Here is a 243,793-nt window from a genome sequence, read left to right as displayed (position 1 = left end):
GGCCTGGCTCCTGGGGGTGGAGGGGCAGTCGAGGGCCGAAGCCCAGGACGGAGCTCCGGCGGTGGCTGTCCAGGAGGGGGCTCTGCGTGTTGGGGACATGCTGGGACACAGCGGACCTTCTGCCCTACGCCGGGGGTTGTCTGCACACAGATGGCATCTAGGGCCTCACATGGGCACTACTGCCCAGCAAGGGCCTAGAGTGGGACTACAGCCAGGGGAACCCAGCGGTCAAGGGTTAAGAGGCCGTGTGGAGAGGGACACCTGCTTCCTGACCCTCCTTAAACCAGTGGGACCCACTGCCCTTCAGAAAACACCAGCTTACTGTGGACAAGCTGCTAGAACAGACTCCAGGTTCAAAGACCGACAAAGAGCTACTGTGAATTAAACCCGATATCTCACCATTCGTTAGTTTATTGTTTCTTTATATACACACACACACACACACACACACACACACTTATTTATTTATTTATTTTATTTTGGCCGCGTTGGGTCTTCATTGCTCTGCGTGGTCTTTTTCTAGTTGTGGCGAGCAGGGGCTACTCTTCGTTGCGGTGCGCAGGCTTCTCATTGCGGTGGCTTCTCTTGTTGTGGAGCACAGGTTCTAGGCGCGTGAGCTTCAGTAGTTGTGGCACACGGGCTCAGTAGTTGTGCCTCACGGGCTCTAGAACGCAGGCTCAGTAGTCGTGGTGCACGGGCTTAGTTGCTTCATGGCACGTGGGATCTGCCCGGACCAGGATCTGCCCGGACCAGTTCTGGAGCTGCTCTCTGCGCAAACAACACACATAAGCACACAGCTCTGTTTCAGCCACAGGTGCTGCACAGCAGACAAACGGTCTGCTCTTGCTTTTCCCCTTCACGATTTATCTGAGAGGTCATTCCTCACCGTCATGTATCGAACTGCTTCCTTTGTTATAGTAGCTGGTGTGCACATTTCAGATGTTTATGTACATTGGAAAATAATGTCCAAAAAGATTGCACTCACAGTATGTGAGACTTTCTAAAAATGAGAGCCCATGTTGTCATTCTCTACCCAGAAAATGAACTAAGAACAGGCATGAATTATTCATCCATCCACAGAAATGGTGAGTCAGGTAAGTGAGCAAAGCTGTGTAAGGGAAGAATGTACAATTCTGCCTAAAATGTGGGTAAACTGGGACATTCTGTTTCTGATATTCATAGGCAAACTGTTAAATACCAGAGAAGCACCCAGCACCCAGCTGGAGTTGAATGTGCTTCACAGAGCAAATCAGGCTCCCTGTAGGCAAACCCCAGGGCTATGGTCCAGGATGGGGCAGGCTGGGCCAGCCCCGCCAATGACTCACAGAGGGGAGAGCACCCTACATGGGCAGGCCCTGCATTTGCAGGCCTGGGTCTAACGACTTTGGACTTCAATTTTTACTTCTTACGGCGAGGTGGTTAGATGGTAAATCAATTATGGTGTATCCATATCCATACGCTGTTGATCTTTTAAAACTTTTACGTAACTAGAAATTGTCATTCATAAGAGTTTTAGAAATCTGAAAAAAAATTATTACAAATGGGGTGAGAAACAGGTACAAATAATTTATTTAAATTTTGTTTTTAACTAATGCATAATGAATTGATTTTTTCTTAGTGTACACATGTAATCCTAGACAACGCTAATGTTCTGAGCCAGTATCAACTGAAGTCTATCCAAAAGAACCATATTTATATTGCAAACCCAGATTTTATATGGGAATCTATCAAAGAAAGGAGACTGGTGGACGTAAAGAATTATGATCCCTGTAAGTCACTGGACATCACACCAACTCCTGATCAAAAGGCAGGCAGCTTTGGTATTTCATATCAAGTGCTTAATGTATTAGAGGTTCTATAGTAAATATTTTGGTTTGTCAACGATATTATAGACAAAGGATTGTCCAGAAATACTATGAAAATAAGTAGTCTTATTATTATTTCAGAAAATGGGCAGCAAACTAGTGAGGGACAAAAGACTACTTTAGCAATAGAAATAGATTTATCAATATTCACTGTGGTGTGGTCAGATTCAAAATGACTACAAAAACATTCATAATCTCAGAAAACCTGAAGTGTAATTTTTTTTTACTCTATGCAAAGTTTTATTGCAGTCATACAAAGGTTACATTAGGTCAAATACAAAAAATACTATGATGTAGTTTTACATTTATTAAACTACAGTTCAAAACTTAAATTTGCACGTTCTATATACACTAAACATATCTACTGAAGTCACACTGTTCTTCCACTGACATTTGATATATGTGAGTGAAAGACATTAACTTTACAGACTTTTTAACATGAACCCTTAATATAAAACTGTGTACTACCTGTATGTAAATGGTTTAATGGGGAACCTAGTTAATGGGCTTCCGTTGCCACTCAGTCATCCATTTTGTTGCATATTTTATTTTAAATGCTTAAGGGGTAGGGCAAACTGGTAAGTTTAAATCTGGATACACTATCTAAATCTCCCAATTACCCCCAGCGAATTATAGATGAAAGCTGATTTCATCTGGTTCCAAATACCTATTACTAATAGTTTTTGTTTCCAAGAGAATTAACAGAATAAGATTGTTCACATTTTTTCCACACTGGAACGTAGACCAGACAAGCTTCCCCTGCAACTTCAGATCTAAAGAAGTGTTAACACCTGTTTAAGCTTCAGTGGAGAAGCTGTCTTGTAGCCTCGGCCGAGTGAATGAAGGCACAAAGAAGAAGCTTTCATCCTTGTGTCTGATGTGATTCCAGCATCCTGCATCTCATGCCAATCACTGAATAACATCATGTAACAAATGGCTGGCCTGTGAAAAATCATTAAAAGCAGCAGTTTCATGGAAAGAATTTTCTCCCATGTTATCAGAGAAAAGCCAATCTCCGACATAAAAGAAGAAGAGTTTTCCACAATTTGATCAACCTCATCACAGGATGGAAGGCAAGGGCTGCTTGTAAACATCTTCCTTGTATTTCTTGTGAATGGGATGGTATTTAAGTCCTTCGACAGTTTACTTGCAACATAACCATAAACAACATCATCCATATAATACATGAAGGCTGGTTCATCACTTCTGGTTTTTCTATTCCAGAGAAAAATGTATCATTTTCAACAACTTTCCTTGCAATGATGTTAACAGCAAATGTAAATGCAGAAGACACACAGTATCTTGCAGGTCCTGAAGTTATCTTAACGCCAGATCCTTCAGGAAAGTGGACATCAAGCAAAGAGCTGGCAACATGATTAACCTCTTCCAGCTGAAGTTTGTTCCTGTGACGTCCCCACCAACGTCTAACATGTTCATTGTGGAGCCAAGTTCTCCAGCCATGTCACACACACTGGCATCTGATAGAGCGTGGGCATATACTTGAGATTCTTTGCAGACCCTTGAAACATGAAATTTAACCCCATTTTTTAAATAATATATTATCTCATTTGTTTTATTTATTTATTTATTTGGCTGTGCAGGGTCTTAGTTGCGGCTTGCAGGATCTTCAGTTGCAGCATGCAAACTCTTAGTTGTGGCATGTGGGATCTAGTTCCCTGACCAGGCATTGAACCCAGGCCCCCTGCATTGGCAGCGCAGAGTCTTAGCCACTGGACCACCAGGGAAGTCCCCTTAACCCCAGTGATTTAGACATCAAGTTCCTTAGCACATTCCAGAAACATGCCTACTGCTCTTCAGGGTAAGTGCCACACTTCATGTTACAGTGTTCACCTCCAGTATTACCTTCTGCTGCCATAGGTAGTAAGGCCCTAAGGGAAGGGGAGGATGATGGCCCGACTGCTCTACATCAGCAGCAGCAAACATGGAGCCTGCAGAGTGCAGAGGTGTGTGGATGTTGCCAGCACCCCCAGATCCAGGACAGATGAACCAAGTGAACCTAATGAAATACAGTCTTGGCATTTGGGTGACGGTGTGCAGTTTTCTTCAATTGGACTCCATCATCACATGGCATGATATTCACTCCAACTTTTGCTGCATACTTTATCTGAGATGCTTGCTTGCAAGTACTTGTATAAATTATGTTTTCTGGAGATACACCCAATTCTTGCACTGCAGCCATGTCAGTTTTACTGGAACAAAGCAAGTCCAGATCCAAGAGCTGCCAAGATCTCAAGTACAGCTGGAGTGGCACTTTACCACGTAGGATGGCTTTATCTGAGCCACTTTGTTCTGCCACTGACTGCATTTCTTCACAGTCTTTCCAAGATCTCCCACAAAAAAATGCATTTTCTCCCGTCAGGGTATGTTCATAAACATAGCCATCAATAACATTTGCAAGGTGTGTTCCTTCATCCGACAGGCCAGCTGAGCATTTCGCATTGCACATCTCAGCCATGTTGCAGAAAGCTGAGAGTCATAACCCAGGCAAAACAAGAGACAGGCCACTAAGCCTTCTGTCTGGGTCCTTAGAATATGCAACCCAACAGACAACCTAGGAGATGACCCCACTCTCAGCTGGGTTCCCAAAGTGGCTTGCCGTTGATGTCGGACTGCTCTCTGCACAGCACTTCTCCTTGGCCTCCAGGTGGTTGTGTGCTTGGTCAGAAAGCTCACCTTGAGATAACAGCCCAAAGCATCTTCTCTTTGTTTGGTGGAATTTTTAAAGAGGGATGTGGTTGCCTTGAGCAGAAACACCCAAGGTGGCTGGGGGGCGCCCAGGCCTGTGGAGAGAGACAGCGTGGGTCACGCATGCACCACACCAGCTGTGCTCTCCAGTAGAAACCTGTCTCCTTTATAAACCCAAATTTTAGTTTGGAATCTGGCCCAAACGAAAGCCTCTTGACATAGAGAAATGCACTCCTCATCAAAAGTAAAGCAGTTTTTGCAAATCAAAACCACAACAATGTATCACCTCACACCAGTCAGAATGGCCATCATCAAAAAGTCTACAAATAACAAATGCTGGAGAGGGTGTGGAGAAAAGGGAACCCTCCTACGCTGCTGGTGGGAATGTGAATTGGTACAGCCACTGTGGAGAACAGTATGGAGGTTCCTTAAAACACTAAAAATAGAGTTGACATATGATCCAGCAATGGATTTCACTGCTTGATCTTTATCAGAAGAAAATATAAACGTTAACTGGAAAACGTACCTACACCCCGGTGTTCATAGCAGCACTATTTACAATAGTCAAGACATGGAAGCAACCAAAGTGTCCATCAACAGACAAATGGATAAAGAAGATGTGGTGTATGTATACAATGGAATACTACTGGGCCATAAAAAATAATAAAATTCTGCCAATTGCAACAACGTGGATGGGCCTGGAGGGTATTATACTCAGTGAAATAACTCAGACAGAGAAAGGCAAATGCTGTATGTTTCCACTTATATGTGGAATGTAAAAAATAAAACAAACGAATGAAGATAACAAAACAGAAATAGACTCACAGATATAGAGAATCAACTAGTGGTTACCAATGTGGAAAGGGAAGGGGGGAGGGGCAGGATAAGGGTAGGGGATTAAGAGGAGCAAACTACTGTGTATAAAATAAATAAGGGGCTTCCCTGGTGGCACAGTGGTTGAGAGTCCCCCTGCCAATGCAGGGGACACGGTTTTGTGCCCCGGTCCGGGACGATCCCACATGCCGCGGAGCGGCTGGGCCCGTGAGCCATGGCCACTGAGCCTGCGCGTCCGGAGCCTGTGCTCCGCAACGGGAGAGGCCACAACAGTGAGAGGCCCGCGTACCGCAAAAAAAATAAATAATTAAAAAAATAAATAAATAAGCAACAAAGATATATCATACAGCACAGGGAATATAACCATTATTTTGTAATAACTTTAAATGGAGTATGATGTATAATAATGAATCACTATGTCATACACCTGAAGTGAATATAATATTGTAGATCAACTATACTTCAATTTAAAAAATCAGGCAGGGGACTTCCCTGGCGGTCCAGTGGTTAAGACTCCGCAGTCTCAATGCAGGGGGATGGGGTTCAATCCCTGGTCAGGGAACTAGATCCCACGTGCATGCCGCAACTAAGAGCCTGCATGCCACAACTAAAAGATTCCACATGCCATAACTAAAGACCCCGCAGACAGCAATGAAGATCCCGCGTGCCGTAACTAAGACCCATCGCAGCTAAATTAATTAATTAATTAAAAGGCAGGCAGTTCTATTTTTTTAAATTAAGGTATTGTTGATTTATAATGTGTTAGTTTCTGGTGTACAGCAAAGTGATTCTGTTATACATATATGGTTTTTTTCAGATTCTTTTCCATTATAGGTTATTACAAGATATTGAATATAGTTCCCTGTGCTGTACAGTAGGTCCTTGCAGGCAGTTCTGATAAATATTAATTTATAAGAACATGATGTATGTTAGATATCATATTGTATGATATCAAGTGAATTATTTATAACAGCTTTAGAAATCTAAATGTTGTGGTGTGATGCAGCCTCTCTAGACAAACGATTACCCAGAACTGCTGTTATATCAGTCTTTCTTGCTATCTCAGACATTGGCAGCTAAAACAAAATAGAAGGATAGTAAAGTCCTTTTATATTCAAAATATTTTTCAACATCCAGTAATACAGTCAGATTCAGAACTGCTACAAATACACTGATGACTTTTGAAATCTCTATAGAACTGGAAAGACATTCTTGCATCAGAAGTTATTCCTATATCATAATAGATAGTGTTACGATTCCTCTATAAGAAAAATATGAAGCAAAAGTTGTCTGGCCTCACATAGAAGCCTTGGTTCCCTCTAAACTAGAGCCTCCGCAGTTCCTTCGCTGGTGACACAATGGTGCTCAGAGCTCATTCTGACCCACAGTAACACTTTTCATGACTATGCTTACCATAATCTCCAGAAGAGAAAAATGCCATTTGAAACTGTGTACCTATCAGTCAGTTCTCCTCACATGCCTAATAAATAGAATTACAATGATTTGTTTTCACTATCTTTTAATCTACCTTCCTCTTTTCCCACTTGTCCTTGGATTACTAATAACCAGAGCTAATTTAAGGACACCTGAAAGACTAGCATGGCAGATACGACCATGTTCAAGAAGCTTAATAATTCCAACATTTATTGTTAACTAATTTTAATAAATCTCCGAGTAGTAAACGTGTTTTGTTTGTTTTAATTCTAGAAGTGAAAACTGATGATCCATCCCTGAACAATTCCACAGAGAAGGAAAATACTGTTGAACTCACTAAGTAATCTACTTCTGATCCTTAAGACTCGACATAGTTGGCAAAATGTTTTGTAAACCTCAAGCACAGTATTAAAAGGCTATTAGTAATTCAGTATTTTTTGTACTATTTTAATTTATCTTGCTTATCTCTCTTTTTTTAAACAGAGTCACAGATTTACTTATTTATTTTTGGCTGTGTTGGGTCTTCGCTGCTGCACGCGGGCTCTCCTCTAGTTGCGGTGAGCAGGGGCTACTCTTCATTGCGGTGCGCAGGCTTCTCATTGCGGTGGCTTCTCTTGTTGTGGAGCACGGGCTCTAGGCATGCGGGCTTCAGTATTTGTGGCACGTGGGCTCAGTAGTTGTGGCTCGCAGGCTGTAGAACGCAGGCTCAGTAGTTGTGGTGCACGGGCTTAGTTGCTCCCCGGTGTGTGGGATCTTCCTGGACCAGGGCTCAAACCCGTGTCCCCTGCATTGGCAGGCGGATTCTCAACCACTGTGCCACCAGGGAAGGTCCTCTAACTCTTTATTAAGTTTTTATTTATTTAAGACTTACTCCAACTGCTATAATGATAACTATTTTTATCTTGTCAGCGTTATATGAGATTAGATGTTAATTGTTAGATTGATTTTAAAAAAGAAAAACCACTGGAGGTGAGATTTGAGCAGTCTGCTCACTCTGTTACCTTCCTGAACAGCCTTCAGAGTAAAGACAGTTCATTACTCTCTACCTGATATTTTAAAAAAATGGAAGTAACACAACCTTCCCCAAATGCAGTATATGAGTCTAAAGTTCTACATGGCTTCTTAAAGCATACGTATCCCAAACTGCAATATCAATTAGACATCACATTTGATCTTACTTTGTTAATCTTCGGGTTAAAGGAGAGAACAAATATCAAAATTAAAAGTACAAATTATAAGTCTGACGCCTTTAATTAAATAATTAATTAGTTAGTTAATTCGTTTATTTATTTATTTATTTGCGGTACGCGGGCCTCTCACTGCTGTGGCCTCTCCCGTTGTGGAGCACAGGCTCCGGACACGCAGGCTCAGCGGCCATGGCTCACGGGCCCAGCCGCTCTGTGGCATGTGGGATCTTCCCGGACCGGGGCACGAACCCGTGTCCCCTGCATTGGCAGGCGGACTCTCAACCACTGAGCCACCAGGGAAGCCCCGTTTATTTATTTTAAAGCGGAGCTGACTGTAGTCCAGAGAGGTGTGGGTCTGTCTGGAGTGACCGGCTTCTAAGGGTCAGAGCCCAGAGTGAACACAGGCCTCCTGCCTCTGTGAGGGGCCTCTGCTTCTGCTTCACATCACCGCCGCCATCCACTGCAGCCTCGCTATAGAATCAGAGCTCTAGAATTATGTGAAGGAGAAATCCAGTTCATTCCACAAGACCTTTTAACCATCTTTAGAATATCTAAGGAGGCATTAGGGACTTATAATGTATTTTGTATAGAATTAGGAGATCTACAAGAAGAATTTTATGGAAATTCTGTTTAAAAGTTCATTTTAATGTTAAAATTTTATTATACAAATTTCAGGTTTTATACAGAGAATGTTGGAATTCTTCAACATTCCTCAAGATTTTGAAGTTGCAAAATATAACACCTTGGTAAAAGTAAGAGTCTGATTTCTATTTGGGGGAACAGAACTGTATGAAAGTTCTGTTCTAATTATTTTCCTGTTTGATAACTTTTTTGTTGTTTGAAAAGTTGTGCATATCCTGAATAAATATTCCTTAGTATATGAGTTGATTTTTAATAGTCAAGAAAATTTTTACATTTAAAATTTAATGTTTAATTTTTAGCTTATTGTAAAAGAAATGCATGCTTATAATAAAAATGTAAACAGTATAAAATCTTAATATGACATTAAAAAATAAAGGTACTCCTCCCTGTTATTAACAGTTTCTTGTATTTTAAGAGTAGACACCAAGTCTACTTTGACACCAAGTATTTATACTATGTTGAATTTCCATTATTTTTCATTAGAAAGAAAAACAAAAAACTTTTCCTGCGACGTCATACAAATGCAAAATAACACCAGCATTCAAAATGATGTTCCATTTGTATCTTTTAGATATTTTAATAAAATGTTACTTGAAAATAACATTTCTTCTGTGATTAAGAAAATATGAAAAGTGGTACAGTTTAAACATATACAGGTGTATCTATAGCAAAAATACTGGAAGGAAATATAACAAAATATTAATAGTGATTATATATCTGTAGTAGGACTTCAGATGATTTTTATTTTTTCTATTTACTTTCTATATTTTCTAAATTATATCTGCAAATGAACATGTATCAGTTTTATAATCAACATTTTAAAATGGCGTGTATGGCTTGTTATTTAATGAATGCAGCTTATGAAAGAACAACCTGTTTTCCAGGTAGGGACAGAGGGAGGTAAGGAGACGGCCATGGTGGAGCTGAGGTTCCCCCAGAGCCCCAAGGACCCCGGGGACCACAGCTTTCTGATATCCACACACTTCCTCCTGGCCGACGGCATCGAGGTACAGTCTTCATGTTGACTCCTATGTGTTTATCCACCTTGCTCATAGCTAATTTCTCAGCAAAGGAAAACACTCCCTGGGGTGCAGGTTCCTGTTCCTGTTCTGAGTCACTTATGGAAACTTTCCTAATGTCCACACCTCACAGAGATCCCTTCACACACTTCAACCCATTCTGAGGGTTGTCTTTTTGTCTTGTTTATGGTTTCCTTTGCTGTGCAAAAGCTTTTAAGTTTAAGTCCCATTTGTTTATTTTTGTTTTTTATCCATTACTCTAATAGGTGGGTCAAAAAAGATCTTGCTGTGGTTTATGTCAAAGAGTGTTTTTCCTATGTTTTCCTCTAAGAGTTTTATAGTGTCTGGTCTTACATTTAAGTCTTAAATCCATTTGGAGTTTATTTTTGTGTATGGTGTTAGGGAGTGTTCTAATTTCATTCTTTTACATGTAGCTGTCCAGTTTTCCCAGCACCACTTATTGAAGAGGCTGTTTTTTCTCCATTGTATATTCTTGCCTCCTTTATCAAAGATAAGGTGACCATATGTGCATGGGTTTATCTCTGGGCTTTCTATCCTGTTCCATTGATCTATATTTCTGTTTTTGTGCCAATACCCTAACTGTCTTGATTACTGTAGCTTTGTGGTATAGTTTGAAGTCAGGGAACCTGATTCCTCCAGCTCCATTTTTCTTTCTCAAGATTGCTTTGGCTATTTGGGGTCTTTTTTGTTTCCATACAAATTGTAAAATTTTTTGTTCTAATTCTGTGAAGAATGCCAATGGTAGTTTGATAGGGATTGCATTGAATCTATAGATTGCTTTGGGTAGTACAGTCATTTTCACAATATTGATTCTTCCAATCCAAGAACATGGTATATTTCTCCATCTGTTTATGTCATCTTTGATTTCTTTCATCAGTGTTTTATAGTTTTCCGAGTACAAGTCTTTTGTCTCCTCAGGCAGAATTATTCCTAGGTATTTTATTCTTTTTGTTGCAATGGTAAATGGGAGTGTTTCCTTAATTTCTCCTTCTGATTTTTCATTGTTGTTGTATAGGAATGCCAGAGATTTCTGTGCATTAATTTTGTATCCTGCAACCTGACCAAATTCATTGATTAGTTCTAGTAGTTTCTGGTGGCATCTTTAGGATTTTCTATGTATAGTATCATGTCATCCGCAAACAGTGACAGTTTTACTTCTTCTTTTCCAATTTATATTCCTTTTATTTCTCTTTCTTCTCTGATTGCTGTGTCTTGGACTTCCAAAACTATGTTGAATAAGAGTGGTGAGAGTGGACATCCTTGTCTTGTTCCTGATCTTAGTGGAAATGCTTTCAGTTTTTTACCATTGAGTTTGATGCTTGCTGTGGGTTTGTCATATATGGCCTTTACCATGGTATATTCTTGCCTCCTTTGTCATAGATTAATTGACCAAAGTGTGTGGGTTTATTTCTGGGCTCTGTGTCCTGTTCTATTGATCTATGTGTCTGTTTCTGTGCCAGTACCATACTGTCTTGATTACTGTAGCTTTCTAGTATAGTCTGAAGTCAGGGAGCATGATCCCTCCAGCTCCGTTCTTCTTTCTCAAGATTGTTTTAGCTTGATTTGGCTTTGAGCCTCCCCTAGGTATCTGAGGAATCTAGTAATAGTGACAGTAGAATCAGGAGGGGAGTCACCAGCTTTTTCCAGGGAGTCAAAGGGAAGGAGCAGCTGAATTTTCAAGCCTTGAAGGGAGCAGCAACCATCTAATGTAACTACAGCAAGCCCTTGGCGATCTCAAACCACCCCGTCCCCAAGTATTAAAGAATTCATACATCAAGAGTGGGCCTCTCCCTAGGGAGAGATTCTGCTGCTGTGAAAAAGTAGATTCTCTCCATTTCATTTCACGAATAACGACTTTTTCATATTAATTGTTTTCTAGTTATAAAATTCACGTTCTTTTCTAAAAGCTTAGAAAGTATGTGAAAACATGAAAAAATTAAAGATTGCCCAAAATCTCACCACCCAGCGATAACGCAGAGATAATATAACCACTGTTAGCATTTTGGTATAGAACGTTTTCCCAGTTGGATCACTGATGCTTCTCTGCACCCAGAGGGTGCTGGGAAGCCAACTGTCTGAAATAAAAGTTGTGGTTAGTAACATCTGCCGATTTGCTCAGCACGTTCCGGTAACCAGCCAGCCCCCAAAGCCCGGTCCCTCGGCAGCCCCCTGGTCTGTCCCCACACTCCCCATCTTAGTCACCCCAAGCCATCGTCGATTCTCTCTCCCTCGTCCGCACATCCCCGTTCTGTCAGCTCTGCCTCCAAAAGCCGTTTACCCTTGGCTTCTTGCCTTGAGCAGAGACCACGTCCCTGCAGCAGCAGCCTTCCTGATGTTCCTTCCATCCTGCCCATCCAGTTAACTTTCCCCAAACAACGAGTTAGATCTTAGCACACGCATTTGGCCACGTCCAATAAATGTCACCTCCAAAGCAAAGCCTTTCTTGGCCACCGTCTCTCTGAACCTGGCTGGCTTGCTGAGCAGCACAGAAGATCGGGTGTTTGTCACCTTGACTTCTGTCTCTCTCATCAGAATGTAAGCTCCATCAGGCAGAGCCCATGTTATCTTATTGCCAGTGCTGGTAGAGTACTAGGCACGGGACGTATTTGTTAAATAAATGCATGAGTGTTGAATGAATGAACTTATTCAATTAGTATGTTCTATATATTATATATTCGATAAAATATGGGATCATATTGCTTAATGTCTTATAATGTACTTTTTTCTTTAATTAATTAATTAATTAATTAATTTTTTGGCTGCGTTGGGTCTTTGTTGCTGCACGTGGGCTTTCTCCAGTTGCGGTGCGCGGGGGCTACTCTTCGTTGTGGTGCGCGGGCTTCTCACTGCAGTGGCTTTTCTTTGTTGCGGAACACAGGCTCTAGGCATGCAGACTGCAGTAGTTGTGGCATGTGGGCTCAGTAGTTGTGGCTCGCGGGCTCTAGAGCGCAGGCTCAGTAGTTGTGGCACACAGGCTTAGTTGTTCCGCGGCATGTGGGATCTTCCTGGACCAGGGCTCGAACCCATGTCCCCTGCATTGGCAGGCGGATTCTTAACCACTACGCCGCCAGGGAAGTCCTTATAACCTACTTCAAACACTTATTTTTTGCTATAAGTTTTGCTTTATACCCTTATTTATTTATTTTAAATTTTTAAAAAGTTATTTATTTATTTATTTATTTATTTTTGGCTGTGTTGGGTCTTTCTTTGCTGCTGCGTGTGGGCTTTCTCTAGTTGCGGTGAGCAGGGGCCACTCTTCATTGCGGTGCACGGGCTTCACATTGCAACAGCTTCTCTTGTTGTGGAGGGCAGGCTCCAGGCGTGCAGGCTTCAGTAGTTGTGGCACATGGGCTTAGTGGTTGTGGCTTGTGGGCTCTAGAGCTCAGGCTCAGTAGTTGTGGAGCACGGGCTTAGTTGCTCCGTGGCATGTGGGATGTTCCTGGGCCAGGGCTCAAACTCGTGTCCCCTGCTTTGGCAAGCAGATTCTTAACCACTGCGCCACCAGGGAAGCCCCCCTTATTTATTTTTAAGAGTGTGATTTTTTAAGGGCTGCATAGTATTTCCAAGAAATGTTGCATTGTGATTCATTGAATCAGTTCTCTAATAATAGACATTTGGGTTGTTTTGGGTTTTCTGCTAATAACAATTTTTTATTTTGTTTTCAATTACGTAATCTCAAGGTTTTCTTCTGATTCTTACAGTAAGAGTCCAGTGGGCGTCTTGCAGATCTTTCGAGTTGGCCGACTGAGTGAAACCACAGCGTTTTTGAGCCACCTTGGCAATGTGACGCCCTTGCTGCACAGGTCCCCTGTACAGAGCTTTGTAGGAATCCTGTCCTGGTAAGAGCACGCCATCTTTAGTTTCCGCATTTTTCAGCCTCACAAATGTGAAGTGTTTTGCTTTTTTTTTTCTATAGTACATGGATCTGTTGCATTAAAATCAGCCAGCTTATTGAATTCCAGAGAAAACTGAACACTTTAAATTATAATTAAGTATGTGGTTTAAGTCATAGATTAATTATTATACATATTTTAAAGTGTAGTGCATGGATATGAATTGCTTCTTGAAGACAGTATCATGCGAATAGGGGACTCTCTATTTCCTGACTCTTCTGTGTGTATCTAGTCTAGGGATAGTCCAGAAATTAGGGTGCCCAGATACCATGAAATATCTATTCAAAACATAGCTCTAATTTTCTGTTTGCTTTGAATAACACTTAATACTGTGGCTGAAACTGAAGTCACAAGGAGCAGGGGGAAAACATGATTAAATCTGTATCCTTAGTTAAATATCTAAGCAGAAACGTAAAAAGAGAGACTTCCCTGGTGGCACCGTGGTTAAGGATCCGCCTTCCAATGCAGAGGACGCGGGTTCGATCCTCATCGGGGAACTAAGATCCCACATGCCTCGGAGCAACTGAGCCCGCCGGTCACAGCTACTGAGCCTACGCTCCACAAGGAAAGATCCCATGTGTGGCAACTAAGACACAATGCAGCCAAAAAAAAAAAAAAAAAAAAAGAACGAAGAAAAAAAAGAAACGTAAGATCCATCTGGAGGGACTTCCCTGCTGGCGCAGTGGTTAAGCATGGTACACACACACACACACACACACACACACACACACACACACATGCACGTAATTTGGTTATGTTTTTTCAAAAGGCAAGATAATGGGAAAACTAATAAAACTAATAAAATATTATCTAGAGGGGGAAGGGGAGGAGACAAGGATGGAAGTTAGGTTTCTCCTAATGTACATTGTTTTATGGTTTTGACTTTGAAACTATGAAAATATCTTACATAATAAAGATCAGATATCAGGGAATGGAGATTGAATATGTTAAATTATGCCATGGGGACGTAGTCAGCAATGTCTGGAATACGAGGAAATAAATGGCAAGAGAAAAAAGAGAGGGGGCTTCCCTGGTGACGCAGTGGTTGAGAGTCCGCCTGCCGATGCAGGGGACACGGGTTCGTGCCCCGGTCTGGGAAGATCTCACATGCCGCAGAGCGGCTGGGCCCGTGAGCCATGGCCACTGAGCCTGCGCGTTCGGAGCCTGTGCTCCGCAACGGGAGGGGCCAAAAAAAAAAGAGAGAAAAAAGAGGGGAGAGGTGAAACCTATAACTTAAAGGATATTTGAAATGAGGCAATATGTAGCCTTTGTTTGGATCCTGATTTGAACAAAACCCATTGTATTAAAAAAACCCCAACAGTTACAGAAATTTAAACGTTACCTGGATATTTTGTGATATTAAAGAATTATTCATTACTATCTTTAAGTTTCATGCTTAGGAAAAAGTTCTTATCCCTTAGAGATAACATACTTACAGATGAAATTAAAATAAACTAGTAGGTCTATTTGTACCCTCTCACAAGAACTGATTAAATTCTCTACTCCCAGGGAACTCCCTGCCAGTCCAGTGGTTAGGACTCCGGGCTTTCACTGCCGAGGACTCAGGTTCAGTCCCTGGTCGGGGAACTAAGATCCCACAAGACAGGCAGCCAAAAATAACAAAAAAACAAACAATGTCACACAAGCAATATTGTGTAATTGCAGAGGCAGGATTTGAACCCATCTCTTAACCACCACACTACTCTGATGGCCCTTTCCCAGTTCACAGGGGAAGAAAATCAAAGATGGAGAGAATTCTCCAAATTTTCAGTTTCCCCCCATATTCTTTAGTATATATTACCATTTGTTTGCTAAGAGGTTCTAGCAGATAACAAAACAAATGAGGAAGTAGCTAATTAATATTAATGAAAAATCTCAGAATTTTTCTGAGTCTTCAGTAGACTTGAATATTTGACACCATTTTCTGAACACAAATTTGAAGTTTTTACGTTATGCACATTTTACTAGTAAGTTGTTCGTGGTTTGCGTGCTAAAATTAAATATATGCCAGTTTCTTGGGTGACTCTCGGGTACTTTACAGGTAAAGAATCCAGTTGAGAATTCCTGGGACAGTAGAAAGCAGTTTGTAAAGTAGCGTTGAGCCTGTACTCAAAGAGTGGAAAGGGGGCGACAGCAAACAAACATATGAAGGGGAGAAGAAGCTTGAGTTTATTCCCGTCTTACCCCTAGGTTCTTCATGACCTTTTTTTTTTTTTCTTAGATTCCATATATATGTGTTAGCATATGGTATTTGTTTTTCTCTTTCTGACTTACTTCACTCTGTAGGACAGACTCTAAAGACACAGACCTACTAGAGCATGGACTTGAGGACACGGGGAGGGGGAAGGGTAAGCCGTGACAAAGTGAGAGAGTGGCATGGACATATATACACTACCAAATGTAAAATGGATAGCTAGTGGGAAGCAGCCGCATGGCACAGGGAGATCAGCTCGGTGGTTTGTGATCACCTAGAGGGATGGGATAGGGAGGGTGGGAGGGAGGGAGACGCAAGAGGGAAGAGATATGGGAACATATGTATATGTATAACTGATTCACTTTGTTATAAAGCAGAAACTAACACACCATTGTAAAGCAATTACACTCCAATAAAGATATTAAAAAAAAAAGAAGCTTGAGTTGTCCTGGAGGCAACAAGAACGTCTGCGAAGCATGTGGAAGCCGGGCAGCGAGGAGGTTACTATATTTCAAATGTTTTGAATAAGTTCAAAGCACCATGTCAGGCCACTGGAAGAACTTTCATAAAATGTCAGAAAGGAAAAGAAAAAAGTCAGAGAGAACTGCTTTTACTAAGTATCATAATTTTTGACAGATTTTGTCTGATATAATGTGCTGGATTTGGTACCACATTACATTTCATATATAATTATATTCTGAAGTTGATGGAAAAATGTTTTTAATCTAGGAATATTCCCTGGGATTTTGAGAAAATAAAGAAAGCAAGTGAATGGCTGAGAAGAATTGAAGGGCAGTATCCATCTATCTGCCAACGGCTCGAGCTGGGGAAAGACTAGGACTCTGCCACCAAACAGCTGCTGGGGCCCCAACTCGGATACACCACTTCCCCTCTTCACAGACTTCTTAAGTACAGTCAAGGCTGAAGCACATGAACTTGTCTTTTAAACTTTTTTCATGCTTCCATGTATACAATAATCAGATACTAATAGATACCTATAATGAAATCTAATTATGATTTTATTCAGTGTAGCAGTCACTTTAAAATAAGTGGAAGCAGTCTATTGTTTTAATGAACGAACAAGCAATTATAAAATTAAAATTCCAGGGAATTCCCTGGCAGTCCAGTGGATAGGACTCCGAGCTTTTAGTACCAGGGACCTAGGTTCCACCCCTGGTTGGGGAGCTAAGATCCCACAAGCTGAGCAGCACAGCCAAAAAAAAAGTTTTTTTAATAAAAAAATTTAAAATTCCAGTATTACAGACTTTCTGTGTTTGAATACTTTAAGGTGATGAGAGATGCATTGGGGTGGTGCTGGAAGCTTATTTCCTTCTCCCCTCTCAGGAGGCTGGCAGGGAGCCGGTGCAGCCAGGCTGAGCAAGCTGGGAGGAAACAAGGCCTTTTTCTGGGCCGGGTGTTGAACCTGGGCCCACCTGGCACTTGGTGTGCACGCTCCCTGCTGTGGACCCTCATCTGCAGATCCCTGTGCAGCTTTTTTTTTGGCTGCACCACGCAGCTTGTGGCATCACAGGTCCCTGACCAGGGATCCAACCGGCCCAGCAGTGAAAGCACGGAGTCCTAACCACTGGACCGCCAGGGAAGTCCCTGGACACCTTTCTTATTGTTTAGAGAAACTAGGTGTCCCGAGCAATTCTTTGGTGGATCTTGCTTTTGGTGTTGCATCTAAAAATCTCATCACCAAACGAAGGCCATCTAGATTTTCTCCTCTGTTATGTTCTAGAAGTTTTATAGTTTTGCATTGTTTGTTTAGGCCTCTGATCCATCTTGAGTTTTTCTTGTGAAGGGAGTGAGGTCTCTGTCCAGCCTACTCCACACGATGCCTTCCAGCCCATTTCCGCTCTGTCTTTACGTACAACCCCGGTGTCTTTGACATACAGTCTTTTTTTTTTTAAATATTTATTTATTTATTTATTTTTGGCTGTGTTATGTCTTCGTTTCTGTGCGAGGGCTTTCTCCAGTTGCGGCAAGCGGGGGCCACTCTTCATCGCGGTGCGCCGGCCTCCCACTATTGCGGCCTCTCTTGTTGTGGAGCACAGGCTCCGGACGCGCAGGCTCAGCGGCCATGGCTCACGGGCCTAGTTGCTCCGCGGCATGGGGGATCTTCCCTGACCAGAGCTCGAACCCGTGTCCCCTGCATCAGCAGGCAGATTCTCAACCACTGCGCCAAGACTGACATACAGTCTTGGCTGTCCTCCCACCCGTCCTGCCCATCACCCCTCACGCACACAGGTGCAGGGTTTCCTTCCTGCTGCGGGGCCTGCCCGTCTGCCTCTCCAGTGGCTCCCAACACCCTGATGAGGGACCCTGTGAGCCTGCTGGTGCCCGAGGGAATGGGAGGCTTGTGAGGAGCTGCCTAAAGGCCTCCTCCCACCTTCCTCCCCGATGAGGCAAGAAGCTCAGGACCTGTCCCACTACTCACACTGCAGACATCCGGCTCCATTCGGGGCCGTGGGCCCAAGGCCAAGGGGAGCTGGCATCTTTGACTACTCTGCCTTTTGCTGTTTATATGTGTATAAACCATCTAAATCTGAAACGGGCTTGTTATATCTTTACTGGCCAAATCAGTCAGGTCTTGGCCCTGGCCTGCCCTGCTTGTTTGCTTGACGTAATTACAGAAGACAAACCGGGTACCTCCTTACATTGTTACTGGAGACGTATACTAGTAAAACAAAATTTTGCAATGTTTATCAAAATTTAAATCACAATGCGGTGGTCATTTCATAATGTATAGAAATATCGAATTACTATGTTATGCACCAGGAACTAATATAGTGTTGTAGGTCAATTATGCTTCCAAAAGAAACAAGCAAACTCATGGAAAAAGAGATCAGACCTGTGGTTACCAGAGATGGGGGTGGTGGAAGGGGAGAGTGCGCAAAGGTGGTCCAAAGGTGCAAACTTCCAGTCATACGACAAGTAAGTACTAGGGTCGTGATGTGCAGCATGACGAATGGAATGAGCGTTGCTGTGTGTTACATAAAAGGGTTGTTCGGAGACTAAATCCCAAGAGTTCTCTTCACAGGAAAAATATTTTTCTTTTATTTTGTGTCTATTTGAGATGATGGATGTTCACTAGACTTACCGTGGTCATCATTTCATCGTGTATGTTAGTCATACCATTATGCTGTACATCTAAAACTTACACAGTGCTGTATGTCAATTATATCTCAATAAAACTGGAAGAAAAAATTAAATCACTACGCTCTTTGACATATAAATTCCGCTAGTAGGAACTCTACTTCTAGAAATTCATCTTACAGAAATATGGACACACCAACACATGCATGTATTATATGTGCATACATACACAGTGCAGTGGCAGAGCATGTGCAATAGAGCTCATTTCAAAAGTTGTATAAGGGCTTCCCTGGTGGCACAGTGGTTGGGGGTTTGCCTGCCGATGCGGGGGACATGGGTTCGTGCCCCAGTCCGGGAGGATCCCACGTGTCGTGGAGCGGCTGGGCCCGTGAGCCATGGCCACTGAGCCTGCACATCCAGAGTCTGTGCTCCGCAATGGGAGAGGCCACAACAGTGAGAGGCCCGCAAAAAAATAAAAAAAGTTGTATAAATGGGTGTTTATATATGTATGAGATAAAAATCCGTCAGGTCATATTCCAAACTAGTTACCTTTGAGGAACAGGAACTTTATTTCTATCTTATACATTTTTGAATTAATTGAAAAAATTTTACAATGAACATATATACTTAATTTCAAAAATACATAAAAGCAGAGTAAATAGTGTAATTAACTCCCTCAAGACTTAAAATGCTTTGTCAAGTTTTTGGACGCTTAGAACAGCCTTCTTTTCCCTCTTCTTTTGCTGCTGAGGAGACGGGTTGGCTCTCCTACACGATGTCCCACATTCTGGACATGTCTGTTTCCATTTCTCTTTCCCCATATTTCTTGTAAACTGGAAATTAGATCTAAAGTCCTGAGTAGATTAAGGATCAGCATTTCTGTCAACATGAGCCATGAAGGCTGGTTGTTCTACTTTAATAATGCTAACATTGATCAGCAGGTTTCCACTGTGGAGTTGTTTGCCTGCAGCCAACACTCACCTGTGGACAGATACTTTGGCATCCAGTTTCTCTTCATTCAGCTAACGATTCTGTTGTCTGAATCATTTTATGAAATATTGTGGTTCTCTATTTTTTATTCTATACTTGTTATCTGGAATTCTTGTGAAACAATCAGCTGTCCCCCATCAACTAACGTTGCTTTATAATATTTTTTAAACTTATTTAAAAAAAATATGGAAGCATTAGAATTGCTGTGTCTTCCCTTAGAGATGAGAGTGCCTGGCGGGCAGGCTATGGTGTAGCGATCGCTGTGTTCCTAATGCCTAGGATGCCTTCTGTGAGCCAACTCAAACATCTGGCGCTGCTCTCAAAAGGCGCCTGCCAGATCATAGTCTTAAATGAACTCAGGGAGCCCATTTAAAAGAGTTAATTTTGTAAATTAAGTTGCCAGGTGAAAATTGTCACTCGAGGATGAGGTCATTAGCCACCACAGCTGCGGACCTTCAAGGCCCCCTGAGAGGAGCTCAGGGCGGAGATCAGGAGTGAGGCGCTCTGTGCTCTGGGAAAAGCTGGAGAAGGTTTTAGGAGCCCGGTTCTCGCCTCCCCTCACATCTAGAAAGGCACAAAATCATTAACGGGGCGTCCGCTCCTCGTGGCCAGCAGCAGCGCGTGCTTGACCGCTCGTCTGCTGGCTGGTCACCCAGGCCCTGAGCTGCTGAGGCGCTGTCCCCTGGACATAGCTCTAATTTTGCCCCAAATAAAACCCAACTCGCAACTCTCACCTTGTGCATTTATTTTCAGTCGACAAAGTTCACTGTTAAATAAAAAGCTCGCTGCTACAAAGACTTTATTTGCAATTCAAACTGAGAAATATTTCAGCTAGCAACTCTGGGCGACAATTCATTTTGAGGGGTGACTATTTTTGTCAATCATTCATAACGTGTACAAATTACTTTTATCACCTCCTCTGATTTTTCTCAGTGGGAATTAAAAAAACAAAACAAAACCCTACTAGAAATTGGAAAATAAATGTTTTCCTTATCTTTAAACAGCACTCCCTAAAATATAACAGCACTATGAGCTGTGTTTGATTGGATCCTTCACAGGCGTTAATCGAATCAAAATCACCCAGATAAGGGTCACCTGCTCTGGGCAGCGGGCGGCACGAAGAGAACCCGCCACGAACCTGACCCGCGCGCTGACCCTCTCGCCCCGCCCACTTCTCGCCCAAGTCCCGCAATCCCCGCCCACTAGCGCTACAGTGCAGCCTCCGCTCCGCGGCTCCCTTCCCCTCAGCCCACACCCCGCCCACGCTCCTCAAGCCCCGCCCACCGGCGCTACACCGCGGCCTCTCCTAGCGCCTCCATCGGCCTGCTCTTCCTTCCGCCCGGGGCACCCCCTCTCGGCCAGCCCACCCGCTTCCTGTGGGTGGTGCGGGGCTCCGGCGCGCCCGCCTGACGTGATTGTTGTGCGCGCGCGTCGCTCTGGGGGCCCGAGCCCGCCATTGGCGTTTTCTAGTCAGCGGCCTTCTGCTGGCGGGGGTTCGGGGCCGAGCGCGGGGCGCGCGTCGCAACCGTTCTCCCCGCGGCTGGCAGAGCTCCGTTATGGCTGCGGCGGAGGCGGAGGGGGCGACCGCGGCTGCAGTTCCTGGTTCGGGTGCCGACGGCAGTGTCAAGTCGCCCGGAGTCGAAGGAGAGGGAAGAGGAGCGGTGGGCAAAGAGAAGGACGCGGCCGCGAAAGGAGCGGAGGCCGTCGGGGACAGTGAGGATGACGGCGAGGATGTGTTCGAGGTGGAGAAAATCCTGGACATGAAGATCGATGGGGTACGTGCGGAGCCTGGGCCGGGGGGAGGCTCACGCGCGGCGGTCGGCGCGGCCGGGGTGGTGCTGCCCGCTCAGGAGGCGCTGGAGGCGGTGTAGACGGATGTCCACGGCGCGGGGACATTGAGAGGAGGCTTCCTTCTTAGGCCCCGTCCGCGCCATCCCCATCCCCATCCCCGGGGGACGGCGTCTCGGGTCTGAGAGCCTGAGCATCCTCGCCCGCTCTCCCTGTGCGGCGTGTGCCAGCAGCCTCGCAGGAACCTTCAGTTCCTCGCCGCGCCCAGCCCGGCGCTTCCCGCTCAGTGTCTCTGTGAAAGCCGTGTTTCACCCTGGTCCCCGCAGAGTGTGGTGCTTCCCCATTTATGCCCTTCAAGCTTATCGTTCTTTACATGTTTGTCTCCTGCTAGATTGTAGGCTCCTTTGGTAGACTATGCTTTTTATTAATTTGTTATCGCTGGCACTTTAACCCAGTGCCTAGCATGCCGTGATTGCTTTGTGTATATCAGATTGAGTGAATGAATTGTGGGCTGGAGGCTGGGGGAAGATGAGAGGGTGGGAGGATGGGCAATGGGAAAATAATCTGTTTTAGTAAATAGGTGTAAGATGACCAAAGGCCCTACACGGTGGTCGTTCTGTATATTGTGTTCTTTTTATTTATTTTAGTTTTTTGCGGTACGCGGGCCTCTCACTGCTGTGGCCTCTCCCGTTGCGGAGCACAGGCTCCGGACGCGCAGGCTCAACGGCCATGGCTCACGGGCCCAGCCGCTCCGCGGCATGTCGGATCTTCCAGGACCGGGGCACGAACCCGTGTCCCCTGCATCGGCAGGCGGACTCTCAACCACTGCTCCACCAGGGAAGTCCCCCTGTGTTCTTTTTATTGTCTGTTATTTCCCATTTGTCATACGCTACCTTATATTAATTTTTTTTGTCCATTCATTCAGCAGCCTTTTTTTGTTTTCAACTACTGCATGGGTAGGTGCTGTGTTAGGTCCTGAGGATATAGAGATGAGTTGTAGCATACACAGTTGCTGACATTAAAGATTCTCCTGGAGCTTCCCTGGTGGCGCAGTGGTTGAGAGTCCGCCTGCCGATGCAGGGGACACGGGTTCGTGCCCCGGTCTGGGAAGATCCCACATGCCGCGGAGCGGCTGGGCCCTTGAGCCATGGCCGTTGAGCCTGCGTGTCCGGAGCATTCTCCTGTACAGTGGGGGATAAATAACCGAAATCCAGCGTCATCAATCTTATTGTTAGTTGCAGTAAAGATACGGACATTTCTATGTATAATTTTCCCAGATACCTTGTAAGCACCTTGAGGTGATAGGTGTATCACCTGCGTTTAACATAGTGCTTGGCAGGTGAAAGATATTCAGAAAATATTTGGTTAGGAGGGTAATATCTTCAGAATTGTTGATTCACTTCTTTTACAATATTCAATTTTGCCAGTTCCAAAGAATTGTAGGCACTGTACCTAAAGCCCCACATTAAAAAAAATTTTTTTCTTTCATTTAAATGGAATCTCACTATATTTGTTTGGTGTGTGTCTGCATTTTTTGCTCAACAATATCTTTGTGAGATTTATTCCATGTTGTTGGAGCTATAGTTTCTTTCCTTTTCATTGCTGCATAGTTGTTGGCCCTCAAACAACTTGGGGCCTAGGGGTGCCTGACCCCTGTACAGCTGAAAAGCCACTTATAAACTCCCCCAAAACCTAACTAATAGCCTGCTAACAGAAGGGGAAGCCTTACCCATAGTAGAAACAGTCACTTAACACATATTTTGTATATTATGTGTATTGTATACTGTATCCTTAATTAAAAAGTAAACTAAAAAGAAAATATTTAAAAAATCAGAAGGAAGAGAAAATGTATTTACAGTAATTTACACCCTAAGTATACATCTTCTGTTTATGAGATGAATTGCTTGTCAGAACCTACATCAATATTGTCTTATATGATACAAAACACTGTAGATGTTATATGTATTACCAGCACTGGACATCAAAAATGAAAAGATAATGTGAAAAAGTTTATTGATTCATACTTTATGGTAGCCTAGTATAATCGATAAAATTGCTTCCCAGTAGCCTAGCCTAGACACTAATGAATGAATTGTTAGAAAATTTTTGTGGCGTATGGTATTACAGTCATATTCATAGTACAGTATCAGAAACATTATTACATTTTTAAAGAAGTCACTTACCTGTAATAATCTAATACTCACTTTCTCCAATTAGAAAAGAATATGGTAATATAATTCTTTGAAAGCAGAGTTATAAAATGTTAAGAAAACTAACACATTAATTTTACATTAAATATCACACACCTTATGTCTTTGTGATGATCGACCAGTATTTACATATACTTTATGCATTCATTGCATACCTTTTTCTTAATCATTTCAGTACTTATGGCTATGTGTTTCGTCTGTGACTTTTTTCAGATTGTCGGAAATCTCCAAAAAATTTTCATATATACATATATATATATATATTTTGGCTGTGTTGGGTCTTTGTTGCTGCACGCAGGCTTTCTCTAGTTGTGGTGAGCGGGGGCTACTCTTCATTGCGGTGTGTGGGCTTCTCATTGCAGTGACTTCTCTTGTTGTGGAGCACGGGCTCTAGGCGTGTGGGCTTCAGTAGTTGTGGCACATGGGCTCAGTAGTTGTGGCTCGTGGGCTCTAGAGTGCAGGCGCAGTAGTTGTGGTGCACGGGCTTAGTTGCTCCGCAGCATCAAAAGTGAAACATCAAATGGACATCAAAAGAGATGTGGGATCTTCCCGGACCAGGGCTCGAACCCGTGTCCCCTGCATTGGCAGGCCGACTCCTAACCACTGTGCCACCAGGGAAGTCCAAATTTTCTAATATATTTATTGAAAAATATCTGCATATAGGTAGACCCCGCAGTTCAAACCCATGTTTTTAAAGGATCAACTGTATTCAGTTGTATGAACATATTACAGTCTCTCTTTTCTACTGTTGATGGGCATTTGGGTTTCCAGTTTTTGGTTATTGTGAATAATGCTTCTGTGAACTTTATTGAACATGTCTCCTGGTGTATTGTGCACAAATGTTTCTCTTGGTTGTATACACCTAGGAGTGGAATTGTTCAGACAGGATGCATGTGTCTTCAGCTTTAAGTGGAAACTGTTTTTGAAATTGGTTGTACCAATTTACACTACTGCTAATGTTTTATGAGAATTCCTTTTGTTAAGCATCCTATCGGCGCTTGATATTGTCAGTCTTTATACTTTTAGCCAGTACTGGTGGGGTATCTGATGGTATTTCCTACTTGTAATTTATATTTCTTTGGATTCTGTGCTAGTAATCAGTGTTGAAATCATTGAGCATCTTTTCATATATTGGGTTGGCCAAAAATCGGACTTTTTGGCCAACCCAATACTTATTTTTTGGTCATTTGGTTATGTTTTATGAAGTGCCTGTTCAGATCTCTTTCTACTTTGTCTTTCTTTATTAATTTGTTGTATTCTAGATTCAAATCCTTTGTGGGTGATGTCATGTATATCTCTTTTCCTGCTATGTCTTTTTTGGTCAGTAGAAGTTCATATGATTAATGTAGAAAAACTTAATCTTTGTCTTGATGTTGAGTGCTTTTTTTTTTTTTTTTTTTTGCTGTACGCGGGCCTCTCACCGTTGTGGCCTCTCCCGTCGCGGAGCACAGGCTCCGGACGCGCAGGCCCAGCGGCCACGGCCCACGGGCCCAGCCACTCCGCAGCACGTGGGATCCTCCCGGACCGGGGCACGAACCCATGTCACCTGCATCGGCAGGCGGACTCCCAACCACTGCGCCACCAGGAAAGCCCAATGTTGAGTGCTTTTTATGTCTGGTTTGAGAAATCTTTCCCTACCCTAAATATTCTCTTTTTTTTTTTTCCTGAAAGCTCTGTTGTTTTGCCTTTCAGATTTTATATTTACATTTCACTTGGAATTGATTTTGTGTATAGTGTAATGTAGGGATCAGGTTTCATTGAGCAAATCTGTCTTTTTATTCTTTAATAATGCCTTATAAATTTTAGAATCAACTTGTCAATTTCCTTTCACACATTAAAAACTTTGAATTTTTATTGGGATTCGCATTGAATCTGTGGGTAAATTTAGGATCAATTTAATTTCTTTCAATAATGTTTTATAGCTTTCTGTGTTGAGGTCTTAGTAAGTTGATTTTTAGGTATAATTGATATTTTTGATGCAGTGGTAAATGGTCTTTTGAAAAGTTTCATTGTTTTATTTGTTGCTCATACAATTAATTTTTGTGTATTTACCCTTTGTTAAAGAAATTCCATTTATTTCTAGTTGCTAAATACTTTTATTGCGAAAGGATGTTGAATTTTATTAAATTTTTTCCTGCATCTGTTAAGATGATCGCATAATTTTTCTCCCTTATATCACTAATGTGATAAACTACATTGATTTCCTAATGTTAAATCAACTTTGTGTTCATAGAATAAACCAAAGTTTGTTGTGATGTTACCCATTTTTAGTGTTAGATTATATATTTACTATTTCATTTATTTCTGCTTTTTCTTTTTTTATAAATTTATTTTATTTATTTTTTATTTTTGGCTGCATTGGGTCTTCGTTGCAGTGCGCCAGCTTCTCATTGTGGTGACTTCTCTTGTTGCAGAGCATGAGCTTTAGGCGCGCGGGCTTCAGTAGTTGTGGCACATGGGCTCGGTAGTTGTGGCTCGTGGGTCTAGAGCACAGGCTCAGTAGTTGTGGCGCATGGGCTTAGTTGCTCCGTGGCATGTGGGATCTTCCCGGACCAGGGCTCGAACCCGTGTCCCCTTCATTGGCAGGCGGATTCTTAACCACTGTGCCACCAGGGAAGCCCAACAAAAATTTTTAGCTAATTATCTAGTATATACAACCTAAGAGGATAAGAGGATGGACCATCTGCTGCCATTTAGTTTGTCCCACTGATTAAGCGAAAAGAAAATGTGGCTACCAAGAAAATAGACATTTGGGGAATTTTGAAGATAAGTTTATAGATCCCAGGGCTATCATGAAATTTCTTAATATACAGCAAAGTCTTGGGCAATATTTGGGTTGACATTAGTCCTATAAAAAAAACATGTAATTCAGGTTTTCATTTGTTTTGTATACTGCTATACACATAGTGACCCTCAGTAAATATTTGTTGAATGAATGAATGAAGCAAAACTGCTGAAATGAAGGCTGTTAACAATTATCAGTCAGTTAAATCTGGAGCTAAAATTGAGATGTATTCCTTGTACTTGAGAATGATTGTTAATACTCCCTCATTCTCATTGACTAGATCAAACCTAATTGATAACAAGTATTAAATTTATATGTGTTCATTACTGCCTTTTTTTTTTTAATCATCAGAAAAGTTGCAAGAATTGTGTAGAATCTCCCATACGCCTTTACCCGGATCCCCCAGTTGTTGATATTGGCTTTATTTTTTTCTCTCTTTATTTATATACATTTTTTTCTGGCCCATTTGAAAGTAAATAGTGTTTTTTAAAAGCAACTTTGAGTAACACATTTAGCACTATTTTTATGCACACAAAACTAAGGTGGCCCACAGATAAGGATCTTTGGTCTCCGAGTCCTGTTGTTGGGTACATTCAGGCATCCCTCCACTCCCCTGTAGCGGTGTAACTTCTCCTGTGGTATTTGTGCCAAGAGCAGGAGTGCCGCCACGAGGACCTAAGCAAGCCGCTCTCTCACCTTGGTTTATCTCCAGTTTTAACTGCGCCTTCATAGAAGCTCTTACAAGGTTGTGTATTAATAGTTTTCTCTTTCCACACTGTTTTGCTAAAAAGCATACGCATGCATTTTCAGTTGTTATAATCACTGCCCTGCACCCAGTTATACAGCTGAACCGTTAAACTGACATGCTTTCTCTTTCTTTTTGGGGGGGGGGGCCACCATGCAGGATCTTAGTTCCCTGACCACGGATCAAACCCACGCCCTGTGCAGTGGAAGCTCGGAGTCTTAACCACTAGACTGCCAGGGAATTCCCAACATAGACTCTTAATTATTATTTTAAAATTATAAAGATTTTCAGGATTATTTCTGAAAGTTAAGAGGCTACTCTTTTCCCACTATTTCTTAGTTTCTAATCCTGTTAGATGCTAATGCTTGGTCTTTCTACAGATGGCAGAATGATAGAAAGGCAGTGTGGGCATGATGGAAGGGTGCAATGGGAGGGAACAGTGGTTGGCAGTCAGTTTCGAAAGTTTATTGCCTTGGTGGTTGTATGAATAAAATCAGACAAGTGTTAAGAGTATAGCTAGAATGGTGCTCTGCAGTTCGTGCAGAAAACTATTGCATGAGTATGTTCTTGCTTCTCAGTGAGATTGGGTATTGAGCAGAAAAGAAAAATCAGAAATCTGGAAAAGCAAGAATTTGGAATATATATGACAAAGATTTAATAGCCATCAAGTATTAAAAAGAAAGGGAATCCCCTGGCAGTCCAGTGGTTACGACTTGGTACTTTCGCTGCCATAGCCTGGGTTCAATCCTTGGTGGGGGAACTGATCCCGCAAGCCGCGTGGCAAGGTCAAAAAAAGAAGTATTAAAGAGAAAAATTCTCATAAATGAGCAAGAAAATGGGCAAAAGATACAACAGGTAACTTTAAAATATTGTTGATGTAGTTTATATATATGATTTTATATGTGTATCTTAAACTTTTTCATTTCAACCATTTTTCAGTGTGTGGTTCAGTGGCATTAAGTACATCCACACTGATGTGCAGTCATCATCACCATCCAGCTCTGGAACTCTTCCATCTTCCCAAGCTGAAACTCTGTACCCATTAAATAGTAATTCCCTCTTCTCCCTCCCCTCAGCCCCTGGCAGCCACTATTCTCCTTTCTGTCTTCATGAGTTTCCCTATTCTAGGTACTTCATATAAATGGAATCATAAATACTGGGTTGGCCAAAAAGTTCATTTGGGTTTTTACAGAACGAACTTTTTGGCCAGTTCAGCATTTTCCTTCTGTGTCTGGCTTATTTCACCTAGCATAATGTTTTTTAAGGTTCATCCATATTGTAGCATGTGTTAGAATTTCCTTCCCTTTTAAGGCTGAATAATCCATTATATGTGTACACCACATTTTGTTTATATATTCATCTGTTGATTGTTTGTTTGGGTTGTTTCCCACTTTATAGCTATTGTGAATAATGCTGCCCTGAAATGTGTGTTCAGATATCTGTTTGAGTCTCTGTTTTCAGTTCTTTTGGGTATATACCTTGGAGAAGAATTACTGTTTTATGAGGTAATTCTGTTTAACTTTTTGAGGAGTTGCCAAACTGTTTTCCACAGCAGTTGTACCATTTCAGATTCCCACCATCAATGTGAGAACGTTCTCATTTCTCCACATCCTCACCAACACTTGTTACTTTCTATGTTTTTGTTTGACCTAGTGGGTGTGAGGTAGTAACTTGTGGTTTTAAAATTTGCGTTTCCCAAAGGACTAATGATGTTGAGCATCTTTCCATGTGCTATTGGTCGTTGGTATATCTTCTTGGAGAAATGTCTATTCATGTCCTTCCTTTGTCCTTTTTTTTTTTTTTTTTTTTTTTTTTTTTTGCGCTACACGGGCCTCTCACTGTTGTGGCCTCTCCCGTTGCGGAGCACAGGCTCTGGACGCGCAGGCCCAGCGGCCACGGCTCATGGGCCTAGCCGCTCCGTGGCATGTGGGATCTTCCCGGACCGGGGCACAAACCCGTGTCCCCTGCATCGGCAGGCGGACCCCCAACCACTGCGCCACCAGGGAAGCCCCCCTTTGTCCATTTTTAACTGTGTTGTCTCGTTTTGGGGTTGGAGGAGTTTTTTTAAAAAAATATATTCTGGATGTTGATCCCTTATGAGATGTCATTTGGAAATATTCTCTCCAGTTACATGGGTTTCCTTTTCACTCTATTGATAATGTCCTTTGACGCACAAAAGTTTTTGTTTTTGATGAAGTTATTTTACCTATTTTTTTCTTTTGTTTGGGCTTTTGATGTTTTGATGTATATATACCTTGCTCACTTCATATATACATGCTCACTTCATGTCTCTGTGTCACATTTTGGTAATTCTCACAATATTTCACACTTTTTCATTATTTCTATATTTGTTATGGTGATCTGTGACCAGTGATTTTTGATGTTACTATGGCAAAAAGATTACCGCTCACTGGAGACTCAGATGATGGTTAGCATTTTTTAGCAATGAAGTGTTTTTTAATTAAGGTAGGTGCATTGTTTTCTTAGATAATGCTACTGCATACTCAGTAGACCAAGGTATAAATATAAACATAACATTTATATGCACTGCAAAACCGAAAAAATTGTGGGACCTGCTTTATTGTGATATTTATTGCAGTGGTCTGGAGCCAAACTCACAATATCTCTTAGGTATGCCTGTATCCAAGAATTCATTGTCAAATCCAAGGTCCTGAATATTTACCCCTGTGTTTTCTTCTAAGAATTTTATGGTTTTAGCTTTTAAATTTAGGTCTTTGATCTATTTTGAGTTAATTTTTGTGTATGGTGTGAGATAGGGATTTAACTTCATTCTTTCATATGTGAAAATCCAGTTGTCCCAGCACAATTTGTGTCCCTGTTCATTGGACTTGGCACCTTTATCAAATATCAGTTGGCCTTAGATGTGTGGGTTTATTTCTGGACTCCATGTATCTGTTCTTATGCCAGTACCATACTGTTTTGATTATTGTGGCTCTGTAGTAAAATTAGAAATCAAGAAGTGTGAGTCCTCCAAATTTGTTCTTTTTCAAGATTGTTTTGCCTATTCAGGACTTCTTCCAATTCCATATGAATTTGCGGTTTGTCTTTACTACCTTTGCAAACGAGGCTATTGGAATTTTGATAGGGACCTGAGGTCACTTTGGTAGTGTTGACATCTTAACAGTATTAAGTCTTCCTACCAAAGAACACAGATGTCTTTCCATTTACTTGTATCTTCTCTAATTTCTTTCAGCAGTGTTTTGTAGTTTTTAGTATGCAAGTCTTTTATGTCCTTAGCTAAGTTTATTCTTGAGTATTTTATACTTTAGATGCTATTGTAAATGGAATTGCTTTCTTAATTTCATTTTTGGTTTGGGCATTTCAGATGTATAGAAACAATTAATTTTTGTGTGTATTGTACCCTGCAACTTTGCTGAATTCATTTATTAGATCTGGTTACTTTCTTGTGTATTCTTTGGGATTTTTTTATAAATAGAATCATATCATCCATGAATATAGTTTCATTTCTTCCTTTCCAACCTGGATGCATTTTATAGCTTTTTCTTACCTAATTGCTCTGGCTAGAACTTCCAGTACAACGTTGAATAGCAGTGGTGAAAGTGGGCACATAGCAGGTAATTTTTCAAAGAAAAAATGTAAATGGCTTAATGATAATTTTGTAAGTGGATGTGGAATATGGCAGAACTTTTTTTGTAAATTGCCATATAGTAAACATTTTAGACTTTGTAGGCTGAGAGACAACTTGGGGGCTTAGAGTTGGTGTTCTTTGTCATGGTAGAAATGTGACCTCATTCTCCTAAAAAACTTCTCTCAAAGACGGTGATCTTCCTTCTTGGGAACTCACTAGAACGTGTTACCCGCATCTGCCTTTGGCATTTACACGTATTGCCTTCACAGTGTGGGCTGACTTTCTGCATGCAGCCCAGGTCCTGGGTTTGGATTTCAACTGTACTACTCTTTTTTATTTTTATTTATTTATTTTTTTTTGCGGTACGCGGGCCTCTCAGTGCTGCGGCTTCTCCCATTGCGGAGCACAGGCTCCGGACGCGCAGGCTCAGCGGCCATGGCTCACGGGCCCAGCTGTTCTGCGGCATGTGGGATCTTCCCGGACCGGGGCACGAACCCGCGTGCCCTGCATCGGCAGGTGGACTCTCAACCACTGCGCCACCAGGGAAGCCCATGTATTTTTTGTTGTATTTATATGATGGAATAATGTTCAGTCACTAAAAATTATGTTTCTAGAAGATATTAAAGCAAGAAATGTTTGATATATCAGTGAGAAAGCAAGATAAAACTGATAGTATCCCAGTGTTTTAAGTATATATACATTAAATATATACTTATAAATGCAAAAGGTGAAGGAAATAGATCAAATTGTTATCAGTATTTTGAGGTGACTTTTATTTGTTTTTTCCTGTTTTTCATTGATTTTCAAAGACTGCACATTGCTTATATAATCAGAAAAAGACCTCAGTCTTTGGTTTATTAAAAAAATGGATTGATGGTATTGTGGTTTTATTTGTTTGTTTATTTTAATTTTTTTAAAATTGGGGTATTGGGCTTCCCTGGTGGTGCAGTGGTTGAGAGTCCGCCTGCTGATGCAGGGGACACAGGTTCGTGCCCGGGTCTCGAGGGATCCCACATGCCGCGGAGTGGCTGGGCCCGTGAGACACGGCCGCTGAGCCTGTGCGTCCGGAGCCTGTGCTCCGCAACGGGAGAGGCCACAACAGAGAGAGGCCCGCGTACCGCAAAAAAAATTGAGGTATTATTGACATTATATATAACATTATAATAGCTTTAGGTGTACAACATAATGATTTGATATTTGTATACATTGTGAAATGATCACCACAGTAAGTCTAGTTAACATCTAAAAATGTTTTTCTTGTGATGAGAATTTTTAAGATCTGCATTCTTAGCAACTTTCAAATATGCAGTACAGTATTATTAACTATGGTCACATGCTGTACATTTATTACATCCCTGTGACATATTTATTTTGTAACTGGAAGTTTGTGCCTCTTGACCCCCTTCACCCATTTCCCACCCCCACCCCTGCCCCTGGCAACCACCGGTCTGCTTTCTGTATCTGTGAGCTTGGGTTTTTTTGTTTTTCTTTTCTTTTTAAAAATTTATTTATTTATTTATTTTTGGCTGCCTTGGGTCTTAGTTGCTGCATGGGGGCTTTCTCTAGTTGCAGCAAGCTGGGACTACTCTTCCTTGCAGTGCGCGGGCTTCTCACTGTGGTGGCTTCTCTTGTTGAGGAGCACGGGCTCTAGGCACGCGGGCTTAGTAGTCGTGGCTCGCGGGCTGTAGAGCGGAGGCTCAGTAGTTGTGGCTCACGGGCTTAGTTGCTCCGCGGCATGTGGGATCTTCCTGGACCAGGGCTCGAGCCCGCATCCCCTGCATTGGCAGGCGGATTTCTTAACCACTGCGCCACCAGGGAAGCCCTGTTTTTCTTTTTATATTACATGTGTAAGTGAGATCATGTAGTGTTTATCTTTCTCTGGCTTATTTCACTTATCGTAAGGCCCTTGAGGTCCATCCATGTTGTTGCATATGGCAAGACTTCATTCTTTTTTTTAATGGCTGAATAATACTCTCTGTGTGTGTGTGTACATACATATATTGTGATGTATATGATTATATATGTATGTGATATATGTGTGTGTGTCTATATATACATACTACATTTTCTGTATTCATTTATTGATGGTCACTTGGATTGTTTCCACTTTTTGGCTATTGTAACTAATGCTGCGGTGAACATGGGGGTACATATATCTTTTCCAGTTAGTATTTTCATTTTCTTTTGATAAATACCCAGAAGTGGGATTGCTGAATCATATGGTAGTTCTGTTTTTAATTTTTTGAGGGTCTTCCATACTGTTTTTCTTAGTGGCTACACCAACTTACAGTCTCACCCAAAAGTGCAAAAGAGAGGTCTTTTTCTCCACATCCTCGTCAGCACTTGATATTTCTTCTGTTTTTGATAATCGCCATTCTAACAGGTGTGAGGTGACAACTCATTGTGGTTTTGATTTGCATTCCTCTAATAATTAGTGATGTTGAGCATCTTTTTAGCTATCTGTTGGCCATCTGTATGTCTTCTTTGGAAAACTGTTCAGTTCTGCCCATTTTTTAATCAGATTGTTTTTTGCTTTTTACTTGTATCAGTTTTTTGTGTATTCTGGATATTGACTCTGAGATATATGATTTGCAAATATCTTCCCACTCAGTAGGTTGCCTTTTCATTTCATTAATGGTTTCCTTTGCTGTGTAGAAGCTTTTTAGTATGATGTAGTATGACTTGTTTACTTTTGCTTTTGTTGCTTTTGCTTTTGGTGTGATACTGTTTTTGTTTTTGCCACTTGCTTCAGGAGATGAACTTTTTTTTTACATTTGTTTTATTGTGGTTATTTAATTTAAAAATTAGTTATTAAGTGAAAAGTAATACGTGCAAAATAGATTGAAGATTGACTCTCCTTCCTTCCTTCTCCCCAGAAACTGTTACAATTACCAGCTTCTCATGTCTTGCAGAGAACATTTTAAGAGAGGCTTTTAGGCTGATTCACATTTGGAGGGGACAGATTAAAATATGACTGATATTTTATTATTCCACTACAGTAAGCACTTGCCCTCAGAGGGAGAAGCTACAGCTGTACTTAGATCGGATGGACTTTCATTATGTATTTTAAGGAATTCACAAATGATCTCAGGAGATGAACAGTCTTTACCATGATTTTAATCTCCATTTCAGGTTGGTTCATGTATTCTCAGCAACTGTATGGCTTTGGAACTATAGTCAAGTCTAATATCCTTTATTTGCCTGTCTTTATATAACAGGGCAAGATCGTTTATAAAGTTCGATGGAAAGGATACACATCAGATGATGATACCTGGGAGCCTGAGGTTCACCTTGAGGACTGTAAAGAAGTTCTTCTTGAATTTAGGAAGAAAGTTGCGGATAACAAAGCTAAACCAGTGAAGAAGGATGTCCAGGTATTATGTTTTATCTCATAGTGGGTGTTTTTAGTATAATAAGTTTATTATAAATTTTAATAATATACAGAATGTATAGTAAGGAATTTACAAATAATAATAAAATATACAACATTCCTATTGTAAGTTCTGTATAGCCAATTGATTCTCATAGAATGCTTTCATTGATTTTTGCCAGGCTCTTTTTTCTGTAGCCAAGCTGTGATTGCAGGTGACATACAGGTGTAGTTGGGGCATGTTGTTATTTTCCTTTAAGTTAAGAGTAAGATGATAGTGGGGAGAAAAGAGATGTGTTGAAACTTTACTTGTTCGTCCATGATGTGAGCATCATGTTTTTGTATACCTGAGGAATATTTTTTATGCTATTCATCATAGTATTATTAACTATGGTCACATTATTATTATTAACTATGGTCACATTAAATATGGTCATATTCATCATGTTTTTGTATACCTGAGGAAAATTTATGTTACTATTACTCTTGTATTTAATCGGCATTATTAACATATTTCTAAGTCTGACTTTCCTGCTAATTCAAACAATTCTTAGATCACTTTATAAAGCTATAAATTTTAATCCGTTTCAGGTTATTCACAGGTCTGATTATCTCCGGGTCTTCTATTTTTCTTTTCTTTTTCCACTTCAATTTTTAACCACTTTATGGTTTTTTAGTAGCTCTTGTTGGTGGTAAGGAAGGATAAAGAATTCAAAGGAACTCAGATGAGTTAAACTTCTATCATCAGCAGTTTGAAAAAAGACTTGATGGTGGTCTAAAGTGGGATAACATTAAAACTAATGCACAAACTTGGTTTAAGAGTTTCCTTCTATGGATTTGTCCATTGTTTTATCCTTGATTCTCATATTCCACACATTATTGAATTGGCTTTACTTATGAATCTTCTAAGAATTTCCCATTTTACTTTTCTTTGTAAGTTTCATTTATAGCTTCTATTTATAAATTGAACTGACTCTAATTCAACTTATTGCTTTTGCTTTTAGTTTTCTTTTTCATTAGAAATAACTATCGTTTTTTAGAATACTGACAGAGGTTCTTGAACTTAGAACTATATAGTGAAAATTGCTCACAATAAAGAGTCTTAGTTGTTGAAGTTATTTTTTAAGGGCTGAATATTGATCCCTTCTTTCCCTACAATTTGAGTTTCAACTACATACTTAGTATTTTTTAAATGACAAAAACAGTATTGGGACTTGACTGTGTGTAGCGGTTGTTAACAATAATAGCCGTGATAGAGGCAGCTTCTGCTCACCCAGCACGTGTCCTCTGTCTGTGCCAAATTCTGGGCCAGCACTTTCATGGATTAAGATGAGAAAACGGAGGCTTAGGTAAATTCAGTGCCAGCCCAGATTCACCCATTAGTAGTGACAGAGACAGGCAGCCACACTCTTAACCACTATGGTAGGTTTTCTTTTGGTTTGGGCTGTAGTTTGAAATCCATTTAGAAGAGTGGAATTACCAGTTTTTTAATTGTATGCTGTAGTGGCAGGGTCTTTAATAAATACAGTTTTTAAATTACTAAGCAAAACCTTCAGTACTTTTAAAATTTTTGTAAAGGAAATCCTTTACAAGATGAGTTCAGATTAGAGAATGTTTTCTTTAGTTTTTTGCTGCAGTTATACTTCACTTTTCTAGAATGGGTGCCTACTCCCTCCTTCCCTATTTCTTTCACTAAAAACACTATACAAATACAAATGCACCTGTCTTACTAAGTGATTGGTTCATATTACTCTCAAAATTTAGACATTTTTATTGAAATCTTCTTAAATTTATTTCTAACTTTCCTGCTTTTATTAGTGAGATAAGTTTGCTGAAACTTCTCCCAAGAAGTCTTGACTTATAGATTACTGGCTTTATTGGCCCTTTCACTTTACCAAGGCTCTGGTTAAACCCAACTTGCAACTCTCTTGATTTAAAATTATTGATGACAGTCTGAATGAGAATGATTCCTGATCGACTGGTCTGTTTGAGGCTTATTCTTTTTTTTTTTAATTTTTTAATTTATTTGGCTGCATCTGGTCTTAGTTGCGGCTCACCGGATCTTCGTTGCGGCATGCGGGATCTTTTGTTGTGGTGCATGGGCTTCTCTCTAGTTGTGGTGCTCAGTAGTTGCGGCGAGTGGGCTTAGTTGTCCTTTGGCCTGTGGGATCTTAGTTCACCGACCAGGGATCGAACCCACTTCCCCTGCATTGGAAGGTGGATTCTCAACCACTGGACCACCAGGGAAGTCCCTGAGGCTTATTCTTAATCCTTGTCCTAGTTTTAGGAAGACAGTTGTCCACTTGGAAGTGTCTTTTTCTAAGCTATCCTTACTATTTTATAAGTAACTTAAAATTCTAGGCACTAACAACATTTTGAATTTTTATAAGACTGAAACCTCTATTTCTTATGTCAGGTGAACTTTCTCCTGAATTCTGTCTTTTATAAAGTATTCCAGTATTTATACTGCTATGACTTTTTGACCTAATCATTGAGTAGTATCAGTGGACAGGCATATGGCAAAAATGCACTGGTCGCTAACCTTTTCCCACTTTAGCAAAATAGTTTTTTTTGTTTTTTGCGGTACGCGGGCCTCTCACCGTCGTGGCCCCTCCCGCCGCGGAGCACAGGCTCCGGACGCGCAGGCTCAGCGGCCATGTCTCAGGGGCCCAGCCGCTCCGCGGCATGTGGGATCCCTCCAGACCCGGGCACGAACCCGTGTCCCCTGCATCAGCAGGCGGACTCTCAACCACTGCGCCACCAGGGAAGCCCAGCAAAATAGTTTTGCTGTTCATAAGTTCTTGTGATTCTTTCACTGTAGGTATAGAAGTAGAGAGCCAGTAGGAGGAAATGCTTTGTTCATCTCGTCATCATTCTGTTCATGCAAGAAACAAACATTTGCTACCTATGTGAAAACTGTGATATTTCCCATTCACCAAAATCTTTGTCTTGTGGAGAGGTTTTACTACAGCAGTATTTAAGACTATTTGATTCGTCAGTTTATCTACTTAAATCTGGGAGCACTGCTTGCTTAGGACTTAGTAAGCATCACAGAAGTTAGGAATGGATTCTAAAATACCCCAAAAAGTGATTGTTGATACTCTTCACCAGAAAATATACATGATGCAGAAATGGTATTTGTTCATTAAAATACTTTTTGTCATTTAGCATTCAGATACCTTTTTACCTTTTTGCTGACCATCGGGTATTTGAAGCTAAAAAGAAAAACTGAGGTGCTATTTAACATTCATTTGTGTGAGACACTCCAGACCTTCATCTTTAGTGACTGAAAATCTACGGACAAGGCGGCCGCTGGTCTGCTTGAGCTTTGATGATGAATGTCACATGACACAGAAGAACCTCTGCTGGCCTGTCATGGCAACACTTTATTGTTTTTACATTTTTGGTTCTTTTTTTTTTTTTTCTTCCCCAAGTAAATATAGAGTGTCTTAAATGGGCCAGACCCTTAAATGGTCACAGTTTTATGAAGATAGATCATATGTATCTTTTGCTCTTGAGGGGCCTTACAAGTTGTCCATGTATGATCTTACTTTTAAGAGTAGTACCATATAAAAGGATTTTGCCTTCTGCCTTTCTTTTATTTTTTAATTTATTTATTTTATTTTATTTTTGGCTGTGTTGGGTCTTTGTTGCTGCTTGCAGACTTTCTGTAGTTGTGGTGAGCGGGGGCTACTCTTCGTTGTGGTGCGTGGGCTTCTCATTGTGGTGTCTTCTCTTATTGCAGAGTATGGGCTCTAGACGTGCAGGCTTCAGTAGTTGTGGTATGCGGGCTCTAGAGTGCGGGCTCAGTAGTTGTGGCGCACGGGCTTAGTTGCTCTGTGGCATGTGGGTTCTTCCCAGACCAGGGCTCAAACCTGTGTCCCCTGCACTGCCAGGTGGATTCTTAACCACTGCGCCACCAGGGAAGCCCCTGCCTTTCTTTTAAAATAATTTTTTATCAATACATATTCTAACCAGCAAACAACTGTGTTTTTTAATAATCATTTGTGTCCCTGCTACTCAGCTAGGAGATAGTTTTGCCTTTATTTTAAAGTTTGTCTGAGGATAGCTTTTTTTTTTTGCTTTTTGAAATACTGCCTATAAAATAATAAATATATGTACTCTTTTAATGTAAAATGAATTAGAATTTGTGCACCCAAATAAGCTTTATTTTTGAGTGTACATTTTGTGAAGTAAACATTTATTCCAATAGTTCCATGGCCCAAAATGGTTTTAAATTATTTATTTTGGAATTGTCTTCATAAGAATCTATATGTCATGCAAGAAAATTTCTAGTAACGCCTCCTCTTTGTACCCAAGGAAAGTGCGGTGATGGTTCTAAAAGTGCAGGGGTGAACTTCCAAAAGTTATTTGAGCAGCGGTTGCACTATTGAAAAGCTCATGGTTTCCAGAGGTGGTTAGGTAGAGGCAGTGATGCTGGGGTGTGCGTGCCTTGTTCAGTTGTTTTGCCGTCACACCTCCTGCACAGTATTGATCACCATTCCTGTAGGCTGGGCGTTGAGCAGGTGGGGCAGGGTGACTGACCCTGACCTGCCCGGGCCAGCCCCAGCTTAAAAGCCTGTCGACCTGGTGTGACTGTGATCAGAGTCCCGTTCATTTTCAAAGTTGTCCTAATTTGGATAATAAATAATATGTTTATTTTATGTGTGAAACTATTAAAATGAGTAAGAAAACAGATTACTAGTATACTGAAAGTGCTCAGACTTGTGATATGTGTGGTTTTAATTTTGTTCGACTATTTTTTAGTTATTTTAAAAGTTAACACTAATTCCTTTGTATCATCTAATACCTGTTGTTTGATGGCAAACAACTGTTCATCAGATGGTAGCTATTTTTTATGTCCTGACTTCACTCAATCTGGCCTGTTACTCCAGGGCTGGATTACCCTGGTGCAACTAACCTACTGATTCATTTGATACATGCTAAATAATAATTTCACACAGAGTATTTTGAAGCCTAAAGCCAAAGTGCTCTATTATTTATTTGCATCAACCCATTTATTTAAAACATACGGGTTGTAACTATCTTGGGAGTAGTCTAATGACCAGAGGAAAAGTCTTGTTTCAAAGTTTTGTGCTAAGGAGCCAGCGTTAGAGCTCTTCCCAGGTGACTGAGGAATTAGGATAGGTAGCAGCAGCTCTATTCACAGTAGCCAAGACATGAAGCAACCTAAGTGTCCATGGACAGGTGAATGGACACAGAAGATGTGGCACCTATATACGGTGGAGTATTAGTCAGTCATCAAAAAGAATGAAATAATGCCGTTTGCAGCAGCATGGATGGACCTAGAGATGATCATACTAAGCAAAGTAAGTCAGAGACAAATACCATAAAATATCACTTATATGTGGAATCTAAAATATGACACAAATGAACTTATTTACGAAACAGAAACAGACTCACAGACATAGAAAACAAACTGATGGTTACCAAAGGGGAAGGGGTGGGGATGAATTAGGAGTTTGGGGTTAGCAGATACAAACTATCATCTATAGAGTGCATAAACAACAAGGTCCTACTGTGGAGCCCAGGAAACTGTCTGCATACCCGTAATAAACCATCATGGAAAAGGACATAAGTGTGGAGGTGTAACTGAATCGCTTCGCTGTGCGCCAGAAGCTGACGCGGCCTTGTAAATCAGCTGCGCTGGGCAGCAGCCGACGGGCGACCCAGCAGCCACCACATGGGGCCAGCAGCCTGGCTGGTGGCCAGGACCAGGTGAGACAACAGGGAGGCACCGAGTAGCTGCGCCGAGAGGAGGCTGACCTCGCGCTGTGGGGTCCCAGCTGTGGATTTCGGGGGGGGTACCCCGGGGGTCTTTCTGTGTACAGGCTAGAGTCTTTGGAATTATAGACTTCTTTTAAGTTGTTTTACCTGATGAAAGGGATGAGTCCAGCCTCTTGTTTGCTAATTATTTCATGTTCATTCAAAAAATCCATTTCTCATATGTAAGTCATTAGGAGGAAGAAGAATAAGATGCGCCTCTGCCTTCAAGGCGCTCACGGTACATGAAGGGGAGGGCCAGGTGGACGGAACCTGAAACACGGAGTGAGACACGATCTCGGGCAGCTGTGAGGCCGCTGTGGAAAGTCAGAGGATAAGCATCAAAGGTGCATTACAGAAGATTCGTCATTTGGCCGAAGCCCTAAGAGATGAGAAATTCAAGGGTCCTAGGAGGGGAGGCAGGTACAAAGATGCAGAGTTTTGCAAAAGCACAGATTTTGGGGTAATGGTGAGAAGTGCCAGAGCTGTCACTTGGAAAGGAGCAGGAGTGACACTGGGGCAGAAATTGGGAAGACATTTGTATGCACCTGGATTTAAACTCAACCGTTTGGGCAGTAGAAGGGCCAGCAGAAGTTTGGAGGGAAGTTGTGTGATGAGATTTATGTTTTAGGAACTTGCTTTTTTGAAGAATTTTATTAGGAAAATTTGGACATATAAAAATGCAGAAGGCTGTATCGTGAGACTTGAGAATTCATCACCCAGTTCCAGTCACTATCAGGACTTCGCCATTCTTCCTGTCTGCGGCTCCCACTCTCCCCTTTTACTTGCTGGAGTATTTTAAGGCAAATACTTTAGTACTCCAGATGGCATATCACTCTACCCTGCAAAACTTTATTAAATTACAGACATTGTGAAAACATAACCGCTATACCATTATCGTACCAAAAAAGTTTACACTTGTTTCTTAATGTCTTCTATTATCTAATAATGTGTTCCCCCCAGCTGTCTCAAAGAAACAAAACAAAACGTGTCTTTGTTGATTTGATTGAATTGGGATGTGAAAATGGTCTGCATGTTGTATATCATCAGTAATCTCTAAATCTCTTCTAATCTATAACAGCTTCTCCCTCTAACCTTCCCCTATTTTTCCCCATCATGTTTATTTGATGAAGAGACCACATTGTTTTTCTGTAGAATTTCCCATATTCTGGGTTTGGATGAGCACATGATAGCTTATAACATGTTCCTCTGTCCCGTGTTCTTATGAACTGGTAGCTAGATGTAGAAGCAGGATTGCTCTCAAGTTTATTGGTTGATTTATTTATTTTGCAAGTATGGTCATGAGTGGTGCTATAACACATCAGAAGGCCCATCTTGTCTAGCTGACTCCTTTCCAGTGAGGTTAACAGGATCGTTGAGATTAGGTGTTTTCAGTCTTATCTACCATGAGAAAACTCCTCACATTTCGTGTGTAGGTTTTAGGAGCCTTTGAAGATTGTTGCCTAGAACTATTATTTCATTGCAGGTTGGAAAACAGTGATTTTCTAATTCTGACATTCCTTCTGCCTTTATTACTAACATCACTGGGAAGGTGATTCTGAGACGCTGTGGTCCTGACCTGACTCTGGAGTGGGGAGAGGCTGCTGGCGGGGAGAGGTGAGGGGCTGAACTGAGGTGGGGAGGTTGGAGAATTGATGCACATAGGATCGGTGACTGAGCTGATGAAGGAAGAAGTGGTGTCAGAGATGTCTCAGGTTACTGGCTTGGGAACCTAGGTAAGTGATGGTGTTATTCAGGGAACAGTTCCAGTTTTGAACACATGAGATTTTAGTTACTTACTTGTCATCCAAGTAAAGATGGCCAGTCTCGCATTGGCAACATGGGTCTGAGTTGAAGGAGGGAGATCTGGGCTGGAAATGTGGAGTGTGGGGAGTTGGTGGAGTGTGCAGGATAGTGTTTCTTATTACTGTGTTCCAACTAAGAATCTGATGGATTGTAAGTATTTTGAAAAAATAATTCAGTTTTAAAATTCTTGTTTAAAATTTTTTCGAAGTAATATTAGTCTTGCACCTAGCAAGCATCGTTTATTCTTCCTCTTTTTCCCCCCTTTTCCCCTTTACCAATGCAGAAAATTTTAAGTAAAATCAGGCTGTTCTGCTTGGAAACAAGGAGGTCAACACTAGTCTTTAGGAAAATGGTTTTCAAGAAGGTGGAAGTCAGTTGTAAACTCTTCAGGATTGAGGGAAATTTGAGAAGTCTCTCTTACAGAACTTGCTTAAACCAAAGGGGTAGCTTTCAGGTGAGCCTTGAGCGAGTTGCAGACTTTGCCTTTGTGTTCCTGACCATGTGTATCATAGCAACACAGACCCTCTGCTGCATCAGGACTGGTGATACCTCAGCAGCATGACAGCAGCAGTGCTGTTGTCCCATACACAGCTGGTGCCTGGTGACACCGTGTGGGTTTCCTGGAGGTCCTGGGGTGTCCTTCACCGCTCTCTGTCCTGCATGCGTTTAGTCTCCCGTCTTCGGTTTCCTCTCATCTAGAGCACTCCAGAGCCCTTTGCCCCCCTTTTAAGACACCAGGCCAGTTGTTTTATAGAAGGTTCTTCACATTGGAATTAGATGAATGGTAATTAATGTTAAATCACAAATAGTATTTTTTAAATTGGAATTAGATGATTTGTAGATTTAGTGTAAACATTCTGGCCAATGTATTCTGTAGGTAAGGTACGTGACATCAAGAGATGAGCCATGTGTCCGTTATCTCATTGCTGATGTTAAATTATAATTATGTGATAAAGTGAGGTGCATCAGTTTTTCTCCCCTTTTAAAGGTACCTTTTTCCCTTGTAAAATAGTAAGTAATATGATAATAAGTAACCTGATAGTAAGCAACCTGCTTATAAGTAATCTTTGAGATGGTGAGAATCACTTGTTCCCCAACAACCTCTCATCCATGATTTTCAAATACTTTGAAGAATCTTTTATTCTTTTTTTAAAATTTGTATTGGAGTATAGCTGCTTTACAATGTTAGTTTCTGCTGTGCAGCAAAGTGAATCAGCTATACGTATACATATATCCCCTCTTTTTTAGATTTCCTTCCCATTTAGGTCACCACAGAGCACTGAGTAGAGTTCCCGCTGCTATACAGTAGGTTCTTTTCAGTTATCTATTTTATACATAGTATCAACAGTGTGTATATGTCAATCCCAATCTCCCAATTCATCCCACCCCTCCACTTCCCCCCTTGGTAACCGTAAGTTCTCTACATTTGCAACTCTATTTCTGCTTTGCAGATAAGTTCATCTGTTCCATAAAATACTTTGAAGAATCTTGCCTTAATTAGTTATTACTGTGGTGGCTTCAAGTAATGACTTTTCTAATCCTGTTATTCCATATTTTTCATTTTGTATCCTATAAAGAGCAGCTCCTCCCACCCCCTTAAATTTTTTAAATACCAGTACACACTCATGGAATCTTTTTATTTAATTACTGTTATTGTTTACATTAATGCTAAAACGGTCCCACATTGGCTTGTGAGAGCCCCTTTAGGCCAGCTCCTGTGTCCTCTTGCTATGTCCCTGTCTGTCTTTGCTCTCTGGCGCAAGGTTCCCCAGTAGCATGTACTTTCCTGTTCTGGCCCTGATATCACCTATTTTCCAGGGAATCCTGATTCTTTTTAGAGGAGAATAGAATTTAGAAACCAAGATGTACTTATTGCTACTGGGACATCATTATTTCCAGGCCCTTTAGACAGAGATAAAGGGAAAAAATACACGTTTATTTGTTTTAAGTCAAGTTCACACCGACGTCTGTAATTTCGGTCCATCACCTCAGCGTCGTCCTATCATTCTCACCGTCCGCAGTTCTGTCTCCCTTTTCTTCCATGAGACCTCTGGTTCTCATCAACATTATATGTACTCATTTACTGAGTCCTACAATAATTAGAAATCAGTTTCAGGTTTGCTATGCCCATTCTACTGTAAAATTCCAAATTTATTTGCAGTTCTTTTTGTCCTTACAGTATATTCACTTCGATTGTTGATTGTTCAAAAGTTACATGGATTAATTCTTTTTTTCTTCTGTGTGGTCATCAGTTTGATAAAGAGGTTTATTTGTTTGTTGTTAATTAGGACCTGTTCTCCCTGCCCTCCCTTCCCTCCATACCCAGTTTGAAGTACTGCTCTCTAATGACAAATCTGAGTTTTCTTTCTCTTATAAATGACTTAGTCTTTTTACCTGATGCCTCAAATTTTTTTATTTTCACTGTTTTGTAGAAACCAAAATTCAACTGAGGCAATTTGAAGATCTAATTGACTTTATCCAATTCATGGATCAGGCAGCATCCCGTCTAACAAAGAGAAGGTTGCTCCCAGGAGCTGTATAAAAGGGAAGGTTGTTTTTGGCAGAGGAGGTGGGATAAGGAGGTTAAAAGAGTGGATGATTTCAGGCTGGGTCACCTTCCCTTAGGGGGAGACTGGGGGTCTTACTAGGGAAGTTACCTCACCAGTCCTGACCAGGAAATTCCAGACTGAAGCGTTTAAAATTCCAGTCACGGGAGAGGTTAGGCATTAGGTCTTGGTGGGCTTACAATGAGTGACTACATTTGGGGCCTCTTGGTTCTTTTTTTTTTTTTTTCCTCTTGGTTCTTTTTAAAGTAGGCGTGTCTTTCGGACATGCTGTTGTCCTTTTTAGGTTAGTTACTCTATTCCTTAGTCTGTTTTTTTTTTTTTTCTTCCTTAGTCTGTTTTTTCTTATAACAGTTTAGTAAAATATTCTATCCTAATCAATTTCTGTTGCTTATATTTATGTGAAATTTCTTTTTCTGAAATTTTAGAAGGCAGAGGAGGAGAACAAGATAATCTGTTTAGCTTCATGGCTGCTGGGCAACCTTCTTTACTGTTTTTCGGAGGGTTGGACAGTCTAGCCTTAGACTCCGTGAGGGCTTTTCCGGCTCTGTTTTCGCCCCGCCGCCACCACCACCACTTACGTCTGAATCTTCTATTTTCTTTCTGTTTCTCTGTCCTGCTTTATTTGGAATCTGGTCTCTGCTGCTTCTCACTGTGGACCTTGTCTCGGCCATCCTGGCAGGGAGCATCCCCAGGGCCTGGACCAGCCCTGCGCCATCTGGTGCCCAAAGCTCCTCCCCTTTCAGCTGCTCCCCACATGGTCACCTGCCAGACTTTTCAGTGATTCTCCCATTTTCATTGCTGCCTTTGCTCGCTGTTGTGGAGATATTCATGCTACAGAGGTCTTACGGCTATTAGTAGTTTGTCCCTACCAGCTTATATTTTGGGGTTCCTTGGGATACTTGGCCACCTAATTGGGTTATGGATGTCGTCTGTGGGGGGTTTGTTTTGCTCTCCAGTTGCTCTGTCTTTATGAAGCGCTGTAGGGGAGTCAGAAAGCTTTGCCGATGCCACCGCATTCTGCTGCCTTAGTAACCTTGGTGGTGGTCGTTTAACTTCTAAAAATACACCTATCCTTTCTCTCCCTCCTTTGCTTCCCCAAGTCATTTAGAAGAGAATTTGGGGAAATGGGAACTGAAAATGCTTTGCATAGTGTTTTTGTATCTATACAGAGACTTTATTCTTAAGGGGTTTTGTTTGTTTGTTTAGAATAGGAAAAGATATTTTCCAGAGGGGATATTTCAGATTACTGTATTACACGAACCAAGTCAATTGGGGAAGTAAGATTTCTTTGCAGTCTTGCTAGTTTCTTACGTAAACTGTGAAATGTAACAGCAAGTTTAAAGATATTCTGGGATCCAAAGTCTTAAAAAAATCTTTGCATTTGGGTTTGTAACTACTATTTTGGCATCCAGTAAAGTCTGTACAAATTCCTTCCTTGGTGTTTCTGGAAATTCTGAAGTTGGAATCATGTGCAACCCACCATACATATGACTGTTGGGACCTACAGCAGCGTTGACATTTTCTGTCCCTCTGTGTTTATCTGTTCCCTTAAACTGACCCTTTTTGTCACCACCAAGACCTATTTGTTAAATCAGAAATATAAGTAATATTGTACAACATTAACTCACGTAAGTAATTTTAAGGAGTTGAGAAACTGCTTGGAGAAAAAAATTCCTACCAGATTTCATTAGTACTGCTGTTCAAAACCTTTTAAATTACTATGTTAATGAGTACTTAAATCTTTTTTATACTTTATAGAGACTGCCCTTAAATAATGACATATTTGAGGCAAACTCTGATAGTGATCAACAAAGTGAGACCAAAGAAGACACTTCTTCAAAGAAGAAAAAGAAAAAACTAAGGCAAAAAGAAGAGAAAAGCCCAGATGATCTGAAAAAGAAAAAAGCAAAGACTGGGAAACTAAAAGATAAACCCAAACCAGACCTAGAGGGCTCCTCTGAAAGTATGGTTTTTGATTTAAGGACAAAGAAAAGAATTTTGGAAGCCAAAGAAGAATTAAAGGAATCCAAAAAGCCCAAAAAAGATGATATAAAAGAAACTAAGGAGTTAAAGAAAGTTAAAAAGGGTGAAATAAGAGATTTAAAGACTAAAAAAAGAGAAGATTCCAAAGAAAACAGAAAAACAAAAAAAGAGAAATGTGTTGAATCTCAGGTGGACTCCGAATTGAGTGTCCTTAGTGATTCTCCTTTTCAGGAAGAAGACAGTGAAGATTTGCATTCTGACAACAGAAACGAGAGGCAGCCAATTAAAGGCGCAAAAGATAAAGCAGAGCCGGAGGCAATTCAAGATACTGTTTCTGATAAACAGCAGGATGGCACTGTGAGCGCTGATGAGGATGATGTCAAAGCAAAGAGGAAGAAAAAGAAACTGAGAAGGACAGAGGAACTTAAAGAGAGCAAAAAGCTAGAAAACAAGAGCCTCTTAGAGAAGAAAAATACACAGAAAAAGCAGAGGAATCCCGACAAAGGCCCAAGTAGCGCTGAGTTAGATAAGCCAATGGCTGCCTCCGCCCCAGCACAGAAGAGCTCCAGACCGTGTGCGGAGGAGAGAGGCTCCAGGCCCGCAGACTCCTCGGGGGAGGTGAGTGCGGAGGTGAGTGCTGGGGGCAGGGTGGAGGGGTGGCTCGATCTGATTGAAGGGCTGTAGCTTGCATCTCACACAGCACACAGATGTTCAGATCAAGCTAGCACTCTTGAGTGGTCAGGAAGCTCCACAAGTAATGAAGAGGAGACGGTAAAGCCGCAGCAGACCAACCTCGTTTTCTTGCACTTCACAGATAGTGCCTTTTTTACAGATTGGAGGTCTGTGGGGACCCTGCGTCGATCAGGTTTATCGGCGCCGTTTTCCCAACAGCATCTGCTCACCTCGTGTCTCTGTGCCACATTTTGGTCATTCTTGCAGTGTTTTAAACTTTTGTTTTTTGGCCACCCCACGCGGCATATGGAACTTCCCCAACTAGGGATCGAACCCGGGCCCCCTGCAGTGGAAGTGCGGAGCCTTGACCACTGGACCACTGGGGAGGTTAATACTGTAGGTGTTACAGTGTTTGTGATCGGTGATCTTTGATGTTGCTATCGCAAAAAAGGCTGAAAGCTCAGCTAATGGCTAGCATTTTTTAGCAGTATTTTTTTTAATTAAGGTATGTACGGTTTTTTAGACATAATGCTGTTGCACACTTAATACTATAGTAAAAACATAACTTTTATATGACCTGGAAGACAAAAGAAATTGTGACTCACTTTAGTGCAATGTTCGCCTTATTTGCAGGGGTCTGGAATCGAACCCGCAGTATCTCTGAGGTGTGTCTGTGTACGAAGCTTTTCTACCATTAGGGGGATAATAGTGTATCAGAAGTAGGAAATTCTCCTCTCCCTTCTAGGTTTGTCTGGCTGGTTTAGAATTGAATTGGCATGAGACTGATGAACGGGGGGAAGATCAAACAAGTTTAATAACGCGTGCACATGGAAGAGACCCAGGAAAATGGAGTAACTCGCCAAAACGGACGAAGTCCTCACCTCATGTACCGTCCTCAGCCAAAGACCAAAGAGGATGTTGAAGATGGGGAAGCAGTTAGGGGCAGCGGCCAGGCAAAGCACAGTAGACAAGGGCAGGGTGGTCACACAGATGGAAGTCCTTGCTGCTCCACTGATGTCTCTGGAGGTTTGGGAGACACCCTTACAAACGGAGATCTCCCTTACAGATGCAAATGTTTCTCACAAGAGGGCAGCTCCTACTTGGTTTTCAGAGTTTTCCCCATGCCTGCTGTTTCTTGGAAAATAAGCAGCTTAAAAGAAGTAATACGCCCAAGAGGCATACTTGGGGAGGCGAATTCTGCTCCCCTTCAAGCCTGATTAGTGAGAGGCAGTTATAAATGCTGATCATCCAGCTTTTGAACCACCCCAGCAGTCTCCAGACTTGCTTTCTTTTGGACTGACCACAACTAGAAAACTGGGGGCTAATTTGTGAACAAAAGTCAGGGGTTTTTAGAGGTATTCAGCTACTATGTAGCATTGTGAAGTAAAGCTTATAGCTTCCTCAGCTTATTTTATTAGCTTTTCACATCCTACTCGTATGTTCCCCCTGTTGTCTCAAGACGATACCACTTGTGGGACTTCCCTGGCGGTCCAGTGATTAAGACTCCGCTCTTCCAGTGCAGGGGGCGTGGGTTCGATTCCTGGTTGAAGAACTAAGATCCCACATGCCGCGCCGCACGGCCAAAAAAAAGAGAGACGAACATACCACTTTTTCCTGAAATAATAGCACAGAGTGCGCTAACCTTCTGAGTCTTTAAATTCTTGCAAAGATATATTTAATAGAGCTTTATCTCACTATTATAAAAATAATTTTACATGTTTTAGTTTTAATAATTCCTCAAAGAGAGTGAGGAAACTTGGTGTTGGCTTTTGAATGTGATATTTTGTAAATTGTCAAGGTTGAGGGGTAGGCTTGACTGAGGAAGCATTTGATGTGAGCGCAGATGTAGTTATCAGGGGTCATGTGCACAGTGCATAAAAGGGGGACCTGATGCCAGGAACCTGTTTTCCAGTTTTCAGAATCGGTGTCAGCTCTGTCTGTTCTTGTTTTGGGTCTTACATGTGTCTTTTTCAGGAGAAAGAGACCAAAAAAAATGAACCCAAAGAAAAATACCCGAAAAAGCATGATTTGGACAAGGAAGAAAAAGGCCGAAAAGAGCCCAAGGCATTAAAGAGTGAGTGTGAATACTGACATTTGTCATTTACATGGGTCTTTCAGACAATGAGTCTAGTTCATTGTAAAGACCACTCTCTCTTCTAAGCTGCAAGGTCATAGAGCTAGAGAATACGTTTACTGGGGAATTTAGAACCTTATGCTTTTTGTTTACCAGTTATCTTAGTTACTTACATAATAATTTATATTATTAATATAATTAACTCCCCCTCCTTCTGTTCACCTTGTTCTTTTTCCTTTTGGATATGAGGTAGAATATATATATTTTTTTATTTTTATTTTATTGAAATATAGTCAACTTACAATGTTTTAGTTTCAGGTTGGGAATACATTATCTTTAGAAAGATAGGAGATTAGTTATGACAGAAAAGTAAATAAGTATCTCTTTTATAGTAGATGCTGAGGTAAACTACTGTTTAATATATTTATATATTTATTTAGCTCTGTGTCATTTGTATAAATATAATGAATGTACATTTGATCACATCAAGATATAGCTCAATTAAGGATCCATAGTGCATATTAGTACTGGAACAAGTACTTTATAAGACATTCACCATTACAGTGTTTGAATAAAACTGGATATTTTAGTTCACACACCGGAAAGTACCTGGAACACATTTTCTCGTGGAAGCAGTGATTTCTAAGAGATGGATGATTTCTTGTGGGTTTTCTCCCCAAAGCTGTGTGTAACTGAGGTAATATTAAAAGTGGGTTTGGGTTCTAGACCTCAGTTTAGACTTGGCAGTAAGCCTCCGGCTGAGGGACTCTGGGAAGGAGCAGTGGTGCTTTGATGGGTTGTGTGCAGGTGAGTATAGTGTAAAGACTGTACCTGTTCACAGCGATGTAACAGCTTTAAGCATCTTTTCTTTAGAGAGTGATTGGAGATTCAAAATATTGTAAGCTTAGAACTGGTTAATAACTTTTTCTTCCTCCGAGTATCTTATCTGTCAGTTTCAGGTACATTTTTACTGTGAGTGTTTAGTCTTAAATGACTATTCATTAAGTTCATAAGGGCACTCCAGGGAGTCTGATTTTTAGTATCCCTGAAACTAAAACCTATCTGCTTCCGATCCAGGCCTGGTAGGGTGATGTGGCTTCACGGGCCTCACTGTGTCTTCCATTTTCAATTTTCAGAGTGTTGACCGTAATCTTGCTGCTTATGTGTACCTGTGCTTATATCTGATGCTTGGCACCCAGCCTCCTGGACAGAAATAAAGCTGGGTTGTTGGGTATACTTTGGAAGTGTGCCGGAACTGGTGAACGTGAGAGTCCTTACGTTGCAGATGCTGTGGTGTGGTGGCCTTCAGCATCCTCTTCATACAGTAGCTTGGGAAAATGCCAGGATTCAGTTGCCATCAGATTTAAATACGAGAAAAAAGGACTTATCTGCAGAAAATAATGGAAAGAATGGTTAACCCTTTTATCTCTGAACATTGAATGAGATAAATTTCTAGCTGCTGTTCTGTATTTTTGTTATTGGACCAATGTTCTGTATAAATAATTAGGATGTCACCATTTAATACTCAGAGTTTAAATATGTCTGTAACAATCAACCTCAGTGCTGTCACTATACAATATTACCTTCTGCATATGTCATTCTCTGGTGTCAGATACCTTTTTTTTTTGGCTGCACTGGGTCTTAGTTGCAGCACGCAGGATCTTTAGTTGTGGCATGCAGACTCTTAGTTGCGGCATGCGAGATCTAGTTCCCTGACCAGGGATCGGACCCGGGCCCCTTGCGTTGGTAGCGTGAAATCTTAACCGCTGGACCACCAGGGAAGTCCCCAGGTACTAGTTTTTAGTGAGGTATCTTTAAGGCACATAGTAGAAAACAAAATTGGTAAATTACTTAAGTTCCTTTCACTGTGATTTGGAAACTAAATCTTTATCGAGAGAGAGCCTTTTTTGGACTAGCTTTTTTATTGAAAATAAAAGGTTCAAGTTTGTGTTGGTAAGGATTGCACTCATATTTAATAATGCTTGCTTTTCCGCTGGCCACACCATTTTGAGCATTAACCAGAGTACCTGTACTCTTAGCACACTGTAGTTTATCACAGGTGTTTAAACTATTTGAAACAAGCCTGTGCAGTTCTTGAGGAAGATAAATGAGAAGTGACTTAAGAGTGCTACTGAGAAGATGTCCCTATTTAACATGAAAGAATTGAGTAAAAAAACCTATCCGCTATGTACCCAAAGTTTATAATAGAGTTTTTCTCATATCTTTAGTTAAAAGCGAGTGGATTTCCACAGGCATCAGGTGCAGTGTTGCCAGGCCACAGTCAGCGTGCTGACACCCTTACACCCCTCCCACTCTCCACCAGGAGTCCTTTTTGTACAAGGTTACTACCTTCAGGATACAACTGGAGGCAGCTGTCTCAGCAGAAGGACAGTTGGTGGTGTGACTAGGATTATTTTGAGGCTTGCTGTCTGCAGCGGCCTTTGTCAAAACTGGGAGTGGTTCAGAGCCCCAGAAGAATAACCATTTACTTTGGACGTCCTTTCTGAATATGGAGCGGCCAATAGAAAGATGAATGGAAAGAACTTCATGGCTGTGATAGTCAACCTGACCAGACTTTCTAACCAAGGCAGATATTAGTAAGAATTAAGAAAATATCTCTTTTTTTAACACTAACCCAGATTTTCTTTTGGTTACAACAGAAATTTGTGACTCATTTATTATCAACTTATTTTTGTCACTAGCATTTAAGGAAATCAGAAATGCATTTGATTTATTTAAATTAACTCCAGAAGAAAAAAATGATTTTCCTGAGAATAATCGGAAAAGAGAAGAAGTACCACCAGATTGTAAAGTCACAGGAGACCACAGGAGCAAGGAAAACAAGCAGCTACTTAAAGAAACGAGAAGTACGAGAGATGAGACTGATACATGGGCATATATAGCTGCAGATGGTGGTCAAGAGGTTGTGGACAGCACGCCCCAAGCGGACGAGAATTCTGGTAGGTGTGTCCGTAGTCATTCTGCGGAGCGTTCTCTGTTCTGTGCACTGAGCTGTCTCCCTCACCTTCCTCTCCGCTCCCACGGTCATTCTGATCTCAGGATGGAGTAGAAAACCATTTGAATCTCCTGAATAAATAACATTTTGTATTGAAGACTTAGATTATTCTGTGATTTCTGAATTAATCAGAAATTGATGTAGTATGCTCAGCACATTTAGAAATTATACAGATTTCTGGTTTGCTGCCTTACCTACTCTTGCCAAGCAGTCTGATGGTATATCTTACTAGATTTCTTTCAGAAAACTATCAAATACAAACTTATTTGTATTCTTCCCTTTTAACTTTGCAGTAAATAACACTTATTAAATGAGGTTAGATTGTAAGTGCTATCCTGAGGATACCGGAATTAGCTGAGATGGGGAAGGCCGTGTATAGAGTACATAGGACAGTAGCTGTGGAGAAGAGTAATAAAGGGATAGGACAGAATAAACAAAAGAGGTTAATCTGATACATTTTTGTATAACTCGTGAAACAGCTGAAGAGAAGTTCTGAAATATTTGGGATATATGGCAAAGCAGGTAGCTTGGGGGCCCTATTACTACAGAGCAACTAGGCTCTGGGATACAGACAAGACAGGCCTGTGGCACGTTTTGGAGCTTGCAGGAGACCGTTTTGGAGCTTGCAGGAGACCGGGACAGTGCGGTGGGGGTGGGGGCAGTGGGTTGCCCAGAGGGCAAATACCAAATAGCACAGCTGCTGAGATACCAAGCAATAAACACTAGGTCCAGTAGGTGTTGGTCCAGCCACCTGGGGAGCTCCTGGGTGAACCCTGAAACTATCCCCGTTCACAGAGGGCAGGGAGAGACCCAGGAAAGAGGCAGCCACCCTAGATGGGGAGGTGGCAGGCTGCACTGGCAGAGAACTTCCAGGAGGCCCATCTTGGGGGCCGCAGGATGAGTAGACCTCGCGCCCACCCAGCAGAATCTTAACAGTTTACGAAGAGGCCTTAGTTCAGTCCAGGTGGTCTTAGCAGCTTTTACTCTTTCCAGGCTGTGTCCTTGACACTGTTTCTACTGTGGGAACAGTGGGCACAACATACAGCCCAAGGAGAGGGGAGGATGTGAGGGGCCCCCTCCTGGCCAGGGTGTGGGCGGTGAGCACCTCGGACCTTCTCTCACAGTGGAGTGTTGGTAAAGCCCAGAAGCTGGTTCATTGAAAGACTAATAGAATAGAGCAGCCTGGGGCACCGTTAGTTTAAGGGAAAAAAGAATGAAGACTTAAACAGTATTTCCAGGGAAAAAAGAGACGTGATTATAGATGGCATCCAGATTAAAAAGATAATTCTATGAGCATTTTCTTACCATAGATTTGAAAACTGATTGAAATGGGAAATTCCTGGAAAGATACAGTTTAATAAAACTGACCCAAAAAGAAATACAAAAATTGGATAGTCTGGGCTTCCCTGGTGGCGCAGTGGTTGAGGGTCCGCCTGCCGATGCAGGGGACGCGGGTTCGTGTCCCGGTCCGGGACGATCTCGCGTGCCGCGGAAAGGCTGGGCCCGAGGGCCATGGCCGCTGGGCCTGCGCGTCCGGAGCCTGTGCTCCGCAACGGGAGGGGCCACAACAGTGAGAGGCCCGCGTACCGCCAAAAAAAAAAATAATAATAAATTGGATAGTCTTATTACTATTAAAGAATGTGAAATAGTAATTTAAAATAGTCTTACAAATTTATGCAAGAGTTCATCAAACTTAGCAGTCTTCCCGAAAGCAGGTGGGTTCAGGAAGTGAGGTACAAGCATATATGCGACTTAGAGCCATGCATGTAACGTGGAGCAAAGAAACAAAGGCTGTGCTGTTTCTGTGATGGGACGCTTTTAAATCCTTTAACTTTTTTTTTTTTTGAAGTATAGTTGATTTACAGTGTTGAGTTAGTTTCAGGTGTACAGCAAAGTGGTTCAGGTATACATACATATATATTCTTTTTCAGATTCTTATCCATTATAGGTTGTTACAAGATACTGAATGTGGTTCCCTGTGCTATACAGTAGGTCCTTGTTGTTTATCTATTTTATTTTATTATTTTTTTAAATCTATTTTATATATAGTAGTTTGTATCTTTTTTTTTTTTTTTTTTTTTTGCGGTATGCGGGCCTCTCACTGTTGTGGCCTCTCCCATTGCGGAGCACAGGCTCCGGACGCGCGGGCTCAGCGGCCACGGCTCACGGGCCCAGCTGCTCCGCGGCATGTGGGATCGTCCCGGACCAGGGCACGAACCTGTGTCCCCTGCATCGGCAGGTGGACTCTCAACCACTGCGCCACCAGGGAAACCCAGTAGTTTGTATCTTTTAATCCCAAACTCCTAATTTATCCCTCCCCTCCTTTCCCCTTTGACAACCATCAGTTTGTTTTCTATGTCTGTGAGTCTGTTTCTCTTTTGTCAGTAAGTTCATTTTTATCATTTTTTTTTAGATTCCACATATAAGTGATACCATATATGTCTTTCTCTGATTTACTTCACTTAGTATTATAATCTCTAGGCCCATCCATGTTGCTGCAAATGGCATTATTTCATTCTTTTTTATGGCTGGGTAATATTCCATTGTACATATGTACCACATTTTCTTTTTTTTTTTAACCCCACACTTGTTTAATTTTGGCTGTGTTGGGTCTTCGTTTCAGTGCGAGGGCTTTCTCTAGTTGTGGCAAGCGGGGGCCACTCTTCACCACGGTGCACGGGCCTCTCACTATCACGGCCTCTCTTGTTGCGGAGCACAGGCTCCAGACGCGCAAGCTCAGTAGTTGTGGCTCACGGGGCCTAGTTGCTCTGTGGCATGTGGGATCTTCCCAGACCAGGGCTCGAAGCCATGTCCCCTGCATTAGCAGGCAGATTCTCAACCACTGTGCCACCAGGGCAGCCCCCACGTTTTCTTTATCCATTCATCTGTCGATGTTTAGGTTGCTTCCATGTTTTGGCTGTTGTAACTAGGGCTCCTAGGAACATAGGGGTACGTGTATTCTTTCAAATTAGAGTTTTCGTCTTTTCTGAATATATGCGCAGGAGTGGGATTGCTGGATTATATGGTAGCTCTATTTTTAGTGTTTTGTTTTTTCTATTTTTGGGCTGTTCCTGGTCTTAGTTACAGCACACGGGATCTTTGTTGCCACTTGTGGGATCTCGTTGCCGCTTGTGGGATCTTTTAGTTGCGGCATGGGGGATCTTTAGTTGCAGCACGTGGGATCTAGTTCCCTGACCAGGGATCAAACCCAGGCCTCCTGCATTGGGAGTTCGGAGTTTTACCCACTGGATCACCAGGGAAGTCCCTATTTTTAGTTTTCTGAGGAACCTCCATACTCTTCTCCATTGTGGCTGCACCAGCTTACATTCCCACCAGCCGTGTAGGAGGGTTCCCTTCTCTCTACACCCTCTCCAGCGTTTATTGTTTGTAGACTTTTTGAGGATGACCATTCTGACCATTGTGTGGTGACACCTCATTGTAGTTTTGATTTGCATTTCTCTGAAAATTAGCAGTGTTGAGCATCTTTTCATGTGCCTGCTGGCCATCTGTGTTTAAATCCTTTATCTCCTACCATCAAATATTTGATGTGCTTTTCACTTTTTAAACTAGTGCGGTCATGTTGAATTATCCCCAGATCCCCTCCACTGCACTGCCCGTAGAGAATAAACGTTTTCAGCCGTGGTGTTGACGAGCCCGTGGACCAGACACATGAGGGTGGGAATGAGCGCTGGCTTCGTGCGTGCGGGGGGGTGGCTCGGAGCCCAGGGCGCTGGGGGCGTCATGGTGGCGCTTCCAGGGGGAGAAACCCAGCCCAGTGCGACATGGCCTCAGGCAGTGGCTCTTCCTAACTCACGGGTCTGGTCTCTGCGTTCAGAATGCCTGTACCTACGTGGAGGCGGGGAGCAGTGTACAGCTGCCCCTCCTGTAAGGTGGCGCAGTGCAGTTGATGCTCTGCATCTGGCCCTTCCGGATGAGGAGGGCTGAGCGTCTGTCCAAGAAGAACGGCCGAAGGAAGAAACGTTAGAGCTTCCTCTTACTGAATCCTTGATTTCTCGCTGCCTTTCAGCTTCCAAAATTCATATGTTATTATTTTACAGTTAATAGTATACCTATTTGTCTTGATGCCTTTTTGTGTGTGACCTCTAAAAGTGGATAATTCATGTTACTTCCCAAAGAAAATCAGAAATTTAACTAGAGACTCAGTTACATAGTGACGTATGTTCAAAGTGTGTGTAACATTCTGATTAGAGCACCATATATTTAATAAAACAGCATTGTATTTTTTTTATAGTCCAGCAAAATGTATCTTAATAAGGCTCTTCTGTGTTCCAGATGGCAGACAACAGATTTTGAGTTTCGGCATGGATTTGCAGTTGGAATGGATGAAATTAGAGGATTTTCAAAAACATCTTGATGGGGAAGATGAGAATTTTACAACAGCAGAAGCAATTCCAAGCAGTGAGTAGTTCTGGAATTACGGGGATCCCCTTCATGAATCTAGGTATGTAAAACTTAATTTATCTTTCCTTTCATTTTAGATTTATTGAGGGATGCTGTGAAAAACGGGGATTATATTACTGTGAAGTTTGCACTTAATTCAAGTGAAGAATATAACCTGGACCAAGAGGTAAAGTGTCTTTGTAAAAATCTCATGAAAGGAAGATGGAAAGTAACTCTTTTATTTATTTATTTATTTATTTTGAAAGTAAATCTTTTAAAATAATTCAGTTTTATTCTTTCTTTTCCTAACTATAAAAGTGATACACGTTCACTTTATAGGATTCAAACATTCTAGAAATGTATAACATAGAAAATTACAGGGCGTCCCTGGTGGCGCAGTGGTTAAGAATCCATCTGCCAATGCAGGGGACACGGGTTCGAGCCCTGGTCCAGGAAGATCCCATGTGCCGCGGAGCAACTAAGCCCGTGCGCCACAACTACTGAGCCTGCGCTCTAGAGCCTGTGAGCCACAACTACTGAGCCCGCGCTCTAGAGCCTGTGAGCCACAACTACTGAGCCCGCGAGCCTAGAGCCCGTGCTCCGCAGCAAGAGAAGCCACTGCAATGGAAAGCCCACGTGAAGCAACAAAGACCCAACACAGCCAATTATTTATTATTTTTTTAAAAATGAAAGAAAATTACAGGTCCCGTAATTCCAACCCTGTATAATGACCATTAGTTTTAGCCGTGATTTGCCTGGTTTTGTCTGTGGTTTAACCTCTGCACTTTGAGGGGAAAGTGACTCCTCGTTTTCATGTCACCATTTGTGTTTCATTGGTAGTTCCCTATTTACAACAACTGCCCATCTTTCTATTGTTTGTGTGTGTGTGTGTGTGTGTCCGCGCTGTGAGGCTTGCAGGATCTAGTTCCCTGACCAGGGATCGAACGCGTGCCCCCTGTGGTGGAAGCACACAGTCTTAACCACTGAGCCACCAGGGAAATCACCCAGCTTTCTATTGTTGCTGGGTTTTTTCACACTGATTTGTAAAGATTTTAATGGAAGCATATTAACCCATTCTCTGTTTTTACATTTTTATTTTTTGAGTCTTATTGCTTGGAGGGATTTTTATTTTTAGGTAGTTACATCTGTTGATCTTTTCCTTTAAGTCTTTTGGGTGTCCTACCTTGCTTAGAAAAGATTCTTGTATTTTCTTCTTTCGTTTTCTTGCTTTAATAGTGGATTTGTTAGGTTGAATCCTTTACGACTGCAGTAAAAAGATTATTGGGATTTTCATTAAAACCACATGAAATATATAGATTATTTTAGCTCAGAATGGACATTTTGAGTCTTCCATCCAGGAATATGACAACTCTATATTCATTCCACTCTTCATTTATTCCCTTAAGCAAAGTTCTTTGGGCTTTTTTCTTCATATAGTTCTTGTATGTTTATTTTAGATGTATTCATACATATTTTATAATTTTTAAATCATTTTCCATATATATGCTGTGTACAAGAGATCCACTTCAGACCTGGGGACACATACGGACTGAAAGCGAAGGGATAGAAAAAGATATTCCATGCAAATGGAAATCATAAAGTTGGAGTAGCAATACTCATATCAGATAAACTAGACTTTAAAATAAAGATTGTTAACAATAGATAAGGAGGGACACTACATAATGATCAAAGGATCAATCCAAGAAGAAGATATAACAGTTATAAATGTTTATGCACCCAACATAGGAGCACCTCAATGCATAAGGCAAATGCTAACAGCCATGAAAGGAGAAATCGACAGTAACACAATAATAGTAGGGAACTTTAACACCCCACTTACACCAATGGACAAATCATCCAAACAGAAAATAAATAAGGAAACACAAGCTTTAAATGACACAATAGACCAGATAGATCTAATAGATATTTATAGAACATTCCACCCAAGAGTGGCAGAATACACTTCTCAAGGGCACACGGAACATTCTTGAGGCTAGATCACAGCTTGGGTCACAGATCAAGCCTCGGAAAATTTAAGAAAATTGAAATCATATCAAGCATCTTTTCTGACCACAACGTGATGAGATTGGAAATCAGTTACAGGAAAAAAACTGTAAAAAAACACAAATTCGTGGAGGCTAAACACTGCACTATTAAATAACCAAGAGGTCACAGAAGAAATGAAAGAAGAAATTAAAAATACATAGAAACAAATGACAATGAAAACACAACGACCCAAAACCTATGGGATGCAGCAAAAGCAGTTCTAAGAGGGAAGTTTATAGCAATTCACTCTCACCTCAAGAAACAAGAAAAATCTCAAATAAACAATCTAACCCTACACTTAAAACAACTAGAGAAAAAAGAATAAAGAAAACCCAGTCAGTAGAAGGAAAGAAATCATAAAGATCAGGGCAGAAATAAATAGAAACAAAGGAAACAGTAGCAAAGATCAATAAAACTAAAAGCTGGTTCTTTGAGAAGATAAACAAAATTGATAAACCCTTAGACTCATCAAGAAAAAAAGGGAGAGGACACAAATCAATAAAATTAGAAATGAAAAAGGAGAAATCACAGCTGACACCACAGAAATACAAAGGGTTATAAGAGACTACCACAAACAACTATATGCCAATAAAATGGACAACCACAAAGAAATGGACAAATTCTTGGAAAGGTACAATTTTCCAAGACTGAACCAAGAAGAATTAGAAAATATAAACCTATCACAAGTAAATGAAATTGAAACTAATTAAAAATCTTCCAACAAATAAAAGTCGAGGACCAGATGGCTTCACAGGCAAATTCTGTCAAACATTTAGAGAAGAGCTAGCACCCATCCTTCTCAAACTGCACGCGCGCTTTTCTCTAGTTGCAGCGAGTGGGGGCTACTCTTAATTGCGGTGCGCGGGCTTCTCATTGCAGTGGCTTGTCTCGTTGCAGAGCACGGGCTCTAGGCGTGTGGGCTTCAGTAGTTGTGGCACGTGGGCTCAGTAGTTGTGGCTCGCGGGCTCTAGAGCACAGGCTCAGTAGTTGTGGTGCACAGACTTAGTTGCTCTGTGGCATGTGGGATCTTACCAGACCAGGGCTCAAACCTGTGTTTCCTGCATTGGTAGGCGTATTCTTAACCACTGTGCCACCAGGGAAGTCCCCTTATTTCAATTTAAGTGAATCCTGTTGAGTCTGTCTAAAGTACTACGGCCAAGAATCATTTTTCTTATATTTGTGTTCCCTCCAATTACTCAGACACGCAAATTTTGCTAGACTTTAAGATTATAGCTAAATTAATTCATACTACTGGATTTTGGTTTTATCAAATGTTATTTAATAAATTGTTCGGTTTTCTCATATGGTGATTGTTTGAACTAGTGATCGGAAATATTTTAGCTAATAGTTACCTTTTTATCTTTTGTCAGCCTTTTGTAGTTTTATCTCTATTAAAAGAACTTTTCTTTAATTTCTCTATTTTGTTATGGACTCTCAGAAACTAACCATATCAGTGTCCTGTTTGCCACTTCTGAATTTCCTTCTGTATCCTTAGAGAACTCAAACTCTCACTTCCCAACGGTTATATTTACATAGGCCAACATTTGTCTCATCCAGAAAGCATTCATTTTAGTTTGTAACCAATAGAATGGACTTGTGTGACTTCTCACGGTCATTTCTAGCCTTCTGTCTTTGGGCCAACCAAATGAGTATAATGAATATGTGCGTTTCACCTGTTTTACCTAAAACACAGGAGACTTTTGAGGGAAGTAAGTACCTTTGCCATTTATGTGGCTCATGGTTCACTGTTCATTTTGTATCATGCAGAGTGTTGATATACCTTTAGAACTTAATAAGTGGAAGTTGTCAAATTTTTTGGTAACACATATGGAAAAATTCTAAAGATGATTAGTTTCTGATTGTTAGGGTATTTTAATGAAAAACCTAAGTACGTCGATACATAAATCAATGTATTTCAGTGATTTCGCATTGAAACATAGTAAATGAAAAAACTTAGTTCTAAAATTTTTCTGATTAAAAATTGACGTGTTTTTTCATAAACAAAACCAATACAGGATTCCAGCGGGATGACACTGGTGATGCTTGCGGCAGCTGGGGGGCAGGACGACCTGCTGAGGCTGCTCCTCAAGAAGGGGGCAAAAGTGAACGGTCGGCAGAAGAACGGGACCACTGCGCTCATCCATGCTGCCGAGAAGGTCGGCCACTCAGAAGGCTTTGGTTCGATGGTCTTGGGACCAAGACAGAGTCTGTCTCTGCAGGGAAATGTACCGGTCCTACAGTCACGTAACTTTAAATTTTCATAGTTCAGTTCATCTGTAACTTGTCATAAATGGATATGTTTTTATTGACAGTCATACTTTGTAATTGAATTTGCAAAATCATTTATCTAGTTGGAAGTGATTTATATTGAAAAAGAACTTCTGATTAAGGTATTAATATTAATTCTTAGGTCTTTTAAAAATCTTTTCCAATCTAAATTAAGTGTCCCTTTTGTTTAATAATTTAATTAAAATGTTCCCATATATTATTAAAAGATCGATATGCAGAGTTTCTTATGCTGAAACCAGTGGTTAAACTTGAGGTTGGAGTTTCCAGCAGACGGTGCGCGGCTGTTCGGGTACCTGTGCTGGGCCTGCTCCCCGCGGCCTCCAGCTTTCCCAGGACCCTGCACGGGGGAGCTGTTCATATCGTGTTCACCATCCTGCTTGGGATAGAATCTGAGTACTTTTCCTGGTGGATAAAAATCTTAAAACGTCTAGAAATATCTTAGTTGTAAAGAATTTGGGGAATTAAATTTACTTGTTTTTCTTTAACAGAACTTTTTAACGACAGTGGCTATTCTTTTGGAAGCAGGAGCTTTTGTAAACGTCCAGCAGAGCAATGGTGAGACGGCTCTAATGAAGGTAAATGCCTCCCGTGGAGCAGTCCTCCCCTCAGATGCAACATGGTCCTGCTGGGGTCTCCAGCTGCTGCTGTGCTGGGGCTGGTGTATGATGGGGACGAGACTGTCTGTGGACCTACAGGTCACAGCTGAGTGGGAGAAACAGACCCGCAAAGAGGCAGTTACTCGGTGTGATGAGCAACGTGGTGGGAATAGCACAGGGAGCTTTGAGCTTGTGTACAGTGGACACCAGGCTCAGTCGTGTGGATTTGAGCTCAGCCTTGGGATGGACCTGGCAGGTGGCTAAGCCACATCCTCAAGATGCAGGTCAGCAGGGATGAAACGTGTGAGTGGAAGGGAAGCAGGCTGTGCCGTGCGCAGACCTGGGTGTGGAGAAGAGGGATGTGCATGCGTTACTGTTTCACTGGTGACTTCATCTTCTGTGCTCAGAATTGTGGTTTGCAGACAGTGGGGTTTTTTTGTTTTAATTTATTTTTGGCTGCGTTGGGTCTTTGTTGCTGCGTGCGGGGGCTGCTCTTCGTTGCAGTGTGCAGGCTTCTCACTGCCGTGGCTTCTCTAGTTGCGGAGCACGGGCTCTAGGCACGCGGGTTCAGTAGTTGCAGCACACGGGCTCAGTTGTGGCTCACGTGCTCTAGAGCGCAGGCTCAGCAGTTGTGGGGCACAGGCTTAGTTGCTCAGCGGCATGTGGGATCTTCCCGGACCAGGGCTCGAACCCGTGTCCCCTGTATTGGCAGGCGGATTCTTAACCACTGCGCCACCAGGGAAGACCCCTGCAGACAGTTTTGAGTGGAAGGTTGTTGAAGCCCCCCCTCCCTGTTTAGCAGTCTTGCATTTGCTTCTAGGGGACCCCGCCCAGTCCAGCACTTTCCTGTGGCAGCTCCAGGTTTCTGGCCTGATATGCTGTCCACACAGCAGGCTATGACCCTGTACCGTGCGTGGAGGCTGAGGCTCACTTGCCTGCTCCCTACGTGCAGCTGTGTGAGCTGCTCACCAAGAAGGTGTGTGTCTGTGGTACCTCTTCCCTACCTTCTTTCCTGAGTCAGGAAGGCAGACTGGTCAGAGCCCCCGGTTGGCGGGGGCCCTGGCCCTGAGTCTGTGCTTGACCGTGCAGTTCTTAAGGCCTGCGTCACCTGCTCCTCGGCCTCCTTCCACACTTGGGGGTTAAACCTTGCTCACTGCTGGTGTTTCTGTTTCATTTTTGATTCATGGAAATGTTTATTTTGTCCAGGAGCCCTCCTTTTGAATTTCAACTCTCCTTGTGTGTTTCTACTGAAGTATGTTTAGAGCACAGGTCGCACGTGGAAGCATGAATTTAAAACTTCATCTTACTGAGAAATCACCAGGCACATTCTCAACAGCAGATGCTCGCACAGTCTGAAGCATGGGGGGGTGGTGTGAGACGGGGGTGTGGGGCAGGTTCTCTGCATCTGTGCCAGGCAGCTAGGGGCTAACCCTCACGGCAGCGGGGAGCCATCTGAAGGGCCAGCCTAGAGAAAGACAGAAGCAGAATAAAGGTTGGGTTTCGCTGCATTGTTTTTAATGTCCCCCGTTACAGTGCAGGGAATGGATTGGTTTGCAGACTTGTAGGGAGGTTCTTAAAATTAAGTGGGATGATAATAGTCTGCACAGAAGTAGTGACAGTGGAGACAGAAGTGGACAGACTGACCAGTCTTAAAGAGGTCAAATTCACAGGACTTAGTAATTGAAGGTGATGGTTGGTCCCTTATTTCCTAAGTTAGAGAACACGGGCAGCACAAATGGAAGATTTTTACAGGCACTGGACCTGGAAATGCTTAGGTGTTTTACACGTGGATCTTAAGCTCAGGAGAGAGGTAGGTGGGAAACTCAGATTTGGCTTTGAAAGAGGTCACCCGTTAAGGGTCGGAAAAGGCCGGAGATGGAGGAGGGCCAGGAGGGAGAGGCGTTTGACTGCGGTCTGAATGAGGCGGCCCTGTTTGTACTGCACACTGAGGAAAAGGACCACAGCACTTACGCTTCCCAGACAGTTTCCGACCCCAGTGGTTCTTTTCCCTCCCGTCACGGAGAACTTACTCCCCGCTCAGCGTGGAGAGGGTCACTGAGCAAGCACAGTCGAGTAATTATTGCTCCTTTATTCCTGACGCAGGCCTGTAAAAGGGGAAATTCAGACATCGTCCGCCTTGTCATTGAGTGCGGGGCTGATTGCAACATTCTGTCAAAGCACCAGAACAGTGCGCTGCATTTCGCAAAGCAGTGTAACAACGTGCTGGTGTATGACCTGCTGAAGAATCACTTAGAGACGTAAGTGTGGAGTGAATGTGCCCGGTGCCGATTCGGACACATAATTGGAGTGGCCTGTGTGTAACTGCTCGGAAAAAGATTGTCAAGTACAAGACCTGACGGGTCTGTGGTCTCAGAAGATGAAGAATTTTAAAAGTGGTGTATGAATTATTTTTCTGCAAGTTATTGAGGACTTAGAAACTGTCAAACTTATACTATCATCTTAAAATCTTAATTATGCTCTTAACTTGGCTCCCAAACATTTTCTTAAAACCATTTAAACTTTTTAGCAGATAATTTTTTAGAGCAGGTTTTAGGTTCCGAGCGAAGTTGAGTAGAAAGTAGAGATTTCCCATATACCTCCTGCCGCCACATGTGCATACCCTCTCCAGGTGGTGTGTCCATTACAGTTGATGGACCTACAGTGACATGTGCTCATGACCTAGAGCCCCTGGTTCCCCTGAGGTTCCCCTTGGGTGTTGTCCATCCTGTGGGTTTGGACAAACGTAACGACGTGTCTCCACATCGTCGTCTCACTGCCCTAAACATCCTCTGCGTTCCACCTGTTCCTCTCTCCCAAACCCTGGAAACCACTGATACTTTTCCTGTCTTCTCCAGAATGTCATTTGGTTGGAATCATACAGTATTCGCCCTTTTCAGATTGGCTTCTTTGATAGGCATTTACGTTTTCTCCGTATCTTTACATGGCCCGATGAGCTCGTTTCCTTTTAGTACTGAATAATAATTACATTGTCTGGAAACTACCACAGTTCACGCATTCAAGTTCATGCTTTTTCAAATGAATTCTACGTCATTTTATTGGAAGTTCATATTAGCTTTTTATTGCTTATTTTGGCAACACGAGCTTCAGGAACAGTAGCTAATGCAGGTAAGGTGTTTATTGTTCATGTAACAGAGTCCTGGGTCAGCAGCCACTCTTCCCCTCTCCTCACCCACCAAACATAGGACATGACTTGGATCTTCACACCTGAAAGATGGTTATTCCCCTTCCAGATGTAGGATCCATTTTCTAAGCAGGAAATAAGGTAAATTTCAGACAGGAGACAAAAAAGGCAAAGGCCGAAAAGGGAGTGTGTGCCTGGGGACTCTGCCCACGCAGACAGCCTTCGCCCACCCGGGTGGCAGTGACCGGCGGCCAGCAAGCAGGGTGACCAACCTGCCTGGTTTGCCCAAGGCTGAGGGCTTCCTGGGACGCTGGGCTTGGTTTTACATCTGTGACGAAAGGGTTCTTGGGACTGTACACTCCTTGAAGCAGAGCATCCTGGGATGGGGTGGGTTGGTTACATTCCCAGCAGGGTCGTTTGAAAAGACTTTTGGAATTAGCAGTAATCACCTTATTTGACTGCTTGCTAAACTAAGTGCTGTAACAAGACTTTTCTGTGTGTGGCCGTTCTTGGGTTTATTTTCCGACAGAATTCTTATTTCTGATTCATTGACTCATCCGAGGAGTGTGTATGGAGCTCTGTCCGTGTGCTGGGCACTGGGCAGGGGTGGCAGCGGGGCACAGACTTGCCCACTCGGAGCCTCCAGACAGACAGGCATGTGACGTGTCAGGTGTGAGAGCTAAGAAAAAAGCAGGGAAGCAGGCGAGAGGCTGCCTTTTTTTTCCCCCTTAAGGTTGATCTGGGAAAGCCTCATTGTATTCAACAGTCTGATAACGTTGTAGCTCATGGTGCTTCCCTACACAAACGTTAACAGCGTTTACTGTACTTGTTTATTAGACTTTCAAGAGTAGCAGAAGAAACAATAAAGGATTACTTTGAAGCACGTCTTGCTCTCCTAGAACCAGTTTTCCCAATAGCATGTCATCGTCTCTGTGAGGGCCCAGACTTTTCAATGGATTTCAATTACAGAATCCCACAGAACATACCAGAAGGTAAGCCTGTGTTTTCTCTCATTTTGAAATGTGACATTATAAACTGATTTTCAGGCAGAACTCTTTATTCTTTTAATAAAACCTTAACAAATTCCATTATGTGTAATAATTATGTACAATAGTTAACAGCACTGCTGCTCTGGCAGAAAAAAAGAAACGCAGCTGATACTCACCATCCCAGGTGACCCCAAGGGGTCCACATAGCAGCGTGTTAGCACTTGTTTTAGAAGTATGCAAGTTGAGTCTTAATAATTATACTAGTTTTTATTAAAATTGACTTTTATTAAAATTTAGCTTTCAAGATGGTATGCCCAAAATCAATATTTTCCCTGAATTTTATTATCACTAATAGTCTTGCCCTTTTAAAAAGACAAAGAAAAATGAAAACGTCTTGTCCCATAGTACAGTTTAGTAGCAAGAGATGAGAACTTCAGTTCTGCTTCCTAGTTTCTACTTAACAGCTACTTGGTAGGTAGAGACCATGGCCATGGCCCCTCCTCCAGGACACGGGTGCTCCGTATACAGAGTGGAGGAAAGGTAGGAAACGGGGTTCTGGCTTGTTTTATTTAAAAAAAAAACAACAACCCACCTGTTTAAAAAATACCTATTTGTTAATGGAAATTTAGTTGAAGAAAATACAGCTCTACCAGTCAAAGCCAGCCATTCACAACATCTCAGTAATAGCGAACTGTGGTCTTGACAGTCCAAGTGGACCGTCTGCACCGCCAGGCATGAGCTGGTGAGCTGAGTCCGTGAACTGGCCGGTCACCCACCTCCACACCAGTGCTTCGGTTCAGCTGGACAGTCCTGGGTTACGTATGGCTGTTTTTGCACTTGCACAATGTCTGCATCCACTAGCGGTTTTTTCCAAAGACGCCCTGTCGTCCTCAGATGTGAGATCCTGGTAGATTTTCCTGACCCTCGAGACTCAGAGTGTGGTCTCCTCTCAGAGCCCCACCCAGACCAGGACTCTCAGCCAACACCTTGGTGAGATCTTGGGTGACCTGAAAGCACTCAAGTTTGACAAACACTGACCTTGGTCTGTTGAGGGGTGTGTGGCTCTTAAGAAATGAAGAGAAACAGATTTATACTGATACCATGAAACAAGCACCAGGAACTTGATTAGGGTCCGTTGTGTCATATTCTCCGTATGGATCAAGTATTTCTCAGTCCGACTAGAGCTGACGAAGGACAACCATTCCTCTGCTGGATACCACTCACTGTGGTCGGCAGGAATAGAAACATGACCTTCGTCAAAGTGTTCTCTAATAGGATTTCACTGCAGACGGCCATCCCCACCGGCTGTCTGACGAGGTTCTACTGCCTTTTCTGCTCTACAGTCACGGGGACACAGCCGCGTTTTCACAGTGGAGCTGAGGGGAAAACAAGAAGAGCCTCTGTCCTCCGCGGACCTTTTCTTCTCCTCTCATCCTCGGTGCTCTATGCAGGGAAGCTGTGGCATAAAACGGAGAGCAAAACCCTATGTCAAACCTCACATAGCCTGAAAGGAGATAAAAGAGCCAGGGACCTGGTGTGCCCTTTTTTCCTGGAACCAGGACAAATTTTAAAGCCAGTCGTTCCTAGGGTTCTTTTTATGAAGTCTCCTCATTCACAAGTTTTTAACATCATATTAAAAAACAACTCATGTATCTGTTTTATATTATCAAAAGTAAAGTTTTTGTTCAGAGAATGAATCTTGCAGAATATTTTGCATATTCAAAAGCTTCAAATCTTACCCAAACTTTTTTTTTTCCCAAAAAATAATTTTTTTTCACATTATAAGAAAATTCAGAAAAGGCAAAATAGTATGTGGAAGACAGTGGAAAATTCCTCAAACCCACACTAAGAAACCACAGTCTGCAGGTTTCGCTTCCATTGACATTTATACATTCAGCTGGAACTTTTAAATACCACTTAAAAAAAATAACTTCAGTGTAGAAAAAGCATATTTAAAAAGCCTGCTGATGAGCTGTCAGTAGCTACTCAGACTAAAAGTGAAAAGGGTTCTGTGGTCTGAAAAGCACTAGATAAACACCAGCAGGTCTTGCACCAGGAAGACCGCTCAAATCTTACAAACGAGGGTGGGGTACCGGGCCGCTTCCTTACCCACATGGGCCTCCTCCCTCAGGCTCTGCAAAGTGGCCCTGTTGGGCGGGGAATTAAAATCTCTATTTGTATCTCCCCACTTCAGGCTCCGGCATCCTGCTGTTTATTTTCCACGCAAACTTTCTGGGTAAAGAGGTCATTGCTCGCCTCTGTGGACCGTGTAGTGTACAAGCTGTCGTTTTAAATGATAAATTTCAACTCCCTGTTTTCCTGGTAAGTTTCTGTAGTTCATTACTGAGGAGTACAGCCTTCTAACCAAAAGCACAGATGACATCAATTCTTCTGTTAATTGTAGTTGTTGGAAATGGCAATCATCCATAATCATAAATTGTTTTAATTGGTATCTGTGCTTTAAATTATGTTTACCAAGTCTTGGAACTAACATTTTGAAGATAAATTCTTAGGTACAAGAAACATCCTATCTAAATATTATGCTTTTTAATGCCATTATAATTACAAATGTTCACTTAAAGGAAATTTAGGGAATTCAAAAAGAAAAGCATGCCCGTGCATGGTTCAAAAAACCGAAATATAAACACTGAATAACACTGGTGGTATTTATGCCTAGTTTAATTTTAGGTAATCACAGTATAATCTTGATTTTTATTCATTGTGAACTTTTTGTCTTACAAATTTTATTTTTGGCTGCGTTGGGTCTTCGTTGCTGTGCGTGGGCTTTTCTCTAGTTGTGGCGAGCGGGAACTCCTTTTCGTTGCGGTGCGGTGGCTTCTCTTGTTGGCAGAGCACGGGCTCTAGGCACGTGGACTTCAGTAGTCGTGGCACAAGGGCGTAGCTGCTTCGCAGCATGTGGGATCTTCCCGGACCAGGGCTCGAAGCCATGTCCCCTGCATTGGCAGGCGGATTTAACCACTGTGCCACCAGGGGAGCCCCACTGTGAACATTTTAAAATATAAATATATAATAACTAATAGTGGCTATGTAAATTCTTTAGTATTAAAAATGCCCTTGAAGAATCGTTGTGTATGTTTCCTTTGCCACATATAAAATTCTCTCCTTAGGATGAATTTAACTGGTTATGAAGATTTTTTTGGTTATGAAGATTTTTAACGTGCATGCTGTATATGGCTGGATACATTCTAATGCTGAAGATTTTTTATCTATATATTTTTCCAGATAAATGTTATCTCTTTAATGCAAGGGAAAAGTAAAGAAATCACAGCATGTTGTCTTATAAAGAAATTCAAACAAACTTGTATTTTCTTCTACATCACTAGTCTTAAAGGTTTCTGGAGTCTGGCTGTGTCTAGATGGAGAAGTCTGTCTGCAGAAATGCTGATCTATCTTTTTGGTCTCTTCCCCAGGACAGTCATTTTGTTTACTCGTTCAGCCCCGCCGCAGGCCTCAATAAACTCTTTATAAGGTTGACGGAAGCGCCGTCTGCTAAGGTAAGAATCTCCTTGCATCTGCTCTCACTGCTCAGGTCGTTCCTTCAGGTCACATTATTAGAGAAGGTTTTCAGGATGTTCCTGGTGTGCCTGCCTGGGTCTGAAATGATTTCAACCCAACCCTCTTTGATATCCATGGTGTGCAGCAGTCTGGTGATGTTCTGTGCTTTTGATATTTAATTGCCAGATGTATGATCACTAGCTGGACCGGAACAGTCTGTGTAACAGTACAATTAACGTAGTAACCTAAAAACCCAATTGGACTTTTTAAAATTTATTTTATTTATTTATTTTTGGCTGCGTTGGGTCTTCGTTGCTGCGCGCAGGCTTTCTATAGTTATGGCGAGAGTTGGCGCGCAGGCTTCAGTAGTTGTGGCACGTGGGCTCAGTAGTTGTGGCACGTGGGCTCAGTAGTCGTGGCACGTGGGCTCAGCAGTTGTGGCGCACGGGCTTAGTTGCTCTGCGGCATGTGGGATCTTCCCGGCCCAGGGCTCTAACCCATGTCCCCTGCATTGGCAGGTGGATTCTTAACCACTGCACCACCAGGGAAATCCCTCAATTGGACTTTTTAATTAAAATAATGGTAGTCTAACAACCCACACTGATAACCAATTTGACAGTATTGCCAAAGAAGGGAAACAAGTCTTGCCCGTGTGTGCTTTTTTTCCCCTCTTCTAACAAAGGGGAACTCTTGAAATATATGCTTTTTTTTCTTTCAACAGGTTAAGTTGCTAATAGGTGCGTACAGAGTACAGCTGCAATGACCAAAGAATTGGGAGAGAGTTATTCTCAGACCTATTTCTAAACACTCTTCAAAGCAGTATGGAATTCTGGCACAGCTCACACTTCCAAATTAAAAGTTTCTTCTGTAAGCCTCTTGCATTTAAGGCCTGTCAGTCTGAGAGATGGGGCATGGTGCATCTAACATATAAAACACAGATGTAAGTATTTGTGCCAGTGTTCTGAAATCTAGATATTGTGTCCAGACTGTATGTTTTTCCACAGTGTGGAATGGTTCATATGAGGATTATTTAAGAAAATTAAAACTTTTTTTTAACTTGAAATTTTTTACTAGCCCTAGTGAATTTTTGTGTTTAAAAAAAAAAAATCCAGTGGGAATGTTAGCACTAAGTTAATGTGTGAGTTTGCATCCCTTGAAGTAGGACTAATCTAAGGTGGTAGGCGGGTTTGAGGGAGGAGGTCTGATCTTTCCAACGTGCCACTGACACAGATCCCGAGTAGGTGACAACTTTATATATCTGCAGGTTACCCTTTATTGTTTGAAAAGATAATAAATCAATCTGAGATATAGCAAAAAAAAAAAAACCCAGAAGCCAGACATTATGAGCATAAAAGGGGATATTACATGTGGACTTTATCTTTGTTCTTGGAATCCATCAAGTCATTTTGAACAGCCAGATCTTGTTACTTATTTTGAACACTGGGAAGGCCAGCCAGGCTTTGCCACACTCTGCCTCCTGAGAAGAGTGACTGCCCACAGGTCTAATGCTTATATTCTTTCAAGAAATATTTGGCAGACTAATGAATCAAGCTGTCTGGGTTATGGAAATGTATAAAATTGTTAATTTCCAGATTAGTTTTATAATTGCATGAGTTACAATTTTAATGAAAAAATTTCAGAATGTCACATACGTCATCCCTCATCATCCATGGGGAATTGGTTCCAGGACCCCCCTCAGATACCAAGATCTGAGGATGCTCAAGTCCTTGTGTCATATTTGCATTTAACCCCTTGAGTATCACCCCATATACTTTAACTCATGTCTTGGATTAACTTACAATACCTAATACAAGGTAAATGCTATGTAAATAGTTGTAAACACAGTGTAAATTCTATGTAAAGAGTTCCTGGTGTGCAGCAAATTCAAGTTTTGCTTTTTGGAACTTGCTGGAAAATTTTTCTTCTTCCCCGGTTATTTTCCATCTGTGGTTTGTTGAGTCTGTGGATACTAAGAGCTAACCCACACACACTGTAGAGGTATTTCAGAGCACAACTGCCTTTTCCTACTTTCCTCAATAAAATACCACAATGCTGGTCTTGCTAGTTTCTTTCTGAAGTCTCAGGACTTCAAAACAAGGTGAATACGAAATGTATAGTTTAGCTAAACAATGGCTGGGATTAGACTTTTCAACGATACTGAATGCTGTACTCCTGCTGCATCTAACCTCACAGCCACGAGCTCTACTTCAGCGGTGGTGCACCCTGTCCAATACATGTAAGAGAAATGGGTTTTTAAAAAACATTCCCATCACCTCAAAAGCATGCCTAGGTAACACCTTTACAGGAGCACTAGGAATAAAACCTTGTAGAGCTGTGCAGTTTATTACAGGTCTTTTCATCTGAACTTGCTTCTCTATAGCCCTGGGGTGGGGAAATTCTGACCAGGATGATGAGGTCTTGGACTTCTCCACTTGATAAGGCAGCCAATCGCATCAGATACTTCAGTTAATGCTGCTACTTTGATATTTAAATAAGTGTGAACAATGACTGCCCTGAAAAAGCAATTCTCCAGCAGCACCTTATCAAAGGTTTGCAGATAGGCTAGTACTACCTGTGGAAAGCAAAGCCATCTCCTTGTGGCTTGTGTAGTTATACCGGGCACACAGTACAGAATGCGAGCGTCATCACCCTCTAGGCCATGGGCGGGGCCATAACTTCAAGCGGGATGCATGGCTCTTTTGATCCAGACTCACTGAAAAATCATCACTCCTCAGCTATCACTACTTTCCGGTGTATACTGAGGTAAGGACATGATGCGTAGTCGGGTTATCCAATTAATTTAACTTACTAACCATACCACCCAGATCTGGTCACCACTAATTAGTATGCTGCAGTAGAAAGCAGCTTACACATCCTTTTGCCTACAATACCCAGTACCAAAGAGCAGTGCCTAGTACCTAATACCCGCCAATAAATGTTGGACTACAGTTGGATGAGGAGTTTGGATTTAGTCCAGGAATACAAGTTACTCAACTTCATACACTATCTTCTCAAGTCATTCCCATCTTAAATTCTTCAATTTGTAGAATGTATTCAGTGGAGTGTTAGGAGGTTGCAGTTTGAAGCTCAGGTGCTGCTTTTAGAATTCTACTCTGCAGGGTTACACTGAGAGCTTTCAGTTACCTTATGAGAATTTACTAGTTCATTAGTAGTAATTTACTGCTGCTGGCAAGGTTTTAGCATCCAGAACGTTGACAGCAAGACCTTTATAAAGCATTAACCATGAAACTCCAGTGTCTTTGCAGAAAAAGGGGGAAAAACATAAAAGTGCAAGGAGGATGATCAGCAAAGACCAGGTAACAGTAGGACACAGATACAAGGAGAGTACCACAAGGTGATTTATAAAATGAAATAAGAATTTAGAAAAACTGGGGACTTCCCTGGTGGTCCAGTGGTTGAGACTCTGCGCTTGCACTGCGGGCAGTGTGGGTTTGATCCCTGGTTGGGGAACTAAGATCCTACATGCTGCGCAGCCAAAAAAAAAATGTATATAAATTTATATGTACAAGAACATATATGTAAGAATTTAGAAAAAATTAATATTTCATGCAGTTAATATGTTTCATAGCATAATACAGTACAAACCCCTAAAGTTATTTTGACATCCTAAAGCTTTACTGAGTAGGATCAGAAGAAAACGGATGGAATCCACACCACTTCCCTCCATCCTCTGCTCACCTGCAGACGGTGTTCCTTTCCAACAAAATCTGGGATTTCCAGGCCTGACTGCTCCCTCCTGGTACAGAAGAGCCTTGCTACTGGGGTGGAAAATGGTAGTAACAATGAGGTTCACAATTCAGACAGGACCAAATTAAAACAAAATTGGGAAACAGTCATCTGAGCTCCCAGAGAGCCAGCCCCAGGTGGAGTCTAACCCGATCAGCTCCGCTGCTCCACCGCGCAGTCTGTGCCTTGACTCATGTCCCCGTTATTTAATTCCCTTGGGCCAAGCTATATGTGTTAGCGAAAACATGATTTTTCTCACTTGAACAAAGCCAAATTTCTTCTGAGTAGTTCCTTTCTTGAGGACTGACCCAAACTTCCAGGTTACATGAGGTGATAAAAGAAAACCCTCCAGTGGTTTCCATTTACTGGGGAGGGGGGGGAGGGTTGGTTGCTCTGTGACCATAACATTTGCCAGCATTAGCCAGCAAGTGTGCCAGGGGGACGGTATATAACTTAGGAAAACAACCTGGATCAAAGTGTCATAACTGCTCATGTATCCATAGACTGTTATATAAAGTAATAAATTAAAAAATAAGATTCTTCTGGCTTGTTTCTCCTGTGTCATTAAAATCATTTCTCCCAGACCTCTCTGGTGGCGCAGAGGTTAAGAATCCACCTGCCAATGCAGGGGACACGGATTCGAGCCCTGGTCCGGGAAGATCCCACATGCCGCGGAGCAACTAAGCCTGTGCGCCACAACTACTGAGCCTGCGCTCTAGAGCCCGCGAGCCACAACTACGGAGCCTGTGCACCACAACTACTGAAGCCCACGCGCCTAGAGCCTGTGCTCTGCAACGAGAAGCCCCCGCTCGCCGCAACTAGAGAAAGCCCGCATGCAGCAATGAAGACCCGACGCAGTCAAAAATAATTAAAAAAAAATTTTTTTCTCCCACAAAATGACCTGAAAAGAAAAAACTAATTGTTAGAAAACAGGAAGTAATATTGCATATTTTTGTAAAGGAAGAACAAAGAGGTTTCAGTTATAAAGAAAATAATTTACTGGGCTAGAATTACTGATCAGGAAACCTAAAAAATATTCAAGACCTGAATTTGTATATTCTGCCTATAAAACCTTCTACAGCTAGTATTTCATTGTGCCTCAACCCAGAGCAGCACCACATTGTTAAGAAATGAAAATTCCTGGGCTTTTAAACCACAGACTGGGGGCCCAGCAGTCTGTGTTCTGATACAAGAGATTCTCCTGCACCTTCAAAGTATGAGAACCAACGTTTTAAATAAGATTTCTAAAAGGGGAAACTGTCAAGTTACTTCCTTCTACTAGAATTAAATATATATTTGGCATTTTATTTAACTTTCATAAAGTTAATCTCTTCCTGGAATGAACAGTTTCTTTTCACTGACCAGAAAATGAGATCTGGAATGAAAAGCAGTTATTTAACTAAAAACAAAACAAAACAAAACAACAAAAAAAACCCCGGAATACTGTTAACCAAAAGATGGCCACATGAAACCACAGCTTCACTATCACAGCACAATTCACCTATGTACATTAGGGTTTTTTTTCCTTATTCGTATATTTTGAGATTATTTCTTCAAATTTTATTTAAGTAAGGAACCTACTTAACAAAACACTTGGAAAATTTAATACCAACAAAATGTCCAAAGAATATAAAGTGATTCTCTGTAAACCTATTTCAAAGGGCAATTATAATTTCATCCGTAAAAACCAGAATTACCTGGAGAGCTTTTGAAAATAAAGCATGATAAAGTAAAAGGGGGCTGGAGGGGGCGGAGTTCCTTGGCGGCCCAGTGGTGAGGACTCAGCGCCTTCACTGCCGTGGCCTGGGTTCAAGCCCTGGTCGGGGAACTGAGATCCAATAAGCTGTGCAGCACGGCCAAAATTTAATAAAATAAACTGTTGGATCCCACCCCCCCACACACACACAAACACCCACCCCTGAAGATTTTATTGTTCAGTAGAGCAAGTATGTACCTGGGAATCTGCATTTTCAACAAGTTTCCAGGTGACAGTGATGCGGATCCAGGGACCAGCTTTTTTTTTTTTTTTTTTGCGGTACGCGGGCCTCTCACTGTTGTGGCCTCTCCCGTTGCGGAGCACAGGCTCCAGACACTCAGGCTCAGCGGCCGTGGCTCACAGGGCCCAGCCGCTCCGCGGCATGTGGGATCTTCCCGGACCGGGGCACGAACCCGTGTCCCCTGCATCGGCAGGCAGCAGGTGGCAGGCGGACTCTCAACCACTGCGCCACCAGGGAAGCCCAGGGACCAGCTTTGAGAGCCACGACCCAACGTTAATTTTCTAGAGCTGGATAATAGCGTGAGAAACAGCTGTCACATTTTTGTGCCCATGAGTCGTCAGATACTTTGAAAAGATGACATGTCCCAAAGGTATGGTACCTATCAGTGCTTCTCACTCAGTGAGGACGCACATCCTCTGGAACCATGTTAAACTGGGCGGTCTGATTCGATGAGCCTGTGTGTACCGAGATTCTCACCTTGCGAGCAGCTCTCAGGAAAGGCTGATGCTCCTGGCTCCCAGGACCACAGCTGTAACAAGAATAGATTAGAATCACCATGTAAGGGGGTGGGGGGGTAGGGAAGAAATAAAATAATACTTTTTGCATCTATTAGGGTGACAACACACCATCATCACAGTTCTATCATACAGATCACATAGTGTAAATGACTCTAAAGAATTTTATGTCTTTAAGAAATAATGGAAAAAACAATAAAATGGAAAAACTGTTACCCTCTAAAAAGGTGGGAAGCAGCAAAGGAGAAATGGAGCTAGTGTCCCTAGCTTGAATCTGAATTTATGATATTAAACCATTTTAAGATCACACACTTTCCAAAGGACCACAAGACTAAAATTTTAGGCTTGGAATCACTGAAAAACGAGGGATTTTTTTTTCCCTTCATACATAAGACCTGTGTAACACATCATTTCTATTCCCAGTCCAGTTTTGCCAGAAGACAAATCAATATACACATTACTACCAGTGGGGAAAGACAAGGGCAATTTGGAGCTAAAAATACCCTCCAATCTTCCTCAAAGAAAAGGGCAGTGACGCTGGGAGCCGCATAAGAAGACAGGCAGAGAAGCAGAGGTTTCAACTGTGCCATGAGCTATGCAGTGTTATCCCACTGACTCTGACACGGGGACCGGGAAGAAGGACAGAGGGAGCTGCTACAACAGGTGCTGACCTGAAGGGAGACTCCAGCGTTTCCTGTCTCTCGACTTCGGTTCACCCCGGAAACCAAATTTCAGGTAGCTTCATCCATGTTTTCTTTTCTCCTAGGATTACAATAAAATCAGACTTAGCCTCTTAAAAACAAGTTTCAACGATCAATTAAAAAACACAAGCGATAACTCACTTCCTACAGTCCGTGACAGGAATCAAGTTCCCTTAAGATGCCGTTTAGTCTTTACCTCATCTGATTATGTCCATTCAGTAAGGATTTTCCTTTCATTTCCTCTAAGAACATCAACTGACTTAAAATTCAGCTAAATTTTGTTTCAGCATCAGAGGAAACGCTGTTAAATCCACGACGCTGAAAGTCTCCCTCTTATTTTCCATAGGTCCTCTCGTCTGGACTGCTGGTCCCTCAGCACACCACAGCCCAAGACCCTTATAATCCAAAATCCTACATAGGATCCTGATTCCTATCCTATGTACAAAATTTTACTCTGCTTGTACCAAGGTAGGGCACACAAACGTGTCTGCTGTGCTCCATCAGAAGACGACCTGCTTACCTACCCAGACAGCAGGCACTCCAGGTTTTCTGCTGAGGTCCAGGTTTATGTTTACTGTTACCTCATGCCTACGAAATGTGTTTTGTAACATGCCTGAAATATCAGCGCAGTAATACACAATTACAACTGAGAAATAAATACCCAGCTTTGGGCTCAATATTTTTAAAGTGAGGGTACATGACCCAAAGATACTGGAAATAATTATCCTAAATTGGCAGTTTTCAAACTCATTTGGGTCTCAAATTCACCTAAGAATTGGATGAAGTATGACCCACCCCCGCCAAAAAGTATGTGCAAAAATTATGTACACAAAATTCTGCATGTGAATTAATCAGACTCATAGATTCCACTAATATGCCACAATGATCCAATAGGATCCATGGTCCCACTTTAAAAACCTTAAATATTTTTTCAAGCAAAGCATGCCACAAATCAACAAAAATTATCTCGCCTATTATTTCCATCTGCAACTAGCATTCTTACACTGGTTTTATAACTGTATCACTTATATATACTTTGCCTTTGGTAAAGTTAAGGATGGACAAGAAGAATAAATGGAACCATAAATCAAACTGGACAACTGGATTACTTAATTCTTAAAGACACAATGACACCAGGTCTACTAAAAATTTTAATGGTCTTCTCAACTTTTCAAAAATGTGAACCTGAAAGTTTTACAAAGCACTAACGACGCTGAAACCTAGAAAGGTAATCTCCAGAACTGAGGAACTTCTAGTTGCCAAGAGTCTTTAAAAGGGTAGCTTATCTTAATCCTTTAATAGTAAAAAACAATCACTAGAGTTCTGTTTAAAGAGGTGGTACTATAACTAAGGGGCCAGGTTTATTGTGCACTGGGTTGTAACCAACTCTAATAAGACAGTTACGGATGTGCTGATACACACCCATTCAGTGATGCTCGTAATATGGAGTTAAGAATCTGGGAAGGCCTAGAAAGTTGATGCACTTTCCTATTTTCTGATCCTCAAGAACACCCAAATATGAAAATCAACCAACAACTGCATTTAAAGAAAAGGTTTTCTTTTTTTTTTTTTGGCTGTGCCACACAGCTTGCAGGACCTTAATTCCCCGATCAGGGATCGAACCCAGGCCCGACAGTAAAAGTGCCAAGTCCTAGCCAATGGACTGCCAGGGAATTCCTTAAGAAAAGGACTCCAACTGAAATCTTAAGCCATAACTGTAAAAAATCTATGTGGCAAAAGTAGTCTGTTTTAAATTAATTTTAGGATAAAACTGAGTAAGAACTGTGTGAGTTAATGTTTGATTTTACCCTCTCATGCCAACACATCTGAAATAGTTGGTAAAAATGAAAAAAGAAAAGGCTCCTCCAACCACACCCTAAGACTTTTTTCATATAGTCAGAAACGTGAACGGCCAATACCACAGGCACTTTTCTGATGACTTTTCTGAAAGAATAAAACATTAAAACTACAGAAGGCACATTCTTAATGGTCAACTACGTACCAATGTACCTAATATCTCATTTTCCACTGAGTACACAAGTCAATCATTAACAAACTACATAGTCTGTATCATGTAATATAAATTATATATAAGTAACAGAAGTACACTCTAAGAAATAACTATGAAAGATAAATACTACATAATTCAACAAGTATGGAGGCTGAGGAATACTCTACAAAAGCTCTTCCAATTACAACACATGAATTGTAAAAACCCAAGAAACAGGATTTTAATAATGACTCAAATTGAAAAATACCTTGCCAGAAATCAGCCTAAAAGGTAATGATCTCCTCTGGAGCAGACTCCCGTGATATCGAACCATAAAGGAACCACATTCTTTATTAGCTTGTTCTGCAGCAGGGCCTCCTTCTGAGAAACAAGTTCTGAAATTTGTAGGTATGGGGGAGGGGACGTCCACATGATCAAAGTCACCATCCGAGATCTTTCAACACACAACAGTGTTCACAACTGAATGTGACCCTCTGCCTTGACGGCAAAGACACAGACCACAATAGCGGCTGCTAAAATAATAAACCAAATGCTATTACTACAGGCAATTCACAACAGCCAAAATATGCAGTATACTTTGCACTGGAATAATTTTACTTTTCTGTTACCCAACAGATTCTCTTTAAGCAACAAAGAATATAGAGAAATAGTTTGTGACTAAGAGAACAATACATCAAAAAGATTAAGGCCAAAAATTCAAGTCATCATTTCCCAAGGAAACTTGAAAAAATACCCATGAAAGCTGTAAACCTGTAAAACCCATGCTAATACAACTACAAGTTCTTCCTGCTTTTTGATGTAATACAATGTAATACAACTTAAACTGATGAACAAATAAGAAAATATCGGGGCTTCCCTGGTGGCGCAGTGGTTAAGAATCCGCCTGCCAATGCAGGAGACACGGGTTCAAGCCCTGGTCCAGGAAGATCCCACATGCCACGGAGCAACTAAGCCCATGTGTGCCACAACTACTGAGCCTGAGCTCTGGAGCCCGCGAGCCACAGCTACTGAAGCCCGCGTGCCTAGAGCCCATGCTCCACAACAAGAGAAGCCACCGCAATGAGAAGCCTGCGCACCACAACGAAGAGTAGCCCCCGCTCGCCCCAACTTGAGAAAGCCGCGCACAGCAACAAAGACCCAAGCCATAAATAAATAAATAAATAAAAATTTAAAAAATATATATATACTTCCAATCGACTTAATTAATTAGAAGGCAGACACATTTTCTCAACATGTTTAATTTTCACATGACTCTTTTGGGTTGAAAATTTGCAATAAAAATAACAAACTAAGGCTTTGATTTTCTATCAGATCCATGGATTTTCCACCCAAGTTATCGCAAGTTGCCAGACATCACAAGTTCAATTATGTAATAAATAACTTCCGTCTTTCAGCTGGTATTATACAAAAATCCACAATATGAACATTCAATTTTGGATTCCCAATATCATCTGGCTTTTCAGAATTCTAATAAAGCTACCTAATCTTTTTTAAAAAATATCATAGGTTATACATAGATCGGTGAGTCTTACATCAGCCGGTAATGAAACCACACAACCTAGTTATAAACAGCAATTAAGAGCATGGTGACTAAGAGAAGGGCAAATGTACTTCACAAGAAAAGGTCTCTGAATGGCCAAAAGTATATGAAAAGGTATTCGACATCAGAAGGTACAGAGAAATGTAAATTAAACCACAGTGATATGCCTCCACACACAATAATGGCGAAGACTGACATGACTGACAACACTGACGCTGGCAAGGATCCATCACTGCTCGAGGGGTACGAGGCCGAGCTGACTATGGAAAACTGCTTGGCTGTTTCTAAGAAACATACACATACCTACACTCAGCAACTCCACTCCTAGATATTTTCCCCATGAAAAATGAAAAGTGTGATTTGTAGAAGAATGTTCATAGCAGATTTATTCTTAATAACCCCAAACTGGAAACTGCTCCAAGAATATATCAACAGGAGACTCAACAGAGTGTGGCATATTCACTCAGTGGTAATAAGACACATGCAACAACATATGTGAATCTCAAAAACACTATGTCCAGTGAAAAAGGCCAGAGGCAAAAGTGTATACATTGTAAGATTCCATTAGTATGAAGTTCAGAAACGAAAACTAACATATGATCAAAACAGACAAACTGTTGCCCCTGACACAGAATGGATGGACTGGAAAAGAGCACACAAGTTCCGAAGTTTATGAAAACTGAGGCTGTCAGTTTGTTTTGCCAAACAAAACTCAAATTTTGCATAACAGGCAAGTCCAAATTTTTAAAACGCAAAATTTTAAGTATTTTTAAATTAAAGAATCAGAAAAGAATTTATTTTAAAGTTCACGTAGCAACTCAAAATTAAGCAATAAGTACTTAGGGCTTCCCTGGTGGAGCAGTGGTTAAGAATCTGCCTGCCAATGCAGGGGACACAGGTTCGAGCCCTGGTCCAGGAAGATCCCACATGCCGCAGAGCAACTAAGCCCATGCGCCACAACTACTGAAGCCCGCGAGCCTAGAGCCCGTGCTCCGCAACAAGAGAAGCCACCGCAATGAGAAGCCCGCGCACCACAACAAAGAGTAGCCACCGCTCGCCGCAACTAGAGACAGCCTGCACAGCAATGAAGACCCAAGGCAGCCAAAAATAAATTAATTTTTTTTAAAAAAGAAATAAGTATGTAAGATAAGGTCATGTTCAAGTAAAGAGGTAAGAATCATCTATCACTGATAAATATTACGTAACACTGAAATCTGGAAAATACTGAAGAAACAAATCAAAGAATGAAACTTTTTCTGTTTTAGGCACAAGGCACATTTATTTTTTTAAAGTGTCTTCAGCTTTGGGATTTCACTGTTGGTCCAATGGTTAAGACTCTGTGCTTCCACTGCATGGGGGCACGGGTTCAATCCCTGGTCAGGGAAATAAGATCCCACATGCTGCACGGTGCAGGAAAAAAAAAAAAAATTCAGCTTTATTGAGGGCAACTAAAATTTTCAGGAGAATAATTTACTGATACTACATGCCATCTTTCTCCTCAAAGGTCATAAATAACATTTACTGTAGTTATCAACATAAAGTTCAGCAAAGACTCATATAAAATCTAATAAAGTACAAATTGATAATTTTATGAAACATAATTAGTGCCTCTAAGAAAAGTTAACATTAACTCAGTTTCAAAGGCCCAGACCTGTATCTATTTGCCATATCTGCAAGGCAACTGTGATGAGAGAAAAAAGGCCTTGGAAGTGAAAGATACCACTTAAAATTTTCAAACTGAATTTTGTCCCCAAATTCCTACGAAGGCATTTCAAGTTAAACAAACAAACAAACAGAAAGTAAAACTGTTCAAAAGGAAAAAACCCAGCAGCGTTAACATCTTGCGATCACCTAAGATTTCTCAAGTGCCCTGCCCAAAAGAGTCAAAGAAAACCTGCCTCTGTGGTCACATAATGAGGTTAAGTTTTAAAAACAAGTTCAACTATATCAACAAAAACTGCATTTTTAGTTCAAGATGACATGATCATTATGAACTTACATGTTCAGCGTCCACGGTTTTCTGTAAAAGTTCAATATTCCAAGTAAATTATTGCCACATCAAAGAATCCCACAGTAGTTATTTCACGAATTAACCATGTTCATATATAATGAAAAGGAACTAGAATGAACTACCAAATGATAATTTGATAATTATCAGATTTTTGATAATAAGTTTATTTTTCAACATATACTTAAAACCACTTAAAAACAGCATCTACTGTTACTTACTTTGAAGATACCATGTAAATCAACAAACTAGGAAAAACATTACTGGCAGAATCCATTATGCGTTCATATGCAGTAAATAACATCACAATGTTGTACTGGGGAGAAACTACTCAAACACCAAACAAGTTTAATGTGAACTGTGGTGAGCTGATCATCTATTCAGATGTACTTAAATACAGGGTAAAAAACAGGTGCTGCGCTATGTCAGTGGGGAGGCCAGGATGCTCTTTTGCCCTGGGCACCTTCTACCAAGCCCTCCTTGCTGGGAACTGCTTCTGAGTTAGTGTGTCCCTAAATGGTATTTACATGAAAATACACTGAGGTGGTTAAACATTTTAATGCTTTGTTCTGAACACAAGATGCCAACATTTCATCTAAAAAAAGGGACTGAAAAGTCTAAAAACGGAAGGGAGAGTTTAAAACAAAATCTTGTCATATATTTAAAAGGCACAGAATGTCCTGGTTACTGATTACCAGAGTTTGAGAAATTACTAAGACTGTGCAAACCAGGCATAAAAACCCCATAAAATACAGTCATAAATCTCACTTAACTTTTTGTGACTCTACATCATTTGAACATGCAACACACCCGCCTCAGCAAAGCTCAGAGGCTGCCCCCTGTCCCACTGCTCGGCCGGGGACCCCGAGCCCCCTCCTCAAAGACAGACAGGACCTCCCAAGTGGTGTGGGTGCCTCAGAGCCCCCTCGACTCCCTTTTTTAGACCATATATGCTACTTCCCGCTTTCAGTCACCATGAAGGCTTACGAGAACACTCAACTTTGACAAAAAACTGTGTGATATTAAAAAATCTCACTTTGACTTAACTCCAGTGTGAGTCTGGAAAAGCTGCCTGTTCACAGATTCAACAAAATGCAGCGAGCACGTGCAATGAGAGCCCCTACGCCTTAGGGAATTCACAGCAGCATCCCTCAATACGGTGGTTCAGAATCACTGAATTCTAACAGAAAAAAATGGAATTCAACTGAAACTGTTCACATTACTAATGCATGAGCACTCCTACTGCAGTAAAGCAAAAAAGAGTAGGCAGGCGTTTCAACAGACTCCCCAGAAATCAGTCTGGAATCAAAGGCACAAAATACAGAAGAGCCTGCGCGCAGCAACAAAGACCCAACACAGCCAAATATAGAAAGGAAGGAAGGAAGGAGGGAGGGAGGGAGGGAGGGAGGGAAGGAGGGAGGGAGGGAGGGAGGGAGGGAGAAAGCGAGCTGAAATAACTCTGGAGTTTTGACCACTATAAATTTGTGTGTGTGTGATCATCTAGCTATATCCAAATGACTGAAAAACAGGAAACTTAAATGGTATCTAGGTTGAAAATCAGACTCAAGTTTCTCCTTCCGTTTCCTGGCTACAGTTCAGTGGGGCCCATAGGTAACCTCCCTGTGTGTCTCAGGGGGCACCTGCCCCGAGTTGCCCTGAGCATTAAACAGACACTTTTATTTATGACCATCAATGTGGTGCCCATCTACTCTCCCTCCTCTTCCGTATCCCGGTCATTAATAGCCTTGGTGGACCAAGCCCAGCTACCGTCCACCCCTCTGGACTGGTCTGAATGGTCTGCCTGCCCCCTGGGGTCTCCTACAGTCAAGCCCCCGGGGTCGCATCACTGCCCAGCCCAAGCCTTTCCTACGGCTTCTCGTTTCATCAAGTGAGCCTTGTGGCCTTGGCACATGCTGCTCTAGTCTTGTGTTCTCAATGGGCCAGAACGGCCCCAAGAGGGAGCAAATGAGTTAGATGGCAAAAATCTTAACTCTTTTTTTTGTGTGTAAAGCACAATACAGTATATAAACAGCTATTTGTGGTGCTGAAGTTTCACTGAATGGGAGGGTTGGCGGTCTCAATCACACAAAAATGGGATAAAAAGAGGGCTGAGAACATCCTTGGGCTGGTTCACTCCATTCCTGCCACAATCCCTTCCTTGCTAAATGGTACGCCCTCACCTTGGATTGGGCTCTCCTTCAAGTCCAACTTTCCAAGTCTCCTCCTCCTGTCACTCACATCAGCTCAGAAGCCACCTCCTGCCCGGGGAGGCCTCCCCGACCGTCCGAGCTAAAATGGACAAATCTGTCTCCCCCGCCCAGTGATGTGCACTCCCGGCTGTGTCTACGGCCCTGGCCCAGCCACACCACGTGCTGGAGAACCCTGCTCACCTGCTCTAATACCCACGACACATGAGGAAACAAAACAACCTTTCCTCTCTGGTCACACCTTGGAGAGAGAACACTTCACAATGACAATGGATACTGGAAAAAGTGACCTGTGACTAAGGCGATTCCAATTTTTCAAACAGCAAACTGTACTCATTCAGTCCTTGGGTGTACAAAGTACACATAATTACTACTATCTTAAGAGACAGAAACTTTTTAATTAAAAGAATCATTTCATTTTTTTATGAAGTGTTCAAATTTATATAATAATTCACTGAATAACAAACCATAAATCTTTGGGAATGAACACAAGTGTTTTTTAATATTTTATTAATTCTAGGTAAAGCTAACTTAAAATACAGCTTAGAGACTCCCCTTTTTGGTGTGTAAATGAAGTATCTCCCCCTCCAGTATTTCCAAGTAATACAAGATTTAAAATTCAAAGTGAAATTTTAGTATGAACAGCAAAGGGGAGGGGAAGGATTTTTCTAAAAGAAAGACTTTTCGATTCTTCCTATTCTTGATATTTAAGAAAGGAACTTCAAGTCAGGCACACCAATGTTAACAATATTCATTCCCATCACTGAAGAACTGTAGAATTTTTTTTAAATGAAGATTTCTGAATTTGAGTCAAACGCCCTCCTCTATCACAAAGAATACACTGAGCCATTATTAAACTCACGCGGTACCTCTAGTAAGGGAAACTGTTAATATTCACCACGTCATCTAAAACTCTAACAGAGAACTCTCCCCAGGACATTAACACAGTTTATTTAATGAAATAGGCATCTACTTATGTAACCTAATATTTAAAACACAAGAATTCTTGCAATTCTCATTAGCCAACTTTAGACTTCTTCAAGGCTCTCCCCAGTTCACTTGTGTAATTTCTCTTCCTAAACTTTTACTACTACCTGCAGTGATGCCATCAGTTCTTATCCACATCCGACCTTTACTGACTTTATGCCCTTGGCTGGGGACCGGCGGGAATAACGTTAAGTTCTCACTGTCCACAGTAAGGACACGCAGCACAGCATCTAAAAAACATTAAAGGGGCTTCCCTGGTGGCGCAGTGGATAAGAATCCGCCTGCCAATGCAGCGGACACGGGTTCGAGCCCTGGTCCGGGAAGATCCCACATGCTGCGGAGCAACTGGGCCCGTGTGCCACAACTGCTGAGCCTGCACTCTAGAACCCACGAGCCACAACTACTGAGGCCACATGCCACAACTACTGAGCCCACGCGCCTAGAGCCCATGCTCAGCAACAAGAGAAGCCACTGCGATGAGAAGCCCGCGCACAACGAAGAGCAGCCCCCGCTCGCCGCAACTAGAGAAAGCCTGCGCACAGCAACAAAGACCCAACGCAGCCAAAAATAAATTTTAAAAATAAAAAACATTAAAAAATAATAAATAAAAAACATTAAAAACACACATACCCAATGACCAAGTGATTCAACTAGTAGAAACTTTACACAATAGACATATTCACACACATGCTCTATCTCATGTATCCAACAACATGCTATAAAGCATATAACAGGGAAAAATGAAGTATCAATGAAACACTGTCCCCAAAAGATCTAGTAAACATACCTAACAATGACCTACCAGTAAGTATAAGAAGAGAGAGGGATCTCTCTCATACTCACTGAATTAGGACAATATCCAAAACAGAATATTGTGAGGCAAATGGTAAAGTGTATACAGTGTGCTTACATATGTATTAAGAATGTATACAAATATGCCTGGGAATGCACAGAAACTTCCAGAAGGATACATAAGAAATTAGTAACCACAGCTGACCCTGGAGAGAGAAGCTGGGTGATGCGTAGACAGCACAAAGAAATTTTCACTGTGTACCATCTTTCATTTCCACGTTTGTGTACCAGATGCATATTATTCAAAAAATTCAAAAATATATTGAATTAGTTTATGCCATCAATAGTATTTGAAGGCTAGTTGATTTTTATTAGATGTTAATGCTTCCTAAAATACAATGGTGTGCAAAGGATTATTTCTAGATCTCCAAGAAGGGCTTGAATGAGGCTACAGTACAGGGCCTATTTAGGTTAACTTTTAAACTTGAGGAATAAGAAAATAGGGGTTAATCCACCCCTGGTTTCCACATTGCTTCATGCTGGCCATTAACCAAGTATGAATAAAATGAGTAATTTGTATTAAATGCCCATTTCTATAAAATGCTTTTGTCTGTAATTAACGAATGCATTGGCAGTATTCTATAAAGCCTTAAAGGCTTCCAATGTGAGACTCAGTCCACCAAGTTTCAAGGTTGACCTAAACAGCCATCTACAGATGTGTAAAGGGTGTACCAGCCCCCTAACCTCTATAATTTTTGCACTGGTGAACTATTTGTTTCATACTTTCATTCATCAACTGGTGCTTACTTTGTTGATGACAATCAGATTCTTGAGCCAAGACCATTTCCTAAGCAGAATGATTTTACATACGCAGCACCCTTTCCAGACGTCAAAGGACCTGAAGACCTCAATCCTGACCTTGCTGCTCTGTTCTTACAGGTTGGTAGCACCAAAATTACCTGCCTTGGGGTTCAAAACCAGTCATTCTTGCCTACTTTCTTCCATGTAACCATCCCAACATTCAATTAACCACCCATATTCTGACCAATTTTATAATTCACCGATACATCTTGATTCCTACTCTTCTTCTCCAATCCTTTTCCAGATCTCAACTGGTTGTCCTGCCTGCAGTCTGAGTACAAAGCCATCCTTCCACGATTAATCTAGTTAACATTTATGAAATACAGATCTCAGGACCCTCACTCTCTTGCCAAAAATCTACTAGTGGTTCTTTATCATGGAGTAAGAGCTGACTAGTTTTCCAGTCTCATTTTCGCTAACTTGTTGCTTCATACACCTTTATTAGCCCCCAGCCTTTGTTCATCATGGGCCCTCTCTGATACCGCCTGCTCCTAAAGCAAGACGTAACTTATCCTGGAGATGCCACTCGGACACCTCTACCTCCCCAAACCCTTGGACACGCTCATTCAGTAATTCTCCCCTTGTGTTCTGAAGGGTCCTCTAACCCTCCTACCCTAAGCAACAACGTTCCCTCTCATTCATCCTTTGCAAATCCTTCCCAATTATCTTATTTCCATTTCTCTTCTCCAAACTCCCTGTAACAATTTTGGACAACAGGTTCCGTGTGTAATACATCAAGTCTCCAAGTATACCCAGCTCTGCCACTGAACTGTGCACACAGCAGGTGATGTTTTAAAACGGGTAATGGGATACTAGGTAACCTACTCCAATAAGCCCATCACAACAAAAGACATTCTTTTCTGATAACAAGATTCCAAGACTTATTCTATACTCACACGTGCTTTCTTGAATTTTTCCTTTCTTCTATCTGCTTCCCAATTCATGCAGATGTAACACAAGCCTCACGTTGATTATTAAAAGGTGCTACCCTGCTGGTGTTCACCCCCCTTTCCTGCACTGTCCTTTAGTTACTGTGCTGGATTCTAACCGAGAGAGTCAAAGGTGCTCAAGAACAGGAGCACCTCGTGTCTACCCCACACTGGCTGCCTTGGTCTTAAAAGAAGCAAATACTTTCTGAATGTAGCTGATAGACCTTCTTCAGAATCAGTGATTCAGAATCACCAGCGACTTTCAGCGTATACTAACCTAGGCTCTTTCCAAATATAACAATAATATATTCCCTTACAATTCATTCGTGGGCCCTATACATTTTTAAAAAATCATTTTATTTTATTGAAAAATACAGTATTAAGTTATCATAGGACAGCAACAAAATGTGTACATTAAATTAGCATTTTAATACCTATGTTATTTTTAATGATGTGATAAAATTCCTTTTAAAAAAGCAACACTCATTGTAGCACTAGCACCCATGCTGCCTGAGTGTATGTGTGCTCACAGGCCGTCCAAAGGAAAAGAACTATTTAGGGACAAACAGGAAAAATATTGTAGTTATCTGTCACAACGAATCCTCCAGTGTTCATTCAATGGTAATCTCACCGAGAACACATACGATCCAGAAAAGCACTGGAGCTGAAGGGGCCCGGTGTCAGTGTCGCCACCACTGCTCTACCAGGGACAGCTCAGGTGGAAGCAGAAAAGGGAGGCCTCCAGAGGGGAGTCTGGGGTGAGGAGGGAGCCACATAAAGACGGTGATGAAGAATAATGGAAACTGAGGAAATGGTAAAGATAAAGGATGCTGGGGAAAAATTTATGGAAAACTTATATCGTTCAAACACCTAATTAATTGGTCTTAAAAACCAATTCTTTCTACACTATTAAGTATATAGAAAATTTAACCATGGCTCAAATAAATGTATTAAAATATATTTGTATTTCAAATACTACATATTAGCTTATAGAAAAAATTAATTGAAAGTCTGTCTAGGGCTTCCCTGGTGGCGCAGTGGTTGAGAGTCCACCTGCCGATGCAGGGGACGTGGGTTCGTGCCCGGGTCCGGGAAGATCCCACATGCCGCGGAGCGGCTGGGCCCGTGAGCCATGGCCGCTGAGCCTGCACGTCCGGAGCCTGCGCTCTGCAACGGGAGAGGCCACAGCAGTGAGAGGCCCGCGTACCACAAAAGAAGAAAAAAAAGAAGTCTGTCTAACTCGGCCTGGTTACACTTATCTGACCTCCAACAGAAGTCAGACAATATATATACAACTGTAACATGCTGATTATTAACCAAAATGGCACCATAATGTAAACCAGAAAAACTTTCCAGACCTTTCCAAATATTGCATTATACATTTATCTCCCAACTTTTCAGCAGCTATGAGGTCAAGGAGAGAAAAAAATCTCAAAACAGAAAACTGCTTCTTGCAGGTCCCCAGACGATGGAAACCCCACGCTTCCTAACTTGCACACATTAATTTGTATTCACTGTAAAATATCTAGTGAGGAGACTTACAAGAATATACTATGTTTAGCAAACGAAAGGCAAAAACCAAAATGCAGGAACTAAGTACTATCTATGATATAATTAAGAAAAGGGTTAACCTATGTTCTAGAAACATTTTAAAGGCAATCCAGAAAAGCAAACAATGCCTATTTCATAAGTAATTTTTAAAATCCTTCCAATCCACCCAACTGAACAGTAATAAATGTTAAGCAAAAGACCACAATAATGGAAGCAAACAAGTAAAAACAGGATAGGTGGAAGGGAGCCGGGAGCCTTAAGGACCCCTCAGAGTACGGAAAAATTACACACGCTTGAATAGAAATTAACAACACAAAAGACCGAAAAAGAGAAGTTTCTTCAAACTATGTATTACATGCTTTTCTGCCTTCGGTTCACACTCAATTAGAAAAAACCTGACTCTCCTGGAGAGAACACTTTATAAACTGCTTCCATTTCCCCCCAATGCCTGGGGGTCTGGTCCTCCAACACCAAGCTCCAGTGTGCAGCTCAGCCAATACACAAAACATGCCCTGAGAGCTCTTAAGTTGAAAGATGTTAAGAGCCCCTTGAGCACTGTTCCAGTTGTGAGACGCTTGTCCTTCATACCACCAACCCCACCTCCCCTCCCCTCTATCCAACCCAAATCACTCCCTTTACTTTTGCTCTCCTTTCTCCTCATACTTTCTTCTTAGACATATTTCTATGGAGACACATGTAAGGGTACGTACGTACTCTCCCAAATTCTATTAAACACTGGGCCTCCCTCACATTCTCTGCTGGCTCTTCTTGCTCTGAGTCTCCACTATGATGACAGCTGTCTAAGAACTTGCATTTCTCCCCCTGGTTTCTCTCACCACTCACTTGACTTCAAGCACACAGTATGCAGGGACCAATTCCACTTTCTTCATTATGCACAGGCTGAGACAAAAACTGCTCAATAACCGTCTACTGAATGAATAAGCAATCTGGGATTCTTGTCCACACACATTAGCTGGTACTGAAAACTCAAATCTATGCCATTACTCCCTATGTTCCTCCTGGATTTTTCCTCAGACCAGCTCAAGACATGCAAGTGCCAACTGTGCTAACATACTGGGAACACTGATGAAAGATGAATAAAATGCACGCAGGACACAAACGAGTGTCATACACTGAGAAAGCGACAGGAATGAGGAGGGGTGGCATCTAGCTCTGTGGGATTGGAAATGCTCTTCCTTAAGGGACCTTGGGAGACAGAGGAGACACCTCAGTGCTCACTGAGCAACAGACAGAAGGTCAGTGGGGTTGGAAACACACACTGAGAGCACATCCAGTAAAGCCCTGTGGCCTATGAGACCAGCTGGGATTTAATTCAGACGGGAAGTATTGCATTTGAAACAGCAGAGGGACTTTTCAGAAAGAAGCGCAAGATACTACATGCAGAATAAGTCCAAGAGCGACAGTAAAAGCAGGACCAGATAAGAGGGTCTTGTAGTCACCTTCTGTGATAGATGACAGGGCCTTGAGAGGTCACTGTTTACCAGGTACAGAAGCTTTATACAGTTTTTAAAACCCCGACAAACCACTGTAGTAACTCAAAACCAAAATATTACAAAACCCAGCAGACATACGTTCCCTCTCCTTAGAGCAGCTACACCCACCCCCAGTCCTGAACACTTACCTTCCATGTCTCAGCGAAGGGCATCACCACCAGCCCAGCACCCAAACCAGACGCTACAAGGCTACCCTGCATCTCCCTCTCCCACCAAATCACTACAGTCGCCCTCAGTATTTGCAGGGTACTGGTTCCAGGACCCCCTCAGATACCAAAATCCAAGGATGTCCAAGTCTCTTCTATAAAACGGCACAGGATCTGAATATAAACTGTGCGCACCCTCCTATGCATTACGTGTCTTCGGAGCACTTACGGTACCAAACACAATGGAAATGTTATATAAACAGCTGCCTGTGGCAAATTCAGGGCTGCTTTTCGGAACTTTCTGGAATTCCCCTCCTCCCCTCCAAATTTTCAATCGACTGCTAGTTGAACCCGTGGATACAGAACCCAGGGACACAAGGGCGACTGTGGTCTGTTAAACATGCTCTACATGTGACATGGCTCTGTCTGGAATCTGAACCACCCTCACAGATACCAAAGATCCTTCCCAGCAGCGTGTGCAGCTGGGGGCGGGGGCTAGGGAGTGCACCAGTGGTCTGTGTGGTCTACCGGCTCTCTATTTACGACCCAGCCACTCCTGCGCTCAGAACTGTCACGACTCCCACTCCCTCACCTTCTCGGTGAAGTCCAGACTCCACAGCTTGGAGCCACCTTCACTTCCCGGCTCTTACCTGCTCACTGACGCCCCAGCCTCGTCCTCACCACCCCACAGCCCTCCCTCCCGCTCCCGCCTAAAAACCTACAATGGGCAAGTACTTACTCACCTTCAAGACTCGCTCAAAAGTGATCATCTTAGTGAAATCTTCCCAGCGTGAGTGGATATTCGCTTCTGGGTTTTCAGAGTATTTCCCAGTTGCTTCATTACTACCACCTGGTCTAAAGGTTTGATTACAGCTCTACATATATCCATGAACTCCAAATCCCAAGAGGGCAGGTGCCATATTTTGTTCATTTTTGTATTCCAGTTAGTAAATAGTCTGTCCTACAGTTGGTGTCATTCATTCATTCACTAAACAAGCATTTAATAAGGACTTGCTAGGAAATGAGGATAAATCACTAAATGATGGATAAGGTCCCTACTTTCTCACAGCTGACATCCTGGATTAAATTAAGTAAATAAATGAAGACGAAAATTTCACACAAAGTTTTAGGAGAAATCCTGTATGGCAATAAAGCTTCTTCAGGACTTGCAATATTAAATATTTTATGAAGAGAGTATCATAGAAAATAAAAGAAAAGCTACAAAATGCAGGGAGTAAAATGCAGACAATGTGTACAACTACTTCTTGAGAACTGGGAGCTCTGCCCCGTCGGCCACTCCCATACAAAACACCAGCTAATCACCCCACAGGAAAGCAATCTCACCGACACCTCATGGTGAGCATATACTTAGCAAACCCTAAAGTTCAACCTCAAGTTATTCATTTTAAAAGATTAAAAATAAACAGATTCGGGGGCTTCCCTGGTGGCGCAGTGGTTGAGAGTCCACCTGCCGATGCAGGGGACACGGGTTCGTGCCCCGGTCCGGGAGGATCCCACATGCCGCGGAGCAGCTAGGCCCGTGAGCCATGGCCGCTGAGCCTGCGCTCCGCAACGGGAGAGGCCACGGCAGTGAGAGGCCCGCGTAACGCAAAAAAAAAAAAAAAAAACAAAACAGATTCGTAATTACAGACCATGTAACAAGATTAGGGGATTAAAATCATGTAAGGAAAAGAATAAAATCTGGCAGTTACTATCCTATCCTAGACCAGCATTTCCCAGAAGAAAAATAATGTAAACAAAAGAAAATTTAAATTTCTTAGAAGCTACATTGACGGGGGAAAAAAGCAACAGATGAAATTAGCTTAATAGTATACTTTATTTAACCAAATATACCCAAAATATTACCATTTTAACAAGTAGCCATATGAAAAATTGAGATATTTTACATTCTTTTCTTCATACTAAGTCTTCGCAATTCTGTGTATATTTTACACATCTAATTCAAATGGTAAATTTTCTTCAATACTTATGTGTATTTAGATTTCATTAAAGATGCAAAAGTAAATTCACATACCCAAGTTGTTCCGAACATGCTTAACACTGTATTGATAACGGAATTTAAGGTAATTATAATACAATTAAAACCCAGCCCCAGCCTCACCCATCCCGTGGCGAAGGCCCAACAGCGACCTGTGGCCGCCACATGAGTGGGGCTCCTGCAGTGGACTGACTGCACCACCCAGCCCACGACAACTCCGTCCCATCAACACGGACTACATCAAAGAGGATGCTGTCCCTTACCTCCTGAGATAGTCATTTTCTAGTCTCCTTATCTAAAACAGCTGTCATTTTCTCTACCCAGATGACCAGGTGATAAGTTACCTCAATTATCTGTCACTTTGTTTCTCCAGATCTAGAATGCAAGTGCCAGGGAGCTGCATATGCAGTGCCCAGACCACAAGATACCACTGCCAACATGGCAACTGTTAAAACCAGTACTGTTTTACATGTTGCTAAATTATTTAATGTGTATTATACTTATATGACCTGTAAAAAAAGAATGACTAGGAACTGGTTGTGACAGGCACTCTTCTTCCGTATTGTTCAAGTAACTGCAAGATAATTCAAATTATCAGATCTGTATTTTTAACCCAGAGAATTCATCCAGTCATTGGTCTAAAAGATCGTAATGTGAATACCTTAGCTTACCTTACCTCTAACACTAGAGGCACAAATACTAGGATATGGATTAAATTTACTATTCTTCAAACATAAGCACATTACACTGCAAGGCAGAAACTAAGAATGTGAATATGTATTTTCTATACTGTACTTCCCACCCCCCAAATCTGGAGCAAGAACTTCTGATCACCCTCTTACAGATATTTTACAAGATTTAATGGCTCCAGACAAAGGTCCATTAAGCATAATACACAGCTAAGAAGCAAAAAAAAAAAAAACAAGGTCTTTTAAATTTTCCTAATAAATCATCATGCATAAGTCTAAACAGCAGCAACAGATCATAACCCTTTTACGACTCCCTGGAAGAACAGTGGTGGGGTGCTGAATACGGGAGGGTGGAGGCAGCAAGAAGGACAGGGAAATCACAATCTGAGTCAGAAAAATTCACTAATGTATAGACTGGAAACAGAAATGCAAGACAGTTTCCTTCTTCAAAATTTATCATTTTTCTGCATTCATGTGCCCAAAGATAGTTAAGCACCGACTTCTGCAGAGATATAATTCACTGCAGTGTCCAAGTACTGCCACAGGACTTCAAATCATATTTTGGTTGAAGAAAACTAGTAATCAACAGTCAAACAAGAAAAACAAATGCATCTAGAAATCTATCCACATAAATTTGCTTTAGAGGGTGGATGAAACAAAGCTTTACTCTCATTATCCTGCATGAATTCCTGCTGGAAAATAGGTTAATGAGTCACCTTGGGGTAGAAGCTGAGCCTCCTAAGTCCTGGACTCCCAAGGAGCAAGGAATCTGAATCCTTAATAAAAATGAGGGCAGGGTCTGTGGATGAGGACTTCCTTGATCACAGATAACATGCCTTCCCAGAGCCACACCCATTTCTGTCTCACAAAAACAGAAAAATGCTTGGTCAAAGTGGATTTCCTGGTGTTAGGGTTAGTCTGTGGGAAGCGGGACAGAGAGGCGCCCAGGAGACAGCTGGGTTACAATAAGAAACAAGTCTCCACACTTGTTTTCTATGCACTGATATTCTTAGCTAACACACACCACAATGTTTTAGAAACTATCTTCCAAGATATTTAGAAGGCTGCAAACCAGGCGATTATTTCTTTGCACTACCACAGTCACAATTTTTTTTGAAGAAACTACTGTCAATATATTAACTATGTGCTCTCATTATGGACCAATTTCGTTGTTTCAACGTACTATATGATTTTGAATAGACTTTCAAACATATATACGTTAGCATAAATCTTTGTAAAGTCTCACAAGGCAGGTTATAGCTCTTTACAGCTTAAAATTACTTAACAATTCCCATTTATTGAACTCCTCAGTGGGCATTACTTTCTAAAGTGAGTAACGAAAATCGAAGCTGCAAAGCAAAGGAAATTACATTTAATAAATATACTCATGGTCTTAGAAAATATATTTATCAAATCTTTATCCTCAATCTAGAAAAGCAAAAGATGAGCTCACACAAAGGCCATCATTTTAATCCATCAAAATAGTGTCATATTTACCAGGATGGTAAGCCATGATCAGGAGTTTTCTAGCACCTTCATCTGGCACACGCATGTTCCAATACACTAACACAAAAACAAATTATTACACCGTTTCATTCTCATACTGCTAAGAAGAGTTGAAAATCAGTTAAGTGAAAAACTTTACAAAATTTTCAAAATGTATTTATATTTCTCTGTATTCCCTCTTCACTTGAATTAACTAGATTTGTGAACACAACAATAAAATCCCAGTTCAAAAAGAGCATTATATAATAAACACACATTATGTCTAAGACTCAGCACTCAATAGCCATGACATAGCCTGGTCAAGAATAATGGACTTTTTGCAGTTCTTGCCAGTTGGCAGTAGCTCGGAGAGCTTGAGAGTGTTTTGGTTTGTCTCAACAATTGGCCAGGGGTCCTACAGAATACACAACGTACCACGACAATCATGTATGCCACCACTAACGAAAATCAACCAACCAAAAATGGTACTGTGCCTCTTTAGAGTAACACTTTAAAAGCAGAGGTTCTCAAAGTGAGGTCCCCAGACCCAACATATCGGTATCACCTGGGAACTTGTTAGAAATGCCCATTATTTAGCCCCACCTGAGACGGGCTGAATCAGAAACTCTTGAGGTGCAGCCCAGAAATCTGTGTTTTAATGAGCCCTCCAGGTGATTCTAATGCACACTTATGTGGGAGAAACATCAATTTAGAGGGACATCCACGGCTCCTGTATTTTAATTTAAAGCAGGGATTTTTTTTCCCCACTGTTGTATCTCGGCCGTGGAAAGGGTCCAGAATGCACTAGGCCCTCTCAGTACAAAATCAGTACAACAAATAAATGAGTACAGTGAAATTCTGAATGACATGGCTCCCCATAAATTCTTTATGACTGAGAAAGTACCATTTTGTAGACAATTACTCCAACTATTACGCTCAGTTTGCTAAACTGTTGGCTCCATAGTTATTCTGTTTAAGATATTCTAACCATATCCATGAAGATGTAAATGTTCTAACCAACTCAAAGAGTGAACATTATAAACAGCCACTGAGCAAGTTACTACTGCCCCCAACGCTAAAAAGATCAGAAATTATTAAAAGAGAATCACAATGTCAAGTTGTTTGCTTTTCTTAATATATAAAAACCCAATGCCACACTTGTATTACATTTGATATGAATTTACATTATATAATAATTTAAATATACCCTGAGGAGAAATTAACTAAAATTATTCTGGCAAAAAGTACAATAAAATAAGATGGTTTCTCTATTTTCATGTATTACATAATATGGATAATTTGCAGAAAATAATTTTTTTAAACAAACACACAAAAATAAAAATGTATGTAACTTGGGCCAAACATGGCAAAGATAAACATATGCAAAATCTCATTCACAGAAGTCTGGTTGGCTGACATTTTGCATAAAAGAAGTCAGAACTCCAGGAAGAAAGTGTCTTAGAGATCCAGTCACAAAAATATGACATGAAACTTTACGGATTTCTGCGGCTACTCATTTAAGTTTTTTATACTACCTCATATATATAAATATTCTACCTTAAACTGAGATGTATAACACATAATAAAAATGAATTTGATTTTGAAATGACAATTTCAGAGTTGGAAACAAATTCCAGGTATAAACATCAATTCCAAAACCTTCAATACCACCACCACACTTACATGGACCATCATTTAAGACATACAAGATCCACTTACATTATTACTGAAGGAATCAATGAAGAGCTCTTGTATTTAATGAGTAACTGAAAACTATTTATTTTTTATACTTTTTAAAAAATAAGGAATATTTAAAAAAACCTTGTATTCAAACTAAATACACATCTTAATTCTACCTAATCCTAATAATTCGAGTCTTAATTTTTAGACAGAAGTACCTTGCATGAAATTTGGGTGATTATATTCTATGAAACAGAATTGACATTTTACTTACAAGCAGAATACCATTTCTTTTGAAATTCATTACTTTAACTCAGAATGACAAATTTATACAGTAATTCTAACTGAAGATTTTTAAATAAACATAGTCAATAAAATAGAGTATCTGTTGCAGAGGGAGGAGTTGGTAACTATAACAAGTGATTTGAGCCAAATACAATATACTTGAAAAAGAATTTTTTTTAATGTGTATTATGAACTCTGGCTATATTACTCTAAGAAATGCAGTATCCTTCATCAAAAAAATAAAAGCTTCTCTTACTGAAATATCATTTAAAAACAAGTACACACTGCTAATTCCACCAGGTAAATAAAAATATAATCTAATAATAAGTTTCAACCAAAAGGAATAAATATATTTATAATCTAAACATGGTTTTATACAAAAAGATAAAAAGTCAAATAATATTCCCAAGGGAACATAGCACTCTGGACCTTTAAATATTCAGTCATGTAAGATTCAAACTTCAACCAGTAATAATGTTATTCAGTAATCAAGGAAACAAACTTTCAAAATATTTTTCCTACATTCAGAAGATAGTGCTATTGATTAAAAAAGAACTAATACAATATATAATGCATAAATCCTGATTTTAAAGATCAGCAAACTATTTTAAAAAGTTATGATCAGGGGGCTTCCCTGGTGGCGCAGTGGTTGAGAGTCCGCCTGCCGATGCAGGGGACACGGGTTTGTGCCCCGGTCCAGGAGGATCCCACATGCCGCGGAGCGGCTGGGCCCGTGAGCCATGGCCGCTGAGCCTGCGAGTCCGGAGCCTGTGCTCCGCAACGGGAGAGGCCACAGCAGTGAGAGGCCCGCGTACCGCAAAAAAAAAAAAGTTACGATCAGATACTATTAAAAATAGTGAAATTCTTCACCGTTTTCCCAGAGTGACATTCCATAAGTTACTTAACCACGTCCAACGGGGAAACTGCGCATACTTCATTTTACACAGCTGGGAAACCATACTTTACTCACATTACAACTGCTTCCCATTTTTAAAAATTTAGTAGTGAAGGGTGCTGGAAAGGAAATAACACTTTTGGAAAATATGAAACTACTGTCAATTCATTTAATCCTCATTTATTTACGATGAGATAACCCACGCTGGGCTACACCACTTAAGAGATGGCCTGACTGCTTACTTGAAGTAGCACCCCTGCCCCAACTCCACGAGCCCCTGTCTAGGAGTATCTAACCAACTAGGAAGTAAAGACAGGAAAACATTTACAACTGTGGAATCTACGAGTCAGGTATGTGGGTGTTCACTCCCTTATTCTTGAAAACAAGTCTGACTTTAAAATCACTGCTACCCTCTCAAATTTCAGGAATATATTTTAACATGTTATTAGATATTGTAACAGAACTCTTATCAGGAAAAAAAAAAAAAACCCACCACATTTAAATATCCCACTACTCCCCAGGAAATTTCCTGTTTTTCCAAGTAAAGTGTCCCTTTCATTTCTGACTAGTGCCATTTGACACCAATATCAAATTTTTTAAAGGTTAAACATACATTTGATCACATTCTTTCACAAAACATTTCCCTTCAATTACATATTTATCTTCTTTCTCTCATCCAGAATCTAAGTTGTAATTATAAACCCAACCCCAAATTATTAATAAGTGACTATTAACCATTCATCGTGACATTTAGCAATTACTATATAGAGTTTACATATAACACCAAGTTTCTGAAATATTCAACAAGTACGTTTCTGAATAAAATGTGATGGTATGATTTCAATTAGTATTTGGGAAACAAGATCCAATTCAGTTACTGTCATTGCTGATAATCTCTATTTCTATTAAACGGCAATTCCAAGTAAAACAGATATTTTTCTCCATTACTGATATTGTAGGATTAAAAACAAATATTTAATCTCTTCCAATGAACTCTCAGCACTGATTTTAAGCAGAAAAATCCAACTCAATGAAGAATAACAAATTAAGCTTTATGAAATACAAGTGAACCAATAGTTCTTTAAAAACTGCATCTGTCAAGAAGAAAATGAATACATTTATTCTCAAAATAAACAAAAATGGGGAAATTAACAAAATACATTGCTAAAATAAAACAATTGGAAAATAGGTATTCCTTTATTTGTGCATGTTAATAATAGCATATGAAACCTAAATCCTGCAGACTTTAAATTCAGTGTTTCAAATCATTACACAAAAAGAAACATAATATTGTGATGTTATAATACTAAATCTGTTTCATATTATCTTTTTATGGAAAGAATTATGGGAGCATATATGACAAATTCACAGTTATTTAGAAAAGCTAGTACTATTCTTTATTTTTATATTTACTGGTTTTAAGCAAATGACATTCAAATGTCTTCCTTGGTATACTCTTTCACAAGAAAAAACAATGACTGAGCGAGCCACAGAGTTGTTTAACTGGACAAAAACACTAAAAACTGAATAACTAGCAATTCACAGATGCTCCACTTGACTGTCACTCAGAAGCTGACTGTTCCCAGGGTAAACTTGGTAAGAACTGGAACAAGGACTTTCTCGATGCAGGGACAAAGCTGTGTAGAGCTCTGTTCTTGGAGCCAGAGTGAGCCGGACACTAGAAAGTTCAGGAGATTAGGGCATCTCTTTGTGCAATGCTTTCAAATGTTCTTGAATGAATCGTATAGAATTTCACAGCCTTGGCCAAAGATAGCTTGGAATTAACATCAAGGATAAAGTTTCTCCCAATTTTACTTCAGCTTTGAAGCAAAATACAATGCTAAACATTACCTAAGAATTATATGAATAAAAATAACAGATGATGGGAAAGGTATATATTTAGGTGCAAGAGACATCACTCAAAAATCGTAACTGATGTTAAAACTCCCCACACTGCAATTAATGTCACAAATCAGAACAAATCCCACTCCCTGCCAACTCACACTCACGGAAAACGTGATGAGAGTCTTTGATTATTATTTTACAATCTCCATTATCATGCTTTCAAAGATTTGCCAAAAACAAAAGAACACTGCAAATTTTAGAAGATAATTCCATCCATACTGTTGTGTCTAAAAAATAGAACATAAAATAGTACATAAGAAAAGTTTGATACAAAAGCATGCATCTCAATCATGCTTTACACTCAACTGCTTTTACGCAAGAATTTAAATCAGTAACCAAACTTCTTTCTTTCCAAAGTATGCCTTCCAGCAAAAACAGAAACCATGCAAAGATGAGGTAATATTTACATACTGTTCACTTTAAAAAAGCACATTATTCTTCAGAAAAATGCTAAAAGCATGATATACTAACACACTGAAATGTTATGTGAGAAATAACTATGCTATGACCAATGCCTGATGCCTCAGATTTGTGGTTTACATTAAATACATGATTCCTCAAATGTAATTCTAAATTAAACATGTCTAACATACAGAATTTTAAACATAACGAGGACTCTGCTTTGGAATAAAAATCCCAATGTGATAAGATGTTTCTCCATACTATTGAAAATCAATCTTCAAAACACATATTTGACAGTAGAGAGATCTGATTCCAATAACACTAGCCATACTCAAGTTAATTCTGTTTTTTAAAATCACCACTTGAACTGTATTCCTGGGAGACAAGCACACCTAGCCTGTCAGACAAGTTTTGCTGGAGAGACTCCTGAGCGACAGAAGAACATTCACAACCCTGCAGAGTCAGGCCACCTTGAACACTTCTAGAAACCAACATGCTCAAGAAATGCCCAATTTCTTCTAAATCACACAGCAAATCCTCACCTAACATCCAACCTAACAGTATTGTTTGATTTTAAAGAAAATTTAAAGGGTAAGATCTAGATATTGACACCAAATAAATAGCAGATAAGATTAAAAATAAGACATTATTTTATAACCAAAAGAGATTTGCCTTCAAACAGGTTTTTTTTTTCCAAGATTCAAAAGATTTATTTGGAAAAATCAGCACAGGACAAAGATATCCTTAATATTCCTCCTCAGAATATTTGAATATTCAGAATCTATATGAAATGTAGACAGCAACTCTGAGTTCACAGGACATCAACGGTGCATACAGATGTAATCCCCATACCCGCCCTCCCCAATGTGCTACTCTGTCTGCCCCTTAGTGACATCAGTTTTCACTAAGCTTCTACCTTCAGGGCAACTTGCACAAACTAAAAAACAGAAAATCATTTGCATTTTTAAATGGCTGGGATTAAAGCAACCAAAGTATTACTATTACAGCAAAGTTTAGTAAAACTATAAGAGAATACCACTAATAACATTTTAAAATTATCCAAGATGATTTCTTTATTGAGATTAACTACATAGAATTCACAGTACTATGGCATACTTATATTTAGCTAAAGTCACAAACACATTTGAACATTCACAATGATGAGTATCATCATTACCATTCTAATCTACAAAGCTTATGAATAAAGAAAAATACAAAAACCTCACGTTTTACAAAAAAAAAAAAATTTTAACGTCTACATACAATAACAATAAAACCACTTCTAGGTAACAGGTAAAAGTGTATTGTTTTCCTCTAAGTAGTCAGGAATGAAAGAATGTTTAATACCTACGACGCTTATTAGGGCCTTCAAAGTTGCCCCCTTGGCTTCCTCTACCAAAACCACCAGGACCACCACTACCAGGACCTACACCACTCATCGGTGCTTGGGGGGTCTCAGAGCCTGTTCTACTACCCATAGGTGAGCCCATCTGAGACGGTGGTCCTTGTGGAAATCTATCATTGTGCTATATAATACCACATAATACATGTGAAGTCCATTTGGAACACACCAAATGTAAGTGACAAGAAAAATTGGCAAAATCCCAAGTGGTGGTGTCATGAAGTTCAGCAGAAAGTCCAGCAGAATCAGGATCACACATAGAAGGAAGAAAGGAGCAATTTAATTAGTTACTATGTTTAAAAAATAAAAGAAGCATCTGAATGAAGAGTTACATTTTGCTAATGCTATGCCCCAATTTCATGAAAAAAGAACTGATTTTATGAAGTGAATGCCATCTTAAACCTAATTAGTTATTATTATACTGTTCTGATCTCTCTTTTTTTAATTATTTTTTTTTTTTGGCAGCACCGCACAGCTTGCGGGATCTTAGTTCCCCAACCAGGGATTGGACCCAGGCCCTCAGCAGTGAAAGGGCCGAGTTCTAACCACTGGACAGCCAGGGAATTCCCTCTCTCTTTTTCATTAAAGTTTATACTGCATGTAACAGCGCCGTGTAATAAAAATACTATTTTTTTAAAATCAGAGAGACAAAACTAGGGAGCAGCATCACATTGTTTGAAAAAGTAAACATAAAAATTTCAATAGCAGTGCTTTTAACATAGAAAGCATGAGTATAAACACAAAGTTATAATTTCAGTATGAAAACTTATGAGGTGTTTTTCTGGAAAGACTATCACTGGGAAAATAGATTTAGTTTTTAAAAGCTGACAATTAGCGTGTACTACTAATAGCAGAATTAAAACACTTGAATTATGTATTTTGTAAAACTTCACAGTAATAACCACATATATTAATCTCAAAGGTTGAACAGAACTCCCTACATGCAGCAGTAAAATATCACTGTGAAAAAGACTAACGGGGATATTTAAATAAACTTGACCATTTCTGCGGGAGGTATGGAAAAGCAGGCCAGTTACTTTTACTTTTAACTCTCTGCTGATGATTATATGCTACACAAAATTTAACCAAAGTATTTACAAATTTTTACTAGCTCTCAGACATTTTACTACAAAATAAGCCTCCAATGGAGGAAACAGGAACACTAATTAGTATGCAACATCTGACCTGATCACAGTCGATATTACGGCACTGCCTCATTATCTCCCTATGTTAACACTCATTTAAAAAACCTGTCAGCATGTCCAATTTGTCCAAATTCTTAAAGGACTGTATTTAAAGTAAATAAATTTTAAAATAATAGAACACCGCATCCATCAGTTCTAAGACGCACATTCACTGCTCACGTCTCTGAGATCAGGAGGGTTTAGAGCTGATGGCAGGTCTGCGTTTAACAGCAGCACCTTTTCTTTCTCAGGAGCAAAGGCGCCTTCAGTTCCAAAATTGAACTGCCTTTTCCAAATATACGATCAACTAATTTCCCTTTTCTAAATGTTACTTAGGACAACCATTAAAAAGAACCAAATGAGAAAATGTCTTAGGAATATAACGTCTCAAATAGTGACAGACTTTAAGGGAAATGAAAAACAGTAGCAGTCTTGCCACTGATTCTCAAATATGAATTACAACTGCAAAACGTTTTTATAATATTTAACCCACACAAAGATATCTTCACACTCTCAAACCAAGAAATGAAATTGTCTACTTTAAATTTAGTATCAAATTTAATTAAAATTAGTAAGTCTATAGTAAGAATACATGTAAGTTTAAAATATATTTTAAAACTTTAATGTAAATTTTTTACAGTTAAATTCTCTGAAATTACTCATAAATGATTTTTTATGAAAAATGACAGAAAACTGTGTTTTCACACATATTGAGGTTTTGTACCCCACCAAAGGTAAGGAGTTCACACAGGAATAAGAACACGATCACAAAATACTTGACCATTACACTGAATGCTGGTAAAAGGTGTATACAAATTAAATTAAAATCACTGTAAAATCACTAGAATTAACATATATACCTGCTATATACTTAAGTACAAAAGCATGCCATGGATCATAATCCTAACTCTTGGGAAACTAAAAAATTGCCTCTCATAATCACCATCTAACTTCACAAAATTACCTTTTCTTCTTTGGATACTGATCTTTACTGACAAAACAAATGATGCCAAATTATGTTAAGTGTGAAGTTACCTTTGGGGCAGAAGTATATATTATTGAATATAATCACAATAATGTTTATGATACATTACCACTGCTCCATTATCTGGCATCATTGGAGTTCCCATATTTGCAGCTCCTTCTGGCCCCATGGCAGGACCAGGACCCATTGGTGGGCCAGGTATAGTTCCTCTGTTGTTCATATTCATACCCATCATTGGAGGAGGACCTTGGTTACCAGCAGGTGCTGGGCTAAACGCATCTACGTAAAACAATCTATACTTAGAGCTGTCCTATCTTAGTTGATAAACATTTAAAATTTAACAATACTTAGGCAATCTATATAACAAGACTATTATCAAAATTATTTTACTTCCTTGAGAACGGGAAACTCAATTATCTACTCTGATAGAGCATTATATTTGCTAAACAAATGTACATAAAACAAATGAGAAAACTGTCAATTATTTTTAGCACATTTGAGACTATAAAAGCTTGAAAGTTTTCTTTAAAAAAAAAATCAGTATTATTTGCTGTAGTCTGCTTTTTAACCAAATACTCCCTTACGAGTGGTGACAACTTTCTACCAGTTTAAATTAATGGCAAAGGATTAGCACTTAGGAAACCACTTAATTTTCTTACAGTCATGACTAAAAATACTAGCATGTAAAAGTATATTAAATTATGAAGGGAGAAACCATGTCCTCATACATACATACACACACACACACACACACACACACACACACACAGTTCACTGTAAATAAATTCTTGGCTTTTATATAATTACTGAACATCTCCCAAAATTATAGGAGGTACTCTTTTTTAACTTTATATAGAACTATGCAATAGAAACAAACAAAAAAATTGAAATGATTCATCATGACAAAACTTATTTCTAAAAGCAACTGCAACCAAATACAGATAAAATATTAATACAGCTGTTTGAATTTTTTCAACATGCTGAAATTCTGGAAATGAGAACAATTGGATACTTCAAATTTTTTCATCAAAAGACATCCATCCACCTGCTTCATGTTAACTGCAATAATGTTTAAGCTGTAATACATTTATAAGGGCCTCAAATACAACATTTTTGGGTATCCTCTTTGAACTTAAAAATTTTTTAAACTACTCATACTTGTTTATCATTAAAAATTCATGACGAAGACTGATTCTGAGTTTTCTTCTAGTATTTCACTATCTAGTTAATTTCATGACATTCAGAACTCAATTTCACAACAACACATTATAATAGGAGTGGCAGTTTTCATTCAAACTCACAACTCTACACAGCACCCAATGCAGCTCAACCGGCACAGGACTGGGTCCAGGGAGCTGAGAGGAAGAAATCTGACTCCCTGCCGGCCCCTAGCAACAGACGCCTGCTCCTTCTGAGCCCAATCCCCAGGACCCCAGCCACTTCCTAGGGAAGGAAGTAGTTCCTTAATGCCCCAAAGTTCTTGTTAGTTAATCTACACTTCAACTACACAAGAATACTTCTACTCCCTTAAGATAGCTATAAAGAAAAATTTTTACTAGACTTCCACATCTCCCATAAGTGAAATGAGGAAGGGTAGAGACAGTATCCAGGAGGAATATTACCTCAACTTTCCCCAAAAAGAACAGATCAAGGATTAGTGGTTTTTCTTCTCTTTTAATAGAACATAATTATCACACCTAACTTATGAGATACGAATATAACTATATAAGTATGGGTATAATAAAATAAATGAAAAATATTTAAAACTATCATTAGTTGAGGTAGACTTAGTAACTATGTCTTCTACCAGATGGCTGTAATTAGACTAAATTTAAAGATCTAAGGAATGTTAGAATTATCTGGTCCCCTGAAAAGCAGTTATATAAACTATGTTCCACTTCGTACACACTGGTAACACACCAGAAAATCTGTCATGTTTAATCCATGCAACTTAACAGGATATGACAATTTACCAACTTAACAGTGACATTCAACTGCATGATAAGGACTTGTAGCTCCATGGATCCATAACTATCATGAGGATAAAATCTCACTTCGAATAAAATGTAAAGAGGAGAAAATTAAATGGCATGGATGTTAGGGGAGCTAATTAAGTGCTCAAATGTAAACATGGTTCTCTGGTGAATAAAATGCCATTAAAATTTTTAATTCTCTTAAATTCCTCACTAAATAAGGAATCTAAAAGTACATTCTCCCATTTCTTCTAATAAAGTTGCTAATCAAGTAAGAAAGTCAATGTTTTCATGGTCTCTGAAACATCACAAATGTTTCAAGTTTGGTTCTGATGTTAATGACACACTTAAAATCCTTAAATCCAACTGGATTATATTATACACCAGCCCACAACTTACTTTGAAAAAGACATAAATACTGAACTACCTGTACATTACTAGACCCTCAACTGTGTTTTCTAATTTAGAACTTCTCATGCACTCTTGGTGCACTAACTTTTTTCATGTATCCATTGTACTAACTTCACAATTAAGCTCTTTTGGTTAAGGGTTATGTCTCGTGCTTCCTTTGCATATCAGAGATGCTCAATAACTACTTTTTGGTAGATAAGAAAAGTGACGAAGTAAACAGCAATTGTGTTAAATGATTTAGATTATCTAACTGGCAATGGCAACGGAACTGGCATGGGGGAGGGGTGCTTGGTCATGGAAAATGCTCAATCCACATATTAGAGGCTTTAAGATGTTTTACTCCACATACTACATGTACATTCCAAGTACAATCTGGATTTCCTCAGTGGGAGTGCACGTGATGCACACTGGAATGTTAAGGTAATGTAATCTTTACAACAATATGTACATTTGACTTTATATAAAGATTCTAACCTCAGCTTCTGTGGGACAATGTGAAATTAATATATAAAATTTTATTATTTACCTAATTTTCAAACGTATGACAGTTCAAACTTAGTAAGACATATGAAAACATCCCATACTTATTTTTCCCTTAGCCTATTTACTTGATATTGCTGCCCTGACAACCTGGTTATACAAGCAATCAATATTAAAGATGCTAATATAGGCACTTTCTTAAAAACTTCACATCAACTCTAAACATACACATTAGTCTAAATATGCAAGACACATCTCATTTACTTGACAAGTCATAGATGTCTCCAAACAGTGCAGTTCTGTGCACAATACTGTGGGTTACGGCAAAATAGTTAAACATTCAGTAAAAGGAATAAAAATAGCCTCAAAGTTACACAAAAAATTATCTTAAAATAGAAATAAAATACTCTCAAAAAGTTTATAGACACTACAACTCAGAAACTATCAAAATTCCAAGATAAAAAAGCCAATTTCAAGGCAAGAAATCTGATTTTTAAAAATGCAACGACATAGCTTTATTACACCATGTGATGACTCAACAAGTTTCAGGTCATTTACCAAAACCTGTTTACAGGTTTCTTTTTGTTATATCTATTAAAACATAATACCTCTTTTAGCCTAAGAATAAACAAAATAAAAATGTTCTTCCTAGGCATGTATTTTTAATATACTGGTATTTTTTTTCTCATTAAATAAATGTAAGAAATTTCACCACTTACAAACGCTGGTTGCAAATTTTTGTTTGTTACTGATATGTAGATAACACAAATAGCATGTACACTTCCCTGAAAAATGACAAGTAAGTGACAGAAGGGTTTGCTTCAAATCCCTACCTCCCATGTTTATTGCTCCACGGGGACCCATATCACCCATTCTCATTTCCTGTTCTCTCTGTAAGTAAACATAGTTGTCACAGTCAACCTATCGATCTTAGGACTTTACATTTCCCATCTAAAATCAAAAAGAAAAGAATAAATTGCGACATCATGTTCCATTAAAATATTTTTAAATTTCCAACATCATTTACTTAATAAGAACACTGAAAAGAAACTTCAGTCTCCCAGGCTTAATTAATATCCTGCAAGTGCTTAGGGCACCCAATTTATATTGCTATATTATCAATGAGTCATACAAAAAACCTACTACAGGATATTTGTAATGTTATTCTCCCTAGAGATCATACACACATGCCTAGATTCTAAGAGAAGAAAAATCTAACAATAATGACCACCAGGACCAACTATTTTTCCCTCCCAGGTCTCTAAAGTCTTAAAACAGAAATGACCGTTACCACTTTCGTATTCAAATGTATTCAAACACACAACACAAGCAGCTGTGGGGTACTAAACCAAAAATAAGGTTATAGACAATTTTCATTTTTGAAATATTATAATTCACCTTTGCATTTTTATTCAAGTACTCAAGCATTATTTCACCCAGGACCTACAGATAGATATACCATGAAAGCCTCCACTACACACAAACAATTACTGAAAGCTCAACATAATTTTGCTTCCTTTATTTGAACAAGAATTTTTCTTGGAAACCGAAATAAAAGTGTTATTACACAGTTGGAAAGTTCTGAAACAAAATGCTCTTGAGGTTACCTGTGACATAAAAAGCCATACAAATGTACAAAACGTTTTAAGTTTCAGTACAGAAACTACTTCCTAGAAACCCATTTACCAACAATAGTTATATAGAATTAACTTCAATGAAATCTCTAGGTGAAATTACCCAACATATCATAATTGAAATTTACACTACTATTTAATGATCTTGTGCAATACCAGACAAGTGTGTTAAATGTAGCAATCATAAAAAACACTGAGGCAAAAGTAGCAATGTCTAAATCTAAAGAAAGCATCATTTTTCTACTTTTAAAAGCAGTCTTACTAATAAAATGGGTTGGTTTTAAAATATAGTGAAAAACACCTATAAAGCTAGAAATAAAGGAAATAAAAGCCTATGATAGATAAATGCCACTAAGCAGCAAATCAACTGCCCATCTAACCTAACAGAGATGCCTCAAAAGTTAACCTTTAATGAAGCTATAATATGAGAAAAATACCACTCACATAATAGCTTCATGAAGAAACATTTCTCATTGCCTAGAAAACGTAAATACCAAAGCTTTCCCAAAGCTAACTTTTAACTTTCCAAAAAATAAATTTCTTTCATCATAAAACATTTGACTATTAATGGATACTATTACTGACCAGCAAAAAAGCTATTTTATAAAACTGACTACTGATGAACTCATATAATTTTGCAATTATAGGGAAAATACTATTCTCTAATCACACTTAGCACTATTATCAGTAAATTAAACCAAGTTGTCACTTCCTCATCAGCAAAGCCTACTGACAAAGTGTGGACTGTTTGCGCATATCCAAAATCTTCCAGGTACTATTTATATGAGATACTCTTCAAGAAGAGCTGCTTGCACTCCAGCACCAGAGAGTAAGATACATGGATTTTATGGCCCCAACATTTTTAGGTGACAAAGGTGTAACATATTTTTTGACTTGTCTTAACTATGAAAGACTAGAAAGGCAATATCTAATCACTAACAGAGGGTAATTATTAGTCTCACTCTTTGAGACTTCAATTTTCAAATACCCCAACACCCTAGCTTCCTAGTCATATTTTAAGGTTATTCTTTCTATAAACCCGCTACTACATACTTCTAGTAAAATGCAAGAGGCAGAAATAATATTTAAGGGTAGTGTTATCAACAGAAATTAAGACAGTACTTCTCATTGTAACTTGATATATCAATAAGGAGAATCACTTGAATAAGCGCACTTTAACTATGTACCCACCCCAATAGCAATACATAAACAAGGCCCTCACTTCTCCTAAGAATTCTTCTAATATATTTTAAATTAGAACTGATACATGTGTGATATTTTTATAATACAAATTTTAATGATGCTTTATTACTTTACCAAAAACTATTGTGCTTTAACAGGCAACAACTTATATGTAAAAATCTCAAAAGACTGCAGTGCAATATAAAATGATAAAAGCTATGATGAACACTCCATTTTAATTAATTCAATAAATCCTCATAGCAACCCTATGAAGGTCTACTGTTATCCTATTTTAGAGATCATAAAACTGAGTCACAGACCTGCTCAATAACTTACTCAGGGTCATACATGTAGCAAGTGGTTGAGCTGACCTATAAACTTCTGCCAAAATAGAGTTCACAGAATTTTCTTCTTCACAGGGCACCTTCATTCTTCAAGAATTCCAAGACCAACAAAAGGCAAGATTTGTAATGTATTCTTACCATGTTTATAAGAGACTGTGCCTTTTGATTAAAAGAATTCTGCACTGTAAAGCAATTATACTCCAATAAAGATGTTAAAAAACAAAAACAAACAACCAAAAAACCCCACGTCTACTAGTTAAGACACATTTTGCTTCTCTTGTTCAAGTTCATTTCCCAGGAAGCTGAAACCTCTCTATTTCAATGCCTTTAAATTGAATAATAAAATGTTAATTTGTATTTTATGGAAAAAAAAAAAGAAAAAGAATTCTGCATATGTATTCTTGAAAGCTGGTCACTGAAATATGCCTAAATTTTCCAAAAAAGAAAGTAAAGTACAACTGATTCCAAAGCCGCATATCAAAGCAGCATCCCATCAACAAAAAGGTTGTTCTCAAGGTGTGGTTCCTGGATTGAAGAGAGTCCCCAAGACACATCCAAGACGTGCACAAACTCAAAACTACTTTATTAGAACACAGTTCTAACACTGGTCTAATTGGGCTTTTCACTGAGACACTCGCAGGGATGGTGCAAGAGCAATGATGGGCAAAAATCCTGGTGTTTCAGCACAAACCAAGGCACTGGCATTCAATTTTTACCAGTAATCATTGTACTCTAGACATTACAATACAACTACATTTAAATGATTTCAATTATGGCTGTCCTAGCCAGAGCATCCAGAAAAGACTGAAGATTAGATTGTAAGAAAATAAAACAGGACTTCCCTGCTGGCGCAGTGGTTAAGAATCCCCCTGCCCAAGCAAGGGACACGGGTTCGAGTCCTGGTCCGGGAAGATCCCACATGCCGCGGAACAACTAAGCCAGTGCACCACAACTACTGAGCCTGCGCTCAAGAGCCCACGAGCCGCAACTACTGAGTCCACGTGCTGCAACTACTGAAGCCCATGCGCCTAGAGCCCACAACAAGAGAAGCCACCGCAATGAGAAGCCTGTGCACCCCAACAAAGAGTAGCCCCTGCTCGCCGCAACTAGAGAAAGCCCGTGTGCAGCAACAAAGACCCAACACAGCCAAAAAATAAATTTTTTAAACAAATAAATAAATAATTTTTAAAAAGAAAACAGAAGCCATGTTTCAAAGAGCTGGATTTTACTTTTATTTTTTTTCTTTCTGGCTGAGCCACAGCATGCAGGATCTTAGTTTTCTGACCAGGGATCGAACCCAGGTGCCCCTGCAGTACAAGCGCACGGTCTTAACCACTAGACCACCAGGGAAGTCCTCAAAGAACTGCAGTACAGGTAGTTCATCAGTTTCTAAGAAATGGGTCTGAAACAGCTACCAGTTTGGTTCTGAAAAGATCTCTGACTCGTGTTCAGTTACTTCATCGAGTAGGTCAGGACCCTGTCATGAGACAGGTGGAAAGAATAACCCTGTCACAATATTTTCTCTGGCAGCAAAAGAGATGTGCCCGATCAGGGGAAAATGAAGCACACCAAATGGGTGAGGTCAGCCAAAAACACGGCACAGACTTTCAGTATTCTGACCAGGCCTCAGAGATGTGGCATATCAGTATGTGAAAAAGGGGTCTCGAATTTATGTGGACGGGAAGGTAGACTATGGTGAGTATATGGATAAAAATAATGTGAGATAACAAGCAACAACAATTACAGCTGATAACATATTTCCGAGTGACCAGACAAAAGAGAAGGCATAGAATGGACAATTCTTCTTTGGCCATTGTTTGGTACAGTCTCAATTCCAAATCATGATTGTCTTTATAGTTTATAAGGACAAGAATTAAAACACTCTTTTATATTAAAAAAATAATAATTTCAACTATGAATACCTGGATGAAGCAGTAAAAATGATTAATTTTATTAAATCTCTAACTTTAGGTACATGTCTTTTTATTATTCTAGGCAACAAAACAGATATATACATTAAGCATTTCTGCTGCATTCTGAAATATGGTGGTTATTTCAAAAAACACCGTTCTTATGATTGGGCTGAAAGCTGAATAAGACACATTTTCTTGGAGCGAGATTTTTACTTGAGACAGCATTTGACAGACAAGCCAAATAGTGACCTGTGTACCTGGCAGTGATTTCTGACGAGTGGCTGATACTAAGAAATGTGATTTGTTCCTAACTTTGTATAACAAAATACATTAACATTTTTATGATTTGTGTAACTCAACTGGTCAATATTTTTCAGCTCGGTACATGACATTACAAACTCATGCATAGGTAGAAGATCCACTCAAAGGTAGACCAATGGATTCTAATGCAAAAGAGTACTTTTAAGAAAATACTGCTTGTCAAGTTTCACTGCAGCATCAAACAACAATATTCACAATTAGCTGAAAAGGTTAAAATATATATACCTCTCTCCACCTACTTATCCATGTGAAACCAGATTCTCTTCGTATTTTTTAACCAAAAGAGCATTTTGCAATAGGTGGAATAATGCAAAAGCAAATATGGGAAGCCAGTCATTTTCTTATAAAGCCAAACACTGAAAAACAGTAAAATAACACTCTTCCCACTACACAAAGTTGAGCATTAAAGAAATTTCAAAAAAAATGTAAAAATAAGGCCACTCTTCCCACTATAACATATTTTCTTTCAAATTTCTCCTTTAATTTCTTACATGGTAAACATTGATATAACCTAAACATAAAGCTCTTTGGGGTCTTCAATAATTTTTAAGAGCTTTAAAAAAGGATTTGAAACCAAAAAGTTTGATAACCACTGTTTTTAAATTCCAGTCAATATTTACTTGTGAAAATGTAAAGTGGCAGAAATTTTGCACTAATGTAAATTAACTAAACCAGTATACCCCAATGTGTAGAACCTGACATTATTTTATGTATAATATTGATTTTTTTCCCTTAATACTTAATACTCAGGATATCAATCTGTGATTTTTGAAGATATTTTAGGGTTTTCTAGGTAATCTAATTTAAACAAATATTGACTCTATGTAATTATCAACTGGAACAACATGCTGCAGTCAATGACGAAATGTGCTCACCTCACACACTGATCAGTCTAAGTCCTAACAGCCACCATCATTCTTCTTTAATTCATAAAGTCCTCTCTCATGTATGTCTCTAAAGAAATTTCTAAGGATTTTCTAAGGATCACAATGTGCCACTTAGGTTCCATGTCTTAATAAAGAAAATGCTAAAAATCCTGATATAAAAATGCTGAAATAAAACTTTTAAATCTAAAAGAAATATAATTCTAGAGAAACATATAAGTTTTGGCAAGTAACAATATTCAACCTTTTTATCATTAAATATTCCTAGAAATTTTCCTAAAAATAAATTACTCTTAGCACTTGGAAATATAGCTTTTCCTTCACTAGAGAAGTTTACATACAAGAATAATAAGACTGTTAGATAGCTAGTCAAACATTCATTGGAGAAAACAAACTGACAGCATCTGGAAATTCTAGGTAACAAACATATTTACAAGAAAGGAACAAAAATCAATTATGTGAAATACTTTTTAAAAATAGGTATAAACAGGGCTTCCCTGGTGGCGCAGTGGTTGAGAGCCCGCCTGCCGATGGAGGGGACACGGGTTCGTGCCCCGGGTCCAGGAAGATCCCACATGCCGCAGAGCGGCTGGGCCCGTGAGACATGGAAGCTGAGCCTGCGCGTCCGGAGCCTGTGCTCCCCAACGGGAGAGGCCGCAACAGTGAGGCCCGCGTACGGCCAAAAAAAAAAAGGTATAAAGATAAATAAAATCACAAAAAAGTAGGCCACTTTGCCAAGAAATTATCCACTCATTTAAAAAGTGTTAAGTTATGGAAAGGTGTGCATCAAGAAATTAATCTTCTAATAAACTAAAAAGGGAAACAAGAAATGTTCCTATTAATAGAGCTCAAATAATAGCATGCAAACTTTCCAACATAACCAACAGAGAAAGTGTGGAAGACTTAACATTTTTAATTCAAGTAATAAAAAACACTTTCCAAGACATTATATCACTCACTGTTATATTGGGGGGGATATTTTAAGTAACATAAGACAATCTTTAAAATATACAATTTATAGTGGGTTTTCCCCTTCAATTTGCATTCTAAAATGTCTGCCCCCATGAGTACTGAGGAAACGTTCCTCAGGTTTATGATTGCTTAAGTGAAACTTTACATCACATTTCACTAGGGAACTGCTAATTAAGACAAAACAGTTACCACAACACATCTATTAAAATGTCCAAAATCCTAAATGGTGACAACAGGAAATGCTGGTGAGGATGTGAAGAAACAGGAATTCTCATACACTGCTGGTGGGAATGCAGAATGGTATGCCCACTTTGGAAGACAATTTAACAGTTTCTTACAAAACTAAACATACTCTTACCCTATGATCCAGCAATCACGCCCCTCGTTATTTACCCAAAGGCACTGAAAACTTATGTCCACACAAAAACCTACACAAGGATATTTGTAACAACTCTATTCATAACTGACAACCAAGATGTCCTTCATTTGGTGAATGGATAAACAAACTGTGGTACATCCAGATAATGGATTATTCAATGTTAAAAAGAAATGAGTTATCAAGCCATGAAAAAACACAGAGGAGGGACCTTACTTAAATGCATATTACTAAAAAGCCAATATGAAAAGACTTCATATCGTATGATTCCAACTATACGACATTGTGAAAAAGACAAAAATATGGTAACAGGAAAAGAATCAGTGGTTGCCAGGAATTATGGGGAGGGAGGAATAATAGGTGGAGCACAGAGAATTTTTAGGGCAGTGAAACTACTCTGTGTGAGACTGAATGGTGGGTACGTGTCATTTTCCATTTGTCAAAACCCAGAGAATGTGCAACACCGAATGTAAACTATGAACTTTTGGTGATGCGGATGTGTAAGACACAAGTGCGCCCTGTATGCTGTGGGAATCTGATGTTGGTAGGAGTCTGACGTGAGGGCATCTGTACGTATGTGGGGTGAATGGGGTGCGTGGGAAATGTCCCTTCTGCTCAATTTTGCTGTGAACCTAAAACTACTCTAAAAAATTTACTTTTTAAAAACTTTAAAAATGTTTTTGAATAAATTATATCTTAATTTATATCACAAGTTTTAGTCATGAAATAATATACATTTCTTACTTGTTAAATATTGAATCAGAAATAGAAGGAACCACAAATACAAGTAGGGGGCTTTATCCTTAGTTTACTGTACTGATTAAGCTAAACACATGCACCTCTTAAACTACATTCACTCAACAGTGTATTTTTATTTTTATTTATTTTTTTTTGCGGTACACGGGCCTCTCACTGTTGTGGCCTCTCCCGTTGCGGGGCGCAGGCTCCGGACGCGCAGGCTCAGCGGCCATGGCTCACGGGCCCAGCTGCTCCGCGGCATGTGGGATCTTCCCGGACCGGGGCACGAACCCGCGTCCCCTGCATCGGCAGGCGGACTCTCAACCACTGCGCCACCAGGGAAGCCCCCAACAGTGTATTTTTAAAGCCTGGTTCAGGTAACTTTGTAAACAGATTGTTCTGAGGTCACTGTCAAATTCAACTGACCATGTAGCAAAATTAATTGCCACTTTTTAAAACACAGGATGGCTTTCTAATTGAAGATGAATTAAATATAACTACACATAATCTAGCATGCATCAAGAGACAGAAGGGAATAAATATTTTAAACAAATCAATTTTTAAAACAAATTTATATTGAGCTTAGAATTTTATTTCTAATCTATATACCTGAGGGACATTTTCAAGTTTATCCTTTTCAATTGTCATGGCAAACTCCCTCTGAAAAGCTGCTTTTAAAAACTGAAATTAATTAGGAATATATATAATTATTTTTCAAATTTAGTTATTTTATCCCAAACTCTTAAAGAAATCAGCAATCTGAATACCGACTACAACACAGACTACTTTCAATTACATCTTACCAAGGCACATATAATACTGGTGACCGGTTTGCATTTCTTTACCTGTAACCCAGTACATTTCCATATCAAAATCAAAACAACTATCATGACTGGCCAGATCAAGGGATGAAAGATTAAAGAGCAAATATAAGCTGCATAAGAAGCAATTCCAAATCACTCCCACCAACAGAAGAAAGCAAACAAAGCACATGTGTTCCAATGTATGAAGGATTAAGAACGTATTTAAAAGAGAAGAGTGTCTTTTTCTATTCATGATACTAGACGTAAAACAAGTTATCTTAGCAGTCTACCAGAAGCTTTGAAATCCTGACAAATTATATATTGTTTCTAAGTAGATAACTCAAAGCAACAGATTCAAAATATAGTAATATTTAAAATATTTAAATAACTAAATACAATTCAAAAAGTTATTTAAAATTTACAATTATAAGATAAACTACTATACAAGCATTTCTATTGTTTAAAAGCAGGATTTAGAAAAAGCAATAATACGTCAAATTAAGACGTTATATATATTATGAGAATTGTGGCAAATTTATAACCAGAAAAGACAGGATTTGAAACGTGGTGCACAGTGTAGTGGAGGATATCATAAGACAAAGAGGCAAACTCACCCATTTACTTTAAATTACTTGAAATTTCAAACAGAAGTAAATGCACTTCATCAGCAGAGCATGCTTACAAACCCAAGTTTTTTGCTCCCTGCCACTAGCAGTTAGTTAATAATTACACATGGATATCGATATTCACATTTATCTAGTTCGCTTTGGTAGAAAAATTCTGACATTTCAGGTGATACTACAGAGCTTCATGCCCTCAACATGAAGTACAAAAGATACGGGATACTGATTGGCCTAAAAAAAATTTTTTTTTTACATAATCCCCATGTAGGAGAACTCCTGTAGGGGGCTCTAAATATTACAACAAGAAATCACAAAGCAGAACTAACAAGTTTTTATGTCTTCCTAGAACCTTCTGTTATTACTTCAAGCTATTTAATAACTGAACAAAATTCCTATTGTTTGCATTGCATGTAGTGGACATTTCAAAAACATGTTCACTTTAGTTCACTTGTATTCGCCAATCTTGACTCTCCTCTTCTCCAACCCCTCTAAAAACGTAAACGTTACCTAAAAGATCTGACCATTCTGAACCAAGTAAGATTAGAAGAACTTACCATTTCAAATGAAAAGACAGAGGTACACCTACAACACAGTGGAATAATAAACCTATCACATCAGTTTTTAAAATGTACCCAAAAGAGCCCCAGAAGAGTGCAGAGACTACACACTCACTCTCCAGCATACAATTTTCTCTAAACTCTCAGAACTTTTTAGCTGTGTCTCTTAACCTACCCCACATAGGTCCCCGGTCCCTAAAATACTCTAAAATCCTCAAAGATGTGACCCTGGAAAAAAAAAAAAAAAAAAAAAAAAGATGTGACCCTGGGCTTGATTCCCCTCTGTATCCTCTATGAAGCTCAGGACTGTTTTGAACACAGGAAAAACAGGGAACAAATTTTTCCTACTAAAGGGAACCTCCAGTCTTTGTGTAAGACTAACTATCTTGAAGGGATAGTCAAGTGGAATCTGCATACTAAAAAGTTACGTGTGCTGAAAACCAAGCACAAAAAATGGTTATTTTACTGTTTAAAATTTACTCTTGGGCTTCCCTGGTGGCGCAGTGGTTAAGAATCCGCCTGCCAATGCAGGGGTCCCAGGTTCGAGACCTAGTTCAGGAAGATCCCACATGCCGCAGAGCAATGAAGCCCACGGGCCACAACTACTGAGCCTGTGCTCTAGAGCCTGTGAGCCACAACTACTGAAGCCCGCGTGCCTAGAGCCCGTACTCCGCTACAAGAGAAGCCACCGCAATGAGAAGACCACGCACCGCAACGAAGAGTAGCCCCCGCTCGCCACAACTAGAGAAAGCCCGCGTGCAGCAACGAAGACCCAATGCAGCCAAAAATAAATAAATAAATAAATTTAAATTTTACTCTTTACTATGTGACTCCATTATGAACTCTACAGAAATACATCAATAGGTGTGTTTCAATGCCACCTATGTTTCAAAACCACTGATGCTGAACATCTGAAATGTTAGTATTAAATAAAAATACTGAGGTTTAGTGGCTCATAAAGAACCCTCAAAACTGTATGATTGAGTTGCACGCTGTCATCTGAAAAAGAAGACATCAAGCAACTATTTAACTCTCCCAATTTACATCTCAGTTAACTACAATATAACAAATACAAGATTCCTGACCTCAAAAAGCTCAAGAGGGCTCAAATACTGGACAACTGTGAGAAAATATTTAGAAGGCAATATAAGTACTAAAAAAGAATCATTAAAAATGATATAGGATCACAGCTGGGGTGAGTAGTCAGGGAAAGTTATGTATGTGCTGAGTATACACACTCCCCAGGAGGGAAAAAGGGATATGGGAATTTTTGTGGAATACAAGCCCCTCTGTGACTCTAATGGGAGGTAAGGCCGATGAAGACACTAGAGTCATCTAATATGAAATAGAAATAATTAAGTCCAACAAAGTGTCCTCTGATGAAGTGGTTAAAGAATACAAAGGACATGGTAACCATTTCAATCTGGATTCATTCAAAAGACTTCTAAACGTGAATGATAAAACAGAGGGGGAATATGCTACTTATAAGCGTAACATATGATTAGGGGGACCACACACACATCCTGGTTTGCCTGAGACAGCTTATTTTATGCCTGCTGTTAAAAAAAAAAAAAAAAAAAAAGTAACTTTACATAGTACTCATATTCACTTGTCCGAGTTTGGATGAAAATTTTATGCTACCAGAAAACTACTAGAGCTAATCAATGAATCTGGTAAAGTAGCAGGATACAAAATTAATGCACAGAAATCTCTTCCATTCCTATACACTAATGATGAAAAATCTGAAAGAGAAATTAAGGAAACGCTCCCATTTACCACTGCAACAAAAAGAATAAAATACCTAGGAATAAACCTACCTAAGGAGACAAAAGACCTGTATGCAGAAAACTATAACACACTGATGAAAGAAATTAAAGATGACATAAACAAATGGAGAAATATACCATGTTCTTGGATTGGAAGAATCAACACTGTGAAAATGACTATATTACCCAAAGCAACCTACGGATTCAATGCAATCCCTATCAAACTACCAATGGCATTTTTCACAGAACTAGAATAAAATTTTTCACAATTTGTATGGAAACACAAAAGACCCCAAAGAGCCAAAGCAATCTTGTGAAAGAAAAATGGAGCTGGAGGAATGAGGCTCCCAAACTTCAGGCTATACTACAAGGCTACAGTAATCAAGACAGTATGGTAGTGGCACAAAAACAGAAATATAGATCAACAGAACAGGACAGAAAAACCAGAGAGAAACCCACGCACATATGATCACCTTATCTTTGATAAAGGAGGCAAGGATATACGATGGAAAAAAAGAGAGCCTCTTCAATAAGTGGTGCTGGGAAAACTGGACAGCTACATGTAAAAGAATGAAACTTAGAACACTCCCTAACACCATACACAAAAATAAACTCAAAATGCACTAAACACCTAAATGTAAGGCCAGACACTATAAAACTCTTAGAGGAAAACATAGGCAGAACATTCTATGACATAAATCACAGCAAGATCTTTTTTGACCCACCTCCTAGAGAAATGGAAATAAAAACAAAAATAAACAAGTGGGACCTAATGAAACTTAAAAGCTTTGCACAGCAAAGGAAACCAGAAACAACACAAAAAGACAACCCTCAGAATGGGAGAAAATATTTGCAAACGAAGCAACTGACAAAGGATTAATCTTCAAAATATACAAGCAGCTCATGCAGCTCAATATCAAAAAAACAAACAACCCAATCCAAAAATGGGCAGAAGACCTAAATAGACATCCCTCCAAAGAAGATACACAGATTGCCAACAAACACATGAAAGGATGCTCAACATCACTAATCATTAGAGAAATACAAATCAAAATTACAATGAGTTATCATCTCACACGAGTCAGAATGGCCACCATCAAAAAATCTACAGACAATAAATGCTGGAGAGGGTGTGGAGAAAAGGGAACACTCTTGCACTGTTGGTGGGAATGTAAATTGATACAGCCACTATGGAGAACAGTATGGAGGTTCCTTAAAAAACTAAAAATAGAACTACCATACGACCCAGCCATCCCACTACTGGGCATATAACCTGAGAAAAACCATAATTCAAAAAGAGTCATGTACCACAATGTTCATTGCAGCTCTATTTACAATAGCCAGGACATGGAAGCAACATAAGTGTCCATCGACAGATGAATGGATAAAGAAAATGTGGCACATATATACAATGGAATATTACTCAGCCATAAAAAGAAACGAAATTGAGTTATTTGTAGTGAGGTGGATGGACCTAGAGTCTGTCATACAGAGTGAAGTAAGTCAGAAAGAGAAAAATAAATACCATATGCTGACACATATATATGGAATCTAAAAAAGAAAAAAGAAAATGGTTCTGAAGAGCCTACAGGCAGGACAGGAATAAAGATGCAGACATAGAGAATGGACTTGAGGACACAGAGAGGGGGAAGGGTAAGCCAGGACAAAGTGAGAGATTGGCATGGACATATATGCACTACCAAATGTGAAATAGCTAGTGGGAAACAGCTGCATAGCACAGGGAGATCAGCTCGGTGCTCTGTGACCACCTAGAGGGGTGGGATAGGGAGGGTGGAGGGAGACGCAAGAGGGAGGAGATATGGGGATATATGTATATGTATAGCTGATTCACTTTGTTATAAAGCAGAAACTAACACACCATTGCAAAGCAATTATACTCCAATAAAGATGTTAAAAAAGAAAATTTTAAAGTTTTCCTTACAAATAATTAGATATTATTAGATATTATTCCTTACAAATATTTGTATAATATTAAATAATAATAATGCAAAAAATATTTGTATTCCTTACAAATATTAATTAGATATTATTCCTTACAAATAATTAGATATTATTAAAATTATTAAATAATCCTTTTGAGAAGTGATAAAAGATTTCAACAGCTGGTTAAAATTGATATTATATCTTCAACACAAATGCCCCAAATCATCAAAATCCTAAGGATCACTTCCTAGAGTATATGTTAACATTATAAACATGTATCTTTGTTTTCATTTGATGATAAAAGTCTAAGTTCCAATTATGTACCATCCTTAAATATTCAGAAAAGTTCTTCGCTCATTGTAGGAAACCAAATTATTTTAGTAAATAAATAAAACATATTAATAACAAAAAATTGGGCACAACTAGAGCATTCTATGCGAGGCCACTGCAGTATAACTGTTATTATCCATTCTGATTTTTACCATCATGTCCAAACCATCAGAAGCAGGCTGCCATTATACCAGCGATAGGTAACAACCTTCCCACACCTAAATCTGACTCCAAACACTACAGCAAATAATTCTTCAGTTATTTCCATAGGATGATGAAGAGGCTATAAAAACCCCCTGTGAAATATGTCCTTTGTTCAAATGTGTCAGATATTTAGCCTTCCAAAATAACGCATTCTACTTCAATACAACCAAATTGCTTGTTAAAGCTAAATACTCTACTGAAAAAGAGAAGTGATGGCCATGTTAAAACCACAAAATGGCAGCTACTCTCAAAAATTCACAAACTATTTCAGAAAACGTATTTGTACCTCCTCATTAGTAAGTGACACCTGGGATCAGTTGGCTCTGCCAGCACCTATTAATGAAAGTTCGTTACTGGCTAGAGTTTCTGCCCTGAGTTTTGTACAGCGAACATGGGGGGAAGGGTTAGGTTATAATTAAATCAAGGAATGATGATAAGAGAAACAATACCCACTCAAGAAGCAGGAAGGGACTGGCATAAAATTAAACAACAGGCCCAATGTGGCAGCTCTTCCCATAACTTCTGCTGATTTATAACCATGCTGCTCATTTATAACCATGACTACTAATGAACCTTCTGAATACTAATTTGGATTCTTCAGAACCAAGAACCAAGGTTCTAGGATATGAGGCACTCTGCTCAATAAACCTTCTAAAAACACTGAAAAAGAACACGTAAGTTAATATAATTACATTTTAAGTCACAAACTCTTTATGAGTTTGGTTAACATGAGCCACTTTTTATAGATTTCCCCCCCAGCTCTCAGGCTGGCCTGAGAACAGAGGTCGGCAAACTTTTTGGGGAAAGGGCCAGATAGTATTCCAGGCTCTGCTGGCCATACAGTCTTGACACAGCCTCAGAGTTATGTCACCACTAGTCAACGCTGCCATTTTGGGGCAAAGCAGCCATAAACAAAACATAAATACAGCTGTGTTCCAAAAAAACTGTTCAGAAAAAAATAGGCAGTGTTCAGATTTGGCCTGGCTTACCCTAGTCTGTAGACCTCCAGTCCAGATGAAATATTTTAAAAACTAAAAATTAATGTATCATTTGAGATAATACTCCCTTCCATATATAGGATGAAAGCCCAACTAAAAGTTGCCACACCAAAATCCCACAGAGCGCGATTCACAGAGAATGTTGTGCCATTTATACTGTTAACTGTATGAATTGTGTCTGCCTTGTCCAATGACCCTGAGCTCTCCCTTGAAACTCCCCAGGCCCCATAAAAAATTCAACTGCTACTACTATTCTCGTCTCAACATATGTCTCACTGCAACATATGGCAGTGGTTTTCGATCTTTGCCAAGGAAAATAAGCAAGCTGAAGGGCTTTTTAATATGCAGATCCCATGGCTCCAACCCAGACCCACTGGATTAGATCTCAGGCATTTTTCTTTTTTACGTTCCACAGATGTGCTGCAAAGATTGAAAACTACAGTATTTAGTCGAAACTGCCAATGGACAACCCATCAGAATCTACTGGGATCACAAATGAATCAATTAAGTAGGACGGAGACCTGAGAACCCACATTTTTTGAAAGCTCCCTGAGTGCTTATGATGCACAACTTGAAACACTACCGTGGAAGAGGTGTTACCCTCTTAGCCAGGCTACATCTGCTGTGGCCTCTCTGCTCAATAATTCCAGGAGCTACAAAGGAATACCTCTAAGGATTTGACATGGGTCAAATTACTGCCTTGGTATATAATACACATTCGGGTCTTTATGCACGTGTTCATTCCTCGAGGGCCAGTGTCACCTACTCAAACAGGAATAAAAGTTATTCCATATCAATTCATGTATATATCTTAAAACAGATACGAAGGGCTATTCTCTTCTTCACTAAAAACCAAACATTAATATTTACCATGCCAGATAAAGAAACTTCTTAAGTTTTAAAACAAAGTAGCATCCAATCTAAGCACTGCCCCAATTTTCCTAATCAAAGTATTTTTATAACTACATGATGAAACTACTAAAGCCAGAATGACATTTAGACATTTTATGACTTACTCATTTTTCCAAGAAAACAAAGTTTACTCCAGGAAACTGCATTTTAAAAATATTCTAACTAAAATCTCCCCTTTACTCCAAACCAAACTGCATCCACAAATGAAGACTAACACACAGCAGTACTTAAATGTTTAAACTACTGAATCTACAGTAAGTGAAACAACCTAATAGTAAAAAGTCACAAGACAACCATAAACAGTCTCACAAATTCTTACTGTAACAGAATAACCTCTGTGATGTGTTCAAAAGCTGTAAAACTGCGATAAGTAGAAAATTTCTACCTAGTAAATACTATCTAGAAAATGGTTCAAATACACTATGGTAAAGATAAACCTAAATGCAATTAAGGCACAGAATAAAAATATATACATTGTTATGGGAGTCAAAAATGTGTTATGCTACAGGAGTGAAAACTAACATGTTTAATCTATAATTACCAGATCTATTACCAAAGAGCATGACTTCCTCTTAGGAGGAATAAGGTATGAAATTAAAATGACAGCTTCTAACTGATGAAGAGCCGGCATATCCTTGAAACTCTTAAAAATATATTCACACGGGGCTTCCCGGGTGGCACAGTGGTTGAGAGTCCGTCCACCTGCCGATGCAGGGGACACGGGTTTGTGCCCCGGTCTGGGAAGATCCCACATGCCGCAGGGCAGCTGGGCCCGTGAGCCATGGCCGCTGAGCCTGCGCTCCGCAACGGGAGAGGCCACAGCAGTGAGAGGCCCGCGTACCGCAAAAAATATATATAGATAGATAGATATTCACATGTATGTCATAATATTATGATAAATTTGAAAGCTAACCAAAAAACAAAAAAAAAACAACAAAAAAAAACCCCCAAAAACCATGACCAGACATGACGCATCTTTTCTTTTGGTAAGGGCGGGAGCCGCGTTATGCAGCATGTGGGATCTTAGTCACCCGACCACGGTTCAAACCCGTGCCCCTTGCATTGGGAGTGAGGAGTCTTAACCACTGGACCACCAGGGAAGTCCAGATGTGTCTTTTGTTACATTAAAAAATAAATATATTATTCAAGACAAAGTAAGTATTTATTTTATACTTAAAAGCCCATACTATTAGTTGTGCTGGAATACTAAAAGGAATATTAGAAAGAAATGTGAGGTGGCATCTTAAAACGAACCAAGTAAACCTGCATGACTTTTATTACCCAGGCAAGCTGAACACTTACCATTTGATTCCTCCCTTTATACTGAACAGTGAGAAAAGAGAAGCACATAAGAGGGCCTAATTTCAAAGCTTTTAAAAACAAAAACAAACATTAAAATTGTTTAACAATTTTTCCCAAAGACAGTTTTCAAAGTAAAAATGAAGAATAACTAATGCAACAATGGCCTCAATGTTTCTTCTATTAACACAAACCAGTCAAGACTAGTATAGAGCTTTTGTTAATATTTCTTTAGTGCTTGATTAGTTTATATTAATAAGCATTATGGAGCTAGGAACCAAATAAAACTGATACCAAAATGATGAAAAACCTGTGTCTATTCATAATTTCTAATCTCAAAAATATCTAAAAATAGAAGACTATATTTTCCCCTAGATATTTAATTCCATTACTACATACTATGATTCCTTTCCAGAAAATTAAGAACATAGTAACTTTGTGGCCTAACATGAGTATTAATTTTAAAAAAAAGTCACCAACACTCCAGCCCAGGATTCAGCAAACTTTTTCTATAAAGGGCCAAGGAGTATTTTAGGTTTTGTGGGTCAAAAATACTCTGTTTAGTAGTCTTTTTTTTTTTTTTTTTTCTTGTCCATCAACCCTTTAAAAATGTAAACACCATCCTCGGCTCTGTGGTAGGGTGGTATGAAAATGGGTGGAGGTTCCAGGCTACAGTTTGCAGACCTCTGCTCCAGCCAAATTAATCTTATGATGCTTCAAATATGCAACACATACTTTAAGTAACTACTTAAAAATATCTTAATATTAAAATATTTGATCATCTAAATTTTCTAAGAGCATATTTATGAAACAATAAATAATCTATTTTTGAAATGCCAATAAATCTGTCATATTTTTAAATATCTAATTTGTTTATTCTCAAAGTTCCTTGGCTATCTATAAAATTTTACCCACCACTAAAATGATTTTGAAACATTCGAATGTTTTTAAGAATTTGCAGTATTTCAATTTTAAACTGTAGCAACATTTCTAAATAGTTTTTCAATAGAAAAGTAAAGTCGAAACTATCTGTTGTCCTTTATTAATTATACCTATATTAAATACCACTGAACATATTAAAAAACACTGGTGTAAGTTTTTTTAAAACTGAAATTTCAAAGAATGAAGAGTTTGCAATCAAGCTTATGATGTAGCCAACTTAAGTTTAACAGAATATTTTATTTAATCATTTCCTTCTGGTCCCTAAATGATTTACATCATTACACATAGCTACACATTTGCTCCAAGAATATAAAGTGTATGCCAGAGGAATATTAAGAAAGCTAATTCCACCAACTTTACTATAAGCAGGCAGTTTAAAAAAAGATACGTTGAGGTACATAAAAGAACTGGGAAGAATTTCCTAATCCTCAATGGAATGAAATAAAATTTCCCTAAGAAATATATCACATGTGGTTTACATCTTGACTGTATTTTAAAATAAAAACGCTAGTTTTCAAAATATATGCGCATGAAATTTTTTTTAATTCCACATTCTTTTATAACATCATAAAATATCCTCACATTGATAAATCCAACAGATTTATGTTCAAATGTAACTATGAAAGACCACCATTTAAATACGTCACTATGCAAGTGCTATGTATCCAAGAGGAAAAGAGAACTGCAATAATGCTAGAAATTATTCAAAAAGAAAATTCAAAATGTACTCAACTAATTTTCTAATGGGATTTATAAATCTATTAATTTAAACTTTTAGTGTGACTTATAAATAATAAAAAAATTTCTAACTGAATTTAAATGCCATATAATTTTCATTCAAAGGATATTTACTTGATGGAAGGTAAGATAAAAAGTTCTTGTTGCTATTCTACTTAGGATTTATTTTGCTGTCTGTATTCATTTTAATTTAAGTATTTTTTTAATTTTCCAGGGACAAAAGAACAGGGACAGAGACAGTCAGAAAAAAGACACCAATGATTGGAATTAATACATTTAGCCTCAGAAACTTACTTTCTAAAGAATCATGGCTTTTGAACAGCTAGAGGAAAAAAATACTGGTAAGTATTTTTTAGAGTGAGTTGTTAAGCTGGCATTCATTCATCTAAGGTGAACAATGAGACTCTGTTAATTATTAAGACCCTGTGGGTTATAACCTACTTGAAGTATCCTTTTTTGCCCCACCATTTTGCCCCCCCAAAACAAAACCCTGAGTCAGATAATGTCTTTGGAACTAACTCCAGTTTACAAGAAATTCGGGCATAAACAAACTTGCTGAACATCACTGCAAGGATACAGTCAACAAAATCCAGGACGTGAGATACTCCATACGAGGAGCTGTTTCTTTAAAAAAAAAAAAGGAAAAAAAGAGGGAGAGAAAACCTATAGACTAAAATGACTGGATTTACCAACCGATCTGAAGAAAACAACTACTTTAAAAAAAAAAAAAAAGTAAGACTTGGGCGAACTGGAGCTTTTAGTAGTTAATATTAAATAACTGGCAATTTTTAAGATATGATAGAGACATTTTTTGAGAGTCCTTATCTTTTAGAGATACATACTGAAATACGAATGAAATCATATGAAGTCAGGGATTTCATATAAAAAAAATTAGGGAAAGTGGGTATACTTAAAGATGAAAAAGATCTGCTAAGTATTGATAACTGTTATGGCTGAGTGATGAGCACATACTACTTCTACTTTTCTATATGTCTACCAAACTAAAGAATTTTTAATATCAATTAACGGTGAAAATCAGTCAAGTGGAGATGATGAATTTATCAAGATTCCTAGTTTAGTAGGAATTAAAAAAAGATAAAGTAAAATGGAGAAAAATTTAATATTCATTTCCTAAAGCATGATTATCTTCAGAAACTAATTTTAATTTATTACCTGTAAGAGGTTAAGAAATTCGTTAGTTTAACATAAACATGACAAATTCAGAAAGATAAGAAAATATATTACTATATAAAGCAGAATCTAAAGAATTCTAAACATATATCATCCACCTGACAATGTAAAATCATTTTAGTTAACCAGTATTTTACTTACATTTTCCATATAGTTTGGCTTAAAGCCCTCCTGCTGTCGCCTCAGCTCCTCCTGTTCTCTGTGTCGGATCATTTCCTCTTCACGACGACGGTGCTCTTCTTCATGCCTGAGAGATTTTTAAATAAAAACTCAGGGTGGTTGACATATAAGCCATAATACGGTATTTTATTTCAGGTAAAACAAAATCATTTATGTATATCATTTATTTATACTTTATGCCTAATCTGTGATAACGAGTGGCTTACCAGATTTACCTTCCTTTTATTTTGCTCTAAACCATTACTAAATCAAACAAACCAATAAAATAATTTATCTAGGGTAAATCAAAAAAGTAAAATAACAGCATATAACTAGGATAATTATATGCTTACAGTCAAAAAATCCAGAACCAAAAGCTCAAGCCAGTACTCTATTACTGCACAAGAGAAAGCCTGGGATTCACAATCACTGGCACAGCAGAGTTAGTTCTTAGAGACACTCAGAACCTATTCCAATACAAGCCACTGCAAAGGACCACATTGCCTAGACAAAAATCCTACTACGTGCAAAAGGAAGCCTTAACAAACATTCTCTCCCCCACTTCATTAATGCACTGAGGAAAGTATGCACCTGGAGCAGGTGTCTGATTACCACCTGTTTTCACAAATTAAGTTTTATGGGACAATCATTCCCTCACTGTCTGTGGCTACCTTTGGGCTAGAGCAGTGCTGAATAGCTGATACACAGACCATATGACATGAAAAGCCTAAAATATTTACCATGTAGCCCTTTCCCAGGAAAAGTATGCCAACCTCTGCCCCAGAGATATCAAGCATGGAACAACAACTACAAGACAAACAAAAAAGATATGTATGTGCAGGATTACTATTAAATCATAATTAGTTACAATATGATTAAGAGGGAAAAACCTACAAAATAATATTAAACTAATAGTCTGACATTATACTGACATTTAAATCAATGCAAACTCAAATATACATGCTCTGCACTCAAAAACAAAAAAGTAATTTAAATAGCAAAGACTATATAATGCTGATGCCCCCTCAGTAGGTCTCATTTTCCAGGCTACTCTTATAAGCACTCTTTTACACAAGTATAGATACTTCGTTGTTGTTTTGTACACCAAACACAGTACCTGAACTAAAAGAAATGGCGGTTTCACCCACAGCCAGCAAGAAAACAGGTTGTTAGGACTTCATATCAGACCATGTGCAAGTAACAAGACAATGTTCCTAAGGTATTTCAAGCAAACTCTAGATTTTGAGATATCTACGTCCCCAGTATAGATCTCTATTCAAGGACACAGAATATTCCAATAAACCGGTTAATCCATTTCTAGTACATTAACACACTCATAAATTTTATGGTTAAGAAAATACTTTCATGTTCATACACTGCTGAAAATGTACATAGTGACAGGAAAAATTCTCTTATTCAAAAACTCTAAGGCCACATGTGTTTTTCAGACTTTAAAAAGGGTTTAATATACTATTATGATATCCCCAGTAGGATCTATTATGATACCCCAGCAGTACCCAATAATCAACACCATTAATACTTCTGTAGTAAGATGAACATTCACATTCTACGAATATAACAAAGGTTTGGCACGACCACAACGTAAAACAGGTCAGATTTTGCCTCATACAGGCTCATGTCAGATCCTGCCACTAAATGATACTCAAAGCTTTTTGGTCTTCAAGATTGCAACAATGACTTTGTTGAGGACCAACGTGTAGCAAACAATTTTATGTGTGCAAATCCATTTCCAGTAAACTAAACAGAAATATCTATACATGTGTGCAAGAATGTATACACACAGATACAAGACTGTACATTAATTAAAGGCAAAAGGTTGAAGACATTCAATTACAAATGAGGGACAAGGAATACAATACAACCATTACAAAGAGGCAGATTTGCATTTACTGACATGAAACAATGTCTAAGGTACAGTGTCAGAAAAAAGGCAAGCAAAACAATAGTATTCCTATTGCTGCATCTAAAAACCATTTGTAGGAGCAGAGAAGAGAGTATGAGAGTTTCTATCACACTGGGGATAATCTGGGGAGACAAGAGCATTGCCCTTTTTCTTTTGTACATATACGTATCGTGTGAGTTTTTTTAAACATGTATTGCCATAACATTTTTAATTTAAAAGATATTTTAAACAAAATTTATAATGTACTTCTCCCCATTGTTAGAGCAATTTTTTTCTGATAAAATGTGAGACTACATTTATATCTGGAGAAAAAATATGGTAAAAAGGTATAAAATCACTTTAAACATTTGCTATTTTTTTCCTTCCATTCCATTGCCTATAGATTCCAGAGTTTCTACTTTATTTTGTGATTACACCACACTGACATTTCCATAATATAAATTTACAGGCAACATATAGGAACATTCCCTACTGTACATACGTTTGCTTTTAATTTTTTTCCTTCCACAAGATGCTTTAACAATTATCTTTATATTTAATGTCTCTTTGGATCAAGGATAATTTCCTAGGTTATATTCACAAATGTAACTAATAAGAAGCATGATGAATTTTAACATCCTTCATGTTATACTTAATTGGAAACTGACAAAACCTCTATTTTACAATTTATTTTAATTGGAAGCCCACTATTTGTCTCATATTTTAATAGGACTTTGAAACCTGAGAGGCTTTAGGCACTAAGCTATGATACGACTGATATAAAAATGTCCTGCTCTTTGTTCCAGTCCAGCACTATGGCCTCCACACCCACCAAAGGCCTCAGTCCATCTGATGATCTTTATACTTTGTCAAATGACATAAAAAGGGAAAGAATGGATGGATGGGTAGATGAGTGAGTAGGAAGGAGTAAGGCAAGGAAAGACGAGAACAAATGAACAAGTACTAAGTGGGCCAGTTACAGCCTGAACCAGCCCATCTAAGCCCTGTCCGCCTTCACTGTCACAGCCTCTGAAGAAGTGACCCACGAAAACCTAACTTATTTGTAGCATCGAAATGAAAACCAGAAAATTTTGTATACTCCAAATTATTTAATTTCTTTCAAATATATTTTCTTAAGCAGTTTTTTCAGTCTCCCAACTAAGGTAAACAGAAAGGCCGTGTCCAGACTCTCTGGCTGTCTCACGTGGCAGCCTCCTGAGTCAGACCAACCTCTGCAGGCTGCTGCATTTTTATCTGCTTTCTGCTGCAAGGGCAGGATATATTTGACAATTATTAGTATAGTAAGTTCCTAGACACTATTTTTTTCCTTTCCTTCATACATGCTGCAAAATAACTCAATTTTAACACATTATTTACATTTCTTAAATCAAGAAACAATTCTTACAATTAATTTCAAAACAAACTCCACAGGCACAAGTAAAGATTAACAGATTTATCACTGGCTGTATCTGCTAGAATACAGCCAACCATAAAAGTTACGCATCAAATTATCACCTAATTGTTGACATATCTTTATATTGTTAGTACACACTTATCTGAATTTCAAATTGAATCTGATATACCTCTGCAATATTAAATAAGATTAATGGAAGACCATTCGGTGAAAAATTACCAGGTACATAGAATACTTATCACGTCAAGCAACCAGTATTTCAATTATTAAACAAGTAACCTATTAAAAATTCCAGTAAGTACTGCGTTCTATTTTGTGCGCTTCACTTTCTTTTTAATAATCTGATCATATTCCAACTAATGTCTGCCTCCCTCCCAGATTACCTAAGTGCCACACCAGCAGAGCTTGTGTCTTTTGTTTTCCACTGTATTCCCAGTACCTAGAGTCCTCTTTTTCATTTTTTTATTTCCAACTAATTTTAAACTTACAGAAAAGTTGCAGAAATAGTAGAGTTCCTATATCTCCCTCATGCAGCATCCCCTAATATTAACATCTTCCATAACTATAGTACAATTATGAAAACCAGGAATTCACACTGGTACATTGCTACAGTTCAACTCTAGGTCTTACTCAAATTTCACCAGTTTCCCCACTATGTCCTTCTTCTGTTCCAGGACCCTATCCAGAATCTCACATTGCATTTAGTTATTATTTCTCTTTAGTCTCCTCCAGTCTGTAACACTTCAGTGTCTCTTGGTCTTTCATGACCTTGACATTTTTAAAGAGAACTGATTATTTTGTACAGTGTCCTTCAATTTAGGTTTGTCTTAAGTTTTCTCACGACTAGCATAAGGTTATGAAGCTTTGGCAAGAAAACCAAAGAAATGACAATGTACACTTCTGGGTGCATCATATCAAGGGGTGCCTGGTGTCCGTGTCTTATTAAGGGTGATACGAACCTAAACACTTGGTAATGGTGGTATCTGCTGGGTTTCTCCACTTCAAATTTACTATGTTTCCATTTGTACCTCATACAAATTTGAGACTCCACAAATCCTGTATCCCAAGTTTTGCGCAAAACCTTAGCACCTACTGGGAAATCTTGAATGAAACAACTACAGGCGTGCCTCATTTTATTGCCCTTCCCAAAAATTGCATATTGCTTTTGCACACTGAAGTTTTGTGCCAACCCTGTGTTGTCAGATGGTTAGCATTTTTTAGCAAGAAAGTATTTTTAATTAAGGTACACACATTGTTTTTTAAGACATCATGCTATTGCACACTTAAAACACTACAGTATAGTATAAAGGTAACTTTTATATGCACTGCGAAACAAAAAAATTCACTTTATTGCAATATATTGTGCTGGTCTGGAACCAAACCCACAGTATCTCCAAGGTATTACTGCAGTATTCACCCATTGGTAATTTTTCTCTCAGACTCATTTCACATTTATTATTTGGAATTCTACTTCTAACAACTAAGGAAGAGTTGTCCATTCTCCCCATTTATTTACTTACTCATTAAAATAACTTCTATCAGCACAAACTCACGGATATTTACTTTATTCAACAGTGTGAAGTCTAATACTATCATTTTTTATTTTGTTGTTGAAATTGTTCCAACTTTGGCCCTTAGGAGCACCTTCAGTTTGGCTCCTGTGTTCTCTCAACATGCCCTAGCATTGTTCAAGTACTTTGCTTCTCTCTGACACAAGATTTGTCAGGCTCATCTTGGACTTTTCAATCCTGGAATCAACCACTTCTCCAAAAACCCCTGGTTCCCTTTATTGGAGAATGGTGCTCAGAAACAAAAATCTGGGCATTAGATGAGCTCATTGTTCCTGAGGCATCACTGCTTCTAGATGGACAGGGCTAGGAAATATGTATATATATATGAACCGATGTATATATACATGTCTATATTTCTGTATCTGTCTAGATTAAATGCCACTCAGTTCATACTGATACTCAGAATCCCCATTAAACATCACAGGAGTCGTTTTAATTTTAGCCTTTCTCCCTTCTTTCTTTCTCCAACAATGAGAAACCTGGTTCATACTGATCTGTACTAATATGTTCACTTAAAAAAGTACATATTATTTTCAATAAAGTCTTGATTAAAGAGAGAAAAAAAGTATATACATAAAGTAGTTTCAGAATTGCAAACCTATATCCCTATTGGAAATACATTTACTAACTAGATTACAGAATTTATATATTGTTCTTGCCACTAGCCTATAGTATTCAATCAAGATACAGTTTTCCAAAGTTATTTAGGTTCCTTATTTTCTTCCCCATCTCCTTCCAGTGTGACAATGCTGTCCATTTATATATAATATAGTTAAGTTCATCTGTTATATTTTTATTCCCTACTTTGGGTTCCCCCACATTGATTGTTTTTTTCTTGGTTTTTGTTTTTCTTTTTGTTGACTGCAGTACAGTTGATTTACAATGTTAGTTTCAGGTGTACAGCAAAGTGATTCACTTATACATATATTCTTTTTCATATTCTTTTCCATTATAGCTTATTACAGGATATTGAATATAGTTCCCTGTGCTATACAGTAGGACCTTGTTGTTTATCCATTCCATACATAGTAGTTTGCACCCCACATTGTTTAGTTTTAATTACTTATTATTTTAGCACACTAGTATAGGGCACTAATTTTAAAAGCCTACTTGTCAAGGATAAATGTAAGAGAAGAAAGCTGGATTCAGGTAGGTTTATGTTAGGGGAGAGGAGGCTTCCTTTTCTTTGTACAAGTAGAGGAGACTTTAACACATTTACATGAAGTGGAAAGAAGCAACAAGAAAGAAACTGAAAAAGGTCCCTCATGTAAGTTCATGGCGGGAGTTATTTACACCAGTGGTTCTCAAAATTTAGGATGCACCAGAGTCACCTGGAGGATTTACCAAAGCACAGGTGAATCAGCTTATGATTCGGTAGTTCAGAGGGAAGGCTTGAGACTTTCTAACAATCTCCTAGGTTAGAATGCTGATGCTGCCTGCCAAGTACCATAAATTGAGAATAAGTAGGTTAGAGTAAAATCAGAGAAGTACCAAGACAGAAATACACAAACGTTGGTATAATCAGGTATAAAGTTGGAAGAAAAACACTAAAATATATGGTCTAGTACCTATCTCCTGACCGTGAAGACACTTCAAGCTCATTAACAGTTTTTCACTTTATTTCCCATGAGCACCTAACTTCCTGTCACAAGCACTTACTACTTTTATAGCACTTTCAAAACAAAATTTTAAGTTTGCTTTAATCTATAATATCTTTGTTTATAACAATTCCTAATTATGTTTTTGTTTTTTTCTTTTTTTGCGGTACGCGGGCCTCTCACCGTTGTGGCCTCTCCCGTTGCAGAGCGCAGGCTCAGCGGCCATGGCTCATGGGCCCAGCCGCTCCGCGGCATGTGGGATCTTCCCGGACCAGGACACGAGCCCGCGTCCCCTGCATCGGCAGGCGGACTCTCAACCACTGCACCACCAGGGAAGCCCCTAATTATGACTTTTGAAACTTGTAAGAGTAATACTTATCTCATATTTTACAACTGAATACTGCAGGTACAAGAAAAGCTGTTAATTTTTGTTTCTACATCTTGGATCAACTACTCCCTTAAACTTCCTTACTTAACCTAAAAGATTTTAAGTTGCCCATCACAGTTCTCTATTATGTACTGAGATCTTTAATGCCCATACCCTTTTTACCATGGATTCCAGATATCTTTTTTAAACAAATTATCACAAGTACAAAAATGCTTAACGGCATTCAGAGTAGTATTATACACATGAAAAAAAAACTCAGATCAACGCAAATATATCCATCTCTGGAAAAATGGCCCCGTAAATCACGGTGCATTCTTACAATAAATTATACGAAACAATGCCTAAGCCCTTTATGTAAGTTCACATTGTCTGTAAAGTGTCCATAATCAGCTATAAAAAACATAGAATAACAAAGATTTATGTTATCTCAAAGATTTATGTTATCTTCTGGAGTAATTCCCTAAATGTGGTCAGAAATCGACAATTTTGGTTTCCTCCCCTGTATTTTCCAAGTTATATAACTTGTTGATAACAGGCATTGGGAGTTTTATTCATAACATACATAATGAAACCTACATATATATTCACGTATATGTTACAGTGATGTTCTTTACCTCAGTTGTATTTGCTTCCGTTTTTGCAGCTCTTGGTTTCTGAGTTCTTCTAAGCGTCTGAGTTCCTCTTGACGCCTCATTAAATCTACAAGATATTGATTACAGATTAATATTTTTAGCTTCCCCTTCTGTATTTTTATATTCATAAGCATATAGATTCTCTATGACTGGCAATATATGTAGTAACTTATTCATACTCATGCACCTAGCTTCTCTTTTTGTCTATCACATCATTTTACAATGAAAGATTATAAGCTGTGTAATAAATTAATATCACTTCTGGGCCCATTTCTTCATGTGTATGAAGAAAATAATAAATCCATCCTTATATTAAGAAATTAAAATGGGCAGTAACTGTTTTAAAACAGGGCCTAGAACATATTAAAAATAGAATAGTAGCTACATTTTCATTTACATAGTTTTTAAACAAATTAGAATTTTTTTCAGCAGCAAGCTCAAAGCCCAAAAAGATGCCTTGGCAACCATCAGCCGAGGGCATGTAAGAACCAGACCAAACAGTACGAATAATGAGATAGGACATGGCATAAAACTCAAAAACATCCCTCCCAACACAATCAGCAGGTTTCTTCCTGCATCAGGTCTGTGTCATATGAAGGAGGGCAATGAGGAGACAGTTCCTGAAAGGGGAAAAGGGCTGAATACTGATATGAACAAGACCACTTTAAACAGGACGAGCATTCCCACTGTCACCAACCCGTGTCACATCATCAAGAACAGGGGTTCCATAAACAAAAACAAACAAACAAAAAAACAATAAAATATATTTCCAGAAAAAGAAAAAAAAAAGAACAGGGGTTCCACTGCAGAATAAGATGATGAAAGATACATTTGTTTTGCACATCTGAGAAGCAGTGGATAAACTTCCCAAGTATGAAAACTCTTTGTACTATCTTACCAAATTACATGTGCACGCATGCATAAAATATATATATACACATATACAGATATATGAATACCCTGAATAACACAAGTATTGGTTGTTTTTATTTTCTTTTTCTAAAATCATGTTACCTGAAATTTCTAAAATAAACACATATTATCTTAATTGAATGTTTCTTAATAAATTGCTATATTCAGAATTCACTTAACATAATACTTAACAGTTAAAGTTAATATTTCATGTGCCAATAACTCTAAACATCTTAACCATAACAACACAGGCATAATTATAACAAGGTATTATCCTCCCTACAGATTGAATTATGTATCAATTATGTCAAAGAAAAAAGATCCAGACAGATTGTAAATGTGCTCTAGCCATCCAGCCACTACATGGTTCAACTAGGATGTATAGCCAAATCTATCCTTATTCCAAAGCTCTTTCCAAAATGCCAGCATTGCAAACCTGGCTGTTCAGCCTCAACTGAGAAACTTAAAAAAAAAATTTTTTTAAAGATTTTCGGACTCTGCTCAGGAAAGTCTGCTTTGGTATATGGGATAGGAACCAGGCGATTCTGATAACATGCCAGTTGAGAAAACATTTAGCTATCTTAAAACCCAAACATGACTACAATTAAGTTCAAACATTTTTACCATTAGCTGTCAACCTTGACTACTCATCAGAATTACTTAAGTACCTTTTAGCCATAGACCAATTAAATCAAAATCTCTTGGGATGTGGACCAGCTATGAGTATTTTTTTTTTGAAGCTCCCTAGATGACTCCATTCTGCAACCAACACTGAGACCCCATAACTATCATATAATTTCTATAGCTGGTGAGACTTGTAAAGACCAAAAATATACAATCTATTTATATTCCTAAGGGGAAATGCTTCAATAAGCCAAAGCATGGGAAGTATCTTACTATCATTAATTACCCAAGAAAGTCAATACAGTGCATCCTGTAACAGTTTTATTATTGATTTTGTAGGTTAGCTGTTCTTAAATCAGGGGCACATATAGTAATAAATGTAAAATTGCATTTTCTTCCATGAAAAGGAATAAGAAAAGAACATAAATGTTTTCTGACAAGTGGATCTTCTCCTTTTAAGCTGGGCCAGTTAAAACAGGTGCTTTAACCTCTCAGATCGTGCTTTCTCACCAGTAACATGGGTATAATAATTAGCTCAAAGGATCTGACAATCAAATTATCAGATAAGCACATTATCTAACAGTCATGAGGAGCACTATCAACTTAAAACAGAACTACCATTTTACATCTTCCAAATTATTTCCTTTAAGTTGCTAATATCCAGGGTTCCTGAAATTTCACTAAAGCTTATATATTTGTATACTGCCATGATAATATTCTTCTGGAGGAAAATGTTACCCAAAAAACAGGTAACCTGAGGTGCTTTTTATCCTTTAACCCAGTAAATTACACTCATAGGAATTTTTCTTATAAAAATAATCCAGGGAATTCCCTGGCAGTCCAGTGGTTAGGACTTGGTGCTTTCACTGCAGGGGCCCAGGTTCAACCCTGCCGGGGAACTAAGATCCTACAAGTCGCACACGGCCAAAAAAAAAAAAAAAATCCAAAGGCATCCACAGACATAAAGTATCAGCTGCAGCACTACTCACTAACAGACCAAATAACATTTAAAACTGTGTACCTAACAAACACAAAAGACGTAAAACTGTATCTATAATTGCAGTATATCATAAACACGGGTATACAGCAAAAAGGGAATAGAGGGGAATATGGACACATTTTAAGTCTGATTTGCTAGACTGTAGGAAAGTGTTCTCTCAATGTAATATCCTTCAAGTCATGAAGACTAAACATATGCTCTCTGATCTAACACAGCTCCTTCCTAGAAATGTAAGAACTGAATCTATAGATTGAAAGGGCACATCTGGTCCCAAGAAAAGTATGATGGTGTACAGTAAGATACATCTGGAATATAAGACTGGACAGATGGAAAGATGTAATAAAACAAGTATAGTAAAATGTTAGTAACAAAATCTAAGTATTAAATACCTTAAAATTCTTTCAACTTTTTTTTTTTTTGGCCACACCATGCAGCTTGTGGGATCTGTTCCCCAACCAGGGATCCAACACATGCCCTCTGCAATGGAAGCGCAGAGTCCTAACAACTGGACCACCAGGGATTTCCCCTCTTTCAACATTTTTATGTTTAAAATTTCTCATAACAAAATGTTTGGGCGGAAAACATATCCTGGATAAGTTACTGAACCTTAAAAGAATTCACATGGAAGCCTGTTAAAAGGATCAAGTCACAAGAAGGGAAAAAAATCCAGGTTTATCTCAGACTTTCCCACAGAAACATACTATCAAGTACTTAAGAAAGGGGAGAAAGAAGCATGAATTTTACGCCATTCAAGAGAGGGTTTAAAGTATAAGATCATGAGGACTTCTCTGGTGGCGCAATGGTTAAGAATCCGCCTGCCAATGCAGGGGACACGGGCTTGAGCCCTGGTCCGGGAAGGCCCCACATGCCGCGGAGCAACTAAGCCTGTACGCCACAACTACTGAGCCTGCGCTCTAGAGCCCACAAGCCGCAACTACTGAAGCCTGCATGCCTAGAGCCCATGCTCGGCAACAAGGGAAGCGACCGCAGTGAGAAGCTCGTGCACCGCAACAAAGAGTAGCCCCCACTAGCAGCAACTAGAGAAAGCCCGCGCGCAGCAAGGAAGACCCTACGCAGCCAGAAATAAATTAATTTTTTTAAAAAGTACAAGACCATGGATGTTTTAGAAGATGCAGGAACACTGTTTCTGTGAACCTTCTGACAGAAATCACAAGGATAAACATCAGAGAATCAAGTGATGAACAGAAAAGTCATGACTCGACATATTTAAAATAGGGCTGAGAGAATTATGTGAGAAACATGTGAGAACTACGGTTAAGGAACATTAAAAAGAAAACAGGGTCTCAAAGACACATTTGCACTTCCATTGTCCGTTGCACTATTCACAACAGCTAAGGTAATGGAAACAAACTAATGTCTATCAACAAATGAATGGATAAAGATGTGGTTGTGTACATACAGATACATAATGTACACACACAAAAAATGTGGTATACAGAAATATAGACACACACATTGGAATATTATTCAACCATCAGAAAAGGAAATCCTGGGCTTCCCTGGTGGCGCAGTGGTTGAGAGTCCACCTGCCGCTGCAGGGGACACGGGTTCGTGCCCCAGTCCGGGAGGATCCCACGTGCCGCAGAGCGGCTGGGCCCGAGAGCCATGGCAGTTGAGCCTGCGCTCCGCAACGGGAGAGGCCACAACAGTGAGAGGCCCACGTACCACAAAGAAAAAAAAAAGAAAAAAAAAAAAGGTAGTGAAGCAAAAAAATAACCTGTATTAAGTATAATGGGATTTGGATCTAGAAAGGATTACACAAACAGCAGTAAAATAGAAATGAAGCAATTGTTAAAAGGAACTGGTGTGTCAGTAAGAATCAACATTTACAAAAATTTGCTAAGATATATACATATTGACTGCAACACTGTTTTTACTAACAAGCTGGAAAGAGAACTAGACATCAATTAAAAGAGGATAAGCAGGGCTTCCCTGGTGGCACAGTGGTTGAGAGTCCGCCTGCCGATGCAGGGGACATGGGCTCGTGCCCCGGTCCGGGAAGATCCCACATGCCGCGGAGCGGCTGGGCCCGTGAGCCATGGCCGCTGAGCCTGCGCGTCCAGAGCCTGTGCTCTACAATGGGAGAGGCCACAACAGTGAGAGGCCCGCGTACCGCAAAAAAAAAGAGGATGAGCAAAACTAATTATAGCCATTTAACAGAGTATCATTAAGCCATTTAAAAAATGAAGCAGATCTATACGTACACACTTATACAGAAAGTAAAATAGCAAGGAGCAAAAAAGATCTTCTTGGTTATAAATAAATACACACACACACACATCTACTGACATATGCATGATTTTTTTTCATTAAAGGATACAGAAGAAACTTAAAATACAGAAGAAACAGTGACTCCTATAAGAAAGCAGAAGGCGGGGCCAGGGAAAAGGACAGTTTTCTGTGCTGAGCTTTCCATTTCCAAGATAGGTCAACTAGAGAGCCCTGTGTCTCTGCAGAGCCAAAGAACTAAGATTACTTCAAGTTGCTCCCCAACCTGAATACACCCTTAGACGCGCTCGATAAAATATAAAATTGTAGAACAAAAGAGAAGATTGTAAATTTTTTTTTTTTTAAACAAACTAACACTGAAACGAATTTATCACCTGCAGACTTTTGCTGAAATACAGGATGTACTTCAGGAGAAGTAAACCCAGAAGCAAGGACTAAGATACAATAAGCAATGTGCTTTTCTAATATTATAAACCAAAAACTGTTAACATGGGTTATAAATAAGCACACAAAAAGCAATAAAATGAAAGCTCATAGGAAATAACTACAAAATTACTCTGCTTCGAAAGTCAAAACTCCCTTAGGGGTGAGGCAGTTTTCTAAGAGCTTACAAGAGCTCTACGAGGCCTAAAGAAATGTTGTTCTTTGTCATCACTACATCCTCAGTACCTCACGTGGTGTCTTCTACAACCAACATTCAATATGGGTTCAAGTTACACTACTGCCTGTTAGTAGCAGCAACAAATATCTTTCAGCACAAATGCTTACACATCTAATCAATGTTTTTTCCTAACTATGGCATGACCATAGATAGCAGGAAAATAAAGTGGCAAAGTGCATGGCAGGCTAAGAGCTGAGAACAATTCATACTGGACAGAAGTGCTAGAGCAACCATGAGGCCTGGGAAATTAAAATTTTTTAAATTTCCCAGTAGATTCTGGTGTGTAGCTGATTTTTTTTTTTTTTTTGGCCATGAGGGGCAGCATGAGGGATCTTAGTTCCCCGACCAGGTATTGAACCCGGGCCCCCTGTAGTGGAAGAGCAGAGTCTTAACCACTGGACCACCAGGGAAGTCCCTGGTCAAATTTTTGAATCATAAAATCTAAGGCTGGATAAACTTGAAGCTCTCTCTTCCAGGTCTAAGCAGCCTATGATTCTAAAACTTTATCTTAGATAACAATTTTCAAATTTCTGCAAGAGACCTAGTATAAACGTAACTAGTTTAAACATATTAGTATATGATATGAATGACTTCAATTTTATTAGAAAAAGAGTATTTTACAGTTTATAGAAACGCTAGGTTTAGGGTCCAAATGAAACCAGAAATGTCTGACTAGTTTCTAGCGTTTGCTGAGTTTGTTTTAACTTATTTGGCATCGACGCAGTTATTCAGTGACTTGACCGTAATTGCTCAATTGCTCAATAAACATTTACTGGACAGTTTAAAAAAAAAAACTAACCTGGATTTTACCTAAAAGGAAATGAGAATCTACCAAAAAGATTTAGAGATGAATGATGATCAAATTTTCACCTTTTAAAGAAATACTGGCTCTAGTATAAAGAATACTTTAGGGACTTCCCTGGTGGCACAATGGTTAAGAATCCGCCTGCCAATGCAGCAACTACTGAGCCTGCGCTCTAGAGCCCGCAAGCCACAACTACTGAGCCCACGTGCCACAACTACCGAAGCCCGCGTGCCTAGAGCCCTGCTCCGCAACAAGAGAAGCCACCGCAGTGAGAAGCCCACGCACCACAATGAAGAGTAGCCCCCACTCATCACAACGAGGGAAAGCCCACGTGCGGCAACGAAGACCCAACGCAGCCATAAATAAATAAATAAATAAATTTATTTAAAAAAAAAAAAGAAGTCTGCTGCAGAAATTGGGCAGCTGTCTGTGGCACCATGACCTCTGGGGGCAGTCAAGAGAAGGTACAGGGCTTCCCTGGTGGCACAGTGGTTGAGAGTCCGCCTGCCGATGCAGGGGACACGGGTTCGTGCCCCGGTCCGGGAAGATCCCACATGCCGCGTTGCGGCTGGGCCCGTGAGCCATGGCCGCTGAGCCTGCGCGTCCGGAGCCTGTGCTCCACAAGGCCGCAGCAGTGAGAGGCCCGCGTACCGCAAAAAAAAAAAAAAAAAAGAGAAGGTACATAGAACTTTACTGAAGTGCTAAGTTAAAAAAACAAGTGCAAAAAATTTAAGAGCAAAATAGAAAGCAATCAGATGCTTTATTTTAAGAAATACAAAATTCTGGGAATTCCCTGGGGATCCAGTGGTTAGGACTGCGTGCTTCCACTGCAGGGGGCACCGGCTGGATCCCTGGTCAGGGAACGAAGATCCCACAAGCTGCACATCATGGCCAAAATAAATAAATAAATAATTTTAAAAAAAAGAAATCCAAAATTTTACAGATAATGGAAAAGATGAGTAATAGGAAGAACCAGAAAAAGTTATTTGGAGAATTAACAGGAAAGAAGAAAGGGTAGAGATAAACAATATAGACAGGGATAAAAAGAAACCTAGAAACAGGAATGGGAAGGAGTAAGCTTCTGAGATATATTTAAGCAGCTTGACATGTTAGGTATCTGACCAATGAATGCGAGTAAATGTTATGTTATGTATAATACCTGTTATGAGTGCTCTTAAAAATTCAGTTAGCTCTGCCTCGTTTAAAATGTTCTTGCCAAATACTCAGAATTTAGTATTCCTGAATTCCCATACCCAACAGCACACATGAATCTTTTTCATCTCTGCCAAGGAATAGCCATCTGTGAATCTTCTGACATGTAGTAAGAATCTTAAATAGCCAGCATTTGCCATAATTCTTCTTTCCACCAAACAAAATCTTGATATGTGACTTTATGCCACAACTACATACCAAGAATCACCTCACTGGGCTTCTCTTTGCCAGCAGAAGCATATACTCACTTCTGGCAAAAGTTAACAACCTTAACCACCTCCAACAATACTATTTATGTAGGTAACTTATTTTTAGTAAGTTTTTTTTCCTAAGGAAGTTCTCTCAGAAAAGTGAAATGTTTCTTTCTAGCATTTTCAGTTTCAACTGTCTCTAAACCCCTAACTAGCGACTTAGTAATAGGTGTCAACGGGGACACCTACACGGAAACGCGTCTTACCTTGCCGCATGAGCATCAGCTGGTGCTCGTGCCGGGCCGCTTCCATTTCCGCCTCCAGTTTCTCTTTGGCTTCTCGGATGTTTCTATCAACCTGCTCACGCTGCTGCTTCTCCATTTCATCCAGAGCCTTCCAGCGAGATGCATACTCAAATTCAAATGTCCCAGGCTGAGCAAAACGCGGCGGCTGTTCTCTTTCCCTAAGTTTACAAGGAAAGACACACAGAAATGTTATGTTTCAAAGGTAAAATGACATGTAAGAACAACGAACACTACCATTCACTGAGCTATTACAATGTTCATGGCACTGTTGACAAGTACCCTCCGTGAAATATATCACGGCAACATTGTCAAGCAGGTTTTAACAAGCCTAAGTTTGAGAAACTGCCCAAAGATGCCCAACTAATTAGTAAGGGCACCAGGATTCAAACCTAGGCAATCTGATGCTACAATCTACACTCCCCTAATTAACAACTCCAATAAGGCCTTCCTGGTTTTCACTCAACAATTTTATATAAGGTAGTCTGCAACATATTACCCAAATGTCCCTTAAGTTAATTGGCTGAAGTCAGATTTTTCTCTCTAAAAGTATAACTTTTAGGGATAGTAATACAAGCAGATACAGTTATGTACCAGGTTCATTGGCTAGGCCAAAAACTGTAGGCCTAATTTACTACAACTGGCTTAATACTTGTTTGCCTTGCTAGACTATAAACTCATTGAGTACATGAAATTTCTGTTAACCACTGTAACTAAGTACATAGTACATATCTAGCACATTGTACACATTTAGTATTTATTTCTTTGAATGAATGAATAAATGACTGAAAAAATTTAAGACCTGTGAATGTACCTGACAGTCAAAGAAATTCTTCAGTTATTCAAAAGTACTGATAAGAACATAATTCTCACTCATCAATAAAAGTACAGATGGCATGCAATCACAAATTTTAACTTTTATTTTGGGGTGGGGAGGGGAAGATGGTGGATGGGACAAAGTTGGGAGATAAAGGGAGAGGTTGTCACAGAGGGAAAATGTAGTGACAAGAAACAGCTGTGGGACTTCCCTGGTGGCGCAGTGGTGAAGAATCCTCCTGCCAATGCAGGGAACATGGAATGGAGCCCTGGTCCAGGAAGACCCCACGTGCCGTGGAACAACTAAGTCCATGCGCCACAGCTACTGAGCCTGCGCTCTAGAGCCTGCAAGCCACAACTAGTGAAGCCCGCGTGCCTAGAGCCCGTGCTATGCAACACGAAAAGCCACCGCCATGGAAGCCTGCATACTGCAACGAAGAGCAGCCCCCGCTGGCCGCAACTAGAGAAAGCCCACGTGCAGCAACAAAGAACCAACGCAGCCAAAGATAAGTAACTAAATTTATTTTAAAAATAATAATAATAGGCACCCATATTTGTCATTTAAATCAACTACAAGGAAAAACATCCATCTGCACTAAAATCAAGGAATGCTCATTAAAACATGCATAAAATGTCATCCTGAGCCTACACTATCAAATCTTAACATCATAACATCCATCTTCTGTCAGGACAAAGAAAAATACCTTTTATACACACACTCATAAGTATAAATTGGTATAGTATTTGGGGAGAACCATCTGGCAGTATTAATCACAGTTAAATATGCATACCCTTTGATCTAAGCCATCATACCTCACTTTCTTGGTTTTAAATGGTATTTCTCACTACTTAATATGTTTTATAATCTTTGGTTCATTAATTATTGTATAGCCCCGCCATGAGAAACGTAAGCATTGTGAGGGCAAAAACAGTTCTAAGTTGCACTGGCAGGAACAAGAACAGTGCCTAGCACAAAGGCATTCCAATATTTGTTGAACTCATGCATGCAAATATTACAGGTTTTTTGTTTTTTTCTTTTGGGCCACTCCATGCAGCATGTGGGATCTTAGTTCCCCAACCAGAGATGATCAAACCCACACCTCCTGCTTTGCAAGCACAGAGTCTTAACCACTGGACCGCCAGGGAAGTCCATTACAGTTTTATTTACTATAATAAATGAGTGACTGGTTAAGAACAATACAACATATTCATACAGGCAACTTATGCAAAAATATCTGAATCACACTGAGTGAAAAGTAATTGAAAAAGAATAACATATAACATTTTGAAAACAGGCTATTTTTGTTTTTCATCTTTAAGAAAAATTCTTAACTCTTTGCCAAGTTACTTAACTAGAACCTTCTCCACTCCACCCCTGCCAAAATGTCTCCTAACTCACGGCACTTCCCTGGTGGTCCAGTGGTTAAGACTCCACCTTGCAGTGCAGGGGACGCCGGTTCGATCCCTGGTCGGGGAACTAGGATACCACATGCCACGGGGCAAGAAGCCCACGTGCCACAACTTAGAGAGCCCACACACTCTGGAGCCCGCACACCGCAACAAGACCCGATGTGCCGCTACTAAGACCCAAGCAGCCAAAAATAAATAAATAAGTAAATATTTCAAAAAGTCTCCTAACTCTTAATTCATAATACACCTGAAGCACACTAAATACAGAAATTTTCATATCTAAAATTCTTTGTTGGGGCTTCCCCGGTGATGCAGTGGATAAGACTCCGTGCTCCCAATGCAGGGGGCCCAGTTTCGATCCCTGGTCAGGGAACTAGATCCCACATGCATGCCACAACTAAGAGTTCACATGCCACAACTAAGGAGCCCACATGACGTAACTAAGGAGCTGCCGAGAAGCAACTAAAAGAGCCCATGAGCCGCAACTAAGGAGCCCACCTGCCACAACTAAGAGCCGGTGCAACCAAATAAATAATAAATAAATATCAAAAAAAGAAAATTCAGGGCTTCTCTGGTGGCACAGTGGTTGAGAGTCTGCCTGCCGATGCAGGGAACGCGGGTTCGTGCCCTGGTCCGGGAAGATCCCACATGCCGCGGAGCGGCTGGGCCCATGAGCCATGGCCACTGAGCCTGTGCGTCTGGAGCCTGTGCTCCGCAACAGGAGAGGCCACAACAGTGAGAGGCCCGTGTACCGCAAAAAAAAAAAAAAAATCATTGTTTCTCTGGCATAAATACTACTGACAGTATCCTCTTACCTACCCCATCCATGCCCCAGTTGTAAAAGTTGAGACTTCGAAGTCAAGTTAACATTTTACCAATATACACAAGAAAACTAGCATTCCATGTAGACCAGCCCACTCTAGTAACCAGATTGTATGACTAAACAGCACACCTTATAATCCAACAATACTCGATTACAAATGTGAAGTAATAAATACCCTTGAGAGCACAGATCTAAATTATCTTTGTTAGTAAAATCTTACTTATGATACTGCTGAGTTTTCTGCATTAGCTTCTCTGGCAAGCCATCTTCATCATCAAACTGCTCCATGGGCTCCACAATGACTGGACGAGGGGTCCTGGACAGGTACAAAGCATTAATAAGAATTAATACAGTATCAAGAATTAACGTCCTCCTAGAAATCGTTTATAGTAACTCCAAGATACATACTTGGAAAATTTCTTTCCTAAGTAAAATGTCTGAATCAGCCAAAAACACTGGCTGCACAGACACAGGTGAATGTCCAAGTCAAAAATGAGTGTTTATTTTTAGAGCATGGAGTCTATTCAAGGTGACAGAAAAATACATCAACCACGAACCTGCGTGAGCACTGCAGTTAACTTTTACAAAGCACAATGCAGAAGAGCGAGTACCTGACTCTCATCCTGTGTGTGTCATCCTCATCCCATCAACCCCATCACCTCAAATTCCCACCACTGCCCACCTGTCGGCCTCCCTCTGTGTCCAACCGGTCTTGTAAAGAAAAGTCTTTCTAAAACCCAAAACGTCTCTAAAAGATTATCAGCCAAGAAAAAGGGAACGAGGCGGGGCCAGAAGCAACACATGCAAGGAGGAAACAGGGTGGGGGGACAAGAAGAGTGGATGATGACAGATCTGACCTGGAAACCCTCCTTTATTGTTTTCCAAAGGAAGGGAAAGCTCACTGAGGAAAGACAAGAAAGAGAAGTAACTGCAGTAGATGATATACTGATATTAAAACTTCCCTTGCTATCAGTCTCTCACCATGCAAACAGACTAAAATCTATTTATACTGCCTTCTGAACAGAGATGCTTCAGAGAGAAAAAAGTCACAGTTAATTTCTGAGGTGTTAAGAGACGAGCTAGAGAGGTGAAGGGGCTTCCGCAGTTCAGAATGCTTCCCTTTACAAATAAATAAAGGTCCAGAGATTAAGAGACTAAATCCTCCACTGTAGGGAAAGGAAAGATATAAATCCGTTATCTATAAAGTTATTCCTGGGCTAATGAAGACATTTTAGAGAGAAAATGAATTAGAAGCAGATGTGGAATACCTTGGGGTGATGAAGACAGCGAGATTAGAAACCTCAGATAAAATGCGTGGGAACCCAAAAGAAAAGGGACTCACAGGCCTCATTTTCCAGGGTGAGATCTCGTGTCCAACATGTAAAAACAGAAACATAAGAAAGAATAAGTAAACACAGCCTCCAAGAGTGCACATAACCCAGTGAGGTGTGAGAAAGCAGCCAAGAATTCCTGAACCCACCCAGCCCATAGGAGGATCTAGTATTCTAAGAGCACCCAAAGGGGCCCAGGGACAAAATGAAGAAGATGCACTATATGGACCACTTAACCACTGGAAGCCTTGGCAGGGCCACAAACATTCGAAGAGTAATAGAGCCAGGTAAGAACTACACCTGAACCGAGACCAGCGACGACTGAAACCTGCACCCTCCACTTCAACACCACGAGGCCACCACCACCCTAGAGAAAAATCAGAAGAGACCTCAAGAGGAAAATGTACTGGGGCTTCCCCTGTGGCACAGTGGTTAAGAATCCACCTACCAATGCAGGGGACATGGGATCGAGCCCTGGTCTGGGAAGATCCCACGTGCCACGGAGCAACTAGGCCCTTGCACCCCAACTACTGAGCCTGTGAGCCACAATTACTGAGCCCGCATGCCACAACTACTGAGCCTGCGCTCTAGAGCCTGCCTGCGAGCCACAACTACTGAGCCCACGTGCCACAACTACTTAAGTCCACATGCCTAGAACCTGTGCTCCACAACAAAAGAAGCCACCACAATGAGAAGCCTGCGCACCACAACGAACTGTAGCCCCTGCTCACCGCAACTAGAGAAAACCCACAGGCAGCAACGAAGACCCAACGCAGCCAAAAACAAATAAATAAAATTTTTAAAAATAATAATGCCAATGTCATAACACTGACATTTTCGTCATTTGGGGAGCTAAAACAGATAAAAGGAAATAACAGATGTAAATAAATTCAATGTGTGATCTTTGATTGCAAAAAATAAGTTATAAAACACATTACTAGGCAATGGGGAAACATAATATTCAATTAAAATTAAACTTTAATATTCAATATTAAATAAAAATATTGGATAAACATTGTTTCCTCAGTGTGACAATTATATTGTGGCTTTATTCATAGAAGATACATGCCAAGTACTGTAATCAGGGGTCAAGTATGTTATCCACTGCTGACTCTTAAATGAATCAGCAAAGAAAAAAACAAATTTGTACATATAGTGAAAAAACTATGACAAAATGCTAACAATCAGTGAGTGTAGATAACATTTATATTAACATTAAAGGATTGTTTTAAAGGGAAAATATCTTTCTCTAAACTGAAATTAAAACATACACTTTTTCCTCCTTCTAAGGAAGCAACTCCAACATCATCTTTAGGGTATCAGTTGGAAAATAGTAAGAACAGACCACTATATCTTCATTGAAGTTAACCTGAAATGATCTTTAAAAAAACAAACCAAAAAAAAAAGGGAAAGGGAAAAAAATTTGAAAAGTGAGCACCTATCATTATGCCTCCTCAATTCCTGTGAGCTCCAGGCATGAGCACCTCTGCTGCTCTAGGTGTGATTCTAATGTTTAAAGATGTGGACATACCTTTATTATCATAGGTGAAGCTTTTTAATTTCCCTTTTCTATTTTTCTGCCTCTTTTGTAATTTCAAAACAGCATAGACATATAATTTACACATACTTCTGCATACTGTGTGGTAATCATTATATATACTGTGTACAAGGTCATTTACCTAAAGGCATGTGTGGTATACAACATTTTATGACAATTTAAAGGTATTTTCAAGAGAAATTTTGATTACACAAGATGTCTACATTTAGAAACTAAATCCCTGTGATACCACTCCTATAAATCACTTGTATTACCTCAGATATCTGAGATACAGTCAGTCCATCAGTAAATATTTGATTACCTAACAGGTACCAAGACTGCAGTTGGGGCTAGGGATACAATGATAAACAATCCCTGAAAGTCTTCTAAGAGACCCACCCCCTCCAAAAAAATGAGTAAACAAAAGAACCATTTTAAGACCTAAGAAGAAAAAACGATGCTGTCAGAAAGAATAACAGAGGCGCCACTTTAGATAACGCAGTCCAGAAAATCCTCTCCATAAAGTGACCCTTCAGCTGAGGCCAACTATTCAAACAGCAGGGAGAAGAGCATCCTGAGCTCCATGAGAATGTTTAACAACAAAGGACCTGAGTAAGGAGAGTCTACAGAAAGAAGAAACCACTCCACCTGCAGCACAGTATAAGAACCAAGGGAGGGCTTCCCTGGTGGCGCAGTGGTTGAGAGTCCGCCTGCCGATGCAGGGGACACGGGTTTGTGCCCTGGTCTGGGAGGATCCCACATGCCGCGGAGCGGCTGGGCCGGTGAGCCATGGCCGCTGAGCCTGCACGTCCGGAGCCTGTGCTCCACAACAGGAGAGGCCACAGCAGTGAGAGGCCCGCACACCACAAAAAAAAAAAAAAAAAAAAAAGCAAGGGAGAGACTTCCCTTGTGGCACAGTGGTTACGAATCCACCTGCCGACACAGGGAACGTGGGTTTGATCCATGGTCTGGAAGATAAGATCCCACATGCCGCAGAGCAACTAGGCCTGTGTGCCACAACTACTGAGCCCACGCGCCTAGAGCCTCTACTCCGCAAGAAGAGAAGCCACAGCAAAGAGAAGTCCACGCACCACAATGAAGAGTAGCCCCGGCTCGCCGCAACTAAAGAAAGCCCATGCGCCCCAACGAAGACCCAATGCAGCCATAAATAAATAAATTTACTTAAAAGAAAAAAAAAGAAGCAAGGGACTTGGCATCAGACTAAACTCCACCATTTATCTGCTGTGCAATCTTAAGCAAACTACTTAACATCTCTGGGCCAATTTTCTCACCTGAAAAATGGAACAAATAATAACCAGCGTTGTTCTGGAAATCCATGAAATAAGACACATAAAATGTTCAACACCTTGCCCATTCCCTCAAAATTGTTATAAATTATTCTAAAAGCTACCCGTAAGAATTAAATATTTACCAATGCCTGGCTATGACTTTAAAAAACAGCAATTAATCAAATTTTTAGTCCTGCTTTAGTCCTTGCCTTCCTTCACTCTTTAAATAACTATTACAAGCTTACTATGTGGCCAAGAAATATTAGAATACAAATGTTAGGGTTATAGTGTTAAGCCAGACAAAGTCCCTGCCCTAGTGGAGCTTATATTCTACCGCAGAGAAAGACATGCAACTTAACACTAAGTGCTATGAAGAAAAATAAATTGGAGAATAAAGCATCAGCCTATTTTAAGATAAAACAGTCAGCTTCCCTGAGGAGATAACATCTTAGCAAAATGTGAATAAAATGCAAGAGCAAGGCCCATGATGATCTGGAGAGAGAGCATCTCTAAGCAAAGGGAACAAGAGCCAAGTCCCTGAGAGAACAAGTTGGCAGAGCTGTAATTCATGCTACATCTGCTATAAAACAGCTTTAGCACAAATGCTTAACTGTCAAAAACAAACTGAAAAATGCTTTACAAATCACCAGACGAAGCTCCTTGGGGCCAGGAAACAATTTTTTTTACATTGTCTTTGTATCCAATTCCCCAAATCCTAAAATATTTGAACGATCCCAATCAACAGCACAAGTACCAGAGGTGGGCAGAGTATCAGATAAAAGAAATCAATTCAGTAATCAACTAAGGAACTTTTACACCAAATTCAGTCTGAAGACTAAGTAAGAATGCATATCCAGAGCTTTCTTGTGGGCAAACTGAAAGGAAAGACATGTTAACATGGCAACAGGTTTAATGACCATCATAATTACTTTAAAATATTTTTAAGTAAATGGAGAGATACATCACATTCGTGGATTGGAAAAGGTTGATAGAAGATGTTAATGTTCCCCAGAATGATCTGTAAACTCAAAGCAATACCAATCAAAAGCCCAGCAGATTATAAACAGAAACTAACACACCACTGTAAAGCAATTATACTCCAATAAAGATGTTTAAAAAAAAAAAGGCCCAGCAGAATTCTTTTTAATTGACAAGTTGATTTTAAAACCAGTAAGGATATACAAGGAAATGATAATAACCAGAACAATTCTGCAAAAAGAATAAAGCTGGATGATACTATCTGACTTCAAAGCTTAGGGTAAGGCAATTAAGAAAGTACAGTACTGGTGTAATAGACATACTGATCAATTAAACAGAAAAAAGAGTACAGATTTTTTTTCCCATTTTTTTGATAAAGGTAAAAGGTAACAAAGGGGAAATCATAATCTTTTCAATTAATGGTGCCAGAACACCCAGATATCTATGTTAAATAAATAAACTGTTACCTCCCATCATACTCAATACGAATCACAGGTTTAAATAAAAAGCTATAAAATTTCTCAAGAAAACATGAGAAAGCTTTGCTACCTGAGGAAAGGCAAAGATATCATACAAGGATTCAAAAAGAACAAAGCATGAAAGAAAATAAATTGATAAACTGGACTTCACCAAATATAAAAACTTCTGCCTTTGAAAACCACTATTTAAAAAATTAGAAAGCAAACCACAGACTGGGAGAAATAGTCTTAATACAGACCTGTACCCAGATCTGTTAATAATGTAAGACAAACAAGTCAATTAAAAAACAGGCAAAAAATGTCAACAGACATTTCACAAAACACATAAAAAGAGCCAAAAAGCACATGAAAAGATGCTCATCATTGGTCATTAGGAAAATAAAATCTAAACCACAATGAGACACCACTACACTCACTAGAATATCTAAAAGGCTGAAAATACGAAGTGCTGTTAAGGACATGATCAACTAGAACTCTCTCATCCATTGCTGGTGGGAATGTAAATAGGTACAAACATTCTGAAAACAGTTTGGCAGTTTCCTATAAAGCTGAACATATGGTCATTTCCTCCTAAGTATTACCCAAGCCACATGAAAGCATAATGTTCACAAGAAGCTTTGTACACAGATGTTCATAACAGCTTTATTCACAATGGCCAGTAGTTGGAAGCAACTTGAACATCCACCCACAGGTCACCGGACAAAGTTGTAACTCGGCCATAAAAAGGAACAAAATACTGGTACAATGATATGGATGAAATCTCAAAAACACGCTAAGCAAAAGAAATCAGACATGAAAGAATACACACTATATAATTTCATTTCTATGAAATACAAGAAAAGACAAAACTAATTTATAATAACAGAAAGATCAAGAGCGGTCTAGGCAGGGATAAGAGGTGGGGAGTAACTGCAGAAGGACACAAAGGAACTTTTGTTGAATGCTGGAAATGTTCTATATCTTGACTGTGGTAGTAGATTACATGACTACATACATACATTTTTAAAAACTCATTGAGCTCTACATGCAAAATTGGGTGCATTTTAACATATGTAAATTATACTTCAAAGTTGATCAAAATGTCATTCATTCATTAAATGTAACATTTTGCTTTGCACACAATAGACATTCAGTAAATTGAACAAAAATTGTAGTACAAAACATTCCTGAGATTCATGTAGAACGGATCAGTACACTGAAATCTGAATAAAGTATGACTCCTGACGGTACATAAATATACCCTATTTGTATTCACTGAGTATTTACTCAACACCTACTTACCACATGCCAAGACAACATACAGAATGCACTGCAAAGAAAGAAGTGAGAACAGAGAGAAGCCCATGTGTAACTGTATAGAAGAATGACAAGACATTTAAACTCACGTTGTTAGCAAGAATGCCCCATCACCACATCTCTCCAGAGCCTTTCGTGCAGGAGGTTTTGCTGCAAATTCCACAAAGCCTTTTCCCGTAGCTCTACCACGGTCATCCACAACAACCACAGCTTTCTCTACTGGACCAAACTGGGAAAATGCTTGCTCTAGAAGCTCATTGGAGACAACCGGAGAGAGGTTCTTGACAGTTAAGGCTGCTCCATGTGTAGCAAAACGAATTCGGAGAGGTCTGCTCTTCAAAATGGTGCCATCCAGCTCTGCTTTTGCAATTTCAGCCAGTGTTCTGGACTCCTTTTTAGGAAGAAAAAAATCACCTTTTTAAAAATTACAGTAACAAAAAATTTTAAATAGTGGTTTGTTTCTAGGGAGGAGAGCTGGGCAGCTTTAGAAAATGACTGATAAGGTCATCCTGTTTTTGCGTCATTCAATGATGGTATCACATGCATTTTATTAATATTTTAAAGATAATTAATTTTAAACATTTTAAGTAGAAAGTTCCAACCTCAATGTCGTGTAAAAAGTCATCACTTAAAGATGATCTACTCATAAACAAATTGCCAACTATTAAATATTCAAAGTAATATCTTTTATCAATCTCCTACATGTATTAAAAGAAACACATAATTACTTTTTGAGACCGATTACCAGTTACTAGAAACTATTACTGAAAATATATTAATTCTCTACACACTCCATGTTTCTGATATTTGTATCTTAATAAAGCGTACCACCTCTCCAATGCCAGACAAATCCCTTTCCATTTTTATTTCCATTTCTTTTATATTATCTATAAGAAAACTACTATCAGGTGTTATTAATCACCTCTTCTGAAATACTTTCATGGGCCACACATTTCTCACCGTTACAGTGAGAGAAGCAAACACACATTCATGGGCTGTAAGAGTTCTCTCCCAAAAAAAAGAGTTCTCTCCATTATACAGAAAAGTGCACATACACTTATTATAAACTAGAAAATATGTTCATTGCTGAAACTACAAGTTAAGAGAGCTTCCTTCTTGAAGAATTCAAAGTTGGTATAAAACAGGCATCTAAAACAACAAACTCGTAAACTTACTACAAGTATGTTCTTTTTGTGCTGTGAAAACTTCCCAGCAAAAACTGAAAGAGGCTTTATACGCATTTGTGAGAAAGTACAATGTACTTTCTTATGAATAAGGTCACAATAGCTTTTTATTCAATCCCTAAAATGTTCACAACAGCTTTAAATTACAGCACTTAGGCAAAAATCTACCTACAGAACCAATTTTACAAAGACAAATGAACCTAACCTTTTTATAGATATTCAAAATAGCCATTTTGTTTATTACTCTTAACTTAGTAACAGTAGTAGTAGTACCAGCAAACATTTCACGAATATCTAACAAGGGATATGTCCTTTGCAGCTAAGATGTCATGTAATCCAGCAACTCTGAGAGGCAGATTTTAGGAACAGAGTCTTGAATTAAAATGCTGTCACACATATAACTGGGAATGGAAAGAAACGTGAGGAAATTTCATGGGGTGATGATAACATCTTGATCTAAAATCATGAAACCATACACTTAAAATTTGTGCATTTCATTATATGTAGATTTCAAATACCTTAAAAAACAATATTGGACTCTAGTTAATGATAAGCATGCTGAAGTGTTTAAGAGTCATCAACTGATGGATGGAGATAAGAAATACAGATATGTGAAAAAAAATACAGCAAAATTCAACCGTAGAATCTAGGTGTTGAGTGTATGAATGTTCATTTTTATACTCTGAAATTATTCATAATAGTATGTTTGCGGGCAGGGGAATAGAGAGAGCCTGGAGGACTTTGTAAAACTGTCAAGTGTTTCTAGAGGGCATCTCCTGCTCAGATTCAGTCTGACATAGTGACAATGTCACGTATCTTCTTTTTTTCAGGATGAGCAAGAAATCTCCATTTTTTATGTTAAATCAAGTACTTTTTTACTGTTGGCAACAAATTCAATTTTTAATACTTTCTGGCCAAATAAAATGTTTATGCTGTCTGGAATTTTCAATGCCACAGTCCATCTTCAAAGTTTATACTTTTTATGGTTTTAAATGGTTCTACATCAGGGTTCCCCCAACCTCAGCACTAGTGACATTAGGGGCAAGATACTTCTTACCGTGGAGGGCTGTCCCGTGCACTGTAGGATGTTTATGCTAGTAGAGCCACCCCCCAGTTTGACCACCAAAAATGTCTCCAGACATTGCCAAATGTCCCCTGGGAAGCAAAACCGCTCCATTTGAGAACCACTGCTCTAAACGTGTATCAAAGTAACTGTAAAGTCAATTAAAATTATGTATTTGAAATGAACCAGATTTCTTTACTTCATAGCTCCCGATAATGACAATAAGATAACTTTTATTAAGTGGTTATTACATGCCAGCCATTCATTCCTCCCCCCATATATACACATATACACACACGTGTGTGTGCATTATCTTTCATTATCCTTACCAACAATCTAACGAAGTGGGTTTTGTTACTATCCTCCCTTCGCATATGGGGAAACAGGCTTGTAAAGGTTCAAGTACCTTGCCCAAGATCACACACAAATGCTGATTTCTATCTATACAAAATTCACAACCTCCATCAATACACCATAAATACAGCCTTCCAGCTGGTATCTCTGCATCACTGTTCATAAAACGTAAACTACAGGTTCTTAACTGAAAGGAATACAAAAAACAAAAAGAAACTGAAGTGACTACCCCAAGACAGAGACTGCTTCAACTAGGGTCTAATGATTTCCACTGGCTCCACTTTCACTTTCCAACAGCTCTTTCCAAAGCACAAGATCTTTTCTCCCACTGTTTACTAATGGTGAAAATTCCCCACCGCAAGAGTACTAATAAGTTAATAAGGAAATACACTGACGCAAAATGAAAAAATCCTTGTAGTCATTCAGTAAAGTTGCTTAAGTAGCCTGCAGTACATTCATACTGTGAAATACAATGTGGTCCTTAAAAAGAATCTAGTGCCATGAAAAGATGTTTACATTAAATAAAAAACTCAAAGCACAATACAATGTATATGGTACAATTTGATTTTTATGGAAAAATTACACAATGTTTAACAGTGATCATCTTTACTAAATGTACTAAGGTAGGGAAGATCTGCTAATGTTAGAATTGTAATTAACAGAATGTCTCTGAAAAAAAAGAAAAGAGAATGTCCCTGAAATAAAAGATGACTTCAAACTATATGCTGGGCAGGCCCATTACATTCTCTGCTACGTCTCCTCTAATATCTTATAGATCTAATAACGATCTACAAGAAGCACATATCATGTCATAATTAAACATAAAAAAGCACTAGAGGAGGGGGTTTAGTCCCCAGTGACTGACTAAAAGTAAATTCAGTTGATTTTAATTCTTTAATTAGAACAATGGTTCTCAAACTTTAACAAGTATCAGAATAACATGGAAGGGTGGTTAAATCCCAAAATTGCTGGGCCCCAACCCCAAATTTTCTGATTCAGTAGATCAAGGGTGGGGCCCTAGAATTTGCTTTTCTAACAAATTCCCAGTTAACAATTTTTGAGATGGTTTAGGGTCAGCATTGGTATTATGAACGGCAGGGAAGATCATTTAGGTGGACTTCTGCTTACACTAGGAAGAGATCTGAACTTACTGGACGGGGACCAACCACACTTTTGTGAATCACTGCTCCAGAAATCTGGTTTACTAAAGCTAAAAGTAGGGGAAAATAAAAGCAGAAACCAAGTTCCAGTCAAACTAATGACAGCTTTAACTACAGTAAGCTTGCTTTAAAATGAACTACAACTTTTCAGTAAATTTGTCCAATCTAAATTGTCAGTAACCATCCAAAACCTAAAAAGCAGCGTCTGGGTCTAAAATTCCACAAAATGTGTCCAAAATACACACAGTGTTTCTCATCGCTCATGTACCATGGACTCAACAATATGGGTTAGAACCTCACGAGTAGCTGCCACTTAAATTCTTTTCCCCACCATTACATACAAGGAATGCTGACCCTACACCATCTCAAAACTGTTGCCTCACCTCATCAATTAACTGGAAAACTACAATTAACTAGAAATAAATTAAATATTAACTACTGAACAAGTAAAAAGAATTCCTAAAAACACAAATCAGATCAAATTATACCACTATTTTAGAGCCACTACACCACCAGTACACACTACAGCCACCATACGATTACTTATATTCAGATCAGGTATGCACTATGATTTTTCTAAGTAGAAAAAAATACATAACTCAGAAATATTTAAAGCTCTTAAATATACCTGTTAAACACAGAGTTCAGGTTAAACAGTAAAATTATCCAAGAAGTAAATCTCATAAACTAAATTCTAATTTCCAACTGACAAATTTTTAACATTCCTACACAAAAATTTAGGGTGATGGAGTCTAGGAGCATATCTCAAAGGAGCAGACAACAGCAGCCCTTCTCACCTCCCCATTTCATAATCCCACAGGTAATTTTTTTAAAGAAAAGAAAAGCGAGGACCTGTATTTTCCAATATAGTAGCCACAAACCACATGTGGCTATTTAAATTAAGAATAAAAATACAGTGGGTGTGAAAAAGAATTAAAAATAAACATGGGGAAACTGAGAAAAAAATAAATAAATTACAAAAATAAATTAATTAAGAATAAATAAAATTTAAGAGTCAACTCCTCGGCCGCAATAGCCACATTGCAAGTGCTGAACACTCACATACGACCAGTGGCTATTCTATTGGACAGTGCAGACACACTGAGGGAGGAAGAATTTTTAGTAGCTTTAAAATTAGGAAGGAAAAGGATTTTTCCACATCAAAAAAGAAATGTTTATTGGCTTAAGTATAAGGCTTCCAGAACAGGGAAATTCAGCCTTACCTTTCTTCCTCCAGAATATCAACTTCAAAATAGAACAAGATGGTGCCAGAGGCCAAAGATGGTTAAAATGTTAAATAACACCCTTCTGGAAAGTTTACTAAAAGTTGCCTATAACACGTTATTGTAGAAGCCTAAAAGCTTAACTTCCTTTATTTTAAGATAAGTTTTGGATTTACGTTAAAAATAATTTTAGCAAGTGAAAGGCTGTTTCTCTAATGTCCAAAGGATAAACATACTTATAATTTCATGTTCAAAATGCCAATTATTAAACTTGAATTTTAAGAAAATGTCTAACCCTTCTCTTGAAGCCATTTAGATCTTCAAATGTTCTCCCTAATACTAGTGTCACTGAATTATAATCAGTTTTGTCTACATATTAAAATTTTGCCTTTGTCTACTCACGGAGAGAACTCGATTTTGAAAGTGTAAGTTCCAAAAAGAAAGCTTCGGGAAACTGCAATGAACATAAAATTTGAGGATCAAACTAGAAAGACAAAAGACACAAAACCCACTTATTTATATAAAGCGGCCTCCCTCTAAGAAAGATATTCTGTTGGGGAAAACAAAATCCATCTAAACACGAATTACATTAATGCTGTATAAGTGACACTGTGAACACAAAGCACAGAGAAAACCCTAATAAAGTAGCTCTTTTGTCCTGTAAGTGTAAACGCTCACTGCTCAAATTTCTTTTAAAGATAATTAGGGAGGCATAGTTTATGCATGATGTCGGAAAACCCATTAAGGTTTAGACTGAAAAGGGGTAAAATATGTGCTATTCTAGTATCACAATGTATAAGCGGGACATAAAATAGCAGAAGTCCCCGTGGGAAGCACGAGGCACGCGCTGAGGAGAGGGGAGGAGAGGGGATACGAGGGGAGGGGAGGGGATACGAGGGGAGGGGATACGAGGGGAGGAGAGGGGATACGAGGGGAGGGGAGGGGAGACGAGGGGAGGGGAGACGAAGGGAGGGGAGGGAGACGAGGGGAGGGAGGGGAGGTAGACGAGGGGAGGGAGGGGAGGTAGACGAGGGGAGGGAGGGAAGGTAGACGAGGGGAGGGAGGGGAGGTAGAAGAGGGGAGGGAGGGGAGGGGAGGCAAAGGGAGGAGAGGAGGGGAGAGGAGAGGAAAGGAGGGGAGGGGAGAGGAGAGGACGGGAGAGGAAAGGAGGGGAGGGGAGAGGAGGGGAGGGGAGAGGAGGGGAGGGGAGAGGAGGGGAGGGAGGGAGAGGAAGGGAGGGGAGGGAAGGATGACCTCTCGGCCCTCGCGGCCCCGCGCCCCGCCCCCGGCCGCCCCTCACCAGGCGGATGAAGCCGAAGCCGCGGTCGCGGTTGATGAACACCTCGCTGGGCTCGCCGTAGCGCTCAAACAGCCGCTTGAAGTCGTCCTCGGTGATGTCCGTGGGCAGGTTCCCCACGAAGAGGCGGCAGCGCTGCGTGTACGTCTTCTCGCCCGGCTTGAGAAAGCTCTTGATGTCGATGGTGAAGCCGCCCTCCTCGGCCGGCCGGTCCTCGGCGGGCACGGCGGGCGCGGGCGGCTCGCCGGGAAGGGCGAGCGCCATGGCCGCCGGCTCGCCCTCGCCGGCCGCCGACTCTAGAGCGCGGAGGCGCGCCGGGTTCTTCTCGATGCGCACTTGCTTCAGGTTTCCTCTCAGCATCATCTCAGCGCGTGCCCCCCCGGACCCGGCCTAGAGCTCGACCTGCGTGTCGATGTCCGCGCACGGAACCGGGGTCGGGAAGGACGCGCTCGGGTACGCCGCCAGCTCGCCGCTCGCACTCAAGCCCCGGCCGCTCGCCCAAGATGGCGCCGCCACAGCCGCGGTGGGAGGGAGAGACGCCGCCGAAGCCCCGCCCCTCCGCCGAAGCCGCGCCGGGGCCAACGCGCCTGCGTACTGCTGCGCCCACGGCACCCTGGTGGCGCGCGCGTGCGCACCCTTGTGCGCGCGTCCCTGTTCGCAGCCTTCCCAGGGCTGAGAGGAAGGCAGATCCCTAGCACCGTAGGAGACAGTGATGTTGGAAGTTGCAGCAGTGTGTGAAAACGCAGTGATTCGGGAAATGTCCACATTCTCTTAGATGCCCAGCTCAATTTTCAATGACAGCAGAAAGTGAAAACTTGCAGATTTATACATAGCATTGAATAACGAGGTATTTCCCAGTAATTGAAACAAGTAAAAACACATTTCTGCCCTTTTCAAGAGCAAGCTTTTATTATATTTCCTAATGAAAAATCCAATTCTATAAAATAATTATGATGTTGATTATTCACCTCAGAGAAGGACTCCGTGAACACCTATGGACCACACCCTAGGACAGGGTCATCAAACGTTTTCTGCAAAGCGCCAGATGGCAAATATTTTAAGATCTTCAAGCCATAATCTGAGTCGGCCAAACTACTCAGTTCTGTCCAGTACCGCTCCTGGCACGTGGTAGGTCTTCATTGGGTATTAAAAAGAAATGAATTCACAGTCACTTTACAAAACCGTTCAGTTTCTCGTGAACTTAAACAAATGCTTGATTTAGAACAGCAATCCCTCTCCTAGTCATCCAATTGAAATGAAAACTTGTGTTCACTCAAAAACCTGTATGAAAATGTTCATACGGCTTTATCTGTAATCAACGAAAACTGGAAACAACCCAAATGTCCAACTGGTGGATAGTCTAACAGTGGTACATTCATGTAATAGAATATATTCAGCAGTAAAAAGGACTAAACTCCTGATAGATGCAATAATGTGACTCAAAGGCTACATACCGAATATTTGACATTCTGGAAAACTAGCTACAGAACACAGATCAGTGGTTGCCAGGAGCTGGGAGGTAGGGAGGGGTTGACTAAGTAGAGATACAGAGAAATTTTTGGAAAGATAAAAGTACATCTTGGGACTTCCCTGGCAGACCAGTGCTTAGGACTCCACGCTTTCATTGCCGTGGCCCCGGGGTCAATCCCTGGTTGGGGAACTGAGATCCTCCCCACCTCACTCACAGCTGATATTGTCAAATTTATTAATTTCACCGAAAAAAAAGGCACAGTAAATAAGGCGCAGTGGTTGAGAGTCCGCCTGCCGATGTAGGGGACACGGGTTCGTGCCCCGGTCCGGGAGGATCCCACATGCCGCGGAGCGGCTGGGCCCGTGAGCCATGGCCGCTGAGCCTGCGCATCCGGAGCCTGTGCTCCGCAACGGGAGAGGCCACAACAGTGAGAGGCCCGCGTACCGCAAAAAAAAAAAAAAAAAAAAAATCCCCTCTTAGGCCAAACCACTGGATGGCAGGTTTCAAGTGCTTCGCTTCTATAGTTACCTAATCCCCTTCCAAGTGATTAGTTACTTGATCTATACTGAACTATTTCCATCAGCAAAAGAAACTGTTGATAAAACTTTCATCTTGGAAAAAAAAAGGAAAGAAAAGGGAAAAACCTTCTCTACACCGCATGTCGTTCTTTAGCTACTATTTCTTTAGTCAAGAAAGAAAGAAAGGAAAGAAGAGTTGTCTGTTTTCTGTCTCGATTTGCTCATCCTTGATTTCTTCAGCCACACTGATCAGATGTCTATCCCACATTCCATCCCTCTGAAACCTCTCTTGTCACCATGGGCGACAGCTTCCACTTTGACCAGATGCAGCAGTCATATCACAGATCTTCCAGCAGCATTTGATGTTGTAGATCTGGGCCTGAGTTCTTTCATGTGTAATGTGGGAAGAATACCTTCTTTACAGAGTTACTGTGCCTATTAAATGAACTGAAGTATAGTCTTTGGAAAATAATCTGGCATCATAAATACAAGTACTATTATCGATCACTTCCCTCCTACATTTTTGAAACACTGCACTACGATATTCCCTGATATTCTCACAGCCACTGGCCGCTCTCTCTGTCTTTCCTGGGAATCTTCACTTGAGAACGTTGGAGAACCACAAGTCCAAGTCCTCCTCTCCTCTTCTGCTACACGCATTCCCTAGGTCAGACCGTCCACACCAGGGTGCCTCAGAAGCATTGGAGCAGGTTTTTTAAACCTCAACACTATTGATATTTTGGGCCGAATAATCATTTATCGTGAGGAGATGTTTAGCAGCATCACTGGCTTCTACCCGGTAGATGCCAGTAACACCCCACTCGCAGTGGTTACAAACCAAAATGTGCTGGGAATTATTCTAATTGCTTTACACTCACTCATTAATCATCACAACAGTCATTTAAGGTATATACTATTAATATCATCTCTTTTTTTAAGACTTTATTTTTTGGAGCTGTTTTCAGTTCGCTGCAAAATTAATAGGAAGGTATAGAGATTTCCCATGCACTCCCTGCCCTACACCTGCACAGTCTCCCCACTATCACCATCCCCGCCACATGGGACATTTGTTACACTTATTGACCCTACGCTGACATGTCATCATCGCCCAGAGTCAAGAGTTTACATTAGGGTCGCTCTTGGTGGTGTACAGACTCTGTGGGTCTGAAAAAATGTATAATGATGTGTATCCAGCATTGTAGTATCCCACATAGTATTTTCACTGCCCTAAATCTCCTCTGTTCTCCACTTGTTCATCACTCTCCCCATCCAACCCCTGTTAACCCCTGATTTCTTTACTGTCTCCATAGCTTTGCCTTTCCAGATTATTTCTATGTAGCCTTTTCAGTCTGTCTTCTTTCACTAAATAATATGCATTTAAAGTATTCTAGGGCTTCCCTGGTGGTGCAGTGGTTGAGAATCTGCCTGCCAATGTAGGGGACACGGGTTCGAGCCCTGGTCTGGGAAGATCCCACATGCCGCGGAGCAACTAGGCCCGTAAGCCACAACTACTGAGCCTGCACGTCTGGAGCTTGTGCTCCACAACAAGAGAGCCGCGACAGTGAGAGGCCCGCGCACCGCGATGAAGAGTGGCCCCTGCTCGCCGCAACTAGAGAAAGCCCACGCACAGAAACGAACAGCCAACACAGCCAAAAATAAATAAATAAGTAAATAAATTTTAATAAAAATAAAAATAAAGTATTCTAGGTCTTTTCCTGATCTTATAGATCACTTCTTTCTAGTGTTAAATAATATTACACTGTCTGGATGTACAACAGTTTATCCATTCACCTACTGAAGGACAACTTGGTTGTTTCAAGTTTGGCAATTATGAATAAAGCTGCTATAAACATATGCATCTGGGGCTTCGCTGGTGACGCAGTGGTTAAGAACCCACCTGCCAATGCAGGGGACACAGGTTCGAGCCCTGGTCTGGGAAGATCCCACATGCCGCGGAGCAACTAAGCCCGTGCGCAGTGGTTGAGAGTCCGCCTGCCGATGCAGGGGACACGGGTTCGTGCCCCGGTCCGGGAAGATCCCACATGCCCGGAGCGGCTGGGCCCGTGAGCCATGGCCGCTGAGCCTGCGCGTCTGGAGCCTGTGCTCCGCAACGGGAGAGGCCACAACAGTGAGAGGCCCGCGTACCGCAAAAAATAAATAAATAAATAAGAGATCTGTAGTTTTCCTCATATAGATCTTGTAGATAAATTGTTACATTTATATCTAAGTATTCTAAGTATTCATTTGTTTTGGGTGGCAATGTAAGTGGTATTGTGTTTGTAATTTCAAATTCCACATGTTCATTGCTGGTGTGTAAAAACATTACTGACTTTTGTGTATTAACCTTGTATCCTGAAATCATCCATTTACTTTTTTTTTTTTTGGCCATACCACGCGGCTTGTGGGGTCTTAGTTCCCTGACCAGGGATAGAACCCGAGCCCCCTGCATTGACAGCATGGAGTCTTAACCACTGGACCGCCAGGGAAATCTCCCCCCTCCATTTACTTTTAATCTATATATGCCTTTATACATTTTTTAAAAGATTTATTTTTTTACATTTATTTATTTTATTTTATTTTTGGCTGCATCTGGTCTTAGTTGCAGCACACGGGATCTTCACTGAGGCATATGGGATCTTCCCTTGCGGTGCACGGGCTCTTTGTTGTGGCATACGGGCGTCTCTCTACTTATGGTGTGCAGGCTCCAGAGCACGTGAGCTCTGTAGTTTGCAGCACGCAGACTCTCTAGTTGAGGCACACGAGCTCAGTAGTTGTGGCGCACGGGCTTAGTTGCCCCACGGCATGTGGGATCTTAGTTCCCCGACCAGGGATCAAACCTGCGTCCCCTGCAGTGTAAGGCAGATTCTTTACCACTGGACCACCAGGGAAGTCCCTATACCTTTATATTTAAAGTGGGTTTCTTATACACAACATAGAATTGGGTCTTGTTTTTTGATCAACCCTGTCTTTTAATTGGTAATCTCTGTCTTTTAATTGGTGCACTTATATCAATGATGTTCAAAGTGATTACTGATATAGTTTGATTAATATATACCATATTTGTTATCATTTTTCATTTGTTGCCCTAGCTCTTTGTTCCGATATTTATACTTTTTAATTGAAATATAGCTGATTTACAATGTTATGTTAATTACTGCTGTACAGCAATATGACTTAATTATACATATAATACATTCATTTTCATTCTTTTCCATTATGGTTTATCATGCTCCTATTTTTGTAGACCACACTTTCTGCCTTCTGTAGTCTTAACTAAGCATTTTATAATTTAATTTTCTCTCCTTCTTAGCATATCAGTTGTACTTATTTTTCTACTTTTTTAAGTGGTTGCCCTGCAGTTTGCAATATACATTTATTTACAACTAATCCAAGACCACTTTCAAATAACACTGATAACTTCACAGGTAGTGTATTTTGTAATAGTAAAATAATCCTGATTCCTCCCTCTCATCCCTTGTACCATTTCAGTCATTCATTTCATCCATATACAAGCCTATATATGTATAATTTAATATATTGTTTCTATTATTATCTTGAACAAAGTTATCTGTTAGATCAATTAAGAATAAGAAAAATAAAAGTTTTTATTTTATATTCACATTCCTTCTCCAGTACTCTTACTTTCTTTATATAAATCTGAGTATCTGACATATATTATTTTCTTTCTCTGTAAAGCACACCTTTCAACATTTCTTATAAAGCAGATTCACTAGCAACAAATTCCCTCAATTTATCTTTGTCTGAAAAAGTCTTTATTTTTCCTTCGCTTTTGAAGGATAAGATTGCAGGAAACAGAATTCTACAATGGTGTTTTTTTTCCTCAACACTTTAAATATTTCACTCCACTCTCTCTTGTTTGCCTTGTTTCTGAGGAGAAGTCAAATGTAATTATAATCTTTGTTCCTCTATTGGTAAGGTGTTTTCTTTCTCTGGCTTCTTTCAGGAAATTTTCCTTTAATTTTCTGTCGTTTGAACACGACATGCCCACGTGTAGCTTGTTTTTGTGTTTATCCTGCTCTCTGAGCTTGTGGATCTGTGGTTTGGTATCTGACATTAATTTGGGAAATTCTCAGTCATTATTGTTTCAAATATTTCTCCTGTTCCTTTCTTTCTTCTTCCTCTGGTGTTCCCATGACTTGCATTTACACTTCCACAGTTCTTGGATATTCTCTTCTCTTCCCCCCTGACCTCCCTACTTGTTTCATTGCTTTTCAGTTTTGGAGGACCTTTTGGTTTTGCTTTTGTTGTTGTTTTTTTTATTTTTATTTTTTATAAATTTATTTATTTATTTTTGGCTGTGTTGGGTCTTCGTTGCGGTGCGCAGGCGTCTCACTGCGGTGGCTTCTCTTGTTGCGGAGCACGGGCTCTAGGTGCGCGGGCTTCAGTAGTTGTGGCACGCGGGCTCAGTAGTTGTGGCCCGCGGGCTCTAGAGTGCAGGCTCAGTAGTTGTGGCGCACGGGCTTAGCTGCTCTGCGGCATGTGGGACCTTCCCGCACCAGGGCTCAAACCTGCGTCCCCTGCACTGGCAGGCAGATTCTTAACTTCTGCGCCGCCAGGGAAGCCCCGGAGTTGTTTTAAGGTCACAGTTCGATAAGGCCGCAGGCACGGGCCCCGTGTTCTCTCCCCGCTCCCGCAGGCGCCCCCCAGCGTCCCCACCTCCTCCGCCCCCACCACCCCCAGGCGGGGCTCGGCCCGCGGTCTGTGCGCCGGCAACCGCGCCCTGCGGCCCCGGAGGAGAGGTGCCAGGAGGAGGGGCGATGCACCTGGGCCCGGCTCCTGGAGCCCCATCTGCGTGATGGGCGGCGGCGCAGAGGCTGGATCAGGGCCGAGGCTTCCAGGGTGGGGTGCGCACTCGCCCCGAGAACCCCGCAGGAGCCTGACCCCTCGGACCCTCCCCTGTGAAAGCCTCCACGTGCCCACAGCAGGCGCGGCACCGCCTTGCGGAGACACTCGGAGGCCCTGACCAGACAACGTCCTTCTCTGCAAAGGGAGTGACAATCTGGGCCACCAGGGAAGCCCGCAACTTACGGATAAGCAGAGTTTCACCCACAGAAGGAGGAGGATGCAGGACCATGGAGTTTTTGTTTGTTTGTTTGTTTTTGCGGTACGCGGGCCTCTCACTGTTGTGGCCTCTCCCGCTGCGGAGCACAGGCTCCGGACGTGCGGGCTCGGCGGCCATGGCTCACGGGCCCAGCCGCTCCGCGGCATGTGGGATCTTCCGGGACCGGGGCACGAAACCGTGTCCCCTGCATCGGCAGGCGGCCTCTCAACCACTGCGCCACCAGGGAAGCCCTGACCATAGAGTTTTTAAACTTTGATCGGAGCTATTTAGCGGAAGAACACAAAGAGATGCAGTCATTGTTCAGTTAAAGAATGTAATACGAATCTGCGGGGAGTGAAAACGCAGGCCACACCAGCACCGATACGGAAAGAAGCTCTTGGCCTGCAAGCCTGCGGTTCTTGGTCATGCTTTCCGCCTGTCGATGGTGCCTAGATGATCTCACCTGATGTAACCAAGATTGAGAGCTACGGGCCTCCCCAAAGCCTCTCAGCACTGCCAGTTACCTTCTTTCTTGAGGGGAATTTGTGGATTTCAGATAAGGATACCGAAATCGTTTTCTGAAACTTATCAATTATGAACACATAGCAGGGTTCTGCTCGCAAATAAACATGCAAACAAAAATAAGGGAGGCGAGGAAGGTCAAACCAGGTAGAGAGACGACTTACACAAAACCTGGAGTCGTGACAGGGTCTGCCTCTCCGGGAAACAGGAAGTTTAGAAAGCCAAGTCCCTGGAGGGATGGGTAGGAAGGAATTACAGGTGAAGCTGGTCGAGGCTGCTAGGTCCCAATGGTAAGTGTCCTTGTGCCAAGGCGAAAGCTGGTGTGTCCTCTCGAAACCCCCTGCATGTTAAAGTCCTGACCCCAAGGACCTCAGAATGCAACTGCACTTGGAGGTGATATTTTAAGGAGGTAGTTACGTTTAAATGCCTTCATTAGGCGGGCCCCAATCTGATATGACTAGTATCCTTACGCAAATAGGAGTTTGGGGACTTCCCTGGTGGTCCAGTGGTTAGGACTCAGCACTCTCACTGCCGTGGGCCAGGGTTCAATCCCTGGCAGGGGAACTAAGAACTAAGATTCCGCAAGCCACGTGGCATGACACCACCCCCCCCCCAAAAAAGTAAATGGATGAAAGAGGATGGCCTGTAAATTTTCTTTCTTGTATTATTCTTGTCAGGTTTTGTTATTTCTTTGATATTCATTCAATATCTTTGTCAGGATATTTTTCCCTTGTAAAACAAGTTGTGAAGTGCCCTTTTCTTTCTATTTTCTGGGAGTTTATGTTCAAGATGGGTATTATCTCTTCCCTATGGAAGATTTCACCAGAGAAGGGATCTGAGTCTGCAGTTTTCTTTGTGATAAGGCTTGTAATTTCAGAGTCAATTTCTTAAACAGAGACAGGCCATTCAGATTTTCTATTTTTTCTTGGGACAGATGTGGTAAGTTGTTTCTCAAGTGATTAGTCTATCACATCAAATTTGTCAAACTCTTTGACCTAAGTTGATCATAATACTTTCTTACGTTTTTAGTGTCCATAGGATCTCCAGTGGTTCTTCATATTGGTTATTTTTCTCTTTTTTGCTCCCTTGATCAGTTTCAATAGTGAAACTGAGTAGGACCCTGTGCCGCTTTCCTGGGTATAAACTTCTCCATGTTCCCCACCTTTTGTTTGTAGGAAAAGCTTTGATCTCCTAGGCCTTCCCCGAATTCCAAAGAGTAGACTCAAGCAGCTAATAATTAGCGAAGTGAGAAAATGCAGAAACAAGTAATAGTAGCTTGAACAACAGTTGAGCCATAAATCAGTTGCAGGACCTCTAGTTCCTCCTCAAGGGATGTAGGTAACAATCTGAGCAGAGCCTTGAGTCATTTCACAGAAACCAGGGCTCCACCACATGCAAACTGCTTAAAAAAGTCAGAGACCCAGGCAAACTGGAGCCAGACTGACAGAAATCTGTGTTAAGACCCAACCAATCAGAAGAACCATGAGCTGATCACACACTTAAGACTCTTACCCTAATTTTAGTCTTTAAAAACCCTTACCCTGAAGCCACCAGGTCATTCGGGGCCTTCGAGGGTTGGCTGCCAGGTCTCCTTGCTGGTGCCTTGCAAATAAATGCTACTTTCCTTCCCCACAAGCTGGGTCAGTGGATTGACTGCTGTGCCTCGGGCGGGCGACCCAAGTTCGGTTTGGTAAACTGGAGGTTTACAGTTCTATTAATTTGTAAGCACATGACTTATGAAAGTCTTTTTAACACGCGTGAGTGAGCTGTTTCTCGCATTTCCCGGGTTTTAGGTTTCCCTTGCTCTATCTGTAGGCGTGAACTGGAATAACTGCTCTTCACTCCAAATGTGACTTCCAGGGCAGTGATGCATAACCATCTACTCTCCAAGCTTAAAAGCTCAGCTGCTGGGACTTCCCTGGTGGTCCAGTGGTTAAGACTCCATGCTTCCACTGCAGGGGGCACGGGTTCGACCCCTGGTTGGGGAACTAAGATCCCGCATGCTGTGCGACGTGGCCAGGAAAAAAAAAAAAACCACCACAACTGAGCTGCTTAAAAAAAAATCAGTCATAAGCTTTTGAACACCTTCTCTAGTCCAGAATATCACACCACTATTTTCCCAAACTAACTTCTCACTTTCTCAAAAACAAAGACTTGCGTATGTGGCTCAGATTATTCTTTCAACTCTGGTTAACTTCTCAAATTCTTAATTTCATCCTAACGTGGTCACACTTTATAGTTCAACATTATAAGAGATATGCTCCACTTCTCAAATTTTGTACTTCATGTTGTCTTTATCCACCACCTCTTTCCCTACGGCCTACCACTGATGCCAAGGAGCTGGAGTTTCAACCTCAAAGCAACGGGGAACTTCAGGGCTTTGAAACAGAAGTGATACGACCTAAAATGATACAGCGTCACTCCCTCCACCAAACCTGACTGAGCTCTTTGCTCCAATTACTCATTCACTTCTCCATCCTGTACAGCGAACTATAACTTATACATACACAGTGGCTATTAGCAACTCTTACTTGACTACAGTACTGAGTAAGGGAGGGACAGGGGATCACAGGAAGAAAATGGCTCAAGGTAAGAGTCTTTTTTAAAATTATTTTTAATAATTTATTTATTTTTGGCTGTGTTGGGTCTTCATTGCTGCATGCGGGCTTTCTCTAGTTGCGGGGAGCGGGGGCTACTTTTTGTTGCTGTGTGCGGGCTTCTCATAGTGGTGGCTTCTCTTGGTGTGGAGCACAGGCTATAGGCACGCAGGCTCACTAGTTGTGGCGCACAGGCTTAGTTGCTCCGCAGCATGTGGGATCTTCCTGGACCAGGGGTTGAACCCGTGTCCCCTGCATTGGCAGGTGGATTCTTAACCACTGCGCCACCAGGGAAGCCCCAGTGTAAGAGTCTTAAAGACAGCAATTTTGAAAATCTGAGGTTTATGAAAAAAATTCAGTTGTGCTCTGTGAGATGACAAAACCAATAAATTGCCACTTCTTGAGGGCTGTTATTCTGAAACTGCCCTAATTTTTGATATTAAATTTGTAGTAGGAGATAATTTTTTTCTATTGTCTTTTCTCAGTGAAATTAAAATGATGGAAACAGACCTTGGGTATGTCCAGATCAGAGGTGACAAATCCTGCAGCAGGCGAGTGGGGGACGGTAAGCAGGACTTTCACTTACTGTTTTCTTCCTTCCTTAAGGTGGGTCCATACTAATTTTACAATGTGAAAAAAAGAGCTAGATAAGGAAAAAGAAACTAAATGATTCACCAGGCTAGAGAGATTCACTTTTATCATCTTCTGAATTTACAGCTTTTTCTTCAACATCTCATTATGAAAAATTTCATACACATCAAAAAGTTGAAATTTACAGTGAACACGGATAAACCCAGCACCTACGTCTTTTGAATTTTTCACATTTAACTCATTACCACGTGCCTCATAGGTGTGCCTGCAGTATGCTGAAGAAATGTAAGAAGTTAAAAGTTGAGGATCTAATTTTGTCTTCTCAATGGATAAAGTGGCCACTGGTGGATTTCATTAGTTTGCTCAGATACACAAGCGTCTATCTAAGACAATCACATAACAAATCTGTCATTTGATTAACAGGTAAGTGTTCATGAAATAACAGGCACAGGAACCATTTGCAGAGGGACTTCAGAACTGCATATGCTCAGAGTATCCCCACAGGCCTCTAGAGGAGGCTGGATTTTGGAAACACCCCAGAGCCCCATTCAGACCCAAATATGAAAGACTGAAATGGTCCAGCTGTCAGAAAACAAAATGGTTATAAACGAATGAGAATGATCTTCCTGGTTATTCCCCAAACACTTTTCTGCGCTGGCCTCGCCTACAGAGTCTGCAAGCGCTCCCGTGTTGGCCCTACCAAGGACGCATCTCGATCTGCTCAGGCACCGCTCACAGGAAAAGCCTTGAAACAAGTGTATGTAAGGATGGGATACACAACAGAACTGCTGTCAGAAACCAGAAACAAAGGGAGAATTAATCAATACATGGTGAAGGGAACACTGACTAACCAACTGAAAAAACTGACACCCTTAATTTTCGTAAGTGTATTTTTCTTTCAGATGAAAAGAAAAAAATGCCACAACACAAAAAGGTTAACTTACTATATTTTTATTTTAATATTTCTTATATTTGTACCAACATAAAAATAGGTATACACTCTTTATGCTTATAGTTTTTACATGACAACGAAAGCTAAAACATTTAAAAATTAAGTTAAAACAAAACAAAACCAATAAAACACAAATTCCTCACTTTAATCTATTTAACATGACAAATGATGCTGCTTTGCTCAAATAATAAAATAACATTTTGCCCAAATGAAATAAACCATAAGTATTTGGTTTAATAGCAAAAAGCTGCAGTTTCAGATCCCCGTTCTGTTTCTGAATAACAATGCTTGTTCACCTAAGTACCTTGTTCGACTGGTACTGATAAATTCAAGTCTTTCCCTCCCTCTTTCAGAGTATTAGCCACACCAGTCAAATGTCAGTCCTGAAGTGCCCATTTTATTATTTATTTATTTATTTTTGTGGTACACGGGCCTCTCACTGTTGTGGCCTCTCCCGCTGTGGAGCACAGGCTCCAACACGCAGGCTCAGCGGCCATGGCTCACGGGCCCAGCCGCTCCACGGCATGTGGGATCCTCCTGGACCGGGGCACGAACCCATGTCCCCTACATCAGCAGGTGGACTCTCAACCACTGCGCCACCAGGGAAGCCCTGAAGTGCCCATTTTAAAAGGTGTGAATTGAAAAACTGAAAAGATCAACAATTGCCTTCACTGAAATCGGCATTAATCACACAAATCCAATTAGCGTTAGAACCTGGAGCAGAAGCCATCTTCACTAGTTACTTGCTATGATACTTATTGCTAATGAGCTGATGAACCACTCCGTCTGGGAGCCTCAGCACAGAGGCACCGACTGTCAGGGTACAGGTCTGAGTAAGTGTGCGACCTCATCAGGTCAGATCAGGTCTAAGGTGTACAACAGCTTCACGCCCTCCTTTCCCATGTTCTCCTGTAATCTGTGTTCCACAGTTTTACTTTTTTTCAAATCAGATTTTAATTTTGAATATTTAACACTATTGTTGATGTGCATTTCACTCTCCTCATGTTTGCTAAGAATATGTGATAAATGCTGCCAATCTTTGCACCCATTCTCATTCTTTAGTTGATTTTTTCCTTCCCCAAAGAGTTTGCAATATAGACAAAACACAGAATCTTTCGAGGTCGAATAAAGCAACCAGGATCTAGTGGTTTTTTCACCATTTGGAAGAATTCTTGTATAGTAAGTTTCTGAAAACTTCCTCCCTGTACTGTCCTTTGGAAAGTTAAAATTTCTCACTTGAGGTGGATCATTTTCAACTAGAGTGTCCCTTTCTTTAATACTCAAAATTCGGGGCCATGTACCCGGATCTGCAGAAAGCACAGCTGGTATAATGGAGTCTTCTGCTTGTTTCTCTTCCAGTTGCTCTTGAAATTTATCAGCTATGGTTGACACAGAAGGAGGTAAATTCACATCCTGTTGGACCAATGGTGTATCTTGGCTACATTCTGCTGAAACTTGTAGTTCTGAAGTCTTTTCCTTTTTCACTGGTATTTTTTCTATTTTTTCCAAAAGTATATTCAATGACCCATATAATTCTCTTTCATTTCCTTCTCTAACAGCATTCCTTTTTCTGTTTTCTGATGCTAGCACTTTTTTTGAGTTTGCTTCCATCATCTGAGGAAAAATAGATTACAATTTTATTTTAAATTATTAACACTGAAAAAAATTAATGTATATACAAATGCCCAATAAGCACATGAAAAAGATGCTTATCATTAATCATCAAAGAAATGCAAATCAATACCACCACATACCCATTCACACCCACTAGGATGGCTATAATGAAAAAAGAGATGATGACAAGCATTAACAGAGGTGTGGAAACACTGGAACCTCCTCCGGCGCTGGTGGCCATGTAAAATGGTGCTACTGCCTGGGAACACAGGGGCAACTCCTCAAAGTTACCAACAATGCAAAAATGAAGACATATGTCCACACAAAGACTTGCACAAAGTGTTCACAGCAACACTAGTCACAGTAACCAAAAAGGAGAAGTAACAATGTGGTATTATCCATACAATGGAATATTATTTGGCAATAAAAGTTAAGTGCAGTAAAGATATATGCTATGACTTGGATGCACCTTGAAAACAGTTATGATATGTGAAAGTCCGTCACAAGGTGCCACACAGTGTATGACTCCATCCCATGAAAAGACACATTAGCTCTCTGGAGTCAATAAAATAAAAATGCAAAAACAGTCAAAATAACACAGGTGCATACACTATGAAGGACATCCTGCTAGCTGTAACATTTTAGTACAGGGACCACGGTATCCAACGGCGCTCAAGGAACTAAGAGCATTGTTCTGATTCAGTCCCGAACGCAGACACAGCGCTGAGCTGAGAGAAGCAGGAGTGACACGATCAGGTTTGTGCTCAAGAAAGACTGCTCTGATGGCACAGCCGTCTCCGGTGCTCAGGAAGGCCGGGGTACAGACAGGCCAGGAGGCTGGGGGGCAGTTTGGGCAAGAGGGGAGGGTGGGCACGTCGAGGGTGTGGTGCTGGAGACAGCGCCGGGAGAGGGTAGGGAGTAGAATATGGGTTAGCTGGTAACTGAGCGGCTCTGGGGACGAAGACAGAGGAGCAAACGTAACCGAAGTTTCTGCCAGGATGGGGGAAGTTTCTGACCGGATGGGGCTGTTTACTGATTTGGGAAACAAAGAAGGAAAGCAGGTTTGGAGTTTCAGTTTTAGACACAGAGTTTGAGATACCTGTGGAACATTCAAATGGAAATTAGATGGATGTACTAGTGTGAAACTGAAGAAATACGATCTATAGATATATTCCGGAAGTCATCAAAATATGTATTCACTGAAACTATGGGATTGGATAAGACTATACCAGAAGAGCATATTTAAGAAGAAACAGAACGCCAAGGACTGTTAGAGTTTTTTTTTTTTTTTTTAACATAACCAAACCCAAGCCTTGGGCTTATTTCTTCCCTTCCTGAGTTTCTTGGTAGTGAGTAGGCAGTCAAGTTGTTATAATTCCCCACACATCTAAGACACATCATTCTGGAGATCACTAAATTGAATCCAATGTAGATCCCAGCCTCAGGGAACTCATGGCGTTCGTATAATTAAATGCTGGTATCAGATGCACTAGAACATATATACTATGTACATTTTTTTGGCCACACCACGCGGCTTGCGGGATCTTACTTCCCCCCCACGTTAATTAAGGTTTCAGGTGTGAGGTCAAATCTAGCTGTGTGACTTTCGGTAAGACACTTCTCTGAAATTCAGTATCTTTAACATAGTTCAAAGGTTTTATTTATTTGAAATTGAATATACATTTAATAAAGAACATCAACTAATGATACCTGGCTAATTAAAACAAATAATTAAACTAATTAACACCCCCTTTCCCAGAAGTTAACAACTTTCAACATTTTTAGCTGATTCTTTTCGTGTTCACTTCCAAATATCAAAATAACATGTTTGTATTGCTTTTACTGATTTTTCCTCCCAGTTTTCGGCATCACTATTGACTTATCAACGAGGAAGATGCACAATTAGTTCTCCTTCTCACTGTGCTTATCACACACACTCACCCTCCAGCCACCTACTCATCCTTCTTCAACTCTGGCACCACTGATACTTGGCCAGATAATGCTTTGTTGTGAAGGCCTGTCTGGCCCCCTCTCAGTGATGCCAGGAGCACTCTCCCAGTTGTGATAAAAAAAAATGTTGGAAGACCTTGACAAATGTCCCCAGGGGGACAAAATCACCCCCCATTAGGTCAGTGGCCAAGACCCAGATTCCATCTTTACACTGATGACTGTGCATGCTATTCTGAGATAAGCCACTAACTGATAAGCCAGTTTTTCCTTAAGGTCCTCATGTATCACCAAGGCTTTCTATCGTGAAGGCCTGCCACTAACCACTTATAAACACTAATGTGGTACGGGGAAAGCACATTTACAAAACTTCTGTATTATACAGAAATATCATTCCTGTACTTGCCAACTGCTTATGAGCTATGCACATGACTGACACATGCACGGTAGAAGACAAAAAGACACTTTTGGGGGGGATCAGAGTGGCAGCCAGGATAGTTATTCCAGCAATTCTGAATAAGTGGCTGCTGCCTGTTTTGACTATGTTCACTTTCCCATTTGTACCCCCTCCGGGGTTCGTTTAAAAGTAAAGACTGATAAGCTATGAGCCATCCTTATGTTCTTCAGAGGGTAAGCAGTGTATCTGTCTGAAGTTTATGAACTCATTGTTCTTAACTGAGCAAAAGCACAGAGCCTAAGCAGGTACAGGTCAATCATCCACACACACATACACACCCACGTACAAATATGATGACCTAAGATAGTTACTTATTACCAAAGCAGAGAGTATTTTTTTAATTTAACCTTTTATACCCAAAATATTGTCATTCAACATGTAATCAATATAAATTTTTTTGAATTTTATATACAGTAGGTTCTTATTAGTTATCTATTTTATACATATTAGTGTATATATGTCAATTCCAATCTCCCAATTCATCCCACCACCACCACCACCCCTGCCACTTTCACCCCTTGGTGTCCATACATTTGTTCTCTACATCTGTGTCTCTTATTTCTGCCCTGAAAACCGGTTCATCTGTACCATTTTTCTGTACCATTGTTCTCTACATCTGTGTCTCTTATTTCTGCCCTGAAAACCGGTTCATCTGTACCATTTTTCTGGCCAAGTATTAGTGAGTTAATATACAATATTTGTTTTTCTCTTTTTGACTTACTTCACTCTGTATGACGGTCTCTAGATCCATCCACGTCTCTACAAATGACCCAATTTCATTCCCTTTTATGGCTAAGTAATATTCCATTGCATATAGGTACCACATCTTCTTTATCCATTCGTCTGTCTATGGGCATTTAGGTTACTTCCATGATCTGGCTACTGTAAATAGTGCTGCAATGAACACTGGGGTGCATGTGTTTTTTTGAATTATGGTTTTCTCTGGGTATATGCCCAGTAGTGAGATTGCTGCACCATACGGTAATTCTATTTTTAGTTTTTTAAGGAACCTCCATACTGTTCTCCATAGTGGCTGTATCAATTTACATTCCCACCAACAGTGCAAGAGGGTTCCCTTTTCTCCACACCCTCTCCAGCATCTGTTGTTTGTAGATTTTCTGATGATGCCCATTCTAACTGGTGTGAGGTGATATCTCATTGTAGGTTTGATTCGCATTTCTCTAATAATCAGTGATGCTGAGAAGCTTTTCATGTGCCTCTTGGCCATCTGTATGTCTTCTTTGGAGAAATGTCACTTAGGTCTTCTGCCCATTTTTTGACTGGGTTGTTTGTTTTAATATTGAGCTGCATGAGCTGTTTATATATTCTGGAGATTAATCCTTTGTCCATTGATTCGTGGACAATATTGCAAATATTTTCTCCCATTTTCTCCCATTCTGAGGGCTGTCTTTTCATCTTGTTTATAAAAGCTTTTGCACAACAAAAGAAACTAAGTTTCATTAGGTCCTGGTTGTTTATTTTGTTTGTTTGTATTTCCATTACTCTGGGAGGTGGGTCAAAAAAGATCTTGCTGTGATTTATGTCTTCCTATGTTTTCCTCTAAGAGTTTTATAGTGTCTGGCCTTACATTTAGGAATTTAATCCATTTTGAGTTTATTTTTGTGTATGGTGTTAGGGAGTGTTCTAATTTCATTCTTTTACATGTAATTGTCCAGTTTGCCCAGCACCACTTATCGAAGAGGCTGTCTTTTCTCCATTGTATATTCTTGCCTCCTTTATCAAAGATAAGGTGACCATATGTGCGTGGATTTATCTCTGGGCTTTCTATCCTGTTCCATTGATCTATATTTCTGTTTCTGTGCCAGTACCATACTGTCTTGATTACTGTAGCTTTGTAGTATAGTCTGAAGTCAGGGAGCCTGTTTCCTCCAGCTCCGTTTTTTTTTCCCCCTCAAGACTGCTTTGGCTATTCAGGGTCTTTTGTGTCTCCATACAAATTTTAAGATTTTTTGTTCCAGATTTGTAAAAAGTGCCACTGGTAATTTGATAGGGATTGCATTGAATCTGTAGATTGCTTTGGGGAGTATAGTCATTTTCACAATATTGATTCTTCCAATCCAAGAACATGGTATATCTCTCCATCTGTTTGTACCATCTTTAATTTCTTTCATCAGAGTCTTATACTTTTCTGCATACAGATCTTTTGTCTCCTTAGGTAGGTTTATTTCTTAGGTATTTTATTCTTTTTGTTGCAATGGTGAATGGGATTGTTTCCTTAATTTCTCTTTCTGATCTTTTGTTGTTAGTGTATAGAAATGCAAGAGATTTATGTGCATTAAATTTGTATCCTGCAACTTTACCAAATTCATTGATTAGCTCTAGTAGTTTTCTGGTGGCATCTTCAGGATTCTCTATGTATAGTATCATGTCATCTGCAAACAGTGACAGTTTTACTTCTTCTTTTCCGATTTGTATTTCTTTTATTTCTTTTTCTTCTCTGACTGCTATGGCTAGGACTTCCAAAACTATGTTGAATAACTGTGGTGAGAGCGGACATCCTTGTCTTTTTCCTAATCTTACAGGAGATGCTTCCAGTTTTTCACCATTGAGAATGATGTTTGCTGTGGGTTTGTCATATATGGCCTTTATTATGTTGAGGTAGGTTCCCTCTATGCTCACTTTCTGGACAGTTTTTATCATAAAACTGTCAAAAGATTTTCTCCATCTTTTGAGATGATCATATGGTTTTTATTCTTCAATTTGTTAATATGCTGTATCACACTGATTGATTTGCGTATACTGAAGAATCCTTGCATCCCTGGGATAAATCCCACTTGATCATGGTGTATGATCCTTTTAGTGTGTTATTGGATTCTGTTTGCAAGTATTCTGTTGAGGATTTCTGTATCTATATTCATCAGTGATACAGGTCTGTAATTTTCTTTTTTTTTTTTGGTGTCTTTGTCTGGTCTTGGTATCAGAGTGATGGTGGACTCATAGAAGAGTTTGGGAGTGCTCCTTCCTCTGCAATTTTTTGGAAGAGTTCGAGAAGGATGGGTGTTAGCTCTTCTCTAAATGTTTGATAGAATTCACCTGTGAAGCCATCTGGTCTTGGACTTTTGGTTGTTGGAATATTTTAAATCACAGTTTCAATTTCATTACTTGTGATTGGTCTGTTCATATTTTCTACCTCTTCCTTGTTCAGTCTTGGAAGGTTATACCTTCTAAGAATTTGTCCATTTCTTCCAGGTTGTCCATTTTATTAGCATAGAGTTGCTTGTAGTAGTCTATCTTAGGATGCTTTGTATTTCTGCAGTGTCTGTTGTAACTTCTCCTTTTTCATTTCTAATTTTATTGATTTGAGTCCTCTCCCTCTTTTTCTTGATGAGTCTGGCTAAAGGTTTATTAATTTTGTTTATCTTCTCAAAGAGCCAGCTTTTAGTTTTATTGATCTTTGCTACTGTTTTGTTTCTATTTCATTTATTCTGCTCTGATCTTCTATGATTTATTTCCTTCTACTAATTTTGGGTTTTGTTTGTTCTTCTTTCTCTAGTTCCTTTAGGTGTAAGTTTAGACTGTTTGAGGTTTTTCTTGTTTCTTGAGGTAGGCTTGTATTGCTATATACTTTCCTCTTAGAACTGCTTTTGCTGGATCCCATAGGCTTTGGATCGTTGTGTTTTCATTGTAATTTGTCTCTAGGCATTTTTTAATTTCCTCTTTGATTTCTTTAGAGATCTCTTGGTTATTTAGTAACATATCGTTTAGCCTCCAATGTGTTTGTGTTTTTTACATTTTTATCCCTGTAATTGATTTCTAATCTCATAGCGCTGTGGTCGGAAAAGATATGATTTCAATTTTCTTAAATTTACTGAGGCTTGATTTGTGACCCAAGATGTGATCTATCCTGGAGAACTTTCTGTGTGCACTTGAGAAGAAAGTGTAATCTGCCGTTTTTGGATGGAATGTCCTATAAATATCAATTAAATCTATCTGGTCTATTTTGTCATTTAAAGCTTGTGTTTCCTTATTACTTTTCTGTCTGGATGATCTGTCCATTGGTGTAAGTGAGGCGTTAAAGCCCCCCACTATTATTGTGTTACTGTCAATTTCCTCTTTTATAGCTGCTAGCAGGTGCCTTATGTATTGAGGTGCTCCTATGTTGGGTGCATATATATTTATAATTCTTATAAATTCTTCTTGGATTGATCCCTTGATCATTATGTAGTGTCCTTCCTTGTCTCTTGTAACATTATTTTAAAGTCTATTTTATCTGATATGAGTATTGCTACTCCAGCTTTCTTTTGATTTCCATTTGCATGGAATATCTTTTTCCATCCCCTCACTTTCAGTCTGTATGTGTGTCTAGGTCTGAAGTGGGTCTCTTGTAGACAGCATATATATGGGTCTTGTTTCTGTAACCATTCAGTGAGCCTGTGTCTTTTAGTTGGCGCATTTAATCCATTCACGTTTAAGGTAATTATCTATGTGGATGTTCCTATGACCATTTTCTTAATTGTTATGCGTTTGTTTTTGTAGGTCCTTTTCTTCTCTTGTGTTTCCCACTTAGAGAAGTTCCTTTGGCATTTGCTGTAGAGTTGGTTTGGTGGTGCTGAATTCTCTTAGCTTTTGCTTGTCTATAAAGCTTTTGATTTCTCCGTTGAATCTGAATGAGATCCTTGCCGGGTAATCTTGGTTGTAGGTTCTTCCCTTTTATCAGTTTAAATGTATCATGCCACTCCCTTCTGGCTTGTATTCTGCTGAGAAATCAGCTGTTAACCTTATGGGAGTTCCCTTGTATGTTATTTGTCGTTTTTCCCTTGTTCTTTTCAAGAATTTTTCTTTGTCTTTAATTTTTGTCAGTTTGATTACTATGTGTCTCAGCTTGTTTCTCCTTGGGTTATCCTGCCTAGGGCTCTCTGTGCTTCCTGGACTTTGGTGGCTATTTCTTTTCCCATATTAGGGAAGTTTTCGACTATAATCTCTTCAAATATTTTCTCGGGTCCTTCCTCTCTCTCTTCTCCTTCTGGGACACCCCCTATAATGCGAATGTTGTTGCGTTTAATGTTGTCCCAGAGGTCTCTTAGGCTGCCTTCATTTCTTTTCATTCTTTTTTCTTTATTCTGTTCTGCAGCAGTGAATTCCACCATTCTGTCCTCCAGGTCACTTACCCATTCTTCTGCCTCAGTTATTCTGCTACTGATTCCTCCTAGTGTATTTTTCATTTCAGTTATTGTATTGTTCATCTCTGTTGTTCTTTAATTCCTCTAGGTGTTTGTTCTTTAATTCTACTAGGTCTTTGTTATATATTTCTTGCATCTTCTTGATCTTTGCCTCCATTCTTTTTCTGAGGTCCTAGATCATCTTCACTATCATTATTCTGAATTCTTTTTCTGGAAGGTTGCCTATCTCCACTTCATTTAGTTGTTTTTCTGGAGTTTTATCTTGTTCCTTCATCTGGTACAAAGTCCTCTGCCTTTTCATTTTGTTTATCTTTCTGTGAATGTGGCTTTCCTTCCACAGGCTGCAGAATTGTAGTTCTTCTTGCTTCTGCCGTCTGCCCTCAAGCAGAAGGTAGTTTTGACATGTACTCTTTTGAAACGATAACGTGACTGCAATCTTCTATAAGCCGCACCCAAAAGCTTTGTTAAATATGAGGCATAATATATACAAAGAAGATAATAAAGATAACATAAATAAGCCTTCCTTGCAAAAACTAAAAAATCAACTATGGGTATCCACTGTTTCCTCTACTGTGCAATAAGCCTCGCACTTCAGAGTTACTTTTCCTTAAAAGCTAACCATTTAAACCCTCGTCCAGTGAAATGGGGTTAAGAACATTCCTGGTTTTACATTGAGGATCCATATTAAATTAATTTTTTTTAATTAATTTTTTTGTGGGATAATCTGAGGCCTGGCTTATTTATGTCCATACCAACAAAAAAAATTGTTCCAGCACCATCTGCTGAAAAAAATCTTGCTTTTCCCATCCAAATGATTTTGTACTTTCTTCTAAAATCAACTGACTGTATTTGTGTGCTTCTATTTCTGGCCTGCCTATTCTATTGATCTATTTGTTTATATGCCAATACCATACCACCTTGATTACTATGGCTTTTTAATGTCTTTTTTCCCAGGTTTACTGAAGTATAATTGATAAAAACTGTACAAATTTATGGTGTATGATGCAATGTTTGAGGTTTTTAATGTCTTGAAATCAGGAAGATGACACTTCCTTAATCCCTACCTCACACCATACACAAAATTAACTTGAGATGGATCACAGATGTAAACATAAAATCTAAAACTAAAAAGCTTATAGAAGACAACATAGGTAAATATCTTCATAACCTTGGTAGGCAGAGTCCCTAAACAAGACACAAAAAGTACTAATCAAAAAGGCAAATAGTAAACTGGACTTTATCAAAATTTAAAACTTGGGCTTTTCAAAACCAACATTAGGAAAACGAAAAGACAAAACACTGTCCAGGAGAAAAATCTTCCAAACACATTTATTTTGCAAAAGATATGTATCCAGAATATATAAAAAGAATTCCTACAACTCAATAATAGAAAGACAATCCAATAAAAAAAATGAGCTAAAACTTGAATAGATACTTTACAAAAGAAGATATATGAGTGATGAGAAAGGAACAGTAGTTATCAGGAAATTAAAACCACAATGAGATAATCATTTCATACCCACTAGAATAGATTAAATCAATACAGACAACACCAAATTTTGTTGAGACTACAGAATAATTGGAACTATCAAGTTGTCAGTGGGAGTGCAAAATGGTAGAGAAAAGAATTACTCATTGTAACGTCTGCAAAACATAGACTTAAAACAAGCTTACTTACAACAATTAATTTTAATACTCATTTGAGTATGAGATGAGAGATTGACAGAAATGGAACCATATGAGATTCTAAGATAAATATGCTTCATGTAAGCTAACAAGGGAGAAGTTACTGCAAACTTGATCATTTAAAACTCATTAAAAAAGAATTACCTGTTTATATTCGTTAACACAACTTTGACAGCAAAATCTCATCTGCTGACCTTCAATGACTAGGAGATTGTTTCCAGCACCTTTGCTGGGCAGGTACTCCCCACACTGCTCACAGCAATTCATCACTAGACCATTGGCCAACCTGTACTTGTTAAAGCACTGGTTACTGCACAGCTTATGTGTTACATTGTTAACGCTGACTTCATGCCGAATCTAAAAACAAAAACCAATTTATTAAATAAATGAACTGGATTAGCACCATACACGAGATACCTAGTTTTTTCAACAGAAATAAGGAACCTTTAGTAATTTCTCAGTGGATGAAACATTCACGTAAAAGACTTTACAAAAGCACATTTCACTATTCTTTCATTTTTATCTTTGATTTCTTTGTAAAATTGTGCTTTGATTTTATAAAAGGAAAAATAAGATTAATAGAACAAAAAGCAACAAAATCAGACATTTAAGAATTACAGGGGCTTCCCTGGTGGTGCAGTGGTTGAGAATCCGCCTGCCAATGCAGGGGACATGGGTTCGAGCCCTGGTCCGGGAAGATCCCACATGCTGCAGAGCAACTGAGACCTTGCCCCACAACTATTGAGCTTGCACTCCAGAGCCTGTGAGCCACAACTACTGAGCCCACGTGCTGCAATTACTGAAGCCCTCGCGCCCAGAGCCCCTGCTTTGCAACAAGAGAAGCCACCACAATGAGAAGCCTGCGCAACCACAATGTAGCCCCCACTTGCCACAACTAGAGAAAGCCCACGTGCAGCAACAAAGACCCAACACAGCCAAAAACAAATTTAAAAAATAAATTTATAAAAAAAAAATTACAAGAAATGGTTAGCAGGTTTTGATATGACCTGCTTAAAAATAAGTGGATTGGGAATTTGTAGGTATTATAAACTTCACTGCCCTAGAAAACTGGGGTGGGGGGTGGGCGAAGGGAACCAGTATCACCCACATTCAGGATGGAGTCTGTATATACCTAAGTTCTTGCTTTGCTCAGCTCTATGGTAGCTGAGATAAAATTGTGTCTGGGATTTACACGGCTTCAGGGTAATCCAGACCAAATTCAGTTACCAAAGACCATGCTAAGTGGGGACTCCCTGGATGCCTGGGAAGATGGCAGTACCGCCTAAGAAGTGTGAAATGACCTACATACTTTCACTCCACCTGTTCTACGTGTTCTTGTAGGACTGGTTGTTTCCTTCATGTCCTGAACCTACATTTTCATTTACTGTGGCTAATAAGAACAAAATCCACCATAAAACTATTGCTCTCTTTATGAGTACATTCAGTTCCACACAAATGGATGATTACCCCCCATACTATGGGGTGGGACATTTGTTATGAGACAATTCTAACATATGCTTATTCTTCCCTTCAACTTCACTGAGACTCATCCATTAGGTAGATGGCAGAACATATAATAGCACCTAAAAGTTAAAATTATCGCTGTTAACCTAGATAATAACTTAAGATATAAAATCACAGACCTCTGTTAGTTTACTGCAGATTGTACATCTTGATTTATTCAGAACTCTTTTTCGAAGATTCTGGTTATTTTCATAGGGAGACAAAGATGTACCACAAAATTTTTGGAAGGATTCACTTGACTCCCCTTGAGGAACAAGAGTAGCCTTTTTTGCAGGTGCACCTCTGAAACACAAGGGATAGACACAATTTAAGAACACTGCATTCTTATTTTTTGGCCATGCTGAGTGGCTCATTTCCCCCACCAAGGACTGAACTCGGGCCATGGCAGTGAAAGCCCAGAATCTTAATCACTAGGCCACCAGGGAACTCCCTAAGAACATTGCATTTTAATAAAAGTCAAATATATATGAACAATAATTGACATTTTTCATTTTCTCATGATTTAATCCTAAGAATCAACTATAATTTTTGGACCTAGAAAAATCCACATTTTGGTTTAACTGCTAACAGTTCCTAAATAATATGGTAAGATATTCAAAGATAAAAATATTTTGTTGTCACAGGTTATGACCTTTAGAACCTTGCCACAGGTTATGACTTCTAGAAGCATTCAAAAAGGGTGTTAGCAACCGGGTAGAACCAAGGTAGAGGATGGGGAAGGGGGTGAGGCAAAGGCAGTGGTGGGGTAGGGTTGATTTATTTCTATACCTAAACTCTATTTTCCTGCCAAGAGTAAGTACAATACAAATAACCCACAGCTCTGACATATGCTAGGACAACTCAAGCTCCATAAACTTGAAGAAACCTGTGCATCAATTCTATCCATGAATCTTCCGCAACTCTCTAAGTACATTCAGGACACAAATTCCAATATCCAATCATATGGATTGGATACTGCCAGTATCCAATCATATGGAAGCATGTTGAAAGGTACAGCTTACTTTTTACATGTCACCTTGCGTTTCTTTGGAGTACGCTTATGAGAGAAGGAAGAGAGGCAGGTGGTAGAACAGAAGAGGTGAGCTGATCCTTTTCGCTGATAAGCTGTCTGTCCCTTCTGTAAAGGCTTTTTGCAGTTTGCACAAGTGATTTTAGCTGGTTTAGTGGGTTGCTGTTGGACAGAAGGCTGGAAGGTCTGTTTAGGAAGTGAGTCCACTGGTGATAAAGAATCCACCCCTGGCTGTTTCTGATTACGGGGAAAGGATGCTGACTGGGAGATCCAAGAATCTTAAAAAATAAAACACATAAGAAAAGTCACGGAACAGTTAAAAACTCCCATCAGAAAAATATTTAAATTTTTCATTTTGCACAAGTCTAAGAGAATAGTGAGGAAGCCTTGCTGTACAACCCCAGGGGGACTCTCCCCTTTGTACTCTAAGTGAATGATGCTCTATTGTGCCAACACTGGAAATGGCAGCCCCGGAATTGTGCAATGCGGTAGCCAGCATCTCCAAGTCAGACCCTCTGTGCTAGAGATTGTGCAAGTAATTTAAACTAGGTCTTGGTATTCTCAGCTACAAATCACAATGATACCCAACCTATCAGTGTTATGAAGGCTAAATGAGAGGGACTTCCCTGGAGGTCCAGTGGTTAGGACTCTGCGCGCTTTCACTGCCATGGCCCAGGTTCAATCCCTGGTCGGGGAACTAAGATCCCACAAGCTGTGCAGCAGGGGAAGAAAAAAACTACATGAGATAATGCATATAGTAAAGCATTATGTTCTGTAAACAGGGTACTTCCTAAGGCACTTTTTCTTTTCTAAGACAAAAGTATTAATACATTATAAAATAAAGCAAATATACAAATATAAAGATTATAGTCTGGTGTATGATACCCATTTTCATAACAGCTTCCCCCTTAACATTTTATTATGAAAAATTTAAAGCATATAAAGCTGAAAGAATTTTACTGTGAAAAATATGTCCATCATATAGATTTTATACTATTTTACTTTTTGCTTTATCATGTTTTCTATTTATTCACCCCGCTAAATAATCTATCTTCTCTATGTATTTCAAGTAATTTGTAGATATTAGTGCACTGCCCTCCAAAATACTTGCAAGTACATGTAATTTAGACATAGCATTTTAAGGCAACTCTGTCTACAATTACCTGCCAGCCTTCTAGACTATTTCCCAGGCATTAGTGTAGGTGGTGGATTACACAGGAGACCCAACTTTCCTACCTTCACACGGGGACTCCATCGTATATTACTGTTAGCTTCAAAATGGTACAATATTATGTACAGGTAATAGTGCCTCTCAAACCTTAACATGCATACGATCACTTGGGAATCTTGTTTAAACAGAGATTCTAAATCAGTAAGTCTAGGGAGGGGCCTGAGATTCTGCATTTCTAACTACCTCTTGAGTAATGGTGAAGCTTTGAGAAACAAGGCCCAAGAGCACTGAATTATTCTGTCATCTCTCTTCAAACATAGCTTTTGTCGTTAGGTAAAGGTCTATGGCCCCTCCACCTATTATAGCTCTAAGCGCCTCTCATACTACCAACACTAACAACTCTGTTTTCACTTCTAAATTCCTACCCATTGCTGCTTCTAATTTTGTCCTTTTCCAGATATTTTTATCTTAACAGGCAAAACCAAAACAGAACAAGTAACCAAAGGAATTCTTTCACTCCGCAGAAAGATACGCTGGCAAATATGAAGTATATTCCATAAAGTTTTGTTTTTGTTTTTATTTTGGCTGCATCACGCAGCTTGTGGGATCTTAGTTCCCCGACCAGGGATTGACCCTGGCCCCGCAGCAGTGAAAGTGTGAAGTCCTAACCACTGGACCACCAGGGAATTCTCTGGGCTTTTTAATTTTTTTTTTTTTTTTTTTGCAGTACGGGGGCCTCTCACTGTTGTGGCCTCTCCCGTTGCGGCGCACAGGCTCCGGACGTGCAGGCTCAGCGGCCATGGCTCACGGGCCCAGCCACTCTGCAGCATGTGGGATCTTCCCGGATGGGGGCCCGAACCCGTGCCCCCTGCATCGGCAGGCGGACTCTCAACCACTGCGCCACCAGGGAAGCCCTGGGCTTTTTAATTTTGTACACTTACCCATACTTAAAGGGGATAGAGTTATATATAATTATGTAAAGTGAGACATCAACTATACTGCTCAATAGATTCTGCAGGTTTTTTTTCACTTTAGCATTGGTGCATACATAAATAAAGCAAATGTTTTCTTTGCTTATACTGCAACTACTGAATTTCTCCTAATTTCAAAGTTTCTTATTTCATCAAATTCTTATTTTATCGTGTTAGTGTCTACAGGCTAAATAAAACAGGGTCCCCAACCCCTGGGCCTGGGACCAGTAGCAGTCCAAACGAGCACAGCTTCACCTGCCACCCCCCATCCCCCCATCGCTTGCATCACCTCCTGGAACATCCTCCACCCCCCACCGTCCGTGGAAAAACTGTCTTCCACAAAACCAGTCCCTGGCGCCAAAAAGGTTGGGGACTGCTAAAATGAAAGGTCTCTCAACCAAATTCTTCCATGCTCTATTCCCAGAATAAATTTTAAGAGACGGGGCCCAGAAGGATTTAATCCAAATCCCTCCTTATATGCAAGGAAAATAAGGCCTAGAAGCTAGAGGTGATTTGCCCAGAATTCCAGTAAGTACCAGATCCACTATTTGAGTTTTAGATATTCTTTTTTATTTTATTTATTTACTTATTTTTTGGCTGCATCAGGTCCTAGTTGCGGCGTGTGGGCTCATTAGTTGCGGTGTGCGGGCTCTCTAGTTGTGGCACGCAGGCTCCAGAGCTCGCGGGCTCAGTTGCCCTGCGGCATGTGGGATCTTAGTTCCCCGACCAGGGATCAAAGAGGTGCCTCCTGCAATGCGAGACGGATTCTCAACCACTGGACCACAAGGGAAGTCCCAAGTTTTACAGATTCTTGATTTCTTCCTGCATCTAAACTCTTCTGCCTAAAGAACAACCTTTTAGTATTTCTTTAGTGTTGGTCTGCTAGTGAAGTTACTTCAGTGTCTCAGTGGGGTTTTTAGTTGTTAAAGAGTAACACATACACATGAAGTTTATAATCTTAAGTGCACAGCTCAATGACCATCTTCACAATGAATATGTACTTCTATGACCACCACCCAGATAAACACACAGAAAACTTCCAGGATCCTCATGTCTTTTCCATGCAGTCACTCCCCTCCTTTCCCACAAGCCATCCGTATCCTCACTTCAAAGATAAGTTCTGCCTTATTCTGAACTTCGCATATGAAATCACGTAGTGTGTACCCTCGTCTCAACATCTCATCTGTTTCATTCACACTGAAGGTAGTTGTTCATCTGTTTCCATTGTTGGCTATTCCATTGTGTGGCTGATACTATTTATCACTCTACTGCTGATGGACATTTCGATTGCTTCCAATTTTTTTTTGGTGGGGGGACATCAAAGGTTTATTGGGTAGGGGTTATTGGGTTTATTGCCCACAGCAAAAGTTCCTGGAGCAACACCCCACTGTGTACGACAGACAGGAGGCAGGACATGGGAGCAGTCTTTGCTACTCAGGGGAGAAGGAGGCTACCATCTACAGGTGGATGATTGCTTCCAATTTTTGACTATGATTTCTCTACATGTCTCTTAAGGGTCTCTTGGGTATTTATCCTGCTCAGAATTTGTAAAGGTTCTCGAATTCAAGGGTTGATGTTTTTCTCCATTTTAGAAAATCCTCAGTTACACCTCTTCTGCCTCATTTCTTTTTTTCTCTTTCTGGGACATTAATTACATGTCCTTTTCATCAAATGTCCTAAGTCTCTTACATTCTTTTCTGTATGTCCCCCCTTTTGGTTCTGGCTCAGTCTAGATAATACTCTGATACATACATTCACACTCTCTTCAGCTGTGCCAAACCTACAGTTAAAATGTAGACTGTCTGATACTCCTAGTACCTGCACCCCTTGTGGGTTCATTTCTATTGTCTGCTTTTTCTCTTATTTCATTACATGGCCTGCCTCCTCATATCCCTAATAGTTTTACATGAAAAACTGAAAAAAAAAAATTGAGACTCTGGATTATGTTAGCATCCCCAATCCAAAGGTCGATATATATATTTTTTAAATCAGTGTCCGTCTTTGTGGGCCCCTGTGAGTCTGTTGAAAGTTCCCCTTAGATTCGTAGCAGCCTTTTCTGGAACTGAACACATACCCGTTAGAGAAAAGCAACCCCAAGTAAGAGATGACTCCTCTGAGGCTCCTTCTCAGATATGAGAAACATTTTTTTAGTGTATTTGTAGCTCTGTGATGCTTTCGATATTTTATATGTTTTGTCTCCCTGTCCCCCATTATTCTCTGCAGGAGGGACAGGAGTTACCTATCGATTATTAGTCTAAAGTCTATTATTATCAGAAGAAGAACTTCCTAGAATCAGTATCATAGCCAGAAATGTTTATAATCCAACAAAAATACAACACAGATGCAAGAACAATTACTAAGTCTGAGTATTTTCTTTGATGAAATTTTGCTGTTTACATAAAGATACATGATGGCTGAAGAACTTTCACTGAAATACAGTCTACCCTAAAGGTTAATGAAAAGATTAAATGACTCAAAGGTCCATTCTAATGGACATGATCTTATTTTCATAAGATATTACACAGTTTTATTTGTACTTTATGCAGAGCCATAATTTTATAGGATAAAATTTGAACCTTTAAGCCCTAGATTCAAATACAACTCAACTCCAGAAATCCTCATCTTGCTCTTATTTTTTTTCTTTTTTCTGTGCTGGAAATCCTTCATTCTATAGAAGTGGGAAGCACACAGCAACTAAAGTAAGACACTCTGGGGGAGCTCTGACTCTAAATAATAACAACAATTACAATAGTAATACAATGGTCACCATATTATTCTGTAAGTCTTCTGGTAAAATTGGTTAATTTTACAAAAGCTGACAGCAAGCAAAAACAAAATTTAGGGTTAATACTAAAATTAGACAGCTTTCACTATGCTACATCCAACTTAAACAAAGAGTGAAAAGAGCAACAAGAAGAAGACAGTCCTGGGGCTTCCCTGGTGGTGCAGTGGTTAAGAATCCGCCTGCCAATGCAGGGGACATGGGTTCCAGCCCTGGTCTGGGAGGATCCCACATGCTGCGGAGGAACTAGGCCAGTGTGCCACAACTGCTTAGCCTGCGCTATAGAGCCCATGAGCCACAACTACTGAGCCCACGCGCCACAACTACTGAAGCCTGTGCCCGTGCTCCACAACAAGAGAGACCACCGCAATGAGAAGCCCGTGCACCGCAACGAAGAGCAGCCCCCGCTCACTGCAACTAGAGAAAGCCCGTGGGCAGCAACGAAGACCCAACGCAGCCATAAATAAATAAATAAAAATAAATAAATAAATAAATAAATAAATAAATAAATAATAAATAAATAAATAAATAAAGACACTCCTTTTTGACAAGTGACTCCACCTTTCAGAAAGCTTCAGACACATCTTCACCATCACTCTTTACCTGACAACTCTGTAGACCCTCTTTTTAGAATTCTGGGCCAAATGGTATTATTTAAAGGATAGGGCCTCCCTGGTGGCACAGTGGTTAAGAATCCACCTGCCAATGCAGGGGACATGGGTTCGAGCCCTGGTCTGGGAAGATCTCACATGCCGTGGAGCAACTAAGCCCGTGCACCACAACTACTGAGCCTGAGCTCTAGAGCCTGCGAGCCACAACTACTGAATCCCACGCGCCTAGAGCCCATGCTCTACAACAAGAGAAGCCACCACAATGAGAAGCCCGCGCACAGCAACAAAGACCCAATTCAGCCATAAATAAATAAATAGATTTATTTTTTTAAAAAATAATTAAATAAATAAAGGATATAATTCTGTAGCTTTTTTCCCCCGAAATAGAACTTTAGAGAACCCAGGAACACTGTAAATTCATCCACACTTCAGAGATAACAGAAATTCATTGCCACAGCACAAACAAAATAGTTTAAATGTAGTTAAGAACGTCTTCATATATATGAATGAATGTCAGGGGAGTCCTTTAATGCTTTTTGTCTGTTACTTTTAAAAATCATTGATACCTCATGGCATGAGAAAATTATCACTGTAATATAAAATACAGTTTTGAATTAATGAGATAAAAGGATGACAAGAATAAAAATACATCCAAGAGCAGTCAAAACTACTTTCAAACAACTTTTGCTAGTCTCAATTATGTCCACAATTTGAGTGGAGCAACAGTATAGCATCTAACTACAGTATGCTTTTTTACAGTTAAGTATCAGTCTATGTGCTATGCTTTTAAATTGAAAAGCATGTTATTGATCCACTTCATCATTCAATACACAACTTCAATTTACTCCAGAAGGTGAAAAACGGTCAAGGCTGAAACATAAAAGAAATACATGGCAAGCCTTCTGGCTTTAACTTCACTTAAGAGCTTATATGTACATAAGATGTAATTCATGCTTGCAAAAATATACATGTAAAATTTAGGAAATAATTACAAAACAAAAAATAAGAGTGAAAGAAACAAATCAATTACACTGCAATAAAAAATTTTAAAAAGAAGAGTGAAAGAAACAGAGATCCAAAAGAATGATTTTCAATGGACATTATTTTAAGTCTTCAACATCATCTTCAACCGCTTTTAAGCTTAACACATCACTCAATATAGAAATCACAAGTTTTTTATATTATTTTTCAGGTTTCACTCAATTAATAAAAAAAAGATGTACATAGTAATAAGTAGATGACAAACATAAATGAACAAATTCATAAAAAGTCTGCAAAAGTATTTTTAAAAGTTCAATGATCATTAAGAGGATATCACCTCTAAATGATCAGTTTAGCAAACACTAATAATACTCCTACCCTTGAGGAGAGCTTACAATATTATAACAACAACAAAAAAAAAAACCCATAATTTTTTGGTGAGGACCATTCTGTATTAACCATGAAAAGCTTTAAAAATATGTTGACATTTGACTTGGCAATTTCACCTACAGAAACTTTTCACTAGAAAATATGTGTGACAAACTTAAGAGATATTCATGAGAAACCTGTTTATAACTGCAAAGACTAGACACAAGCTATTAAATAAATTATGAACATAAAAAGCTTACTATATTTGACATAAGCGAATACGCTAAATCATGAAATGTCAAATGCTTCCCCTCCACCCCAGGTCAAGAACAAGACAACAGAAGGCGCTTTCACTGCTGAGTGCCTGGGGTTCAATCCCTGGTTAGGGAACTAAGGTCTTGCAAGCCGCGAGGCATGGTCAACAAAAAAAAGAACAAGACAAGACTTTATACTCTGATCACTTCTACTCAACATTACATAAGAAATAAAAGGGGATCTGCCAGGCCAAACTATTTCCATAATAAAACTAAGATTATGTGCCTTTTTCATGGTGTTGGCATCTGCACTAATGGTGCAGAAGCAATGATGTTAGGTAAAACTGCTGGCAGTGGAACCAAACTGTACTAGTAAAATTTTCTTCACTATCAGGCACTTGCACAAAAGAAAGAAAAAGTAGCACCTGTACTTCCTATTGTTCTTCCAACAACAACTGGTCACCACAATTCTGATGCTATAACTACCTGGAGTCAGCACCAGCCCCCATTTTGAAGGCAGAGTCCACAAGACTGCCCTCACTTTACATGCCACCTGGACTTCTGGCCAACTGGCTGTAAATCTGGGAGGTTCCTAAGGCCCCTTCAGATTCAATAATTTGCTAGAATGATTCAGGGAACTCAAGAAAGCTCTATACTTATGATCAGTTTTATTTAAAGGATACAAATCAGGACCAGCCAAATGAAGAGACATACGGCGTGAGGAAGGGTCCCAATGCCAGAGCTTCTGTGCCCTCTCTCTGAGGAAGCGGGTAGCGTCATCCACCCGGCACAGATGAGTTTTTACTGGGTTTCATCGTGTGGGTGTGACTGGTGGGATTATTCGCTGCGTGTGACTGGACTCAATCTCCAGCCTCTCTCTCCTCCATGGAGGCTGGGCTGGCTCAAAGGCCCAACACTCAAATCACACGGTTGGTCTTTCTGGTGACCCTCAGCCTTAATCATTAGTTATTAGGAATCTGGTAAATTTCAAGGATTTATTCTCTCTCCCAAGAACCAGGGACAAAGGCCAGTGAAATTATTTATTATGCAACAGAAGACCCTTAGTGAAAAGGTAAAAATTAGTATTAATTTTACTAAATTTCAGCCTCTGACTACACCTTAATACTCTGTATGATGAACAGGGAAGCATCCAGAAGCCACTTCTGTTTCATACCAAAGAACAATGAGAAAGAGTGGAAAAGCACTTGTAAAATTGTTGCACTGCAAGCTGAACTAGCCTTAAAGGAATGACAAAACAAACTGGTTATTGACATTTTCTTAAAATAAGCCTTTCACTTCAAAAAAATAACAGTATTTGTTGCCAGTGAGAAAATTTGAGCTTTCGAGTGAAAATCAGAATCTTTGAAAACCTGCATCCACCACTGCTAGCGTGACAGCTTTCTAAGGTGTCAACATTTAGAAGACCTAGGTAACTCAGTGAATCAATACTTTCCAAATAATTAAAGCACAATGTTACCAAATCATACAAAGGTAAAATTCATTCAAAGATAAATGAATTTTAATGTAATAAAGCATGAAAGGTTCATTATATAGTTTCAGATTCCACACTGTAAGAACTTTTAAGAAACTACCACTTATCAAGTTTTGGTGCTGTGTCAAAAGGAAAAGGAAAAAACTATCCATAATTAACTAAAAAGGTTACTAAAATATTGTGCCATTCTACAGCCACATATGTATGTGAGGCCAGATATTCTTCTTACACTTCAAACAAAAGAAGATATTGCAACACATTCAATGTAGAACTAGATTTGAGGAGCTAGATATACCTTGCTGTTTTCTATCAAGCCAGACTTCCAAAAAATTTGTGGCGCTTTCCTGGTGGCGCAGTGGTTGAGAATCTGCCTGCTAATGCAGGGGACACGGGTTCAAGCCCTGGTCTGGGAAGATCTCACATGCCGCGGAGCAACTAGGCCAGTGAGCCACAACTACTGAGCCTGCACGTCTGGAGCCTGTGCTCTGCAACAAGAGAGGCCATGATAGTGAGAGGCCTGCGCACCGCGATGAAGAGTGGCCCCCACTCAATGCAACTAGAGAAAGCCCTCGCACAGAAACGAAGACCCAACACAGCCAAAAATAAATAAATAAATAAAATTTAAAAAATAAAATGCTTTATAAAAAAATTTAAAAAAAAAGATTTCTGTAACTGTAACACATCACTTTTCACTAAATTTCTTTAGTGAAAGTAGTTATCTTTCATTAAAAATATGTCACATAATAATTTTGTTAAATGAATAAATACCTTTTAAATTTATGTTTTAATTTCTAATATGATAACAGATTAAAAACAAAACAAAAAACTTTGGGATCCTCAATCACTTCCAAGAGTGAAACTGAGACCAAAAAGTTTGAGAACTGTCCTATAGAAATTAATAAACAATATAAACGAAGACATTTAGTGTGTAGAGTTTCAATAGTAAAAAATGAAAAGCCATATAAATGCTTAAAAAGTAGAGGAATAAATGTCTCAGACAAAGGAATATTTTATAGCCACTGAAACCTCTACTTTTAAAATGACATAACAGGGGCTTCCCTGGTGGCGCAGTGGTTGAGAGTCCGCCTGCCGATGCAGGGGACGCGGGTTCGTGCCCCGGTCCGGGAAGATCCCACATGCCGCGGAGTGGCTGGGCCCGTGAGCCATGGCCGCTGAGCCTGCGTGTCCAGAGCCTGTGCTCCGCAACGGGAGAGGCCACAACAGTGAGAGGCCCGCGTACCGCAAATAAATAAATAAAATAAAATTTAGATTAAATAAATCAAGAGAACACAAAACTAAATACAATATGCTCTAAATTCTGTTTTTAGAACCACAGAGGCAAAAGACTGAAAGCAAACAAACCAACATTTTAAGTTGTCAGTCACTTCTACTTAGTAAGGTAGGTGACAGATACTATTTTCTTATTTCTAACTATGATTTCCTTCAAATGTTCTGTAACGTTCTCATAACCAGAGAAAAAGATTAATTAAAAAAAATTAAAAAAAAAAAAATACTAGCATTCTATTAAAACAAGTGATTTGGTTCTTAGTTCTAATTACTTTCCAGTCCTTTCCTAAAATTCTAAGTTGGTCAATAGCTAAAAGCACTAAAATGACCCAAAACAAACAAACACAAAAAACAAACAAAAACCTGAAAAAACAAACAGCACACCAAGTCATGAAAAATCCACAAAAAAGATTTGCTAAATTTTAAATAACTTTCATTATATTTTACCAGAACACAACTGGCCTCATAAGAGTCTTTAAAATACAGATATCTGATTTGGGACTTTCCTGGCGGTCCACTGGTTAAGACTCAGTGCTTCCACTGCAGGGGTTCAATCCCTGGTCAGGGAACTAAGATCCTGTATGCCATGTGGTGCGGCCAAAAAATAGGGGAAAAAAACAAGTCTCTGATTTAAAGGTAAGAAAGTTTTCTAAATTTAAAATGAAGCAACTAATAAAATGCTGATTTAAAACCAAAAATCAGAGACAAGCAGTCTAAAAGTAAACACTTGAAAAGCAAAAATTGAAAGGTCAGATTATGTAATTACAAATTAAATAAAATTTAATTGTCATGTAATATTACTTTAATCCTTTAGTTCACTATCCATCCTTTTATTCTATGACTTTTACATTAAAATAAAGATGCTAGTAAACAAAGATGGAGGTAGTAGTTATGGGAGTTTTCAATTAAAACACTTCACATATAAATCACATTGGGTAAAATAGAGTAGACTGCACAGTTTTATTTAGCAAAAAATTCTATTTTAATATGAAAGTTAACAAAAAATATTTCACTATAGAATAAAATTGATATAGGTACTAAAAGTAACAGCCAAAAGTTTATTTACTTAGGGTGGAAAGAAAATATTTAGTATCACTTACTGCTTACCAGGATTGTGATGAGCTGTAAATCCTCCGTTCTGAAAAACGTCTCCTGCCACATTCATTCTACCAGGATTAAAAGGTCCTACTGCAGTCTTGGTCTGTGAAGTTAAAGACGGGGTGTATGTTTGCATATTAACACCAAAGTTACTCGACTGCAGTCCGTTAGCGACATCTCCCAAGCTGGTATTCTATAGTGATGTTATATTTGTAATCATTAAGTTCATATCTCGCCCATCATTCAGAGCTTAATACCTGTTTCTAAGGTTGTAACATTAGTAATATGAATTTCAGAGTCGATTCTGTAGTGATAACACCATTACCCATTCCAGCATTTACCTTACTTCTTGAAAGACTGGAAGTGGAGAAATCCAAATCTTTGGTTCTGTTTTTACTTCCAGGAAGTGCCCATTCAATAAAACTAGAAGAAATTGTCTTTTCCTTTCCATTTGTTTCCATGTCCTCTTCATCATCAATGACAATTGTCTCACTTATACTTCCCTTCTGAGAAGCCAAACCTCTTGAGGAAGGAAGAATTATGGAATAATTTCCTTGTAGCTTTTCACTTCTTGATGCAGCAAATATAAAATTTCTTTGATCAGCTATTATTGGAGCAGAACTTGAAGGAGGTTGTATAGATTCAATAAATACAACATCATCCTCCTCCTCCTCTGCTGACGAGTTTCTAGATCTATTAACTAAAGGACTAGCTGGGTCACCAAATGCCACGTCCATGAAACTAGTTGCCATGGCTTTACTCCCTAATAAAACAGGAGTCTGTTCAGTCAAGTCTAATCCTCCCGCTGAACATTTATCTATGCCAAAGAACCTATAACAGAGAGAGAAGAGAAAAAAAAGTTCTAGTGTACTATGATCATTGCATTTTATTGCAATTAAATAGCACAAGTGAAATTTTAAATTATTTTATGTGATTTTATCTAAGTCCTTCCTTGAAACAGAAAATTGTTCAAAATAATTCCATCAATTACCAATAACTCAGGGTCCAAAAACAATCATTATACTAAATATACTTTTATCTACTAAAATGACTATGATATTGTCCAAACTCTATTTCCCTAGGGTCTTCTGTCATTGTTTTTCAAATTCTCTGCTTCCAACATTAAACCTTTCTGAATCTTTTTTTTTTGTCCTTGTTGAGGAATCACCAGACACTATGCTATAGGTTTTTTATACAAAATTCTGAAAAACCCATGATGTAGATATAATTTAATTCATTTTACAGATTAGGAAACGAATCTGGGTAAGGCCAAATAGGACTCAAACTCAGGGCTCTAACTCTAGGCTCCAAATTCTTAGCCACTTTGTTTTATTCAGCAAACACCTCTGTGTACCTACTATGCACTACAGAATAACAAACGAAAGGATCCAGCAGAGACATAGTTGGAAGAATCTGGAGAAGTGACCGACCAATGAAGCACAGCTCTGAAAGCAGATGAGAGAAGAGGAAGAGGAGGATGCGTGCACAGCTGGTAGTGAAACTGATCATGAACAAAAGTCTCCTTTATCTCAAAAGTGAGAGGGGAAAAGGTAAGTGTATGGCTGTCCCTTGGTGTCCACGGAGGGACTGGTCCCAGGATATCCATGGATGCTCAAGTCCCACAGTTAGCCCTCCGAATCCAAGGTTCCATATCCGCAGATTCAACCAACCCTGGATCGTGCAGTACTATAGTATTTACTGAAAAAAATCTATGTATAAGTGGATCCGTGCAGTCCAAACCCATGCTGTTCAAGGTTTTGTCCAGTTGTAATTAGAACGTATATAAGTATGTAGAAATAATAGATGGAAAGCTGAGGTAAGTTTATACATCCTGGCTTCAATTTTCTTAGAAGCTCAAGACAGTGAAGGAGGTAGGATCTGTATGGGTGTTGAATAATAAAGAAAAGTCACTCATACAGCAGTCATCATTCAATTTTAAACAACTCATATTGAAATATACTAAGTAACATTCTATTCTAAAATTTCCCCAACTAATTTTAAGTGATAGTACTTACAGTCATACATTCGGTAATGTTTATTCTTAATAGGTGCTATGCCGTTAAATACAGCAATTCAGTAAATGTTTATAAAGGTGAGGCAGGAACTATTCTTTTTCCCATTTTACCCATCAGGAAACTAAGACTCAGAGGATAAGAAGATAAGTAATCCACCTGGCCCGTCCAAGTCTCCACTGCTGGAAAGGGTAGAGTCAGGACTCAAATACAAGAAATCTGACTCTATAATCTATTTCACAGCCACTACATTATATGCAATTACTGTATACAATTTTTTTAAAAAATTACTTGTTTTATTAAGATGAGTGAATTCATTAAAACAAAATCAACATTCAAATAACTCTAGTTCAAAGATAAATAACAAATCTAAGGAGCCAGTTTAAAAGGGTTATAAAGGAAATACAAAAATTAGGATCATGGTTAACACTCATCCAGTAAGCTTATTATGTGGTTGGTTTTCAGAGAAAAGAGGCAATAATTCAGCCTAAACTGAATTATGAAATGTAAGAGCTGTTATATACGAATTCTCTCTGTCTTTTCTGTATTTGAATAAACCTAGAACAAAAAAGAACAATTTCTGGAAAAGAGCTATAGCTGACTCCACAGTACCCTCTGGTGGCTGTTAGGCCCTATTTTAATCTTCCCAAAGGAAATAACAGAAAGAGCATTCTTTATGCTCAGCTCATTGTAGTCATCTATTTCTGATAAAAGATTAAGTATTCACCTATTTTCAAATTCCAGATTGTAAAAAAATTAAAACCTAACCCTAACCACTATTAGAAGTCATTGTGTATATAATTTAACCATCAAACACTTTCTTAATTCCATAAACATAAGACTACAAAAAAGTTTTAACCATTTCTATAACATTATCTAAAAAGAGAAAAAGTTATAGTTTAGCTAAGACACTGAGCCAATTACCTCACTTCATTGAGTTTTACTTTTCTAAACTATAAACTGCAAATGGGGATAAAAAGGACTCTGAGGTTTTAATTGTGATAAGTGAACTTGCAACTCCCTAGTCTCTCTGCCTGGACATATTACACAGTGCAAAAAATGTTAAATCCCTCTCCACTGAGAGGGTATTCAGGCAAATACTTTGCCTACACCTTAGGATTTCAACAAATGTCTAGTTAATCTTAAATATTTACCTACTCTTCCTGTGGTATCTTATTCATCTACAACTATTTAATGTTTAATTGATCTTCATTTTGATGCAATGAAAATTAATATAAAATCAAAGGAAAATCCACACAGAGAAGTGCAGAATCTAATGGGCGTTCCCTGGTGGCCTAGTGGTTAGGATTCCAGGCTTTCATTGCTGTGGCCCATGGTTCAATCCCTGGTCGGGAAACTGAGATCCCACAAGCCTCGCAGTGCAGCCAAAAAAAAAGTTGTCCTAAGAACAGAAAGTTAGGCTGAAACCCGAGCAAGACTCTTAAACGCAAACTATCTCTAGGTTATGGGTAACAACCCTGCAAAGTTAAGAAGGTATTTAATTAGGGGTAAAAACAAGAGTTAACAGTAAAACAAAGACACAAATAAGGGTAGTTTGCCCTATTGTGTTTACTTTTAGTAACATCTCATAGCAGTTTTTATTTCCTAAAGGTTGCTACAATTATCTTTTTTTTCAAAAATTATGGTAAAATATATACAACATAAAATGCCATTTTAATCATTTTTAAGTGTGTTCAGTGTTAGTTTTTTAAATTTTTTTTTTTTTTTTTTTTTTTGCGGTACGCGGGCCTCTCACTGTTGTGGCCTCTCCCATCGCGGAGCACAGGCTCCGGACGCGCAGGCTCAGCGGCCATGGCTCACGGGCCCAGCCACTCCGCGGCATGTGGGATCTTCCTGGACCGAGGCACGAACCCGTGTCCCCTGCATCGGCAGGCAGACTCTCAACCACTGCGCCACCAGGGAAGCCCCTTAAATATGGTTTCTTAAAGTTGCAAAAATTTCTGCTGAATTCTTAAGATATAACTGAGTATCATGAATTTTCCTGAGATCACCTATTAAAAAAAAACCAATTGAATAATTTAGTAGCCATTCAATATTCAATTATGTTTGTGTACAATTAAGTAAAACTTACATATTAAAACGAATCAGTTAAAAAAACAGCTGCTAAAATAGAAATGGTGAGATATTAATATGACAAGATTAGTATGTGATGAGAACGGTAAACTAACCTGCTCATGAGTCTTCAAATGTTAAAATCACCAAGAAAGTATTTTCAATTATTTAATTATTGCTTCAAAGGTTTATCTTTTGGCCACCTATAAGCACACCTATATTTTTGCGGCTCTATAAAAGATAAAGGATGCATGCTACAAAAACCTGTTGAACACTAATGAGTTTTATGACATGTTCTACAGCACCTCTGGACTTAATATTGTCACAGAACAGATCTTTCTTAATATTAAAATATTTATATATTTACCTAAAAATAATATCAATTCCAAAGCCAGCTTCATGATAGTGAGTATATACTACAAGCATTCCCATTTAAAATCAGAAACAAAATAAAAATGTATGATGATTCTGGAGGTTTTACTCACAAATGTAATGAAACAGGAAAAAAGAAAAATCAAATGAACAGTTATGACAAACAGCAAGAGAATTACTTAAGTGTCTAAATACAAAACTACTATCTAGAAATCAAGAGCCTGGTAGGGATTAAGATTGTAGACTGATCACACACAACTAACTTCAATCCCTTCTAAAACCCCCATAACAACAGTAAAGTTCCTACTGACAAGGAAAAGAAAAACAAAAAGAAGAAACAAAAGGAACAAAATTTGATAAGCTAAAGAGCAGGTGGATAAGCAGTTAACCAACTCTGCTGAGATAGCCAAACTCTAAAATAGTGATGGAAAAGGCTGAGAAATATCCTGACTTATGCTCAGAATCTTCACGAGGCTCAAAGCCTATAGCTCCAGGTATCACGGGACTAAGGAGCAGGTGGCTAAAACAGGAGGATGTGAAATCCCAAATCCCTTCCCTCCCTCTATTTTGGTGATGACACCCTGGCCCAAGTTCTAGACTTTTATTCTTTGGAGAGAATAGAACATAAGGTTTTTGTCTCAGGTTCACCAGGCACTGGTGAATGCTTCAATAGCATGCATATGAAATGCCCCCTCTCTCACTTGATTTCCAGAGAGCTGGCATCCAGACTTCTATCTTGCAAGCAGCAGACTATTATTCCCTGGAAAACTTCTTTCTCAGAAACACTCCTTTCTGTGGAATTAGGAACACGAAAAAGGAAAGACCTAAAAATAACGACTTTAAAGATTCTCCATCAACTGGCCAAAAAAGAACCATCCTACAGTGAAGCTCCAAGTTGAAAGTTCCATTCACTCTTCCAATCTATTCTCCATTTCCCAATTCTTAACCTTGAGTAGACCTGTCAAGAATTATGAACTATCTGGAAAAATCTTCTAATAAGAAAATTAGTTGTTAAAAGAGAAAAAAAAACAAACAAACACAAAGGAAAGAAAAAAAGGCAGGAAAAAGAAAACGTAAAATGAAAACCCACAAACTATTAGTACTCTAGACAGATACATGACAAGCAGAAGACCATATAAAACTAATATTTCTAGTATAAAAAAGAGCTTTTGGAAATGAAAAGCTTAGCAGAAATGGAAAACTCAGTAAAAGGGTTGAAAGATAAAGTGGAAGAAATATCAGGAAACAAAACAAAGATAAGAATTGCAGCCACCATTAACAGTGTGTGTGTGTGTGTGTGTGTCCCACATAACTTATGGGCTAGGCGGCGATTTACAATCTTCATAGCAATCGGGAAGACAGACACAATTTACTCACTTATAAAATGTACATAATAAAAATGTATTTAATTGAATAAGATGTGCATTTATAAAGATGCATTTATTGACTCTTATTTAGTTTGCACTTGCCAAAGTAGTAAGAGAGCAGAGATGTGAACCCCAATTTGGCTGGCACTAAACCTAGTCCTTTGCACACTGCGCTCAACTACGCTAGGAACACACTGCTGAGAAAAGTGGCTTTTCTAAGTGGTACTACCTGAGTCAGTGACTTGATCTCCTGCCAGTCTTTAAGTCCCCGCTAGTTCCCTTTCCCTATGAAGGTCCCTCATAGCTCTAGCATCCTACCCACATCCCTTCATCTCACAAAACTATCAAGTAACGTGAAATATCAGCACTTCAGATATCCTATGAACATTACCCAGTTGAAACAATATCCATTCCTAAAAGCTGTCTAACTAATGAAGTGTGCTGTGACGCCTAACAGCCTACGTGCAAAGCCAAGTTTGTCAAGGATTTACAAGGGCAGAGGGAAGGCAGGAACACTACTATGAGAGATGCACTAATCACAGGTTTCTTTTTGATGACCAGTGGAAAACTGATCCAAAAGGACAAAATAGGCAGGACCTAAGACTATACAGAATCCCAGATAATACATGGAGAATCAGATTTAGAAAAAAAAAAAAAAATCATCATTTTCAAACTCTTAATAAAATTATTGATTCAGGCAAGGATTGGTGTTAAAGCCATTAACTGAACAGCTGACAGAGCACTGGGCATTTTATTGTACCAAAGTGAACAGCACATAGGTTACTTCTTAGTAACAAGGAAACAACACATTAACTTCATAATGGAGGCTGTCACTACCAATTCCGTGGTCAGTCTCAGAATCACGGCTAGAGTGAGAACTAGATTATCTCCTCTTTTTTTTTTTTTAAAGACTATCTCCTGACTTGACCCTGGCTAGAGAGCTGCCAGGGTGCGTAAACACAAATAAATCTTCCTCAAAGGGACGACAAACTCACGCAGAAGTATCGCCTCCGTCGACCTGACGACAGTACATTCAGTAATTTTTCTTAATCCAGCGATGAAGAAAAAAATTATTTCTATCCATAAGAAAGCCAAAAAAAACCCCCAAAGCTAACCAGAAAGCATTAAAAACGGACCTACCTTTAACTCTTGTTTTAGAACCCTAGAGAATACAATCGGTGTAAAATGTCAGCGCCCGCTCCCAGTGCGTTCCCAGGGATCAGCCCGGCCTGGCTCTGGCGACAGGGCCCGCCCCAGAAACCCGCTGAAGGTAAGAGAAAGGCAAGCGCCATAGAGGCGCACCCTGGCGCGGCGCTCACGGTACTGGACAGAAACGCGGGGACAACTACTCACAGTGGCGGCGCGGTCCTCCTCAGCTTCAGACAAACGTCCACCAGACTGGCCTGAAGGCGATTCCTGGTCCTAGAACGAAGAATGACAAATGATTTAGTGCTAGCCAACCTGGACGCAGCACCGGCTCGTAACCACCAGCGAGACGGAGCAAAGGGACAAGAGGTCAAGGCGTCTCCGCGTTCTCCCCCCCTCCCCCAACGCAATGCCGCCGAGACGCCAGGTACAAACAGCAAGGCCCCGCCACGACCACAAGAGACTACACGGTCCCTATGAACAACAGAAGGGAGGTGGAGGGCGAGCGCAATCTGGACGCCAGCGGGGAATCCTAGCCCCCTATGCTGCCCACCCTCCGCCGGCCCCGTCGCGCCCGGACCCACTCGCGGGCAACTCGCGTCGCCGCGGGGCGGAAACCCCCGCACTGGCCCGGAGCCCGAGACCTGCCCGCTCCGCGTCCGCCATTAGAAACTCGCCCAGATAAACTGTGACGAAAAGACGCGGCGCGCCGCGGCCCCGGCGGGAGAGGAGGGGACCGGTGCGGGGAGCCCGCGCCCTCGCCGCCAAACTTGGGGACTTCACGCCGTCGCCGCCGCCGGGACGGTGCGAGCGCGGCCCCGAGCACCCACGGAGGCGCCCCTCCCCCCCGCCGCCGGCCCCCGCCCCGGACGGCCCCGAGCGACCCCAGCCGCCGGCGGCCGCCTCACCCGGCCCTCGCGGCCGCGCCAGCACTCCCGCAGCCCGCGGGCCGCCCGCCAAGGCGCCTGGGACATCAGCGGAGCCGCCGGCAGCCCGAGACCCCGACGCGCTAGCGGCTACGGCGGCCGCGCCGCGGGGCGCCTGTCCCGCGTCAGTGGGAGGCTCCGGGGACCGCCCTCACCCATCTCCGCCTCCCGGCGCCTCCGCCTCCACCTCCGGAGGCTGCGCCGCTCCCGGCCAACCCCACTGTCGGCGGTTCTGGGCTGGAGACTAGGCGGAGACAAGCCTCACCCGGTTCTGACTGCGGCTTCGCGGAACGAACCTCCCCGCCCCCAGACCCCGCGCCTTTCAACAAGCGCAACTCCGCTCGGTCCATTCCCGGCTTTAGCGCTGGTGAGGAGGCGGACGCTGCGACTGCAGCATCGCGGCCCGGAAGGCCCCGCCCCCCACGCCCTCATTGAGGGCAGGGGAGGGCGGGCCGGGCGGCTCGGGCCCGTCCATTGGCTGCGCCCACCTGCCTCCAGGACGCCCCCTCGAGGGGGTGGTCCGACGCCCTGTCCATCAGGCACAGGCCACACCCCCGAACCTCTATTCCACCCCCACCTCCTCCTTCCCCGGCCCCACCCCAGCCCGACCCGTGAGAGTCGGGTCGCAGACGCGCGTGCTCGCTGCACCTGCCTCGGCTTGGCCCCGGGCGATCCGAGGGCCTGAGCCGGGCCGCCTGCCCCCGCAGCGTCTGCGAGGGACGCCGCCCGAGGATCGCCGCGGCCTCGATGTCCCCATCCCCTCCCTGTCCAGTGTCTGGGAGCCCCGTGAGGGCCGAGCGGGCAGGGGCTGCGGCGACGCGGGCGGGAGCCGGGGGCCGAGAGGCCGGCGGCGGGGGTGCCCGCGCGCTCCGAAGGCTGGAAGCGCTCTCCCTCGCCTCAGCCCGGTGGGGAGGCGTCCCTCGCTCCCGTCATGGCTGCGGGAGGAGACGACGTCCTCCATCTTGTCGGGGCCGCGGGGGGAACTCGGGGCAACTCCGACTCGTCCCGGCCCGGGCTGGGCCCCGCCGCCTGGACGCGAGGACAGCGCCCTCTGCCGGCTCCACACCTGGCCCCGGCCGGCGCGACGGGGCCCGGCCCGGATGCCGCTCCCGCCTCCGCCAGCCAAGATGGAGGCGGCTGCGGGTCCACGAGCGGGGCGCCCGCCTGTCGGAAGGGCTGGGCCGGCCCCCGGGCCTCTGCCCTCGTCGGTCCCCAGGCGGACGAGGCCCCGGGCCGGCTCCGCGGCGGGAGGGAGCGCAGGTGCGGACCGGGCTGGGCCAGGTCGGGCGAGCTCCGACTAAGGAGCCACCTGGGCGGCGGGGCTCTGCTTTTGTTCGTCGTCTACCACCTCTGTCCCGGGCGCACATCACAGGCTGTGCGGGTCCCGAGGTGTCACGTAGGAGGTGAGCGGGGAGGCCGCCCTGGCGGCAGTCGGTGGGACTGCAGCCGACGCTGTTGGTTTTAATAGAAGTTGGTGAAACACCGCATGACCATGATTTCTGGAAATACGGCTAACATGATTTTCCTTCTTTTTTAAAAACAGATTGAGCCCCCTTTGATTATTTCTTCTGGAGAATGGTAAAGGCACAGGTTTACTGAGTGACAGACACAGATCAATGAGACAAAAGCACTGTTAATGGATTGATGAGAGTACCGTGTAATCTAAGTCCTGTGGTACTTACTGTACCGTCAAGACCATCTTGATTCAGAAAATGCAGAAACACCCTTCATGATAAAACCACTCAACTAACTAGGAAGAGAAGGAAACTACCACCACAGAATAAAAGTCATGTATGAAAAACCTCAGCTAACATCATTCTCAATGGTAAAAGACTGAAAGCTTTTCCTCTAGGAACGGGAACAAGGCAAGCATGCCACTTTCACCACTACTATTAAACATAGTACTGGAAGTTCTAACCAGAGCAATTTGGTAAGAAAAAGAAAGGAAAGATATCCAAATTGAAAAGGAAGAAGTAAAATGATCTCTCTTTGCAGATCATATAATCTTACATACACAAAACCCTAAAGACTCCACAAAAAAAGCTTTTAGAACTAACAAATGGGGACTTGCCTGGTGGTCCAGTGGTAAAGGATCCACCTTACAATGCACAGATCGCGGGTTCCATCCCTGGTCAGGGAACTAAGATCCCACATACCGAGGGGCAACTACGCCTGCATGCCACAACTACTGAGCTTGCGCACCTCAACTAGAGAGCCTGTGTGCCACAAACTACATGTGCGTTGGAGCCTGCAGGTCACAACTAGAGAGAAGCCCGCGCCCCACAATGAAAAGCCTGCATGCGGCAACAAAAGATGCCGCATGCCTCAACAAAGATCCCACGTGCCGCAACTAAGACCCAATGCAGCCAAAAATAAATAATTTTTTAAAAAAACTAATAAATGAATTCAGCAGAGTAACAGAATACGAACTCAAACCCCAAAAATCAGTTGCATTTCTGTACACTAACAGTGAACAACCTGAAAAGGATATTAAGAAAACAATTCCAGGGAATTCCCTGGCAGTCCAGTGGTTAGAACTTGACGCTTTCACTGTGGTCGCCTGGGTTCAATCCTGGGTCGGGGAACTAAGATCCCGCAAGTGGCACGGTGCAGCCAAAACAACAACAACAAAAAAATAATTCCATTTACAGTAGCATCAAAAAGAATAAAATACCTAACGAACATAACCAAGTAGATGAAAGAGTTATACAATGAAAACTACAAAACATTGCTGAAGTAAATTTAAAAAGACATAAATAAATAGACATCCTATGGTCACGGATTGGAAGACTTAATATTGTTAAGATGTCAGTGTTACCCAAAGTAATCTGTAGATTTAATGCAATCTTTATCAAAATCTCAGTCACATTTTTACAGAAATAGAAAAATCCATTCTGAAATTCATATGGAGTCTCAAGGGACTCCAAAGTGTCAAAACAATCTTGGAAAAGAAGAAAGCTGGATGACTGACACTTCCTGACTTCAAAACTTACTATAAAAGTTCAGTAATCAGACTTCCCTGGTGGCGCAGTGGTTAAGAACCCACCTGCCAATGCAGGGGACACGGGTTCGAGCCGTAGTCCGGGAAGATCCCACATGCCACGGAGCAACTAAGCCCGTGCGCCACAACTACTGAGCCTGTGCTCTAGAGCCCGAGAGCCACAACTACTGAGGCCCGCATGCCTAGAGCCCGTGCTCTGCAGCAAGGGAAACCACCGCAATGAGAAGCCCGTGCACCGCAATGAAGAGTAACCCCCGCTCTCTGCAACTAGAGAAAGCCTGCGTGCAGCAATGAAAGATATCGCATGCCTCAACGAAGATCCCACATGCTGCAACTAAGACCCGGCGCAGCCAAAAATAAATAAAATAAAAAAATTTTTAGAAATGACACAAATGAACCTATCTATGAAGCAGAAATAAAATCACAGACATAGAGAACAGACTGGTGGTTGCCAAGGGGGAGGGGGTTGAGGGAGGGATAGAGTGGGAGGTTGGTGTTAACAGATGTAAGCTTTTATATATAGAATGGATAAACAAAAAGGTCCTACTGTATAGCACAGAGAACTATATTCAATATCCTGTGATAAACCATAATGGAAAAGAATATTTAAAAAAACATATATATATGTATAACTGAATCACCTTACTGTACAGAGTAATTAACAAAACATTGTAAATCAACATACTTCAATTAAAAAAACAAACAAACAAAAAACAGTGTGACACTGGCACAAAGTTAGACATATAGAACAATGCAACAGAATCCAGAATCCAGAAATAAACTCAGTCATACATTGTCAATGATTTTTGACAAGGGTGCCAAGACCATTCAATGATAAAAGAAGAGTGTTTACAATAAATGGTGCTGGGAAAACCAGATATTCACATGCAGAAAAATGAAGCTAGACCCTTACCCAACAACACATAGAAAATTAGCTCAAAATGGATCAAAGACCTAAATGTAAGAGCTAAAACTCTTAGAAAAAAACATTGTGTAAGAGCTTCACAATATTGATTTGGCAATCATTTCTTGGATATGACACCAAAAACACAGGTAACAAAAGATAAAGCAAACTGGACTTCATGAAAATTAAATTTGGGGGGCATCACAAGACACTATCAACAGAGTAAAAAGGCAACCCACAGAAAGAGAGAAAATATTTGCAAATCATGTATCTGTGAGGGATTAATATCCAGAATATATAGAGAACTCCTGAAACTCAGTAGCAAAAAACAGCCCAATTATAAACTGGCAAAGGACATAAATAGACATTTCTCCAAAGAAGATATACAAGTTGCCAATAGCACGTGACAGGATGCTCAATATCAGTAATCACTAGAGCACAGTAAATCAAAACTACAAGGAAGAATGTCAGGGTTCAACTTCTGATTCCACATCTAAGGCACTTGGAAGTTGCCACTTTGTCCTCAAAACAAATGAAAAGCTAACTAGACCGAAAAATCGACAACTCTTCCAGGATTCATAAGTGAGTTGAGGACACAAGGCAAACCACATCCCTCAGGACTGGAGGAACCGACCGTCCAACACAGGGAGTCCTGGTTGGCCGGAGCAAGACTGGGAGTGGAACTGCCCATGGGAACCAGTGCTATGGTCGGAAAACCTGAAGAGTGACTGGAGGCTCAGTGTGGATAATTTTTTTTTAATATTTATTTATTTTTATTTTTGGCTGCGTGGACTCTCTAGTTGTGGCGCGTGGGCTTAGTTGCCCGGCGGCATGTGGGATCTTAGTTCCCCGAAAGAACCTGTGTCCCCTGTGTTGGAAGGCAGCTTCTTAACCACTGGACCACCAGGGAAGTCCCTCAGTGTGGATAATTTTGAGAGTTAAAAAGCTGAAGAGGACCCAGTCGGGGAAGGGGGTGGGCACAGTTCTGTGAGTTTTACATCCAGGAGCTTGACCAGGTTCTTACAGTAAATATCAGGAAAAATCCCTTCTTGCTTCCTGCAGTGGGCAGGGAAAGGGAACCGTTTTGAAGCCAGAGCACACCGTTCTTTTTAACAACCTGCCCTCAGGAGAAACTATGTAACCAGAGCCTAACCTGACCTGGGGGAAGGGAAACACCCAGCTTCAGCGCCCTCTGGCCTCTCACCTGAGAGAAGGCAAATATCCAACTCCAGCCCACCCTGACCATCCTCTCCCGGGAAATGGTGAAGAAATAAAACAACAGAAAACGCTTGTGAAATTCACAGTCCCCAGTTCACAGCCTCCTTAAGACCAAGACCCAGTCATAGGGCTTTGGATGGCTTCCCCTCTCTCCCCACCTCATTACAAAGGGCCTAATCACAGCAGTTCCTTTCACCCAGCATATTATGTCTGGCAATCGAGACATATAAGGCATACCAAAAGGCAAAAGACAGGGGTAGGGACTTCCCTGATGGTCCAGTGGTTAAGACTCCGTGCTTCCAGACGTAGAGAATGGACTTGGGAAGGGTAAGCTAGGACGAAGCAAGAGAGAGGCATGGACATATATACACTACCAAATGTAAAATAGCTAGTGGGAAGAAGCCGCATAGCACAGGGAGATCAGCTCTGTGTTTTGTGACCACCTAGAGGGGTGGGATAGGGAGGGTGGGAGGGAGACGCAAGAGGGAGGAGATATGAGGATATATGTGTGTGTATAGCTGATTCACTTTGTTATAAAGCAGAAACTAGCACACCATTGTAAAGCAATTATACTCCAATAAAGATGTGAAAAAAAAAAAAGACTCCATGCTCCCAGTGGGGGCCCGGGTTCAATCCCTAGTCAGGGGACTAGAACACACATGCCACAACTAAGATCCCGAGGGCCGCAACTAAGACCAGGCGCAGCCAGATAAATAAATATTGGGAAAAAAAAAAAGACAGGGGTAAAGAAGGGCATTAATAAGTCGATTTTCCAAGAAGACTTACAGCTCTTAACGTGTACATTCTTCCCAAGTTCATATGGGTAGATCACTTTCTGGGTCATTGAACACACCTTAAATTTAAAAGAATAGAAATTCTACAGTGTCTGATCTTAGACCACAGTGTAATTAACCTAGAATTAAATAACAGAAAGATAACTGGAAAATCCCCAAACAAACGGGGACTAAACAACACACTTTTAGATAACATGAGTGAAGAAGAAATCCCTAAAGAAACTAAAGTATTTTGAACTAAATGAAAATGGAAATACAACTTACCAAAATTTGTGGGATACAGTGAACGTAGTACTTAGAGTGAAATTTATAGCACTGAACGCATATGCTGGAAAAGAAGAAAGATCTACAATTAGTCAAAGAAGTTTCCATCTAAGGAAACTAGAAAAAGAAAAGCACATTAAATAAAAAGTAAGCAGAAAACAAGAAATAAGAATTAGAGCAGAAACCAATTAAATTTGGGCATAACCTACTTGAAATAGACCAATTCCTTGAAAGACACAACCTGCCAAAACTCACACATGGAGAGACAGACAACCTGAATACTGTGTAATTAAAAAAAAGACTTGAATAAAAAGTTTTTAAAAAGTACACATGAGCCAACTTTAAATGGGTCTCACTAACTGTAGTAGACTGAATAATGTCTCCCAAAGATATCAGTTTCTAATCCCTGCAATCTGTAACTGTTTCTTTATATGGCAAAAGTTTGCAAATGTAATTGAATTAAGGGTCTTGAATTAGGCAGATTATCGGAGAATCAGTGTGGGCCCTAAGTGCAGTCACATATATCCTTATACGAGGGATCCGTGTAAGATCTGACACACAGAGAGAAGAAAGCAACGTGACCATGGAGGTAAACGTTGGAATGCTGTGGCTCCAAGTGAAGGTGTGCGGTGCCCGCCAGAAGCTGGAAGTGGTAAGGAATGGGTTTGGGCCTGAACCTGCAGAGGGAACGCAGCCCCGCCAACACCTCGCGTTTGGCCCGGTTAAACTGATTTTGGACTTCTGTTATCCAAAACTATGAAATTATATATTTTTAAATTAAAAAGAATGCAATGATTATTCCCCCGTGTCTTTGGGTTGGAAACCCAGGTAGGACTTAGCTGAGTCCTCTGCTTCGGGGTCTCACGAGGCTACAGTTAGGGATCGGGGGCCGGGGGGGCTGCATTCTCATCTGTAGGTGTGACTGGGGAAGACCCCACTTCCAAGGTCATTCAGGCATTTACAGCATTCATTTTCCGAAGGCTGTCTGACTGAGGGCCCCAGCTTTTTGCTGGCTGTCAGCTAGAAGCTGTCTGGAAATCCTGGAGGTGGCCCACGAGTCCTGGGCGTGTAGGTTCCCCCCAAATAAGGGCTCATTTCACTGAGCCAGCAAAGAGAATATCTCTGCAGTCTGCTAAGAGGGGTCCTTATATAATGCAGCCTAATTAAGAGGGTAATATCCATCACCTCTGCCATGTGCCGCTGGTGAGGCTCGAGTCACACTAAAATCGTTTTCCACTAAAAAGCCCAGGCTCGGGGCTTCCCTGGTGGCGCAGTGGTTGAGAGTCCGCCTGCCGATGCAGGGGACACGGGTTCGTGCCCCGATCCGGGAAGATCCCACATGCCGCGGAGCGGCTGGGCCCGTGAGCCATGGCCGCTGAGCCTGCGCGTCCGGAGCCGCTGAGCCTGCGCGTCCGGAGCTCCGCAGCGGGAGAGGCCACAACAGTGAGAGGCCTGCATACCGCAAAAAAAAAAAAAAACAACAAAAAAACAAACCAAAAAACCCCCCAGGCTCCCTGGAGAAATGACTGCATCAGGTGTGGGGCAGGAAATGTATCAGATGATCCTGGAACATCTTGTCATAACAGAGAGCAAGGAAACATGAAGGTTGACTCAGATCATAGCGAAAGGGCTTAGGAGCAAAGCTGAAATGACCAGGGTGACACATTATGACCATCAAAAAATGATAACTACAGAGGATTAAAACCATCATGTATGTTTTAATCCCTGAGTTAATCACATCCTAATAAAATAATCCCTTAGAAGGATAATTGTAAAATAATTCATCATCTTGAAAACTGGTAACTAAAGAGAAATAATTGATTTTTTTTTCTGTAGAAACTATCTCAGAATTAGGAAATTACTAATACAAAGATTCTCTCTATAAATATTCCAACTAATAAAGTATTATAAAAATTTATAAACTGTTAACAGGTGTGTAGTGAACGGAGGTCTGGCCTTTACCCTCAGCTCTTGGGAGTTGATCTCTTGGTCTACGAAGTAAGGGGAGTCTTTGTCTGCCTGGAGCTTTGGCCACCAGACAGTCTGAGAGTGTGATTTAGGATGGGGGCTTTGGCTGTGCCACATCCGTTCCAAGCTCAGGAGGAAGTGGAGACAGAGGATCAGCCCAGCCACCAGAAAGGGCTGGAGACTAGAAGTTAATTCTGCCCACAGGGGCAGAGTGTGACTGATGGCTAATAAAAACATAGACACCAGGGGGTGTGGTGAGATGCCTTGTTGGCTATACTGTGTGCACGCATCACACCCGGGGGCGGGGAGGCAGTGCCCCCCATGTTCCCACATGGGGAGAACAACCGGAGATCTGCCTTTGGACCCCCGCATTTCGCCCTGGGTGGATTTCACCTGTCTCCTTTCTCTGTAACACACCGTGACTATAATAACTTCCTGTGAGTCAGTCACGAGCCACCACACCTGAGGGGGTCTGGGAAGCACGGGAAGTGAGGACGGTCTGAAGAGCTCCTGGCCCTCGAGGTGTGACTCACTCCTAGAACAGGAGGCTGGGTGACAGCAACTGGCTGGCGAGGAGGGACGAGACCAGAGTGACAGCGTGAGGAGCGGCTGCCACCTTCAAGGCTAAGCAGAGCCCCCAGGAAGACCCCTCACCAGCAGGGTCTGTAGGGTGTGGTGTGACCATAACTCTCAGAGTGTCGGAGAATGCTCCTTAGGGCGGCACCTGCAGAACTTTCTGGAAATCTACTCACCTCCGGGCTGCAGGTCAAACATCCAGCCAGTGCGAGTTCTTTCCTTCCTGCAGTGCGCTCTCACGCGCCCCCCGCCGACCGCATCGGCGTCGTGCCGGCTGGAGGAGAAAAAACACCAAAGGACCCCAATCCATTTCACCTGGGAGGCAAAAGGGTGAATTTGGAGCTGAGAGGCCATCAGTCCTAACCAACCTGGGTGACATCATCCTGGCCCGCCCGCTGTCACCGCTGTCACCGCTGCCTGGTGGCCTCCTCAGCCACGGAGGCTGACCGCCAGGCCATGGCCTACACCTCTTGCCACAGGGGGTGCCTTAATTTAACTCTCCTCCAATTAGACATGATTCTTATCACACTTTTAATTCATGCAGTGCATGATTATTTATATTTTCCAGCATATATACACATATGCTTTCTTTCTTTTTTCTTCTCCTTTTTTTTTTCTTTTATGCACATGTTCTTTCTCTACCATGCTTCCTGAATGCCACTTTTTGGTTCTTGTTTAATATTCCTGCTTGTTGAAATATCGCATGTATTCGTTCTTTCAGTGAGGGGCAATGGGGAAACCGCACAGCCTCTGTCACGGGAAGTGTATGTTTGCTCTCACTCTTTTTTTTTAATTTTTTTAAAAAAATTATTTATTTATTTACTTTTGGCTGTGTTGGGTCTTCGTTTCTGTGCGAGGGCTTTCTCTAGTTGCGGCGAGCGGGGTCCATTCTTCATCGCAGTCGCGGACCTCTCACTATCGCGGCGGAGCGCATGCTCCAGACGCGCAGGCTCAGTAGTTGTGGCTCACGGGCCTAGTTGCTCCGCGGCATGTGGGATCTTCCCAGACCAGGGCTCGAACCCGTGTCCCCTGCACTGGCAGGCAGATTCCCAACCACTAGCACCACTAGGGAAGCCCCTGCTCTCACTCTTGAAGCGTCATTTAAGTAGATATAGAGGTCTAAGTCGACCACTATCTTTCCTCAGCACATTAAAAATACTATTGCATCATATTCAGATATGTATTGTACCTAATGAGAAGTTTATAATTATTATAATTTGACTTTTTTGTATAAACACTTTAATTTCTCTTTTGGAAATTTTTGTGTCTTAGATATTCTTTCACTTTACTATGATTTTTGCTGTGAGGACTTCTTTTAATTATCTTGTGCAGAACTAAGTATGCTTTTTGATTCTGGAAATTCATATCTTTCTTTAATACTGGAAAATTCTCAACTATTTAAAAAAATATTGCCTTACCCTACTTATCCCTAATTTTTCCTTTTGGATCTCTTAATAGACACATAAAACCTTTCTTAAGGGGCTTCCCTGGTGGCGCAGTGGTTGGGAGTCTGCCTGCCAATGCAGGGGCCACAGGTTCGTGCCCCGGTCCGGGCAGATCCCACGTGCCGCGGAGCGGCTGGGCCTGTGAGCCATGGCCGCTGAGCCTGCGCGTCCGTAACCTGTGCTCCGCAACGGGAGAAGCCACAACAGTGAGAGGCACGCGTACCGCAAAAAAACCAACTTTCTCAAAAAATTTTTTTATGTGGTAAAATACACATGACATAAAATTTACCTTTTTATTTTTTTGGCCTCGCCCTCAGCAGTGAAAGTGTGGAGTCCTAACCACTTGACAGCCAGGGGATTCCCATAATTTACCATTTTTAAGTGTACAGTTCAATGGTATTAAGTACATTTATATTGTTATGAAACCATCACCACCATCCAGCCCCGTATTTCACCTTGTAAAACTAAAACTCTGCCCCCCATTAAATACCATCTGTCCATTCTCCCCTCCCCCAGCTCCTGGTAACCACCATTTACTTTCTGTCTTTATGATTTTTGACATATAAGTGGAATTATACAGTATTTGACTTTTTGTAACTGGCTTACTTCACCTAGCATAATGTCCTCAAGGTACATCCATGCCTTGTTTTTTGCTTTTTCTTGCTAATTTCTCTGGCAATTTGGGAAAAGAATAGTCTCTTCAACAAGTGATTCTTGGACTACTGGATGTCTATATGGGAAACAATGAAATGTGTACATTTTTACAAGTGGTTTATATACAAAAATTAACTCAAAAAACACATTAACTCAAAATGGATTAATGACCTAAATAAAAGAGCTAAAACTATAAAACTTTCAGTAGAAAACATAGGGTAAATCTTCATGACCTTGGTAGATCTTCATGACCAAAAACCTGAGCAATGAAAGATTAAATAACTTGAACCTCATCAAAATTAAAAAAAACTTGGGCTTCCCTGGTGGCGCAGTGGTTGAGTGTCCGCCTGCCAATGCAGGGGACACGGATTCATGCCCTGGTCCGGGAAGATCCCACATGCCGCGGAGCGGCTGGGCCCGTGAGCCATGGCCGCTGAGCCTGCGCGTCCAGAGCCTGTGCTCTGCAACGGGAGAGGCCACAGCAGTGAGAGGCCCGCGTACCACACACACACACAAAAATTTTTTAAACTTGTGTATCAAAGGCAATTGTCAAGAAAGTGAAAAGACAACCTATAGAATGCAAGAAAATATTTGCAAATCATATATCTAAAAAGGTCTAGTATCCAGAAAATATGACGAACTCTTACAATTCAACAACCAATAGGCCCTCATATCTATCAAAGGTGACCCATTATTTTTACAAGAAATATCATAAAGGGCTCGTGGTTTTAAACATATCTGATGTGTTTCAGTCTATGGAAATTATTTTATTTACTGCTCAGATTGCCTTATCTTTGTCAAGTGGGAGCCTCTTCAATTTAGCTTTCAAGTACTTTAAACATAACACGACTATGGTCCTCACTACCTCGGGTGACAAGACACTCCAGGCTCACGGTGTACATTTCCCACCCAAGACCTGGAATAAGTCATCCAGTCCTAGCGCTTCAATAGACAAAGCTGGGAAATCTGTCTCCATCTATACTCCCTCCCCTGCAAAGAGGAAACACTTCTTGAGTTCATACCAATACTGTCAATTCAAATTTAGGACTAAAGCTGTTCACTTAACCTATTCTACTGTGGATCTGTGCCTTCTTTTTTCACACTGAAAATATTCATTCTCAAGGACATTAGGAGTGATATAATTAGAAACTCCTGTTATGCTGTAGCCTATAATATGCATAAAACAGACTTAGAATAACAATAACAACACTAACACCAACATAATTACTGACAGTAGTTTTCAAAAACGTGTTTGGGGTTTCCCTGGTGCGCAGTGGTTAAGAATCTGCCTGCCAATGCAGGGGACACGGGTTCAAGCCCTGGTCCGGGAAGATCCCACATGCCGCGGAGCAACTAAGCCCGTGCACCACAACTACTGAGCCTGAGCTCTAGAGCCTGCGAGCCACAGCTACTAAGCCCACATGCCACAACTACTGAAGCTCGCGTGCCTAGAGACCGTGCTCTGCAACAAGAGAAGCCACCACAATGAGAAGCCCGTGCACCGCTACGAAGAGTAGCCCCCACTCGCCGCAACTAGAGAAAGTCTGCGCACAGCAACGAAGACCCAATGCAGCCAAAAATAAATAAACTAATAAATAAATTAAAAAAAAAAAAGAATCTCTGGTGACAATCAGTTTTCTTTCATTACTTGTACTTTGGACCCCAGAGAATATTTCCTTTTTCATTTCTTTTTTAAAAAGTCTAACTATTTAAAAAATATGTTTCCATGTATGTCATTCAGGGTCAGTTTTCCCAGATGCAGAGTGTTGTCCTTTCAATTTTTAAATTTTGGTACAAAATTTTCTTGAATTATATATATATATAGCTGCTCCATGGCATGTGGGATCTTCCCGGACCAGGGCTCAAACCTGTGTCCCCTGCATTGGCAGGCAGATTCTTAACCACTGCACCACAAGAGAAGGTCCTGAAATGTTTCTCTTCTGAATTATGTTACTTCATCCCTGATTTTCTCTGGTTCTTATTTACATTGTTTTTTCAGTTCTTTATAATTTTTAATGTCTTTTAACTAGTTTTGAAACACTAGGCCATTGTTTCTGTCTGTTTTGTAAGCATGTCTTCCTTTTATTTTCTTTAGGGAACTTATCTGGTTTCTTACTATTTTTAAAAAATATTAATCTTATGTAAGATTCAGCATGGATCTGTTTCAGTTATTTATTTTTACATTATAGTAGTTTCCCAAACTTTAAGGTGGGAGGTGCAATTTGTTTTCCTGACTTTACAGCTCTATGGCGCCATCTTCTGTTGCCTCTATGAAAAGTTAAATAATAAAAGGCCGCTGACCTGAGACTAAAAGGACTGCCTCGCAATTCACTCTGTTTTATCTGGACTCTCTTTTTCATTTTCCTCCTTAGATCCTGAGCGGCTTAAATCTTTAACACTCCTAGGAAGAGAGACTAGGCTGGTTAGTTTTGAGAGTTTGGGGGGGCAGTCTCTTTCAGCACCTTTGTATCTTACTGACAACACGTTGTACAAAACGCTGGTGTTTCAGATTCTGCTCTCAAGTTGGCTCACAGGCCTTCCTGGGAATACCGACTGGTCTTTTGGGGATTTTACTTTTCTCTGGGGCTGTCTCTTCCTTTTGCTCCCTCTGGCACACATGCTGATACCATTTGCCTCTTGCAGCATTAGGTGGTTCGCTGCTGTCTGCTCGTGTTTTGGAGATCTTGGGATTGCTGTACCATCTAATTTTGTTGTAGATATCGTCCGAGGATTTTTGTTTTTTTCATCCTAGTTGTTCTGTGTGAGCTTTTTTTTAAAAAAACAAAAAACAAAAATACTAACATTTTCTCTAAACCAAAAGAGATATGGTTATATTTTCAGAGCTTGAGCAGTCTTTGTCATTAAGTTCATGGCATGAAATATACTTGTCATCTTTTCATGGGATGTCAACAGCTGTCAACAGGATATCAGCATTTTTAATCTCGTTAGGGTTTTGCTTGTTTTAGGTCACGCCATTTGGCATGTGGAATCTTAGTTCCCCGACAAGGGATTAAACCTGTTCCCCCGGCAGTGGAAGCGCAGAGACTTTACCACTGGACCGCCAGGGAACTCCCTTGTTAGGGTTGTTTTGACGTAACGAGGTTAGAAATATGTACAGGACTACACCTAAAACTGTCAAACTTCATGAAGAGATGTGGCCATAGCATTTAAATGAGAATATCTATTTCCCTTGGTTTAGATATTCCTGCTTGGGACCCATCTTATAGGAATTGGAGCTTTAATATCAAGAAATATATACACAAAGATATAAAAGCACATCACTTGCAGTCCTAAAAAGTTGGAAGAAAACCCTGTCAGTCCATAATTGGGGAATAGATTATTTGTAGAACATTTGCACTGTGGATTAGTCGTTCAGCTATCAAAATGAATTAGAGCTTTATCAATTAACCTGGAGAGATGTCCATAATCTATTTTGTTTAGGAAAATCTTCCAAAATTTGGAAACAAAAAAGGTGATTACCTAACAATATCTGGCTCTAGCACTTTCCAAAGAGCTAGGCTGAGTGTCTTCTACTTCCGGAAATATAACAAATTGCTGTTTACAAATGATGAGGGGCCACGTGCCACAACTACTGAAGCCCGCGCACCTAGCGCCCGAGCTGCGCAACAAGAGAAGCCACCGCAGTGAGAAGCCCGTGCACCGTAAGGGAGAGCAGCCCCCACTCGCCGCACATAGAGAAAGCCCACGTGCAGCAATGAAGACCCAAAGCAGCCCAAAAAAAATTAACCTGGGAATTCCCTGGTGGTCCAGGGATTAGGACTCCGGGCTTTCACTGCCGAGGGCCTGGGTTCAATCCCTGGTCAGGGAATTGAGATCCCGCAAGCCACGTGGCATGTTTGCCCCCGCCAAAAAAAAAGGTTAACTTGTAAAAAACTAGTAAGATGTGTGCCATGGACTGAATTGTGTCCCCCACCAAGTTCTGTTGAAGCCCTGACCCCCTGTGTGACTGTGTTTGGAGATGGGGCCTCTAAGGAGGGAATGAAGGTGAGGTGAGGTCACTGGGCGGGGCCTCGGTCCGGTAGGCCTGATGGCCTCACAAGAGCAGGAAGGGGCAGGAGAGCAAGGAGGCCTGGTGTGGACACGGTGAGAAGGCGGCCACTGCAAGCCAGGAGGACAGACTTCACCATGCACCCATCCTGATGGCACCCTGGTCTTTGGCTTCCAGCTTCCAAAACTATGAACGAATAAATTTCTGTTGTGTTAGCCACCCAGACTGTGGTCTTCGGTTTCAGCAGCCTGAGCTGGATAATACAATGTGATAAATTTTTCCTGACTAGTAAAGACTATAACCCCGAAGGTTCTGGTTTTATTTTGCTATAGCGTATTAACACTGATTTTACATATAATCTAGCAGTCACATGACAGCATCCCTTTTATCACTGTTCATATAAATCCACATTCATGATTCAAGTAAAATTTTGACACATGCTTAGCATTATTTGTGGGGGAATTTTATCTTCCCTAATTTGAGAAATAGGTGGTGCTTTTGCCCTTTTAAAAAATTTGTGGTAAAATATATTTAACTTAAGATTTGCCACTTTCCTCATGTGAAGTGTACAGGCGGTGGTATTAATTACGTTCAGGTTGTGCAGTCATCACCACCGTCCCTTTCCAAATTCTTCATCACCCCAAACAGAAACCCAACACCCACTTAGCAATAACTCTCAGTTTTGTTCTTCCCTCGTCCCTGGCAACCACAATTTTCCTTTCTGTCTCGACGAATGTGACTATTCTAGGTGGTCCATGTGACTGGACTTGTGAAATACTTGTCCTTTTGTGTCTGGCTTGTTTCACTGAGCACATTTTCAAGGTTCGTGTTGTAACATGTACAGAACTGCCTTCCCTTTTGTGGCTGAAAAATATTCCATCGTGTGGATGGACCACATTTTGTTTATCCATCGACTACTCATGGACCTTAGGGTTGTTTCTGCCTTCTGTGAATAATATTGTAACTTAGTGTCCAACTATCTCTTTAAATCCCTGTTTTCAATTCTTCTGGATACATACCTGGGAGGCCAATGACTGGGCCACAGGGTAATTCTCTGTTTAGCTTTTGAGGAACCACCGTGTGTGTGTTTGTTGATAGACTTTATTTCTCAGAGCAGTTTTAGGTTCACAGCACAACTGAGCAGAAAATACAGACATTTCCCATGTGCTCCCTGAGCCCACAAGGCTTCTGCACTATGGACACCGTGAAACAAAGTGGGACCTTTATTACCACCAGTAAACCTACACTGAGACGTCCTCATCCCCAGAGTCTACAGTGTACACTCGGGGTCATTCCTGGTGTTGCACGTTCTGTGGGTTTTGGTGCCTGTATAATGACACGTATCCACCATTAGAATAAAGCAGAAGAGTTTCACTGCCCTAAAAGTCCTCTGTGCTCCACCTGGCAGCCACTGATCTTTTCACTGTCTCCATAGTTTTGTCTTTTCCAGGAGGTCACATGGTTGGAATCACACTGCGTGTGGTTTTTCAGATCAGCTTCTCTCACTTAGCAATATGCACTTAGGTTTTCTCCATGTCTTTTCATGGTTTCATAGCTCATTTCTTTTCAGCACTGAGAACATTCCACAGTATGGATGTACCACAGTTTGTCCACTCATCTACTGAAAGACAAGTTTTCAGCTTTAGCAGCTATGAATAAAGCCGCTATAAATGTTTTTGTTCAGGTTTCTGTGTGGACATAAGTTTTCAACTCATTTGGGTAAATGCCAAGGAGAGCATTTGTTGGGTCCTATGATAAAAGTGTAGTTAGCTCTGGGCTTCCCTGGTGGCGCAGTGGTTGAGAGTCTGCCTGCCGATGCAGGGGACACAGGTTCGTGCCCCGGTCTGGGAAGATCCCACATGCCGCAGAGCGGCTGGGCCCGTGAGCCATGGCTGCTGAGCCTGTGCGTCTGGAGCCTGTGCTCCGCAACGGGAGAGGCCACGGCAGTGAGAGGCCCGCGTACCGCAAAAAAAAAAAAAAAAAAATGTAGTTAGCTCTGTAGAAACTGCAATCAGAAACTGAATACGTTGAAGTTGTAAACCCCAAAGTGAGGGTGTTAGAAGTTGGGGCTTTGGAAGGTCATTAGGTCACAAGGATGGGGCCCGCGCGAAGGGGATCACTGTCCCCACAGAAGGGACCCCGCCTGCCTTGTGAGGACACAGTGAGAAGACCTCTGGCTTTGAATCAGGAAGGGCCGCCCCCAAACACCATATCTGCTGGTGCCTTGATCTTGGATCTTTCAGCCTCAAGAACCGAGAGAAAAAAAACCTGTGGTGTTTATAAGTCTACTTTATTCTGTTGCAGCAGCAGGAAAAGACCAAGACAACTGCCGGGCTGTCTTGCACAGCAGGTGTGCCGTTTGCATCCTGACGGGCCACGGGTGAAGGTTCCTGTAGCTGCACAGCCTCAACAGCGTTTGCTGGCATTTGGGTTCCTCAGTGTTCTGGATTTTGGCCGTTCTCACAGGTGTATAGTGGCATCTCATTGCTGTTTTCTTTCTTTCTTTCTTTCTTTTTTTTTTTTACCAAGGGGATCCATGTTTCTGTTTGTTTGTTTCTCTTTTGGCTGTGCCACGTGGCTTGCAGGATCTTAGTTCCCCGACCAGGGATTGAACCCAGGCCCTCAGCAGTGAAAGCGCCGAGACCGCCAGGGAAGTCCCCTATCTTAATCATTTTTAACTGCACAGTTCAGGGGTACTAGGTACCTCCATATTCTTGTGTGACCATCATCACAATCCACCTCCAGAACTTTTTCTTCATTCCAAACAGAAACTCTGTCCCTACTGAGCTGACAGACCGTTCCCTCCACCCCAGCCCGGGTCACCTCTATTCTACTTTGTGTCTCTACAAAGTAGGACGGCAGGCATTTTTATTTCTGTATGTGTCAACAAACATTTATAAACTCTACTGGGAATTACTGCTCATTACAGGACACCCTCAAACACAGTAACCACTGGAGGGCTCCAGGAGTGCTAGCTGTCACTGTTGCAATGTTTGTTCAGAATTTTGTACTTTCCAAACCAAAGTAAAGAAACACAGAAAAGTAGCACTAGATTTGCTGTAAAGCTCTCCTTCCTGAAAGACAGTATCTCCAGCTTTTGACAGGTGGTCCCCACATCTCGGTGTAAAAGGGGGACTCCATGTGATCAGAAGTCTGCTGCTTCTGGAGCAAAAGGACATGAACCACATGGAAGCTACTTGGCATTTCCCTGTTCTACTTGTTGGTCACAAAAGACACTGTGATTGTCACATTATTTTCTGTTGCAGACACTACTGGACACTCATAAAGGTTTTCTTTCTTGCTCCATAAATGAGGTACCAGGTCACCAGAATGGCCAGCAGGGGCCATGTAGTCTGCCAGGGTCTGGCCATGGTCCCTCAGCTGGGAAGAAACATGAAGCGTCCCCTCTTTGCCCTTCAAGGGGCCAAGGAGGTGGGAATTTTTATATTTTGTTGATTAGTGTATCCTGAGCTCCTAGAAAAGTGCCTAACACAGTCAATAAATGGAATCAATTTAAGAAGAAAAACCATACAATCATTTCAACGGATTAAAAAGAAATATTTTGGGGAATTTCCTGGTGGTCCAGTGGTTAAGACTCTGAGCTTCCACTACAGGGGGCACGGGTTTGATCCTAGGTCAGGGAACTAAGATCCCACATGCCATGTGGCCAAAAAAAAGAAAGAAAAATAAAGTCATTATAGCAAAGTTGCAGGATACAAGGTCATTTGCTATCCTACATGTCAGCAGTGAACAGGTAGAATTTTAAATTAAAAACAAAATACCACTTACATTAGCACCCTTCAAAATTAAATACTTAGGGGGTGGAGTCAAGATGGCAGTGTGGGAAGACGTGGAGTTAGGTCTCCCCACAACTAGGGTGTCTGCCGGCCGCTGGTGGGGGACTCTGACCCCAAGGAGATGGGAGGAACCCCCAAGTGAACTGGTAGGACATAGGAAGACAGAGGGTGGAGGAGAAATGGAAGCCAGACAAGGTCAGCGCCCCTGAGGCCAGGGAGATCAGGAGAGGCAGGCAGGAGGGACCCTCCCAGACCCCAGACCGGAGGAGCAGGAGAGGAGAGGAGGGCATCTGCGCTGAGCACTTGAGCCCAGGAAGCCTGCTGGGCTCCCAGGTGAGGTCCCTGCCCTCTGAGACCAGGGTGGGGGGCACACCTGGGCCCCTTCTGTTCCTTGAGCCTATGCCCCAGCCCCCATAGCTCCCAGGGCTTTTTCCAGTCCTGTGGGCCCTGAGCATTGGCCCCGCCCACTGCCCAAACCTTGCCCTTCCTTAGGCCCCACCCTCCACAGCCAAGGCCTTCCCCCCACCATTTTTTTTTCTTTTTTTCCTTTCCCTCCTCCTCTTTTTTACTATTGTGGTACTGATGTACCTTCTGGTTGTTGATTCATCTATATTTTTATTTTTACATTCTTTCTAACATATCTGTTAGTTTCCTAGTCTAATTTTGGTTTTTTACTTTGTTACTTTTCTCTCTCTTTTTTTTTTTTTTGCCACCCCACGTGGCTTGCGGAATCTTGATTCGCGAGCCCGAGGGTGGGGGGAAGCTCCTGTGGTGGGAGCTCCGAGGCCAAACCACTGGACTAACAGAGAACCTCAGACCCCAGGGAATATTCATTGGAGTGAGGTTTCACAGAGTTCCTCATCTCAGCACCAAGACCCAGCTCTACCCAACAGCCTACAAATTCCAGTGTTGGAAGCCTCAGGCCAAACAAACAGTAAAACAGGGACACAATCCTACTCATTAAAAAAAAAAAGAGACGGCAAAAAAATATATCACAGATGAAAGAGCAAGATAAAAACCTACAAGGCCAAATAAATGAAGAGGAAATAGGCAATCTACCTGAAAAAGAATTCAGAGTAATGATAGTAAAGACGATCCAGAATCTCAGAAATAGAATGGAAGCACAGATTGAGAAAATACAAGAAATGTTTAACAAAGATCTAGAAGAACTAAAGAACAAACAGAGATGAAAAACACAATAACTGAAATTAAAATTACTCTAGGGCTTCCCTGGTGGCGCAGTGGTTAAGAATCTGCCTGCCAATGCAGGGGACATGGGTTCAAGCCCTGGTCTGGGAAGGTCCCACATGCCGTGGAGCAACTAAGCCCATGTGCCACAACTATTGAGCCTGCACTCTAGAGCCCGCGAGCCACAACTACTGAGCCCGCGTGCCACAACTACTGAAACCCGTGTGCCTAGAGCCCGTGCTCCGCAACAAGAGACGCCACTTCAATGAGAAGCCCGTGCACCACAATGAAGAGTAACCCCCACTTGCCATAACTAGAGGAAGCCCGTGCACATCAACGAAGACCAAATGCAGCCAAAAATAGATAAATAAAATAAATAAATTTAAAAAAATACTCCAGAAGGAATCAATATTAAAATAACTGAGGCAGAAGAATGAATAAGTGAGCAGGAAGACAGAATGGTGGAAATAACTGCCAAGGAGCAGAATAAAGAAAAAAAGAATGAAAAGAATTGAGGACAATCTCAGAGACCTCTGGGACAATACTAAACACACCAACATTCGAATTATAGGGGTCCCAGAAGAAGAAGAGAAAAATAAATGGTCTGAGAAAATATTTGAAGAGATTATAGTTGAAAACTTCCCTAACATGGGAAAGGAAATAGTCACCCAAGTCCAGGAAGCAAAGAGAGTCCCATACAGGATAAACCCTAGGAGCAACACACCAACACACATATTAATCAAACTAACAAAGATTAAATTCAAAGAAAAAATATTAAAAGCAGCAAGGGAAAAACAAAAAATAACATACAAAGTAATCTCCATAAGGTTAGCAGCTGATTTCTCAGTGGAAACTCTGCAGGCCAGAAGAGAGTGGCAGAATATATCTAAAGTGATGAAAGAGAAAAACCTACAACCAAGATTGCTCTACCCAGCAAGGATCTCATTCAGATTTGATGGAGAAGTCAAAAGCTTTTCAGACAAACAAGAGCTAAGAGAATTCAGCACCACCAAACCAGCTTTACAACAAATGCTAAAGAAACTTCTCTAAGCAGGAAACACAAGAGAAGAAAAAGACCCACCAAAACAAACCCAAAACAATTAAGAAAATAGTAATAGTAACATACATATCGATAATAACCTTTAATGTAAATGGATTAAATGCTCCAACCAAAAGACCAAGACTGGCTGAATTGATACAAAAACAAGACCCATATATATGCTGTCTACAAGAGACCCACTTCAGACCTAGGAACACATACAGACTGAAGGTGAAGGGATGGAAAAAGATATTCCATGAAAATGGAAATCAAAAGAAAGCTGCAGTAGCAATACTCATATCAGATAAAATAGACTTTAAAATAAAGACTGTTACAAGAGATAAGGAGGGACACCACATAATGATCAAAGGATCAATCCAAGAAGGCGATATAACAATTATAAATGTTTATGTACCTAACATAGGAGCACCCTAAAACATGAGTCAAATGCTAACAACCATGAAAGAAGAAATCAACAGTAATACAATAAGAGTAGGGGACTTTAACACCCCACTTACACCAATGGACATATCATCCAAACAGAAAATAAATAAGGAAACACAAGCTTTAAATGACACAATAGACCAGATAGATCTAATAGACATTTATAGAACATTCCACCCAAAAATGGTAGAATACACTTTCTTCTCAAGTGCACATGGAACATTCTCCAGGATAGATCACATATTGGGTCACAAATCAAGCCTCGGAAAATTTAAGAAAATTGAAATTGTATCAAGCATCTTTTCTGACCACAATGCTATGAGATTGGACATCAATTACAGGAAAAAAACTGGAAAAAACACAAATATATGGAGGCTAAATAGTGTGCTACTAAATAACCAAGAGATCACTGAAGAAATCAAAGAAGAAATAAAAAAATACATAGAAACAAATGACAATGAAAACAGGAAGACCCAAAACCTATGGGATGCAGCAAAAACAGTTCTAAGAGGGAAGTTTATAGCAATTCAATCTCACCTCAAGAAACAAGAAAAATCTCAAATAAACAATCTAACCCTACACTTAAAACAATGAGAGAAAAGAGAACAAATAAAGCCCAAAGTCAGTAGAAGGAAAGAAATCATAAAGATCAGAGCAGAAATAAATGAAATACAAATGAAGAAAACTATAGCAAAGATCATTAAAACTAAAAGCTGTTTCTTTGAGAAGATAAACAAAATTGATAAACCCTTAGTGAGACTCATCAAGAAAAAAAGGGAGAGGACACAAATCAATAAAATTAGAAATGAAAAAGGAGAAATCACAACTGATACTGCAGAAAAACAAAGGATTATAGGAGACTACCACAAACAACTATATGCCAATAAAATGGACAATCACGAAGAAATGGACAAATTCTTGGAAAGGTACAATTTTCCAAGACTGAACCAGGAAGAATTAGAAAATATAAACAGACCTATCACAAGTAATGAAATTGAAACCGTAATTAAAAATCTTCCAACAAACAAAATTCCAGGACCAGGTGGCTTCACAGGCGAATTCTGTCAAACATTTAGGGAAGAGCTAACACTGACCCTTCTCAAACTCTTCCAAAAAATTGCAGAGGGAGGAAGGAACACTCCCAGATTAATTCTACAAAGCCACCACCACCCTGATACCAGAACCAGAAAAAGATATCACAAAAAAATAAAATTATAGACCAATATTACTGATGAACATAAATGCAAAAATCCTGAACAAAATACTAGCAAACAGAATCCAACAGCACATTAAAAGGATCATACACCATGATTAAGTGGGATTTATCCCAGGGAGGCAAGGATTCTTCAATATACGCAAATCAATCAATGTGATACACCACATTAACAAATTAAGGAATAAAAAACATATGATCATCTCAAAAGATGCAGGAAAAGCTTTTGACAAAATTCAACACCCACCTATGATAAAAACTCTCCAGAAAATGGGCATAGAGGGAAACTACTTCAACATAATAAAGGCCATATTATGACAAACCCACAGCAAGCCTCATACTCAGTGGTGAAAAACTGAAAGCATTTCCACTAGGATCAGGAAGAAGACAAGGATGTCCACTCTCGCCACTCTTATTCAACATAGTTTCGGAATTCCTAGCCACAGCAATCAGAGAAGAAAAAGAAATAAAAGTAATACAAATTGGAAAAGAAGAAATAAAACTGTCACTTTTTGAGGCTGACATGATACTATACACTATACATAGAAAATCCTAGAGATGCCACCAGAAAACTACTAGAATTAATCAATTAAGCATTAATTCATTAATGAATGAAGTTGGTAAGTTTGCAGGATACAAAATTAATGCACAGAAGTCTCTTGCATTCCTATACACCAACAACAAAAAATCAGAAAGAGAAATTAAAGAAACACTCCCATTTCCCATTAGAACAAAAAGAATAAAATACCTAGGAATAAACCTGCCTGAGGAGGCAAAAGACTTGTACTCAGAAAACTATAAAGCACTGATGAAAGAAATCAAAGATGACATAAAAAGATGGAGAGATATACCATGCTCTTGGATTAGAAGAATCAATATTGTGAAAATGACTATACTACCCAAAGCAATCTACAGATTCAATGCAATCCCTATCAAACTACCAATGGCATTCTTCACAGAATTAGAACAAAAAAAATCTTACAATTCATATGGAAACACAAAAGACCCCGAGTAGCTAAAGCAATCTTGAGAAAGAAAAACGGAGCTGGAGGAATCAGGCTCCCTGACTTCAAACTATACCACAAAGCTACAGTAATCAAGACAGTATGGTACTGGCACAAATACAGAAATATAGATAAATGGTACAGGATAGACTGCCCAGAGATAAACCCACGCACATATGGGCACCAAATTTACGACAAAGGAGGCAAGAACATACAATGGAGAAAAGACAGCCTCTTCAATAAGTGGTGTTGGGAGGGCTTCCCTGGTGGCGCAGTGGTTGGGAGTCTGCCTGCCGGTGCGGGGGATGCGGGTTCGGGCCCTGGCCCGGGGGGATCCCACATGCTGCGGAGCGGCTGGGCCCATGCACCACAACTGCTGAGCCTGAGCTCTGGAGACTGCGGGCCACAGCTGCTGAGCCCGTGTGCCACGGCTGCTGAGGCCTGCACGCCTGGAGCCCGTGCTCCGCAATAGGGAAGGCCGCGGCGGCGGGGGGTGGCCCCTGCTCGCCGCAGCTGGAGGGAGCCCGTGCACAGCGGCGGGGAGCCAACACAGCCAAAAATAAGTAAATAAATAAATTTATAAAAATAAATAAATAAATAAATAAGTGGTGTTGGGAAAACTGGACAGCTACATGTAAAAGAATGAAATTAGAACACTCCCTAACATCATACACAAAAATAAACTCCAAATGGATTAAAGACCTAAATGTAAGACCAGACACTATAAAACTCTTAGAGGAAAACATAGGAAAAAGACCCTTTGACATAAACCACAGAAAGATCTTTTTTGACCCACCTATTAGAGTAACGGAAAAAAAAACAAAAATAAACAAATGGGACTTAATTAAACTTAAAATCTTTTGCACAGCAAAGGAAACCATAAACAAGACGAAAAGACAACCCTCAGAATGGGAGAAAATATTTGCAAATGAAACAACAGACAAAGGATTAATCTCCAAAATATACAAACAGCTCATGGAGCTCACTATCAAAAAAACAAATAATCCAGTTAAAAAATGGGCAGAAGACCTAAATAGACATTTCACCAAGGAAGATATACAGATGGCCAAGAGGCACATGAAAAGATGCTCAACATCACTAATTATTAGAGAAATGCAAATCAGAACTACAATGAGGTATCACCTCATGCCAATCAGAATGGCCATTATCAAAAAAGCTAGAAACAGTAAATGATGGAAAGGGTGTGGTGAAAAGGGAACCCTCCTGCACTGTTGGTAGGAATGTAAACTGATACAATCACTATGGGAAACAATATGGAGGTTCCTTAAAAGAACTAAAAACAGAACAACCCTGTGACCCAGCAATCCCACTGCTGGGTATATACCCTGAGAAAACCATAATTCAAAATGAGACATGCACCACAGTGTCCATTGCAGCACTATTTACAATAGCCAGGACATGGAACCAACCTAGATGTCTATCAACAGATGAATAGATGAAGAAGATGTGGCACATATATACAATGGAATATTACTCAGCCATAAAAAGAGATGAAATTGAGTTATTTGTAGTGAGGTGGATGGACCTAGAGTCTGTCATACAGAGTGAAGTAAGTCAGAAAGAGAAAGACAAATACCGTATGCTAACACATATATGTGGAATCTAAGAAAAAAAGGAACTGATGAACCTAGTTGCAGGGCAGGAATAAAGAGGTAGACATAGAGAATGGACTTGGAATGGACTTGGTGACATGGGGTGGGAGGGTGAAGCTGGGGCAAAGTGAGAGTAGCATCGACATATATACACTACCGAATGTAAAACAGTTGGCTGGTGGGAAGCAGCCGCATAGCACAGGGAGATCGGCTCGGTGCTTTGCGATGACCTAGAGAGGTGGGATAGGGAGGGTGGGAGGGAGGCTCAAGAGGGAGGGGATATGGGGACATGTGTATGCAAATGGCTGATTCGCTTTGTTGTACAGCAGAAACTAACACTGCATTGTGAAGCAATTACACTCCAATAAAGATCTATTAAAAAAACCCAAAAAACAAAATTAAATACTTACATATAAATTTAACAAAATATGTACAAGATCTATATGAGGAAAACTACAAACCTCTAATAAATGAAGTCAGAGAAGAACTAAATAAATGGAGAGATAGCCCATGTTCACCGATAGAAAGACTCAATATTGTCACCATGTCAGTCTTCCCAACTTGATCTATAGATTCAATGGCATCCCAACCAACATCCTAGCAAGTTATTTTGTCGATATGGACAAACTGATTTTTAAGTTTATGAGGAGAGGGAAAAGACCTAGAAGAGTCAACACAATACTGAAGAAGAACAAAGTTGGAGGACTGATGCTACCTCACTACCAGACTTAACCATAAATTTACAGTAATCAAGACACTGTGGTATTGGTGAAATAATAGACAAATAGATCAATGGAAAAGAATAGACAGCCCAGAAATAGACCCTCATGGGTATAGATCAACTGATCTTTGACAAAGGAACAAAGACAATACAATGGAGCAAAGATAATCCCTTCAACAGAGGGTGCTCAAATAACTGGACATCCACATACAAAAAAGAATCTCGATACAGAACTTACACTCTTCACAAAAATTAACTCAACATAGATCACAGGCCTAAATGTAAAATGCCAAACTATAAAACTTCTAGGAGATAACATAGCAGAAAACTCAGCTGACCTTGGGTATGGAAATGACTCTTTAGATATAACACCAAAGGCACCGTCCTTGAGAGACATCAAAGATAAGGTGGATTCCATTAAAATGAAAAACTTGTGCTCTGGGAAAGACAGTGGCAGGAGAACAAGAAGACAAGTCACAGACTGGGAGAAAATATTTGCAAAAGGTGTGTCTCATAAAGGACGGTTAGCCAAGATGTACAAAGGACTCTTCAAAACAGAACAATAAGAAAACACCCAACTTATCTGACACATTGTAAATCAACTATATTTAAAAAAAAAGGGGGGGGGACTTCCCTTGTGGTCCATTGGTTAAGAATCCACCTTCCAATGCAAGGGACACAGGTTCAATCCCTGGTCTGAGAAGAGCCCACATGCCACAGAGCAACTAAGCCCATGTGTCACAACTACTGAGCCTGCACTCTAGAGCCTGCGAGCCACAACTACTGAAGCCTGCACACCTAGAGCCCGTGCTCCACAACAAGAGACGCCACCGCAAGGAGAAGCCCGCGCACCACGACGAAGAGTAGCCCCCACGTGTAGCAACGAAGACCCAATGCAGCCAAAAATAAAATAAAATTATAAAATATAATAATAATAATAAATAAAGGGACTTCCCTGGTGGTCCAGTGGTTAAGAATCTGCCTTCCAATGCAGGGGACACAGGTTCAAGCCCTGGTCAAGGAACTAAGATCCCACATGCTGCAGGGAAACTAAGCCTGAGCACGACAACTACTGAGCCTGTGAGCCACAACTAAAGAGAAGTCCATGCGCCACAAGGAAGAGCCCACGCACTGCAACTAAGACCCGACTCAGCCAAAAATAAATAAATAAAGTATTTTTTTAAAAGAGAAAGAAAACACACAACCTGATTTAAAAAATGGGCCAAAGACCTTAACAGACACCTCATCAAAGAAGATATTCAGATGGCAAGTAAGCATATGAGAAGATGCTCCACATTATATATCATTATGGGAATGCAAATAAAAACAGCAATACGATACCACCCCTACTAGAATGGCCAAAATCTGGAACACTGAAAACACCAAATGCTGGAGGGTGTGGAGCAGCAGGAACTCTCACTCAGTGCTGGTGGGAACGCACAATGGTGCAGCCACTTTTTTTTTTTTTAAATAAATTTATTTATTTACTTATTTTTGGCTGTGCTGGGTCTTTGTTGCTGCGCGCGGGCTTTCCATAGTTCCGGCGAGCGGGGGCTACTCTTCCTTGTGGTGCACGGGCTTCTCACTGTGGTGTCTTCTCTTGTTGTGGAGCACGGGCTCTAAGCGTGTGGGCTCCAGTAGTTGTGGTGCGCGGGCTTCAGAAGTTGTGGCGCACAGGCTTAGTTGCTCCGCGGCACATGGGATCTTCCCGGACCAGGGCTCGAACCCGTGTCCCCTGCATTGGCAGGCGGATTCTCAACCACTGTGCCACCAGGGAAGCCCCAGTGCAGCCACTTTGGAAGACAGTTGGGCAGTTTCTAAAAAACTAAACCTACTCTTACCATATGATCCAGTAACCATGCTCCTTGGTATTGACCCAAATGAGCTGAAAACTTACGTCCATGCAAAAACCTGCACACAGATGTTTATAGCAGCTTCATTCATAATTGCCAAACTTGAAACAATTAACATGTCCTTCAGTAGGTGAGTGGATGAATAAACTGTGGTGCATCCAGACAGTGTAATATTAGTGTGAAAAAGAAACGAGCTATGATGTCATGAAAAGGCATGGAGGAAACTTAAATGTAAGTTATGAAGAGAAAGAACCCAATCTGAGAAGGCTTCATGCAATATGATTCCACCATTATGACATTCTGAAAAAGGCAAGGCTACGGAGACAACAAAACGAAAAGATCAGTGGTTGCCAAGGGTTGTGTGGGGAGAGGGATGAATAACCAGAGCACAGAAGACTTTTAGGGCAGTGAACATACTCTGTGTGATACTATAATTATACATGTTTATAAACCCATAGAACGTACAACTCCAAGAATGAACCCTACAGTAAACTATGGGTTTAGGGTGATTATGACGTGTCAATGTAGGTTCATCAACCGTAAAAAATGTACCCCTACAGTGGGAAATTTTGGTATCCGTGGATGATACACGTGGCGGGGGCGGGTCTACGGGAACTCTCTGTGCCTTCCTCTTAATTTTGCTGTAAACCTAAAGCTGCCATGGAAAAATAAAGGCCTAAAAAAAAAGAAAGTTTCTCAACCTAATAAAGGGTTTATTATTCAGAGTTTGATGCAGACAACAGGTGCCCTTGAGGTATTCTAATCAGGAGAGGATTGTTACCTACGTGTATTTGTCTCCCCACATCCATTCTCCACTTTCTTCCATCTTGCCCTCTGATCTGCGAAGGTGCACGTGCATGGACCACACCACACAGGCTCCTGTGCCCTCTGACCTCCAGTTGAGTCTGGAAGGAAACTGGAGGGAAGAATAATGTTGCTAGATAAGATATGGATGTCCAGTTAAACTTGGATTTCAGGTAAACAATGAAAAATTTTTTAGTGTAAGTATGCACCAGGCAAGGTTTGGAACACATTTATGCTAAAATATCATTCGTTGTTTAACTGAAACTCAAAATGAGCTAGGTGTCTTTTTTTCTGTTTGCTAAACTTGACAACACTAGGGAGGAAGGAAAGTGAAGTGGAAACATCCCCGTGGGGTCACTGTGGTTCAGCTGAGTCCCTTGACCAAAGGCCACAGTTCCACCTCAAAGCCTCTCGTTCAGCTTTCTCCCTCCGGGTTGGGTACCGCCCCGCTGGCGTCCTCAGGGCACACTCAGTCCCTGGCTCTACATGACATTCTCCTCTGTGGTTTCCCTCCACCTTGTAGTTTCCCTTCATCCTTTAAAATAGTACTTTTATTAAAACGTCATCCAGTTACTGAATGTCTTATGAGGACGCTCACTGATACAGGATTCAGTACTAGGAACTAGGTGCTGTTAACATCACGGAAGGGTTGGAGGAGTGGAAACTAGGCTGTGATGGCTAATTTAACATACCAGTTTCTCTGGATTATGGGGTGCCCAGATATTTGGTTACACATTATCCTGAGTGTGTCTTGAAGGGTGTTTCTGGACAAGGTTGGTATTGGAACCGGCAGCCTGAGTACAGCAGATATAGCCCCCGCCCCCAGTGAAGGTGCCCCGCCCCCAGTGAAGCGGGGTCTCATTCAAGGCACTGAAGGCCCGGCGAGAATACAGAGGCTGAGCAAGGGAGTGTTCCCTCTCCGCCTGACTGTCTTCAGCCTGGGATGCTGGTCCTCACCTGTCTTGGGACCAGGACTCAGAGTGCAACTTACACCATCTCTCTGTTCCCAGGCCGCAGGATTTGGACTAGATTTAGAGCATGACCTCCCCTCTTCTCAGGCCTTGGGACGCAGCTGCGGCTGTCCTGTCGGCTGTCTCTGGCTGCCAGCTTGCTGAGTGCAGATAGTCACGGAGCCAATTCCTTAAGGTCTCTCGGTCTCTGTTTCTCTCCACCTACCCTATTGGTTCTGTTTCTCTGGAGAACCCTGACTAATAGATTTTGGTGCCAAGAGTGGCTCTAGAGAAGCAGAGTATTAAAGATGAGTTTTCTGAATTGGTCTGCAGTTTCTAGAATTGGCCCCTAATCTAATTATGTAAAGACGCTAATGACTCTAGTTCCAGTAGTAAACAGCTTACCAATGGTCCATGGTGTGACCTGGCGATCGAGACACACAAAATATATCCATTGGATACTCCTAATAGATCGCCTGTGAGAAGCAAGGAGGCAGATGACTGTGTATATGATATTTGTGAGCATTTTCTTCCTCTGCAATCTCTTTTATTTTTATTTATTTTTTATTAATTGATCTTGAGTACAGTTACTCTACAATGTTGTGCTACTTTCTGCTGTGCAGCAAAGTGAGTCAGTTATAGGTACACATATATCCACTCTAGTTTGGATGTCCTTCCCTTCTAGGTCACCACAGAGCACTGAATAGAGTTCCCTACGCTATGCAGTAGGTTCTCATTACTTATCTATTTTACACATAGCAGTGTGTATATGTCAATCCCAATCTCCCAGTTCATCCCACCTCCCTTCCCCCCTTGGTAACTGTAAGTTTGTTTCCGACATCTGTGACTCTGTTTCTGCTTTGCAAGTAAGTTCATTCGTACCATTTTCCTAGATTCCACAAATAAGCAATGTTATATGATATTCGTTTTTCTCTCTCTGACTTACTTCACTCTGTATGACAATCTCTAGGTCCATCCACGTTGCTGCAAATGGCATAGTTTCGTTCTTTTTATGGCTGAGTAATATTCCACTGTATATATGTGCCACATCTTCTTTATCCATCCCTCTGTTGATGGATATTTCGGTTGCTTCCATGTCCTTGCTACTGTAAATATTTGCAAGCATTGTGGAAAAACTAATGAACATAATGAGATCGACTAGTTGCTGGACAAAGTAGTGGAAGAAAAGGGTGAGCTCAGGTACTCAGACTCCCAGCTCAAGTGTTGTATAATGAGCCGAAGGTGGCTGTGTCTTCCCTGAAGGAGACCCTTATCTCTTGTAGCGCCAGGGCTGAAGTGGCTGAAAACAACAAAGCACAGTCTCCTCCTGTGACTTACCGTGAATCACAAGGCAAGCTGAACGGCCAGTCGTGCAGCGTTTGCTGTGGAGGTGAGGGTGCTGCTTTGCGAGCATGGGATTCTGCGAGGTGGAACGGGGCAGGTGGGAAGACCCTGCGGAAGGTGGAGACACTGAGCCCCAAGTTCTGATGAGTCTTTTTGACAGGTGGAGAGCCCCACACCCCGTGGAAGTAGCCCCCCTAGCCCCCATCCCCTTCCCCGGTGGAGTCGGGCTCTTTGCCCCTGCCTGGCCTGAGGCAGCTCGCAGGGGGTTCTCCTCAGGAGCCACCGCCCCGCCACCCTAGCCCCGTGACTCGCTAGTCATGTACCAACGGGTAGCTAAAGAGGGGGTACGAAGTGCGGCCCCTGAGGAGGTGCACTGCACTCCAAAGAACTCCTTGAGTCTCTAATTTTACAGCCAGGAGTCTGGGGGAAGGGTGGGGACAGATACTGAGAGGCTGGGAGAACGGTGGAGGGAATGTGAGTCCAGATCAGGCTAATTTATTGATTTGAGTGCACGAAGCAGAGAATCTACACTGAACGTTGCCACCTGGGAGTTGGAAAATGCTAGCTGGTTGGTTGGCTGAAACGTGGACCAAAAGTTGCCCGAATCGTGAGCTGGAAATAGCAGAACTGCCTTAGTTTAATGAAGAGGCAGGGAGACAAAGGCTTAGGGAGATTCAAATATTAAGAGTGGATTTGTCATTTAAGACGTACTCACCAGCACTGGGAAGGTCCAGACACCTACCTTTCACTAATACTGGAAGAAATACATTTGTGAGGGAGAGCTGGCACCCTTGAAGAGCTCCGTGGTCACTCTTCTCTGTCGGCCGGACCTTCCAGTGGGAACTGCAGTCATGCTTTGGGAAACCGAAATGCCAGGGAATAACTGGATCCCAGGTGGGAGGGGCCCACTGCCAAAGGCTAGTTGATGGTGTTCCTACAAATAAGATAGATAGGAAGACTATTGTGTCCTTACTTTATGTGTAGAATCAGAAAATTTCTAGGTCAGTTGAATAGAAGTCTCACCTGAATCAGAAAATCAGGGCGTCATGGCCCATCAATCAATTCCCACACTTGAGCTAGTTTACAGGCTCAGAGCCCTTGAATGCACAAGAGAACAGGTCCTCAGAGCAAGGTTCCCAGGGCACTGCCTGAAATTCATGCTGTTAATCTTCCTCCCAGCCTTCACCAAAGGCACTGATGGCCTTTTACCAGGTTCACTGTGCTTTAGGGAAAAGGAAATGATCAGACTTTTCAGGGACTACTGGACACTGGCTCTGAATGGACACTGATTCCAGGAGAACCCATGTCCCTGTGGCCCCCCAGTCAGAGTAGGGGCTTGTGGAGGTCAGGTGATCAATGGAGGTTTAGCTCACATCTTTCACACAGTGAGCCCCGTGGGTGAGCCCCATGGGTCCCCAAACACATCTTGTGTTTTTCTCCCAGTTCCACAATGCATAATTGGAATAGACAGCAGCTGGCTGTACCCCTTTACTGGTTCCTGGACTTGTGGAGTGAGAGCTTAGGGGTGAGAAAGAACACGTCCCTGTCCATAAGGCCCACCAGGAGCAGTTTGCTCTCAGCTGGCAAAGCTGGCAATTAGACCTTCACTGTCCTACCTCGGAGGATATCAACTCTCCGGCCCTATGTCAGAGTTTAGTTCACAGGGGTCTTGATCACATTTGTAAGTGTACAATACATTATTGTGAAGGAGCTCTTTATATATTCTGGCTATGAATCCCTTAACAGATACATGGTTTATAAATATTTTCTCCCATTCCATAGGTTGACTTTTCACTCTGTTGATTGTTTCTTTCTCCCTTTTTTTTTTTGTTGCTTGTTTCCTTTGCTGTTTTAAATTTTGATATAGTCCTATTGTCTATTTTTGTTTCTGTTACCTGTGTTTTTGGTGCCATATCCAAGAAATCATTGCCAAATCCAATGTCATGAAGCTATCCCCCTATGTTTTATTCTAAGTGTTTTATAGTTTTAGCACTTCATCAGAGGTCTTTGATCCATTTCAAGTTAATTTTTTTTTTTTTTTTTTACTGTACGCAGGCCTCACTATGGTGGCCTCTGCCGTTGCGGAGCACAGGCTCCGGACACGCAGGCTCAGCGGCCATGGCTCACAGGCCCTCAAGTTAATTTTTATATACGGTGTAAAGTAAGAATCCAACTTCAAAAGAAAAAGAAGTGGAGGTATCATATGTCCTGATTTCAAATCATGCCACAAAGCTACAGTCATCAAAACAGTGTGGTCCTGACATAAACACAGACTTGTAGACCAATGGAATGAATAGAGAACCCAGAAAAGAACCCTCAAGTACATGGTCAAATGGTCTTTGATAACAGTGCAAGGGTCCAAAATGTAGCTGCTTATGCTAAGCCCATGTCACAAAACTGAGACTTAATTATAGTTTTAGTTGTCTTACTTAGATTATTACTAGTTAAGTAATCTGCCTTATAGACCCCTTCCATCCCCTAAAGGAAAGTAACTTTGTAATAACCAACATGATTTTTGCAGTTTTGCCTCATATAATTTCCCTGTTCCTGCTCCCTTCTGCCTATAAAAGCCTTTCATTTTGTACAGCTTCTTTTTTTTTTTTTGCCGCACCTTGTGGCTTGTGGGATTTTAGTTCCCTGACCAGGGATTAAACCTGGGCCCTTGGCAGTGAGAGTGTGGAATCCTAACCACTTGACCACCAGAGATTTTAAAAAAATATTTATTTATTTATTTGGCTGTGCTGCGTCCTAGTCGTGGCACGTGGGATCTTTAGTTGTGGATGCAGACTCTTAGTTGCGGCATCCAGGATCTAGTTCCCTGACCAGGGATTGAACCCGGGCCCCCTGCACTGGGAGCACAGAGTCTTAATCACTGGATCACCTGGGAAGTCCCCTTCTGTACAGCTTCTTGAAACTCCTTTCTATCTGCCAGATTGGATGCTGCCAAATTTGAATCGATTTTTGCTCAGATAAACTCTTTAAAAATTTTAATATGCCTCAGTTTATCTTTTAACAGTCTCTTCAACAAATGGTATTGGAAAAACTGGATATCAACATGTGAAAGAAAGAAGCTGGACCCTTACCTTACCCCATATACAAAAATTAATTCAAAATGGATTAAAGAACTAAATGTAAGACCTCAAACATATAAAACTCCTAGAAGAAAACAGGGGAAAACTTCATGGTATTTGATTTGGCAATGATTTCTTGGACATGACACCAAAAGCACAGGCAACAGAAGCAAAAATAGAAAAATGAGACCACATCAAACTTAAAAACTTCTGCATAGCAGAGGAAACAATCAACAGAGTGAAAGGCAATTTACATAACGGGAGAAAATATTTGCAAACCATATATCTGATAAGGAATATATAGAACTTCACAATAATAGAGTGTATACTTTAAAATTTAAGAGAGTAGATCTCGTGTTAAGTGCTCTTAATATAACAAAATAAATTTGGAACTCTCATGCAATATTTTTGGGAATGTAAAACAGTGCAGCCACTATGGAAAACAGTATGGAGGATCCTCAAAAAATTAAAAATTTAATTAGTGTGTGATCCAGCAATCCCACTTCAGGGTATAAATCCAAAACAATTGAAAACATAGCAGCATTGGGACTTCCCTGGTGGCATAGTGGGTGAGAGTCCGCCTGCCAGTGCAGGGGACACAGGTTCAATCCCTGGTCCGGGAAGATCCCACATGCCATGGAGCAACTAAACCTATGCACCACAACTACTGAGTCTGCGTTCTAGAGCCCGAGAGCCACAACTACTGAGCCTGTGAGCCACAACTACTGAGCCCATGAGCCACAACTACTAAGCCCACATGCCACAACTACTGAAGCCCACGTGCCTAGAGCCCGTGCTCTGCAACAAGAGAAGCCACAGCAATGAGAAGCCCACACACTGCAATGAAGAGTAGTCCCCGCTCATCGCAACTAGAGAAAGCCCGTGTGCAGCAACGAAGACCCAACACAGCCAAAAAAAAAGAAAACATAGCAGCATTATTCACAATAGCCAAGAGATGGAGGCAACACAAAGGTCCACCAGTGGATGACTGGATAAACAAAATGTTGTACTGTGTATACATACAATGAAATATCATTCAGCCTTAAAAAAAGGAAATCTTGTCACATGTTACAATATGGATGACTTGAGGACATTATGCTCAGTGAAATAAGCAAGTCACAAAAGACAAATACTATATGGTTCCACTTATATGAGGTACCTAGAATAGTCACAATGTTAGGAACGGAAAGTAGAATCATGGTTGTCAGTGAGTTTGAAGAGAGGGAAAAAGAAAATTGTTCAATACATAGAGTTTCAGTTTTGCAAGATGAAAAAGTTCCAGAGATCTGCTGCAGAAAATGTGCGTATAGTTAACACTATTGTAGCATGTATTTTTTAAATGGTTATGATGGTGTTTTTTAACCACATAAAATAAAAAATAATAATAAAAGAAAAAAGAATCCAACTTCATTCTTTTTCATGTTGACATCCAGTTTTGACATCATCATTTATTGAAAAGGCAGTCCTTTTCCCATTGAATAGGGAATGGTGCCCTTCTTGAAAGTTATTCGAAACTGAATCCAGCAGTATATTAAAAGGATTATAGGGAATTCCCTGGCACCCCAGTGGTTAGGACTCTGCACTTTCACTGCTGAGGGCATGAGTTCAGGGAACAAAGATCCCGTATGTTGCACTGCGTGGCCAAAAACAACAACAACAAAAAAAACAGGATCATACACGACGAGCAAGTGGGATTTATTCCTGGAATGCAAGGAAGTTCCAATATACAAAAATTGATCAATGTAATATACTCTATTAACAGAATGAAGGGAAAAAAGAAAAAAACACATGATAATCTCAAATGATGCCAAAAAAGCATCTGGCAAAATTAGCAGCTTTTCATGATAAAAACACAATATATACTAAGAACAGAAGGAAACTATCTTAAAATAATAAAGTCCATATATGAAAAGTCAACAACTCAATGGTGAAAAATTTAAAGCTTTTCCCCTAAGAACAAAAATAAGATGAGGATTCCGTTTCCCCCACTTTTATTCAGCATAGCATTGGAGGAAAGAAAAAGAAAAAAAAGGCATCCAGACTGCAAAAGAAGAAGTAAAACAATCTTTGTTCATAGATAACAAAATTTTATAAGAAATAAGCCCTAAAGATTCCATGGGGGGAAAAAAACAACTGTTAAGGCTAATTCAGTAAAATTTCAAGATACAAAATCAACACACAAAAATCAATTGCATTTCTAAACATTAAAAATGAGCAGGGAATTCCCCGGCAGTCCAGTGGCTAGGACTCCATGCTTCCATTGCAACCAGTTTGATCCCTGGTTGGGGAACTAAGATCCTCACACCAGCATGGCAAAAAAAAAAAAAAAAAAAAAAAAGAACAATCTGAAAAAGAAATTAAGAAATCAGTTTCATTTACAAGATCATAAAAAATAATAAAATATTTAGGAATAAATTTGACCAAGGAGGTAAAAGACATTTACACTGAAAACTACACAACATTGCTGAAAAAATTTAAAAAGACACAAACAAATGGAAAGATGTTTTCATCTTCCAGTCTTCAACAAACGGTGGTGGCAAAACAAGATAGTCACATGCAAAAGAATGAAGTTGGATCCTTACCTAATACCATATACGAAGTTTGACTCAAAGAGGATCAAAGACTTAAATATAAGAGACAAAATTATAAATCTGTTAGAAAAAAAACATAGGGCTAAATATTTATGACCTTGAATTTGGCAATGATTTCTTGTACATGACACCAAAGGCACAGGCAACAAAAGAAAACATAGACAAATCAAACTTCATAAAAATGCAAGCTTTTGCACATCAAAGGACTCTATCAACAGAGTAAAAAGGCAACCCACAGAGTGGGAGAAAATATTTGCAAATCACATATCTGATAAGGGATTATAATCTGCAATATATAGAGAACTCCTAAAATTCAACAACAAGGAAACAATCGAATCAAAAAATGGGCAAAGGACTTGAATAGACATTTCTACAAAGAAGATGTACAAACGGCCAACAAGCACATGAAAGATACTCAACATCACTATTAGGGAAATGCACATGAAAACCACATGAGATACCACCTTTCACATCTATCAAGAAAACTAGAGGAAATTCCCTGGTGGTCCAGTGGTTAGGACTCTGCACTTCCACTGAAGGGGGCAGGGGTTCAATCCCTGGGGGGGTGGGGGGGTGGGGCGGTGGGAAATAAGATCCCACAAGCCACGCGGTGCAGCAAAAGAGAAAAAGAAAAAAAAAATTACAAATATGTGGAAATTAAACACCACACTCTTGGGACTTCCTTGGTGGTGCAGTGGTTGAGAGTCCGCCTGCCAACGCAGGGGACACGGGTTTGAGCCCTGGTCCGGGAAGATCCCACATGCAGTGGAACAACTAAGCCCGTGTGCCACAACTACTGAGCCTGCGCGCTAGAGCCCGCAAGCCACAACTACTGAAGCCCACGTGCCACAACTACTAAAGCCCGCGTGCCTAGAGCCTGTGCTCTGCAACAAGAGAAGTCACCGCAATGAGAAGCCCGTGCACCGCAACAGAGTAGCCCCCGTTCACTGCAACTAGAGAAAGCCTGCGTGCAGCAACGAAGACTCAATGCAGCCAAAAATAAATAAATAAATTTATAAAAAACAAACAAACAAGAAGCACCACACTCTTAAAGGGTCAAAGGGTCAAAGAAGGACTCACAAGGGAAATTAGAATATACATTGAGACAAATAAAAATAAAGACACAACACCCCAAACCTTATAGAATACAGCAAAAGCAGTGCTAAGAGGAAACCTTATAGCCCTAAATGACTATAGTAAAAACGAACAGAGGTCTGAGATCACTAACCTAATTATATGCCATAAGTAACTAGAAAAAGAAGATCAAACGAACCCCAAACTTAGCAGAAGGAAGGACATAGCAAAGATTAGAGAAGAGATCAATGAAATAGAGAATAGAAAAACAACAGGGAAATCAAAAAACCCAAAAGTTGGTTCTTTGAAAAGATCAACAAACTTGACAAACGGTTAGATAATTTACTAATCAAAAAATAGAGAAGACATGGGACTTCCCTGGTGATCTAGTGGTTAAGACACCATACTTCCAATGCAGGGCATGTGGTGGGTTTGATCCCTGGTCGGGGAACTAAGTTTGGGGAACTAAGATCCCACGTGCCTCGAGGTGCAGCCAAATAAATAAATAAACAAATAAATCTCATTCAATAAGATTTTTTTTAAAAAATGGAGAAGGCAAACTACTAAAATCAGAGATGGAAATGGGGACGTTACTATTGATTTTAAGAAATTAAAAAGAATTATAAGAGTATCGTACAAACAATTGTACACCAACAAGGTGGATAACCTAGATGAAATGAATAAATACCTAGAAATACATAATCTATGACAACTGAATCATGAAGAAATAGAAAATCTGATTAGATCTCCTAACAGAGTGATAGACTCAGTAATCAAAAACCTTGCAATAAAAAAAAGCCCAGGACCAGATGTCTTTACTGGTGATTTCCATCAAACATTTTTTTTAAAAATAGATTTATTTTATTTATTTGTTTGCTTGTTTATTTATTTTTTGGCTGTGTTGGGTCTTTGTTGCTGTGCGCGGGTTTTCTCTAGTTGCGGCGAGCGGGGGCTACTCTTTGTTGAGGTGTGCGGGCTTCTCCTTGCGGTGGCTTCTCTTGTTGTGGAGCACAGGCTCTAGGCACATGGGCTTCAGTAGTTGTGTCACATGAGCTTCAGTAGTTGTGGCTCGCGGGCTCTAGAGCACAGGCTCAGTAGTTGTGGTACACAGGCTTAGTTGCTCCGCTGCATGTGGGATCTTCCCGGACCAGGGCTCGAACCCATGTCCCCTGCACTGGCAGGCAGATTCTTAACCACTGCACCACCAGGGAAGCCCCTCCACCAAACATTTAAAGAAGAAATAACATCGATCCTTATCAAATCCTTCCAAAAAATTGAAGAGAAGGAAACACTTCTTAATTCATTCTATGAGGCTACCGTAATCTGATATCAAAGCCAGACAAGGACACTACAAGAAAAGAAAACTAAAGCTCCATATCATTTATGAACATTGATGCAAAAATACTCAATACTAGCAAACTGAATTCGGATTTAAAGTTTTTAAAACTTTAAAATCAAAAGAATGAAGAGAAAAAAGCACTCCATCATCTCAATTGATATAGAAAAAGCACTTGACAAAATTCAACATCTCTTTATGATAAAAATAGTTGACAAGGTAAATTCCCTGTTGGTCCAGTGGTTAAGACTCTGTGCTCCCAATGCAGGGGGCCGGGGTTTGATCCCTGGTCAGGGAACTAGATCCTGCATGTCACAACTAAAAGAGGCCACATTCTGCAACAAAGATCGCACATGCAGCAACTAAGACCTGGTGCAGCCAAAAAAGAAAAAACGTTGATAAACTAGGAGTAGAAGGAAACTACCTCAACATAATAAAAGTCATTCATGAAAACCCCACAGCTAAATGGGGTTTTAACCCATCATACTTAAAACTTTTCCTCTCAAATCAGGAACAAGGCTTACAAACCGATTCAGGAAAGTAGTAGGACACAAAATCACACAAAAAAATCAGTTACTTTTCTATACACTAATAATAAGCAACCAAAAAAGGAAATTAAGAAACATAATTCCATTCACAAGAGCATCAAAGACGAATACAATGCTAAGGAATTAGGATTAACTTAACCAAGGAGATGAAAGACATACAATGAAAACTACATAATATTGCTGTGAGAAATTAAAGCAGACCCAAATAAATGGAAACATATCCTGTGTTCATTGGAAGACTTAGTATTGTTAATGACAATATCACCCAAAGTGGTCTGCAGGCTCAATGCAATCTCCATCAAAATCCCAACAATGATTTTGCAGAAATAGAAAATCCATCCTGGGACCTCCCTGGCAGTCCAGTGGTTAAGATGCTACACTTCCATTGCAGCGGGTACAGGTTCGACCCCCGGTGGGGGAACTAAGATCCTGCATGCCACGCGGCCAAAAAAGAAGAAAAAAAGAAAGAAAGAAAGGAAAAGAAAAAGAAAATCCATCCTAAAATTCATATGGAATCTCCAGGGACCCCAAAGCCAAAGTCATCTTGAAAAAGAAGAAAGCTGGAGGAGAAAGCTGGAGGACTCACAGCTCCTAATTTCAAAACTTACTCTTAACTATAGTAATTAAAGTTGTGTGGTACTGGCTTAAAGACCTATAAACAGTGGAATAAATAGCCCAGAAATAAGCCCTCCCCAGTGCTGTCAAGTGACTTACAGGGGTGCCAAGACCACCCCAGTAATATTTTAACAAACTTTTTATGACAAAATTCTTCCAAAATTGGTTTTAGTGGTGAGGGAAACCAGCATCCTGTGCTAGTTCCCCATCTTAACAGAAACGCGGGTATGATTTATTGTCTTTTTCTAGCTCCTTTGCATCAAGAAAGCAGCAAGTTCAACTGCAGTCAATTTCTGATCACCCAAATGCTGATCTCTGCAACGCAAAACATTTTTGTCCATTTTGAGACACTCCTGGTTAACAAGATGCTAGCTTACTTCATTTCCTCAGGGGTTGTAGTATCTCCCCACAGTAGTTAGAGAGCATCTCAGAGGAGGGAATGACACCTCAGCTGTCAAGTGAAATCCCTTCTACATCAAGTTTCTTACCCCTGGGACCAAAGTCACGCTGCTTCCAGCCCAGCCATAAATAATGGCTGCTGGAGTGAGGTTTTCCTCATCAATTCTCTGGGCCAGAGTCGCTGCTCAGTAAACTGCTGCAATTTTCCTAATGTAGGATACAGAGGAACGACCTGGGAAGGGTTATCAAATAGTATACAAGTCTAG

General features: G+C 40.5%; 4 protein-coding genes and 2 pseudogenes across 19 annotated transcripts; 3 read left to right on the top strand and 3 right to left on the bottom strand.

The window, feature by feature from the left end:
- Nucleotides 1-2,496: 2,496 nt before the first annotated feature.
- On the bottom strand, nucleotides 2,497-4,341 carry LOC111175061 (antizyme inhibitor 1-like; annotated as a pseudogene).
- A 16,943-nt stretch (nucleotides 4,342-21,284) lies between these two features.
- MPHOSPH8 (M-phase phosphoprotein 8) lies at nucleotides 21,285-70,598 on the top strand. Of its 5 annotated transcripts, none has more exons than XM_089899788.1 (14): nucleotides 21,288-21,659; nucleotides 34,241-34,396; nucleotides 46,308-47,162; nucleotides 49,179-49,278; nucleotides 52,029-52,238; nucleotides 56,588-56,713; nucleotides 56,794-56,882; nucleotides 60,757-60,897; nucleotides 61,519-61,605; nucleotides 63,730-63,884; nucleotides 65,606-65,760; nucleotides 67,952-68,079; nucleotides 69,189-69,272; nucleotides 69,995-70,598. In XM_089899788.1, exons 1-14 carry the CDS (start codon nucleotides 21,441-21,443, stop codon nucleotides 70,034-70,036), a joined length of 2,547 nt encoding a protein of 848 aa, XP_089755914.1. In that variant the 5' UTR covers nucleotides 21,288-21,440; the 3' UTR covers nucleotides 70,037-70,598. The 5 variants fall into 5 exon arrangements, 4 of the variants coding, with proteins under 4 accessions (XP_089755915.1, XP_089755914.1, XP_022430147.1 ...); XM_022574439.3 differs by having other exon boundaries at nucleotides 21,289-21,659; nucleotides 46,308-47,150; nucleotides 51,981-52,238; XM_022574438.3 differs by having other exon boundaries at nucleotides 21,289-21,659; nucleotides 51,981-52,238.
- On the bottom strand, nucleotides 41,540-159,597 carry PSPC1 (paraspeckle component 1). Of its 11 annotated transcripts, none has more exons than XR_016388765.1 (13): nucleotides 159,091-159,597; nucleotides 152,896-153,197; nucleotides 146,117-146,212; nucleotides 142,812-143,008; nucleotides 134,873-134,957; nucleotides 127,367-127,472; nucleotides 107,388-107,445; nucleotides 103,800-103,969; nucleotides 91,523-101,645; nucleotides 76,204-76,294; nucleotides 75,495-75,546; nucleotides 72,973-73,049; nucleotides 41,540-50,666 (listed from the first exon to the last, which is right to left on the bottom strand). XR_016388765.1 is itself a non-coding variant. In XM_022574440.2 (9 exons), the coding sequence occupies exons 1-9, from the start codon at nucleotides 159,448-159,450 to the stop codon at nucleotides 101,460-101,462; spliced, it is 1,560 nt and encodes a 519-aa protein (XP_022430148.1). In that variant the 5' UTR covers nucleotides 159,451-159,597; the 3' UTR covers nucleotides 81,036-101,459. The 11 variants fall into 11 exon arrangements, 1 of the variants encoding a protein (XP_022430148.1); XR_016388762.1 differs by lacking the exon at nucleotides 41,540-50,666 and adding an exon at nucleotides 63,098-68,758 and having other exon boundaries at nucleotides 72,973-73,052; XR_016388764.1 differs by lacking the exon at nucleotides 41,540-50,666 and adding an exon at nucleotides 63,098-68,758.
- LOC111175131 (single-stranded DNA-binding protein, mitochondrial pseudogene) lies at nucleotides 110,137-113,158 on the top strand (annotated as a pseudogene).
- An 11,186-nt stretch (nucleotides 159,598-170,783) lies between the features above and the next one.
- On the bottom strand, nucleotides 170,784-203,537 carry ZMYM5 (zinc finger MYM-type containing 5). Of its 2 annotated transcripts, XM_089899790.1 has the most exons (8): nucleotides 203,356-203,537; nucleotides 202,372-202,440; nucleotides 195,536-196,025; nucleotides 195,204-195,297; nucleotides 184,171-184,456; nucleotides 183,289-183,451; nucleotides 181,790-182,002; nucleotides 170,784-172,414 (listed from the first exon to the last, which is right to left on the bottom strand). In XM_089899790.1, the coding sequence occupies exons 1-8, from the start codon at nucleotides 203,520-203,522 to the stop codon at nucleotides 171,656-171,658; spliced, it is 2,241 nt and encodes a 746-aa protein (XP_089755916.1). In that variant the 5' UTR covers nucleotides 203,523-203,537; the 3' UTR covers nucleotides 170,784-171,655. The 2 variants fall into 2 exon arrangements, with proteins under 2 accessions (XP_089755916.1, XP_089755917.1); XM_089899791.1 differs by lacking the exons at nucleotides 195,536-196,025; nucleotides 203,356-203,537 and adding an exon at nucleotides 203,073-203,216.
- On the top strand, nucleotides 203,235-206,476 carry LOC149746886 (uncharacterized). Its single transcript, XM_089899792.1, has 2 exons — nucleotides 203,235-204,493; nucleotides 204,634-206,476. The coding sequence occupies exons 1-2, from the start codon at nucleotides 203,838-203,840 to the stop codon at nucleotides 204,647-204,649; spliced, it is 672 nt and encodes a 223-aa protein (XP_089755918.1). The 5' UTR covers nucleotides 203,235-203,837; the 3' UTR covers nucleotides 204,650-206,476.
- Nucleotides 206,477-243,793: the final 37,317 nt, after the last annotated feature.

The sequence above is a fragment of the Delphinapterus leucas genome, chromosome 18 (assembly GCF_059928025.1).
Source record: "Delphinapterus leucas isolate spDelLeu-1000000601 "Yukka" chromosome 18, BTC_Dleu_Yukka2, whole genome shotgun sequence".
NCBI classification, from domain to species: domain Eukaryota; kingdom Metazoa; phylum Chordata; class Mammalia; order Artiodactyla; family Monodontidae; genus Delphinapterus; species Delphinapterus leucas.
This window is presented reverse-complemented; position numbering and strand designations above follow the sequence as displayed.

Excerpts from the sequence above, each read along its gene's own strand:
- MPHOSPH8 (XM_022574438.3), top strand. The coding sequence starts at position 21,441 with ATGGCTGCGGCGGAGGCGGAGGGGGCGACCGCGGCTGCAGTTCCTGGT. Across the intron at positions 60,898-61,518 it reads TCATCCATGCTGCCGAGAAG|AACTTTTTAACGACAGTGGC; the intron begins GTCGGCCACTCA and ends TTTCTTTAACAG. Across the intron at positions 63,885-65,605 it reads CTGAAGAATCACTTAGAGAC|ACTTTCAAGAGTAGCAGAAG; the intron begins GTAAGTGTGGAG and ends CTTGTTTATTAG.
- PSPC1 (XM_022574440.2), bottom strand. The coding sequence starts at position 159,450 with ATGATGCTGAGAGGAAACCTGAAGCAAGTGCGCATCGAGAAGAACCCG. Across the intron at positions 146,213-152,895 it reads GGGGCATTCTTGCTAACAAC|GACCCCTCGTCCAGTCATTG; the intron begins GTGAGTTTAAAT and ends GTACCTGTCCAG. Across the intron at positions 127,473-134,872 it reads CGGAAGCAAATACAACTGAG|GCATGAAGAAGAGCACCGTC; the intron begins GTAAAGAACATC and ends AAAATCTCTCAG.
- ZMYM5 (XM_089899790.1), bottom strand. The coding sequence starts at position 203,522 with ATGAGGGCGTGGGGGGCGGGGCCTTCCGGGCCGCGATGCTGCAGTCGC. Across the intron at positions 202,441-203,355 it reads GAAGCCGCAGTCAGAACCGG|GACCAGGAATCGCCTTCAGG; the intron begins GTGAGGCTTGTC and ends TCTTCGTTCTAG. Across the intron at positions 172,415-181,789 it reads GTGTTAACGAATATAAACAG|ATGATGGAAGCAAACTCAAA; the intron begins GTAATTCTTTTT and ends ATTTTTCCTCAG.
- LOC149746886 (XM_089899792.1), top strand. The coding sequence starts at position 203,838 with ATGTCCCCATCCCCTCCCTGTCCAGTGTCTGGGAGCCCCGTGAGGGCC.